Source organism: Anser anser (assembly GCF_964211835.1).
Source record: "Anser anser genome assembly, chromosome: 7".
Classification (NCBI taxonomy): Eukaryota; Metazoa; Chordata; class Aves; order Anseriformes; family Anatidae; genus Anser; species Anser anser.
Window position 1 is genome coordinate 21,880,737 of NC_139727.1, and position 288,358 is coordinate 22,169,094.

At 41.7% G+C, this 288,358-nt stretch overlaps 8 protein-coding genes and 1 long non-coding RNA gene across 31 annotated transcripts; 4 read left to right on the forward strand and 5 right to left on the reverse strand.

Moving 5' to 3' along the window:
• Positions 1-12,717: 12,717 nt before the first annotated feature.
• ALOX5 (arachidonate 5-lipoxygenase) lies at positions 12,718-43,878 on the reverse strand. Of its 2 annotated transcripts, none has more exons than XM_083843613.1 (14): positions 42,893-43,878; positions 35,223-35,421; positions 33,334-33,415; positions 31,339-31,461; positions 29,253-29,359; positions 25,979-26,151; positions 25,082-25,228; positions 24,781-24,984; positions 24,466-24,552; positions 23,894-24,072; positions 19,907-20,028; positions 17,499-17,599; positions 15,317-15,487; positions 12,718-14,040 (listed from the first exon to the last, which is right to left on the reverse strand). In XM_083843613.1, exons 1-14 carry the CDS (start codon positions 43,040-43,042, stop codon positions 13,861-13,863), a joined length of 2,025 nt encoding a protein of 674 aa, XP_083699739.1. In that variant the 5' UTR covers positions 43,043-43,878; the 3' UTR covers positions 12,718-13,860. The 2 variants fall into 2 exon arrangements, with proteins under 2 accessions (XP_083699739.1, XP_083699740.1); XM_083843614.1 differs by lacking the exon at positions 42,893-43,878 and adding an exon at positions 42,649-42,827.
• A 6,061-nt stretch (positions 43,879-49,939) lies between these two features.
• MARCHF8 (membrane associated ring-CH-type finger 8) lies at positions 49,940-145,481 on the reverse strand. 12 transcript variants are annotated; one of them, XM_083843615.1, is made up of 9 exons: positions 145,245-145,463; positions 123,098-123,276; positions 90,506-90,635; positions 75,493-75,543; positions 64,619-64,698; positions 63,471-64,316; positions 61,356-61,536; positions 57,276-57,423; positions 49,940-54,770 (listed from the first exon to the last, which is right to left on the reverse strand). In XM_083843615.1, exons 2-9 carry the CDS (start codon positions 123,148-123,150, stop codon positions 54,466-54,468), a joined length of 1,794 nt encoding a protein of 597 aa, XP_083699741.1. In that variant the 5' UTR covers positions 123,151-123,276; positions 145,245-145,463; the 3' UTR covers positions 49,940-54,465. The 12 variants fall into 12 exon arrangements, with proteins under 12 accessions (XP_083699741.1, XP_083699745.1, XP_083699746.1 ...); XM_083843619.1 differs by lacking the exon at positions 145,245-145,463 and adding an exon at positions 139,872-140,255; XM_083843620.1 differs by lacking the exon at positions 145,245-145,463 and adding an exon at positions 93,598-93,754 and having other exon boundaries at positions 123,098-123,211.
• Positions 145,482-157,592: 12,111 nt separating this feature from the next.
• Positions 157,593-179,907, reverse strand: ZFAND4 (zinc finger AN1-type containing 4). Of its 7 annotated transcripts, none has more exons than XM_083843608.1 (10): positions 179,388-179,907; positions 178,591-178,893; positions 171,308-171,383; positions 171,145-171,212; positions 169,322-169,508; positions 166,405-166,552; positions 164,349-165,530; positions 163,690-163,744; positions 160,507-160,624; positions 157,593-158,498 (listed from the first exon to the last, which is right to left on the reverse strand). In XM_083843608.1, the coding sequence occupies exons 2-10, from the start codon at positions 178,772-178,774 to the stop codon at positions 158,363-158,365; spliced, it is 2,154 nt and encodes a 717-aa protein (XP_083699734.1). In that variant the 5' UTR covers positions 178,775-178,893; positions 179,388-179,907; the 3' UTR covers positions 157,593-158,362. The 7 variants fall into 7 exon arrangements, with proteins under 7 accessions (XP_083699734.1, XP_083699735.1, XP_083699732.1 ...); XM_083843609.1 differs by lacking the exon at positions 179,388-179,907 and adding an exon at positions 179,186-179,364 and having other exon boundaries at positions 160,507-160,621; XM_083843606.1 differs by lacking the exon at positions 179,388-179,907 and adding an exon at positions 179,186-179,364.
• A 1,239-nt stretch (positions 179,908-181,146) lies between these two features.
• Positions 181,147-215,664, reverse strand: LOC310902291 (WASH complex subunit 2-like). Of its 4 annotated transcripts, XM_083843602.1 has the most exons (31): positions 215,533-215,664; positions 215,295-215,408; positions 214,987-215,151; positions 213,302-213,367; positions 212,579-212,752; positions 211,855-211,948; positions 211,410-211,468; positions 210,578-210,625; positions 209,261-209,350; positions 208,639-208,726; positions 207,325-207,393; positions 206,848-206,960; positions 205,051-205,123; positions 204,204-204,260; positions 202,119-202,280; positions 201,584-201,717; positions 200,033-200,125; positions 199,423-199,527; positions 198,003-198,119; positions 197,035-197,198; positions 196,492-196,603; positions 195,380-195,562; positions 194,201-194,380; positions 192,799-192,927; positions 192,491-192,586; positions 190,241-190,342; positions 188,570-188,632; positions 187,675-187,887; positions 185,542-186,150; positions 184,755-184,929; positions 181,147-181,631 (listed from the first exon to the last, which is right to left on the reverse strand). In XM_083843602.1, the coding sequence occupies exons 2-31, from the start codon at positions 215,406-215,408 to the stop codon at positions 181,495-181,497; spliced, it is 3,984 nt and encodes a 1,327-aa protein (XP_083699728.1). In that variant the 5' UTR covers positions 215,533-215,664; the 3' UTR covers positions 181,147-181,494. The 4 variants fall into 4 exon arrangements, with proteins under 4 accessions (XP_083699728.1, XP_083699730.1, XP_083699731.1 ...); XM_083843604.1 differs by lacking the exon at positions 204,204-204,260 and having other exon boundaries at positions 215,533-215,663; XM_083843605.1 differs by lacking the exon at positions 188,570-188,632 and having other exon boundaries at positions 215,533-215,663.
• A 10,631-nt stretch (positions 215,665-226,295) lies between these two features.
• On the forward strand, positions 226,296-228,312 carry LOC310902403 (beta-microseminoprotein-like). Its single transcript, XM_083843912.1, has 3 exons — positions 226,296-226,434; positions 226,965-227,067; positions 227,957-228,312. The coding sequence occupies exons 1-3, from the start codon at positions 226,311-226,313 to the stop codon at positions 228,084-228,086; spliced, it is 357 nt and encodes a 118-aa protein (XP_083700038.1). The 5' UTR covers positions 226,296-226,310; the 3' UTR covers positions 228,087-228,312.
• A 10,495-nt stretch (positions 228,313-238,807) lies between these two features.
• On the forward strand, positions 238,808-242,978 carry LOC310902626 (beta-microseminoprotein-like). Its single transcript, XM_083844471.1, has 4 exons — positions 238,808-238,946; positions 240,885-240,993; positions 241,675-241,780; positions 242,496-242,978. Exons 1-4 carry the CDS (start codon positions 238,938-238,940, stop codon positions 242,623-242,625), a joined length of 354 nt encoding a protein of 117 aa, XP_083700597.1. The 5' UTR covers positions 238,808-238,937; the 3' UTR covers positions 242,626-242,978.
• Positions 242,979-247,348: 4,370 nt separating this feature from the next.
• Positions 247,349-251,245, reverse strand: ELOB (elongin B). 2 transcript variants are annotated; one of them, XM_083844469.1, is made up of 2 exons: positions 251,106-251,245; positions 247,349-247,917 (listed from the first exon to the last, which is right to left on the reverse strand). In XM_083844469.1, exon 2 carries the CDS (start codon positions 247,829-247,831, stop codon positions 247,466-247,468), a length of 366 nt encoding a protein of 121 aa, XP_083700595.1. In that variant the 5' UTR covers positions 247,832-247,917; positions 251,106-251,245; the 3' UTR covers positions 247,349-247,465. The 2 variants fall into 2 exon arrangements, with proteins under 2 accessions (XP_083700595.1, XP_083700596.1); XM_083844470.1 differs by having other exon boundaries at positions 247,349-247,899; positions 251,106-251,243.
• A 137-nt stretch (positions 251,246-251,382) lies between these two features.
• Positions 251,383-255,017, forward strand: LOC310902627. Its single transcript, XR_014586851.1, has 3 exons — positions 251,383-252,608; positions 253,284-253,386; positions 254,497-255,017. It is a non-coding gene; the product is annotated as an uncharacterized lncRNA (long non-coding RNA).
• Positions 255,018-259,122: 4,105 nt separating this feature from the next.
• NPY4R2 (neuropeptide Y receptor Y4-2) lies at positions 259,123-270,711 on the forward strand. The gene is made up of 2 exons (XM_083843913.1): positions 259,123-259,283; positions 265,626-270,711. Exon 2 carries the CDS (start codon positions 265,744-265,746, stop codon positions 266,875-266,877), a length of 1,134 nt encoding a protein of 377 aa, XP_083700039.1. The 5' UTR covers positions 259,123-259,283; positions 265,626-265,743; the 3' UTR covers positions 266,878-270,711.
• The last annotated feature ends 17,647 nt before the right edge of the window (positions 270,712-288,358 follow it).

Genomic DNA, 288,358 nt, shown 5'->3' on the forward strand with positions numbered 1-288,358 from the left:
AAAAATGAAAAATGGGTGTTCCCATTCCTAGCAATGCCCAGGTTACAAAGAAGCTGATACTGCGTAGCGTCGTGGCTTGAACATGTGCGGGTTGGTCAACTGTGCTGTTAGGTCTTCCCATATCATAATCCCCAAATTAAAGATGTCTGATACTGAGAAATAGAGCCTATTATTTCTCACTTCTGGGGCGGCCCTACTGAAGAAATGAACAGGTTATTCATCCAATATATTTCTGTATATTATAGAGCTGAGGGCAAGGCAAAGCAAAGTGGTCCATGGGTTTTGCTGTGGGTCCAGAGACTTGAGTTCACACTTTGCATTAGTGGCTATGGCTAATTGGCTAAGAGAAGAGGAATGGGTGACAAAGGTGTATCATGGGACACATACCTAAGATACTGAAGACAAATGTGGGCAAAAGGCACAGCGGCATTTTTATCTGTATCTATAGCTATAGCTATAGATATTTTATATTGCCATAATGTCCAAGTTTTCTGCTGGTCAGCAAGCTACAAGACAGTATCTCTGAAGAAAGAAAAAACTACATTCTTCTGTTTGGACAGGTAAAATGTAGAATATGGAAAACACATCTTTAAAAGAAAACACTCAGCATTTTCCCCATTTTCCATAGGAGCAATTAGACAGACATGGATATTGTAAAACAAGTTAGTGCTAAAGTTGTGGATGAATGAGATAGAGTTTGTGGTGGGAAAATGGGTAGAAAAGAGGGGAAGTAAAACATAAAAATGCACCTATCATTTGGCTGAATCTTTAACTTTGAGCTTGCTCATGTAAGGCTCGAACAGGTTGTCTTCTGTCCCTGGATGAGGCTGCTCTTCCCCAGTGACCAACTTTTGCCACCACCTTTCAAAAGAGAACAGAAAGGGTGGGGGTAGGGGGGGATTTAAATCCATGGCATTTATCCACTCTTTAGGAAAAACAGCATTACAACAGTGCAGGACTTGCTAGACAGTTTTTCTATATTCAGTTAACAGCAACAAGCCCCAGTGCTTCTCAGTACAAGGATGAGTAGTGATGGATTGACCTGGCCTTGATATTCATCCAAATTAACCTTTCAGAAGTTAAGATAGTCAATACAACCTTTTTATACAGCTTACCTCACAGGACAGAGCTGAGCACCTCCAGAAAACAGTTAGACAACTCTGTCTTGGAAGCCTACCTTAGCTTATGATGAATCTCTGCCTGGGATGGCATTCCTCATTGCATTACCATCTGATTAAGAAAAACAACTAAACATTTTGCAAACTTCTCTGTTCCAGCACAGCTAAAAATGTATCATTCAACATGTGACAACCCATCTATGACTATAGTTATAGTGCTGTGCTCCTTAATGTCCCTCATGTACTTTCCTGCCCATTTGCTGAGGGTTCACTTTGAACAGGGATCTACCTTTGTGGAAGTGGATTGCAGCTGCAGGCAGCAGTGGGCCAAGTGGAGGCAGGAAAAGAAGCTAGGTAATAATCTGAAACAAGACTGCATGAGTAGAAAGCACAAATACCTCCAGGCAACCATGACCAGAGTTAAAGCAGATGCAACTGCACTACAGATTGCAGTGTATGACCTTCCTAGAATGAAGACAGGCCATGGCAGAAGCAACCTGCTCCAGGCAAGTGAGAAGTTTTCATCATTCATGCTAAGACGTGCAGCAGTTTCTATCAGGGACCTTGGATTGCCATGGAGAGGCTCAGAGATCTACAAAAAAAGAGACGTGAGAAAATTAGGAAGTGTTGTCAAAGAGCAAATGCTTGTTAGCAAGTTATCACAAAGCAGAACTCTGCCTCCATATGTGTCCCACCCACCAGCTTTCCACCCTCCAGGAGTGAATAACAAAACACTGTATTTGGCCCCAGATCTCATTCCTCTGTCAACCTAGAGGAACTACCTGGGATCCCACATCAAGACACAACAAACCCAGATGCCAGGTAATAAGTCAAGGAAAATCTCTGTAGAGAGAAAGGACTCTTTGCTCCATCCCACTGGTATAAATATGCAGAATTTCTCTAAAATTCAGAAGAATCACTCCAGATTAACATGGGAATGAATAAGAGAAGAATTATCCAGTAATGTCTTCATCATCTGCCCAAAGACCTCTCCATGATACAAATAGATTTTCAACAGTGGCCTGGTGGACACCTGGGAAAGGACACTCTATGATCTAGTTCTCAGGTAATTATGAACATCTGTTAGAGAGAAACAAGTCCATTGATGACAGGCTGAAAATCATTATGCTGTGGAGTTACACCTCCACTTTCCTTGCTTACAGGAAAAATAAAAAGCACACATATTCAGTAGCTCCCTATTACCACTGTGAACACTCCTTCCTGAAGCTTCCATCTCTGCTTTCAGAGAGAAGGAAAATGACCTTTGGCTGCCTGCGTTTGGTAATAGGAGAGCACTCCTACAGTCCCAGAGCTTGGGATAGACCTGAAGGCCCTGTGCTGGTCCCTGCACCTCATGGCCACATCTCTGCTGCTGTGGGACAGCTTTTACCATTACCCGTGGGATCTCGTTGTGCTAACTCACTCCAGAAACGACTCGTCTGATGTTTCTGCTGTGTCTGAGAAAGGAAGAAAGCCTTTTGTGTGATTGCACCTGAAGGACAATTTCAACAAATGTTAGCAACATATTTTAAGATTTCAGGCAATAAGGAGTGAACGTGTTTCACTGAGATAAAATAAATGTTGCACCTACCCAAAGAATGGGAATGCTGTCTACGCAAAATGACTCCGTGTTTTTATACTGATAACCATGGAATAAGAGATGATAATGATCTGGTAATCAGCCATGGAAAGCTATGTCTGCATGTTTATAACTGGAAAAATCACTGTACCAGGGGAATGTCAGACAAGTCTAGGCAAATACGTGACTTTCTGGACACACTGAACCTGAGCCCAGGGCTGATTCCAAGGGAAATCGGACAAGCAGAGATCACTAGGGACCACCCGATGCCTTTCTGAGAGTCATGAGAGGACTCTTGACTTGCTGGGAGTCAAGAGAGGAGGAGACCTTTATGCTGTCAGCAGTAAAACTCTATCAGAGAGGAAAATCCCATATAGCTGCTTACACATGCTCTCTTAGGAATACTGTAGGGGGATGCCAGAGCATTCTCTTTACCAAGTGGTGAAGATCTACAGTGTTGGCAAAAGACATGAAATGCTTCCCCAGCGACTGCCCCACTACCCCCACACTAGGCCACCCACCACACCCTCCCATCCTGAGCAATGATCTATCTATAACAAGAATTTGAGAGGTCACTGCCACTGGAACTCGCATTTTTTTGAATCTATCATCAGACTCTCTCTCTCTCATCATTTTTCTGTGAAGGAAGTTTCTTTTTCCTGATGTTCTCCCAGAGCACAATGGGCTATCTATCTAAACACAGTCACAAAGCTACCTCCAAACCAAACAACTTTCCACCAGAAATGAGCTGTTTCAGGAATGCAATAGAATAGCAGTGACAAGCAATGGCAGAACCACAGCATTAAAGGTGTAAGATTCATCAGTTTTCACATCGTACTAATGTCAGATATTTCTCTCTGGTTTTCTTCATTGACTCACCAGTCCAACCCCCCCCCCCAAACCAGAACCCTGATGCAGCTGCATCACATCTGTCCTCTCCACATCATCTCCCCTCCAGGTCTGCATGCACAGCCACCCCCCACCAGTGCTCTATGCACAGGAAATCAGTCCATGGCCATTGCTCATTTGGTGACTACTGCTGAGTTTACTCCCCAAACCAAGTTAGGTAATGAAAATAAGAAATGTGTCCTTTATCTGAATATCAAACTGATGGCCAGAAAGTCAAGATCAGTTCTACACAGTGGTAGCTTGCATATCCTACATTCCATTGGCTATTTAGAAATATAAAGAGTTATTTCATATTATTGGAAATATATTTCATATTATTGGAAAGAAAACACTTTATCTTCTCAAGATACACAAATGTCACTGGAGCAGTAAGATTTCTTGGAATTCTTTAGACAAGACATTTTAGGTCAACTAAAGACCTAAATGCAACCCTCAGGTTGCATTAGAGGCCTTTTACTTTTAAGCACAGTTTTTCCCCTCCCTCTGTGAAAAAAGATCTAATCAGTTAGAAATTTTTGTTTGTTTGTTTGTTTTTTAAACTGCTATAGGTGTGTGTTGGTAAGACTATCAAGCATTATCACCAAGTGCAGACAATGTGACCTTGTTCTGTCTGTATTTCTAGCTGATGCAACCTGAGCTATGTCCATGTTAGAAACGATTTATGAGCATGTCTAAAAGAGTTAGGATGCATTGGTCTTTGAAGACTGATATACATGTAACAGGGACAATCTTCATGGTTTTCTGCATGGCCTGTATGATGGTATCTCCACCAACAAAATTCCTGCAACTATGGTAACAGCAGTAATCATAATTTTCCAGGACTTCAACAATCTTCTTGTTAATAAAGCTGTCAACATCCGTCTGCTCCTCGTTCCATGATGCAGGTGCAGATGGGTTTTAGAGGTTGTAGCAATACAACTTATGAAAAATGAGGTGACCTGAAATGCTACAAGATCACCAATCATACAGCTCATTCCACTCAGCTGGGAATATTGGTTCCACGTGGGCACATCCTTCCAAGAAATCCAGTTAACTTTACAGTCCAATGACTGTTTCTTCACTAGGAAGAAGAGCATTAGTTTTGCTTACTGGAGATGCACTTGGGCAGTGTATAAACAGGTATTAGAGTCTGAGTGGCAGCATCTACTTTGTATGAAAGGAAAAGATGCCTATTAGATTAGTTTACGATTGCAGTCTCTGAATAAGTGTTTTGGGTTCTTGCATTTCTCTTCAGGATAGTCTGAAGTTTTAGCTTAGCAAAAAAGGTTGAGTATGGAGCAAGATCTGATTCTGATGAAGCAGGTCATTGTCTTTTCTTCCCATTTTATTCAATACGATAGCCTGAAAGTGAGCTAAAGATCTGTGAGAGAAAAACTATTTCCCCTTGGTGCTTTAAGTTGAGGCTCTGAAGAACTAATCTTAAAGGTACAATAAGTGAAGTAAAAATAGCCAGTACCTTCACTAATCATTGACCCAAGAGATGTTGATGTAATTACTAGAAAATCTAGCAGTGACACTGCAGTTCAAAACAGCCTGGAGTGAAGCTAAGGTTCTGCACAACTCCAGCACTGGAAGAAAACAGAAATGTATTTCAGGGTGAGGTTTTACTTTAAGTTCCTCTTGCATTTGGTTCTTGTTGAAAATTAGACTTACCACATTTGTAAAGTAATGGTAAAATTTACATATTGTGCCATCAAGACTCTGAGACTTGAGTAACCCAGGTTTGCTCTGAAGTTCCCTACTGATGATTTCTTCTGAGAGACTGATCATTTTCAAATGTTTCCCTTTCCCTGCCTTCTCAGATCTACCCCCACAGACTGGGACAATATTGACCTTTTAATAGTGGGTTTGAGGGATGTTTCCAGTCAAGAAAACAATGCTCTGAGCCAGCAGACCAGCTGCAGGTTGCAACCTAGGTGGACTGGTTTTGGAGACCCTTACGCTACAATTTTTTTTTCTGTCCACACTGCTAACAGGTCTCTGTATCGCTGTTGATATTCATTCTTCTCAGGGTGTTAGCATGGGTTCTCTTTGCATCTATGGGAATTTACCACAAGTCCTTAAATGTAGAATTTACCAAATTTCATCTCCCACTACTTCTTAGTGGGTCCTGAATGCTTAATGTCCTTCGGCAGATGAAACAATCCTTCTCTGCCAGTAGATGAAGAAAAAGTTCTGCTCAGGAGCCAACACTACACAAATAATTGCTACTAGTTCCCACCACAGAGTCTGTGAAAAGCCAGTGGACATAAACCATGGGTAGCCTCCAAAAAGGACACATTTTGTAGTCCAGTTTTTGAATACAAGCAATGTATTGTATCCTTGTACTCCATACAAATCTCCTGTCCCTGAGCAACAATATGCATCCAGATAACCCTGACTTTTGGAGAATATCCTGTCAGACACAGGTTCTGGTCCTAACCACCACATATACCCCTGGCCTAAGCAGCCTGCCAGTCCTCATGCAAATGCTCTGACTTGGCAATGTAAAAAGGCCAGGTAGAGATCTTTTTCTGCCATAGTCAAATTAAGAACATTATATATGAGATGGCTGTTTCTACAGTTGTGTGTGTTTGTTTAGGCATATTTGAAAGATAACCGTGGTATGTGACCATGGATACCCACATGACTTCTGAGAATAAAGACTTCAAACCCAAACCTTGGTGGTTTCCTGTGTCTTTTCTTAGTGAGCCCAGCCTGGAATGAAAAGTTATTAATAATGGTGAAGACCGTGACAGCATCAAGACGACCCCATGAGTTCCAGAGTATCTCTTACCACAGTGGAGCTCATTCCTCACCTTCTCCTAGACAACCTGATTTCATTATTGGCCTGGAAACACAGGTAACTTGAGGGATCACTAATTACTCTTTCATATGGCTTTCTGTTTCTCAATGTTGTCATGAGTCAAGTAAGCAAAAAGGAAAGAAATCTACAGTCACAAGGCCTGCTCTTTATGGAAAGGCAAATAAACTGCAGGAGCAAAACCTGTAAAACAGATCTAGCAGCAGTCTGAGTAGGTGAATACACTGATAACCCATCTGCAGCTAAGTGGTTTAAAAGGAAGGAAAAGCAGAGCTGGTAACAAACAATACCTATCTGCTTGCAGTGGGATCTCTGGCTGAACTTGCCAACTAGTCTTACTGAGTGATGTTCTTCCCAAGCACATTTGTCTTGCAGTTCCTAAACACCAAAGAGTACAAGCAGATTGGATTCAAGGAGGTGAGCCAAACAGTGCAGTTCAACCTGCAGGTAGCATGTCAGAAAGGAAGGAGGGAAAAAGCCAGAGACAAATTCATCTATTCTGTAAAATCACCGAGGAGTTCAGTGATTAGGACAGCTGTATATATTTCACTGCCTCCACAAGAAATAAAGGTATATTGTTTACCACAAGCCCCATCAGAATGTCTGCTCCTTCACATTCTTATATCTCGAATGTGGATTTTATAGACAGAAAGAAACATCCTCCCTGGCTCTTCCCATTGCCAATTCCTTTTCTTTTCCTCCTCTCTGCACAAAGCCAAATCCCTTTTGTCAGGAGCTGCCTGGGAAAACAGTGGAAAATGCTGCTGTCTGATAGCAAATCCACCTGAGATTTAGCTCCTGGGAAGTGTGGTAAAGTGTTCAGGGCATATGTCTGATTTGGGGCATGGCTTTGTTCTTAGTTTATTTTTATTTATTATTTTTTCACCCAGACTTGACTTCAGTCCAGCTAAGTACTGGAAAAGGTGGAGATATGAACTTTGCACTCACTTATCAAGAAATTTGGTATCTTGTTTCTTCCTGCAATAGATAAGCAAAACATGGCAGGTTCACTTGCCATCTCGTGGAGCTACCTTAGTTTTGACAGAGGTCTTCCAAGAACTGGACAGCTTATTAACAAGTTAATTTTATTGACTTCTCATATTTTTCTTGGCTTTCTGAGGTGTTAATTCAATAAATTATTACAGAGTTGGCCTAATCACCAAGTAGTGGATTTTAAACACCACTGAACTGAAGTTAAAAGGCTGCTGCATGTATGTTTTAGTTGTGCTCACCAGATAAGCTGAATTTGGAACTGGACAGAAACCTACCAGAGCACAGATGTTAAAACTAGGATATCAAATTCCAGCTCAACTCTTACAGCAAATTATGTGGACAACAGCTTACCTACTATTTCTCCCACTGCACTGAAGGCGTTCAAGCATTGTTCACCACTTGCATATATTCAACTAGGAAATTTAATGTTAGAGAAAAAAACAAAATAAAAACAACAAAAAAAATAACCCACCACAGAATATTGCTGTGTTGATTGTGTAGCAAAACTGACAGCCTTTCTAGTGCAGGATGCAACCCCTGAGGTGAAAACTAGAGGAGAGCTCCACAGGAGGCACTGAATACCGAAGAAAGGATACATTTTTATCCTACTGAATCTAAGGCTGTAGCTAGGTATACTAGTAGAGACATTCAGTGCTCTGTTGACATGGAAAAGACTTAATCCAACTTGACTTTTCCTGCTCTCACTGACTGTGATGTAAGCATTATGAAACCTACTACAACTACCCTCAGACCCACGCAGTGTTTAGGAACTTTAGCTACTTACACATTTCTCTGTCACCTGAAATGTTAAACTCTGACTATTTTCACCTTGTCTGAGTCAAAGAGATCTTTGTTTTATATGAAGAAGAAAAAGATGACACTCTCAAAGTTCTGGTTTCTGGACATTAATGCCAGATAACCTGAAAAGTACCTAGTTTCCACCTGGAAAATCTCAAGAGCAGGTGAGGCGCTGAGTAAAATGATATTCCCTCCACACTGAGGGCTGACTTGAATACCCTGTTCAGAATCCCCCACAGGTTTGTTTGTTACCATCTGCTTCAAGCAGAAGGGAACCCAGCATGCAAAACCACAAGTACTGAGTGTGATGAGGCAACATTCATATCAGATATGGCTAAATAGATGGCAACAGCTCAGTAATGATATTCCCACTCAGTATCAGTAAGGGCTGTCCTTTAGCAGTGCTGTTGGGACAGCCTATGTACCAGGAGGAGGCCAGGAAGGAACAGTGAGAAAGCTTCAGACAAGTAGATCTTCTGTACTGTGACTTGCACGCCAAGGAGCTTCTTCGTGCCATTCCATCTAAGCATGTATTTCAACCAAGAGATGGTCCAATGCAAAGGCAGAAGTACTGAGCACAAGCCACCACACCAGATCCAATTAGCAGACTGCATGTACAGCAAAGAGTGAATGAGGACTGGTTGTTGCAGTGAAACAAACGAAGACACTTCAGTGAGAGGGTGTTGGCCCTAGTGGTCAGAATTGTGATGAACCAGATTACCAGCTCCACTGAAGAATAGGACTAGAAGGAGACAGGAGGGCTTATTTTGGTGGCACGAGTATTGTCCAGGGCTGGAAAAAGATTAATTTTTAACATATTCTTGCCACCCTCTTGTGCTTTGGGAAAGAATCTGCCCACAACTACTAGCCATAAACATTGAAGTATTTTCTGACCACAATGATAACTTCAGGTCAGCTGTCATAACATTCCTCATAGCCTCCAAAATACTCTCCACACACATCTCTGTGTTTGCTGTGCTGTTCTATGGCTACAGAGAGTCCATTAAGACACAATATGTCTAAAATAATCTCTACTCACTTCTGCTTAAAAAAAAACAAAAACAAAACAAACAACAACAACAACAAAAACACTTAAACCACTCTCTTGCTTTTGGCTTTAGAAGTGATAGCACAGATCTGTGAAAAGCAGCCCAAAATGACTACTTCAGCTGCCTTTCCCTGCACTCTCCCTTTCAAAGCAATTTATTGCATATCCATTCAATATGAAAAGAAATAAAGAAATTTATGTTTATATAGTTGTGTTAGAGCTCACAGAAACTGAAACTGTACATCTCTGGTATCTGGGGAGCTCTGTAAGTAGCGGCAATACTTTCTTCAGCATTCCCATGTCACCGCATAGGACAATCACCCTTCCCAGTATTTGCCAGATAAAGGAATATTCAGGCTGGAGTTTAATTTTTCAACTAACAAACCTATTCTCTCCTGCCACTACTGAAGACAAGCAGTACTTTATCCATTATTTTGTCCATGCATCCAGACAACCAAAGCATCACCTTTAGCTTTGTAAGGATACTCTATCAATACAGGAAGGAAATTCAGACCTTGTGGTAAGATCATAGAACTAGCACCCTTGTTTTTCTGAGTTCTGCCTCTAATTTTTTGGGAGGCTATAGGCAAATCTCCAGATATTTTCCCTCTACCTGCATAGCTGACATACATTCTGTGATGTGCACCACCTTTCAAGATGGCATGAAATTTCTCACAGTCGTGAGAGGGCCTGTCTAACCTTTTATAAAACCTCTGAGGTGGCAAAACCCAAATGTGAGTGGCAACTTTCTGCTCGCCTGAAGTTCCTCCTGTGTCTGTGATGATTTTCTCATCACCCTGCACTTCCTCTCAAGTCACCTGCCGGTATCCTTATATTTATGTGCCTGTATGTATGCAACTGCACATATGTGAAGACAAGCTGGTAAGCAGATAGTCCCTCCATTCCCCCGCATGCTGATGGCACCTGTTATTGCAGAGTGTTTGAGTGCATGTGTCCCTGCCCCAGCCAAGGTCCTGGAGGCAAGGCTTCCTTGATGCAATGCACCAACACTGCCTTTCCGTGTCCTCTGCACTAAGAGTCTGCAGCTTGTGCTAGCTGCAGTGTTCAAATTTGGTTCCTACCACCTACCAGCTTAGCAGAGATCACAGGCTAGGGGAGGCAGCAGCAGCTGGATTTGAGTGTTGAAGCTGATGCATGGAAGAGGTTGCTGATAAACCACAGGAACACAACAGTGCCCTCATAACTGGAATTGGCAAGGCTGGGCCACTGAGATCTGCATCCGGTCTGGATCTCTCGAGCTGCTGGCTGTAAGCAAGCAACCTGTGGTTTTTATTTGACATATCAGAGACTTAAATCCAGGGACAAACTGCAGACACATAGTTACAAACGGGGAATTCCAACCTAGGAAATAATAACTGAAATAACCATTAAATCATGGCAGCTGGTAGCTGTCCAGAGTGTTAATAAAGATACGATGTGAATTGATAACAGATTTAAAGAAAGTCTTACAACAAAAGGCTCCAGGAAATTAAATCTACTCAGTGTAGCAAAGGAAAGGGGAAGGATGTAGAAGGGAACAAGTCAGAGAAGGATCTTCAGTCACACAAAGCTACTGCAAGAAGCTGTCTGTTGCAAGAAGGAAAAACTGAATGCGTGCACGCTAGAAATATGTCACGTAACTTTAACAGCAAGAGGGAATCACCAGTGAGACAAGTGAATAAAAGGTGAACCCTGTACTTAGGTAAATCATGAGTTTTCAGTGAAGATAGTTTCCTAGTTAAAGCACCCCCTATTGAGTTTGAAGAGAAAAATCCTTCAGGGAAATACGAAGACCTGTGTTATACTGAGATCAGCCTAAGCAATCATAAATACATCTTCTGGCCATAAAAGCCCATGACTCAGTTAACATCCAAACTTACCAGCCTTGTCTGTTTGTGTAGTATTTACGCTTGTTTATAGTACAAATAAAACAAACCAAGCACTCTGAGCTACCATCTTAGCATGTGCAATTATTTCCTAAGGTACCACTTAGCTGCTACTGTGGCTGGAAAGGTCAACTGCTGATTACAAGTTGCTGTTCATGAACAGGTCTTTTGGGGGCTATTCCATGCTCTGCCCTATGTGAAACAGAGCAAATAATTCTGCGTGCCCAGCCTTGAACACGATGTCTGCCCTCTGGAACCAAACTGTTAGTGTAAGCAGGGATCAGGCACTCCCCTTGGGCAGAGGAACGTGACAGAGTGATGGCTACCTGACGGGGCTGGTGACTGGGAGAGGCCTCTCTCATGCAACACAGAAGAAAGCTTGAGAAATGAACCAGTCTCACTCTGCCTAAGGGGGAAAGCTTCCAACAACACTTCCCCATCCCTTTCTCACTAGCACTAATCGTGTTTTACAGCTGGAGCATACTCTTCTGTGACCAAATGCCAAGAGGAAGGGCAGAGACAACTGAGCCTCCCAACTTTCTGCCAGGACATTTGCAGGGGATGGCTCCCAGTAAACTGTGAGTCACCACAATTGGAAAAGACAGCAAGGAAGCTCAAGCTGAAAAGCTGGGTTAAATTTGCTTGGTTGGGCCAGCAAAAACAGCCATCCAGCCAAGACACTTACCATTGATTTTCAAATCCTGTTAGATACTACCGTTCAATGTGCATCATTCCTTGTCTATTACATTGAGTGCACGACCCACACCCCTCTGAAGAGTGAGCACTTTACTTTTTGCTTGTTACTTGCTTCCTTATAGCAAGTGTTACTTTTAACCTCCTCCCCTCTTTCCGCAGCCTCTGCTGCAGTTGAATTAGGCTGCTAATATCAGCCTTCAAAGCTTTACAATCAATTCCCCATGCTGTACTTGTGTCCCCCAGGTCCACAGGCTGGAATGCAAGGGAACAGATACAAGAGAACAGCCATCAGCCTCTCTTCCAATATTTTTCCTAGACAGGTGCTTGACTGTATAGATCATTATCATATAAAAGCTGAGGCAAGAGGACATTCACTTTACACAGGCAAAGAACACGTGTAAGGACTAGTAAGTTGGATATATTGCATCAGTTTGTTGTGAAACTCAGTGGTGTTTTTTTGTTGTTGGCTTTTTTTTTTTTTTTTGGCTCACATGTTATGTTCTCTGATCCCCTGGTACTATTTCAGCATCACTAAGCAATTGCATGCCTTGGTGTCTGCAGTCATCACTTCTTACGTGTTGTGGTAAAAGGAATATGTACTTCCTCAAGAAAAGGAAGTGGTCTCACCTTCCACATTTTTACTGTAACTCTTCAGCTAGTGGGAGAAAAAGGGAATCAGACTACTGTAAAGAGTCTAAAATCAGCTGTGAAACAGAAAGAAAATTCACTTTAGTAACACCCTTTTCTGAAACTCACACAAGGGACAGAAATAACTGCATTTCTTGAAGTGCAGAAGTTTCATTTCTCTACACAGCACATTGTGCATATTCCTGCAAGATTTTCAAAACATACAGCATTAGAAATTGAGCGAAGAAGTAAAAGCTAGATTTTCTTGTTCAGTTTTATTAGCATATGAAGCTTTCTTATTTATTGAAAAAACACACTGCAGGCTTACGACACCAGTACAATGAATAATTTCTTTGAAAAATATGAAATAAAAATGACTTTTTCTCAGGTGAAATAGATAACGATTACTTGGACAAATCCAAAGATTCCTCTTAGAAACTGTCACTTAAGCCTTCTCCATATTTTTTGTTATCATACATGTAGCCTTTTTTTCCCCACAAAACAAAAGAAACTATCCACAAAACCCAGCTGCCTCAGCAACAAAATAGAAATTAAGCATAAGCACTGTTCAGTCTGTACTTGTTATTGTGCTAAGCAAAATATTTGTCCATATGTATCAATGACAGTAAACTCTGCTGGCAGAGGCTGAAACAAACCTTGCTAGTTTTATGTAGAAAATACATATGTCCATACAGGTAAAAGGTTTTCATCTCTTATGACTCAGGTTTTATAATTTCACATGAACTCAGTAAGAAAGTGATAAAAAAACCCCTCAGCTATGTTATCAAAATGTCCTGCTTCTACCTTCATCTTGATGGGGGCATTCAAAGTTGTAGTGAATATATTAAACATTTGCCTTTTAATCGGATTAAAAACAATACATAAACTTTGAAGTTTATGATATTATGTAACAAGTGTCATCTATTAAAAATAGGATGGATTTTAAAAACATGACTTGCTTATTGCTCCTGGTACTATTTTCATTGAGTAAGATGAGCGACATGAGGAATATGAAGACACTCATCTTCATTCAGTTTTTACTGTTATGTTCAATTCTCACATGTAATGTGGCGGTGCTCAGCTTGAAAGCAACAACTTCTGTGATTTCATTGTTTTGACTGGAAAAGGGAAAACTAACATAAACATGTTTCTAAACATTACAAAAATCTTGGAAAAATAAGCTTATAATAAATTTGACCTAAGGAGCTGCCAACTAGCCTTTCAGTAAGATCAGTCATAATTAAACTTGTTTTGAAACCCAAAGTAGACTATGGGTCAGCTCCAATGGAGAGGGTATGTTTGTTATATTACCCATTTCTAAAAGGTCACGGTGAGAAAGAAGCATATGTAACAGGAAAGCATACATTAGCTTTATGTTCCTCTGAGCTCTCCTGGGTATCCGCTCAAACAGCAACACTGTTGGGAATGCGGTCTGGGGAAAGGTAGTAGTAAGGGAGCTTTTTGCTCTTGTTGCGCTCGGTGATGGTGCTGACGATCTCATCCAGATTCTTGCGGAATTTTGCCATAGCCTCTTTCACTGGCTTCTCCACGAAGTGTTCATCCGGGTACATGCCCAGAAACAGCTAATCGAAAAATACCAAGAAATCATGCTCTGAGATTTAAAAAACAAACAAAACAAACAAGCAAAATACTGTTCTGTCTTAATGTTCACTCACCCAGTAGAACAAACACCCTGAGCTTCAGGAACATTACTGTTACATACAACCAATATTAAGGTAGCCTACCGTAGTACTGACAGTGAAAGATGCTGTCGTGTATTCCCTCCCACCCTAGTTGCTGCTTCTCATCCCTGCATGTGCCTTTCTGCAGTACTGGTACAAGTACCTATTTGGAACCACCTCCACCTGCAAAAAGATGATCCACTAAAAAATTAGCACTTTTTTCAGGCTAGTGGTCAGCCAGACCAGTTTCCCAAGCCTGATCTCTGCAGAGCCACTCAAACATTTGTGCTGCTAAAGGAAGGAGCAGCATGGGAGGGGAATGAACAGCCAGGGATGAGAAAGGATGACTGCTTCTTCCAGCGACAGTGGAAGTTTCTTCTGACTGTCCTTTGAAGTTCAAACTTACAGCTGCTTTTGTTAACTTGGATTTTAAAGGTGCACTGAACACCACGTTGCCAATGTACTTGTTATATTACCTGGCAGGCATATTACCTGCTCAAGGTAACTATTTCCCATAAGACTACCCATACTACTAGCTTCTCAGCTGAGATCTGCCTCGCCCTTAGAGAGAAACTTCATTTGAAGTACCCTCTTGCCTGCATCTTCCACTTAAGGACTTCAAAACATGATCTCCAGGTACAGCCTTTGGGTGAGACAACCTACAATCCCATTTTACATGAGGGAAATGTCTGTAGACCATGCCTACGAAGCTTCCTATAGGCTTTTTTTTTTTTTTTTTGCAGTCCACCCAGCCAGGCACAAGCCACAGCTCTATTGCACATGGCACTGGGGCAGATTTTCCAAATGGACAGGACATGAAGAGACAAAGAGTGCCCCAGCTTCTTTACCAGCTCTACTGGGGAAAGGACTGGAGAAAACTCTTGTGCCCCAGCAACTCTTTTCCTCCCACACCAGCATCGTTACTCAGTAACCCCATGCCCAAGTTCAGAAACTTTCATCTTGGCTGAAACGCAGCTACAGAATAAAAATGACTTATTGCTCAGAGCTGGCTTGTATCTCACTGAACAAGGGCAAACCCACACATCTCCACATGTTCAATTCAATCACAGAGCCAGGAGCAGCATTACAATCTCATGCAGACACGGGGTCTTGCCATGGCCCCTGTGGTCTCACCTACATCCCCCTACGTCCACCAGGAGAAGGGAGGTCGACTTACTTCATTGTCCTGGAATTGGCTCAAGGCCCAGACAGCTCCAAGATGCCAACAAGAACGTCCCCTGTCTGGCAGACTCTCCACAATCTGCTCAATAGTGACTGTTCCCTTTTGTGTCGGAGGAGGGCAGCGCATTGTTGGTGGGGCGTTTGGAATCCAGGAACACCAGTCATACTGCACAAGGCGAGAGAGCACATTGAAAAGCTACAGTGGCTGGTAGCCATTTAGGAACACTGCAAAGAAAATGACAAGTCTTTGCCGTGGGGATTTTGTTTCTGTAATATGAGCCCTTCAAAAAAGAGAAGACACTTAGTACTGTAGTAAAACAAGCCTGCAGTTTTTATTGTGTTTTGAGGAGATTTTTTTTCCTCCAGTCATAATGCATCATTCTTAGATCCCCAGATTTGCTAACAATCCTTGTTATTGGGGTTGTGATTCCAGTGCCACATCTCTGAGCTTACATGTGCACTTGGTGCTGGGGCACTGTCAAAGTCCCCCAGGGCTCTGGTTCCCCGACAGGCACCCACTCAGAGTGAGCCATGGCCACAAACCAGCATTTCCTTGCCAGGCTACTGGGGGAAGAGGGTCGGAGAGGCAGCTGATGGTGAATATCACAGAATCACACAACTGTAGGGGTTGGAAGGGACCTCAAGAGATCATTGGGTCCAACCCCCCAAAATATGGCATGTGGATGTGGACACACTGAGCATCAGACTAGGAACACAGAATCACTCCTGGGCTGCTTCAATGTTGTGGAATGGTGGTGACTCATTTTATTTTGCCTGAGATATGACCCTGAGTTTTGCCGCCATCTGAGGTGCAGCAGTTACCATTACCCTTTCTTTTCCAAGTAGTTTTTCATTACTTTCATACATATTCCCTGCCATGCCTGATGCTAAGTCCCATTTCAGCTGTGGGCCACACTTACACTGTTCTCAGTCTGTTCTCCACACTGCACAACCTCTCTCCCTGCCATTTTTTCCTATGGCTGAAGACCCTTTTGCTGACAAGCTGAATAACCTCTGCATGCCGAACTCCCCCTCTCATTCTCTGGAGAGAGAATCTCATGTAACGATGGATTAGAAGCAAACAGTTGCAGAGATCCCCAGTCACTGTTGGAACAGCATGGGTTCGTTCAACACCTGCCTCTAGACCTGCTCCGGGGGCTTCTGAGCTGTAGGGGAGGACAGGAGGGTCAGCATTGGAGAGTGATGTAGGATATGTTTGGGAAAAAGGGTCTCCCTGCTTATCTGTGAGATCATCTGTGCCTGAAGCCAGAACATGTACCAAAGAAAGCTCTGCGCAAAAGAGATTGACGAAGAAATTTGCTTCTGGCTGTGAAGTCTGTTTCCCAAAACACTTTGATGCTGGGAGAAACAGCATTTGAAAAGCAGACTGCCACTATAATTTCAGGGTGGATGTGTGTCAGTGAAGGGATAACACAGAGTATCAATATATGACACATTAAACATCACAGAGAAATTGCCAGTTGGATCTCAAACATGAGAAATGAACAGCAATGCCCTATCCATGCATTGGGAATATTAAGCATGTAGGTGCTTTTAAAAACCTGACCATAAACGATCAAAGAAAGCCAAGATCCTCAGGGATATAGGGATATACTGCTTACAAGAACTACTCATGGTAGTCACCCATACATGCCCTCACGGAAAATGCAAAGCAAAGCCACTTAGTGTTACTCTTTGCATTTTGTTGCAGCATGACCCACAGACTACCAGCACACATCCAGGCAGTTCAGGAGATGTCTGGAAGGTATGGGGCTGTGATAGCAAGATTGTGCACCTGAACCCTTCAGCATTTCTGAAACAGGTCTTAGCAACCTGTTTAAATGCTTTAAAAACAACAACAACAAACCTGTTCCCCATAATAAAATATAAATATAAAATAATATAGAAATATAAATAAAATACAGAAATTATAACCCCCAAACTTGAGCTTTGGTACCTACTTAGGACTCAAAATGTCTTTCTCAAAATAATTTCAAAAGCCTCCAAAACAATTGTTTCCACAACCTTCACAGGGATATGCAGATGGCCCTGCAGTTATTTTGGCCAGAAAGAACAATGTAAATCTGTTCATCTACTAAAAAGCATTTCTCAGACCTTGCCCCAGTAGATGCATCTCCCAGACCAGAAAGAAGAACAGTCTTCCCAGAAATTCCTACCTGACCAAAATTCACAGCTGCATGCTGGGCTGATGTGGTGAATATTATCACTGTGAGATACTCTGCTAGCTTCTCTCGTGTCTTGATCATCTTAGGAAAGCCTGAATGAGAGAGAAGAAAAGCTGAAGTAACCCAGCCATGAAATAATCCAGTTACCCAGTAGCAATCAGTGAGTCAAAGACGTGAGTTAGAGGGCCACACAACAGTCACTGAAAAGCAGGGCATTCTCTCTCTGACTCTGTTATGGTTCTGCCACGTGTTCTAACAGGAGTTAATTCAACATCTCTGTGTCCTGGCTGCGCAGCCATAAAAACCAGAGTGATCCTGCCTTACCCCATTCAGGTTTGTGAGGCATCACTACTGCTTGCAAAGCATGGGGCATTCCTTAAGGGAAAGGCAAAGCACAATTATACCTTTAGAACATATGGTATCCCCTGTCCTCTCACCCTACCTACCCCGCAGCAAGGAACCCAGAGAGTCCACAGGGCAGGGGCCTCAGGTCCCTTTTTCTTCCCAAGCTCACTTTTTCTTCCATCTGCAATGCAAGCAGGGAAAGTTCATGCCAAGGAGCAACTCTGTGTATGCTTGTGTTTGTAAAGGTCCAAGGCTCAGTGACCAAGCGTACTGAGAACGAGCACAGGGAGAGCTTATTTGCTGGAAAGGGAAGTGAGGAAATGAGAACTTCTGAAACAGAAACAGCAGAATGAGGAACAGAAATAATTGCATCAAGGTGTCTTTGAGAGATGAATAATCAAACGTAGCTATACAAAAAGGAAGAAAGGAATAGGCAGGGACAAGGGAAATATTTTGTTATCAAAGCACAACCAAGCCTGCGTCTCTCCTGTCCTCATTACACCATGGTCCTGTGTTCCTCTCCCTGTCCCAGCCCAGCATGACCACAGGCCATGGGATACCTAGAGAGCTGACAGCATCCTGGGGTGAGCTGCCTCTGCCCAGGCTGCCTGTGCCAGCTGCTGCCACATCTCCACCATGAACCAGATGCAGATGTGAACTTAACCTGACAGGGGCAAGAAGACATGATAACTCTGGCCAGCCACCAAACCCAAAGAGGAGAGGATGTACCATTGCTTCTTGCACCCTCCTATCCTCAGCACATTGTGCTTATCTTCCAAAGGGGCTCAGCATGATCCCAGTCAGAGCAGTGCTCCCTGGGCACGAGTGGAGACTGGAGAGGGATCCTAGGGTGCAACAGCACCCCCCATTTATGACTGTCCTGGTTTTTACAAACCCAGACAGGTTACCCTGCTCTCTCTGACCCAACCCTTCAGGTGGCAGCTGTGCAGACAGGTGATGGTGCAGGTCTGGAAATTTTCCTACTACCTGTAGTGGCAGTCCTGCCACCAGTGGTGCTTGTATGGTCCCACTCCAGCTGTAGCCCTGGACAGGCTTGCTACTTGTCCCCTGTCAAGACGCTAACGTCAAGCATAAAATTCCTACAAGCAGGCTATTTTTAAGCCCTAAGAGACAGCTAGAGAAATTAAAATGATAATAACTAGGTATCCTTCAATCCTTTGCTTGTCCAGGCACGTAGGCTCCAGGAGGTTGTTAAAATGAGCGGGAACATCACAGTTTTGCTTGGAGTTCTCACATATAAATATATGTACATGTAATGCCAAAGCAATCTGACACAGATCACCAGCCAAAAGGTGCTTCCAGATTTAAATCAGTCAGGACAGTACAAAAAATCCCCACCCACATGTATTAGCTCCTGAAGACCCTCTTGGAAAAAATATATGGGTGGAAGAAAATAACATGTTTAGGAAAAGGCTGGAGAGCATTAACTTATGTGGAAGAACAGGACCATATTAGAGGTGAGAGCTCCTACAGTCAAGTAATGGTTTGCAAGAAATGAGAGGCAGCAAGAGGAGACAGAGCAAAGAAAAACACTTCTAACGAATTATGAGTACCTTCTCTCGAAGGGAGCAGAATAGCTTGACCATGACTAGTATGCTAAATAAATGCGAAGTGCAGCTTGGCAGTTCTGGGGAGGTTCTTACTTGTCATTTGATGCAAGCTTTGGAGGGCAGGATTCAAGGGGGTGTCACTGCTCCCCGGGATTTCTGTCACTATCTGTCTGGTGGTGCCAACAACACATAAAGACAGCCCCTCCCCTGACAAGCTTACAGCCTCAACAGAGAAGATCAAAGGTCCAATCCCCCATGTAAAGAGAGATTACATGAGTTGCCCAAACATATGATGAGAATCTGCGGAAGAGGAAGGAGTAGTCTCCAACGGGAGGGAAGGAGGGCATGATCCAGGGTCTCACCCATAAAACTGCGAGTCTTTGGGCCAAGGGAGAGGCCCTCCAACAGTTCAAGACGTGCTGTGCACACTGCCTCGCTGTCACTAGGGACCTGACAAGCTGCAGACATGGCCAGGTACTTTACCTGCGGCCTTCACGCCCCTCATCCCGTACATGTAAATGTCCTTGACGAAGGCCTGGAGTTCCACATCCTCACACACCACCTCGTCGGTCTCGTAGTAGATGTGAATCACATCCTCTGCAAAACTGCGGACAGAGGAACAAATGAACAAGACGAAACGAAAAGCGGAAAGAAAGCCTGCCACTCCCAAAGGCCTTCTGCTGAGCTTGCAGAGAGGACGGACACTGCATGAGGAAGAAGGGAGGGAAGAGCAGGGCTCAACATGCTCCCAAAAGCAGTGGGAGTGCAATCATTCTAATTACAGCATCACTCCTGCTCCACCAAAAAGACTCTAGACCACACTCCATCCCCTGACCAGACCCAGTGCTTCCCTGTGCTCCTTACTCTCTTACTTGAGCTTTGCTCCTGCCCAGACCTCTTCCTCACATCCATATCCTTCCCTTAGCACAGACTCCATCTGTGCATCGTACACGTGGCTCTTGCACTGAGAGCAGGGGTTCCCAAACTGTGACAGGGGCACTGTCCCTTCTATGTGGGACATGCCAAAGCTGCTCCTGAATACTGTTCAGACAGCTCATCTCCTCCTACCACATGTACTTCTCACAAAAGCCAGGTGGCACACTCTGAAGTGAGGGCAGCCCAGGATACTACTGCTGGGGACAAAACAGGGGCTAGAGCTTCTTCCCATGCCCACAGCACACATCAGACATCTCCTCGCTGTTCAGTTCCTCTTCTCACAATCCCTCCTTCTATACAGCCTGCCCAGGCTAACTCATCTCAGGGAGAAAAGCTCTGAAAACACTAAGATAACAGAAACGGTTCTGGAAGCAGTGAAAATAGAAAAGCCCAGTTTCCTGCAGATGTGCATCTCATGATTAACTGAGCTGTGCTGAGAAATTCTGTTAGCTCTGCAGGTACCTATAATCTCTTTCTAAATATTTTGACAACAACCCATAGGGTGAAACATTTGACTGCAGAAGCTTACTGACGGGATTAAGAATTGTTACCTAATCCAGACTTCTCCTCTAATAAGCCATCACTTTATAGCAATTTGGAGACCTTCACGAATCTGTATGTGGTTTCTGTTAGCCAACCAAATCAAAAATTGTTATGGAGGCAGACAGACAAATAACTGCACAAACAGCAAGGATTTTAGTAATTTTTGCTTCCATTGGAAACCAAATAGAAAGAAAAATCCTGCAACATGCAGAGATAAAGCTGCCCTGCCTGACCTCTACCTCCGTCACCTAGCACCTGTGCCAAATGATTACAGAAGGTAATCCTTCTCTTACACAGCAGCAACATTTTAGCCCTCTTTCCATGCAAACACAAATTAGGATATGAAGTGTAGATAAGGTCTTTGGGATGGAATATTTTTGCCAAGATCTGCAGTTAGATCAGAAAAAAAAAAGCTGACTATCAGAGATTTAAAAATTTGCTGCCTGACCTTCAGTTTTTCTAGAGGAACACACTTATCAGTTTTCTTAAGCCTAAGCCACCTACCTCCTATGAAACAATGGTGGAGACAGAAGTTATTTAATCAAAAGAGTGGAGACTGACACCCCTTCAGAGAGTCTTCAAGGGCATCACACACTCTAAAGGGCACTGCTCAGGCAGATTTGTGGTGACTAGATGCATGACTGTGGATTCAGGGGTCCGGACATCATGCACTCTAAAGGGCACTACTCACACCATTTATAAACCAAATACTTATGAAGAATCTCTCAATCATGTCTGAGGCAGAGTAATACCTTCCTCCAGCTAAATTAAATCATACAAACAATCAAACTAAATTGAGCTAAGCACTATCTGGTATTTGAAAAGGCATCATATCTCAGTTAGCACAAGAAAACACAGGAAAGAGAAGAGGGGCAGGAACAAACACACACAGGCAGGGAAACTACATCAAGAAAACAACCACAGAAAAGTTATAATTTCCTTTTCTCTCAAATGGGCACTTAACAATTGCAGGAAATATCACAAGATAACACCTTGCCAAGACACAGAAAAAGCATATGAGGCAAAGATATAACCAACACTCTACTTCGTGTGCACAAATGATCTGGTTTTTACTGAACATGCTTTTCAAAGGCCACAGGATCAGAAACAGCTGCATACTTAGCAAGCAACATATATGGTGCAAAAATACATTGTTTGTTAAATGAAATGCCATTGAAGAATAACTTTAAAAAAAAAAAAAAAGGAGCAGTCCATTCTGATTCAGGATTTCAGTTCCAAAAAGGAGCTATGTTTGTATGGCAGCCTTGCAGGACCTCTCCAGATTCAGAATTGCTGCCCTTCCTGGCAAAACCTGGGTCTTGCAATTTTAAGGCATTTTAAGAAAGTTGTTCAAATTGGTTAATGGATAGTCTACTGGGTTTCAAAACACAACTCTCTCATGCAAGCCACACTTACATTTCCGCTTCCACAAGAACCCTGATGAGCTCATGTGGTTAGCTCAGACAGACCACTGGGTTTTCTCCTGGCTTGTGCACAGCTAAAAAAAATACTAGTTAAATTCCCTTTGCAAGGCAAAACTCCAACTCACTAAACCCTGTTAAATCCCATAGAATTCCTATTTCAGGGCTTCTGAAATACAGAATACAAGAAAACAGGGCTGAAAAGAGCAGGAATAAAAAGTCTTTCAGGAGTGTGTGCTTCATTATATATTTTTTCTTCAGATGAGAGGTAAGCTACAGGTATGGCTGTCAGACTCCATCACAGTCCAAGCTCAAAATTAGGCAGAAGGCAGACTGTACTTTGCAGGTAAGAGACTGTTAGTCAGTTGCTCAGCTGTGCCTCACAAAAGTAAATCTGAGAGAAGCAGCAAACACTGAATAGGAAACCCAGCAGGAGCTGTGAACTAATAAGTATTTTTCGAGATGGGTTCACAACACCCCATGTGATGTCATTTATTCCGTGCCCTGGTGCAGGATCATCTTTACCTACACCACTCCTCCAAATTATTTATTTAAAATGGTATTGGAAGCCCCCACATTTGAGGACTTCACAGGCTCTCCAGATGAGCTCTTCCAGTGCTCCTCTCAATCAAACAGTGATTTGTCCAAAGTCTAGCCAACATCATCTTTGTTGTAATTTTAGCCTTTAATTTCTTTTCCACTACAGACACAGGGAAAAATTCTTTCTAGAAACATTTAACCCTTCTGAATAGTCCTCCCTCAATCTTCTCTCCTCTAGACTTAAACAATGCTAACTCTTTGAATTTCTCATTTTTCCCCTCCAGACTCTGTACCATCAGCCCCAAACTTTCCAAAACCACACTGCTCACTTTGTGGTTTGGTCTTGTTGCTGCCACGCCACTGCTACTGTTTGACATACTGCTGGTTTTGCCTCTCCACTTCCTCAGGGGACAGACATCTGTCTGTGAGGGAAGGCACACTGTGTTTGCAGGTCCTCCCAGCTCTGCTATGGCAGGATTGAGTCAACACTCTTCCAACCATGCACAGTTCCTGATGACCAAATTCAGTGCGGAGTGGTGGTACCAGCATGTCACTCAAGAACAGAAAAGGGAGGGATGGTGACAGCCTTTGGCCTGTGAGGTTGTATGTGAGCAGTGGCGATGTGGGCACTGATGTGTTAACGACTCTGTGGGTCACATGAAAGGACAAACTGGTGTTTCCTAGCAAAGGTCTATACCTGAGGAAGCAAAATCTGAAGGGAAGAACCACCACAGACAAGTTACAATCCACATGTACAGCAGACACATAAGATGTGCATTAGACAAGATAGCATTACACATCTATTCCAAAGAAAACGCTCAAATCAAATGCACCAGAGAGGAGTGCAAGGCAGCAGCTAGTATGACCTACTGATCTCCTGTTGCACCCTTACTGCTCAGTGCAGGCATTACCAAGACATGCTGGTGTCATGTTCACAAGGCTGTGAAGAGCAAAGCGTGCAGTGAGAAAACAGAGTTGTCCCTGTGGGACAGTGACTTTATTGGCTCTTTTCAGAACTACAATCTCTTACCTCTTTATAGCCTCCCAGACTTTAATGCCATCATCCCGGTAATAGTAGTAGGGGATATCCTCTTTGCTGTCCATCCCTTTAGCTTTGATCTCATCAGGGAAGCAGAGTGAGCTGTAAGTCAGATCCTTCATTGCTTTCTGAACCATTTGTACATGTCCTCCTCCACCTGTAGCATTTGCCTGCAGGAAGAATGGCAAGACATGAACATAGATAATGTTTTCTTCATGTTGAGATTGGCTTTCCAAATCCCCAGGAGATGGCAGTCAACATGTTGGTGAGTCTGTTTTTACCAGCAGAAAAGCACATCTCCACACACAAAAAGCACCAAACTGCAGAGTTCCAGGTTTGGACATCGAGATTTCACACAGTTCTGAACTGGTGACTCTGAGGTGAAAGATACCATCTTCAGCACAACAGGAAATGAATTCACTATCTCTGTGTCTCAGATGATGCTGGTTATGTTTCCCTTTTAGTAGAAAGGTCAAGAAACAACGTGGTATGTGATGGTTAGAGAGTTGAAACACATAGGGTACTATGAAGAATAATGAAAATATGCAAAGGGGATTACTTACCTTGTCAAAAAGGCCACATTCACAAATAAGCTGTTCTCGGGCTTTGGTATTGATGGCTATTGTGAACCGCATGTGTGGCACCAAGAGCTGTAAAATGGGATGAACAATGAAAGAAAGCAAATTCTCTGACTGAATTTAACAGCAACCATGTATAGAGTTTGATGTCCTGGATGACAGCAGCTAGCTGTATGCTGCCTTGCAAGGCAGCTAGTTGAATCATCTCAACCGAGCAATTACCAGGACTTAACTTTTGGTTTGTTAAAGGTAATGTGAAAACCTCCCTGACCTCCACATATCCCTCATGCAAGAACCAACCTTGAAGAGGGGATGCACAGCAGGCAGCTGCCGGAACATAGCTATGCTGAACACCTCTGAGACTAAATGTGTCCGTAACAGATGGGTCACTGTCTGGTGGATGTGGAAATCAGATGAGCGAACCCAAATTTTGGCCAGCAGCCAGTCATACGTGGCATCTGAAGGAAGGAATATGGGATTTTCTGGCCCAGGCTTTTGACCAAGCTGAAAGACATGAAAAGAATACAAAACCCAAGTCATTCACATTTAAGATGAGACAATAAGAAATGTGCTCCTTTAAAGACCCTGACAGCAAGCCCACCTGGATCGCAATGGGTACAATTTTATTCTCCAGATTCTTGTACAGCAAACAGATGGGTGCAGCCAAGTACTGTATTGTGCATGGGTCTGTTTTATTGGCGTCCACACCATCCAGCAGTTCATAGTCCACAATGAAAATGTTTCCTTGCTGGAAAAAAAAATAATAAAGAAAGCCTGATGTGTTTTAACAGATATGGGCAAGAGGAAAGAACACAGCAAAGTGTTCCTGGTGGGAAGGACAGAAATAGGGCAGGGCAGCAGCTGGAAGGCAGATGAGAAAGGAAAAAGAAAGCACACGGGGAGGATAAGAAAGAAAAGCAGAAAGGCAGAAGCCGCAAGGCTCAGAACAAAATTGGGAAGTCTTGGCCAGAGGCTGGCTAGTGCCCTGCAGTTACGAGTGGCTGCAGGCCCACCCTTGCTCATGGTGGCCCAGGGGTGATGTTTGCCACTGGCACAGCAAGCACCTTTACACAGACTACCTGACTTGTGTCTACTAAGCCTGACAGCAAACGTTTCAGCAAAGAGTAGATATATATTTGGTATTCATGCAGTGACACTAAGGCGCAAACAAATTTTGTGCTGTTTCATCCCCCATGCTGATTGGGCAGACGAAAGGAAGGCACCATCCCTGCCAACCCTTCTTCAGAAGGTTAGTTCAGCTCTGCAGGTGACAGAGGTTAAGATGATTCTAGGGAAGGGTAGGACATTTTGTCCCTCTGAAGCTCCCTAACCTTTTAGACAAAGCCACTGAAAAGGACCCTTCACCTCCTGGTGACACCTCTGCAACCTGGCCTGCAGCCGAAGAGAGGAGATGTAGCTGAAAGCAGCTAGAACAGGGTTGGGATGTTAGAGAACATGAGAAGGAGCAGATGGAGTCCAACCTCACTTGGAGCCTCACCTTTACTTCCTCCTCCAGGGTCAGGTTCCTCTCCAGACTGCATTCTACCATATCCATAGTCACTGGCAACTTCTTGGGTATCTCTGTGCATCTCCGGATCAGCACGGGATTGCACCCATTCAGGAACTGGTATCCAAACATAAAATCTTCCTTCCAGTGCTGCATCACATATTCTAAAGGAAAATGAGTCTGCAGCATCAATATCAGCGCATTTTGGATTTCTCCCTTCCTCCCCACCTTTTGTTATACTCCACTGCAACTTTGACTAAAGAAAGTTGCAAGAAAGGAATTCCAACAGTGGATTTTTTTTTTTTAAATCACTTAGACAATGCAATCTTTGCTTTTCTCTTTGACTAGAACGGAATTGATAATAATTTGTTTCTTCATATACAGCAGCTATGAAGAGTAAAATATTCCATTCCAAGGAAAAATACTCTCTCCATCTGCAGACCACCTTCTCAGGTCTTCCACAGCATTTTTAAATCTCACTCTTCAAATTCTCAGGGTATGCTGTACAGACTGATGACACTGGCAGGGGAAGGGAAATATTCAACATGGGAAGGGAAAGAACAGCAGCGGATGGAGCAGTTCACTTGGCTGGAGCTGGGTGAGGGCTTCCTGGGGAAGGGTTTTGGCTGTGGGCTTCTCACTAAGGCTCCTCATTGGCTGTTTTAATGTTTGTTTTTTTTTTCGTGTTTATTTTTCAATTGTTAATATAAACCTAAATTAACAACTCTTCTGAATAAAATGGTAGTTTTAGGTACTCCATCTTCTTACTATTACATGTGTAGTAATACTGCATGCTTCCAAACTTGCAGTTCTCAGTTTCCTAATATATTGCCACTTCAGCCTACAACTTCAAAGTCAGAAAAAACATGATTAATATTAAAAATTCCATCGGTATCTTCAAGGGAAAAACAAACGACTTAACCAAGTAACATTTCCCACTATGGCCTGTTTTCAGAAAAAAAAAATTCATTTTTCATTCAAAAAAATTTTCAGAAAAAAAAATCAGAAAAACTTTTTCTGAACTCAATTTGTTTTTCCAGGAAAGGTGAAAGGATGAAAAAGAGAGACCTGGAGGAATGCAGTGATAATTAAAAAAAAAAAATCTCACATTTTTTTCTAACAGAGGAGGAAAAGTTGAGTTTACTTAAAGTTTATATTTACATCATCTCTGTCAACTGCACAGTGAGTTTGGAGCTGTATCTGAAGTCTATAGGGAGTAAAAAATGACTCATCTCCTTGGACAGAAACTGCATGACTGAAAAATGTCTTGAACCTGTTTCTGCCGGGGTAGGGCTTGCAAATAATCATATTTGGTTACGTTAATATAATTGAGATTGATTCTTAAAAATTTAAAACTCACAAAATTGGAGTATTCCTCACGGACATGGAAATATTATCAATTAAATTAAATGTAAATTATATCTAAGCCTTGTGTTAAAAGTACTTTAGGAAGCAATCTTATTAAATGTAACAAATTGCTGTAATTAGCTTTTAATAGCTCTGGACTCCTTGTGTGGTTTATTTTATACCTGAGACCGTAGAAATTATTCCTATTTTTGTTAACTGGTCCTTAGCCAGCCTGAAGAGAGGAAATACTTCAGGGCAGGAGGGAAAAGTATATTCTTTTGCAGAGTCAGAACAGGCCATTTACATGCACTTGAGGAGCCACACAGTAACTACTGAATAGTATCTGTGTATCTATTATATCCAGTAACACAGTAAAATTAAACCAAGTAATATAACCGCCAGTCATAGTATCAGGTTGGGTTTGGCTCACAAATCAAAGGCTTTCCAGCCCTGCTTTACAGAAGTGACACCACCAGCTCATTGTGTCTGCAATACCTTTACTCAGCTTTCAAATGACTGCTAAGATTTCATACTGAGAAAGATTAAAGAAGAATTTTCTCTTTGTATCTGAATACTGCATCAGTGGAAGTTTTAGCAGTACCAAAGATACTCCAGAAACCAAATAAACATGAATACAAAAGTGAAACTCAGGCTCTTACAGTGTTATTTTTTTTTCTAGTAAGAAGATGCGAGCATGAAACGGTAAATGCAGCACCACATTTAATGCAGTACGCATCAGTAATTCTGACACATTTTTGAAGAGAGGTAACATTTTGGGTAGATGCCGCAAGCCTTTTTAAGCACTAACTTGCACTAATTTCCAGTAAGAATTATGGTTCCTCTGGTTGTGGTCTGATGGCCTATTTTGTCTGCAGCAGAACCAGGTAAAGAAGCTACAGCTCCCAGGTCATTCTCAGCTCTGTGCAACCTCTCCCCTGACCTGCTGGACTGATGGCATGCATTTTCATGCTTGAAACAAGTTCTGTCAAAATGACCCCTGTTAGGAACAACTTACCACCAAAAGCATTTGAGTTGCACCTCACAATTGGCACAGATGGCCCACAAGAACTGACAGAGGGGAGCTACAGCAGAATTGAGGCATGGTTACCTCCCCATGCCAGAACAGGAATGAGGAGCCGGGAGCTTTAGCAGCGGTGTAACCAGGACCAGGCACATGGCTGGGATGTTAGGCAACAGACTTTAATTTGGACTATGCAAGAGGCCAGAGGGCTGATTCTAGCACTAACTTTTAGTGGAGAACATTTCCAAACAGAGCTCTTAGCGGATTGTTCACGTATTTTTATGACTGAAGCGGGAGATACGTGAGCAAACTTTCAAAAAAGGCCTTAACAGTTAATATGCTCTGAAAACCCCACTAAACTATCTTTAGGTTTAAATGCTAAACACATTTGAAAATTTGTTCAATGGGACTTGCACATATCTGAAAAATAGGTTTCTAAAAGCCAAAAGAGACTATGATGCCCAACTGACTTGATCTCCAGTATAACTCAGGACAGAGAACATCACTGAGCAATCCCCAGCAGTTTTAGCTTGTATGACATTGTAAATTAGAGAAGTTGTGGATGCCCCATCCCTGGAAGTGTTCAAGGCCAGGTTGGATGGGGCTTTGGGCAACCTGATCTAGTGGGAGGTGTCTCTGCCCATGGCAGGGGGGGGTTGAAACTGGATGACCTTTAAGGTCCCTTCCAACCCAAACAGTTCCATGATTCTATGGTAACTTCATCTTTTGGTCTTGCAGGCTGTTACTATGATCAGCAGTCTAACATTAGACGCTGTTTACGATAAATAATGTGAGAGCAGAAGTGTAGATCAGCCACTTCCATCCTAATCAGATATATTCACAACAACAAATTAGTCATTTGACGACGCAAACACAAGCAAATGCTGATAAACCCACCAGAGATTGTGTTGCTGATTCTCACGAAGATCTTCTCAAAATCCGCGAAGTCACTCCAGGAGGACTGGAACATGTGCATAAACCGGTTGATATAAAGATTCTCCATTCTAAAAACAAAACAAAGTCCTGAACTGTTACATAAATGCTAAACTTGCTGTTATTAAATAGAAAGGACTTATTTTGATTAGATGACAGTGGATATAGAATAAGGTTGGCTTTCCACTAACACTTCAAATGTGCAAAGAAAAGCACATTCACTGTACAAAGATGGGTGGGGAAGATAACAGAGCAAAGGAAGACCACAGTGTCACAGGAAATCCTCCCAAACAGAATTTGAGGGACGAACAACTCCAGAAGTCTGGAGTTATAAACAGTAAACTAAGACTGAAGGACATTAAAACGAACTGCATTAGAAATGGCCGAAGAGGGCAAAAAGCCTGAGTGAGGGTTTCTGCTTGCTGATAGTGTAGGTCACATAAGCACCTTAAATCTTCAGGATTATCCCCACCTACACATGATTAATCCTGCATATCTAAGGAACTATACGCTGCCAACAGCATCTTAAGATCCAGCCCTGCAAGAGACAAAGGAATCTCCCAGCCATATCTTCTTCTTTCTAAGTTCAGTTTTGCATGTCTCAAGAAACAGAACTTTCCTTCCTTTCTTCCACTATTCCCAAGTCCCATATAACTCTCACAACTCTCATATTTTTCCTTAAGTTTGTACCCTGTCCACTGTTACACTGTGCCTGCCTTTGGGTTTTCAAACACGCCTCAGGTGTCTTCCTTCCTATTGCATCCAACCTAAAGGAAGACCTCATGCCTTCACCTCAGTTGTGCAGATAGCTATCCCAAGTTCCCAGAACACAACAGGGTAGCTAGATAGGAGCTATCAAACTAATTCCCCAGAGCTTTTCAGTCTAACCAGCCAAAAACGTAAGCGTAGATTTTCAACCCAACATGCCAGGCAAGTACATTGCTGTTCCTTGGAAAAATGTCTTTTGTGTCACACCAGTTCTCCAGAACAGCTGGCTATCTGCAATAAAGCTTCAGTTTTCTATTTCACAGCGATGTGCCCTTACAGCCAAAGACAACAACAACAACAACAGTCCCTGCACTCTGTTAAACATTCTGCAAGTTTTACTTGGCTGTGAGTCAGGATCTCTGACAATATATTGCAGACTGGTAGGAAAGGATGGCTAGATGGGCTGCTAAGCTCCCTACTTCTCTTATCGAACTACGCTTGATGACAAAACCCCCATCTGATCTCCTTGGAGGCACATCTTTCCAAAATATGGAGGGACCAGCATGTTATCAGAATCACAGATGTAGAAATAGTGGGTGATCTTAGAGCAGCCTGGTCTCATCTCAGACTATCTCACCATTTGATACAGCACGATGCAGCTTGGCCTTGTGAGACAGCTCTGAAGCGGACTCACAGGCCAGAGGGCTCCTATTTTCCTCATTAACCCTGTATTATTTCAAAGAACTCATCAGAATTTTTCAGGCTCACCCAACAGCTCGGACTCTGTTTTTTCAATGACATGAGAAGTGCAAGTGGGTGGGCAGTGACTTTATTGCCACAGGCAGAACACACTCCAATGCAGCTAACCGCACCTACCATCACTTCAGTGAGGAGCTGCTGGGAACAGCTTTTCTTCAGCAGGGTGTCAAGGGCACCCTGACACCATCTTTTGCTATCTGACTGAAAGGCCTAATTTTCCCAAATAGCCAGAGGAGAGAGTATCTTCAGTGGGTGACACTGAGCACTAAGTCAGATGCCTAAGGTAGCACATGACAATAATTCTCCTTCCTGTGCCTTTCATCAGAGCCTCCTCTCTACAACCAAAACGGTCTAGCAAGGATGCAGAGGTGTAGCCAGTTCCAAGTGTGAAAAGCTTAAAATATGGATTTAAAACAAGACATTTTTTCCTTTGTTTTTTTTCCTACTTTGTTTGACTGCAGGTCCAGCTGGGAGAAAAGAATCAAATGTTGAGATTCAATGAAACATAAAAGGTGAACACGTCCTTACCCTGCACTAAAAAAAAAAAAAATAAATTTTTTTGCAAAATTCCACAAACACTTACGCTTTAGAGTAGTTCAGGACGAAGTCAATTCCTTTCTCATTGTCAAACTGGATGTCACGGGGCAGTTCACTGTGAGAATGGGCATCAATGCTCAGTGGAAAGCCAGGATGCCACTCCTTCCAGCTGAGAAAACAGGAGAGATTGAATTAACTACTTAACGTTACCAGCACAAGAGCTGTATCATTCATTCACCTGCACTGCTTCTGTGACTCAGCTATAAAGAAAACTTGCTGCAGACTCATTTGGGACAAAAATAGTGACTTACACTACATTAATACCTACCAGTAACCTACAGAAACCTGAAGTACAATAGAAGCCATCTACTTGGCCACCTACCTTCACAAAACCTGAAGTATCTGTTATATATTTATATATGTTATATGTATATATATATGTTATATATTTCCAAACACCTGTCACATTTGGTTGAAATTGGCAGTAGCTACAAATTTACTGGGAGCGGAGGCGGTAGAGAGAAAGATGGCTGTGTAATGCCCACGGTTTGATCACATTATCCTAATTCTTGGTGCTACAGTTTTGCAGAACTGAAATACAGGTGGAGCAGGGTGAAACAAATAACCTGAGTTTTGGAGTAAGCAGTGACTCGATAATGTTTTGTTAATTGTATCTGAGTAGTGGAAAGACACAGAAAGACAGACACAGAAACACACAGGAGTTGTAACTAACTTGCACCACAAGTCTCTGGTGACCAAAGGCATGCTCAGACAGCTACCTCCATAAGATAAAAATAATGCTTTACCCAACTGGCATTGCAGAAGTCACTGAGCAGCAATATTATCTGCTCTAAATTTGCAAAAAATACTGTGAAATGACTAGCAGCTAAAAGTACTCAGACATGTATTTAGTTTCCTCCAAAAGGCAACTCTGCCAGAGACACACACAGTCTTGCCTCAACTCCTCAGAAGAGACTCACCTTCATAGCACTCATTTTCTGCAATGTAGGATCTTGCACTGTGCCCCATTTTTACTTCAAAAGAAAGCGGGCAATTTGTAAAGAAGGTTTCAATGGTATTTCCAAATTTCCTGCTGCACATAGACTGCATTGGGCACTGTCAGTTAATGCACATGAACTGCAAATTGCTATTTTCCTGGAACTAAAAGTGGTTTTGCCTTCCTTTTTGCATATATAAATAAATTTTTGTGCCACCCATTTTTTGATCTAGCTTTTCCTCTGCTCTGTTTCCCATCATTTGTATTCAAGATCTTTTCTTAGTCAAATGATATCAACAACACATATGCCAAACCTCAATCCAGCAGTTCTGAATGGACCCACTGTTATTCTTCTCTACTGATAAGGAGGGGCAAGTGAGAGAAACTTTTGTTCTTTTAACAGAGAGTATGTTTCTACAGAAAGGAAATGCATGTCTTCTGGAATTACCCACTGATAAAAGATAGCATTTTCCTGTTGTGACCTTCTCTTGATTAGGAACAAAGGTCCATGACAGTATAGAGGTGGGTCATACAACTGTGTTTTGATGGCCCATTCCAGACCACTCAAACAGGGCCAGATCTTCCACTGCACCTTGTGCAAGAAGCAATTAAAACTAACTTGCTAGAGCAGCCAAGGAAGTTCTGCTAAGAGATGACAAGCTTAGATGACGTTCCAAAACTGGAGTACTACTTGCAAAATTAAAATTAAATCTGTCTTTGACCATTCTTGAAAGAACAACTGTGGGTCAGAGGCTGTACACATGCAGAGACTGTACCACTGAATTCCACCTTAAATCTTCCAGACAGGCTTATCTGGGATTCAAGTATCTCGTAATGCCACTTGCTGCAGCATGGCCATTATTTACATGAATTCCATCTAAAGTAAAAGAGCATAAATGGCCAACATGTGAACTTACATTTTTTTTTTTTTTTACCCAGCAATTCAGTATTTAGAGGAATATGATGATCTGAATATATTCTGCCAGCCCCTGACACCTGATGAGAACAGGGCCTGGACTTTCTGGGGAGCTATGAGAGACTCACCGATATGTTTTTTGACGGTTCTCGAGCTCTTTGCGTCTGTGCTGCTTGAGAATCTGGGTCTTGTCATCCCGGGGGAGCTTTGCTGTGAACCAGGGAAAAAAGACAGGGTTATGAGGTTTCTCTATCCCCACACAGGTCTTGAGGAGGACAGCAATGTTTCCAAACCTTCAAACTTCTGACCTATACCTTTACAAAGTTTCTGTGGGAAATGCTCACATGATCCAATTGAGTACCTCAAGTAGAAATGCAGGTCCCTAGAAAGTCTGTGGAAGGAGATAATCTCCTAACTTGGTGCCTCCCATAGGAAATTTGGATAAGCTAAGAACATCTGTCTTAACTCTATATAAAACCTGGATTCCTAACATAGACACTTGCTGCACTTATCTGGTGTTATATGGTCTGAATAGGATCATTGGAATTAATTTTATATTTCAGCATCTAAGGGTGTTTTCACTGATCAAAGAAATCACAACCACAATTATTCTAGCAAATCTTCTAAGTTAAAATATAACACTGGGAAACATGTCCTACCCTCTCTCCTTACACTGCACTCTCCTTGTGCAATGAGCACACTTTTGTATCATGAAAACAGAAAGAAAACCAGGGGGGCTTCATTCCCTGACAGCTTGCTCTTCTGGCTGCATATTCGCTATACCACTAAGTAACACAGAGACTTCCTTAGTGATCAGGAGAAAGGGCAAGGTATATGGCTTACTTTACATATGCAAATGGAAAGGCAGATAAAGCCCGTAGGAGTTCCATCGAAATACCTATTTGGGGTTGGACACTTCAAAGGTAATACAACTGTTAACATATATGGCTAACAATTTCCAGGTGGTTATGTTTAAGTTACCAACAGGGTTTCACTTGATTTTGTCCTCTACTTCACCGTACTCTGAATGCCATGAAAAGCTGTTTCTTTATGGAAAGGTTGCAGTTGTTACAAATCAAACTATTAAGTATGAAAAGTCCCCTCTGAAGACCAAAACTAAGGAAACTGACACATAGTTGTCATGACATGACAAAAGGCTTTAAACATACAGTTCTTCAGCATGCAGCATGTCTAACCAGGAAGCCAACAGATTAATGGGGAGACAAGCATTTATTTCTATCACTTCATATATTGTCATCTGTTTTCAGGCATTCATGCTGCAGACCTCTACAACTACCAATATTAGGAAAACACAGAGGAGAACAAGGAAACACTGGTGAAAAACACCTGCCCCAACCCTGATCACAGTAAGTGGGTAATTGAAGACTTAAAACACAAATTTCAGGACCAGTAGGCTACTTTGAACAGAGCACAGAAGTGCCGTAACACTTCTCTCAGTTGGTCTCTGCTACTCACAGCAGACATATCTATCTCACCCTGCTTTCTCCTGGACTTGATAACATGCAAAGAGAAGGGGCCAAAAGTGGAGCTGTTGTTTCATGTTGTTTCACCTGCTGAGCAACCTACTTTGAGATTTTATTTTACTCTCAAGAAAATGAGGCAATTTCCAATCAACTAATCATGGGCCATTTACGGGCTTAGCATGAAACAAAGATGGGACATTAATTATATTAGCTCAAGAGGGCTATGGAGATGTGGAACAGACAAAAATTTGGCATTAGGGTCAGCCTTCAATTTCAAGACCAGCATACTAAGCAAGGGAAAGAGCACTCCCTTGCATGTGTTTCCCAAAACATCCAACTCAACTGCCAGTGTCCAGCCTGACAAAGAAAGTGGTCCTAGTCAGCAGGGACAGCCCGTTCCCTTGGATGCAGAAGGGTTCTGGCACTGGTTCTCCACATGATAGAGAAGACTGGGATGTACATCAGGAAAAAGGAAGGAGAGGTGGGAGAATTCTGGGAACTCCACAGGAAATCTGGTTTCTTAAGGTGCTCACCTCTTCCATCTCGAAGGACAATCTCTTTTTCATCTGTAATCCAACGGTAACATGGAAATTCCAGATAATCACCCAGTGGTGTTTTTACAGTGACATACTTAAGGTACCAATCATCTTGGTACCAATATTTTCGTTTCTCAATTTTTATTAGTTGAATTTCTCCAAGGTCTTCTTCCACTGTCACATCATAGGAGTCAACCTACAGAGCAGAAATACAGTCAATGGTCCACTGCATACATAGGGAGCACAACCAGCACTACACCAGCATACCTGGCCTTCCCGGTGGCCCGGTATGGGATGGGTACAGCAAAACTTTCTCACTTCCACTGGTTGAGAAAAGGAAGGACCATTATGGGATTGCAATGCAACAGAAAGATGAATAAAAGAACAAACAAGAACATGTAGAGCACTTGAGAAATGAAGAAACATTTTGTATGCAAAGCAAAAATGGTATTACTCCTTGAAACATTTGCAAGTCTGAGAAAAATCTACAGACCATGAAAGCTTTTGCTACTGCCCTAGCAATAACCAAAAGAGAGATTGGTTGGGCAAGTCTATTCATGCAACTGGACTGGAAGGATGACCATGAGATCAACACACTAAATTAAGAATCAAAAGATCATTGTGTATTATTCAGACAGTCTTCAGACTCAGGACAGAATCCAGATCACCTGAATTCCCTTTGCCTCATGCTTGTGGCTGATCTGCTTCAGTTCTCCATTTTAAAAATGAGGACAATGATGCATTTTTTGTCTTTATCACTCAGATTCACAAAGGAATGTAAGCAGCTAACTGAAAGCAAGGTTCACAAGAACCCCATCTAGCTCTGTAGGTACTTCAGCATCTTCAGGCACTCAGTCTTTCACAGAAAACAAGTCAGCATGTGGAAACATGGCTTAGTTCCTTCCTTAGTTTAGAGTTAGCTCAAAGGCTCAACTCCCACAATGAGGAGAGACCTCAGAGTGGCACACTAGCTAGTCTGGTTAGTCCTTTCCCATGCTAAGGGTCACAGGAGCTTTCCACCGAGTGGGTACTGATGGCTTGGGCCACACACACCTCCCCCTTCAGCTGTGTCCTCACCAGCCGCCTACGGGGACAGGCCCCAGAAACCTTGGGCCTGTCCCTGTAGACCTTGCCAGGAAAGGCAAGAAACCTTGCTCGGCCTTGCCAGGAAGTGTGTATTTCTGGCCATGTGCAATAGCAAACCTAAGTAGCCAAGTGCTCTAGCTACTGAGGTGTGATGAGTGGCTGAACTGAGGACCACGGAGATGTAGTCACCCAGACAGAACAAGATACCTCTGGCCACCAAGGTCAGGCACCAGTTTACTGTGAAAATCCTCTTTCCCACAACGCTGCTTTCAGTGTTGCAGCATGGCCAGGCCTGGGAGAAAGCTGGCTGTGAACGTGCTGCTCCCCTCAGCACTTCTTGCCCGTGCTAAGCACCTCCAACCCAGAGCAATGGCTGTGATGAATGAGGATTAAGCACCTCACTAAATGGGCTAGTGTATTTAGGATGGTGGACTCTTACCCCAAAGACAGCTGCTTCAGTCCACTCATGAGATGCATGCAGTCTCTTACTGCATGCCGGGACAGCACCGAGCAAACTGTAGTTTTGGTAGCACTTGAACTACCAGAACAGAAAGAAATGAGTAATCGTTTCCAGTATGACCAGTAAGGAAAGGCATGGTGCTAGGCAGTTCTGGAGAATGAAAACTGACTCTCACTTTCCAACAGCATAAACAGTTCAGGGCAAATAGGAGCAGCCAAGTGCTCATTGTAGTTTGCATTGTAGTTTTGCTGAATTTGCTACAGCAGTCAGGAGAGCAGCAGCCAAACCCCGCTCTGCACAGATGATCTGCTAAGCACAATGTGGTTACAAGTGGAGACTGCATTATGTCGTGTTTCTTCTAAATGCGGACAATAATCTTAGAAACAAATCAGTTGCTGATATTGAAAGGGTGAAGCACTCTTCCTCTATAAGCTGCAGAGTCTTGTAGGCACTCACCTGCCTGCATGTGCTTTGTCATTTGGCTCCTTGCCTAGACACCATGCTCTGCTTGTTCCTTTCAGGAGGACTTTCTAAGCCCTCTCCCGGCAGGCATTTGATATATACCCACTATTACTGTCTTATTTGCTTAAAAAAAAAAAAGGAGCTATTTCACATAAGGACCAAAACTGAAATGTGAAGCAAGTTTAAATTCCAGACAGGGAAAAAAAAAAAAAAGTAATTTATAAATGTCTCCAGCACCTGTTATTTCAACTCTTACAAAAATAAGATTCATAGCACCCATACAGTTAGAAGAACACACATGCTAAGAAGGACCCCTCAGTATCCTTCTCTTTCTCATTTCAACCCAAGTTTCCCACATTACTGATGCCAAATACCCTTTTCTGTGAGCTGTGCATGAATTACTATCTGTGATAATCACTTCAGGATGAAGACATCTACCTGTCCACCAAAAGTTTGGGATGACAGACTTTAGTTCTCTCACAACTTGCTACATGAAATTACCAGCTTTCATAAAGTTCATCGCATCTAATTGACTCACAAAAGTGAGAGAAAAATAAACAACCAAACCCTTTAGGCTTTGAAGTCCAAGCTGCAGACAGTGAAAGATTGTCTGTCTGTCTTCCCCAAAAGATGTTCTTCAATATGCTTCGAAACTGTTCAAGCCAGATTGCTACACTACAACTCTTATGAAGTTGTTTCACACCAACAAAGATATTGGAATTTCTTCTAACAAGCAGCCTAATTTCACTTTAAACTCCAATATTTAAAATCAGTATTGGCATCACGTATTTTGATATGCTGAGACTTAACAGACTAATATCAGTTTGAGCTATATTCCCCCTTTCCTACTAAAGCTAAAGACATTAAACAGTTTCTTTTAAAAGCAGGCTTATCATGTCTTAAATCAGAATTTGCAATGTTTTTGTTAACAGTGCACCCATACAAACAAGGTGATAGCAAATGGGGGAACTGTGCTTCACAAACAGCATGGCAGTCCTTGGCAAGCCTGGAATGACAGCATCTGCCTGCCAGGACTGGAACTGAGAGATGAAAATCACAGAGCTAAGATTTCAGCCGGCATATTAAAATGATGCCTCTCTTTCTTCTTGCATATCCAAGCAGAACAGAAACAGCTCTTTTCGTAGAGCTAATAAATACACTAGTTGTAAACATTTTTGAAAGCTTATGTTGCCGGATCTTGAGCCCTTTCACCCCTCTCACACACACTGTCCCAGACCAGCTAGAAGCATAATGTGTACAGGTAAATCCATTCTCTTGATGATTCAAGATTTTGAACCAGATGTGGAGACTGAAAAAAGTTAAGCAGCTTTTCTCAGAAATCACCATAACAGTGACTTGAGCCACCACTATGGTGATCTGTGACTGCAGGACCTGTGCTCCTGGCTAAATGGATGGATATGCCTTCCTCCCACAAATGCAGATTGCAAATACCACCCTGATCTTTGCCTATCCCCCCCATCCAACATCCTCAGCTTCACTTGTCAATCAGCACAAGCAATTCTGGATGATGCCTAGAAAACATAGGTAATAGGCTCAGATTATTTCCCATTCGTCAAATCTTTCCAGAATGCAGTACTCAAACTGTTTCTAATTCAGGCTAATTTCCCTGCAACTTCTCATTTTCTCAATAAGAGGAGTGACCGTAAGCTTGTAACAACAAACTCTTCACCAGGCTCAGGTTTCGCATTGAGTCAGTATTTCTGCAATTCCGTATGTCTTTTCTAAGACCATACAGCACCTTGCAAAAGTGCTGCTAGTCTCAGGCTATCATACCATTTATCTCAAACTCGGTCACTTCCTGCTCATGTACCTCTTTACGCAATTACAACACAAAATTAATTCTCTTTTCAATTTCAACATGATCCTGTTGCATTTGGCAGTCCACAGCTGGAAGTAACCACCTTTCAGAAACACAGACCCAATGAAACCACAAAGCTATGTGAATAGCTTGTGTTCATCACTGCAAAAGGAATTTAAACACATCAAGACTAATGCAATAACCTATAGAGCAATAGTAAACTACATCTGGATCAGAACTGCTTTGTATTTTGCTATTTGGGATTTTTTTTTCTCCAACTTTTCACTCATTTCCAGTTCCAGAGCTAGTCACGTACAGAGGAAACACAGGCTGAACAAAGACAGTGTCTGGACAGGAGAAACATACTGGACTATTTTTAGCTCAAGTCCTCATGAAAACCTCTTGCTGTCAAGTGTTCAGTATAGCACAGAAAGTCTGAAACTATTTCCCCAAATCCTTGTTGCCCAAGGCCCGGCTACTCTTTTTAAAATTTCTCTTCTTTAAATGTTTAGCTAACTTACATTAATAAAGAATCCTCATATATTTATGACTATAGTTTCGATAATTTCACACTTATATAAATACATCTAGGATTAAAAATGAAACAGCAATGTGAACCAGACCCAATCTGTTGATAGAAACGTCAATTTGACAGACAAGACTTTGGCATAAACCCATTCCTCTGGTAAAAATCTCTTTGAGAATATTACAAGAGCCCTAAAATAGTTGCATAAGTCATTGTCAATGTAACACAGAAATTAGCCATTCAATTAGCCTAAATGTTGCTGAGGGTTTTTAGCCATTTTATGACCATCATGGTTCCATGTCAACGGCAATTCTGGAAGCAAGGATTCCCTCCTCGCTCAGCTTCCTTTACCTCCGAGCCAGGGAGGCTAAGGAATAACTGAGATTAACTAATGCAATTTTGCTAATGCAGTAAAAGTACATCAGGCGACAGAAATGGTGCAAGGTCCTGATAAATGCTGAAGGTTAGTTGTTCAAGGTTTTTATTGTATCCATTACATGGGGTCTCCTGGTAAACACATGGTGCCCTTGATGCCTGTGCAGTGAGCCAGTGGTGACTGGAGCTTTTATACAGCTGACCTCAGAGTGAAAGAACAGAATTAGTGACGGCTGCTGGACTCTCCAAACTCCCGTAGCATCCTGTCCAGCAATTTACTCTCTGTAAAACCTGAGCTCTTTCTGATTAAGGGGAGCCTCCTGCTGACCAGCCTAATACTGCAGCAGGGATGACGCAGACCAGCACCCCTTCTGTAAGCTCAAAGCGGACAGAGCTGTACTTCCCTTCTGGAAATAGTTAAGTGAGTTTCAGCAAAAAGCAGATGAAGGGGTAACAGGAAGAAAACAGAACTGAGGGACACGATGACACTCATGCTGAAATTGCTCTGCACCAACAGGAACTTACTCAAAAAACAGTGAGTGAAGAAGAGCAGCTATGGCTTTCTAAATTACCCGTGTCCAGCACTTGGAGTAAGTCAGACTAAAACTAAAACTGAGCTGCCTTTATGCAAGCCCCCCCAGTTTTCTCCCCACCCCTCTCCCTCTGTCAACATTTGGCACACAAATCTTCTGTTCAGGAGTGGTTGGAGCCCCTCATCCACTGTATCCAGTAAAACCCACAATTTGCATTAATTTAAATGAAGCCATTACCAGAATAACGGAACTACTGAGACTGGCCCAACATTTAGCAACAAAACTGTAAAGTGGACAAAGCCTTACAAGATAGTACTGCAGAACTGTGGTTATCCACAGGAAAAGTGCCCCCTTTTTTCTTTTTGTGATCACATTTAAATTGCTTGCCAGAAAAAGAAAGTTATAGGGATACTAGTGAAACACCAAGCCAGGACTGGTTTCAATTGCTGCATTTTACAAACCAATCAACCCGAAACTTTTTTTGCCTTCTTTGTGTTTTTGTTTGTTTGTTTGTTGGTGGTGTTTGTTTTTTTTTTGGGGGGGGGGGGGGGGGAGGAAGGAGGGGTTTTCTGTTGTTGTTGTTGTGTATCTGTATTTTTTCTTTTCTTCTTTCCTTGCACAATGTATTAGTAAGACTCACAGTGTTTTGGGCACAACGTTAACTGAATAGGTGCCTGGAGAACTCCACAGCGCTTTCCAAGAAAATGCCTGCAGCAACAAAACTTAGCACATCATATTGCAAACATCCCATAAACCAGGCATAATACAGATCACATTAAGAAAGGACTGCATATTTCTCATATCAGACAAACTTATAACAATGAACGGAAATAATTAATTTGGATACTAGGAAAAGTAAAGGTTTCTGTCAAGGACCTTTGCAAGTTGGAAACAAGTTCAGAAAAACAAAAGTTGGACCCTGTCTCAGAAAGCTTACTTAGCTAACAAAATATTTTGTATAAAATGCTAGGTAAACACTTTACCCAGACAAAAAACTTTCAAATCTACCTAAAAGCTACATTCCTGAGGTGAATGTAAGTGCTTCTTCTAGGTGCACACATCTGCCCTAGAACTACCAAGCTCCACCAACCTCCGCTCCTCGCCCTGCAGATCCCAGTGCTCACACGTCTCTGCCCCTGCCAGACCTGGTCCCAAAGCAGTTCCCAGGCAGCTGCCGGGCAGACACTTGATGCTCACATCATGGCATTTTCTCCCTGTGACAGGATCCAGTCCCCCCTAGATGTTCAAAGCACTGTCAGCCACTTCTCAAAGATCCTGAAGCCCTCTTTTGGAGCCTCGGGATAAGAGCAGACTGCCTGGTGGCAGGAGTCCCTCAGTGCTCATCTCCTCAGCCAGGAAGGGCTCACTCCTGGGCAAAGCACACTAACTCTGAGTCTGCAGGATACTCTGAGGTCGTCTTCAACCTCTCTCACTAATGCTAAGCTTTGCTTAACATTGCTTACTTTGTTAAGTATGTGACTATTCACTGGATAAAGGAAGAAGAATGAGAGGATACCCATTTGGGAGATGAGGATAGCAAGACCTCTATGCAAATGAATGTTTAATCATAAAGGAAAGTAATTGCAAGAGCAGCAGCTGGTAAGTGCCCACACCTCCGAACCTTCTAGACCACTTACCTCAGAACTTTCAACTAAAAACATTGGGGGACCGTATCTACATACACCATCAACCCTTCCTCAAAATGCTGACTTCTGTTAACCATACCTGAGGTGTCTAACGCAGAAGAGGCTGGATAGCTGACTTAGGCTGTGAACCTCATGGGTGGAAATAAGCCTCAATGCAAGGCAGCACTGCGACAGCAAAGTCCCACTTGTATACGCATCTGTAGGTCTCATTTCCAAAGTGAGTTATGCTAAAACTTTCAAAGCCACTTAAATCTTGTTAGATCTTTTGTAAGCTGTGAGTTAGGTTTACAAATAAAAGACACGTTCAAAAAAAAAAAAAGGAAAAGAGACACATCTATTATTTTGACAGCAGACAATAAACAAATAAATAGCATGCTAAAACGGTGAGGATAAACTAAAGCATGTGAGGTTGCAGACGGATAGCTGGGACGCTGTGACAAGGTGCCAAGACCCCTGAGAGGACAGGACACACACTGCAGTAGCCAAGGGCAGCAAGAGCAGCCCAGCCCCCCTTACCCCTGCACGTCCTCGCTGTTTTCCAGCTTTCCCTGGGGCTGGGGGGACATTTCTCCTGGCAGGCATCCCGCCGCCCCCCCGAAGCTCCCGCCAGGAGGTGCCTCGGGGGCGGCACTGCCCTGACTGCCGCCCCTGAGCATCACCCGCCAGCAGGCAGCACGAAAGCAGCTTTCCCAAGGAAGCACCGGAGCCCCCCGAGGGGCTCCACCTGCCCCGGGCAGCGCGTCCGGGGCCGCGCACTCACCGCGCCGCGCTCGAAGTCGTTGTAGAAGGGCTTGTCCAGGAGGTGCCTCTCGCTGCAGCCCGCCGTGCCCTCCAGGCTCAGGTACACGTAGTCGTCCGTGCCCGCGAACCACTGGCTGCCCGTGGCCACCGTGACGGTGTAGGACGGCATGGTCCCGCCGAGCCCAGCCGAGCCGAGCCGAGCCCAGCCGCCTCCTGCCCGCTCCCCGCTCAGCGCCGCCTCCTCCCCGCAGCCCGGCCCGGCTCTGCCCTGCCCGCCCCCCCGGCCCCGCTCCGGGGGGGGACACGGGGACACGTTCCTCGCCCTCTGGCCCTCGCTGCGCGCACCCAAAAGCCGCAGGTCCCCGCAGGGCACCCTGCTCTCGGCTCCCGGCAGCCGTGCGCTGGTAGGCGTTGTGCAAGGAACTCCTCGGTCTTGTCAAAATCCCTCTTGTCCCGGCACAGCTGCCTATCAGCGCACCAGGGCTGTACACACACGCACCCCCACACCACTTCCACGGTAAAAATCCCGTAATTCCTCAGTCTGCACCCTGCCTATAGCGAGCACCAAATTTCTGCTACAATTAAGATGCTAACATTAGGACGAGTGGAGCTGTCTGATGCTGTACACTTGGCCCTTAGGCACCAAAACCTTCGAAGCTATTCTCCTGTGTTTTCACCCAAAACCACATGCTGTAACCCAGCCGCCCGATGCCCTGCCGAAAGGAGCCAGGCTGGGCTTTTGCAAATCCCAGTGTCCTGCCTCCTTTGCTCTGTGGTCAAACCAAGCACCTTGCTTCATCGCTGCCAGCCAGGTTTCTCTGCTGCTGTGAATTTCTGTGGCAGGCAAGCAGAGCAAGATCAATTAAAATCAGCTAAGGAGTGATAAATTAAAATCAGCTTTGCTCATGGCACACTTGCACCTCAGCTGCTGTGCTCACACGCATTAACCCACTCCTCACAGCCTGAGGCACTCATTATCAGCCCCCAGCCGTCACATACAGATGACAGAAGTGACAGACATCAGCAGTTTGAAGTTAGCCCTGGCTCTGCCTGCTTCTGGTCTGGCAAGTCTGGCTGCAAAGTGCCTCGTGCCCCCCTCCAGCAAGGACAGGGAGCTGCGGCAGCTTGGGCTGCTGGGCACCACTGCAGATACACTTACTGAGACTCTGCTTCAGCTTCTAAAACTGGAGCTATCCACGTAGGCTGTGTCTTGCTTGCTTGCTTACCCACTGTAGTCAGTGGTGGCCACAGAGCATTGTGGACAGCCTGCAATGCCCTGTTCTTCCATCTAGGAAGTGTGACGGCACTGGGCTAAGCTCCAAATGAGTTGGAGGTCTCCTACATCTCTTCTGTACAGAGAGACTCAGCCACTTGCTATACTGTGACGCCATCAGATATCAAGGCTCTCCCACACTGAGAGTATGTACTTACATGTAGGCACAAAAAAAATCACTGTGCCTTCCTTGGCTATATGGAATTGCTCAGCGTGAGTCTCTCGTCTGCTGCTGCTTTTTAAATAGCACCCAGAAGTGCAACATTGGCAATGGTCACATCGCACACCCAAGGTAGCTGCAGAACCCCAGCCCAGAGCTCTGATCTCTCCTCCCGAGGTTTAATCAGCAAGGGATCCTTCCCGCTACACCGTGATCCCTTCAGACGACGCTGTGACCCCATGAAAGTGCACCACAAACTCCTAAGTCTTTCCTTGCTTTTGATTTTCCCTTCATAACAGATTTCAAAGAAATCACACATCATTTTTTGCACAGGTGCTAACAGTACTGAAGTTCTTAAATTTAGGCTGACAGACAGCTTTCACTCAGAGTTACCTGAAAACCTTTTCACACGTCGGTGCCTCAGAACCCGCTTTTGTCAGACACGAGGCCACCTTCTGGGCACCTTTGGTTTTGCTGCAAATACAGAGCAAAGCGTTGTCCAAACCTTGTTTGGTGGGTTTCCACGTTTCTTTGCATTTCAGTTCCCAAGCAGCGTTTGAACCCATCCCATTCCCCTGGGTGTTAGGTTTTGTTTTCAGACTATTCTGGCTTCTTCTGCACAGATATGCCTGGGGAGTCTCCCTACAGTGCTGCAACTTCCCTTATCAACACAGTAAAGAAAATACTTGATAAGCTTGGTCCTGTACCTGAAATCCATAGGAGCGCGTTGTTCTCTCCCTCCAGCCCCTTCACAACTCACTCTTTTTAGTCTTTTAGAACCTTTCAATTTTATCTCGATTTCCACCTGCAATGATTTATTGATGATAGCGTTTACTATTGGTAGAATTGCACATGCTTCATATCAAGATCCTGCCAAACAAACTAGATCATTTTCCTGCGTGCAAAGAGCAAAACCAGCCCTTTTATCAAGTGACTACCTTATTTCACCCCTGAGGAGACCACACCATATGAGACCCCTGCATGGTTCTCTTTTGCGTTTTATCCGATGGTTGCTTGACATTGGACAAGGAAACCATACTTGGAAAAGGCAGTTGGATCACCTGGCTGCATCCAAGGTGAGTGTCCTAAAGACGAGGACAAGGGATGAGCGAGCCTGCTGCTCAGGCACGCAGACAGAGGCAGCCTGCTTTCCTCTGGCCAGGCCTGGGATGTGCTGCCTCTGCCTGGTAGCCTTGTTCCTGCAGTAGGGGAAAACACCCAGAATGGTGAAATAAAACTCCCTGCCCCTTTTTGGAAGCAGGGCACGAGCCCGCTGCAGGGACAGGAGGGTTATTCATGGGTCCTGTTCCTCTAAGTACTGCTCAGATTCACTGTGTCGAACTTTCCAGCAGAAGGCAGTTGCTGCCCCTCTCAATCTCCTTGCAATGCCAATGAGAAACAGGGTTGTACTGTGAAGATGTCACATCTCTTATAGCTCCCCTGAGGCTACAGATAATTTGGATCAGCAGATGGCTCCTGAAGTATGCTAATAAAGGGCTGGGGATGGGGAGGAATGATGCAACATGGTAATTACCAAATGATGGAGGTGATCAGCAGAGCCTGCAGAAATTTACAAGCTACATAAGTAATCTAGGGGGCATTGGCTTAGTAGCTGAGAACACACGGGTGCTAAATCTGCACTGCTCCACCAGACCAGAAAGCAGCAGCTCCTTGTTCGCAGGCCTGCTTCTGTCCCAGCTCAGAGGGGCCAGAAATCAACTCTAAGAGAGCAATGCTCAGCACAGGGTGTCCTTGCTCTGCTATCCAGGTGGTGGCGACGCTGACACCAGTTGAGTCCATCACAAACCCGAAGCAGGGTTGCTATACCAACGCTTACCACAATATCCTTAAACAGTCTGTGTATCCTTAAACACCCGAAATCTGCAAATCCTCCCGCTGCCCCTGCAGATGTAGCCGTGCTGCTCTGGCATTTTGCAAGAAGAGAGAAGAAAGGAGGCAGACAGACAAGGAATGCAGCAGCATTTGGGGCCACCCTTTTGGGATCTGAGAATCACAAAACTGGAATAGCAGTGGGGGACTGAAGTCTGGTGCAAATGTCCCAAGCCCTGGTGACAGTCCCAATAGAGGCACGTGCAATATCAGCTCTAATTTGAAGGCAAGCAGGTCCAAATTCATCCCTCAAATAAAACCTTTGACTTCTGCCTCCACTTTGGCCCAGTGCTACCAGAAAGCTCAACAGTTGGATTTAATTTTCATGAGAAAGTGCTCTGTTGGGATAAAATTAACCATCATCTTGCTGGCAGGAGAATGACTTAGGTAATTCTGTGGTCCTGGAAAAAAAAATCAATCCTCCTGTAACAGCACTTTCAAGACGAAGAAGTAAAGCATGAGAACAAGACAAGTGGCAAGACAGACTCCAGAAAGACCTCTGTTCATCCTCAGGAAGGAAGCAATGGTACTTTATTAGTTAATTTAGGATGCAGAGGGGTAAAAAGCCCATATGAAGTACTACATATGTTGCCTAAAACAGCTGTTTTCTTAGTTGGAATCAAGCCTTCAGTCAGAGACATTTCCTATTCTCTCCAAACCACAAGGATAACCATTTCCCTTGACAAAGGAACATGGTGTCCCCAGCACCAGACCCTACAGCTCTAATAGTGATGAATTCTCCTAAGCTTGCATGGTCTGCCCTATTTGCAGGTGGCCTTTGAGGAAGAGAGCATCAGAGCAAATCAGCACACCAACAGGCTCCCAGCAAAAATGGTTGGGAGGTTAATTTTAGTGAAGTCTAAAAATGTTAGGAATTGCAAGCCAGATTCCTTGAAGTTTGGGGATTTAACAAGCACACCCTCAGTGGTGATCTCCCTCCTCTGCTCTGTGCAGCCTCGGGGTTGTTTTATTCAGTTACTTCAAACCCTCCTCTGATGTTAAAGCCTTCGAGACAACTTCATTCAGCCCCTTAACACTGCCAGCCAAGGTCTCCTCTCTATTTTCAGCTACCAATTCCTCTGTCACCAATCTTGCCTTTTCTCTAGAACACACTTTAAAGGAGTATTCTTAAAGTTTGCCATCACTCGACCCTTTCTGAGCAATATTACTTTTTCGATTATTCTATCCTGAGTAATGCACTGAACTTACTTCCTTTTCCTTTACCCAGGGCTCTATGATTTTTTATTTTTTATTTTTTTTTTAATTTTTAAAACCTTCCCTGCCTCCCTTCTGAATTACTTTCTCCTCTCTGTGTGGCCAGGATGATTTTTTTTAAAACCTCTGTTTCTTATTCTATGAGATATTTTTGCCTGATTTTCTGATATCATTCATCCATCCTAAGGCTGTGAAAAAGCATCCTCTTCTCACTGTCTGGATTGTGGTAACACCATACCCCATCAATCCCAAAACATCAGAGATCATCCTACACATCAGAGAAAGGATCCAAATACATGATTTACAGGAAAAACTGGGAAGGCAGGCTGACATTGAGCTTTATATGCACAGTGCCAGTTTTGAGTACTTCCAACAGTCATCCTTATGAATCACATGCTGATGTAATTTGGCTCCTCCTGACACAACCCTCTCTGCCTTACTTGGCCAAGAGGCGAGCTGAAGACTGAGAAAATAATGACATTGGTGAAAGAGGAAGGGCTGGAAGGAAGACAAAGGAAATTTGGGTTGCATGAATAGAATGAACGGGAAGGGCAAACACGCTATGATATGGGTAAACAGGCTGAGGATGGGGAAATCTGGACAGTGGCCCACAGGGCAGCTGTGGGGAGACGTGCTGGAGGACGTACAGTCCCTGCATGTTGGGCAGAACAGCAGGGCATGGCCCTTCTCCTGCTACTGGCTATACGTGTCCTGTGCCTGCAGCAGGCCTCAGCTCAGCCTCCCAGCCCGCTCTGCTGTGTTACCAGCCTCTCCAAGAGCTCACCTGCTTCCTCCTCAGACATTGTGGGCCCCAAACTCCTGGCCACAGCCACCACAGCTGTTTTCCCTCCCCTGGCTTCCTGACAAAACCCTTGCAGAGAGGTGATCTCCTCTCCAGCCAGGGCATCCTGTGAACCCCCTTTCTGCACCTCATCCCTCTGCTTCCCTCAGCCCTCTTTCCAAGGGGTCCCACCAGAGCAGGTTAGCAGGCACAAGTCTGGCTCTCAAGGCCCTTGGGGCTTGTTTTTTTGAGGAGCTGGGAGACAGCAGCTGCAGTCTCCATTTGACACCTCCACAGCCTCCAGAAGACACTCAGGTGGATCTTCCCAACCCCTGCTGCCGCCCTCCTGCCTCACACGGCCTCGCTCCGTCCTGGTGCAAGAGGCAGGTCACACCGATACTGCCCACCAGCTGACAGTAACTACTCACCACATGGCTTCAGCTCCTGAGGTCAGCTGAAAAGTTCAGTCACTGGAGGCACAGCTGTGCCACTGCTCTGCCCTGCCTTGGAGATGGGCACGCTTCACACGGTGACAGCAAGGATCTCAGATCAAAGCGAGGTTTGCAAGAGGGAAGAAGTCATTTTGTAATTAATTTGAGGTGTCTGACCCCAAGATGAAGAACACTTTTAAACCAGAGTCCAAACAGCTCTACAGGCTCTGCTCCTTAGAAAAGCCCATCAGCTTTTCAGCCCAGAGACTGTCAATCAAACGGCAGGCCCTGTATCTTACTTACCATATCTCCAGCAAGGTATTTTTGTATATAAGACTTACTGGTGCATTTCAGTAAGCTTTATACAAATAGTTTCATGTACCATAACCAGACTTGCTTCACTAAGGAATACAGGACATAGACACTTTTTTTTTTTTTTTTCCATGCAAAGCAAACAAACAAACAAAAAACTCCTCTGCAGTATTAAGGTGCCCTCCCATTTCTTACCTTAAATAAAATTCAAAACTTATCCTTCTTTTTAAGGGGTGATTAACTAAGAGTCTCTTTGAGACCCCCATGTCTGTTACTGACAATTTTCCAGATCTTATTTCCTCTTTGGCATTTACGCTTTTGTTACAAGCTGTCTCACAGTGGCGCAGATAGCAGTTTTCCTTGATCTACCGGTGCTAGAAACCTATTCTAGAAAAACTGCTGAAGACTTCGTGTCTGAGGCGTGGTCTTGCAATGAAAGGACATATAGCACTGCAGTTGTGCTTCATGCAATAAAAGGCTATTGCAGTTGTCCACCACTCCATGCTTACGCAAACTTATTTTCTTCTTAGACATGAATCAGTGTAATGAGCATCATCTGTTCAGCACCAATGCACGTGAGAATGCCGACATCAGACATCAAGCACTCATAGCAACACTCAGCGTTGACTCAAGAAGCTCCACAGATTTTACTGCCCACAGGAATCCTCTCTCCACCTCCTGCATGGCACAAGCCAGAAAACTCTTCCCACAATTCCTGCGCCTGACCCCAAAGCACCTATACAAAGTTTTATCTTCTCACTACAATGAAGGGGTCACCCACTTATTCTGATGATTAACTAACCTTTTATGATCCACAACATCATACATCACATTGTCATGGATCCTAACTGCGTGTTGGCCTCCTACGCTGAAGAGCTATGAGGTCCTGGGTTCACTCTGGTGAAATTAACTCACTTTTTTTGATCATCTCACTACAGGGAAGCTCAACTTTTCTCCAGGCTGGGCCGCTAATGCTGTTTGAAACAAAACGGATACTATGCTGATTTTGTTTTGTTCTGTTTCTTTTTTTTTTTTATAGAAACACTTTATTGTTGCAGTCAATAACCCTGTGTATCACACAACAATAACCAATTACAGTTTAAGAAACTAAAAATAATTCTGCAAGTGTCAATACTGAGAAAATGAACATACATGAGAGGATACAAAACTATACATTTAAGTTACTAGAAATTTACTAACTAAAAAATTCTGCAGAACTGTGAAGTGTCTTGTATAAACTATACAACACATGCCAGTGTAAAGTTGTTTAATGTTATACAATTACCTATCTACAAATGTTTTACCTAAGTACAAGATCAGCTGCAATTTTTAAACAGTTATCTTCTATACAAAGACAAGTGCTTTCCGTACTTCATTGGAATATACAGACACTGCAATATCTCAAAACTAGAAAATAATCACAAAAAAGGTCCTGTTTAGAAGTTTTCTTTGCATATCTAATATAATGCTGTGAAAATCCAGCCAGCAATATCCTTGCTTTTGTATTTGCCCTGTTTCACCCATATTTGAGAGGGACCCAACCAGAAACACAGACCTCCCTTTCATTGCTGGCCACAACCTCCACAGCAGACTACACTGGAAATCTGTATCTTAACACGCCTCAGCTTTAGGCGATCCGAGTCCCAGTTTGTAATAGATACTTACCCAGCCAAGCACAGGGCAGAAGGAATCTGCTCCTGATACAGCACCAGCACAAGTAGGCTGGATGCCCTGATCAGTACAGGGGACACAGTAGAAGGGCTGGACAGGGAGTTACTATTGATTCCCAGGACTTCTCAGGCTGTGGGACAGAGGCCCAGCACTTGTCTAGCTCCTTGCAGGCTTGGTGTAACCTCTGTTGAATCCCTCCTGCTGAAGCAAAGCCAACCTCAATGACATTCACCAGGTAATGGTGCCAGGACTGGCCACATCTTCAGAGCCCAGGGAAACATTTTAAACACTGACCCCCTCCCCAGAATACTGGATTACAACTGAAGAAAGTCCTGAGAAATCATAGGAATGAATTTAACATCTCATGATGTCATAAAGTGAAGCAATCTTCTGCAGCATATGCCTGTATTTCTAACATAATGCATGTTCATGACCTGGCAGATGCACTGAACACGACGTAGCAGGGAGATTTCCTTGGCATAGCCAGTGATTTTTTGGACAGGACTTAATAGTCAATAGCATGGGAGTCTGGTCAGATGTCTAAGCCATATCAGTAAAGGCTCTGGCAATTTAGTGAAGGGGCTGTGGTAGATGGTGTTAAGCCTTTACTCCCTCCTATTTAAATCTCATCTCAGGGAAGTCACAGGTAATCTGAACTAATGTTGGGGAAAGGACAAGGACCAGAAAAGACTTTGTCATTTCAAAAGCTGCCAAAAGGAAGTTTTGGAATGCCTGGTGTGATGGGGGTGTGATTGTTTCCCTTACCAACATCCGGGCAGAAAGGACGGTGCTCACCTGAGCTAGCATCAGTGCCTCACAGCTAGAAGCTGAAAACAAGTCAACAATCTCCTTAAGGAGAAAGAAAGAAAAAGCACCACTCAGCCTTCTTATACCACTTGATAGCACCATGCAGAAGCAGAGAACTGCAGCTCCAGAAGCCCCCTGTTAACATCAGGCAAGAATTAGCACAAGTGTGATTGGCAGAAACAAAAAATCCTGACAGATGGATCTCTTCTGGTTCAAACCAGCCCAAACCAGCCCCTACTGGTTTAAGCAATCCTCAGTAGCATAGAGGATTAAATACTATGCCTTTCTTTCAGAAAAAAAGCTACTGCGGAAAGGGAACGGTAAGCAGCAACACTGGCTAAAACAATTTTATCTGCAATTATTTTTCTCCAGATGATTTTACTGGGGATGGTTTTTCTTCCCAAGTTGAAGATACATAGGGTTACAGCAAAAACAAACAAACAAAACAAAACAAAACTTCAGCATCCTGAATACACTGAACACCAACTGGCATATGTTGCATGGAGCTTCCAAAACGCCAAATGAGATTTCACAATGCTTCACCAAGAATCATTTATGACAGTGATTGAAACAGGACCAGCATTTTACAGTATGCCATACTGGTGCTTGTCAGAACATCAGTCAGACACTTTTGCCTCAGATGTGAGCTGGAGCACACACAGGTTTCATACCAGAACTTGTCCATTTTCATTTCCCCTACTGGCCACAGATCAGATGAGAACACACACAGCATCAGTCTGCAGCTGATTCTGTGCATCTTGCAGACATGAAAGCCATGTGCACTTGGGCATTTCAGAAGAAAATGATGAAGGTGTGTAAGACGTGATTAACCCACCTGAGTTTATCCAGTAAACCTTTTCACAGAACAAAAAACAAACCAAACCAAGACTGTTATCTATCTGGGTTTTCAGAGCAGGATCATCCACAGCAGAGTTCGGGAAAGGGTCCAAGTAATTGCACTTTAAAATATGGCAGGTGTAGGCAACAAACTCTACATGCACATGGCCATGAAGATTGCTGCCCAGGCACTGGCAGGGCTTGTCTGCCTTTATCACATAAGCATGGGACATCCTGACACCTCGCACAGTATGCAAACCCATGTCAGTGCAGCTTTGCTAGAACTGTCTAGAAGTCTGTATATTTTAAAACATCAAGAACAAAATACTGTGTTGTTCATGAAGATCACAGCCAGTAAACTTCAAGCGTGAGATCATACAGAGGCACACACACACACTTCTAACAGCTCTTAGTGTGTGTTCTCTTACCATAGACCCCTCTCAGGCATTTTTTTTTAAAGATTAATTTAGAAATAAATTAATATTACATTTTAAGAAAAAAATCACTGATCTCTTATTCTTTGGGATATGTTAATGCAACTAATTTTAATATGAAAAGATTATGCCCAATGAAAGTTGTACTTGAAAAGGACAAAGTAAAACCTGAACTGGACCTCAGGATTTAATTCAGTATCTCAATAAGCAAACAGAAGCTTTTACCTAACTGAGAAGTCCAGGCAACTCCTAATAACACCAGTCAGAAAATTATCATTGACTTTACAGAGATTTAGACCGGGCTCTGGTAGAGAAAGTTAGCTTTCAGATGTAGAAGCCTCATGTGCTGAGTTTTAGCTGGGCTTCAGGCCTGCCCCAGTCACACTGATGTGAGACTTTGGTTAAATGACTTGAAGATGGACAGTGGTTCAGTGAAGCAGAACGGTCAAGTAAGTGGGTAAGTCTGTCTAAAGCTCTGCAAACAGATTTTAACACTGTCCCTCTTTTCATTAAAGCTGACTGATTAAGAAGTCCCAAATTCAAAGCAATAGCCAAAGCAATTCTCTGACCATGTAATTTATCACATCAGGACTAAAACCATTTTTAAACTCATACACTTTGTGCAATATTTACTTCCTCAACTTTGAACTTAGTACCTCCTCTCACAATGCCAAATTCTCGGGTAATTCACACATGACACAGCACTAAAGAAGGAAAACCAATTTCAGCTGTATTGACTAAGTATCTTTTTTCCATAACAGCTCACGTTTTTACCAATATACTAACAAAACCTTAACCAATGGTTTGGAATGAAAGTTACATCAGGTATATAAGTGCAGGTCCGTTGATGACCTAACCTGTTTTAAAAAAAAAAAAAGCAAAACCAATCCCCAGAGCATTGAAACCATTACGCATTGAAAACAAACACTGTACACACCCACTACTCCCCAAACACAAGTCACAAGTGCAACATCCTTTGAAAAAAAAAATTGTTCCTCAAAGGAAACCCAAAGAGGCAGTTTTTTAGTGTTATGTTTAGTAAGATAATGTGTGCATGTGTTAGAAATCACAGGTTGGAATTTTAATTTTTTTTTTAAATAAGGCAAGAGGTTTACGTTTCAGTAGAATGAGTGGGGTAGAGAATGAAGAAATGTTCTGAAAATGACACATTCTTTCAAGTTTCATTCACATTGGACATACATATTACAAAATAAAGATTTTTAAAAGTGCTATATGCTTTATGAGTCTCATCACAATATGCAAAGCATAATTTTACACCTGCTGCCTAAGACAAAATGTTAGTGGCAGTGTTAGCAGTAGATTAGACTCTAGCTTTCTCATTTCCCTCAGTGTCTGGGACAGCCTCCTTCATCCTGTTTAGAAAAAAACCACAAGACAGGAAAAAAAAAGACAACAACCAACACTCTATACATCTTCCAGAATCATTTAGAGTCATCTTCTAAAGTAACAGACTCCATGAAGTTGATGACAGTTCACTAGTGGCTTGCTTAATACCACAACCAAGGCTCATTCTACTCAGTAACCTGTGGCTCTTTGATCAGCCCAGTACGTGAGACGAAATGTTGAGAGGTATGCAACCATGATAACGCTGATGGATACGCCAAAGGGATTTAAAAAAATTCCCACAAAACGCAAATGTAAAAAACTTCATCTGCCAGCCCTCGGCTGTTAGCCAATTTTAAAAAGGTAGAGCAGTTTGCAGTAAACAATGATATTTTAAATCTTCAAGGACATACAGAAACACCCCTCCCACCCAGCAGTCAGACGTGAAGGATTTCTGCAGCACAGTCTTCTGGCTCTGTGTAATGTGAAGAGTTTGTATCTGAATGGTGAACCCCAAGCATTTCTTTACTTTCAAAGTTTGGCTCCATTAGTGCAGGTTTTTCAAAAATATTCTTTTTGCTAGTTTCCGGACAGTTTTGTACATATATTACTCGGTTATAAGCTTTAAGTCTCTTCCATAGCTGTACGTACACTTTGCATTGTACATACATGAACAGAAGTCCTCCAGTGAAACCAATAGCCACAACCACCAACTTAGTCCAAAATGGCCATTCTAGAATCCCTGGAAGAAAGGAAAAAAAAAAAGGAATAAATAAAAAGGACCAGGTCAATATTGGGTAGACGACATTGCATCTCTCAAAAACATTCCTTAAGGAGACTGTCACAGAGTTCCTATTTTGCCTTTTTTTTGTTGTTTTGTTTTGCCTTTTTTCTCCCTTTAAGTTAAAGGCATGCAGGCTTCTAAGCTTGTTGAGTTCACATAACATGTTTATTTTCACCCACCAGAGGAAAAAAAGAAAAACAACAACAGAACAATTAATCCTCTGTGACTGAGCTCTTGTACAGCACTATCAAGGCAACAGCCAGTAATAACTTCAGGTCCTTTTACACCTGTTTTTACAAGAAAATTGGAACAGATTATGAAAAGAATTCTATGACATGTTTTCCTCTTGATAGCAAGATACTCAGTGACTTAAGAAGTCTGTTCCACTGTCATCACACAGTATACAGTCATAGTTTTCGAACTCAAAATGGAACCACTGATACCATTTAGCTTGACGTGTTCTTTATGCAGAGCAGACAATTTTATCCTCATCAGACCCAGTAACTTCTAGTTGAACTACAGCATCTCTTCTGGTGCAAAATGGGAAGTGTTGAAGATACTGAAGCGTTCTAGCAAGCTTATCTGCCATATTAAGAACAACCACCTGCACTTTTCCTGAATTTGTCTGGCTTGAACACTCAGCCATTGGATCTTGTTACATCTCTATCACCTACTTTTAAATGAGAGATTACTTATTTTATACATCTTCTGCTTTTACAGGTCCTGCATACACTCAGTCTCTCTCCTCTTGAAAGATAAGCATCACAAGACGGATATGAAACCGTACTGAATCGCACACTTCCAGGTTTCTCACAGAATCAGCAGCAGCATAGCAAAATCACAGCCAAGTCTTCAACGTTTTTAACTGACATACAGGCCACTGTTCTTTTGGAAATGCATGGTAGTGTGGGAAGAAAGAAAATATTTTAGTCCCCAAACCCAAAGGGCACTGCAACATGACTACTGATGAAATCCCACCAGGGATTAATATCTGAACCTCTGATTCACAGGTGAGCTATCCGATGCTATCTGTGGGCAGCAATAGCATACGCCTGCCACTGTGCAGACATGAATTCATAAATGTATGCACACTCTCCACAGGCACCCCAGCTCCTCTGAGCACTCCCTGAGCACTCAGATTTAGAATCTAAATCAAGGGAGCAAAGAAAGCACTGTAACAAGTACTAAATACTCCACTATTCTTCCTAGTCATGTTCATCTAATATTTTTTTGTTTGTTTGTTTTTTTTACTAAAATAACCTGGAGACTATAAATCTTTGACAGCGTATGCTTTTCATTATTATATGGAAACCTTACATTGAAAGAACAACAATTTTCACCATACACAGAAAAGAGTGTTGGATAGAACAAAAACTACAAGCTTTCATTCAAAGCAGCTTCCTGACTGAAGCTATGAACAATCAAACTACAGCTAAAATGAAAAGTTACTGCAAAACAGTTCTGTTTGAAGTGTGATTCTGCTCGGAAGAGAATAACAGCTCTGTGGATTTGGAGGTTTATTGATGCTCAGCTACATCCACAGGTGATGCTCTTCAACCACAAGCTAAACATTCTCCAGCTGCTTATCAAGTTGGCATCCAATGCTCTGCAAGCCAGTACAGCTTACTTTGAAACGGCCACAATGGCTCCCAGCCTTGTTACACACCCTGTCCCTGCTATCCCCGCCTTCAGGGGGAGCTCAGCTGCCTGAGAAACCATTCTACAACAGATGGAAATCATGGCCCAGCACACCAAGGTAAATAAGATGTCAATTTGGTAAGTTTACATTCTGAAGAAAACCTATTCAAGAAGTTAAGATATCCTTGCAGTGGCGTGGCAACCTCTAGATGAATTGCAGTGTGTCTCATCTCAGTTGCATGAATTGGAGTCCTAAGAATCAACCTGAATTTCTTCTGCTTCATGTACAACCACTAATTACAATTTCTCCAGCTGAACATGTCTCTCACAGGAAACCTGTGCTAACCCATCTCACAGATGGCTGAACAGAAAGAATAATCCTGTTAGTTTGGCTCAAAGATATGGATTTAGGTTCCTCTTTCTTCTTCTCTTTTTTGAACTGTTCTCATTTTGCTCAGCTAAAGGTAGCCATAGCAGCAAACAAATGCTTACATCCCTATCTGCTCAGTAAGTGTTGCAGTTGAAAACTAAATTAGCTAAGCCAATGCAATTTTGTGTCTGCCACAGTGGATTGGTTCCCATATCTGTGCATTTCATAAGTGCAAAATAAATTGCTATGAAATAGACTTAAAAGCACCCACAGACAAATTTACACCAATTTAACTAAATCATTTAAAAACTGCTTTTAACCCAAGCCAACCCCAGGCTAAAGCTGCCTGGTCTAAGTAAAAGCAGTACCTGCACACTCATGTTTTGCACCCTCTCTGCATTCAGGATCAATAATTATTCCAAGGGAATAAGTGGGAAGATAATCAGGTAACATACCAGTAGTCTGTCCCTGTTTAATCTCTTCAGCAGTCCTGTCTATGAGGACATACAGAGACCACACAACACAGGTGATGGCAATGATATGGAATGTTACAGAGCACATGATCTTCCTCCTCTCGCTGGCTGTCATCTGTAACTTCTCCCACTGTCAAGAAATCCAGAAGCAGAGCAAAAGATTAAGTGTTTATCACAGTTAACAGAGAGTATAAAAACCAAACACTGATAAGAACAAAAACCAGACAGCAGACCAGTTTTAGAAGTCACACAACGACTGCCCTGACCACAACATGCGCGTGATGGCTGGCAGCTTGCTCTGCTGTGACAGGAACAATCGGTTCAGTCCGGGAACGTCAGGGCTCAGCTCTCACCCCGAGCCTCAGCACAAAGTCGTCGCACCCTGCCCACCCACACAGGCTCCAGCACAGAGGGATCCACAAGTAAGGCTGCTTCTTAGTGCGTTCATAACTGAGCAGCAGGCACCCACACTCAGAAATGAACATCTTGAAGGACAAAAGGGCTGCCTTGCTCAGGCAGGCATTCAATAACACACTGCAGTAAGAGTAGTACATGATCCAATCGTCCAGTACGTGTAAGATATCTCACTTTGTGCTGTTAGAGTCCCCCGGTGCACAGTCAAGGCTGTTTAGCTCTCAGCTCGAGGCTGTTTAGTTCTCACCTCCTACCTCTGGAGGCTTCATTCAATCTTCACGTATATTTAACGCTACTTACAGTAGCAACACCCATATTTTATTTTCAGTGTTTCAAGTGCACTTAAACACGTGCCCTAAGAATATACAGCAGAACTGGGATAACAGCTTTAGAAAGTGAGATTATGCATTAAGTTAAACCCCCAGACCTGCATCTTTCAGCAATGTCTTTACAGCCGCAATAGAAACCATAAAGTCAGGTCACTGACATTTAGGAAGGATAGAAAGAATGTAGACAATTATTATAGATGCTTCTAACATAACATACACGGAAATTTTCAAAAACACCTTTTATTTATTTATTAACCAATGGCACCTGGAAGTTTTTTGTTTGTTTGTTTGTTTTTGTTTTTAAATGCATTTTCTCTATATGATGAAAGCTTTTGCAGGTTTATTACGCATCCTTCAGTGTATTTGCTTGGAACAAAGTGTTAAGGTGTTTTGTTTTTTTCCCCTCACACTTCCATAAAATATATACCAGGGCACTTAAGCTTCTCATACATACCCATGTGTTATAGAGAGCTGCATTTGATGTCTCCTGAGATAACTCATAGAAAAAGTTGACTTTGAAAAGGAGGGAAAGTGTGGAAGATAATGAGGATGACCTTACTGGTATGACTGAAATCACCCATCATGTTGAATTATTGTTACCACTGCTTCAAATACAAGAATGGTTGAACCACAAAACAGAGACTTTGTGATCCTCTGTCTTACCAATAAATAATGTCTTTGGCCAGTTCAAGCCATATTTCTAGATCAGTGGGCATCCAAGTCTCATCGTGGCACAAGAACTGAAGACTTCTAGCAATGACATTAAAGATTTGGGTCATGCTAGGAAATTATATTCTTTCAACTTCCTTAGAAAAAGACTGGAGAAAACATTCCCTTTGGATGCTATGTTTTAAATAAGAACTGGATTTTGTATCTAAACAAAGATGTTTAGTTTCTACAGACTCTTACAGAGTCACAAGGTCTTGCGTTTTGACTAGCTAATGCTCCTCTTTTCAGTTCTGCAGCTAGAGCTCCTCTGCTGGACTATATCTCCTGTGAACTGCTGCCATCAGAGCCACCAAACCAACCCACATCACTTCATCTCTTCCATCGATGCAAGTCCACATCAGAGAAGCTGTTCTGCAAATTATGTATTCTGCCCCATCCCCAACTGGAAACTAGAATCTGGAGGCCCCTGGTGCACTGTTCTGATGACAGAGCAAATGGCATTTCACAATTACAACACTCAACATTTCTGACTTTTTTTTTTTTTTTTTAAGTGTTGCTAGAACAAACAAAAAAAATCCACAGAAAAATCAAGTCTAGTTGTCTTCTTTCTTTTCATTTAAATTTAAAAATAAAGCTTCCCTCTCTCTCCCCTCACTTTCACTTGTACCATGACGTGGTTTGTTCCTCATTCTCTTCCCTTTGTAACTTACTGTTTGAACACGTCACAGGCCAATATACAGTGATGCAATACAGCCTTAAGATGGTGAGGATGTTAGATTCCATTTCTACCCTACAAATAAGCACAAGCCCTATTATTTGTCCCATCCTGTTCATAATCACCAGTTCCAGACTGTTTTCTCCCCACTGATAGAATACCATTGAGAGTGAGTTGAAGATACAGAAGCAGCTTGTCTTCTGGCTGCAGCTGAACCTCTAAAGGACTCTTTAGACATGTTTGAAAGGTAAATTCCTTCTTATCCTTCTACTTATCCTTCTGGCATCTGGTCTCTCTTCCATGGATGACCTGTTCAGATATAACTAATGATGCCAGATGACTCATTTCTGAAGGTGCCCAACAGCTTTTTCTCACAAATACGCAGAAAATGCTTCCCCTGCCCACTCCAGGCAGAGTAAGCATAGAAGAATGAGCAGCTAATTGGCACCTATAGCACCTCTTTTCACTTGGGCTTCTCTAGAATAATTTCTTTCGTGTCCTATGAATGGGCTGCGCAAATAGTCGTCTGTTGAGATAACAGAACCTATGGCAGCCAGTACTGGCAGCTCAGAGCTACAATGCTCTGTGCTAAGGGGCTACCAAGGAAAAAGCTACAGTTCTTCAAAGGCAACGATTTGCTGCAGTCATAAGCAGAGGTCGTCCTATCAACAGGAGATGCTATGCTATATATATTGCAAACTGCACATCTCCTTTTAAAAAACAACAACAAAAAAAATGAAGTGTTTGAATTACGCTCCATTTTCTGTTAGGAGTTAGTTGTGGAAACTGGACAAGTTCTCACAGTAGCTTTCAGATGGCTGCAGTCTAGACTGCAGACCCTACATGATTTAAGATCATCATATTTGATTGTGACGTTTCTCATTTATTTGAGCTCCAGACTAAGGTTATTTCTATTAACCTCTTTCACTTTGGTAGATGTGGCAAGATTTGTCTGTGCTAAGAATACCAGTGACTTCCACCTCAAAATCCCGACGGTAAGGATTAACTGAATTTGAAAGCTTGGCGGATGTGGGAGAACAAAAAGAATTCAAGCACAAAACTGGTCTTACAATACAAGTAGTGTTTAAGCACCTATACTTTAAATCACCGGATTTATTAAAGGTATTCCTATTTTATAAAACAAAAACAGAGGTTCTAGCAACCTGAAGTACTAAAACTTAGTCACGCACAAGGAAAAGATAAAACATTTATCAGTGAACCTTCTTCTACTTATACTAAAATAGGTTTTCTTGATAAAAAATGCTACAAATTTCAACTGAATGATATTCAGAACTTATGATTTAAAACAAGTTTAAACCGAGATCTTCATATTTTCAAAAGAATTTAAAAGCCATGTAGACCTCAGTACAGCAAACTGAAGCAGGTAACAGTAATACAAAGCTCAGTCTTAAAAAAAAAAAAAAAAAAAAAGCCACCAAAACCCAATACGGATAACTGCAAAGCAAATGCCTTTGTGCATTAGCTCAGAAATGCAAATGTGAAGTGAAAAAACAGGTTGCTGCATGCACATATGCATGAGCAAGCATGTATGTATGTACACTTATACAGAGAGAGCTGCAGGGCTATAATAAATCTCAACTATTTTTTTCCTGTTAGACGTGGGGCAATGCAACGAGAGAAAGGACTGGAACTCGTCTTCAGGTTGGGCAGTTGAACAGGATTCCCACCTTGAACTCTCAAAGCAGAATTATTATGACAAAGGTTAAAGCAGAAAAATGCTGCCTCTCAGAGCTGGATTCCATCGACGTTGAATTTGCGAGGCTGAGTGTTAAGCAATTTAAATTCTTCTGCAACTATACAAAACTGACCGGACTTACTAAGGAGCCATAGAAATATGATAAATACGTTGGTTCTGTGAGACTGTGGGCAAGGACAGCCTTCTTTCAGCGTGGATGCATGTGTAACAGAGCCTACCTTTCGCAAAGGCTTCAGTTTTGTCTCCATGATGAACTCGTACTTGCACAGTTCACAGCATCGCGTATCTGAGCTCTTGATCCATTGCTGCAGGCAGGCTTGGTGCACAAAATGAAGACTTCCCGTGCAGTGACAGGGGGTAATCAAAGGGCTCTCGTCATCTCCTTCACAGTGACATATCCTGAATCAGAAGCAAAGCTGCTCATTAGAAGAGGAACCAGAAAGGATGTGAAAGAGGCATGTAATATCTATGATCACACACGGCTGTCCGTTGAGGATCCGAAGACATACATATCAAAGGAATGTCTTTCATAAAGGAGCTAAAACTAGAGAACTCCCTTGCTGCACAAGCACACACATGCACGCAAAATAATTGAGTGCAGACACTGCTAACTAATAGATGAGGCGGGCACACAGAGCCTAACAGAAATTTGGTATCCTAAAGAAAAAAAAAAGTGTACAAAACGACAACCTTTCATCTACTAGAACAATAGCACTTAACTGAAAATAGCATTTAAACAAATCAGACAGCACTGCCCAAGACAAAATATGCAGAGGTACAGCTACTCACGGATTACGATCTAACACAGAGGATAAAACAAAATTCCCAAACGGATTATGAAACAGCCCACCCCAGTAACATGAAGAGTTAATTTAGCCTGGATTTTGCACAAGGGAAATGATTATTTCTGGTGCCAATTGCTAAGAAACAGAACCATGCTGCAAAGCTATAGCATCGATTTTCCTCAAATACACCTACTCTAAAAGGACTAATGGCTTTGCTCTTCAATTCCTGCCTTGCAAGAGCTGCTAAGGAACAGCTCTGCAAAATTCCCAGTTTCCCTTACTGCCTAACTGTGCAGACAGAAGGGGCACCTGATACAGTGCTACTGCCAGGTGATGGCATTTGATTTCCAGCTTTAATTTATACACAGCACTTGGGCTGCATCAACTACCACTAACTCTTTCTAGCCATGTGGAAGAGGTCATGAATTAAAAGGGGGATGGTAAGAAGCTCAGGGAATGAAAATAAGTTACTACGCATATGCGAAGTACATCCTGGCATGCTGCCATCCCTGTCTATTACTGAAATCTCTTTCTGATGTGTAGCATCTTGCCTCTCACGACCTTGCTGATAGCTAGCAAGTGGGACTGAAGGAGTGGGTGGATTACAAGAGCATCTTGTTGATGACAAGCCAGTAAGTAACTAGATATTGCTGGTAACGGGGTATAGCGGGGGGGGAACCAAAAACTGGCAGGTAGTAACACAGCCAGCTCCAGAAAGTGGTGTCAGGGAGGAGAAAGATTAGGACAGTACAATACTAGGTAGAAGGACCTGACAGTTAGTCCTGTACTTGGTGTCTCCTGCTCCTCAGACACATCTTGGAACTGAGATGGGGCAGACCTGCAGACAATTCACCATGAAGACAGTCCAGAGCAGCACGCTCCTACCACCTGCATATATGATTAATCCTTTGTAGCTGGAACAAGGACACCCCATCCTTTTTGGACCCCATACTACAGACATCACATGGGCTCATCACTAACACTCAGTGCTTAGGTCTCCCCTTCAACTAAGGCAACCAGAAAGCTCTTCACGAATAAAACAACATGGTGGGATACAAACTGGGACGTAAAGGTTAAAAAACAATCCTAAGATATATGGACCAGATCTCAGAACCAATGTTCAAGCAGCCTCTTTTCCTTCTTATTCCCCACCCTCTGACACAAACCAGCAGTGGCTGTCAGGAAAACACATTGCTCATTAAAAGCCAACGATCTTCAGCTTGGCTTTTAGTATGTGTAGCTGATTCTCTCATGATATTCCCAGTTTGGGCACTGATGAGAGAAAAATACAGCCTCAGAACCCTGAACCTGAAACAAATTGAACACAATTTATTTGACTCCCAAGGAAATTCTTTTGTTTAGTAGACTTGTTAAGTGCATCAGAGGGGTTAAGGGAAGCAGAGAGAAGGTTGCATGCTTCAAAATGCACAAATTATAGCAAGGTGACAGGGTGAAGGAAGAGACAAACAACACAAAGGCAGGGAAAGCAGAATGGTCACCACCGCACATGGGAGGGCTCGAAGGTAGGCGGTTCTCCAATAAACCAACCTGCAGGTATCCCCCGATGTAGACACAGGGGAGAGAGGGGGGAATTTTTCTGAGAGAGGGGAAGGGCAGTCAAGGTCACTGTCCTTCTCAACCGAACAGAGTGGCGCCCGCTGCTCTTTTGTTTTCAATTTCACTGAGGTGCTGTCCTCAAAGACGTCATCATCTCCCATATCATCAGAGCAGAAGTCCGTGCTTTCCACCAGCATGCTGGAGGATTTCTCAGCTTGAAAGTGACTGGAATAGCTCTCCAGTTCATGGAACTTATGCAGGCTGCTGGTGCTGGAGTTGTGGGAGAAGGAAAAAAGGTAACGCAACAGTTTTTTGCTTCTTGAGGTGTCATGGTCCACTTTGTCCTCCAGCAAGGGGATGTGTACAGCGCTGCGGTTCTCCGCTCCTCCCGATGCACTCGAATAGTTGGAAAGTGAAGGGATGTAGGAGTGCTTATAATTGCTAAAAGAAAGAGGCCTGAGATTCAGCGATTTCCTTTCTTTAAGATGAAATTTGTTAATCCTCAAATACTGCTCTTGAGTCGGGGTCAATTTGCCTTCTGAGCATGTTCGCTCCACATAGTCAAAGCACTCGCTGGTGCTCTGTGCCTTCTGGTCCACGTCATTGAGGGACTTGGAGAATTTCAGAGTGCAGGTGGGCTTTACATTCTTAGCAGACCTGAGTGCCTGGCCCCGATCCTGCCCACGGGAGTTTCTCTTTGCTGCATGTAACGTGTCCTGACAGATTACTGTCACAGTGACCCCTTGTGTCAGAGAGCTCTGGCAGTGAGGATTTTTCAAGACAACAGCAGACTGCACTGGACTGTGATGACAACATTCAGAAAACACTGCACTGGAACTGCATGCAGAACAGTGGAATAAAAGCACAGAAAGTAAAACACAATTACATAAGAGAACATGTAATTAAAAGTGAAGAAATGAGAATTACAGCTAGTGTGGGAATGTCATACACAGCGGGCCAAACAGTCAGTGGGATTCAATGAAGCAGTGTTAGAAAGCAGCTGAGTCAAACAAATGGGACGCTTCAGATCAGAACCCCGTGTTGCTTACTTCCACATACACATGCTTTTTCAGTTTTGTTTTTTCTCAACTTGAATCTTGCACGAGCCTCGCTGTAGCCATGCGAATATCACACTTTACCTGCAGATGTCCTGATTGGATGGTGTAACAGAAGTCCGAGAGAAGCCATGAGGAGCAGAGATAGAGGTTGGACTTCCAGCCTGCAGTGAAATAAATCAAAGGGGAAAAAAAAGTCAGAAACTGGAAGAGTTTGGTAGGCACAGCAGTCGCCTTCAGGGTTAAACACAGCATATAGAGCGAGATATCACTCTACACCACACTCAAGGGCGAGCTGCAAGAAAGTGAGGCTTCATTGTCAAGTGCTAAGAAGGGAGGTCACACAGCCTCATCCTTGGGAGAAAAGAAATCAGAACAGAAACATTTCTCCCCAAGGTCAAATTCAGCCATCTCTGGAGCAGAACCTGCCAGCTGTCAGACATTGCACAGAACAATAGCTCAGGAAATGAGCAATGCTACAGTAATTAGCATAATTAGACGGAGGTGTGTACATAGACTAGTCGTAATTGAGCTACCACATAATAGCTAATCCTTCCACTCACAACGAATACAAGAGATTAGTGACTTGTTATTTTTTTTTTCTCCCCACAAGACGTCACCATCAGTAATTCAACAACCCAGGCACTATTTGGGGACGTATTTTCAGTACTAGCATATGTACACGAGCACCATCTGCCAAAACAGACCATTCCCTGAAGTACTCTTTGTACTTCACGAGGCCTTTCATCCTGCTCCTACTCTGACAGGGTCTTCCACCTACTTGCAGAAAAGGTGTGTCAGCAGCCACGCTCAAGGGACCTGACAAGATCACAGTGTGAAATAGAATAAGCAAAGAATTCAGAGTAAGAAGCATCCTGTTTCAGAGTTGGAACTTGATGGCCTATTATTACCGGCCTTTTTTTGCTGCTATATGCTGTGGGTCACTAGCTGAAAATTCAGGACGCTTCCCAAAGGTTTTGGTGAGAACAAGACCAGTGTTGATAACTCCCTTAATGGGCAGAGAATCTCTGAAGCAGTTTTTCCCCTGTTCCACAGCTGCTGGATATGCTGTGCAGCTTACCCACTGCTGCAAAACTGTGCTGTCATATCCCAATTCAAACAACGGTTTATAGCTCTCTTGATCTGCCCAAGCGAAGCCTGAAAACTACGACAGAGGAATGCATTCAGCACAACAAAACTGTTTAGACCACACCACTGCATTGCATCTGTTCTCGGTACACAAGCATACACTATCACCTCTCTCGGGTCTCTTCAATTCTGTATTTAACTCGTTAAAAAACCCCATGGTGTATTTATACAGGACCACTGCGGGCTTTTACAATATACTTGTCGAACAATATTTTCTTCTTTCTTTCTGTGAGAAGGTGGGTATGCTGGGAGACTTATGCTACTTTATAAATACAAACACAACCTTCATCTTCCATGTTACATGACTCATTTGTCAAAGTTTTGTTTCTCTAGCCCACAGCAGTGAAGAGAGCAATGTGCCTGGCATCACATCAGGATGTCTCAGGTGCACAAGGCCTGAAAAAACGGGTATCCATTTACAGCTGGGTCTGCAAGAATCAGGAGCAAGGCTCAAACACACATCTCTTGATCTGTAGTGAGGCACCTCAACTTGTTTCCCATCCTACCCAGATAGGTATGTATAGAGAAAAATAATTAAAAAGGGGATAACCTTGTTCTAGAAGGCAAACTGAACAATGTCATGACTGTGACAAAACAAATTAAACATGTAAAGATCAGTCTGGACTTTAACCTGGAAACTATGGTTCTTATATTTTACACCACTTGCACATGCTAATGATATAGGATGTTGATCATACAGGGAAGTGAATTCAGCTATTATTTTGAATTTTTCTAGTTAGTGTCTAACCTATTCTACAAATAGTCAACTCCTATCTCTTAAAGAGTGCAGTAATTACTTTTTTTTTAATGAAAGACGAGTAGCAAAAGAGCCGACTTTATAATCTGGTGCGATAATTATGCAAATGAAAATTAATATGACTTAAGTAATGAATTATTTAAAAAGACATATTTAGCAATCTTCTAAAAACAAAATATTGAACCAGTAAAACAGCACATTGCATTCTGCCATGGAAACAGAGTCCTATATTGCTGGAACTGCAGTGACAAATCAATTAATAAATCTGTCTTTTTTTGTTATGAATATATCATGGAAGGTAACCTGCTTATAAAGAATCCACTCTCTTTACTCCTTCATTTTAGAAATGAAGCATTAAAAAAAAAAAAAACCACAAGAGATGTGTATACAATGTGACAGTCTAATGGCAGATGACTAGACTGAGTGATCCAAAATTTCACTTCTGAACCCATATTATCGGTTTCTTGATCCAAACGCCTGGCACCAAGATAGAGCGTCAAAGTCACACTGCTTGGGAAATCAAAAGGCTGGGACAAGCAAGAAATTATGAAATTTTGTTTGCATTTCAAGATCATTATTCTGTGTCTAGATGCCAAGCACTGCTCACAATAGCTTGCAAACAAACAAAAGCTAAAACCACAAATCCACACCAAAACAGCAACAAACATACCAAAAAACCACCCATACACAAACACGTGTGAAGCAACTTTCCTTTTCCTCTTATCTTCCTGCTTCTCTTATACAGGAGGTCTTTTACTCCATCTTCAGACAAAAATGCAAATGCAACCAAAAAACAAACGTAAGATAACACTCATGGAAAGGCACCACATATTGGAACAAAATACTGGAGGAAGTTATACCCCACCCTCAGCTGAAGCTGATGTAAGCTGTGGCTACCACTAACAGCCACGGTTCAGTGCACCTCCAGTCTCTCATACCTCCCACCCTCCTTTCCTCCCATACTTTTTGCTTGTGAAACTATTTACACAGCTGCACTGCAGATCAGATTAGGATACTGAGGTAAGGCCAAACTAACCACTTACTTTGCTGAGCTTGTTTAACGTCAGTGACTTCCCCAGCTTCATTTGCCAGAGGAACATTAGTTGGTTACAGCAATGAGTCTCTAACGGTGAGAAGAACACAGAAATTTACAAGCTGCTGCCCAAGAAGTAAGAAAGCCACAGCAAAGAATAAAGGAAGAAATACCAGCAGCCCTGGATCAGAACAGGCCAAAGAAGAGGTGATGTTATGGGAGAATGCAGCAGAGAGGTGGATCCAGCTAGCTTGTAGTACTGACAGCTCTCCCATGCAAGGCTTAGCTCTAAAGAGGTTGAGAAAATAAGCAATCAAAGCCTTTACCATCATCCTTTATGCATCAGAAGCATCCTCCCAAGTGGTAGCACCTTTGGGTAAACTAGCTACTTATGATGTGGACAGCAGTAATGGGTTTTAAAGCACTCTTTATGATAGGGGGTTTCTGCCATGCTCATTATCTGACAGGTATCCTAAGCCTGAATTCTACCCGTCTAACCCCAGAATCACTTGCTGAATCACTGTGGACTTTCATGCCCTTCACTCTGGGTGAATATCACCTCAACAACAAGCCCTAGGAGCTATGTGCTAGAGAGTTATCCGGTACAGCCAGACTGGTGGCCTAAAATAGCTCAGAAATAAAGGTCAATAGATAGTTAATTGTGTATATTGACATTCCCATCTAATGCAATTCAGTGAGGTCACAGTGTGGTCCTCTGCACTGGTATTTGGATAACCACAATAATTCTGAAGGCAGCAATCCCTGGAAGACAACAGCTCTCTATACTGTTGCCATCAAGAAGATATATATATACACATCTTACATATCTTATATAAATATTTATATCGTACATGTATAAGATACATAATATATGTGCATATATATATATATAAATACATATGCATATGTGTGTGTGCAGCCACAGCTGGTTGTTCTCATTCTCACCCTATTCCACAACCTGTGATCTCTTGGTGAAATAACTTGGTCTTTTCTTATTACCTACTTGTGACCCCATGCAGCACACGAAAAACAAGAAACGCACCCCACCCTGCCTCAGAAAAATTGTCATCTTTGAAGTGAGCCACAGTGAACACGTCAAGGGCTTGGGTACATTCCCAAACAACCTGTTTACCTGAGATGCCACTTCTGGGTATAGTTGCTGTCATCTCACTCTGAGCTGTGCTTTTGTACTAGTAGTTATACCTCATTTTAAAGAGCAGGGCCTGACACATTTTAACAATGTAATTACATTATTTATTGATGGTAGAAAGTTAAAAAACAACTTCAGTCCAGTATATTTTTCTCCACTGAGGGGAAGTCTGAAGGAAGCAAAGAAGGGGTTTCCCCCATACCTGCAAACCTTATCATTTCTTGGTGCCACATGAATAGGAATAACATTGTGCCCCTAGTATTTGTGCTACAAAATCATCTAGAAGGCTTAGCTAACGACCTGGCAATTAACATACTAAGCACTACACACATTTTAAAATGGATCATACCTCTCCTGCAGTGTACGGATGATGTTAAGGCAGACAAAGAGTTAGAGAAAAGCAGCACAATCTTAAATCTTTTGCTCACGAGGAACTGCAGCACAAGAAGCTTCAGAAAAATATAAATGTAACAATAGAGCAAGCAGCCCAACACTCCGCAACCCAAATCTCAACCTGGCGTTTTGATTATAGGTTTGCCTTTATTTTACACTGCGAATAACCCTTTTCTAAACTACTCTCTTCTGCCGAGTTAATAAAAAAAAAAAAAGGAATAAAAAGCTTAAAAAGGTAGCTTGCACCTGCTGTCAAAAAGGCTGGTGCTACAAGATGTGTCAAGTGCCACCAGACCATTGCAGCTGTTTCTGTCTGCCTCTTCCCTGTAAAAAAAACAGGAGCACAGCAATAGTTATCTCCACTGATACAACTCCAATGACCACCAGGTCCTCTGGGGGCTTAAGGAGACACAGATAATCAGGGTAGGTGCTGGCTAAGGGGAGACATGACCACTGCATTGGAGTTGTCAGTGCCTCAGGTACAACAGAGACCTAGCCCCACCATATTACTCCCCACCACACACAGCCTCTGCACTGTGATGCTTTTTCAGCCCGGACATCACAGTGCTGCAGTGAGCCACCAGGACTGTTGTCTGAATGAGATTCATCTCCGCTGGCATTAACACATCACAGTGATCAATGTGGTAGAAACACACAAGAAAGACAGAATCAGAGGGATGGTCATCATGCGCTGTATTTTAGAAGAACTCATTACTGAAGAGCCGTTTTATCTCTCTTGCACAGATCCCATTTAAACATGTATTAAAAAGGCAAGGCTGCTGCTAGACATGGACATGACAGACATTTATCTCGCATTGTACATCTCCAGAGGCAGTGAAAGCCCCAGGCTCTGCTGCCTCCTTAACTTTGACCACGGAAACCAGAAACAACCACCCATATCTGTTCCCTGGCAGGATCTAGGTACAGTCAGTACACAGTGATGGGGACCTTGTGAAAAGAGGCCCCAAGCGCCACTGCAACACACTCCATAGCTAACCTGGCTATTCTTCAGGTACTTGAATGACATCTACGAAAAGACGCAGGGCCAAGACTGTTGTTCTTCAAGAAGGGGACGCCAGTTTGTACATTACGCAACTGTACCACATGCCAAGAAAGACTGCAGCTACCTATGATCTAGGCTCTGCAATACAGCCATTGCTCAAACACCCAGCTCTCACCTCTGCATTGACCTGTCAGCTACCTTTCTCTTTTTTTTTTCTCCCTGTGTTAACAGGGAAACAGCAGGAGCAACTAGTCTAACTGTTCCTCCACCACACCCTCCCAATCCTCCATGTTTGTGGGCCACTTCTGTACCATTCTCTGCTTGTTCCTTTGCCCCAGCCCCATCTCAACCAAAGCGGCAAAATTTAGCTTTGCCTGAGAAGTCCTGAGCCTGGGCTGAGGGCAGGCAGGAAGGTCTCAATTAAACCCAAGGGATGCATCCATTGTTACATCAGAGTCACTGCAGAAATAATTGCTTTGCTGGAGCCATTCGCCTTCACAAGGATGCAATACATTTGTGTTTGTACATTTTCAGCAAGTGCTGCATTCCCTGTACTCACTGGCCGAGGGCTCCTGCAGAAGTGCACTGCAGCTGTAGTCTCCGACGTGTATTTGTGGAACAGATGTGGCAGCTTTGCTGCACGTGTGATAAAGGAGGCCTCCAGCTGAACCAGCACACCCATGCAGCAGTGCAACGGGGCAGAGACAACTAGTTGTGCAACCAACCTGGCACTTGAGGTGGCCAGAACAGGCCACCTACATGCAGGCTGGGCATTGTGGAAGGTGGGCAGCCCTAGATGGCGTGTTGTTTTTGAAAGCTTTTTCTAAATACCAGCATGTCAGGATCAAACATCAGTAACTTCTGGTCTACACAAGCTAAAATTACATCTAGAAACTAGGAGTAAAGGTGCAGTCAGCTTCTCCTCACATTTCCCCTAGAACTCTAAAGGTGAATTCTGGCAGGAACTTTTCCTAGAGATATCAGAGCTGTAGGAAACACAAAGCAGGCTATTTATCCTTTCAAAATCTCCCCAGGCATAATTCACCCTGCCTATAGCACAGGATTAAAGTTGACTGAAAACAGTAACAACTACACAGATTCTGCAGAGAGAAAAAAAAAAAGCCCATCAACTATAAAATCTTCCTCAAAATACCTTGAATAGACTGGGGAAAGAAATCTCCTGCAGGTTTCTCCTTCACAGGGTTCCCTCCACACCTATATGAAGTAAGAACCCGGAGCCAGGACAGGCATCACAGCAGAGGGAGACTGTTACATCCCTACCAACACTACTGCACAGTGCCCCAGCACAAGCTTATTTCTCTTCTGAGTGGGGAAAAGAGCATACATACCTTTACCTTCACATCAGGCATTTTTTCCTCTCTTATCCTATCCCTAGTAGCTCAGAAGAATCAGGATTTCTTTTGTTTAAGCAACTTCTTTTTTCCCTATTCCTCCTTTCCCCCAAATTGACATACCTGAACAAAACACCTCTGGAGCAGCAGACCTTTCAGCTAGCCCTGGTCATCTGATAAGACTACAGGACAGCTAAGCCCAGTTACTGAAAAACCTGGACTGCTTTTCTACGGGCAAACGCCCACTGAATCCATCTAAGCTGCAGGCAACAGTGGACGTGTGTATTCATATGCTTTCCTAAATCTGTTCCAAGCTGATGAACAGCCTAAATGGATTTTAAATTTCATAGCAAGCTTAGGCTACCACTTTGCATCTGCACTGGCTGCCATTCAGCCCAAGAATAATTTAATACTTTACAGCATGCTTCTGCTCAAAAGATAAAGCTGTGCAGGCCTTCAGAAAAGACAATTTACATTTACATTTTTAAGGAGTGTACTTTTGATTCCTTTGCTGTGATCCCAGTATTAGTATTTTCAAAGTTTACCTCTCAGAGGGCTATGAAAATAAGACTAGAAAGTGCTTCCCCACTACACTAAAATCAGCCCTCCACAGCAATCAGGTGACAGGAACTATATCACGTCATCAGTTTCGGGGTCTATCAGACACTTTAAAGGTAAACAATATCACTAATATCAGGATAACTGTTTACAGACCAGCTTTGTTATTGACCCCAGTTGTGCTCGTTAGCACAATTTCTTTATTTAAGAGCAGAGGATGTGAATTACCAATGCTGTGCAAATCCTTTTTTTAGCTACTCTATGACTAATTGTGTTTTAGGGTCAATTTTATCTATATTTAGAGGATGAAGCTTCTATTACGCTTAATTATTTCTGTGTGGCTTGTATGATGAAGGTACTTACTAATGAATGGTGGCTTCTCGACAAAAATGCTGGCTTAGGGTACGCAGCTGAGATTTGAACCTGGCCTGTGTAGTTGTGCGCCAACCAGCAATGTTTCAATCAGTCACTGCTCCTGAACAGGGCAAGTTTGGAATTGTGCCTTGTCTGAGTCCCACGACTGAATCAATTCAACCTCCCTCCAACACTTCTTTTTTTTTTAAATTTCAAAACAAACATAGAAGAGATTCCACAAATTCAAACATTTCTTGTGGAGCAGATTTAAAAAGAATGTTTGAAATATACACACCAGAAAAGCAAAGAAGGGCCTGGAGGAATGCCACATCCCCCAGCGTGCAACAGACTGCCTAAAACCTAATAGCACCATATGAAGATCCTCCTACATCTTATCCCCTACTTCTTTCTGCTGCTTCTGGCCTCCATCCCCAGCCAAACGTTCAGGTTCTTCTTTTCACTTGGCCTGGACACATGTACCAGCGTCTCTTCAGCCTCTCTTAGCATCTGCCCCTTGGAGGACTGCCCTTTGCCCCTTCCTCCCAAGGGAGGGCTCCACCTGGCCCCAACGCTAGAGGTCTATGTTTGGGGCGGTCCTGCTACCTTCACCAGCTGATCTTATTTTCAGTGGCACCATCTGTCTGCCTCCCTCCTTGATCACTTTTAGCCCAAGGGCACTGACTCCTTTACTTGGTCGCACTGAGTAACACAGCATCCTCTCTTGGCTAGAGGCTGAGTTCTGACTCAATCCTTTCCACTCAGGTTGTACTGTGCAACTGAGAACAGTGGAAAGACACACAGTAATAATCACAGCAGGTTCATAATGACATAGCAGCACCAGAAAGGGCTTTGAATCAAGTGCCAGCACCAAGCATTTGTAGCAGCTCTGCTATACTGTATGCTAGATTTGGATGGAAGAAATAACAGCTGAAACAGTCATTTGCAGAAAGTGTGATCATTATTTCTGTACACACACAAATACACACACACACCCCAACATATCTGGTAAAGCAGCATATAATTGATGGAACTCAACTTTAGTTAAATAGCTCTTCTTAAAATAGTGCAGTGTCAGCAAGCTCAGAGGATTCTAGAAAGGGCTATATAGGCAGCCAAGCATTGCCTGACGTTTTCCTCTACATGTATTCAACCTGCATCACTAGCTAGGTTGTTACGCTATTCTAAACAAAAATAAAAGGCACTTTCATATTAAACCTCGGAACTAATGAAAAATGTTTCATGCACTCAAGATTCCCCATAGCATCCTGCTACTATAATCCTTCCTGGTTTGCCCCACAAATTGCTTGTGACAGCCATCCCAGTGGTGGACTGCAAAATAAATTACTGCAGCTTAGCACTGAATTGTCTGGATGCACAAGGCAGCATTCAGATGAAAGAGGCAAATCAGGTGACTGATTTCAGCAGCGGGACTTTCAACTCTTGCCCTTGCTAGGAGCTACCTCCAGAGTGAAGTGGTTGTGGATCAGACACAGACAACAGAGGGTCAGTAAGAATGTTTGTGCCTCTGGGAGGCTCATGTTTGGAAACAAAAATTCTCACAAGTTGAACTGGCAAAGCTGACTTTAGATCCCCTTGAGAACTTTAGCTTTTGCAACATGCAGCAATCATTTTGAACGTTTTAGTGTTCCAAGAAGAATGCAAACATTAGTGTCTCATTCGCCAAAGAGAGCTTTGCCAGAGTGCCAGGTCCTTCCCATCGCACTACCACACCATCAGCTCTTGATGAATTAAGAACGAACTGTGCAGCCAGCTTTGCGTATGCTGCTTCTGCAGGGACTGGCCTCCTCTGTGAGAACAACTTAATGGGAATGAAACTGCTGCTGCCAAAAGGCCTGTTGTGCTGAATTTCACACACACCAAGAAAAGTATAGTGATACTTGATAAAAACTGCCATTTCTGATGAAAAATGCCTGGAAAAAAAAAACGAACAGTAAGGATCCCTAAAAAGAGAACAGCAAGGGCAAGGAGGAATAGCAACAGTGCTGTTTCAGAAAAGTACAAATCAAAAGTTATACTCACCTTATATTTACTTCAAAATCCTGTGAATACACCTTTTCTGAAGCTGAATGCAAAACACAGTCCTACATCACTCCACAATAACAACACCTTTGGCTTGGTCACTGTTATGCACTTGGCCAGTTGCCCTGCTTGTTATTTAAGACATCCAGTAATCCTGCCTTTCTATTCCAAAGTGAAAGTTGTCTGTGCCCATATAAACCGTAAATTAAGTACAGCCACTGTTTCCTTTGCTGCAGATAGGCAAGAATAGCTTCGTGTATCCCAAAGTACCCCAAATGGCATGAAGTGACTTGAGTCTGTCATTAGAAGTCACTACTACCAGCAACAACAATGGTGAAACAGAGGGGTTAAGGTTTATGCACCCTGTGAAAAATACTGGTCAGCCAGGACAATGTTGTTTGCACGAAGGCTTTAAACAACTGTATTCTTGCAAGCAAAAAGGTAAACTGAAAGCAAATTAGATTTCAGCTAATTAAAAATCCTCTTATTCGTAAAGCAGAAGTGGGAATAGGGTGTGTTATTGCCATAGGTTGTCTTGGACATAAGATTTTTTTTTTCCTGATGAAAACACAAAACAACTGTGCTTTTGAGGTCTCCATTTGTTATATTGAAGTTTGACTACAAGGGGTAGTGCATTATGTTTCCTTCACAAGACCAAGGTTGTAATAGCAAACAATTTAAAATACTTACATAGCCATGACCTGATAGCAATGCACATCATGACACTAGCAATATAATTCAATGTTGAAGTGACAATAAAATAATTCTTAAGAATGTATCCAATACATATTATGGGGTATATGGCTATATGCATCTTACACTGGACAGCTTATGGAAAAAAAGAGAACATACTCAAGTGATGGTTTTGGAGCATTTTTTCCCCAAGACAAAGTCTCAGGCATGTGTCATCTATCTTGCTCCTGCTGAGCTAAGCAGGCTGACTGTGTGAAAGAGAAAACCTACTGTAGCTTCCATTTCATTTGACCTGTAAAGACAATCTGCACAACACCAGACAATTCTAATGTTTCAAGAGAGTGACTGTCAACTACAGATAGTCACGAGCAGCATTTTCTACTGGTCACACTCTAAAATATACCACCCCAATTTTGAAATGAAAGAAAACCCAGTATCCCCAAATTTATCAAAGACAGCTATATCGAGGAACATACCTTAGAGATGTTACTGGAGCGGCTCACAGAATGGCCCAAAGCTTTCTCATTCTGAAAGAGGAAGAAGATCATTACAGGAACAAATTACAGTTATGAGGATATTTAAAACTAGTATTAGAAACCAAGTATCATGGAGAAAGTCTTACAGCTGTGACTTTTAAGGATGTTGCTTCTATTGACATCAGCTTGATTTGCTGCATTTACTAAGCTGTTTTGTTTGCTTAACAAGCTATTATGCTGCTGAAAATCAAATAGACAAGACAAATACAAACTGAGAATCACTAGAACAATGACCTCTTCTATCTGTACTGCAGAGCCCCTTCCCCAGATGCCACCTGATTTGGAAAGGATATTTTTCAGCCCTGCCTCATCGAGATCTAAAGGCAAACATCCAACCACTAAAACTGAAAGCTCTTGCTTAAAGAAAACATTCCAGTGATGTAAACAGAAGTATCCCAGTGGTGCCCGGAAACAATTCTGAATAACCACATGCATGTCATTTCAGGAGACGAAGCAGAATTACTGAGGAACTTCTTATCTACCACAGAACTCAGAATTAAACTGGAAACGTTATACAAGATGGAAATCAAAAGCCGCAATTCTTAAAACTGAAGTCGGTGACGAATGTATCTGTTACTTTTCAGCATGCAAGCCCTCACGGATATGAATGACAAACATCTCCTACCAAAATAAACTGCAGGTTTCACCAAGATATTTCATCCTTTACGGCTTCCTGCTTTCTGAACATCAATTTACCATCAGTGTAAATGGATGTGATTGTTCCACAGGTACGAACCTAGAAACTGATCTGCAAAGGCTTGTTGCTCGATTTTCTGAATAAAATCCAACAACAAAAACATTCTCCTAAATATATTACAAACAGAGCCAGTCATAACATTTCATTACTGATCTGTATCAATGCTTTTCTAATTCTGGGAAGCTGGGAGGCAAAGCTGTTTGAGACTTAAACCTCCCAAAACAGGGCATATTTACTACTTTCTCCTACGGGCTCTGTGCTGGCTAAGAGCTTCTAGAAGTGCACCCTTCCATCTGGTATTTCAGGAACCTAACAGAGGCGCTTTGACAGCACCGTCTTCCAGTTCGCTCTGGCACCAACTGATCAGACAGAGACTGAGAACAGAAGTCCTGCATACATAACAAATGGGGGCACTAAAAAAAAAAAAAAAAAAAGCAGCCAACCACACTTGCTTCTAGGTCAGCTCAGATATAATGCACTTGGTTTCAGATCTTATGCCTGTAATTTGTCACAATTCAAGTGACCTTCAGTGACTAAAGCCTGCACCGAGCCCACCTGGGTGGCTGGGCACCCAGATGCTACCCCCACACTTTGGGATCTTTGCACTCCCAGACATTTCTCCTAACAGCGTACTCCCTGAGCAGCTTGAGAACTCTGCGCTGAGAAACAAGAAAGCAAAGCAAAAATATCAGCATATGCTTACAACAGCAGGATGCTCCATCTTACAACACTGGTTGCCTCTCCACACGGTCATGGGCACTGCCTTGGTTGACAGATATAAATTGCACTTCCTCCTTTAAAAATTTGAGGAAGCAGACAAGGTGTTCTGAAATCCTCTGTCTGTAGGAGTTTGAGTACCTAAATGGCAGCAAAATAGTCTTTCAGAAGAACAGAGGAGAAGTGACAAATTTTGACTGATAGCCAAATCAAAAATCAGCAAGGACCAATGTAAGGTCTGGAGTAGCTGTGGCCTAAATTACCGTCGACCTGAATGCCAGATCTGCATCCTGCAAGGCTGAACTTGATTTGAGAGATGACTATGAGCTTATATTATGTGGATATCAGTATCCCTGGAACAGAAACAAACAGCTAAAGACCCCCAAAGAATACAGACATGATGCTTCTGTGATGACTAACGCTGGACTGGGCTCCTGCCAGAAGAAGCATGGCTAGGAACTGACTCCAACTGTAAGGGAAGGACCCAGCTAATTTCATCAAAGACATTGTAACTATAGCAACAGAAAAAAAGTTCATTGAAGCTACAGAATGCAGGAGAAAGAAAGGGGGCAGGGACATCTTCTCAAGCTATGACGACAAGAGAGCAACGCAAGTTGGCAAGCAGGGAGATTTGTCACTGCCTGCGTGTGAGGTGCGGAGGGAAGCAGGCCGTGCTTGGCCTTGCAGGGATGTGTGGGAGGTAAACAAAGCTCAGCTATGTGGGACAAGACGAAATGGTAATGAAGAGTGAGACCTGCGGCCAAGAAGTCTCTGCCTGAAGCAACGCACAGAGCCCTACGCAGATGACAGTCTCAAATCCAGCCCTAGACATCAAAGACTTGCAGGTGAAATTCCTGGAGACAAAATCAAACAGAGCCGAGCTCTTCGCATTAACTCAACACTCCCCAAATACTGCTGTCTAGCTGAAGATAATGCCTGCAAGGGAGCGTGGCTGAGCTTACACAAACACCTGTGTTGAAAAGGATGTGCTAAAACTCAGTAACTCTGAAGAGGCTGGAGGACAAGAGCTGTATTTGCTCAACACAGTGAGTGATGCAGAGCAAACATACTCTTAGCCGTGCCACAGAAACTAGTCTTTCTGCTCTGCTCCCAGGACTGTGATTTTATCTGATGGATGCCAGCAGTGTGAGAGAGAGATGCTCCCATCATCTTTATTGATCTACTGTTGGAAATGTACCTATCAGAGGTTCCAGTCAGTACATGACTGTGAACAGCTGGTATTGTTATTGCATGTGTAATCATTTCTAAACAAAAAGTGGGCTTATAAAATATTCCTCTATAGAGAGAGTACACATACGCATATTTAAGTATCTGTGATATTTCTAAAGGACTCAGCTACATAAATGCTTTTTTATGGTTCTGTTCCTTTACCACATAAAATTGGTATGTCCATAAAGTCAACAGGAAATTCACTGAATCTTAGCCCAGATTGGCCAAATTCTGTCCTCTTAAGGGCTACTTGTACTGACAAACAGGAGGAGCACCACCTCAGGCATATGCTCAAGGAGTGACAACTGACACGACAGCCACTACCAGATCCAACACAGATTTGCAAATACCCATACACATTTTTTTCAGTTAGGTTGGCCTATCAATGACCAAGCAACTCCCTCACCTGGTTAAAATTGCTTCAGCCTTCGGTCACCAATTAACCCTGCTTTCTTCCACCTTCTAATCAGAGACATTTTTTTGAAACAGCTGCTCCAACTCTCCCAGTTTACATGCACACAGACTTTAAAATGTGGTGAGCTGAAAACAGATAAATAACTGAGTTTCATTGTGTAACAGCAATTTCCAGTTTACTATGACCACTCAAATAGCATCTCCACTGAATGCACTGTTTTTTTTCCAACTTCTGCAAAGAACCAAAAAGATTATTTTTTAATAAAAAAACAGCAACAGAAACACCTCTAAATAATATATTTCACGAGGTCTAGCTATACCATTTAGTTCTCTTTTATAAATAAAATAATAAAAATCTATCCTTAAGGAAAAAAAAAAAATACTGTGGAAGACATTACATACAGACAGCACTTGATGGTGTTTTTCAGGCTGCAATACATTAAGGATACAGTATACGCTTTCCAGTCATTAAGCTAGAAAAGAGCTGAAAAGCCATGGAAGGAGCTTTTGGAATAGATGGATTTTAATGGCAGGCACAATACAAACAAACAAAAGCTCACTTTTCACACTATAACCATCACCAGTACATTCATCCTGGGATCTTTCAGATTATTACATTACTCCTCTCACTATCCAACAAATAAAGGTGCTCAGAGACTATTTCTAGTATGTTCTCATTGCACAGTAAGACACATTCTAGTCCAGTAATTACAGCTCCAAACAGGCTCTCCTTCCCTCTTGCAGAAACACTAGTCTTTGCACTTGAATAGAAAGGTCAGGACGAATGCAACATCTGCCACCATGGACCACACAATTATCACCACTTAAAGCAAGTGTGGTTCTCCTTTAGCAGATCAGTCTTTCTGCATAGGATAATGGGAAACCTGCCTTTCAAAATTCATCCTACTCAAATAGAATTACCTGGCAGGCACTTAAAAAAAATCATCATCCAGATAGTGCAGCAAGGACTTAACTTCTTACAAGTCACTCACTGCCCACTGCTGCGCTGAGGTCCCCATCACAGCCAGGCTTTAGGGAAACAAAGAAGAAGGCAGGAGGGGAGGACAAGACTTAAAAACAGGAAAACTGCTACCAGTTCCTACTGTGGCACATGATTTTCTAAATTCTGGATAGAGTTGCTTGCCATTGCTTGAATTCCCCTCCCAACTTTCCTTTCTTTCTCTCCTCCTTGAATCTACTCCCTACTGTGGCGGCAGAGCTGTCTCCTTCCTCCCGCAGCTGCTTCAGCTCACATCTGTCCCCCTGTAGGACTCTTCACCTTGCCTTCTCCACCTGGATGGCTCCTTTTCCCTTCTGCCACCACTCCTCAGTTACTCTCGCATAAATGGCTCGCCTCTCTTCAGAGATCTCAAAGCTGCCACTCCCCTCCTATCCACCTGTCTCCCATACTTGTCACTTTAAGTTATTTTACCCTTGCTTCCCAACTATAATGCACCCATTTTCCAATAAGAGCAACAGCTATGTAACTCACACAGCTACGTGAACCTCAAAGCACTCGTTCCTATTGCGTGAGCCAGGAGGGTTGTCCACTCCTTCACAGCAGTTCAAGCAGCCAGAGGTGCTCTCGTGCACTCACAACACCCACGTGTTACACCACCCTTTCTCCAAACTCAGCTGTAGACTCAGTGCGGCCTTAGCAAGTGGGTACCCTGAAGAAAAATGCTTTGGATGTCCCTTGCCAGGATAGAAGGAGAAAATAGTGAAATGGTTTGGATTTTGTGTTCCAAAACTACTCAGGACTGAGCTGCTGAATGACCCTTCCGCAGTCAAGCTGCAAGTCAGCCAGGAGTGAAACTCAGTTCTTCTATCAAGCCCCGTTACGAGAGCATGAATGCTCAGCTGTCCTGTAAGCACGCAGCTATACACACCCAGGTATTGTTTCAGGTTTCATAACTGTGACCGGATTTCTAAGCAACCTCTTCCAGTGTTTATGCAATCTTGCACTGCAATCCTATACCTGGGATATAGGAAGTACAAAGAACATGTGCTTTTAGTTCACGCAGGGGGGTTTTATTGTTGTCGACTGTATCAGCACATGCACTTAATTGTCCGAAGTGCCTATGATGAGAGGAAAGAAATGGGAGATGGCTTTATGAATTACTTTCTTCGTTTGTCAGAGCTGATGGATTGTTAAATGACAAAAGATCTGTCAGCACTAGATCTTGTGACTGACAGAATCTAACATTTAATTATTTCTGCAGGAAATGGTATTTTGCATCATATCAAATGAATGTGGCTTTTATTTCTTTGGCAGTCACCAGGCCAACATGGAAAAGCAATAAACTTAATAACAGTTTATATAAAGCCAGTGCTTGACAAACTTCTTAGGCCTTGCTCCTTTCAATTTTTTTTATTTATAAAATACAATCAGATATTATCAAGGTTCATCAATGATTTTGCATGCAGCTATTAAAATAATGGCATCTGAGCCTTGCATCTCTGCTCCTGTGTAGTATTTACCTCTGGACATTACCTCTGCTGAGCTGAGGCTGTCTGGCCTGGAAGCACAAATTTTCATTTCTGCACGAGACCATCAGCCTGGTACGTTTCACTAACATCGCATCCATTTGCGCATTCATATGCCATGTGCCCCATTTGTAACAAAAAGTAAACTGCAAAGTGTTTGGCATCCAAGATGTTTATGGATGTTCTTATCTTGCTGTTGCCAGACAACCTGTCTAAAATGGATGCATGTCTATGGGATACAATGCATAAAAATGAATCCTTCCCTCAGGGAACAAGTTATATGAACTACAAAAGACCTGACCCAAAAATATATACCTTTCGTGGTAATGGAAACAATACGCATTAAACTTACCTGCGTGAAAATGCCATTTCAAACAATTTCATGTATTTAACAGCAGAAAGAGGGATACAAACACAAGAAGCCAGCAATTATGAACAGATTAAAAGGGATAACATACTGTCTTTTGTAGAGTAAATGCACTTAATGCAACTACTGGAATTCTCATGGTACACTAAACATGTCAATATGCCAAAGCAATCGACAATTTTAAACATTCACAAATTAAAAAACCCTCTAGGCAACGGATAATTTCTAATTTCTTAAGCTGCCAACAGACATAGGGAGACTGCAGCCCACATCAACTCTCAGAAGAGCTGGACTTTCTCAGTGTCTACTTAACTTTGCACATTCAGTTGTTTACGTGCATGATACCACACGTTCCCCATGCTCGGTTGCACAGTTTGCTAATCCTGTGGAACCTCCCAAAAATGACATTGAGAAAGCATTTAGGATATTTTTGGTAATATTTAACATGATATGGCCAAAAACATGCAACAAAAAGCTCTTGAAAGAGAGCTTGTAGGTATCAGCCCTATTTAGTAATACCTACTCATTACATACCAGCTTGGTTTTGCCTGAAATTTCATCTTCCCATTTTTATCAGTGCAGTTTGCAAAATATTCTGAACCACAGCATTTCAAACTCAGTGTTAAACAACCACACAAATTTAGCTAAATGAGGAACTGGGCCCTACAGAGCCCACTAAAGTTATTTAGCCAAACACTGGTACAGTGAAATCATTGTAAAAATCTGACCTGTAATGTTTTGGAGAGTTTTAAGCAAATTGTTTTTAACAGTAGTTTGTAAGGTGAAAGAGTACACATATAATATCATCTAAGAGAAAACAAACAAACAAACACATTTAACCATCCTTATATAAATAAATCACAACTAGTTAAGGAAAACGACTCTCTGGAAGGAAAGATGTCTAGACTAAGCTGAGAGAAAAGGTATGCTCATCATTGAAATGGTAGCACATTCAAACTGCAGAACAATAACCTCAAAACAAAATTGTGCTAATAAAAGTTGTATCAAGCGACCAGTTCAGAGCTCCTAGCTAATCATGCCAGAAATTGAGGTGCAACTGATTATTTACCCCCAATCATTTTAAGAACATACACGTGCACCTGTGAATGCACACACACATTAAGGTTTTCATGTTAAAACTTAATAATAACTAAAAAGACCTACACCAAGCACACACGCACAGCCAACTACCCTCTCCTTCCTGAAAGCACAGCCGCTGTATACAAGGAACAAAGCAAATAACTGTTTAGGTGCAGCAGACTACTTCAGCCAGTAACCCAAGAGCACTTCATACCCATCACATTGTCAGGCAATCACAGTTGGTCTCGCTTGGGACTAGCCTGATGCTTTGGGATGCAGGCAAGCAGTACATGCCCAGAGAAAGCTACACAGCAGTCTCTCCCTAAACCCAGAAGATATAACATGCTGTAAATGTACTTACTCCTTCTGTAGCCTAAAAATCTGTACTCATTTACTTCAGACCAACAGTCAGGGTGCTGCACTTGAAAGATCAACATATTTAGCAACATTAAGGGAATTCAGAGTGCTGAGTTCCCAGGAGTCACAAATAAACAAGTTTCAGAAATTGGTAAATGTGGGTTGCGCTGAGAAATACTTCATTGTTCATCTGCAAGCAGATATTCTGACACTTTGTCATGCAAAGGATGCTCAGGACCTGTGATTCACAGGAGAAAATCCGGCCGATTCTGGTTACCTTCCAATCATACAGCAGGGATAGGCAAAGTACATCACCACACATCCAAGATATCAAGGGGAAAAATAACAAAAATGAAGGGAAAGAAAAGGACAGAAGCAGAATTTTGATGTGTTCTGTTTTTCTTTCCTATATATAACACTCATTAAACTGGTCCCTGATATAGGAGCAGGACAAGAATTCAGCATCTATCTGCAGATCAGTTAACATCACCTAGATCTGTGCCTACCTAACAGCCGATGCTATCCAGTTTACTGGTATTGATCACTGGGATATGCATACGTCATGTTCCCACTTTTTCTCCTACATCTGTCTCAACAGCTTATGCCCACAAATGAAAATTGATTACAGAAGTCTTTTGGGAGGAAGACAAGCACTCAGGAGATTTAGATTCTCTAAATTCTTGATACTTTGCCTCCGAGTTATGCTTATCATTTCTGAGTAGGAAAACAGGATGAAAAAATCCTACAGGAGACTTGTGTTTGCTTAGGAAGGTCAACTTTTTGTTTAAAGATGTTACTGAAGAAAAAAGAGATGGTATTGTCATACAGAATAAAATGATATTCTTCCATGAAGGCACGGAAAGCAAAATGATCAGCCCCATTCTGTCAGGGGCATCTTTTTTTCGTTCTGTATTCAGCAGTAGTGCTTCTTGAAAAAGGAGACCTTACCAGATCTTCCCTCTCTTCAAAATGTAGCAGCAGTCAACACAGACAACAAAATGCCAGCACAGAGAAAGAATGAGTGGAAATGAATATTAAAACCAGTATAAAAAACAAGGCAAGCCAACTTGTGTATGGTCACTAGAGATTAAATCATGGCTTTATGGAAGTTGATGGAAATTCCACCAATAACGCGATCGGGTCTGGAGATCAGCCTCTGTTGATATGAGCAGGTATCAACAGAGAGATATTATGGCAGAAATGCAGAATTCAGAGCAACAAACAATTGGGGTGAACAACAGTATAGACAAGCCTTTATATGAGGACAGCTGAAGCAATGTATTATTGAAAAAGAAAGTAAATAAATAAGATGAAGAAAATACATGCCGCTAAGTAACTAGACATCACAGCTGTATCCCACACCTTCAGAAGAACACCAGAAAGCAGGTGATGCAAGCCAGTTATTGCAGACTAAGACACATACACTTGTCGTGGCTTATCGAGCATTATTTCCTGGAAGATGCAACAAACCAACTCTCCATGTAGATGTAGTGGTCCCACTGAAGCCAACAAGAAATCCCGCTGGTTTCAGGGAGACTTGGACTGAGCCATGACCAACATCCTGATCCGAAACAAAGTATTTCAGAAACTGCAACTGGCGTTAGGCACACCCTAGCACATTGGGACCTAGAGTACTTCATAAATACTGACTTGCCTTACAGCATGAGGAACAGAGAAAGAAACTGCAGCGGGAGCTAGCTAGAAAAACGTGTTTACCTTGCACATGGAAATCTACATTTGCTTGACGTTCAGCTGGTAGAAACAGGAACCCCACACAGGAACGTACGCCTGTGCACTGCTAACACTGAGTAGTGCTGCAGCCAACGGAGCTAAATAAAGCAGGGACGAGCCCAGTGACCCAGCACAGCAGAGCAGATAACCTAAAGGCCAGCAAACAGGAAGCAAAGGAATGAAGTTGTATGAGCAGGTGGTGTGAACAGGCAGCATGGTGCTCAGAGCTTCTCTAAGTACCACTCCTGTGCAGGGCTGTCGTAACTGAGAAAGGGACGCTCCGTGTAGGCGTCCTCGTTTCCCATCACTGTCATCCTAAAATCATCGTGTCAGATTACAGCGGAAGACTGTCTGAGGCAATCAGACGAGAGATGAGCAAAACTTGCCGGCTGCAGAGGAAGCCCTCCAAAAGAGCACTGCTCTTCACCCAGTTGGGAAACTTCAGAGCCGTCACAGACTAATGAGGAGGGCTGAGGTTTTTGTGTGCCTGCTGAATGAGCTGAATGCCAGCAGCTGCGTAAGAACTAAATTTATCACCGCAGTCCCAGGAACGCCTGCATTTTCTGCTAAAATAAAATCTCAGGGCCATTAGCCTATTGAAATAGAAGCTTTTCCACTTAACTGAAGACATTTACTCATTTTATTCCTCAGCTCTCATGCTCCAGTTCCAGTAAAATCCTGCTTGGTTTCAAAATTTATTTTATGGAAACACATGCGCATCAGCTCAAAAATCCTGATGTTATGTGAGCAGTATTAAACAATTCACTTCACTGGGCTCCTCTGCCTCTCGCATTTATTCACATGAAACAGAAAATGAGCTGCAGCTGTCAGAGTGCTGCCTGACCTATCGGGGACCGTACCGCATTCTTGCACAGGCGCTGACAGAGCGTTTTCTAAAGTTTATTTCCTAAGGGGAAAGGGTTATAAATAAGTCTCATATTCATAGTAAATCTCCTGTCCTTCATTCCCGAGAGCTTTGAGCTAGGGCAGTTTTTGTCACAGGAAATTGCAGCAAAGTTTTCAGAAAAAGTGTATTAGCTTATATGATTTGCTTTTGTCAAGCTGCCTTTAAATTTACCCCCACCAAAGCTAGGTTTTAAAAACTAGTTTCAAACTTTCTTTGTTCACTGCTGTACGCATTTGTTATCTGTGGAAATCATATTGTACATCTATGAAATCTGCAGTTGCTGTAGAAGATAATAGATTTTATTAAAATACCTTTTGTAGTTTTTAGAAGTAACTTCTTTGTAAGGGTACAAAGAACTGCTAAATGGCTAAAGGCATTTCTGTGTACCTTCTGAAAATACATAGTCCGACTGCTAAGGATGTAAAGTTTTCTGTTAGGCTCTATGCTTGTAATTGAGCTAATGAGAAACTGAAACAATAAAGGAAGGGGCTCACCATGGGCTCTAGAATCCAACAGAGAGGATTCACGCTTGGGGTAGGATCCTCGGATTGTAAGCTTTTATGCCCCAGGGATCACACTGACAGTGTTTGCTGATTCCATTACAACTAAGTTCTGATTGAAAACTTTCATACATACATACATATATATATATATATATATATAAAAAAACATCTCTTTTTGATTCCTCTTACTTTTAAAGATACAAAAGATAAAATTATCCCAGAATGAGAATACTATCCTTCTGGTTTGCAATGAAGTATTTTCCAGGAGGTTGAAGAATAAGTAACTGCTGATTTGGAAATTTATGTTCCTTAAAGGCCAAAACACAGACAAACAATATTGCCTATCTAGACGTCAACAAGATGTCAAAATTCTTCCTGAGATTTTAGTTTTAAATGGGTCTTTCAGCAGACACACAGTGAAAAAGAGAAATTAGATCATGTACAGTCATTCTTTAAAAGATGAAATAGATGATTTGGCCAGATTACCACCTCAGGGAGAGGCGAAAGAGCAGGGGGAAGTATTAGATGCTGCTGAGCTGCATCTTGCAGTGCAGGCAGTTAGACTGATGAAACAGCAGCATGGGATGTGGATGCAACCTGCAAGAACAACTGGACTCTGTTCCAAAATACAAAGACCTAAAAGCATGAAGACTCAAGAACATCCTGGTCCAAATTCAGGCTTCCATATTGGAGATTCCCAGTTCTGTGTTTCTAAACACAGACAGTTAGAAAAGGTGAATAAGACTGATCTAAATTTACAAGGAAAGACTAAGGGTTAGATATTGTTTATGCTGGGTCCTTTGCATTTTAACCCTCTACTTCTCTATCACAATCCTATACCTAAGCGCTTTGTTTTGAAGAAATTGTTTTCTCACAGGCATCCAGGAGGAAATTCATTAATTAAATTAAATTATTCGTTAGGTCAGGCAAGACCTGAGACTAGCGAGCAGGGATTCCAGGAACAAAACAAGCAGCACAAACAACTGAAACCTACTCTGAGACAAAGGCAGGAAGGATGGGCACCTTGAAAGGGAACCCGTTGAAAAACAGATCAGAGGAAGGTCACACGGTACAGCTTGGCCTTGTAGTTATGACATCTATCTGCAAAACTTAACCAATGAATTTTTAATAACCCTCAAATTAGGGAGATGGGGATATATAAATACAAGGTCTGGAAAAAGCCTGTGGCTCCTTTGAAATGCTCCCTGTAGGCTCTAAATAAGCCTCCCTTGTGACCTCTCATTCAGCACATGGAAGGGAAGAAAACAGCTGGACAAAATTCAAAGCTCCTAAAACCAGTGAAACAGGCAGTGTTGTCCTTCAGCTAAGAACAACGTAGTAGAGCAGAACGGTAAATTACAAAAGCAAGAGTTCAAAGGGACAAATGGCTTTTTCTCTAAGAACACAATCAGAAAAAAAACCACACAACTTAATACTTTTCTTGCGGGGTTTGTCAATAACAGCTGCTGCTAGCACCATGGAGGACAAAATGGATGATACCAAGAAGAGGGTGTAAAATTGGAAGAACCTCTCATAATGCAAGTATGCATTGAAGTAACACACCCAAATCATCAACAAAAATCAGGCTGGACCACCGGGCTGAAACTTCAGCATGTGCTTCTTGTTTACAGAATCACAGAATCATCTAGGTTGGAAGAGACCTCCAAGATCACCTAGTACAACCTCTAACCTAACACTAACAACTCCTCCACTAAACCGTATGTTTAACACCTTTCTTACAAAATACTATTGTCCAAAGTGAAATACTTGAGTTGGTTAGTGCTGAACAGCAGTAGGGAGCAGCTCAAAATAAGAACTGAACAACTTGATAAACTGTAAGAGGGAAGCTGAAGCCAGTTTGCAATTTACAAGCCCTTGCACTCTACACGACTTATCTTGAAGAAGGCAAATGTGATGGTCACTTGGTAGATGACAAACCCGAGACACAGGGAAATTTTGCTGCCCTCTGAAATTTGCCCTTCCTTGTCCTACACCTACACACAATGATTCTTAGTGTCACAGGCAGCAGCTGTGTATCCAGTAATAGGTGTGGGGCTCAACACTGCATGTATTTTGCACAGTACTTTTGCACGGGGTGACTTTTACGTATACTGAAACCGTGCCAAAGCAAGAAGACTGTCACTGAGATTTCTCTTTCATTTTTCTCAGTAGCAGAACACAAGTCTCCAACCTGGAACTCGTCAGGGCATTGATTTTCACGTGGAGTATCAGACTTTGGGATTTACCCAAAGAGCTGCCACCTGGTAAAGAACAACTACACTTTATTAAGCTCTTCCTTGAAGTCAGAAGAATGGTCTCAATCATCCCACCAGTCTTCCTCCTTGAAACTTTACACTGCTTGTCCCATTCACTTGTAAATGTGATCCCAAATTCTCCTTGCACTTCCCTTGCCGAACAATGGCCTTTGGATCTCTAAGCATGGTAGCTCTTGAGAATGCAGGTGGTGGTACTCCATGCCCTCATTCCCATGCATAGAAGCAAGCAAACTGAGGTTAATACAGATAGATAATAAACTAACATTCAAAAGATGCCTTCTTTTTGTTAAAGGTGTAAAACTATCATGGCACCACAACACAAGGTATCTACAGGCTTTTCCAAAAAAAGATGGAATTTGGGATCTTGGGATTCAAGACAGTACTTTGGACAACAGCTCTATTGGAAATCCTCATCTAGGTATACTGATATTTTGTTTTTTTCAGCCTTTGGCGAACAGAAGCCTTGCTGCCCGCACTCCCACGCACGCATACATAACCAGTGTAACTGTGGAACTGAAGTAAGAGGATTACATTCCAGGGGGGACATGTTTTGGTGAGAGACTAGAGGCTTAAGGGGATTAAAAGATAGGAGCTGCTTCTGATAGTGACAGGGTGAGAAACAGCAAAGCCCACACAAACACTGCCTGAAAGTAAGCATTGCTTTGTATTCTTCAGCAGCAATGAGATATATCAAGCAGAAAAGCAAATGAACCCGTGACCACACCAGCTGCATCTTCAGGCACCTCCACTGGCCCCAGCACCATCTTAGCTCATATCACACTTGAATTTTCTCTGTTTCTTTGTGCCTTTTATTACCCTTATTTCTGCTTAGCTGCAGCTCCAACCACGTGAACCAGACATTTTCTCCTATCTCTGTATTACCTACATTGGTTTATCCTGTGTCATTTCCTGTCACCACTGGTAAACAAATTGGAAATACTTTTCAATTCCACGCAAGAAAAGGGTATAGGAATACTATATAAAGGAGTGCAACTTCTATAACAAGTAACTTTAATGGACAGAAATGTAGCTGTCTTCATAAGATCTAATCCTGGGTACAAGGAAACTCCTGTAAGCTTTAGCAAAAATGACTGTAATCATTTTTAAATCCAAGAGGACTTTATTTTTATGCTAGCTAACACTCCTCAAAGGTGAAGCATTAGAATTAGCTTCCAGTTAAATATGCTTTTCTAACAAATACTTACAGAAGCAGGAGTTTTGCTCTTTGAATGATACGGAATTAAAATCACTAACAAGAGTTACAAATGCCAGAGGGCCTAGCAGGACTGGAACACCCTATCTGGATGCAATTTAGAAATCAGAAAACAGTGCCAAATTCAACTGATGCTTTCAAGTAAGAACAGAATTCAAGAGCAGAACTCTGTGGTGCTAGGTATTATAAAACATGGCAAAAGGTTCAATTGCTTCAGAAAGCTTATATGCCAATACAAGAAAATATAAAGATGACTACAACACCCAGACAACAAACATTAAGAAGGATGGACACTGGTGTATTAGGTATAAGGAAAAGCAGCTAGGCATATTTAATGTCAAGTGCATTAAAATAAATACATATATATGAATATACACATGTACATGCATTTGTTTATATGTATATTGCATGTATAAACTTACAAACTATATTTTTGTTTCATTTAATGGAAAAAAATGCTCTAAACCTGGCCAAATCCCAATGGATACAGTAAAATATAAGTCAAAGAAACTATCTCAAAAGAGAAGTTCTGAATTGTCTGCTGATTTACAATGACGGGGCAGTTGATCTCATTTGATCGCATCCCAGACAGCATCCTAGAATAAGAGCAAGGCTCAGGATGACCACTGAGCAAGCCACAGGCTTTGGAACCAGGAGATGCACTTTCTGTGGTCAGACCTTTATGACCTTGGATACTAAACCTTCCTGAATCTCAGTTTTGCCATTTGAAAAGAATCGCATAGAATATTCAGACCTCACCTCAGAAACGTGCAGACGGTGAAACTAGTTCTTGCCTATAAATGGTAAAGAAGCCTCTCTTATGGAGGACAACTTGCAAAAATGCTAGCGTTACAGTAAGTGTACTTAAATTCTCTTTCCACTGCTGTTCATGACCTCACAATTTCCTCCTTGTTAAATTCACACTTCTTGATATTGCAGATGTTCTGTTTTCATTTCAAATAATCTGTGTTCACCTTTCTTTTCCTCTCAGTGAAAAGTATGTTAACATCTTCCCTGCAGTCAGACATGTGAGAAGGTTTCCGCTTGTGCTTCCACAAATCAAAAGCAGCTGCTACATGGCACGGCATGGCAGAAGTGAAATCTCTTAAATAAAAAAAAGAAGAGCAAAAGGTGAAAGGAGGATGCAGCAAGCAATATAGCCTACAATACAATTGACGAGTAGTAAAACAAACAAAAAGAAACAATCTCCTCTTTTTTTCTTTTTAAATGGCAAGGTAACTCTTACATTTATTTGTTGAATTCAGGATGAGAAATGTACATCTTCTGATGAAAGTCAAGTTGCAGAAACTTAATGGTTTGAAGCATCAAGAAAAAGTAGACTGAAGGGCATGCTTCATACTATTCTTCATGGGATAGGGGGAAATATCTAATAAAGGTCAATGAGTATTTCCCTTTCCAGCTGTTCCCATCCAAGAAATGGCCTTATCCCTGTTGTACCTTGCTTACTTTCAAGTTAATGGACTACAGAAATGAGAACATTAACATCCATTCTACAGCTGCTGCTTCTCAGGAATACTTTGGGAAACCAACACCAGCTCCCACCACTCTTCCAGGCTGAGTTTGCAGAATACGCAAAGTTCCTCAAAATGCCTTTAAAATGCCTTTTGGGGAAGGATGGACAGAGGGAGGGAAAGAGGCAGGTCTGCTTTTGGGTTAGAATATCACTGCATGTACTTAGCTTGATTTTTCTATGGCATTATATGAATTTGGCCTTTGTTCTATTTGTTTTGTATAAATGCAGGTATGCCAGGAAAAAAATGTGGTGCAACAGGAACTTATACCCACACAAAACTCCCTGTCCTGTGCAGCCAGTGTTAGTTCTCCAATCAAAATAAGCTTTATGGACAGACTTTTTATTTCTTGCCATTTTTCTTGTGTATTTGCCACTTGTCTGCAGGTATTGTGCTAAATTGTGAACCTTTAGAAGTACAAATTTTTATCTCTGTTACCCTTGCAGCTATAAGAAAAAATTGGTAATAAGCCTTTTCATTGCAAAAATGCTTCCAGTCGAAATACACAGGCAGCCTGAACCAGCTAGTCAAATGGGAGCAAGCCCCCTTTTGCTAAATGCTTATGTAGCAAGGATGGGGTATAGTAACAATTGCACATCACCAAAAGTTCATACTTCAGGGTTGATGAATATCAACACGCACAGTTGCGAACTGTTTCACCATTGAGGCCAGTAGCTTCCAAGCTTTTCCATTCAATAAGTCATTTCAGGGATGATGACTGCAGTTAGGCTCACCATTTCTATATTTAAGAGCTTCTGTCCAACTGTGATACCTACATCAGGCTACAAGACAGACAATCAGCTAGTCAACTCCTACTATGGACTCTGACCATAACCCTGGAAACCGGGATTCAACAGAAGTCAGGATATTAACTTGACTTCAAACAAAGGATATTTTTAGGGAGAACAATGCATAGTCAGTGCTCTCATGGAGACTAGAGGGGGTGCAGGGCCACAATTATGTGAGGAGAAAGTATTACAAAAAAAATTAGCAGAAACACTAGTTCCTTGACAAAGCAGACAGAGAAAACACATGGATTATTACCCTAACCACAACGGCCCAGCCTGGATTTGAAAGCAGAGCTGGTGCCTCAAATAGCCTAAGGTATTACATCTGGTTCTTCAAACTAGTCTGACCCCTCTGAGACAGACAAACGCTTCCTTGGGGAAGAGCATCGTTCTTTCAAAGTCATAATGCTAACCAGTGAACGGCAATCAAGATAAAACAAGCACCCCAATGAGTCATAAAACATTAATTTTCCATTAGACAGCAAGAGAGAATCTGATGACAAGAAACAACAAAATTAGCTATTAACAGAAACCAGATGGAATGGCAAAAACTATTCAAAGAAAACTATTAACCTAATATCAAGAGAAAGAAGTAACAGGGTGTAGTAACCACAAGACGTCTCAATACAAAGACCAACCAACCATCAAGGTCAACATAAGGGAGCTTAAATTGGTTGGTTCTGAGATAGCTTCCTGTTACGCTAGGTTAAGCTGACATTAAATTATCCAGAGGGAAAACAAAGAAAACACTCAAACAAGGGAAACGCAAAACCCCATGTTGACAGCAACCTAGTTGCCCAACAGAAAGTACAGGAATCAGGCCCTGGAAGAACATTTTAACGACATTTTTTCCTCTTCCCAGCAATTCCCTGCTACCTCAGTGCCTTCTCTTTTGAACTACAAATCTATCACTGACAAGCTTCAGATTCACTAAAATAAAGTGAAAGATTATGGCATCTTCACAGTCCAGACTAGGACCTAGGATAAGGTTGGTCTACTAATATGCCAATTCAAGCCACCCAAGTGCCACTGAAGCACTACTGGATGTATTACTCAGAAGTTAAACTGTTCCCCACTTTTTTTTAAACAACTACAATTCAACGTTGTCAACCTCTGATATGCACAAAACATGACTCAAGTTTCAAAGTGATGAGATTAGCTCTAAACTCATAAAAACAAGTATGAGTGTGCACATCCCCAATCACAGAGGCCGAGTACACCAAAATACACATGATAAAAATAAGTCTGCAACACTGCCTAGTAACTGCAAAAGACATGAAAAAATGCAAGTTTTAAGCATCTGACGGAAAAAAAAGAATTTGAATAAGGTTAAAAAAAATGTACTTTTAGCTTCAGCGCCTTTCTTTCAGTTACATGCAGAACAGATGCATAAGTATGGTGCTTCCATGCTCCTGAAATATATATATTTCTTTAATATTTCAGTAACCCTGTTTAGACTATACTTTCGAAAGTGTTGAATCTCAGAAGCAAGAATATATATGGTTTTTGGTTTTAGGCAAATATCATCATTTTCTTTTCTAGTACTCAAATTCTGGATTTTTTTTTTTAATTTTTATTTTTTCCAAATAAGGCTGCCATTCATAGAGGCAAGGCTATCTGTTTAAGGTTACTACATAGCAAATGGGTTCAAGTCATTATGTCCTTTGCATGCAGTCCCTCAACAATGGAATATGGAGAGATGAGGGATAAGACAGAGGGGAAAAAAAAAAAAAAAAAAGAACAAACCTGTGTAGTCTTTCAGTCCTGAACTGCTTAACTGAAGAAATGGAAAAATCACCCTCTTGGAAAACTCTTCTTCATTATCTCACCTTCACTGAGACAATAAGCTCACTGAAGTGCATCCTATGTCTTTAGGCCCATCTGTACAGCACCCTTCTGCTGTCTGCAGATAATAACAAAAAAGAAAACTTGGAAGAAACATCTGGGGATATGCATGTCTGGCTGTATGACAAAAGGCTTGAGCTGGGCCCTTCTGATTTTCTCACAGGTAATCCTCAGAAAAAAAGCACCGGGAAGCCATACTGGGAGAGACAAGTGCTACTTCTTTCAAACCCATTGTGGAACCGGTCTTGCATGAAACTAAATGACTAAAACGAGAGTAAAAGGTGATATGAATCTCACAGGTTTTGCTCCTAAGGGCAGTAGAGGAACTTCAGAACAAATGTCTTTAGACTGCTACTTGAGCTCCTCTGACTCATTAAATCCTAGTTTCTAAGAACACTGGCGAGACATTGATGGCTTCGCTGTTCTTGATTATCCGTGTTTAAGGCATATAAGGTTTCTACACACCTGTAAGTCACCAAGCATATTTATCTAGCAACATTAGTTAACTGGTGAGCTTGTAATCAAGGTAATAAAGCAGAAGCAGAAAAGCCCCTAATCATGATCTTTGTCCTTCATCCATATATAGCAGACAGATGAGAAAGGGATGTTGCTAACTAAAAAATACATGGATTCTAAGAAACATTACAAAAGAATAGTTTTAGCAAATGCAACTGTAGGAAAGAAGTGTATAGTTTAGCAACAAGTGAAAAAAATCCATAGGTGAAAACAACATATCTAGAAGAAGTGATGCTTAACAAAAGTTCAATGCTGATGTCAAAAGCGTATCAATAAAAGACATGAAAGGGAAGGAGAGCAAGCCACAAAAAGACATCAAAAAGGAGAGGTGGCAGCAAGAACAACATAATCTGAAATTCTCTGTTCCTTACAGATTTATGATTGTTAAAGACCAGAAAGAAGTTGTTTTTCTTTCCCCTGGACTTGTTTTTCTCAGCAAATCAACACTATAGTAACTTTGCAAAGTTTAGGCCTGTTCTGTAGCTTCAACTGAATAGTTTTGACTATCTTTGTTCTTCTCCAAATGCTCTTCTAACTTTGTCAAGTAGGGTTTCCCCACTGGGGCTGACTGATTTCTATCGTAGCTGATAGGATTTCTACTCTTCTAAAACCTCTGTAGTCCTTTTGATACATCTCAGAAGGAAAGATTCAATGTGGCCCTCAAAGCATTATCAACAAGCACAAAAGATATGACTTGGCAGTTACAAAACTTATGGTCATGATGTGTACGAGAGAGAAAGACAACTCTGTCACACCACACATATCGCAAAAGCTCTATTATCTTTAAAAAAGGGTACTGCTAGACACCCTTCTTTCAAACCAGGGAGACAAATCTAACTCTTGAAAAAAAAAGTGTTGCCAGAAGGCAGTATAGCTGAGTAATCGTCATGAAGAAATGACAATTTACGCTAATCGGAATCACCAATACTAGTTAGTGCCAGGCTGCCTTTACCTGATGCAGTTAAAATCCACTGATGCCACTAAGAAATCAACATACTGCCTGTACGTAAGCTTTGAGAATTACAGTAATCACATATGACCATTTAACAGAAAGCTTTTAACAGAAGAACAAAACAAACAAACCCGGAGATAAGCCCTTCCCTCCATTTCCAGGTACTCCTAGCATCTCCTCTGCTGAAAGAGTTTAGGCTTCAGAAGGAAATGGCCCAACTGAAAACATTGTGAAGTTTCCGTGAAAGAAGCAGTCACAGATATATTGCTGATTTTCGAGTCGGGAGACGCACTTTCAGTTCATGGTTTTGTCACTGTTTTTGTATGCTCCTTGGGTAAGCCATTTCAGTTTATAATTTAGTTCTTTAAACGTAAAATGGAGCAAGCAAAACTTTCTTCTCTTGCCCTGTGGACTCACTTTATGAGATTGAACGTTTTGAGAACAAAGGTGGTCTTTACCTACATACCTACAATACCTAGTAAAACAAGACATATGAGTGATCTTCAGTGCCAATATCACACCACAGTACCAAAAAATAATGCTTTAAGAGTGAAAGTACATGTTCCCAAAAGCTACTTTAACTGAAGTCTTGCTATAAACACCATAGGGACTCTAAATGCCACCAGAAACTGGAGGTGACACGAGCAAGGACCATACTGACAGCCAAGTTCAGCTCTTAGAAGTCCAAAGGAATATCTGGAAAAGTTAAAAACATATAGGGTAAAAAAAATATTTCTTGATAAATCAACAGCAATATGAATTACCTTGCCATGACTGATGCCAAGGTTTAATATTTATAAAGAAGCACAGTGTTAGGTAGCTCTACAGTGATACCCCAACAAAAACAACCTTAGTATAAGACAAGCTTTGTACCAAGTCAGAATATTCCTCAAGCCTCCTGACTAAAACTGTTTTAGCCATACTAGTTTCTAACAAAGGTCCCAGGAGGTACTGGAGTACGGAGTAGGAAAGCCAACCTCTGTACTGCACAAGATCAGTGAATAAAGCACCAGCAACCTAGCGAATAAATCTTACACATTAGTGCTTTTGTAAAAGAAAGTTATTTTTACAGATTAAGTAGTTTGGGGTCCTTCCCCACTTCCTTTGAAAGCACCTCAATAAACACATAGACTACAAGATATTTAGGGTTGAAATTTTGTCAAATTCTTTCTATAATCCAGGTAATGTAGGTTGACTAGTTCTGGGTTTTCTGTGCTACCACAGGCAAAAGGAAAGGCTTTTACATGGCAAATAATGGACTAAAGTAAAAGAGAGGTGTTGGTTGTTGTGGTTGTTGTTGTTTTACTACAAATAAAGAAAACAAAAGTTTTCACAGCAAAAGGGAGTCATGAAGTAGAGTGTCACAGGTATCCATGCCAGGGCCCGTGCTACTTAATACAAAACAGTCTGAAAAGCAAGATACTGAGGTTGCAAAGTTGTCTTCCTGTAGAGCTTCCTGTCTTTAACAAAGACAAGGTGCAGAAAAAAACAATTTTACCAGTTGCTAAAACAGCAGATGAAATGCAGGATGGATAAATGTGAAGTGACAATTTGAATTTTACATATTCAAGGCTGGGGTCCAGGAACTTAGGAATACAATCTTCAGGTTCTAAAATAAATTTTAGAGAAACATCAGCTGAGTGCTTAGTAGTGGACAAATCAACAACAACAAAAAAATAAACAACAAGAACAAAAAACTCCACAAGTATTTGTAATTATTAAGGAAAGGATGGAAAATAAAACAGGGAATCCCCATGTTCTTCAGAAATATCACCTTAAATACCACGTGCCGTTCTAATCCCACAGAAATCAAACAAGAGTTAGTAAGACTGAAAAGGATACGAAATGGGTAATGGGGTGACTAAATGTCTGCGTGAATGTTTTCCACTGAAGAAATGACTAGAGAGACTGGGGCTCTTCAACATGGAAAAGTGATAACTGAGAGGCTGTATGTGATAGAGCACACAGAGAATCATGACAGTCATGGAGAAAACAACTAGGAAACTACCACGCTTTTCTCCCATAAAAGAACCAGGAGGCAGCCAACGAAATGAGCTATTCAGAACAAAAGAGACAATTTTTTGCACAATCCATATTTAATGGTGGGACCCTTTGCCCCATGTGGCTGTGGATGCTCAGCATTTTATTTGGGTTCAAAAACCTGTTGGATAGATTAGTGGAAGAGGAATCTAGTAAGAACTATTAAATACGAATACAGAAAAGTCCTTGAGCTATAAATCAGTGGAGGCCGGGAGAACTTTCTGGGGAAAAGCATATGCTTTATGATATAACTACTTTTAGACATATTACATAATTATATGCCTGTTTTTATTCTAGTCCCCAAGCACGCACTTTGCATACTGACAAAAAGTGCTTTGGTCCAACCCGGTATAGCAGTTATGTTCTCAATTCTATCTGTGATTTCAACTTTGTTGACAACTTCAGGATTCCTGATATTGTGAACGTAAGGCACAATTTTGTTCTTTGTGTCAGTTCTCTGCAATAATCATTCATGAGATATGCATTGAGTCCTGAAGGATTCAAGAGAACACTACTCTCTACTCCCATATGGGAGACAAATCTGTCCAGCAATGGAATTTAGGACCTTAGGAGAAAAAACAAAACAAAGAAACAAAAAAACCAATACAGAAATCAGAAAACCAACAATGCATCACAGGAAGCAAGTAGGAAAATAAATGCCACCAGCAGTGACTTAGATACATGTGGTCCAGGTACCCCCTTAGATAAAAATACCCTGGGACAATCCTATAAAGAGAACTGTGCTCTCCACTGCAGGAAGATAAAACAAAAATGGATTCCCCAAATCCCAAACCGCAATAGCTGCTGTCAGTTCCTTCCTGACCTCCATTTTCTCAGTGCCTTTCAAGCCAGCGTTCACTATCTTCACACAAACTCCTCCAGAAACACAGGAAAGGCACAACGGCCAAAGCTCCCAAAGTTCGACATGGAGGTGGTCCAACTTGGAGAGGTTTGCAGCTCTAACTGGCCTGTCTTCATGATTTTGGATCTAAACCCAAGGTCGTAAACAACCCTATACCAACATTTGCCAACCGTGTTGCAATGTCTTTCTGTTAGCTTTCAGCATGGATGCTGTGCTGGTATACAGTCACCTCACCCCAAGATTGGTCTCCTAACTTCACTGAGAGGCAAATGCAAGACTGGGGAGCTCCAAAGCACAACTGCAATGCCACATTACCATTTATTGTACACAAAACCTTGCAAAGCATCAAAACTCTACTTTACCTCCAACCTCTTAATTCTGCCTTACTTTAATAGGAATGCACAAATACATCAGACCAAACCAGAGCTGTGCAGCCAAGATAGCATATCACTGTGCACGGGACTTGCTCAGAGAGACTACGTGGCTAGGCAAAGCTCTGCACTGATATGCTTCCACAGCTTTTGGATTGGAGTTTGCTTGCATCAGCAGTCAAGCCCTGACTTGCCTGACTTGCAGTCAGTCCACAGAGGTGCACATGGTTGTCTCACCACACCTTACACATGGTCAGTATCCTACTGTAACCTCTGTATTTGTGCCCACATTGCAGTCATTCCCATCCTGCTGTGGCAATCACTGACATCTTGCTCTACTGTTCACCAAGTTCTTCTACCACTGTATACTACCATTAGATCACAAGCAAGTGGTGTATTTACTATAAAAATCTTCTCCACCCAGGACCTCTAGTCCCATCACTGTCATGCCACGTGCCCACTTTTCCCTCAGCTGATATCGATTCTTCCTGAGAACACTGAGTAATATTTTGCTGTTATTGAAACCACTCCTCCTCACAACAGTAACCATATTAAGACATCAGCATCCTTCTACTGATGTCTTAGACTAAATCCATTGCACCAGTAACAAGAAGAGAGCTGGTCTGTGTTGAGTATGATTTATTTTCCTAGCGGTCATGGGGATGGCCAGACCACAACACCCTTTGGCCTTAGGACAAAACCTGCTACTCTGAACCAGAAACATACACTCATGTCGTTCACAAACAAGAAACACAGATTTGCAGTTCCTAACAAAACTCCAAGGCTTTCAGAGTTGGAAAGCAGTAAAAGGATTGACAACATGGTTTCATTCCTTACTACTCTGTTTTCATGGTATCAGCACATCCTGTGGTTGTAGTAAGCAATTAGGACAATGAGACACAGAGGTCTGGGGAAGTGTTGTTTGGGACAAACAGCCTCTGTCCCTACTCTTACTAACCCTGTGCAAATGAGCCTCCCTTCTGCAGCCCACCTGGGGAGCAGCTCCAGCACTTCAGAGGGAAGAAGCTGTTTTATTCTGCGCTACTGAAATCTTGATTTTCAATCTAAGCTTATTCTTCATGTCTTTTAAAATTAAGAAACAATGAAACAACAACAAAACAAAGGTACATCTGTTCATCTACCTTTAAGATTCCTTGTCAGCTGAGAAATATAAAACCAAAGTTTCTCCACTGCTTGACAGGTCCAACAAAGAGGCCACTCCACACTTGGCCTGATCTTTTTCCCCTCTTTTCCCAAGGACATCATAACTGCAACTGTTTCATTTAGGTGCTGTTACAATAAGATGTTGCCCCTGTATGACAGAATTGGTTAATAACACCTCTTACATTCACTACTTTACTACTGACATAAACATACTTTTCATTTTAGTTTGTGTTGTTTATTGCTGCTGCCAAATTTTGTATATTTTCACTGTATTTCTTACTGCAGCATTAGGAATTGTTATATTCCATTACAGAGATAGTGCTGAGATTGGAGATAAAACTGGTAAGGAGTTTTATCAAGTAAGTATTAGTCTCCTCACCTCAGTCTGAACACAGAGTATCATGTTTCCCTTTCTGGTTTGATTCCAACTCTTTACTCTGATCCATGAAAGAATTAGCAAAAACTGGAGTCGTACCCTTTTTCCCCCTTATTAGTTAACTTTTTTCTTCAGTGCAAGCTCTCACTTTCCTGGATTCTAGGTAATGCCTGAAGTACTCTTCCTCAGTCTGAATATTTTCCTCATTCTTAGATGATGGAGCAAATCTTTGTGAACTTTTGCAGATATTTTGATCCAGACATGGGAAAAATCCTTTTTTTTTTTTTGTTATTACTGATAACAAGTGAATTGCAAGCACCTAAATAAGGCAACCTCCTCTCCCCAGGAGTGAGATTTTATGATCTGCAGTGTCATAGTCCGCCCAGATTCCTTATGCCTCAGCTGCACAAGGATTTTGAGAAATTTCTGCAGCACAGGCATAAGCCTGAGAACCTTCAGATGGCACGTCAAAGACGACTCTCCTGTCTGGGCCCAAACTGGTTTACACCAGAGATAAGCATGCTTGACTCCCCTCTGTACCGGTAAGTCTGTAATTGCCATTTTGTTCTACAGTGACAGTATTAAATCAGTATCTGATTATTAAAAAAATAAAAATTATGCAAAACCTGGATGTTGATAGTTGAAAAAGAACAACACAGAGATGCTTTTGGAAACTATCAACAACCACATCAACCCACTGCATTAAATATGAAAGTGCAGAAATAACTTCCTTCTCTATCCCCTGATGACAGACAACAGGGCTCCAGACTACAGGTGTAACCAAGTAGTGCAGCAGAAAAATATGCTAGTAACGTAAAAACAAAACAAAACCTTAAAGTTTAAATAACAGAATCCCAAACCTACCTCTTCATTCCACTGGCTTCAATGAAATAATTGAATGCCTGGAACCTCCTAAGTCTCAGGAAATCAGAGAAAGAGCCCTGGTAGTGAGTTTCCATGAAACAAGGACCTTACACATTGGAAGTTTTCACAGTCTATTTTCAAAAGAGCATTAGACTGTCCTCTCCTTACCTTACAAAAATAATGAAACATCTGCATAATTCAAGTGACAGATCAATTCTTACTGTATGTACAGCATATAATTTACAGAACTTTAACATACTCAGTGCAAAGGAGCTGAAAGTTTTTAAAAAGTAAAGATTTCAAGTTATTTACTTGAAGTAAAACTTTTGGGAGTATTTTACTCCCAAAAGTACTGATGTGCCCCACCCCACAAAACCACAGGTGGTAGTGTGTGACAAAATACAGTCACTTCTAGTTGCTAGCAAAAGGAAAACAGAAAAATCACTAAATATCATGCTCTTGTGTACATGCAAGTTCTATTTAGGTGATCAAGTAATCTTGAAAGAAAACATACTGCCAGGCAGTGTACATTTAAGCTTCACCAAAAGCATGTGATCATTAATCTCCTCCTGGGGGATTTCACTTAAAGCTGACAATTTCTGCTTCCACTAGTAATGCTTATTTACTAAACACTGAATCAGACTTAAAGCTACCATTTTTAAAAGAAAGCAACTTGTCTGCACTGCACTGCACAGCACACCATTTCACTCTAGTTGTCCGGCAAGGACTCAATCTTTGCACTCTCAAGTTTGGAGTTTTCAGCAGCCCACCCCTCTCTCTCAAAAAAAAAACAAAAAAAAAAAAAAACAAAAAAAAACCAACATGAACAACAAAAACAACGAAAAGCCCCTCCGCAAAGCAAACCACCCCCCTAAACAGGGAAGGCAGGCAGGCAGGACACACACATGCACCCGTGCAGTTAGCAGCCAGAAGCAGCATCCATACTTAAGACACACAAAACAAAAAACATTTGAACATTCTTGCCAAATGACATTACGCGTTTGCATTCTTCCCTTTCTCACACATGCACAAACCCACACGTTACAGAGCAAATAATGCTCACAGAACCGAACAAAGACCCTTTGTTATTGTTCCATAAGGTTTTGCAAAATCCCCCTCTTTGTCTAAACCGAACTAGTGGTGTTGCTTGAGCCATGATGATCTAAATACACAAAGCATGTACGGAAAAGGAATATAGACTACTTTTAGAACTGATAACATTAGAAAATATAGACAAGCTTTTGAGAACGCAAGCCCAAATCTCCGAGCATCTTTATTCAGGAAAATTAAAAAAAAAAAAAAAGTAGTAAATACTGCAGCCATTCAAATGCACACACTCTGAAAGGACACAATTGAAGCTTAAGGCTTATCACACCCAGCTGTGTTTCAGCAGAACCTCTTATGCTTACCTCCCCCCGAATAAAAGTGCTAATACCAGTACAATTAGAAAGCGAGTTTAAAAGAAAATTAAAAAAAAAAGACCAAAACCAGCAAGAGAAAAAAACAACAAAACCCAGCAAGCTACCTCTCTACTTTAAATAACCAGCACCTTCAGAAGAATGTTAGTGTGCATGCAAGAAAGGTGCTTAATAACAACAACAAAATGCAGCTTCACAATTAGGACTGAACAAAGTACCACACAACAAGGGATCGCTCATGTAGCACCCTAATGAGGAGCCTCTACAGCAGTCTCTCCACCAGCTGCCCTAACATACATATTTATTCTGCAAGGTTTAACAGCATCCCTACAACAAACTGCAAGCCACAATACTCTGCTGACAAGGCGTCGCCTACCTGAAGCTTCATTTTCCAGCACGAATGCATGCGTGCATCCTCAGTGTTGCATCCCCTGATTGCATGACTCCTGTTAGGCAGACTAAAGAGATGGAGCTGTGTAAGCAAAGCTGCTGACTGCCCTACATTTGCCTGCAGATGAAGAGAAAGAGTTGGTACTGTACTTGCCCGGGCTTGTTTAAGCCCCCTAAATATAATACTAGTGGAGCTCAAACTAGACTAACTACGTCCTCCAGCTGATCAAGTGAAAGGAGCTTGTGATGAATAATGCATGAGAGCTCCCATGAACACGCTCCATTCCTTGCTGCAGCTGATGTCCACCTCTTCCCCCTTCCCAAAAGGGATCCCTAACATTTTTGTGCTATGAAGCACGGCAGTTTTCCCTGTGTTCAAAGAGCAAGGAGGATGCCCCTCCCAGCTCCAGTTTCTTTCCTTTACTTAGTGAAACCAATAAATGTGGTGATTTCTTTTCTTTTCAAATATTACAAGTCCATGCAGGTAGAAGTGAAAGAAAGAATGATAAGCACAGGGCCATATCTCTGGACTGTACAGTATCAGCAAGTTCAGTCAGTTCCTTTGAAATTATTTTTTTCTTATTCCTAAGGGAATAAGAGAAGCCATGTAAAGATGAACATTGAAGACAGGAAGAGGGGGACAAGTCAGAAAACAATACAACAAAAAGAAGGTGGAAAATAAATACTTGCTCTAGCTGGCGAGTTCAGTTGACTGTTTACAGAAAAGAGAGATTAGGGGAATTTAGTGGGTGGAAGAATATGGAGTATAAATTCACATGGTTCTTCTCCTGAGCAATCAATTCCACTATCTACTACAACTTTGCAAACTGACCACAAAAATAACTTACTTTTGGATATTCTTCCGAAGAGTGAACAAATACAGGACTAATTTGCAAGTACTTTATTTGCGAGTGCAGTTACTGCAACAGGCAAATATCAATAAATGCCACTTGCAGGTTCTGTACTATTTCTCAGAACTGTTTTGTTTTGATTTCTGTTAGATACACAATTTATCTGGCATCTGTTTATCAGTTACCTGCTGCAATCCAAACGACAGAGCCATCCAAACACAACTGTCAAGGCTCTCACAAATGTTTAGCTTCCTGCAAAGGAAATGCAGCTTTAATGCATTATTTACAGTGAGAGAGTACTTGCAACTTCCTAACCCCTGCACCATGGCTCTTCATTTGGGACGTAACTCACAGGTCACAGACATCTCTCAGGTCATACTGAAACTCAGAGCAGTCCTTGCTTTCTCTCAGTGCCCCAGGTACAAGTTAGGCAGAAAGTGAGAGACCGAAGTTGAAGACAACTGAGAAGGACCAAAGAGAAAATGATACTCAACGCATTCAAGAGTCACCTAGTGCTCAGTTGTGACTGGTTATTCACTTTAAAAGGGACTCTTCTTTCACCTCCTCTAGGGGTGAGGTGAGGATTTTTCCCTTGAACTCTCTCTCTCTTCCCCCCCCCAGGTAGAGGAAGCTGAAGGATCTCTTCAGCTTTTCCTTTTTAAAAAGGAAAAGTCCAACGCAAAATCAAACCCACGTAAAAATTTACCAAATCCATAACAAAGGTTATGAAAATACTTATCAAAATCCTACAGATAAACCTCAAGGATGCTAAGGTTTTAAACACTTAAAAGCTAGGGCCCTAACTGTCTCCTCGAGGTCTTCCGTAACTATTTTAAAAAAGGGAACCAAGAAGATTCCAGAGAATTAGCAGGGCTGCCCAAGCCAGAAGGCAGTGTCTGTGCATGAGTCCAGACCTGTACATTACATCCTATCAGGTAAGCAATTGTGCTGAATATGACAGGTACAGGAAGAGTACTTTATAGAGAGATCTGTTTCTGCAAAGGAAGCCAAAAAGAATACACCTTGCTAGGGAAAACACAATCATATGGCATTCTCAGAGCCTGCACTACAAACAAACAGTAGCAAATTAAACAACTGAAATTAATCATTCTGAGTGCAATACGCTTCCTAGTTTTGAAACAGGGTATGTTATATTTGTTTCTATATATCTGACTTGATTTCATATACTGCAGCAAGTAGTAAACAAACTGCAAGACTGCTCTATCAATGGCAGGGTTCAAAACCCATCTATTTTCATACCACATTTCAGTTAAACAACAGAAACCTCCTCCCACTCAGGGCCAGCCTTGCAGACTCCTGCGTGCATGCAGAGCAATACCTGGATTTGGTCCTTGCAGCACCAGTGCTAACAAGAACTTTGCAAACAAAATTTCTGCCTTGGCTAAGCCTGGACATCTGCACTGTCATCATTTCACTCTCTAGATGTTTTCTTTAATATCTGCGCATACGACATGGAAACTAGAGTTGAGCTCTGAGATTGTTTTCCACTGAGTTCTGAGATTGTTTTTCAGAGGCTCTGACTTACTGGGGCTAATGGGATTACTGGAGGGGAGGGAAAAAAATCTGTCATAAACATACAGTTGTCAGGCTTTGTATAGAGGGAAGTATACATCATCCAGGCTTAGTTAGGAATTTGCCTTTTTTTTTTTCCACATAATCCCTTGGATATTTGCCCTCTTCCTCTAAGTACTCCAGGAGGTTAGGTCAAAGGTTATGAAGGTCGGTTTCTAAACTTAATTGGTATCTTACTACCATTACGAAGAATTGTGCAAACATGGCAAGCTGGAAGAGAAATGCAGTTTAACCACCCAATGCACCAGCGTTATGCCAAAGACTATCCCAGAGCTGTCTGCACGTGTCCCACAGGGCTGCTCCCACGGCACTGGCTGCTAGGAGTACAATTCTGGGAGAGAGAAACCAGAACACAGACAGATGAACATAAGAGTAATTAAATGCTGTTTATTATTCCAGACAGTTCTCTCAGTTTGGTATTTCAATTTAAAATGTAGCATGAGAGAATTCTACCCTATCTTCCTGCTCAAAAGGGTACTTTATCACAGAGATTTAAATTAAAAAAATATAATTTTCCTAACCTTCTAAAGAATAATGAACACTTTTTTTTTTTTCCTGAACCCATCATTTCATTTAACTAAAAATCTCATCTTCCATTTAAGAACACACACCCATACACAAACGCCCTAATTTCTATACGTCATCCATGTACCACAGCACTGGGGGGAGAATAAAAAAAAAAAAAAGGAAACATGAACATTGAAAGTCTAATGCCACATGGCAAGCAACTTCAAAGTGACAGGAGCTCATGGATTTTTGAAGTGACTTGTGATTTCTGACTGGTTAGAGTTCACATTTTCTTGAGTCATGCCCCCCAAAATAAAGCAATTTATTTTTTAATCAGGTATTACTAGGCTTCTAATTGGAACTTAACCAGTATATTCATTCTTATGTTTATGAGGCTAGAAAGGGCAGTTTAAAAAGTAAATGGGTTCAGCTGAGCAGTTTTACATTTCATTTAAACTGAGGAGCATTTCGTAGCATTCTCCTGCATGCCTGAACAGTGATGTTGCCACCGTGAGAAGAAGAGATGCAGGAGAGGCCTCGCCCCAACAAGAGCTGTGCAGAGCACAATCATCCTTCATTCATGCGCACTTAGCAGGTGAAACTTGAAATAACGTGTGCAGTGTCAGCTCAGAGACACATCACTTCATTATATGCTTATGCTAGGAGCCAAGTTGAATCATTTCGGTTAAGTACTTAGCTACTGGCTGGACAGTTAATTTTACAGTCAAATTTTGTACAGTCTATTTAGTTTCTCCCATTTTTAAATAACTGCAACCTCCTGGGGAAATTCTCTCGTAGACCATCTGCTCGTTTCCTATAAATCTCCTTTTCAGACCTTACGCAAATTTCCAAGCTGCCAATCAGAACTTCTTTGATGTTTCGGTGGTAGTGAGGAAATAAGAAAAAGATTAAAAGTACTGTGAAGTGAAGCCTGCAGTACAAAAAGCTATCACCTGATCAGCAAAATAATGACAGCAAGTCCAGTCATTTCTCTGCAGCAGATACGTCCTCAGTAAGACAAGCATTTCTGGTCCTTCCTGGCCACAGGCTAGGAGAGGACAGTCATGATCCAGGGGCAACATACCTTGCATCTTTATCTGAGTATATTTTTACCCGAGAGTCTGCACAGCCTCGCAGGGCAGTGCAGGGGTCGCCCACAAGCATCTCTTCAGCTTTTTGGCTGCTGCCACACATGATCTGACCCCAGACTACCCCAGTGCAGTGGGAGAGGGGCTTCCAGCTGATGGATGTAATGTCACCCACGTCCAAACCCAAAGGTGGGTAGAGGGAAGGAAGAACCAATTTGGATGGCACAAGGGTAAGGAAGGAAAGAGGAGATAAGGAGATGGCAAATATCACTGTTTCTTATCTGTGAATTTGCATGACCTTGCTTGTGCAAGGCCACCTGCTTCCCTGCTTCGTGCGGCGCTGCAGGCCGCGGCAGGGGCCATGCTACCTGAGACCATTTCCAAACAAACAAGGCAGGAGGGAGCTGCAGCAGCCACCGAAGGAGCTAACACACTTTGATCCAGCAGATGTTTCTCCCAGCCTGTGTGTGTTTCACAGTGTTAAAAAGTGAGGGGTTTGTATCTATTTTTAATGAAATTAGCACCAGTGTTCAAACTCTCTACCGAGCATTAACAAACACCACATAAAACCCCACACTTCCATGCAGCAGGCAGAAAGATAGCAGCACCTGCGGGTAGGAGCTAACTTTTGGCTGCTGCCTGTGCCCAGTTCAAGTACTTGTCACTGCCACAGTAAAATTACACTTCTGCAGAGCAATTTAATGCTGCTTTCCAAGGGCTGTGGGTGTCACTAATGCACCTACCAAACAAGAGTGGGATGCAACAATACAGTCTGCAGATTTTTTTCCCCAAAAAGTGTTAGAAGATTGAAGGAAAAAAAAACACACACACAAAAAGCACTTCACACTAGAGAAAATCTGGTGACTGAACATGAAATAAAAAGGCCAAACAACTAAAGGGCATATTGAGCTTCCTGAATGGTTTTATTTCCCCTCACATCTACAGTTTTGGCTCCTTGTTCTGCTTTTTGGCCTCAGAAAACCGTGCTGAGTTCAGAATAACGGATTGTACACAAGTTCTGCCCAACCTAACTACACATGCAGGAACTAGTTAAGACACTTTCACAAACATTTGAGAAATCTAAGGAAAAAGTAAAAAACAGAACTTTATAATAAAGAGGAACTGCAAGAGCTTCCTCAGAACTTCTTCCAAAAATAAATAAATAAATGAGATCAGATTCAAACCTAGCAACAGCTGAAACCCACCTAAATATTGCACAAGATTTTAACAGAGAAGATGCAACAGACTTGGGGTCAGGGCTCTGCACTGAACACCTCCTAAAGTTCTGGTTATAAACCAGAACTTCAGACTTCAAGTTATTTGTCTTAATAACTGAACTGAAAAACAGCAGGGCCATGAAATCAGTTGATCTCGTCTGCTTTCCTTCACCCTGTAATCCATGGAGACTTGTGTGCATGCCTCAGCCAGGTTTACTGCAGGCAGCAGGGCTGAAGCAAGTCTTCAGGCCCTCCAGTGATCGACTTTTTGTGTTCCAGTTGGTTACCCCACACCATCCTGGTGGGCTTTGCAGGGGCACCAGAGCCTGCAGCCGACCCATCGATGGCGGACACGAGTAGAAAGGCACGGCAAGATCTTTGCTGGAAGAGGATGAACAGTAAGAGTGTATTTCAGAGGCAGGCAGAGAAAACACATCTGGGTTTGGCTGGGTTAGGGCTTGGGGAACAGCACTTTTAAAGCAATTCCTTTAAAGTAGCAGCTGTAGCACTAGAGTTAGGGAGAGGTCAAAGGGAAGTCTTTAAGGGCTTCTCCTAATGGATAGCTATCTTCTATCTGTTTTTACAGATGGGCTTATATTGCAAGGGTCACACTGAAACCAACAAAGTTGCCAAAACACTCAGACCCAGATATCGGAGCTCTTGAAAGCAAATATTTGGATCTGGAGAGCATGCCTAGCACATTCAATACATACTTCTGCTCTCTCCACATTAGTCAGTGACCCAAAACAGATCAGACCAGAGCCAAGCAAAAACACTGGGCGCTTTGATGATGGCACAGCACGCTTTGAGCCCCTTCCCCAGCAGCTGACTGCATCTGTGCTGCTCCCAGAGGGTGCTGGGGCCACGGTTTGGTCCTCATCTTGCAATGCCAGACAACTTGCCTGAGCATTTCACTCTCACCAGTTCTACTCACCTCACAGCAGGACAAGCTTCCAGTGGCTTCACTACATTTTTATTTTATTTATTTAAGTAAGTATTTAATGTCATGGTAGCCTCAGGGTCTCAGTGAACTCAGGGTTACACCACGCAAACACAACCAAGAGTTACAGTCATGCAGTAACTTGGAGACACATGAGGAAAGCTTCCCTGGCATCCTGAAAGCCTGAATAATGCCAGAGACCTAAATACAGCTCTGGCAGGAGCATGGGGACAGCAGGAGGACTGCTGGCAGTTCAGGGGCAGAACTGAGGACTACAACAAGGAATGCCTTCTGCCGATAAGCAGCTGATACCAATCCTGACACAGAGGGGGCTGTGAAAATGTTCATAAGCCCAGGAGCAACGGCACCGATTCATGATCTTTGCTGTATCTGCATTCAGAAGGAAACAGGTTTATAGATAAAGGGTTAAAAAAAAAAAAGAACAAAACAGCAGGACATGGACATGAAAGAGTAGGAACCAAAACCTGGAGTGGGACAACACAGCCCAACCACACAGGACATGTACCAATTTCCCATGGAAACTCCGTGGACACTAAGGGAGGGAGGGATGTCTTGATGGAAACGTGCTCTCCCCATCTGTTTTTTTGCTAACCTATCATCTCCTATTAACATTTCCCTGGTAGCATACTTTAGTCCACCGAAACTCCCACCTTTACTATGCCTGCAACGACAGAGTGCTCCCTCTCCATCACACTCCACAAGTTACATCAGTCTAAGATCAGATGCTGCCCAGTGTACAGCAAAGCATCATTTTTTTTGCAGTCTTTGCATTAACTAGTTGCTATCCCTAGAAACATGCAAATATTAGGAGATAGAAACAGAACAGTGTCTTTTCCAATTACCAGCATGAACTAACAAGATTCCATTTGACAAAAGCTGTAAGGAAGCCATATGTTATTAGAAGTATTTTCCATGGTAGATTAATAGAAACAATGAGGATTTGATTTGCTGTGTTCAACAGAAAAAATATCTCCTTAAGAAGAGGAGCAATTCTGTCCAAGGTGTTTATGAAACTATTAACTTACCCGTAAGTCTGCCTGGATTTGTATTCATTAAAACTGTTCAGTCCAGGTCAGGATTTTGTGAGAGACTTTGACTTGACTTCCTAGAAGCCTTCTGTGGTGCCCGATGACACTTTGTAAAGGGCACAAGACAGCAAAGCTCTGACTTAGCATAAGATGTCATTCTGCATCTGAGTGACAGAAAGGGACACTCGCTATTCACAGGCTTATCTGTCATCAGAGAAGGAACATGAGGGGAAATATGCTAAATGGTTAAGAGATGGCTGCTGGCAAATCTGAAGTTGGCCTTGGTAATATACAATCAAATAAAGATATTCCTACTGGCTCCACAAGATCAGTGCCAAGCCAGACATCAGTCAATATTTTCAATAATCGTGTGGAAATTAATAAAAATGTAGAAAAGTCACTGACAACTACATTTACAGGTGACACAAACCTTCGCAGGATGATAAAAATGATGAGGATGAGTCTGTCTGCCACTTCAGAGACACTGACCAACTGAAATTGATTTGGGGAGGGAAGAAAAGAACTCAAAACTGTGTTTTACTTTCAGCAAGTCAGTGACACCAAACTGCAACTGCAACTACACGGGCTTCAACCCATAAAGCTCCTGTACAGTGAAGGGTTTAGGAAGTTGCAGTGAAGTAAGAACTGGAGATGAGAACCGGAATTGAGTTTAAGGACCAGAACAATGTGATTCACCACTGCGTTAGACCAAGGAGGGATCAGTTTTTCCTCTGAAATACAGCACTGCCAAAGAAAGGTGCTCAAGAACAAAGGGAGGACAGCAGCAGCAGCAAAGCACTAACAGCAAAGAAGTGTGGCTTGCCTTGTAGTTGAGACTCTTGCATATACAACTCCAGCATTCCAACCTTTCCTTTCAAATAGGAGAGGGGACAAGAAAAGGATTACTTTTCCTGCCCCCAAGCATTTTCAAGGCTGTAGGAAACACCCAACTAGGAGAGATTTAAGAACTTTATCTGTAAGTTTTTCTAAAAAGAGGATGACCTAACTTGTTTGCAACAACCAATAGGTCCAAGAGCACAATTTAAAGCCTGTTTCAATTAATGGAGAAAGAGGCACCAACAACTAGCTAGAGCTGGAGACAGATAAAATCAGAATTAAAAACATAGAAAATACAAGTCAGGTATGGTTTCTGTAAACTGTGATGGTGGTTGGCATGGAGACAAACTGCCAACTAAACTAGATCTACCACTTGTCTTCGACTCAAGGCTGGAGGCTTGGCTAAAGTGCATCTTCTCACCAAGAGTTAAGGGCTTAATGTACATTGCATCTGGTTAGTGCTGTAACAGAGGTCATTGCAAATCAGATGTGACCACCCCTGCTGGCCTTCAACATCAAAAACTTCAAAGAAGTCATTAAAATAAAACAAGGCATTCTCAACCTGACTATGGGAAAGGGTTTGGTGGTGGAAGGTGCTGCTTTTGTGCTGCAGACTTCAGTTTAGAGGACAATCTGTCCTTTACTACCAACGCCTAGAAGGACATAAATATATTTTTGTTCTACTTTACATCATAAAAAATTCACCTAAAATAGATTTTAAAATAAAAATCTGTACTCCAGCATGCCTTTCTCTCTTTTGTGTAAGTCAGCATCTATTACTATTGTTTATGACAATAAAGATTTTTTACTTGGTGACTTGACACAATGTAAGCCCAATAAACAAGGTTTTCATATTAATCACAGAAAAGAACCAGTTCTGTTCTATTCCCAACTGTAATGGGAGAGGGTACCTTGTATTCGTTTAAGCACAACATAACACTGCAAGTACCCAGTGGCCCTAATTTGCAAATGTTTCTGTGATGTACCCTAACGCTCCCCTTTTAAGTGCTTAACTTAAAACAGCTTTGGTTTAAAGCTTACAGGTACTCGGTAGCTGTGCTTCTCTTTCCCCAAGTATCCTAACCTGGGTATCTGAAAACAGAGCATCCTATTTAGGGGGTCACTTCAACATTTCTGCCTGTGGATGTTTCAGTAACTCCAGTGGCTCTACAGTACCTGACGCTTGTCTGCAGCCAAAAGGGAAGTTGCATAGGATTTCATGTGTTATAAATCTATTTAACTGCTGTTATATTCATCAGCTCATAGAAATTAAGATGTAAAAATAAGCGAACATTTCACTTGGTTGACTACAAGCCTGCCTTGCAATCTTTACCCAAATAATGTGCTTTCTGCCATCCACATTACAGTAAACACAGCTAAAGAGGACTGGAAACTGGGAGGGAGGGGGGAGCCCCCACATTTCCTATTCTCTGGAGTCAGTCAAAAGTTTCCACTGTTGTGCATAAAAACTAAAACCAAAAACCATCAATGTAGCTACTTGCTGAGGAAAAATGTAGTGATTTTTCAAACTGATCAATCCAGAAACCTATTCCTCTGGCATCTACTGGTTGGGAATAGTTATCAGAGATAGGCAGGCAGACAATTGCCAGTAAAAAACTTTACAACTGGTGTGGGTTTTGTGCATCCAGTCAGAACTGACTAATAAGTTTCCTGCTCTGAAACTTTCCATTATGGAAAAGCTATCAATCTATGTTAAAAGGCTGCTCCCTTGAGCACTTTAAAGGGAAAAATAATAATAATAATCAATTGACTTTTTGGGGGGGCTCCTGTCTCCAGTTCCTAGGAAAAGGATGATCTTGTATTTCCTTTAAGAATTCAGTGCCAATCCCTAATTCTGAACAACGAGGTCGTGGGATTTAAACTATAATTTAGGAAGAAGAAAGAAAAGCTAAACAAAATATTGCAGACTGATAATTTCCATGAGCTGTATAGTCAAATCTGATATCAGCATTCCCGTGGGGCCTTGGAGGACTTACAGACATGCCTGCTTACATCTGCCCTGGAAAGACAGCACTGAACTGTGGGAATTACAACTTTTTGTTCTATACAACCACTCCTCAAATGCTAGAAGATACACTTGAGATATTTATCTGCCTCTGGTTTCTGGCAAGCATCTTTGTCTCTGTTTAAGAGAGGTCAACATCCCCCACAGAGAAGCGAAAGTCAAACTTGGTGGCCACCTCTGAAAGGAGTCCTGGTACTAGCTGAAAAGCTATCCTGAAATAGCATGAAAATAAAAAGGGACAGCATGGCACGTCATTCATTTAAGTCACTTCTTATTTTCCTAGTAACTAAGTACAGAAGAAACTAAGACCTAGTTCTCAAGGCCAGGCTGGATGGTGCTTGGAGCAGCCTGGCCTGGTGGGAGGTGTCCCTGCCCATGGCAGGGGGGTTGGAACCAGATGGTCTTTAAGGTCCCTTCCAGCCCAAACCATTCTGTGATTCTATGAAAGACTAATACATTGGCTCAGAAAACTGTTGTTCAAAAAAATAACCAGCTTCTACACAGATTTGTGGTATAATGTGGGGCAAGCTCTTAATGTCCACATTTGCCAGCTCTACAGAAACTTATCTATTAATATAATAGCTCATAAAAAGCTCCACCAGCAGAAAGGTCAATTACTTCGTTGCAAAAAGATTTCCATGACTAATAGAAAGTCAAGGAAAAAACATCCACAACTGCCTGCCAGTGAGTGTACATCGTTCTACTGCACACGACCTCTCCTTCCCAGACTCACTTCCTCACCCGCCTCATGAATCAGGTCAGCTTTAACCACGCTCACGGGGATCAGCATCCCCAGAAGCCGTGATCTCAGGTACGCGGAGGTGTTTCTAATGTTCATCCTGCATTCTCACTTCCCCTTATGATCAAGCCTGCTACTTCTGTTGCTGAAATGCCTCCTGGACTGGCCTTGCCACTTGAGATCACCTCCCTCCTGAGCTAGCCTTGAGGCTGCGCGGCACTCAGAACTCAGCCCTCAGCATCTGCTCAGTTCAATACTGTGACTCCAAAACTATACAATAAAAAGTGCACCTGAGCTAAGAATAGCATCTCAAGGATTTTTTCCCATGTATCACCCGTTCTGCGAGCTTCCTGTCTACTGGCTGTCACCCACCTCTGTTTGCATCCTCAGGCAGGCCAGAAATCTGGTACATCCCGGAGCAGCAGAAAATCCTGGGGATAAATTAAGTGCGTGTGTGAGGGGGAGGTATTTAATTATGTGTTGCCTGGCTTCCTGGCTGTACTGAAGCTTATCCAAGAAGGTTGCAATGAAGGATAAACACAGCACTGCTACAAACAAACCCAGAGAAATATGGTTAAGATAACTGTAATTAGCTAACATGCCAAGTGATGCACATTTTCCTTCCGGGTAGCTGGGCACACTGGAAATCTGCATCTCCAAACCCACCTTTGATATATACTCAAGTAAGTTATACAAAAATTAAGATGTATGTGACATTTCTTTGCTACAAGCTCCCTGAAAAACCTGAAATGTAAGATAGAAACTTAATACTGAAAATGTTCTAATGTGAACGCTATGCCCAAGCCTGCTTCCAGATGCTCTCAGAATCTAAGGACGTGAATATCTAAGCTACATGCACACACTTGTGGTTACACTGACAGGTGCATAATGTGTGCGCAGTGTGTTTAGTCACAGTCTCCTACTATTGCCTCCAGGAACACCACGCACATGCTGCACCCTTGAAGAACGTGCCAGGAGCGCACAGCATGCACGTAGCACAAAGGCTAAGCCAAATTCTGCAGGCATGAGGACAATCCCCTCCCTGATCCACAAAGCCACCTGTCGTCAGGTCCATGAGGAAACTGATACATCCTACATTCAAGAAGATGAAAAAAAATATAAAAGGGCTACTTCCACTAATTTGCATTAACATCAAAGTAGTGCTCATTTCCAAAAAGAGAGAACTGGATTGTAAATTAATTTAAACCTCCGCAAGTACATGATCCCATTCTTCCCTTGTCTCTGAAGAAATCAGAATTCAGTTCTCAACTGACAGAAAATGAAATTCTGAATTTCAGCCACTAACCTCATAAAAACACATTTGGGATTGCTCAGTAATAATAATAAAATTCCATTGACTTGTGGCTGTCCTGAAAAATCTCCTTAGGTGACTTCCTAAAACAGCAGCAATGTAAACTAGCAAAGAGAAACCTGTGGTTTTAGTGGCAGATGAGAGACCATCACTTCTGGGACATGAGAAGCTGAATGGATCCCAAAGGTGGATTTTGTTTCCAGGTGTGAGGACTACTGACTCAGAAGGCTGTAGTCCTCACAGGTTAGACTTCTGCAAAGAGCGGAGAAGCAATTTCTGAAAAAATGAAGTGGATTTTTTTGTCCCTCCCTTCCCTGCCAGCAAGAATTCTTCATAAATAGCATAAAGGCTATGCAGAATTACTTAAATTCAGAAGTGCAAATCTAAGGCCACATATAACTTTTCAGAGAACTGGGGTGGGGAGTTTAAAGGAAAAATCAGCAACTTGAATGCCAAATGCAGCTTTGAAAACTCTGAAGTACAAATACTTTAAGGATACTCTACCACTTTATGCCTCCCTGGCACAATTTTTAGGCTTTGTTCTCTCTCAAAAAAAAGCTTAAGACACAAAACCCAACCTACTTTAAGTACTTCACCAAGTAAAGAAACAGACCTGTCTGAAAAAGCAAAACCAGACACTCATTACCTATCAGTGCATGAGGCAAAACATGTTACAGGGGAAAAAAAAGAAGTCCCTGCATTTCTGGTTCTCCCATTTACAAAAATTACCTATAATAAACAAAGAGCTTTAAAAATCATTTTGCAGGAAGCTTGCTTGACAGCATCACTTTCAATAAACAGTATAGCTCCTGGATAATAAAAAAATCACTGTAAAGTATGTTTAGGGCCTTGACCCATGCCTTTGTGGAACTGCAATGGTTTCAGTAGTACTCTGCCTTGACACAGGCATTTATATGCAGATACAGCTCAGTGTGGCATCATGGCTGACACACATTTCATGGAAAGCGAAAACGCAAGCATGCTTTTTTGCCAGGGAAGAAGAAAAACTCCAGGATCATGAAACAGCAACACACCTACAAACCACTGACAAAATGCACCAGACTACCGCACAATTAAACGCTCCTTCTATCAAATTTTCTGTTTCTAAAATGACGCTCAGCTTGTTGACATGATCTGCTAATGAAAACTAGACAGAGATTGTGTTAATATCAGAGAGCTGGTTTAAGGATTCAGGTTAATGCAACAGCTACAGATGATAACAATTAACTATAAGTTTCTGGTCCTGAGACACCAAAGCAAGGAGTTCATCTGCAATAAGCAGACAAAATAAATCAAAACTGAGGCTGTGGATAAATGAATCTAATTACAAGCAAACAGTGAAACCTGAAACTTCAAGAGTGTCTCCTCTGAAGTATCACTACATAAAACTCTGCTGTATCAACTGCTTCTAGTTTCTGTAATGTCTACTGAATTTTTAAAATAGTTTTCTCCTCTTCTCCCAAATCCCTTTCAGAAACCACTTCCCACAGTTCGCCTTTCATAATTCAGCTCCACTCAGAAGCCATCTGCTCCTTTCCTCACACACACGCTACGCACACTCCAAGACGAACACAATGCAGAATCAAACTGCGTGATCTCACTTTTTTTTGTTATGACTGCTCGAGCGAGAGCAGCTCCCTCCCACTTCCCGCTTCCTCTCTTCCTCCTCTGCTGTCAAATTTTCTGGGAAGCCGCGTGCTCCTGCATTCGGCTCCTGAGAGCAGGCCTGCAAAGACAAGCTGCTCATCCTGCACTCAGCACAACGAGAGCAGAGGGCACTTACAGGGATTTCAGAAGGTCACAGTCAACCGACTGCAAAGTGTCTCTCTTGCAACACAGCCATCTCAGAAGACAATTACTTCTGGCTCCTCAGCTTTTATTTGTAAACCTGACGCCCTTTCCTAGGCTTCAGTCAGCACTGCCAGCCCTCTTTCACAGATGGCAGGAAGCATAGCGTCAGCACCAAAGGGACTTGCCCAGTTCCACCTAGCAGGGTGGGAAGAGACTAATTAAATCCCAAATTCCAGACCAGTGGTTTAATCCAGGCCTGGCTGCACTCGGTGCACTTCCTGCCAGCTTTCCAGGTACCATGCTGAAGGAGGAGGTCAGCGGTGCTCCTGCCAGCAACACAGGGGTGAGAAGGAAGCCCTGAAGCTGGCAAAGGACGGGAACAGTGGCAAGCGCCCATGGGGAGAAGGAAGGCAAGCGATGGCAGAAGCACCACCTCCAGACACCAAGATGCTTGTAGCAGTAAGGAAATACCCTACGTCCCAACGTCTTCAGGTTTAATGCAAAAACCGGTTTGATGCAAGCAATGGCTTGGCTGTTGTGACAAGCACAAGGACTCTCCTAACGGCTGAAGAGAGATCTCAGGCAGTGGGGTGTTGAAGTATTTACCAGTGCTCCCATGGAGAAGAGAGACGTGTTTGGTGTCAAGCAGTCTCTCAAACAATTTTTCTACAGTGCTCCTCAGCAGAGTGTTTACCTGCTGAGTGGGAGTACATTCAGCACGTGCTTCTATGCAAACAGGTACTAAGATGTCAGAAGAAGTCAGTCTGTGTTAGCACAGAAATCAGCCGTGGAAATCCCACTCTTGGCACGACAGTATCACTGCAGGGGTACAATTCGGACGGCTGCCTGAACAACTGCCTCCGTCATCTGATGTGCTCTCAAAGCATGAGGTCTGGAAAGTGTTCCTACCTGCTCACAGACTGCAGAAAAAAAAAAAAAAGCATTTTCACTGCAGCTCCTCAGGTATGCTTCCGTCACAGGTTGGCTGTTATGCCAGATAAAATGTGTTTATCTGCAACTTTTTAAAAAGGAAATGTGATAGGAAGTGTGATATTAGCTTCTTCCAAGAAAAGCTTTGGGATCCACTGAAAAACATGCTAAGTAAGAGCCAAGGTTTGTATTGCCAGGAAAGGATTTTGCAATTCTCCCTTTGAGGCTAAGTTCATAAGCCTCTCTACAGCAAGAGAGACGTTTTGCTTCCCACAGAAGAGTTAAAAGATACTTGAACAAAAAAATCTTCTGTAGTTAACTGGTTTCTACACAAAGTGAATTTAATAAAAGAAAAATGCCAGAGACAATGTTAATATAGTACACAGCTATACATAAACACGCAGATCTCGGTATAAGAATAATGAGGGGGGAAATTCTCAAAGGATTCACAGCCTGGCTGCTTAATAACTGGTTTGATTCAATGGAGAAGCAAAACTAAACACACACTGCCTTACAAATGGAAAGTATTTGAATTAAGTTCAAGCAGTCAGAGCCCACATACGCAAAGTCCAAAGAGTGCCTCTGTACCTTGAGAACAATCTAAGAGCTCACAAAGCATCACACTAGACTCAACAACACATTCACCTTTTATTACACTACTAATCTACAACTAAAAATTCTTGCAAATGCATCTATTGCCTTTTTTTTTAAAAAAAAAAAAAGTCCTTTTCCAGTAAGACATGGCTTATGTGAGTTATTAGGCTATAGTGCTTTTCCTGTTATAGAATGCAAGAGATCATTAAGAAGACAGAAAAAATTTAGCAAGACACAGCACAATGCACTTCTTTCATTATAATTTCAGCCAGACAAATTGGGTAGTCATAGTACCTGCAAGACAGCAGCTTTGAGAAGCACCTGGAGATATTTGAGATTGTCAGAAAATCTCTGCTGAGCACATAGCAGCCAATAATTATTTCACAGCACTCAAAGACAAGAAGGTAGCTCCTCTAAGAACAGAGGACAGAAGGGAGTTTCAGTCATTCAAACGGAATTAGTTAAGTTTAAATTTGACTAGAATATTTATCCACTTTTGTGCTCTATCTTTGCTACATGACCTTTGAGAGCAATTCAGTATTGCTTCACAAGTCCAGGCCATTGTGTACCCAAAGTGATTTGCACCAGCATCTCCCACTTGGACACCGACCCAGTCCACCCCAATCTGCTTACGAGATCTGCGGAGATCACAGCACACAAGGTCACTGTTGTGAAGTTACTCACACATTTTTAGAAGAGCCATATAAAAGCTATTGGTCAAGGAGCTTCATTCACCACAGTAACTTTTACCAACATCTTGTGTTGTACAGAACTCTCAAACAGGTAATGCTCCATCACAAGACAATACAAGAGCAACACCTTAATCGTATGCCAGCATCAGTGCCTTGTTTTCATTCCAAATGCTAAGGGCTCTTGGCTTTGGGTTAGGCAAATCGCTGCCAGCACAATACTCACTAAATGGGCAGGGTCTGTTGCACCTCACAAACAATAGAGCAACTCTCCCTTAAATCAGGTAGGTATGAAGTTATTCCCAGTGAAGGATAAGTAAGAAGCTAATGGTTGTTATTAATAGCTCTTAAAGCAAACAGTTCATCTGAGTTAAATGCAAGAATAATAATCCCTTAATGACCTTCTCCATTTTTACTATGAAAATGGACAAAGTTTCATCCAAGATTGTTAACCAGTTTTCAACTATTCTAAACCTTGAAAATTACACTAATTGGAATAAGATTCTACCAGGCTCCACTATTAATAAATATCCCTGACTTCTGAGGTCTTAACGCAGAAATGGTAAGCAGGTGCTTTGCATTTTACCACATCTTCAAATACAATAGGATTTTTGCCACAGACTTTCACAGGTATTGAACATATAGGAGACATGCCCAGCGACTACAGATTATCCAGTTTAAAAACTGTTGTTTAATAATGGTGGTGAGGATTTCTTGGTTTTCTTCACTGTTAGTCCCAAATCATTAGTCCAGAAAACTTGTCCTTGTAGCAAGGAAAACTATTACTAAAACCAGTCAAGCCTTAACCTGAAATATCAAAGCTATATCTTGACCAGAAGCAAGAGAGAGAGAAGAAACACTAAAAGATCTGAACTATTCAGCTTGAGAAAAGTTCCTCTGTACTTCTGTTACAAATGTAATATGGAAAATTAAACACATCCATATTCACAAAAAATAGACTTATTCCCCAGAAGGAAGATGCTTTATATCCTATTCTTCTAACACTGATTTTTCTAATACCGGCAATTTTTCCTCTCTAGACACATTGGTGCTTCATTTTCTAATGTTGTACTTCTTCAGCCTTTTTTCTGACAGGCTCACTACAATGCAGGTACAGACAAGCTAATGGTCTGGTTTGATATATCAAGTTCCCAAAGGAAAAGTAAACCAAAACAAGAATAAAAGCAAGAAAAACTTTTGATCTGCTACCTGACATTATACCTTTATACACTTCGGTTTTAGCCAGAGCTTGGTAATAGACAAGGCAAATATGTACAGAGTCTGCTCAGACTACAGAGCACATTACCTGGAAATGCACATGGTCTAAGAACCTGGTATAATAAAGCAAACCTCCATATTATCTGCAAAAAAGTAATATTGGTTTTGATTGTGATTTGAGGTTTGTTTGATTTTGCTCAGATTGGCAAGTGGCTTTGTACAACTCATAACTTCTTAAGACCACAGTGTACACAATGTGTACACAATGGTTTGAGGTGCTCACTGCTATTCCTACATTGAAAGGTATTTCTATTACATAGAAAAGGTAAGGTAAGAAAGTTATGGTACTGGAAAACAAACTGTTAAATGTTTTACTCACTCCCCAAAAAAACATGATATATTTTCATAGAAATTCATGTGAAAACTCTGTCTAGGCCAGCCACAACATGGAGAAATAGTTGAAAGTTGTGCTACATAATAAAAAGTTGCACAACTGAAATCGGAGAGTATTGATGTTACACTGAATTTGCACTAAACTTACTAAACTGAAGTGAAAATGCCTTCTTTCTCAGTTTTACCTGTGTCTTTTCTCTTGCATCAACTCTCTGCATCATCTGCAGATGTTACCCAGGGCACAAAAAATCATCTACAACTGCTCAGTACAGTTTGCTCAGTACAGGATCATGCTCTTTATCTTGCAGTGGTTTCTACCTCAAACATAGACATTTTGAAGTGCTTTTTAAAAAATATGTCAACAATGATCTACAATTTCTTTTTCTTACACCCTATCTCCCCTTTACCTTAACTATAAGCAAAACTCACAGTCATGGCCAGCAGGTCCTGATAGCATCCAAGAGCTGACAGCGACTCTGCCTAGCAAGTGGCCTTGGATGTGCTAACCGATGCAATATCAAAATTTAACTGGATTGGTCAAAGTCAACACATTAACAACCTGACTGCCCTCCAGCTCATTCATTAGATCCAATGTTAAAGGTTAACACCAGAAGCAAGGCAGTTTGCAGGAGAGGGGAAGAATGGAGAGGGGACACAGCACGTTGCCTGCAGTGCCTGTTGCGTGCCGAGGGCGGCGGGCTGCTCACCCTGAGCTCCTGCAGTGGGTCTGGCAGAAGAATGGACGCTTGGGGGATGAACGAATACGCTGATGGAGACAGGAAGGACAAGATTTGGGAAACACAAAGTGTTTCCAGGTTAGTCTCATTTATTGCTTGTATAGTCTCAATCCATAGTATCTTCTCCACAATATTTCACATATTTAAAGCAGCAGCTTTTTCCAGTCCTGACTGTAATACTCTGTTCTGTTTTAGATGTCACAGGTGAAAGTACAATGGTGGCCTGGTGAGGAAAACAATAATCAACCCTTCAATTAGTTACCTCCAAGAAAACATATGGAAGGTTTGTTAACACTGAGGTTGCTGTGTCAGAAACGAACGGGTTTAGAAAGAGACTTGGGACTCTCACTTCTGGGCTCGGGGCATGGTGAAATAGTCAACGCGAGTTGTTCTCATCCCATTGGCCTCTCAGTTCGCATGACCCTGCTGGAGGAAAGCCAGTTCACAGAACTGCCATGTATTTGCAGAGGGACTGTTTCACGCTCTCTCAGCACACAGTGTTTCCATATGGGAGGGAACAAAAACGAACAAACAAAAAAACCCCTCTTACCCAGAGAGCTTCCCAGCACAGTCACAGACTGCCATTAGTGCTCTAAGTTGAAAGTGAGAGATCCAGCAGACACCTGAGAAAAGATGCCTCACTGAGTTAAAGCACCTCTGCTTTGAAGACAACTTCTTCAAAAGCAGCACTGCACCAGCCTACCTGGATTCAGGAGTCCAGGTAACTAATTACTTGTCTAAGAATCTGAAGGGCTAGAATCCATTTTAAGTTGTTACTAAAATGACAACTCCAAAAAACAACCATGCAATAATTTATTTTTTTACTGACCCACCACAGACTTCGGTAGGTGAAATTCGGACAACTGACAAGTGAAAGTGGTAGTCAGAATAGATGACTTTAACACATTAGAAAGCAACTTTTAAAAAAATTCTATCTGAAGTTAGTCTTAATTAACCCCTTTCTGTAATGTGACTTTGCAGTCCCTTATACTTCAGTTATGCCAAATCTGTACCAGTGTTGGTCTAGGTCTCCTCAGAATCTGACCACTGCTGAAACGTGTTCCTACACCACAGAACAAGTCCAGTCCCTGCAGTTCTTCCATAACATGAATATTCTCTTGGCCTGTTTTTATGCTAGAATAGAGCTATAAAAACATAAAGTTTATATGGAACTGACAGATAATGTAAAATTCAATGTATCTTCAGTGTAAACTAAAGCATGATGCACACCAAGATCTTTGGGCTTGACCAAAGACACAGCCCAGGGGTTAAATAAGGTTAACACAGAAAGATCAGACACAATATGCCATCATTATTTTTTTAAGTAGCCTATTAATTAAATTCTAGTAGACTTCAGATATTCTTGCCTTCAGTTTCTCTCTAGCACCACAAGACCTCAAAATGATTTCACCCACATATGCTCCCAAGTTAAGAATACAAATCATATCTTCAGGAAACAGCACAGCAAATATACATAGAGGTGTATATTTCCTTCCTTGTAATACTCTAGTCAATACAAACCATGACATGGCTACTAGATGCTGCAAAGAAAAACAGAATGCATGGCTGCATGTAGGGGCTCATACCCTATACTACTTTTCTCTTTGAAAGGTAAAATACACCTGTTACAGCTTTCATGACAACCTTACTAGACCTGTTACACAGAATTCCTGTGTGCCTTGAACTGGTATGCAAAACCAAAAGTCAGTTTCTGTTTTGCTGAAGTTATTCAGCAACGAGTTCTAGTTTTTTGCAGCCAGCTGCTTTGAAATGGCAAATATTAGAACGAAGAGATAATTAGGTAACATTCGTTTTCGCTAAGAGCAGTAACCATGCAAGGAGTTGGATCTCTGGATCAGAATCAGGTCTGATTTCCTAACTCCTAGCATTTTATGTTCAGATGTATACAACTTTTACAGGAAGTTATCTGACATTACCTGTTCTTCTTTTTCTTTGGTCTTGCTCCTGGAGACTCTGGAAGAGGTAACATCCTGAGCTGGAATGACAGAGATTTGATGCAGTGGCATGTTCATCACACCGCCTTGTTTGGTCCAATCATTTACAGGAAGGAGGCTTGAAGACCGCACTCATTCAGTGCCATTGTCAGGCATGGCACCTAAAACAACAACCAAAAAACATGATGTTAAAGTAGCTTGAAATGCAATTACTTCTAAACCAAAGCTAACCCATCAATTAAACCAAGGTGCACCTCTTTCCCTCTGGTTTCTGAACAGGAAATAGTTCAGTGCACTGGCTGGGTGAGAAAAGACACAGGACTTTTCAGGAGCCAGTACCTGACAGGTCAGAGCACGGTTTATGCAAATAAATAAGTAAGTTATCAACAGTTCTGGAAGCGGTCCTAGAGCAGGACATAGGGCAAGGCTCAAGCTTGAGCATGCGTAGATAGAGAGGAGGAGAATGAGCAGCTCTCCCTGCTGAGCAGCTGGAGCATGCTACCTGGAGGTACAGAAAGCAAAGCTGGCGTGGGCAGTTTCTTGGGCTGCCAGCTTCACCACACCAGATCAAAGTGCCTCAGAAACAATCCTGAATGAGGCTGAGTGCCATGGCTTTATTTAAAAACACCCTGGTCTGCATTTGGCTCCCGACATTCATTCAAAGATGTACCAACAACAGGAAGACACATTATGTGAGCTTGTGCTTTCTTAGGGTCATTGGAGAATATTATAATCCAAATCCCTTGCTAGGAATCAGAATCCATTGGATTACATATTTTTCCTTCCCTCACTAATACAACTGTACACAGAGGAGCATTACACACAGGAAAGACAGTAATAGACATAAATTAGCCAAATTTGGCAGCTGTAATCTGAAAGGCATGCATAATTAGCCATACCTTTTATTAAATTAGCAAAGTTGCATTAAATAAAAAGCCTTCTGAAACATGTAGGATCATGGAGTGTTTAATTGGAACCTAACCTGTTACAAATTAGAAACAATCAATTGTGTTTAAGGAAAGGATTAGAGAGGAATTAACGCAGCAGGGACTATATAAGTGGGGCAAAAGGATGATGCATTGTTCTTGTGTTTCCATAACATATCAACTTTTTGTTTGTTCATGAATCTGTCCCAGCAGAAAACAAGGACTAGATAGATAGCCTATATATTACGCTGCTAAACAATTTGGGAGAGGTATAACTCAGCACTTAATGTATACCCTTAGCATATAGTGCACACATTTCTTATTGAATATTTACTTAGCTGTAAGTTTTAAAGATAGAATCAAAAACCCAGGAAGTTTGGCCTGTGAAAGATGCTGGTCTGGTCCAGTCCTATTACCATTAGGCTCCACAGGAGTCCTGTAGGATCTTTGACTGCTTTTGATTAAATAGGGGAAAAAAAAAAACTAGATATTGCAAGGCACTTTATGCAGAGAATGATAGTTCAGCATCCTCTTTCCACTGAGGGGGAAAAGAGTAAGCAGAGTTCATACAGGAGGTCACCAGCAAAAACAAAGGTAATGCCTGCTGCTTCCCAATCACACACTCCATTTGCCCATTAGAGCACTCAGCCAAATTCAAGAGCGTTCCTGACACCTGGTCAGAATTTTTATTACTTTCAATGCCAAGACAGCACATCATAACGCATTCATGGAAGCTCTGAAGGCAATGCCTCCATAACTTCTAGACACCACCGATCTTAACAATAAAACACATCTATATGCATGAATAGGCAACAGCAAGGACACTTCCTTGTTGGAGGACAGAGGGAAACATGGGACTTATCAGCACTGCTGTAAATCAGCTCTAGAAAAAAGAGAAAAACCCTGAACCTCACTGGGTCCTCCACAACTGTTTAGTTTCATCCTCTAAAGGAGCCAATCCATAAGTGGCAGGAGGAGAGATAATCATGGGCTGAATCAGGAATAGCAAACTGCAGTAAACAAAGCAGGAATGGAAGGTATTTTCCCAAGAAAACATAAGGAAATGAAATCCAGAGAGCGTCATGCTCCAACGAAAATATGTCAGGTAATGTGTTCTGTACTACTGCCAGCAACGGCTGAACCAAGGGGGAGGAGGGCAAGGAGACAGACCCTGCTCTGTGCCCCCCACGGAAGGGTTCTGGCCTTGCAAGCAAGGGCATTTTATTACCATAAAGAGAATAAGGAAAATTATTAGAAAACACAGCTAAACCCCTCTGATTACGACAAACACATCAGACCAGTTTTTCTGCAGGTACTTCGAGGATGGTGTGTGTTAGAATTCTTTGCCAGAACCCAACCAGCAGATATAATCCAATTAGATATTCAAAGACGATGTGAAACAGCCCTCCTCTGGTAAAGTAGCCTGGCAGACACTCAATAAAGCCTGCCTTTGTTCAAGTGCAGCTTAGAAAAAGCTCTAAACTTACCCCAGATGCCACACAGTAACATCTCCAGCCAGGAAGGTCTCTAACAACACACACACTCAAAGCCTGTTGGTCTCAACCCGAAGCACCTTAGCTCCGCGGTGCTAATTAAAGGATAAAGTTACACAAGTCAAGAGACCATCTTCAGTAACCAAGTGCAAACAGACCAGGTGCCAGAAACGTAACGCCACTCAAAAAACACAACCAACTGAGGCAAGCTCCGCGGGACCTTTTCCCCCAGCTAAATTAACACCATGGGCTCCCTGACCCAGGGGGGCGAGGAGCTGTGCACCTGGGAACAAGGATTTAAGCTTCAGGCACGTCAAATGGGGGACCTGCCAGAAAGGTTCCCCAAGCAGGCAATGCTAAGGCTAGGGGACTGCTCCTAGTTGCTCCCTTCTATTCAGGATTTGCAGCTGTAAGTAGTACTGTGCAGATAGCTGTGTAAGCCCTCTCTCGTACAGCCTGAGCAATCCTTTATTGCTGCAGCACCTCTCCCCACCTACTGAACACCTGAGCACACACACCCAGGGGGTGGCTGATAACAGCTCCACTTCCTCCTCCTCGTGCAGGATCCGGCTCACAAACCCCACATGCGAGGGAAGCCCCATGACCACTGGTGTAGGTGTTGTCCTGTTTGTGGCGGAAGCTCTGTCACAGCTCCGTCTTGCCTGGAAAGCTGAATTAATCATGGAATGGCAGGAAAGGGAGAGAGAGGGCACATGCACGAGCCAGGTCCCGTAACCAGCGCAGTCATTTGCCTGCAAAGGATGAGGGATCCTGTTCTCCTGCCCCCAGGGCTGATAACATATCATTCACTCTAGGAAAATACTTAAAGAACACCTCTAAGGAGTTTGGGCATTCAGCAAACAATAATGAGCTAATCCTGTTTTCATAGCTGTAGCCACGAGAGATTTCCTTACTGATGCTGCCAACAGCCTGTAAGCCACAGACTGCTGCTCGTGCCCCAGGCTTCCCACCAACCTGTCCGGGACACATGGGAAGCCCTACTGTCCCCCCATCTACAGCCACACTGGTTCCTGCAAAATGGATTCCAGCAATGCTGCCAACTGCAGAGAGCCTTCAGAAACCAGAATCATTTTGACAGAGAAAATCCTGGCCTCAGAGCCCACAGGAGAGCCCTCAACGGAGCAAAGATTTCACTCAGGTAGCCCAGTTCTGCTCTCTGCAGGGCACGCAGACAATAACTAAAAATGCCAGCAAACACCTGGAACCACTTCAGTTGTAACGCTCGGACCCTCCTTACCTTGCTAGAACCATGGCAAGATCAGTAAGATGCAAAGGGAATGAGATGAAGTCTTTTAAGGTACTCAAGAAGAAGAAATGAAGGAAAGGCATGCGTGTGAGGAGGGCCTGGTGGCTGGGCACGCCCCGGGGCAGTTCAGTCTCCTGATAGCAACACAACATTACATTCCCTTGGGTCACCAGCATTAAGTACATGAGAGGGGACAACTGACAGCAACAGGTATCCTCACCGTGGCAAAAGCAGCTGGGAGACCATTTAAAACCCCACTTCCATTATCCACCCCATCAGGACCTTGCTGACGAGACCAGAACACATCGGCCATGAGGTGAGCCTAATGCTCTGCAAATTGTTGGCCTGCCACGGCCAGAAGTGCCATTGGAAGAACCAAGGCAAAGGAAGATGTTCTGCTGTCCCCCACCCACCAACAACTGCAGGTTTTCTGTCCATTACATGTTCCGAAATAAAGGCTCAACAGCTCCTTGCCAAAGATTCCCAGCTAGACTGGGGCAAGCGAACACAAATGCTGGTTTCCTGTTCGTGGTTTAGTATCTAGCAGAATCTAAAAATCTGCAGTATGAACTGCAGGTTTTATTAGGTCATTTAAACTTCAAAGCCCACCACGTTCCCTTGTTACACAGCCTATGTTGGAGAACTCCAACAGAAACTCTAGAGCTTTAGTGGCAGTGGCTGCAGATGTACACAGGCCGTACCAAAATGTGGATGTATGTAGGTGTGCGCACATGCTTTACATTGACCACAGGAGGAGAAAAAGAGCCTCACATTTCTGTTGTTTTACTATTTGAAGTATAATAGATGCTCAGCATTACAAAAAAAAAATACACCTACTTCCTGTGCATGAAAGATAAACCCTGTAATCTGCAGTATAAGCAAGATAATAGTTGCTAAAAGAGGGAACTAGAAGGAATTTCACCTGTGAGTTGTTCCTGACTGTCTGCTCCAAGGCTTCTGACGCTTTTCTTCAATTCCCTTAGCCCCTGTTGATGGTTGTGAGTTGTATCACACAGGTCAGTGGTCTGATAATCTTTGGGAGGATGGGCAAGTTAAAAATAAAGAAACAGATCACTGCTGTCCAGATAATCCAGACACTGCGCAGCACTGTGCAATGCCACGAATACCCTGCCTCAAAGCTGCTCAAGTCCATAGAGTTCAAGGGATGCACCAGCTGCAGGGTGGAAAGTGCTGCCCTGAGGCTTGGTGGAACACTGATGTGAACTGTGATCTTCTAAAACTTCCCCTCTACACAGCACAAAAACCAACCAACTCAAACAGGAATGGAAACCCTCTGAAAAACACTCTCTGACTACTGCAAGACAGTATAACGCTTACTTTAAGTGAGACTGGAAATAATCTATTAATGCAGCTTTGGAATCTGTTTTTCTACTGAAGGTCTTGATGAAGTCCCATAAGCATAAAATTTTATTTTTTTCCCCCAGAAGTTAGCAGAAGCACTCATCCAGTGAATTTAGCAAATTCCTGTGTGCATCTTACTTTGCTTACCTACCTTGACATTTGAACTGGATATGGCTTATATCTACTTTCTGTACACTGTATATTCCATATTTACAAATACTTCCAATCCTATTAGCTTGTGTTGGCTCTAGTTTGAAGCTTTTATTTATTTTATTTTGAGCTTGTCAGGACTCCTCCCCTACTAATGTGGCTTACATAATTCTTTTCCAGAGATGACAGATGTGCATTTTCAAAAAGAGGATCCTGCATCTGCGTTTCATTTTGTTTTACTGTAGTTCAATCAGTATTTTGTTAACAGCATCATTTAAGAGATGTCATCATGGTTTATGCACTTCACATGCTTTTGTTAACTTGACAAACAAATCTAATGAAGAGAGCTTAAGCTGAGAGGGAAGAAAAACTGGCACTTCTTCCCTGCAGTACCTTTCACATTCTAGGGTTCATTCAATGCTGTACATGAAAAGAGCTGCCAGAGTCGGACCTTGCTCTATGCAGAGATAATTCTGAATTATTGCTATTTACAGCTATGCCTCTATACACATTATCTTGCATTGTTTACTAACTCAGCTGCAACTTCTCACTTTGTTATCTCAGTTCCTCCTTTCCTCCACCTGCAAGTGTACTAAAAATAATCAACTTCAAGACTTAAAAATATTTTTCTTTTAATATTTTTGAATTACATTATGTAGTTGAAATGAAAGTTAGAAAGGGGACAAGAGATCCTTCTGCACATTCTCCATGTTCCCTTTAAAAGCTTCCCAGGATACAGGAACATACAGCTACAGACTACACACTCCACATAGAAAAACAGAGGTATCTGCCAGCTCTGGCTGACTCCTCTCTAAATACAAAAATGATTGGTTTTACAAACATTTCTACATAATGGAACTAGACAAGCAAGCTGCTAAACTACAGGATCAGTAAATTATGGTCCCAGAGCTCTCAGAAATCCCCTCCCTTGACTTCAGTGGAAGCCGAGCATGGTCTGCACCTCATAAACAGATTCCTTCAGCTGTCCCCTTCAAATCCAATCAGTTGCTACGTGCAATTACGAACTAGCTTGGCAGCACTGAGAAGAAAACGTCACTTCTCCCTGTTCCCGTAACAAAATAACATAGCTGTTACGTTCCCTTGAGGAAAAAAAAAAAAGAACATAGAAATTACTATTTTCCGCTTATCCTAGTAGTGACTTACCTGCATCACAAGCATCATCACACCCTGCAGAACCATCCAAGCACCCGGTGCATGTACAGGGAGCAGCTCCTGCTACAGAGGCCCAACTTCACTGACTACATCCATGGTCTGCTAGGTAGAACATATTTTTAAGAATTCCCCTTGCATATGTGTTGATGAAACTGCCTGTAACATCACCAATAATCCCTGGGACAGTCTCTAACTATCACAAGCAAAAAGAAACAGAGGCAAAGCCTCAGTTTCATTCTCCACACTGGGAACCCCTAAGGATGGAGGGGGGAGAGGTCAAGAGCCAGAAGGATGCTGTTTTCTAAGCCAGCATGCAGAGGTCTCTAACTGCACCACTGAATTTCCACACCCATTTGCATGAGGGAGTACCACCCATTTTTGTGCCTAGACCATCACCATTTCACTTCATCCCTTCACATCAAACACCTTCCTGCTCCAACGTGCTTTCGAATAGAGCAAGTCGAGCACACGGATCGTGCAGAAACCTCTCTTCATGGCTTTGCTCCGAGCAGGATGTAATATCGCAGCATTTGTGGGGTGTGCCTTGTTACCACTCTTAGCCACGATCCCATCAACTCCCACAACAAGTAGAGGTCAGCCTTCTGAGAAATTAATGCCCTCCTCCAGGGAAGACATTCCTCCCTCTGATCTGGCACTGAATGCACACTTGAGAGCAAGAACTCACCTGTTTTGATCACATGGCTCAAATTAATATCTCTTAAAGACAGGGATGACGACTTGCTTCTTTACCATATTCAGTCAGATAACAACATGCAACAGCACCACAACTGTTCCTGCAGTTTTTAAGAAAAGCTTTTACATCTTCATTGTGTGCCCAAAATCACTGCACAATGTTAATCTACACCATGCCACACGGGTGGCTGCTTGCTCTTGCTGGTGATGGCCAATGCATCTTTTCCTTACTAACCCATAGGAATGGCTAGAGAGTGCAGTGGTGAGGTTTCATACCGTTTGAACTTCTTAAATGAAGTGGGGGGAAAAAAAAAGATTACTGCAAACATAGTTTGGGAATGGCAAAGAGCACCACAGTCAGTCCTCTGCAATCGTCCATCACCCTGCGATCAGCACAGAAGGGTCCACAGCACATCTGTTGGATACAACAAACGCATCCTTTCCCCTACTACTAGACAAAAGCCAAAGCCCACAGAACTGTGACATGCAGGCAAAGACCAAGTGATATCAAGTGCAGCGCAATAACGCAGGCCCCTAGAGTAACAGGCAATCTCTTAGGCAAAACATCCACGTGATCTGCACGATTAGGCAAAGCATTCCCTATGACGATTGATGATTTTTGAAAGAAAATTTTGTTGAAGGTTGCAGTCAAATGGAAAGAGGGACACACTAACACATGTATGGACCAGTGAGAGAAGTCTGCATCAAAATATATTTGTAGGCAAGCTTCTAGTCTAGGATAGAAGTCCACGTGATATAAAGCAACCCCTATAATTTATGATCACCTCCCATTCTCTGCCACAATCATTTTGAGGTTCATGAAACTTAATCAGTTCTGAAATCCAAAGAAAAATTGCTTTATATTTTTATCTTCAAAATTAATAAAGACTATTAAAAACAAATACATAAATTTACATCGAAGATAATGAAAGTCTGTTTTTCTCAAACAATGTAAATATTTACAGCACAAGATAGCGAAGAAACAAAACAATCTCATTATTGTTCAGTGAGGACATTGCTCACATTCTGTATTATGCATGGATAACAATGATGCATTTTTAGGGTAATCCTGTACTACATCACTTATTTTCCAGTACATCAGAAGACAACGTTTGTGAAAGCTATTTAACAACAACAGGCGCCTAAGCAACGTTTTTCACCATTGTTTAATTGCTACCAGGCAAACTGTTCATCCTAAGCCAGAGTAAAAAGAATATAGTATTGACTAAACGATTCTGCATTTTGGAGAAGTATGAAATCGTTGTTTCTTTATTGCTGGGTGAATAAGAAGCTTCCAAACTGGTGCATATCAGAATGCATTTCTTTTGAATGATTCATGAGTTAAATCTCAGATCACTATTTATAGGCTTAAGTTACAACATATCTTTTCTCTGGAAATCTTTAAAACAAACAAGCAAACAAATCTAGATTTCTGCATCATTATGCCTAACCATTAGGCTCTTTCTAAGGAAATAGCTATAAAAGATCCTTAGAACCTGCACTGTGCAGGAATTGGAGAGCCCCAAACCAGTTTCTTCAAAAGCTCAAGCATGAAACAAGACTGTCAATGTGCCTAGCATTTTGTACCTGATTATTCCACAAACTTGCATGACATAGCATCATTTTCAACCATATTTCCCCATGCTTTAGAATAAAATGACCTTCTGATACAAAATTAGCTACATGAAGTCATTTGCTATGCCCTGAAGTTAAGAGTGTTAAATTTTAAATAAATTTTAAATCTAAGGGAATGCTACAAGTCACTACTTTTTATTACAGATATATTCAGGGATAGCACGTCTACTTTATGACTGGATAATGATACTTCCAACTTCCCTACCTCCTGGCTGCTTCATCCACACAAAAAACTTATAGGACTGGCACTGCTCCTTACTGTGGCAATACACAGTATCTGGCACAACCAAATCCCAGACGCTGTGTAAGACCCGCAATAACAGCAGGATGTGTGTTAACCACTCCTGCAAGGTTCACACCTGCACAGTCACAATTGCGATTCTTGATTTGACACAGTTGCTATCGAGGCAAATATGGTATTTCTCATCAATTTCAACATGGAAATTGCGCTATGAAGAGTTTAAGAACCTCTGTGTAACAGCATTATCATTAAATAGCAAAACTGCATAAAGCCTACAGACAGGGTCCAGGTCTGAACAGAATTAATTCCCCTCCAGTGCCAGAACAAGACAGTCTCTCCCAGCTGCAAGCTCGTCACAGTGCACCCAGCGAGATTAAAACCCTGCACCTTCTCTTCTTATCTCAAGCATCCATACTGTAGCTTAAAGCCCAGGCAAGTGATTTCAGAGGGCTGACAGGCAGCCGGGCTCCCCGCATCCCAGCTCCCCACGCGACACATTGCTGACACCAACGCGCACTGGCAGCAGAGAAGTGTCAGCAAAAACAATTTCCTTTCACTAGCGAGCTGGTTCATGCAAGTGTGCTGGAAGGCGTATGTCAGGTCTGCGTGTCCTCCCCCCTCAACCGTGCTCTGTGCCACCAGAAAAGAAGGAACTGGCATTACTGAGCCCCCCAGACAAGGCACTCCTCACCACGGTCTATAAAAGGCCATTCATCCCCACTGTACCTAAAATAGCCGCTAGATGCGGTCACGAGATGAATACACGACTGTGGATTCCTTTCTTACATTTACAAGAAACCTAGTGTCCACTGCTTACTTCCTCACCCTCTGTCCTTGTTCTTTGTTCTGCAACCGAGCGTTCACCCTTTCTGTCCCATCCCGAATTTGTCCCTTCACTTCTACAAATATTTAGATGCTTGGTGAAATGGTTTACAAGAAGTTTAGAGAAACACTACAAAACTCCATCAATCCATTCCTATGCACATACAAGCTCTATATAAAATCTTATGAAAAAAATCTATTGCAGCTATCTACCAGGACTAAAACAGGATTTCTAAGCCCATCTGTCTACCACGGGCAGATGCAGAAGGCTGCTAAGACAGCAAGCGTGCAGGTGAACGGAAACTGTGCCTGTTCATGACAAACCACGAGAATTGCACAGGTCTGTTTCTTGCTGCTTGGGAAGAGGCTGACTCACAGTGCCAAAATGACTTCTGTTTTTTCACCCAGGAGATGCTCCAACCAATCTTCAGGTATCTTGTAAAGGTAGGGAGAAACCCAGGCCATTAGAGAGCAACGAATTGTCAGACAAAACATGTTTTAGATGAAGCTGGTAGTAGCCAGGGCAATGCAGTGGAATGGATTCTGGGATGCAGTTGCATATCCACAGGGCAAGCAAAGGAAGTCAGTATGGGAAGCTGTCCGTACAGGGAAAGGCTTAAAATAAAATTCAGGATCATGACCACAGCACTGATACCAACTGGTCACACTTTGCAACTCTATCACATTTATAAGTGGTTTTTCTGTCTTCTTGCCTAATAGATGTGCTTTCCTTTAAATTAGTTTAGACAGGAGCCATCGAGATAAGACAAGTGTGCTGAATAGAGCCCATGTAATTCTGGTGCACGTGCGCACTATTATAAAACCTGAAACATTTATGAGGACAAAAATTGGAAGGAACAGCAGTTTCCATCAGGCATCTACCGAAATTGAAGGCAAGAAGAAAAAGGTCTTTTTTTTTTTTTTTAACTGAAATTTCATCAGTCCTGGAAGAAAACATCCTGTTGGAAAGAGGGGAGCATTGAACCTGTTGAGGTTGCATCAGAATTTTACATCAGCTGCATCCAAAGCTGCAGTTAAGAAGAAAAAGAGCCCATCCTGCTTTCCTTCATATTTTCCAGGACCTACACCTGGTGCTCATGTGGTTTCCTTCTCTAAGTAGTCAGAATTAAAACAGTATCCAGGCATATCCGCTCTTCCAAAAATTAGATAAAAAATTACTACCAACAAATAACATGAATGTCTGCCAAACTGGCCTAATAGAGCAATAAGGACATATTTCTTTATTAAGCAGCTTTAAATGACAAATGTAAGATTCTTTTTTTTTTTGTAATTGAAAAAAAAAAGAAAACTACTCTCTATTCCAAGTGCAACAGATGATGTCAGAGAACCCAGACAAAATCCCCTCAGTTTTCTGCTCGCTCAGGCCAGCTGGCCTGTTCCACCCCAGAGACAGCCCCAGCTTCATTACAGGCTCACATCGGCACCAAGGCAGCCATAAAGCACTTCATGCTGAAGGGTACGGATTCTGTTAGTTCTGAAGTGGCAGGAGCCCGCAAGTGACCAAAACACCTCCGATTTCTCCTCGGAGAACCCAATCGTCTTCCTTCAGCGCCCGGGTGCAGGAGGAAGCACCTCGGGCATTGAGGCCTCAGTGTCACAAGGCACCCAGTGCCTCGCACACTTCTGCATTAGCTGTGCTCTCTGAACAAGGCACTAAACCTTGGTCCCACGGGAAGTCACACTTCTCTTTCACAGGGACACAAGCTATTTGCTGAAGAGTATCAGCTGGCAATGGCAAAAGCTCCTCTTTTGCAAGCTCCCTTTACCATCCTCTGTCGAAGAAGTAATTCGGTGCAATCCCACATTCCCTGCATTTTCTGCAAAGTTAACAGAAGTTTCACAATTTGGTGAGGTCAGCTCAACTCTCACTGCACCCTTATAGAGGACAGGGACTATCTAACTTACAAACTAAACAAAAAAGAGGCTAGCAAGTATTCAAAGCCCAATCTTATGAGATGTTAAATAACCCAGTGGAAAAGGCTCCTTTTTCCCTTGTTGCCAAAACATGCTGGTTCTGCAGCAAAACCAGGCAGCTTGCTTGTTAACGCTAAACCAATGTTATGTAACAGTTTGAAGCGGGAAACAAAAAGGATACCATGGACACACAACGTGGAAAGGTTCGTTTGCGTGCTCAGTGTTTTGGGGGAAACAAAGAATTTTCTCCAGAACAGCACACCAAGGAGGGCATCTCCTCTGCCTGAAAAAAGGCACTGCTGACAAAACAGTACCCTACAGCACATAGCTGGGGACAAGATTCAGCAGGAGCTCAGTGCAAAGTCAGCACCATCACCCTTAGCTGGTGTCCCCTCAAAACTCCCTCTCCGTGCACTGATTCTGCCCTGACTTTCTTCCTGACTGTCAAATGCGAGATTTCACTTCAGTCTCCGATCTTGTTCCATCTGCAGGCTGTAAATTAGAATACCTCTTCAATTAGAGATCAATGATGGGATTAGAAGGTGGATTATTTTTAGCAGCCCTCTGATTGAGCCAGTATCACAGTCAGTTATGAGTCACTGCCCTTCCTAGAACTACGTTTTACGCCCCAACTTCCAATGCAACATTTAGTAGCTCTTCAAAAGCCATCATCTATCAGTCGTCTTTGCTGGGAACAGAGAAAAGAGAAAGCAGCTATCATTCAGCCCAGAAGAGACTTCTTAAGATCCTCAGGATTCTCATTCAAAACCTAGAAAGAAGCGCAAGGGGAGATAAAGAGCTCTGCAAAGGCACAGCCGTCTTCGCAGCTGTGCTGAAGACAGTTACAAGCTCGAGTAACCTATCCCTGACAGCTGTCGTGCTGGAGTGGCATCTTCTACACAAGGGGTCTTATGAGGCCCAGTGACAGCACGCTGCACTGTGTTCTTGTTCGCTGGGTTAAAGCATGACTTGGTTTGCCAGTGATTTTCTCTCCCCACACCGCCACCTTTTTTTTGGCGCATTCCAGCAGAGGAAAGGCTCAGCACAGAAACTTGCCAGCTCTCCCTTGACTCACGGGGGTTGCTGGAGACGGAGGACAAACAGCACCAGGAAAAGCAGGCCTGTGCTCTAGCACGTCCATGCCACTGGCCTTGGCGGGACGTGCTACGCGTGGCCATGCTGCCTTCCACCCCATCCTCTGCTGGCAAGAGCTGCTTCCAGACTTGAAACCCAACAGTTTCTTCATCTCACTAAATTCCCTATTCTGGCTCAGATGTCTCTCATATGCATTAGTTAGATTACATCAGTCACAAAGAGCTGTAAATGAGGCTCACACGACACAGCTCAAAGGAGGCCAGTCAGAGTCCGGACGATCAACCTGCAGTTTCTCCTTCCCTTACTCACACAAGAAATAATGCCAGTTACAACTGTGTGACAAGGGATGAGTATATGGTTTGTGGGGTCTCATGGAAAGCACAGCAATACTGAAGTATGAGGGTACAACCCTTAAGCACACCTTCCCCAAGCTAGGCATGCACCCTGGAGCAGAGCCATCCCTGCAGCTTCCTCCCACAACCCCTGCACAGGCTCAGCCGGTTAAGACAGGCTCAGCCAAACCCATGCAGGATTTGCAGAGCTGAGAGCCTAAATGCAGCAGCTACGGAGGACCTGAAAAGAGAGCTGACAGCAGCCAGCCAGCAGCCTAACCAGAAGGATGCCCTGATGGCAGCACGGGCTCATTGCCAAGTCTGAGCACAGCACCTGTAATGCTGCACAGGTATACTTCCCAGGGGGCATTCAGAGATGGAGCACGTGTCCCAGCTGACAAGCAGAGCTCAAGTACACAGAGTAAGCAAGCAACCATAACAAATGTCTAATGCACACACAATGGAAGATCACAGCCAAGAGTCAAATGCATGATGTATTTAATTCCCTTTCTATGTAAGGAACTGATCCTGACTCAGCTTCCTTGCACTCAGGATCTCTGTCAGCTGAACCACACAATGCTGCGCTTGCTTCTTGCCAAGGTATCATTGAATGAAGGAAAATGAGTGAGAAAACTGATATCAACACCAGCAGTGAATAAAAGCCTGGGCTTGGTGCAGATACAAGTGTCTCAGGGCTCCCCACATACCAGATGTTTACCAGGGGAGACTCAGATCCTGGGAAGAATAAAACCACCAAGAGACTGCAAAGCATACATCAGATTAACCAACTGCATGCGGCATGTAGGTAAGTAGAGGAGATGCTTCCACTATTCACTACAAGCATCTGCAGTGAGGAGAAACAAAATGCAAGAAGCACTTAGACAATGCTGGTACAAGCCACAGGGCTCTGGCGGGGCTGTCTCCTGCTGCTTTGAACACAGAGCCTTGAAGCTGAAGTTCTCATCTTTCACTTGCACAATGTCCAGCTAGAAACAAAGCCATGCACTTCATTTAAAAAAAAAAAAAAAAGTAATTAGATTAGGAAAGCTCAAAGAGGAATAATTTTGAAACCCTAGATATTTAGAAAATACAACAGGACCTTGCAAACCTCACCTTCTCAGCAATTCACCTGGAAAACACCACACTGCAGTTTTCCTACACTCCCAGGAAGGTATATAAAAAGAACCTCATCTCTAAAATGCCTTGGAGCTGCAGAGCTCTTCAGGTGTACCCGAGCATGGCTCTTTCTCACCCACCTGCCAAAACATGTAGCAGCTTGTATAGAACAACACAGAGATCTTTCAAGCCTTGCCATTTTACAACGAAAACAACTCAGTGAATATTTTCCACAACATTTGAAAGATTTAACTCCAGGGGTCTCACTCGGAGGTTATCATCTCCTTTCAGGTCTGACCCCAGGGCAAAGGGTACAAAATAGCTGAACGCTACTGTCACGGGAATCACAGAAACAAAGTACACTTCTCATGCAAAGTAACTGCTAAACAGCAATTATAGAGTTTTCATACCCAAAAGCAGAGATATTTCAACAATACAGTGTTAACACACTGCATAAGAACACAAACACTTTTAGAAGGCTGAAATCTTATCTCATTTTTACTGGCTTCTGCTTTGTCATGCCAAGTGCTAAGTTAAAATCCCCTTCTATCTTTTAATCAAACATGCTACTTTTTTTTGTTAACTCCCAAGATCAAGCCAGTCTGACAAGACTCCTGTAATTTTACAACTAAATCTCTCCTCCCTCCACCCCCTTATGTTATCAAACATTAATTTTGTGAAGAGTCTGATGCACAGTGCCAATTCTAATTTGGTAACAATTCTTAACCTTTTCCCTCCCTTACACTCTCAAAACACCTTGCAAAGCAAGAAGGGCATCCAATGGACAAAAGGATCAGCACAGCGAGAGCATACATTTTGCTATCTTGTGGTTGCAGTGTTCCTAAGTGTCATCCACCCATGTGAAATATCTGGTGTCTAAAAAAGTGCTATCTCCATGAGCTTCAGCGCAGGGTGAGGCTACAGCTCTGGGTCATGACATTGCAGTTTACATTCCCTTCCTCCTGTTACATCTACAGTTTCAGCAAATATCTGACATTTGGCTGACAGGTTCAGAAGTTACTTGCAGTGCAATTGCATAAGCACACTTCCCATTGGAAAGCAGAATAAAAAACAATCCAAGAACATTAAAAAACACACGGGACAGATGACAAATGAGCTGCAGAAAGTGAACATATGCATAGGTGAGGTAGCTTACACCAGAAAAATACAGGGCAGAAGCAGAACAAGACTCAGATTTCCTGTCTTTCACAACAAACCTTTAGCTGCAAATGAACTTCCTCTTTTTTATAGAGCTAAGCAGACTTTTTTTTTCTATGCAACAAGACAGTATTTATTTATTTACACATTTATGCTGTGTGGAATAAGAAAACTCTCTCACCTAGAGATCATTTTCAACGTCAAAGAGCTGCAGCTCCCCTGGAAGCTTTCAGTCTCCTTGGTTTTTATCTATTATGTGATTATCTATTATATTCATACATATTTATGAATATACACATATACACTTTACAGAAGCAGCTGCAATGTAAACGACTTGTTATGGACTGAGCTAGAGAAAAAACACTGATGATTACTGTCCTTCATTGTTCTGGCACCTCCAGTTCAGATCTGGCAGGCAGACTGTATATGAAAATGACCCTGAAAGCTACGATGATGATAATCACATTTAAAAGGACAACCTTTTGGATGCAAAACTAAAAGGGAAATTCTCTTCATTTACCAGAAAGGAAGGAAAAACTGAATTCTACTGATAACCCCCCAGACTGTTCCCATGTGTATTTTGCACTCTGTTGTCACCTACGGTAAACTATTACCTAGTGCTCTTCACATTGCTCTGATATGTCAGACTTTACCGGGCTCATTAAGCAAAGCCACTGCGAACTTTCACTTTCTCTCTGTTGTAGCAGAGTTTGTCCGGCCGTTCAGCACAAGTCCCTTAAGAACAGCCTGCTGAAGGCAGCCACGGAAAACAGGTGAGGAGGAGACAAAACCACAAACAGGGCAAGATGAGGCATCTGCAGGAATTTTATGCTGTAACACGGCCCATGGTATGAAAGCATGGCAGAGCCTGCATCGCATGACTCTGAGTTTCAAACCATCCATCTTCCCACACACAAATATAGTCTACACAGAAGTATGCCACATTTTTCCATTAGCCTTCCTGTTCTGACTGATGCGTTCATAGTTACAATAGATTACAACAAGGATTGGCCTAGTAGCAAATCACCCTCAACAGCACACTGCACTTTTACAACTAGAAATAGAGGGATCAGAGAGATTAATCCTCTGTCCTGGCTGACATGAGGAGCAGGGACAGAGAAAGCAAATAGAAATAGTCAAAGAAGGTTCTTCGCCTTGCTACAGCCCCCCCCCCAGTTGGTTCGGAAGGAGGCTCTGTCAGCATGACATGCTTTAAGAGGCCATTAAGAATTAAAATAAATAAAGGAATCCCTGCAGTAATCGGGAGAGGAGGCACTCCCATTAATAACCTGCATAACATCTCCTTCGTCCTCACAGGAAGGTAGAGGCCCATGCGTGCTGCCACGTGAAGCACTTACCGTAGTAAGATTTGCCTGAACACTTCCTCAGTGTTTAATTGGTGCTGCAAGGTGGATCATACACAGGGAGGCTGCTGCTTCCTCTTCAGCTGGCATTACTCAAATGACCCTCTACAGGCAAAAATCACCTATCGAAAAATTCACCTGTGAAGAAGGAACAGCCTTCGGTACTAGGCGTCATAGCAATGCCTGGACCCCCCACGGTTGCACCCCCAAAAATTCTTGGATAACAAGAGACTAGAAGTTATAAACAAACTGCTGATAAGAACAGAAGCACGTTTCCCATCCTCAAGCTACACCCATGGCACAGAGTTATTAGCAGTAAGTCAGAGTGACAGATTATTCTGGTCATCGGAACCAGCTGATCAGACCCAAGGGAAGCCTGACAGTTTATTAAGAAATGCCTTCCCCTCCCACCCCACCCCCTCCAGATATTCTTCCTTGCAGGAGCAGCACACACGATAGAGAGGAACCAAAAGGCTTTTTAAAAATAAAGTATGTTTGAGAGGAAGGGGTTGGTTTGCTTTTCTAAAAAGTAGCAACCGCGTGTGTGAGCTTCTATCCATATATAGGTATTTTTGGCCTGGCACCCTAGTTCCTTCTTTTGTTCTCCTCTGTTCGATTCAGCTGCCCCTCCTGGTTCAGAGGGTCAGTTTCTCATTGCACGTCCAGAATATGACAGAAGTCAAGATACCTGCTCAGGTAGGGAAGAACAGATGGGAATATTTTTGTTCTTTGTAATGAATCTCTTACCCTTCATGGTGTGTAAAAGCAGGATCTTGTTGAAGCTGGGGCCAAAGTAGGGGCCAAAGTTGCCCTTGAATACACTGAAATATATTCTGTACTCCTTATGGACAGAAACTTTTAGGGACAGGTATCAACGTATGCCTAACTAAAGCATAGGATTTACCCACCCTTACATATATGATATTCGTGTTCTGTATTGATTCTGGCCACTTGCTCTGCAAGGTTTAAAACTGGGACCCTTACATGAGCCTCAAGGAGCAAAGTGCTCACCTACTAGTTGACTAAGCACCTCATTTCATCCAACACTGGAAAATCTCAACCACAGTTTCCAGGATCTGTTAATATTTTGTAACTTATGAGAGAGATACCTGGCGTCAAAAATCCCAGCACTGTTTTCAGTTGAGTTCAATCAACCATGACTTTCTGTCAGGTCTCTGGTTAAACGCGAGACGTGCTGCCAAGATCCCCTACTCGCCTGGAGGTCTCCCAGGTGAACTCCAGACAGGCACCTACTTTAAATGACATAGAAACTGAACAGTCATTTACATGCACCTTTTATTTACGCCAGCCCAAACCTGATAACCAGCTGGGCACAGAATAAAGGCCGGTTTTCTCCCGGTCCCTGGGGAAAGAAACTGCAAGCACTAGAAACCGTTGATGGTTGAGATAGATCTCTGCTGCTGTTTGTGAGCTGTCTGGTGATGAGTTACATTTAAGAATAACACAGTTTTTAAAGCGTACTGTTAATTGCATTGAACAAGTGGAAAAAAAAAAAAACAGTGCTTACAAAGACTGCACAAAGGCATCTTGTCCATTTACCTAACCCAGAATCAATAAACACAATGTAATCTGTTAAATGCTTGTTTAGTGCTTCGCAGCGATGTGGTTAGATTCCTTGATAAAAGACCCACAAAAACACTGTGGTAAGCAGTGAAAGAGAATCTGCTTTGGAAATTACAAGTTCTTTAGCCAGCTGGTGTTTTCAGGAAAGGCCACACAACAGAAATAGTAAAACTGGCCCCAGCTTTGTGAAGATGGTTTCAAGGACCTGGAGCTGTGGAACTTCACTACTAACAAAACCCATCCAGCAAGCTGAATGCAGCTCTGCAATGCCAAAATAAGCTGCCACCAGATCTTTACAGCCAATGCACAAGTTAGCGAAACAGAAGTCACAGCAAACGCTGCACAAGTTCCATGAATACTGCTATTTCCGTATCTCGCTGTAAGAATTCATACAGTGAATTAGACGTGTGGTTTATGTGGTTCCCTGGTGCTGTTCCTGCAGCAGCCAGCCTAGATCCTTCAGAGAAGGAAGCGCTGGAGTAGGCAGTAACAACATCGCTTGATCTCTAGGAAAACTGCCCCTTTAATCTGTCCTAGATTTGAAGTTTTCCCAGACTTTTAATTTTCTGTTCTTTAGAGCCTTCTACAGCTTTGCTATTCACTATTTGTATGCATAAATAAGATGTATTAAATTAATTCAGCATATTCTAAAGCGAATAAAATGCCATTTCCATAGAAGTGACAGTCTTTGACCTCTCAAGCTCAATGCACATTGTTTCTAAAAATTTTGCATGACCAAGTCTTACTCAGAAAAACCTTATGTTGCTCAGCCCATGCTACCCAAAGTGACAAACAAGCCTCCCATTGGTTTTAGAAACAGGGGAGGAAGCAGTGGATGCAAAACCTAGACAAGAGCAACTGCTTAGAATTACAAGTGTTCTTACTCTCCGGTATGCAAACCCATGAGAGCACCCAGGAAAGGCAGCACTCCATGAACAACAAACATCTTTGGGTCCTATGAACCAATCAAATCAAATGCAAGACCAGAGATGACCTATTTTCCTAAGCAGTGTTTCAAAAGAGGATGAGCAGTTCAAGGGTCTCAGAGGCCAGAACAACCATAATTAAGAAAACAGGACAGCATTCCCACAAGGAGATTTGACTGGATTGCTGAATGTCTTAAATTCTGCTTTGCTGCTTATGCAAGTTCTGGATATCCAAACCTTTATACATAAACAGATAATGCAATTAAAGTTTTGGGGTAGATTTCCAGGGACATGGATGACATTAACTTGCCTTGACATCTAATGGAAGTCAGGCACTTGAACTATTTCCTATGCATTTCTTCAGAACACACTGTATAAACATACTGTTCATTTGAGAACGTACAGTAAAATTCAGACAAAAAAAAGGCAGAAAAGACTTTTTCCAAAAAGTGCCATGATGAAAATACAACTTGAAACAATAGCTCTCTGGTTACAAATAAAAAGTGAAAGTTCTGCCTCTACTCCACCTCTTTCTACAGCAAACAGAGTGGAAGCACCTCCCCATCTTTCCAACCGCATCCAAAGCACTGCAGAGCTTTGAGCTCTTACACAATGCTCATTAGACACTTCCAAGGCTCAAGAGTTCCTTATGTCTAACTGGGGACAAGGAGGGTACAGACACAATAGCAAAAGAAAATATAAAGCAAAATTTAAAAAGAATAAAGAAGAGGACACTTAATTCCTGTTTGCATTCTTCCTGGCAAATGACCCTTCTCGCTCTAGTCTTCAGTAACTATTTATGAGGTTGGCTATCACTCTGTCACCTTAGGGCTGACTACTTCTGACAGGCATGACGGGAAAGACCCAGAGCAGGAAACTCTTTTTTCTCAGGATGCGGAATCAATTTAGGACTTGTTACAAGAACCTACCGCTCCTTCCTTGAGCGGTATTGCTACTAAGAGCCGCAATGATCTGCTTCCTTCACTAATAAAAGTGCTTGGAAGAGCAATAAGGAAACCAGGCTGGCAGAGAAGAGACTTTGGCATGTGTTGACAGCTCCAGCAGCTGGGAAGATTGAGTCCTTTCACCCTTGAACATGGGAGGGTTGTTTGTCCAAAGGGTTAGGGCTATAAGAGCAGAAAAACTTTCTGAAAATATAGGAGGTTCAGCCAGCCTGCTGAATTAATACATACTTGTGACACTTAAGACTAGGCAAAACCAGCCAGAGAACAGGTGGATTTCCTGGTGCTAGAATAATAACTGCTTCATTTGGACACCTCCGCCAGCTCTGACTATATATCCGTACACTGAGTTATGAAAAAGGTTATAGCTTTTCTTCCAACCTGACACCCCAAGACAGAAAACTGCTTCTTTTCAACTAGTTTACCTCTGTAAGCAAGACTACTGACTAGTGCTAGCAGAAAGCCAAATCAAAGAAAAATCCACAAACACCACCACAACACCAAATAGTCAGCGAATTCTGGATTCTCAGGTTCACATCAGACAGTAACCAAAGTTACGCGAAGCCCCCAGCGAAGAGACAGTTGTTGGGCCTCCAGCAGCAGTGTCAGCAGCTGCAGCAGCGCTAAATGCTGGGGAAGGTCTTGCTCTCGCAGTGCAGCTACAGGGTTGCTCCAGGGAGTCTGGCACCAACAGCGTGGGTCACAGCCGAGCAGCCTGCAGCACCCCTCAGCAGGTATTGTTATCCTGGGCACATCTTGTTATCCTGGGCACATCTCTGAGCCAGGACCCTTGATGCTTCCAGCAATCCCGGTCCAGAGGCGAACTTAGCTGAACTCTATGTCAGCAGAAATTCATCGGCATTGACAGGTTTCAAAAAAAAACCAAAACAAACATCTTGGGCTTGATAAACAAGCATTTTCCAAAGAAAACTTCTTTCCTCTGAAAATTTTCTGGCTATTTTAGGGCTGTTACTGGTTCAAGCCCAGCCTGACCTGACACTGCTCCAGAACTGAAGTCAGCAGCAAAAGCTCTTAAAGAGTGCTGCTGCTTCGAGTGAAGTGCTCCTGTCAGACCAGGGCTCCTCTGCCAGCCCCACCTTCCTTCCTTCCTTCCACGACCTCTTTGCACACCCACCGGGCCCGACCCTGAGCGTCCCCGGCCGTTTACGCCGCCGGTAGCTCCGCAGGTTTGCTTTGCTCAGGACCACGCACAGACTGTGCCAGTTGCAGAGCCAGAGGCGTGCTGTCTCACACTGCTGCGTGGAAGACGGGCATCTTACACGTCTGGCTTTGCTCGCGCTTCCAGCACGCTGGAGTTAGCGTTACGCTTGGGAGACAACCGGAGGATGACACCCACCAGCCAGCTCCTGCAGCCGCCAGAGAACCCCATTTCTCTGCCTGCCGGCTCGTCACGGTCACGCCGCGACCAGCGCACCTCGCACAAAGTTTTCTCCCCGACCGCCTCCGTTCCCCACCGCCAGCCGGACGGGAACCGGGGTCCTCCTCGGAACCGAGCACGCAGCCCAAAGCCAGCGCCTCTCCCCCTCGGCTGCCGGGCTCCCCGCTCCCCCTGAGCAGCGCTAACACCCCCGGCGCCCTCCCCCGCCGCAGGACGAGGTCGGGCTGCGCAGACAAAGCCGGCGGCAGCGGGCAAAGCCTCTTAGCGCTGCACCTGGCGCCCGCACCCCCGGGCTCGGCGCAGCCCCCGGCCGCCTGTTGCTCGCCGCCTCCCCGGGGCCCCGCGGGGCCGGCCGGGACGAGCGGCGGCCGGGGGGCAGCCCCACAGCGCCCGGCCCGGCCTCCCCGAGCCCTAAGGGGGCGGCGGGGCTCGCTGGGCCCCCGCGGAGAAAGCGGCGGCGGCGGCTCCCCGCGGCCGGGGCGGCGGCCGAGCCTACCTCGGTGCCCCGCGCAGGGCCCGGCCCGGCGGCTCCTCCTCCGGCTGCGGCTGCTGCCCGTGCCCGCGCCCATGCCCCTGGGAGGCTTCCGAGCCGCTGTCGTTGCCGACGGGCCGGGGGGGGCTGCGAGGCTCCGGCTGGGCTGGGCTGGGGCAGCCCCAGCTCCCTCGCCCGGCTGCTGTTTACGGCGGGCGGCCGGGCTGCCTGTCAGCGCGCCGCCCCGCCCCGCCCCGGCCCGCCCCGGCCCGCCCCCGCCGCCATGGCCCGGGGGAGGACGGGGAAGCGAGGCCGGGCAGGGGCGGCGGGGAGCCCTCCCGGGGGAGGCAGGGACCGGGAGGAGCTCTCTGTATTCGGCTTCCCTCTGACCCCTCGCCCCGGCCCGCAGAAAGCTTCACCGCCGGGCGCGGAGCGGAGCAGGAGCGGCGGGGAGGCCGGGGGCAGGCGGGGGAAGCCTCACCTGGAGCCGCGGGGCGAGCGCGGGGGGCCTCGCCTGCCCCGGCCACCAGCGGAGGTGCTGAGGGCGTTGCCTCAGGGCAGCGCGGCTCGGCCGGGGCTCCGGCAGGGCTCCAAGGCGTTACGCCACCTTCACGAGCCTTCACGAGCTGCCGTATAACTTTTATTTTACGTATGCTATAAGCCTGACGACGGCTTATAGCCACCTTGACGGTGTTGCTAGTTATTAACAGGGACTTCCTAATTTATCTTGTAAATTTATCGTTTACAAGATTATGTAAATAAAAAGGTTCAAGTACTAATGAAACTTGCCCCAGAGCTCTGTCTGGGTGCCAGACGCTGTAGCTATTTTACGCTTCCATGCTGCAAGTTTAGTCGTTTCCTCCCAAAGAAGAAACTGGGTATAAACATCTGCTTGTTATATGCAGGAGCAGGTGAACTGTATATGCTACAGAGGTGAGCTATGCAGAGAAAAAAAATGAGAGTTTTATGAGAAAATGCCAAGGGAGAGACTTCCTCTGTCCAGGCATAGCACGTATCACACTCGGGAATAAGTGAAAAAGAACAGGAATATGGGCAGCGCTGCTAAACTGTTCCCGTCAGTGCAGCCCAGACAGGAAAGCAGGCGGTAAGAGACAAACCAGACAGAAAACAAGGAGAGCTCCCGACTTGACGTGCAAGTTCATTCACTGAATCTGGTCAAAGTTTTTCATCTCCCGAGTCTGCACTTTTTCACGTCAATAATTTACATGGCTCCTGGGAGATTACATTTACCCTTAGAGTACAGTGAGAAAGAATAAGTTGAGTAAGGCAACCCCGTTTCATGCAGAGCACAACCACCCCCTACATAAAAATCTGCCACGATAGGTTTTTCAGAGACCAATGATGCCAGGCTGAAATTCTGTCATTACGCTTCAGAGCTAGGACCCAGCACACCCATGTAGTGAAGGAGTGAGAAGCACCACCTACAAGTACACAGGGCATCTTCCTGGGAGGAGGAGAGCGTGTCTACAGCTCCCATTTAGTCCTACATTGACTGAAATCAAAAAAACAGACTTAGTTTATATCCCTTTAGGAGACAGGCGGTAATGATGTCTGTGTGATGATAACCGTGTCCTGTTAGTAGACAGTGTAGTATGACACCGGCTTGTAAAGAGAACCAGTTTCTGTTCTCAGATGTGCTGCTGGCTTACCTTGAGGCCACAGGGAAATCTCAAAGGAGACTGTTTTCTTCCTTCATACTTTCAGTCCTTTTGTTTTTTAATTACTTTTCAGGGTAGGATTGTATCTCACTATGGGTTCAGCACAGCTCACCACCCAGTACTCCGTGTGCCAGACTAGGAAGGGTGAGTGTTGACACAGCTAAATAGAAATTACACAGAAACCCAGTGCATAGAGGGCAGATTTTCCAGACAAACTGGATAAAGAAAAACAAAAGTTAAGGCCTGAATTGAAAGAAGCCACCATAAACCACCAGTACAACACCCTTAATTCCAAAGAAGAGCAAGGTGCCTAAATTCCTTTGCAGATCTAAGCCTTCCCAGTGTTTTGCAACTATCACACCATAGTCTTTTTGTTTCCCCAGAATGCTTGTCTAGTATTTTAAATGCGTTGTTGTTCTGGAGTTAAAAGTCCCTGCAGCACCCCGCGTGCAGTACTGCAGAGCCAGGACCAAAGCCTTGGTGCTGAGGAGCACTATTTGGAACATCCTCCCTCAATGCCTGACAGACCCTCAGTAGAAAATGCAAACCCGAGCCCTTGCAAATGTTTTCCCTCAAAATTTGCAACTAATTTAAAAAATAAGGAAGAAACTATAAACTTAAGGCCATTAGTCAAGTGGAAAACTTAAATTCTTCCAGCTAGCATTGCTGTTGATGATCCCACATTTTAAACACCACCACACAACAAAACACGGAAACATCTCCACCTCGTTAATTGGATACCACTGGCTCAAAGTTTAGGGGAAACTGTAGCTGGGCAACATATTCCTAGAAATGCATGTCACGCTTAGCTGAAGATACTGATGGGTCTGGAGAAAAGGGCTGTCCCGATGCCCTGCAGATGGGATGTGGACTGTGAGCATACTGATGTGGCCTTTATATACTTGCCATTAACAATAAATACAATTTGTTTAAAGTCACAATAACAGAATTATCCCTGTGCCCATGAGACTCCAATTCTCTGCAGGTGCAGCACAGACTTAACATAGTTGTTAAGACTATGCTTTCCAGAAATACTTTTGCTCCTTTCAGTGGGAAGGCCTGGTAAGTCTTGTGGGGCAGAAATGCTGAATTCTAAAAAATATGCATTGGACAACTGTGCACTCCTCTTTGTCTTCAGTTATGAGAACACATACAGCAGTTCTTATGTGGAAAAGAATCATTTTTCCCAAATAATTATAACTGATCATTTTATTCCACAAACTCAGCCTGAGCACCTGCAGGTTTCCATAGCAACTGCACAAGACTTTAGGGGATTACTTCAGAATTCCACTGTGGTTTGGGTCTCCAAAGTTATTCAGATTTTCCGGGTAAAATCTGTTTCCTGATATAAATTGAAATTATTGCTACCACATATTTAATGAGCTATACCAGTCTATGTTATCTTAAGAAACTGAAACATTTTCTTGCAGCTTTCTACACAAAAACATGCAATATGGTAATACTGTAATTAATTAGTGTTACAGCTATTAGGAGCTCAGGACTGGAAGCAGCCCCAGACGTCTTGCAGGGGATCACACAAATGCGAGGGGCAGATGGGGGACTAATTCCCATAAATCCTTCTGGTCACCTCATCCCCAAAAGACCCCTTGGAAAAGAATAGGCAGGTGTAAGTACCTTCATGCACTCCAGTACATACATGCTCATTCATTTCACATGCATGTGAATCACCTCTCCCGTCTGTGGGTATTAACGAAAAATGTAAAGCAGCAGATCTATTAGACTGGATAATAACAACTAAAAGAAAAGAATGTGTGCCCTGGAAGCCTTAAATTTAGACAGTGCCCTGTCAGGCTGCTAGAAACATGCAAGCCTCCCTCGGTGTATGTGCTTGTATGTACAAATGCAAGCATGCAGATGAGACAGGATGTCTTCCCAAACCTGCTTTGCTAGCTTTTCTCCAAGTCAGCTCAGTTCCTCTACTTCCTTCCACCTGCATATCCTGTGCTGTGTTCCCCCATTTGTTTGCTCTCGCCTATGCACACTACTTGCAGAGAAAAGAGGAATTTCTTCAGTTCTCTGAAGGCCCTTGGTGCAGATGAACCCAGGATTGACTCCTTCCTGCACTGCTGTCTCTGCATTATCTGCCTGTGCTAGGTGAATAAAACAGATTCTGGTAAAAGAAGGAAAAAGTATGAAGGTAAGAAGAATGACAAATCTAAGTGGAAGGATTGAAGGAAATAAAAATAACATTTATGTCCTTTCTGACCATCTTTTTATCCATGCAAAGATGATTTCAGGTTCTGAAAGAAAAAGGAGGAAAAACAAACAACGAAACACCACCTTACTTACCTCTCTAACATCTGGAATTCCTTAACACCTGTTACCCGTGTGCTTCACACAGCAACATTTCAGTCTGCTCTGTGGGATAAATAGGAATGCTTTTTGCCATTCTCTCACCTAGAACATCAAGAAAGCTAGATGCACCTTTCTTGACAATTTTAAGATGAATATTATTTGCTGACATTTTTTCAAGAATATAGGAAGTTGGTGTTTTCCTAATTCCTTCAAGAATAGGAAAGGAACAAGTACCATTCCCCTTCTTCACCAGCCCAGAATATCAATGTTATAACCAGCAGTGCTCAGACACACGATGACTGAAAGACGCTCACTGTCTGAAAACTGTTCTGCTCCAGTAAAGGGTAACAGCTTAGAAACGAAAGAAGAATTTAGATGATGCATGAGAATTGCATGGCAGGCACGTGAAAGATAATGCATACTGAACCACACAGTGTTAAAGCACTGACTCTGTTTGTAAGAAAAGAGGTAAGAAAGGAAGTCCAGAAGTGAGGTTACTCATCAAATATATACAGGCAACATATCCAGAGCTGCAGTCACTGTAAAGTAAACCACTTCACTTTCTTAGATTGTCTGGGAGCAACATTTGTCTATGTGACTTGCACCCAGCAGAATGCACCAAAGCCTGTTTAAAGACTGCTTTACAGCTTTAGCCAGTGAGGCACCAGATTTCAAAGCTTGTATCACCTTTAATAAAAACACCGCCAGAGCTCCAAGTAGGTGATTTGCAGACATCTTAATCAGTGTATTCCTAAATTTCAGGCACTTATCAGATTTTCTTCTGTCTTGGATGCCAGATATAAATTAGCAGTACAGTAATACATTTCAGTAAAACCCGGCCTTGGAAAATCACTAGGATGAGATCATTTGACATCCATCTCTGAGACTAAGTGGCATCTGCCCTTAAAGTTTCACTTGGAAAGCAACCAGAAGAAAAAGCATTCCTGCCTGCAAACCAAATCGTAAGCTTTCTCCCAGTACAGGGATGAAAGACCCTGGTACGTTGTGCAGTCAGCAGACAATGACTGCAGCCAGCCCTACACGCAGCAGGTTTAATCTGGCGTGGTGCGTGACAAACAGGCGTACAGCTACACACTCCAGCAGGCTTCAGCAAGGCCTTACAGTCATGTGAGGGTGCCTTTGAAGACTGGCGAGATGGGATACAGCTTTGAATCTGTCTCAGAGCAGATAAGCTTCTGCAGTCATAAAGCCTAACCCAGGCCTCATAAATGCTAACCTCTGTAGAAGTATTAACAAGGATTTTCTCATTACTGAACCTCAAAACTAAGGAAAAGGTTGGCAAATGCAACAAATTGACCTTTAAGGCAATTTCTCTAGATAAAGTCTAGGTAGGGGTGAACCGGCTCTAGGGCAATCCAAACCACAACATTAAGGCATCACACTTGATTAAGGCTTATAGCACTACAAGCCATCTGGTATCTGGAAAAAAAAAAAAGAAAGGAAAAAGTCTGCTCCTTGGTCCCTTCTTTGCACCCCAATAAATTTAAAGCTTGTTCAAGGTAGAATACACACCACCTAGGGGGGAGGAAAAAAAAAAAAAAAGGAAGCTCAGTGGGAACTGATGTATCTCCAGAGGTCAGACGGTGCTGCAGCTAGGCCTACGGCTCACCATTCTTCTCCTCTACTTTGCAACAAGCAAAAAAAGTTCCATGCTCTGCTGATCGGAACTTGGAAAAAGGATCTGACTGGTCTGCTGCACTTCCAGGTTTGTTACTCAGACTCCTGAGGAGTGTACAAAGTTATGCAAACTCACCCTTCCCAACCTCAAACATGAAGAGGAAAGACATTTGTCCGTGCTAAGCCTCTCTTAGCAATCCGTATTTCAGATTTGGCTCTCCTACTGTAACGAACAGCTTGCATACATCCAACACATGCATGCGGTGAAGACATAAAAATAGACAGCCCGTTTCTGTGTAACAAAACCCAGACATCATCTTCCTCTTAAGCACAGCTATTGTGCTGAGCTTCTCAGCTAGATGTTCCCCTTACATTTTCTCCTCATACTGTATTGCTATTTATATCCTGTCCAGAGAGGACAGATTAATACTAAGCATTTCTATAGGACCTCCCTTTGAAGAACCCTGGGTATATTTTACCATTTGAATCATGTTTTTAAAGGTTTCCATTGTACCTAGTAGCTGACAGTCACTACCTTGAGCAACTTGAAGCTTAATATACAAGACAGGAAAATTGGAAACAGGGAACTGAAGAAGACAGAAGGATCTCTGAAAGTGTACTCCAAAATTAGAGAGATTCAGCAGACAGCAAGCACAATTAAGGCCCTGGAAAAGCAAAGACAGTGAATTGGTACCACAAAAAAAAAATGAGTAAGAGATGCTATACAAACATAGAACAAATTGAATTGTTTAGGAGACACTGTTCATGCTTTCTCACAGCAATAGACCAAATTAATTTCAATTAAAAAAATGTAGGAAAGTAAAAACTGCAGTGAAAGAAAATGCTTTTCACAGTACACACAATTAGTACTAAGATTCAAAGATAGTTTTGGATTTTTATAGACCTCCAAATTAATATCATACTGCAGATATAGACAGTAAATTCTTCACCAGTCACTAGCACAGGAGATTAAGATCCAGTGTTGAAAACAGGTTCCTGCACATTAGTTACTGAAGAATTTTTGCACCTTCTTCTGAAGGTGGCTGTTACCTCCTACTCCCGGAGACACGTGCTGGACTGATCTCAAGCCGATCCAGCCTATTTTGATGAGTCCTACGTTTCCACTGAAGCAAACTACCTAGGATGATTGGCAAAACCAGCAATGCTAGGAAGAAATACTGTCACTCAACTCTCAATCACATCTAAAATCAAAGATATTTCATTACAAATGCCTGTACTGTAATGTTGCACTGGCCAGCACAGGAGTTTAAGCAAACCATTGTGGCCCATTACAGGCAACAGTTCTAGCACTTGATGTTAAGTATAAAATAGGTTCATGCAAAATAAATCTAAAATCTGGTGGTGTTCAAACAACTTATTTTCAAGTAAAAAAAAAAAAAAAGACTGTCTGCACAAAGTTTATGGAGAGAAAAAAAACTTTTCTTAAAAAGTTGTAATTAAAAAAACAGGGGAGAAAGAAAAGGGTGTTTTGAAACCCTTGATTTTTCTTTTTTGAAAACCTTTTTGGTTTTATTTCCAACCCATTAACCCTCTTAATGATATACCATGTAAATCATACTATTTTAGTGATTAGGTATTGTTTTAAATTTCTGATGCCGGCAAGAATGCCTAATTTCAGTAACAATTCACCATCTAGTTGCGATCAGAATGCATAATCCTTATCTAAAGATACATAGTCATCAACCCTACAGAAGACTGGCTTAAAAAGGATTGAAAACAACCTGAAAGCGTGGATTAGGAATGAATTCTTGTTGCTGAAGACCTGTAAAACTTCTCAAATTGCAGGGGCAGAAATGACAAGTAGAAAGGGGCAGTCAGAGCTTGTTTGAACTGTTATTGGTGTACACTCCTCACATACCACTGAATTTATTCTTTCATATTCTTATTCTGTATCCATAAGACAACAATATTTGTCTCCTTACAGTATGAAATTATGGGCACAGGTAATATTTTTTACTATGTATACAGCATCCTGTATAACTTAGCTAGCAGACACTGCTGAAATACACATTTGCATGGTTAGTGGGGAGGAACAGAAGAAACCTCTCTATTCTGCAGTATACTAAAATTAGGTAATAGTTTTCGTCATAAGAAAAAACAACAGTGTTCAAGCACATTTTTGTGTCATTCTGTTCTTTTTAAAGCTTTTTGAAATGCTTCAGATTTAGGCAAAGGCAAGGTACGCTCCTCAAATCTGTTCAGAATGGGCTGAATAAAGGTCATAAAGAAATGCTGTCTTATCTATGGTTTTCTTTTGTAAAACTCATTGGATAAAACCAAAAATTTCCCCCATTCTTAAATCCTCCGCTGCCCCCTGGTGTCTCCTTTCTGCAGCTTCATACAGAAAGTTAACACCTCACATAGTTCTTTGCCAGAAAGGCTGTATTCCAGAGGAAAATTAGGCTGCAAAACAGTTGACCACACTTTTAGACACTAAGTTCTTTTTGCATGCTTATAATCACTTCTGAAAAAGAACAAATTACTAAACAAGCTTCATTCTAATAAGATACCGAAGAACAAACAAAACCAGTGTCCTATGCTGAACATTTCCAGACCAAATCATTCCAAATTATCCGGAGTTCCAGTAGACCAACCCGGACTGCACTGAAGATGACTTAAGAGTAAGCAGGGAAATAGCTGGTTTCCTCTTTTCTGAAAACTTCTGCAGATATGCTATTAAATTGCTGCTGATGCAAGCATATTCTTTTTCTTTGCTAAAGAACTGTTCAATGGGAAACTTTAAGCAATAACCTATTTTCCGTAATATATGCACAAAATAGCCCTAAAAATAGAGAAAAAATACAAGGTTGCATTGACAAGAGTGATAAAGAAGCCCAAACATACTGGCTTATTTATGGACTTGATATGATTTAAAAGATTAAGATGACCAAGTTTGAAATACAGAAGAGCTGAAAACACAAAACTTCCATGTCACCAAGAGTTTTATGGCTGGGAGAAGGAATGGCTGGAATAGACAGAACCTACCTAAGCTACAGAGTTTCACGTACTGGTATAGCATGATGTACATTGGATTCTGCACTTTTCTTAAAAGGTGCATTCTTTTTTTGACATATTTGATGGTTTTGAAACAATCACCTTCGATTCACTCTAAATAAGACATATCTAGTGGTCCCAAGATAAACTGGTTACAACTGGGTTTCTTATTCATGGAATTAGCTGCGGGAAAGGACTTGGCCCAAGGAGCCAATCCACACATGAGATTACATGGCTACATCTTTTGAGAGAAATACACAAAATCTGGCACGTCAATCTTGAAAAACTGGAAAGGCTTTAAGTGTAGCTTGTTCTTTAACCACACAACTTTCTTAGTGGAACTCTTATTGGATGGCAGGATTCATCAGGAATAACCCTACAGGATCTCAGCAGGTCCCCAGAGCTAACAAGAACAACTACAGTAGAGGACCTGCTTCTTTAACCCACGGCTGTAAACTCGTGACAAAAAGGGAGTGGTGGACTTCCCTCAAGAGGAAAAATTAAGGCAAGCATCCACCCTACTGTAAACAGAGCAAGGAGAGGACAAAAAACAGCTTGCTGAAATGCTTGGCCCAAGAAGGTCAGCTAACAAATAAAAGAATCTAAGCTTCACTGATGAGGAAATAAAGATAGGCTATGAATATAAAATAGGTCAAAACAGCAAGCACCTACGCATTATTAGAAATACCTGATTCTGTCCAATTTTGAAGGCATGTTTGAATAGTTTATCCTGAATCTGCTCAAACTGGCATCTCCACTGACACCTAGGGGCTTTGCATGACATTCCTTAGTAGAAACACAACCCTTGTTATCTTTTCAAGCAATTGCTCTTTTTTGTTTTGGCTAGATGAGTGGAAAAGCATTTCTGACTAGCTGTCAAGTTTTGCATGCAAAACTGTTCATTTCTATATTTGCTCAGCGTGCGTAGAGAAAAGTGGAATTGAAACCAATACTGCAAAAAGGAATATCCCTTTACTCATGTACAGATATGCTTGTAATACTCAATGGTACTCAAGTAACCTTAGGAACATAAAATACAAAACAGGAATTGAAAACGGCTAAACAGGAGACTGTTTTGGGAAACTTCACCTAAGAAAATTTAAAAAATTACAGTTCTATGTATTAAAAAGCAAGCATTGCTACCCAAAAAAATCACAATGGCCCTGAACACACTTGCTTCACAAGGAAAATCCTAGAGTTCATCTTTCTATTGAGCACATCTTGTGACTTTAATAGGCAAGAATCTTAAACAGAATAACCACACAAAGGAAATTGCTTTCTTTCGTTGTTTTCTCTCCAACACTCCATCCACTGCAAACATTGCAAGCTCACCCCAAACTAAAATCAGGTTAAGAACTACAGTATTCAGAAGCAGCGGAAGCTCACACAACTATTCCATAGCTGCAAATGTCTGTCTTAGTCACAAGAATGTTCTCACATGAGTAACTGTGACTCAGCGCTAACAGATATGCCAGAGAAAACAAGAAATGCATTTCAAGATGAATCTGAGTTACATAAAAATTAGAAAAACTTGACCAACACAAAGGCTGTAGGTGAAAGCAAATTCCTAGAGGTAGAAGCAACTCCAAACCCACAGTTTACACCCAGGAGATAGTGCCCCATTACAAAAGTTGAAAGTGTTTGAGAAGAATTCTAATTCCTCATGTGTAAAAAAGCTAGAAAGACTTCATTTGGATAATATAAAGCATTAACAATTCCAGCCTTGTCTATGACAAGATTGTTAGCGCAAGGCATCAGTGCAATTACATCTCAAGGGAATACCAGCTGAGTAGAGATGGGAATTGCGAGCAGGCAGACTTTTATCACCACAGGAGATTTCAGAGAAAGGAAATCTTTCATTCAAGATTCAGAAACACTTCTGACACCTCTGTAGAATGTAATAATTTGACACAAGAATTCTGAAGGTCATTCAACAAGAGACCAGCCTGGTTATGCCTCAAAGGTCCTCACATTAAAAGAAAAAAACAATACAAAAAGAAAGTAGGGAGCTCACAAAGTCATTGTTCAACTCCCATTGTGTGAAAGCCTTATGATACAATCTAGTTACATGAACAAGTACACAAAAACCAAATGGTTGTGTACAGCAGATGCACAGCACCACAGAGCACTGACTAATGTTCAGAAAACCAAACCATTCAGGCAAGTTTACACAGTAAACAGTAATTAATCAAAAGCACAGTCCAATACAGGATTTGGTAAAACCTGATATCATACATTAGCAAGTAAAACAATTAATTATGTTAGTGCTCTTATGGCTGTACTACTGGTTGGAAATAAGGACTGCCTATAACACAGTATTGTTGACCAGGCTCAAGAAAAGCCTTTATCAGGTATAATTAAAATGAGGTATAATAAAAATGATAACAGGATACAAATACAGAATTTACGTATTATTACTACACTATATTTTCTGAAAAGAATGGTTATGCACTTCAGAATGTCATTATGCATATGTAGAAAGTGAGAGTCACAACTGAGACTTTATTCAAACTTCCTGATCCAACTTTCAGTTGTACACTCTTTGTAAAATTTGAGTATGGCCATCCTAATGCACTGCAAAAAAATATCCTGCCACTATACTTGAACAATATCAGATTACGTTTAGGTGATAACAGCCTACATTATTTTAATTCCACTTCCTACCAGAGCTCTACTTTATCTACAAGAGAACAATACCACTGTCTTAAAGATGCTGAGCCACAAATAACAAATTGCTAGGAAAACACTATATTTGCCCAGTTTCTTATTCTTTTGCTTTAGCGTGAAATATTATCCTGTGTTGGAAAGAAGAAAAACTACATGCAGTTTTTTGTACCCAGTGCAGCTTTTTCTAATAAGAAAAAAGCCGAGATCACATGCAGAATGACCATTTTACCTTGTGACTGCTCAGAAGAATACATTTGAAAATTGTGTTCCAAGGACATTGATTTCTGAAAATTCCAAAGGAAGAAGTTGCAGGTGGACCAGATGTAAAAGCATTTCTCCAAGGATGAGAATTCTTCAAGTTATTTCTCTTTCATTGATCTACTTATCTTTATTGGCCAAACTTTTAACATCTGTGCTCCTCAGATGCTACTGTTTGACTACAAAGCAGCATAGAGCATTTGAAATCCTGAAACAACCAAATAGCTGAGAAAACTTTTAAAAAAGGGACCATGACATTTAAGCGTCTAGATGCAATGTGGAGGTTCATGTGCGTTCATACTGTAACACCTTGGGCAACATAAGCTCATAAAGACTCTAGACATGTTAAGGGAATGAAAGAGAACAGTCTTTAGGTCAGGCTTTCAGCAGGTACAGCTCCAAACGCCACTTGCTGAAGTAGCTACATGCTCATTAGGGGTGCCTCATGCAAGTAAGTACTGAATTGCCTTTTTTTACAGTATCAGCAGGAGGTGATAAATGCTCAAGATTAAAATATGCCACTTGTTGAATACCCGTTTTGCCTTTACTGCCACATCCAGGAGGTTTATTTAATTCATTTAAAGCACACAATGTTGGTCACATTGTTTCTAATGAAGTGGGTGTGAATTTTGCCACTTCAGTGGCTTCAGTGGGAACAGAGATGAGCCAGTGCTTCTGAAAAATACAGATGTAAAAATATCCCCTTCTCCCCACCCCAACAAGGCCCAACTTTTAATTTAGGAATGTGCTTTGAAACAGGACGAGTTATTTTGTGCATCTATAAGATCATAAACCAGAATAAAATTTAATATTTATTAGAATTTCTTCCAGTAACAGCATTCGACATCTTAACAAACCAGGCTGTGAAGTCTTAAAAAAATCTAGGATTACAAAAAAAGTTAAAATAAGTTGTTCCTTATATTTAATGTCAACAACGGGGAAGATTTTCTATTTAAAAACAAATTTGTCATATAAACAGTATTATTTTAAGAAAATGTGATTAACATGATATGTTATTTTCAGAATGAATACACAGTGTATGAATACCAATCTGAATGGAACAGGGGGCAGAATGCACTACCACCTCGGATATCTCAAAACAGGCTCTTCGAAGAAAGGGGAGGGAGGAGGATCATTCTAGTGAAATAACTTAGATACCACGCAATGGACAAAAAACGCAAGAGTACAGAAGACATTACATGACACCCTCATTACAACACCCCCTCAAGTCTGGTTATACAGTAAATGAAGTTAGTAAAGTGCATCTTTTAAAGACTTGTCTAGTGAAATAGCTTTTCCAAATATAAAACACAACACAAGACGTGCAGTAACAGTTAATTCATAGTGTAAGTTTTTAAAAACTATCTTTAACTTTTCATTCACTAAAGAAGAAAAGTTTTAACTGCAGTAGTGTTCACATTATTCTTCGATAGGATGCATCCTCATGTGCTTTTGTTACTTGGCAAATCTTTAGATATGGAGCATGGCAAAATTACGCAGTTTAAGCAAGTGCTTCTCTCAATGTAATAATTCTTCAATGGCAGAACGGCCACATGCAGCAAAACCATGTTAGATTTTGGGAAGCTTTGGTGCACTAACGACGGGATTGGTCTCCTGCAAATACCTTCTCCCTGCACTCTTATAGTCGTAGGTGCAGGTGTGAGTCTCTGCATAGCGGTGAGTTGCACAGAAGTTGTTTCCACATCTGAAGAATCAAGAATATTAGAAGTTACAAGCTTTTAGAAGCTTTTAACTCTCTGACATGCTGGGAACCCTTTGGCTTAATCACATCTTGTTTGTTTGACGTAACTGCTTAGATTCCGATTATCCTTGACTGATAACATTAACTGGTAATCAAAATGACATTGTTGTCACTGAATGCTGCAGTTTTGACCCAACGATCTCTTCAGCTGGTAAATTAAACCATAGCAGTATACCAGGAATCAGCTATAGCAAGGATCACAAATACATAAGTTAAGAACGATGGGCTCTCATTTATTTTCCTTCTTTTCTTTTTAAAGACCTCACACAACATCAGTAGGTAGACTTTAGAGGACAAAAACGTGGAACTAAAATAATGGCATTAGGTGAAAGCCACAATGTATTTCAAATAAAAAACACCACATCATTGAGACCACCAAAATAGATGTTTAGTTCAGCATGATTTCTGCCTGGCAAAAACTCAGATTAGTAATTACCAATTTAGTCAGCTGTAAAGATGACAGATGAACTATAGGGAACATAGCTTCCTATATGATCGGCTAAGCATGCATCATTCCAGAATCAGTTGCAAATTGAATGAGTTAAGATGATAATTTTGCTTTGACAGCTCACCAGCTAAGACTCTTAGCAGGAAAAATGGTACCATATATGCTGTACCTAATCTGAGCTTGGAAATCAATATTAGCGTCCTGTTGCCTGACGTACTTGACTAAGTTGCTTCTTGACAGTAAAGCAATGACATCATCCAAAATCAGAATGCTCTTTAAACAGACTGAGCATTACTTATCCACCTTAACATATCACACTATTAGACTGCACTTCTCTATTTATCTACCTATCTGGGTTCACAATAAACTTTGCAGCTGTTCCTGAGGCTTGTGTGCCTGGTAACAAACTTGTTTTTCTTTGGTTCTTGGTCCTGTAATCACCAGTTCTCTCATATGACTATATTCTCCATTTGGTTGATGTTCCATTCTAGTAAGAGGTCGTATGGCTGGAGATGTACTTCATTTTTAACCTTAGCAAGCTGCTTAGTTACTTCTAGAAGAACTTACATCTATTTGCTCAGTAATAAGTTTTATATTGTCCAAAACTGTTTCAAACATAAAAACTGAAGAGTCAGTAAGAAGGTAGTTCCTCACCCTGAAACTCCCCATCACAATTCCCCAATGGCAGAAGTCTTTTATTTTGCTGCTGTTTGGCATGAACCAAGATCATCTTCAAATGCAGCCCTCAGTGCAGCAGTTTCTAACTTTTTCTAGGTCATGGGAAATGACACTTAGAAAAGAGTATCTTAGGAAAAACACAGCTTTGAGAACTGAGAGCAAATGAGTGCTTTTTGCCTTTTTTTTTTTTTAATCTCAGTGCCCACCACCAAGCGCCAAATCTCATTACGTTGCCTACAAACCATGACGTGGGGGAGCAGCACTCTTATATTCTGCTTTTGAGGCACTTAAAGATGACTGAAGTTTCACAAGAATTTGAACACGTATGAATTTTCAAGTTGTCAAATAGAAATTTGTACGAGGCAATCAAACGGTGCAGATGTGTTACAAGTAGGGCCAAATCTGAGGGAGATTTTCTTAAATTGTAAAAAAAAAAAAGTTTTTCCTCAAGTTGTTAATAATTATTGTTGATAAAGTATTCAGGACATAAATCTGCAGGAAGTTCTCCCCTCACCAGTCTTCTGAATTATATGATCACAAAAAAAAAAGAATGATGACATGTTCATTATTTTCATTATTTCCTGATAACTTGCATTTCTTGATTTTCCTCAAAGAACGTACACCTCAACAGCAGAACGAGTACAACATTCCTGAGCTTTATTTCTTGGAGTTTTGCTGAACTGAGAATTGCAAACAGTTCTTTCAACTTCTTTTGTAAATTCTCTTTTGATTTCCTATGTTCAAGGAGTATCGTGCAGCCCAGAAAACCTTTTGGTTTACCCAGCTATCCATTTTAAACAACAGCTGGTTATATACGCAGCCTACCTGCACTCATAGCTGGTTGCCAATCCAGTTTTCTTGCCACAAAGAAAGCAATGCTTTGTAATTTTCTTTTTTGCTTGAACTGAGCCATTCACAGGTGGGAGATGGGTTGCTTCACCTGCTTTCAGAAGTAGAGAAACAGCAAAGACATTTTAATTTTATTTATTCCTGACCACAAACTACTTAAACGTTCTTCTGAAATCCAAATTCAATCTGCATTTCTTAGGATACTTCAGGTGGGACCCCCAAGCCTAAACAGGGAGCAAAACCACAAAAGCGAGAACAGTGAACACACTTCAAGCCTATGAACCTTATGGTGATGATCCTTATGGGTCCCTTCCAACTCGGGATAACCTTTGGAAAAGGCAGTGCAATGCAGGTGTCCAATGCACTATTTTTTATACGTTAAAAATTCACATAAGCAAAAAGTTACAGAAGTCAAACAATTCCTAATACTATTCCCAAATGCAAAAATGAAAATACATAATGCAATTGGGAAAATACCCCACACAACAGCTTTCCGAAGAATCAACTGGACGCTCAAGTACATAGCATCTAGTATATGCAGTATCTAACAATCTAAGTATCTAAGTTTGTCAAATAAATATAGCAACATTTTAAAACCTTGCCGGTACTCCATGATTGCAACAAAAGTGCATTATTAGACTACAGACCTCCATTTAGCTTTAAGGTTTCATAAGGCACTTTGTGGATGTTCCTTAGACTTCTGTACTTAGAAGCTTATTTTACTCTTTTTTGTCCTATAATTCTTGGCTGTTGCTTCAGAACTGGTGAGCACATAAAGAAAAATCATCTTTCTTCCTTCTGCAGAAATAAGCTCTTACTCATGCATGCTTACCGTATGCTAGGATAATGAACACATGCAACACAGTCTCTCAAACATTTTTCAGTACTTGAATCACTATATTGTCAGGATGCTGCCCAAAAAATGACCTCATGAGCTGAGAAGTGGTCCTTGTGCAGTGCACCTTAATCCCAACAGTCGTTTCTCAGCTGAGGTGCAGTAGCTGCATGCAACAGTTAACACCAGGTAGTCACTACACATTGCAGTCCTATTTCCCAAACGGTGCTATCATCCCACTGCTATCCAGTATAGCAATTTCCAGGCAACGTTTGTCAGTGCCATCTACTTCATCATCTAAAAGCATACTATCCCAGAAGCATCAGTTAGCCCAGTTTGTGAAAAAGACAGAGCTTGAAGACAGTCCTCATGGTGAGCCATACCAAAACAGAAAAATGCTACACCTGTTCTCTAATTTACAGTCCCACAGCAATTATAACAGGAAGTAACTATAAATAAAATCAAGGCCTTAAGATAACAAACTAAACCTGTTCTTTGGCCAGTTACATAAGTGATTATTACCAATAACCTTTCTCCCAAGAGCATGCATGATATTGAATCACAGAATCATTTAGGTTGGAAAAGACCTCTGAGATCATCTAGTCCAACCATAAACCTAGCACTGCCAAGTCCACCAGTAAACCACGTCACTAAGCACCACATCTACGTGTCTTTTAAATACCTTCAGGGACAGCAACTCAACTACTCCCCTGGGCAACCTGTTCCCGTCACAGCCCTTTCAGTGAAGACATTTTTCCTAATCTCTAATCTAAACCTCCCCTGGCACAACTTGAGGCCATTTTCTCACCGCTTGTTGCTTGGGAGAAGAGACTGATCCCCACCTCACTGTAGCCTCCTCTGAGGTGACTAGAGAGTGATAAGGTCTTCCCTGAGCCCCCTTTTCTCCAGGCTAAACAACCCCAGCTCCCTCAGGCACTCCTCACAGGACTTGTGTTCCAGGCCCTTCACCAGACACGCTCCAGCACCTTGATGTCCTTCTTGTATCGAGGAGTCCAAAACCGAACACAGTACTCGAGGTGCGGTCTCATCAGAGCTGAGTACAGGGCAACAGTAACTTCCTTGCTGGCCACACTATTTCTGACCCAAGCCAGGATGCTGTTGGCCTTCTTGGCCACCTGAGCACACTGCTGGCTCGTATTCAGCCAGCTGTTGACCAATCCCCCCAGGTCCCTTTCCACTGGACATAATGACACCCACTTAGTCTTTCACAAGCCTGAAACCTTTTGGAAAATACACTTTTGTCTGACAAAATAGTCCAGAGTAATCTCTTCATCACTGTTCTATCCAAAATGGAGCAGGTGACAAAAAGGTAGGCTTCCCCATCCTGCAGATTTGCCTGTTAGGGCATCACCTCTTTGGCCACGGAGAATTTATGGACAGATGTGTTTATTAATTTTGACTGCAGAAGATGTGGAAGCAAATCATTGTATTTACCAGTTTAACATATCCATGCGGAGAGGATAAAAACACCACAAGATTCAGCAAGTACAGTTTTACCTACATAGGCATTTGAACACACCCAGGACAATTATTTTCTTGGCCAAGCATTTTTCCACAGAGAAGTCAGGAGATACATCCCCTGAACTGTTTTACACTCCTAAAGAGATAATACGGTCTAGGCTCATGACCATTCTTCTACCCAAGACATACAGCCTGGATGCTTCAGGCTAGAGACCAACTCATATGGATTAAGAGTTTTTTAGTGCTCCTCTAGACAACTTCATTCCTCCTGAGAGAAATAATCACATAAGTTCACATTTAGGCAAATAATATCCTTTTTCAGTAGATGTTAAGCATTAAACACAATACAGTTAACAAGACTAGGGTAGAAAGAGCAAAATTATAAAAAAATCAGCATATCAACGGTCTTCGGTATCCATGTCCTCCCCGCTTTCCTTTTGCAGAATTGTTTTGGCTAAGGCTGTAGTCCTAGAGCAAATGCTACCAATGAATATAGTCCCTCTGATTCTAGTACACTCAGAAGTATTCGCAGAACTGGTCTTTTGGAAACTTCAGAGCAGAAAGTCATGTTTTATTTCTAACGACGACAAGCAGGACTCATTAAGTATTAAAAAATGCTAGGGAAGAGTCACAGCCATATCTATCCAAGATCAGAATGACATCTGTATATTAAAGAATTGCTTAAAATATTTAAGGTTATACCATGCTACAGAAGTATAACACAGCAAGGACTTTCAAAGACGTATGCCTTACAAAAATATGATCCTTGCCCTCTAAATATGTAATAAATCAGAAAATATCGGGGAGTCATCTTTAATTATTATTGAAGTCATATTACTTACCTACTCTTTTCCCTACAGCTGCGTTAATTCCATTCATTCCAAGCGCATGAGCAGACTAAAAAAAAATTCCACAAGGAAATTACTAGCAGATGGAAATTAAATGAAAGATTAGGCAGTCTGGTATCAAATTGTTTGAAACCAATGCTGTATCAATCAATAGACTTACAAAAACAGTCCAACACTTCCATACGAAGAAATTAAAATTCTACAATATAAAGCCTTACTCAAATTAATAATCTCCCTGTACTTCACAACATACAAAACAATAAAGTACATTAGAGATCTGAAGCTACGAGCATATGGTGCCAGTCACAGGGAAAACTTTGGATTAAGTGGCAATTAGCGAGCAGCAGGAGAAGTAAGATGACACTTCAGTCATAATTTTATCATTACAATAGCTAATAATTTTAGTTGTGAACTAAACAACCACTTTAATTCTTAAGAAAAATTACTTCTAGGACCCATTTAGATAAGCATGCAGTTAATATACCAACAGGAATTTAGAAAACAGTTTTAGACTAGTAGAGATTTATGTATGCACCCCACCCCATCTGCGTTCCCTGAAAAGACACATAGACATACACAAAGTACGGCTTAGATAATGCCAACACCAGAAGGGACAGGAAGACCCCAACTCCTTTAGGGGTATTAGTACTCACTAGAATATATTCAGCAGCTTCATTTGGAGGAGTAGTTTTCCTAAAGCTTTCTTCCTGAAAATGTTGAAGATTTGTAGGTAGTGCAATACCAGAAGTCCGAAACCTGCCTGTCCCACAGGAACTCTGTAAACTTTCCCTGTTTGCGCTTCGGGCCAGCGAAGCTAGAAATCCTAAGTTATTTACAGAACTCACAGGTTCTTTGGATGCCTTGTTAGTCACATCTGTGATGTCCCTAGCTTCTGCTTTAGCAGTTACATCAGGTCTCTTGCCAAGTGAATCTACTTTCATGCTATGAAATCTAGTAGTCCTAGAAAAAGAGGAGTCTGCTATACTACGGACTTCCAAAGATCGAAGCACATTTGGGGAGGCTGTAGATCTCAAGTTATCAGCCTCAAAGCATTTGGGTTGTGTTTGTGGTTTCAGAGAACTGTGATGTGTCACTTGTGCTGAATAACGAAGAGGTGACAAAAGCGAATTTTTCCGAGGACTTAGTTCATGAGTACTGAGAAGTCCAGTCCCCATTGCTGCAGTGCTCAGCACTTTACTAATAGGTTTTCTATGCTGTTCTAAAACCTTAGATTCTTCATCTCCATCAGACAGTTCAAGTTCTGGGTTCACTTTTCCTATGTCATATATCTCACTACACTGCTCGGTGGTGCTTGCTTCTGTTAACAAAGCAAAAGCATCTGCTTCAGATAGAAGTTTTTCTTCTGTTCCATACAGTTCTACATTTGTTAGATTCGGATACAAAACAGAATCTTCCTCACTTGCTGAGGTCACATTTTCAGATACTTTTTCCAAGTTTGCAGACAGAGATGAAACGGGAGTCAGAATACTATTTGTAGGTACTTTTGCATTTTCTAGTTCAACACGAGATATTTTTGGTGGTAACCTGATGCTACTAACCGAATGAGACCAAGAGGCACTCTGCCAAGTGTCATCTTCCTTAAGAAAGTCATTAGTTGTGGATGGCATTGTTCTACCAGCAGTGGCCAAAGAAGCCAACGCTGAAAGTGCATTTTGGGAAGACTCCGAAGGATATGAATTCCCAGGAGGAGGTAGGCAGGACTGTCCAATATGGGGGAGCACTCTTAAAAACCGGTGACGAGCAGCAGCTGCTGAGCCACTAGACGGTCGAGGAGCTGTTGGAGGACGAGGTTTCACTTTGACAGTTTTTTTAGGCTATTAAAAAACAAGGAAAAAACACACAACAACAGTTAGTATTTAAATTATGGAAGCATTCAAAGACCTTGCTGAAATCATATTCCCACGAATTCTGACAGTGTACGGCCAGAGATGACCACCAAATCATTCACTCTACTCTCTTATGTATTGCTAACCACCAAAATTTCACAGTAACATCACAATATTAAAATCAAAGATTACAATCAGAAAAGGCCACGTGTCAGAGGAATAAGAAAAGGGAAACCAGAATGCCATCAAAGTTATCCAGAAGAGCTTAGGGTCTCAGCCAAGACCAACAACGAAAGAAAAAGTGTAATATTTTCATCTTACATCTAGGGAACCAAGACAGATATTAAATAATTTTACTAATCCAGATCTCCTGAACGCCACCTGTATTTTTATCTGCCAGGCAATCTCATTCTTGTATTTAGTTTTATAGGCCTTTTAGTTACAGTATTTCTAATCGCAATTTTAAAATTAAGTTCCACTTAAGAACAAGTTCAGAAGTTCCATTTAAGAGAAACACTGTTTTCTACCAGAGGATTGATGTAAAACAACACTACTTAAAACATAAAATACATAAAACAAACAAAAAACCACACACACAAAAAGAACACCAAAACAAACACATATCCAGGACCAGTAGTGAATTCTTTGAATCCTGACAGGTTGATCCAGGTAAAGGCTATGCCCCACAACAGAAGAACTTTAATAAAATAGCATTCTTCTTTCTTAATCAGATATTAAACCATATACCCTTTTATCACTCTACTTCCCAAGACAGTAAAGTATCTGACCTGCTTTTTAGAAAAGCCAGTATTGGGAAAGTACAAACCATTTAATGATAAAAGAATTGAAATCATAGCTTTACCTTTTTACTTAGATTCATATTCTCCATCTTTGCCTTAAGCAGTTTCATTTTATTCATAGTAATTGAATTCTCAATAATCTGTTGGCCAGAAGGTGATGCCTCCGTCTCATCTTCATCATCAGCATATAAGTTATACACTGAACCACCACTGAAAGTAATAAAAGAAATTTGTTTTCACCCTCTAAGTAATTTAATTGTTTTCAATGTAGAGTATTCTCACAACTAGAAAGTCAAATCCGTAGGTGATCTGTTGACAAAGCATTACGTAAAATCGTTTGCAGAGACATTTCAAATCCATTTATTTTAGAAAATAAGCATTCCTTATTAGACTGCTCACACAAAGTGCTGATGCTGAAACCAGAACATAGCCCCACTTCTGGGAAGTTTTTATACCATATACAGTTGGTTCACACTCACTATATATTTTCCCCACAGAGGGAATATCCAGTTCCACAAGTGTCTCCTGAAGGTATGGCCAAAGCTGTTAACAGTGTGATTCAGACAACAAGCTGATCAGTTTTCCAATTAACCAGACACTGGCATGGAAGGAAAGTCCAAATTTCTATCCATCCTGAGGGGTGTTCTCACCATAAATGGAAATGGAGGGGTCACCCATGTGGATGTGATATTCTATTTCTCCTTTTCAAAATAAAAACAAAAAATAAAAAAGGATCAGTTTAGGTTTCCAAAAAGTCTCACATTTGGAAAAAAAATTATACAGATTAGAATTGCTAGACCTAAGACAAAATATTTTAACTCAGTCACTGGAAATTTACAGCATCACATTGAAGTTTTGCATTCTGTTAGAATACAGAATGGAAAAAGACAATGTTTTAAAGTCATTATCTGAATTGTTTTTCCTATGAAGCATTAATCACCAACACACATCCAACATTTGACAGAGAAATAAAAGAACGATTAGGAGTGTCTATTCACTACAAATTGATGCATTTTCAACACTGTATATAGTACATCTTAGAATGTTTTAATTTTTCCATTAGGCTGTCAACAACTAGAAATGGTGACAATCAGACAATTCCCTTGTGTTCATACAAATGTCTTAGGAGATATAACAAAAGTTTCTTCTCTCTAAATAAGACCAAGGAAGAATTAAGGGTCGTGGGAAAGTCAGTACCAAAAAATTTTCCACTAATTAAAGCTGGCATCTTACCTGATTCTTGGAAATACTCTGTTGGCTTTAGTCAAGAGCCAGTGTGTTTGTACTGACTCTCCCAATCCATTTCCTAAAATGTAGCAAAATTCAGAAGGCAACACAGCTGGGAGACAGATTTTTAAGAACAAGATGGCAGCAGAACAGCCCAGTCATTTCTTACTAGAAACTGAACAGCTCTGTATGGGAACGGTCAGTATAAACATTACATACCTCTCCTGGTAAAGAACCAACACTATAGAATTATTTCAGAATTTTAAATCTGCAAAGACTTCAGCTGTCTACTCAGACCCATTCTTTGAACTCCCCTTCATTCAAGAAAAGGATAGAAAGAAAAGGGATGCAACAGTCATGTTTCCTTTCTTCCCCTTTATGCAAAAAACTGCTACTCTTTTTCTTGCATTTTCTGACTAAATAAGAGAAAAAACACCAAAAAAGGGCTAATAAAGGAGTTTTTCCTTTAACATGATTGTAAAGTTATGAGAGTTGGGACAGGGATCTTTGCTCTTATAGTCCATTTTTTAACTGACTTTGTCCACAGGTATCAACGTTCCTGAGATCTTGCTTGTAAAACGTGTGCTTCAAAGATGATCCATATCTTGTTAAAACACTTTTTTCTTGCCACCAGTGCTCTACCACAATTTCAGGTATTTTATTTTAACCCAGAGACAATAATCAATGTATTTACACCTTGTCAAGTTTTAACCGTTAACGTAAATGCAGGCAAAGTAAAATGATCTGGAGAACTATAAAACAAAACCATTTATAAATTGTAGTCACTGAATTCTGCTAATGTGAGACAAGCTGACCTTGCTTTCATTGCTTTCAAACAGGAGCAAGAAGAGTTACTTAAAACACTGCAAACCTTAGTCTTGGAGAAAATGCAGATAGTCCCTACAACGGTACAACTCCTTTTCTTACACCTGTACAAATATTAAGTTCTTCAGGAGATTAAGAAACCTGACCAAAAGCTGCAGTATAAAGACAATCTAATATTTTTCCAACAGATTTTATCAATTTTGGTAGCTTCAGGAAGAAACAGACTAGCAGTCTGTTTACTGTAACACGGTAGCATACGTGACAGTCTCATTCATTTGATTATATCAGTACTTCCATTCTGAGACAAGTTTGGGGTCTCAACAGTAACTAATCTGAGGTCTAGTTACATCCAAGGGCCAGCTCTATTAGTAATTCTTTAAGTACATATAAAAACAAAAAATAAAAACAGTTTTTCTGAAACTTCAGGCAGACCCCGTCAGGTCTTTGCACTGCTAATCAGTTATCTTCCTGACTAAACTTCCTGACTTAAACTATGGTCAAGCCATATCCATACGGAAAAGAAGATTTACATCATGAACAGAGAAATCTATACAATACTAAATATAATACTAAATAAATATCTTAAGATGTAAAAGTTTTTTTATAGCTTTTTTTTTTTTTGATTAACAGAAGTTTTTAATATCCCTATGGCCAAGTTGACTCTCTCATGTAAAGTTCTCTTTGGGAAGGGACTGGAATTGCCTCAAGCACAAGGTCAGCATTACCTCACTTTACTGACACACACAAATAGACAACAGTTAGCATGACCACTGACCATAAAGTCCTACTGTGTAGTTAGGCCACTCAGTTACTGCAATTTGGTAGCCCTTAGGGCACCATTCTTCCAAAATTCCAGATATTCTTTTGACAAAGTCAACACAGCATCCCCATCTTGATGAATAACAGTAAGATTAAAACCAACTTTACCTCAAAGATTCAGATAATGGTGTTAAAGTGCCATCTCCCCGGTCTACCACACGGAAGAAATTCAACTGATCTCCTTCTCGATATACCAAGAAGGTAACTTGTTTGTTAGATGGCCCTTTCTCCCAGATCTCATCTCTACCAGGATCCATGTATTCAGCCATTTCCCTTATAGGGTCTTCTACAGGAACTACAAAGAGAAAAACAGAATAAAACCAAATTATTTCACCTTTGAAGTCCCATATTTCTGGCAAACCCCTCACATTTTCAGACCATGCCTAAAGTCAACTGTAGTTATGATACAGAAGCATTTTAACAGGCCTGTTCTCTGGAAAAACAACAGCAATAAGATTCAACTTGAAATAGTCAATTTCAAACATTCCTGCTGTTTTGTAAGTGGCATTCTCTAGATTCAAGTTAGATGCTTAAATACGTACACACAAAACATCTGGCTCAGGTCCCTCTCTGCCAGTTATGCAACTCTACACTTCAGTGTAGTTATTAGCAAACAGAGACTAAGAAACAACAAAGAAGTCTTTGTAAATAAACTAGTTTAGAAGATAACTACTAGGCCAATTGTTTTAATAATCCATCCTCTGAAAACTTCTTTCTGTTCAATCACCTAACTATAATTTATTCCATTTCATACATACTCTAAACTGTCCTACTCTCAGCTTTTCTGACAGATGTAAGAGGAAAAAATGTAGCAGCACCTACCAAACCATACAGAAAAGCAACAGACGACCTTATTATGACCACACATATTCTGGAGACTGCTTGGGAGGTATTTTTACTTCCCACATACAGCAGGCTGGCTGAATTGATAAATACAAATCTAAACTTCAGAATTAAAGGAGTCCGGTTCATTCTGTTAAATTAGCTGTTCCTCCTTACTATCACATTACCACTCTCTTTTCTTGTTCCATTAACGTATAGGATGTCACTTCACAAAAATCTGTCCCACCAACACTGAGATATGTGTGGAAAAAATGGAAGGAATAGCCTAAGAAATCGACTCAAGTTACTGAATAGCTGGCCCAGTAAGATCATCACATTATGCCCCTCCCTGATTTACAAAAGCTTAAAGGAGAAATTCTTTCTATATTGGTGATTGTAGAACAAACCTTTACACATCTCTCTCAAGCCCTACTGCAGATAAATAGGAGATGGGAAGTATGACACAAAACATCTTGGAAGACCTCTAGTTCATTAAGCATAAGGTACAATTAGAGTTGTATAACCCAAAGGTATCAAGTTAAGTAGAACCAGTAACAGAGGAGGCAGGCCAGCCCCTCCCACAAATTATTTTTAAATTTATTATTTTTACTTCAGAGGTAAGTTTATTTCAGAGTCAGAAGAACGGGTCCAAAATAAAATTACTGGAATCCCCCCCCTTTTTTTTCCCTGTGAAGAGCCTAATTTTGGATAATTCTCTCACTGCAGAATAAAATAAAATGTACTTTAGTTCAATCATTTCAATTTTACATGGAAAAAAGTAATTTCCCAATTGTGTTTGTCACTTTAAGTCATATCCCTTTCTTTCTTTCATAATCCCATATCTTTTATTAGTACTCAGGACTCCTAACAGGGTATTTTTCGGGAAGAACAGCTAAACATTTACAGAAAACCTTTCAGAGATGGAATTATCCTACTGTCAACTGCTGCTAGGTGACAGTCAGTCCTCTTATGACACTGAGTTCTCTTGAAACAAAGACTAACATAATTCTCCTGCAGTAATACAACTTAAAATTTTAATTCAGCTAGCTGCAAGCTGTTTACAGTTATGTTACATGAAAACAATCATTTTTAACAAAGTTAACACCTACCTCTTCTAGTGTTAATAGGTCCACCTCGCATAGCCAGAACTAACTTCAGAGTGCAGCCTTCTGAAATGCTGTAAATAACAATAAATACATTTTTATAGCATTTTCCATTGCCTATACTAACAATCATATAGAAACATTCATTGCAAATTTATTCTATACTTACTTATAATCATTCAAACAACAGTCATCCTTCAGTTCCATATTATTCCAAATTAAGTGCTGCTGAGAGACAGGAATACCTAAAGGGGGAAAAAAGATTAAAAGTAGAGTTTGATGGGAGGGTTTTGGGGGAGTTTTGCTTTTGGAAGAACACGGGGGTATATAGAAAAGAGGTGAGAAAGGAGATAAGAGAAGAAACGAAGCAGGGCAAGGACATGCACTTGGACTGCAGCCGAGTCATGATGTCCAACCTACCGAATAATTATTAAGAACAAAGTTAGGGTTTTCAGTAAGTTTGTGCTTGCAAATGGAGCTCAATCACTTGGCTCAAGAGGTCTGTAGAAGCATTCAGTTGCTTCAGACTTATTGAATACCTGCTCTTTTCCAGTCACTGGTCAAGGGAGGGTTGGTTTGTGTTCTTCCCATACAAATGTTAATCTGTACCTCAGAGTCTTCTGTTTACTTACAGGAAAAATGGGATAAAATTTCTAACTACAGAGCTGCTGAATAGTTTATCAGACTGACATTCTGTGTTACTGACAGTAAAGACAAGGTCGCATTAAGTAACTGGTGGCAGCTCGGTTAACAGCTCAGGTGACAGCAATAAAGGTGTTATTACTGTTTGACTTGGAACCTGAAAGTTCACATGTACAATACAGTAAACTTCATACTAGAAAACTTTTACTTGCTTTAGGTGTTCTTTTAAGCCATCAGAATGCTTTATTGTTTATATCCAGTAATACTCATTTCCAGCTCAAGTTCTGGGACAGATTTAGAATGACTTCTGTTAAAAAGAGGCAAGCATACAAAATATTTGTTCCTTATTAAGGATCTACAGTCTACACAAGGACTATTTCCTCTTACCTATACAGTCAAGTAATTTAAATACAGACCTAACACACATTAAAGAAAATAAGCACGAGCAGGTAGAACCCAAGGTCTTCACACAGTTTTATTAGGATGCTGCCACTTTCCATATTTTGAATAGAGTACCAACCAGGACAGTTATGAAAGGATGACACATTTCTGACCACCAAAAACCATGAGGGCTACTGCAAAGATGAACAGCTTTTTCTGCCTTTGAAAAAAATAAAATAAAATCTTCCCTTCAGCATCAAAAGGAAGTAAATTCTGTTCAGCCTGCTTAGTGAAACCCAGGTAATTAAGATTTCACTGTGCGTTCCTGAAAAAATGTAATTAAACTGGAATCTATAGAGGCCAAGAACTATTTGTTGAAAATGGCCCAAACACCACTCTTCAGCTTAAGCACCAAAAATTATAAATACATTTTCCAAAAGGTTACATTAAAGTAATCTCATCATATACTTTCATCTTGGATGCTTTAGTGTCAGATTGTGCCATTCACTGCTTATTTGCATGCTCAGATACATAAAAGGAGATGTAAGTAGCAGTACTACACAGACTTCTCAAAATGCACCTGGGGAAAGGGGAATCCAAAGATCAGAGTCTTCCAGTTGTTTCGCCAAAAACACCTCAGCTTCCCAAGGCTTGCAACTGTGCTTGGCAAGCAGCAGCAAAAGGTCAGTTCAGTAGCCCCTTCTAACACCGGAGAAAAGGCACAAGGCTACCAACACCCACCACCAGCAAGGAAGAAAAGGGGGCCAAATTCTGGTGAAAGTCCAAGCAGATTCAAGAGACAAGCAGAAAACCTGCTAAGTGGACACCCCCATGGAAAAGACAGATTGCATTTTGGTGCAATTATCATAGTTTTTAGTAAGTTTTAGAGAAGATCATCATGTCCTTTTCTCACCACAGCTAGCATCTAGATTTTGTCTTTTATGAATGACCGACACACCATTACTGCACTTGGAAGGCAGTCAGAACGAGTCTTGTATCCTCCGAAGTACACAAGACTTTTATGAGGGGAATGTATTCATATAGTAGACTAACATAATAGCTGTTACCCTGCCAGCTATTGAATAACTGGTTATTGGTTATGTTTCAAGTCTGCAGCATAAGCAAAACAAGAACATGCTGGCAAGAGCCAGCAAGTCTGCAGTGAAGTTCTTTTCTTTGTTGTTTTGTAGTCCTCTGATTACAAACAGTCGTTACTGTCTGCATTTGTTATGGTTTCAGCAGCCTCCAAGGAGCAATTTCCAATTACTTTGATAAACTGAGAGAGTCTATGTTAAAAAGGCTGCCTCGCAACTGGCAGTGCTGCAGTGAAGCATGGTTTTGTTCATCCAACAATGACAATGTAATTTTGATGAACAGATGAAAACACTATACTCTGGTGTAATGGGAAACAGACGAGTCTTTATTACTAATTCCATTTTATGCTGCTTTCTAAGAATTCTGTACTTATACACAAATGAAACGGTATGTGCTTTATAGGTTCAAGTGCAAGAAAATATGCATCAGCTGTTCCTTTTCTGGATTATAGTAAGCCTTTCTTGAAGAGACATTTGCACAGGGGATCAGTGCATGGAATTGGCAACCATAATGACAACTGCAAGATAATCATCTGCTACCCCCTCCTCCCGAAGCAGCACATGACTGTATCACTGGTCTGCTCTAAATCGGTCCTGAGCAGAAAGGAAAACAGGGCAAAAAGCTAAAGCTCAACACTCAAATGGAAGTGGGCAAGCCAAATGATGCTGTGGGAGAAAAGAAGTTCCTTCAGGCTGTCAGCACATCTGCAGCCATTTCAATAGAAAATACGACTTACTAAAATGGTGGCAAGGGGGGCACAGAAGAGGGAAGTAGGGATTTGATTCTGTCTCTGAATCATCCTGTCAGTCACACCCTTAAGGTTCACTCCTTTGCTTTTCTTTCTGGCACGCCAAGTAAGCTCATAGAAACTGATGTGGGCTGAACCCCCCAAAAAACCCCATAGATTTCAGAGCAAGCTTGATTTTATGTTGTGGGTGGAAGGTTACTACACTTAAAAACACAAATATTTCAAAGTCAAAGTTCAAACTCAGTGTACTTATCTTTCATCTAATGTTGAAATTGCTGGAGACTTTCTTAAACATTTACTTTGTGTTCCTCCTACAGCAAGGCTGGGCCGACGGTCTTCATTTTGCCGCATTACCTAGCTACATTATGGAAGAGCTGCAAAGGTTTCCAACAACTAACAGCAGCAGGTACTGGTTTTATAACTGTCAAAATCCCCAGCTGTCATTTACATGACGGTAACCTACATTAGCGTACATATTTCCAGGTATTATCTACAATTATTTTACAGATCAAAAAATTAATCACCACTAGGCGTGTGCTGTCTAAATGCTCCTTAAAATTCAATATAATAACTTGTGTTTCTGAATGAAGAATACTAAACCTTGACCAGCCCAGCAGCCACAAAGACTTGTGCAATGGAGGAAGCAAGGAAAGATCACCTGAGGGAGTGACCAGTGCTTTTCATTAAAAATAAATTTTATTTCCTCTTCTAGTGAACTCCTGCTATTTTTAACCACGACTCCTATGTTAAATCTCAGACTCTCTCATCGCCTTGAAACCCAGGTAGCGTCCTACCTATGATCATCAACACATGGTCCTGATTTAAAATACTGAGTAGAACCAAGGGAGCAGGCAGCACTGCTCACAATACCACATCCTGCTGCTGGCTGAGAGTATTCTGGCTTTTATGCCACCAGCAGAGACAAAGGGAGCTAGTTCTTCTCTAGTACACCACCTAAAAAGGCTCATTCAGTGAATCTGAGACTAGAGATGACTGGTAGCTCCAAAGTCATCATTATAACAAACCAAAGTTTTGGGAACCGAGTGCTCACTTTGCATGGAACATATTTGAGACAAATGCCTGGATGGCATCCAAACACACACATTGAGTCTGCTTTAACTCCAATTTACAAGTTGATTTGCACTGAAGTTTTCAGATGTGCTAGAACCCATCAATGCATTTTAACCCATATCCACTGGCTAAAACCAACTGGAATGAGACAGCTGGAGGTAATGGAGCTCTTTTTTAGTAGGATACCGACGTCTACTGCAGCTGTCTAAACAAACCCTTTCCCATCAGATCATTAAAAAGGTACCAAGAATGACAGACGGTATCAGAAGTATTGAAAATTCCTTACATGACACCCATACTATCCATTCTTATTACAGTCTGCAGCTATCAATATCCCAGTTGTTGACAGAGGTCACCTCTTGATTTAGTTTTAGCATTAGCCTCATACAATTAGAGATGCTGATGACAACTGAACAATTCTGTTAACTTCTGATATGATTTAAAATTTTGTGCTTGGAGACGTCAGCAAGACTAATCATTTTCCAGAACTTATTTTGCATGCTTTTCTACCATCCTCCTCACACATAGATCAGTCCATGGAGACAACACGCACGCCCAGGGCCCCGTAGTGTCTCCTAGCAGTATACGTAGGAGGCATTCTGCAGGCAGATATGCCCAGAGAGGTTCACAGCCCATGAATGTTGAAACGATACAGCAATAAAAAGTGAAAAATCGCTGCTGCAACGGGAACAGAAGTAAGCATTCCGCTTCCCGTGCTAGACCACAACCACAAAATTACTTCAGGATTTTCCCTTCACATGGGTGATTCATTGTTTCAACTTGTACATTACAGCAGAACTTCGGTACCGAGAAGCTGCTGGTTTTTTGTTTGTTTTTTTAAAATCATGCAATGGTAGCCTCAAATGCAATATAAAATGGATTTGTCATAGCCTCTGTTCCCTTCACAGTTACACACATAACCAGTTTTTTCTGCCTTCTCCCCTCCAAGTTATAGTGACTTATGACTTGGGAAGTTGCAGATCTTTTAATTGTATTCTGGAGTATTACAGTATTTCATCTGACTTCTAACAATTCAGTGGTAAGCACCAGCAAACTCTTCTGTGTTTTAATGAAATTTACTTATTAATAATTAATTCAACACAGCAGGCAGCTAAGTCACTAACTGCTTTATCATCCTAAGAACTACAACATGTAAACCAAATTCCTAATAAACAAAGCTACAACCTTAGTACTGATCTCATGTAATTGTGATGCTTTTTTAAGCTAGGCTCACCCAGCCCACAACAATAGGCTGTAGATATAGTTCAGTGTGCCAATTTGCAGTCTTCTGTTTTGAACTACAGGAAATTCAAATTCTTCTCTCACATTTCCCACTGGTATTTTCATGCAGCCTTTAAAGCTCTTTCCTTCATCTGTATGGTCTCTATAGCCTACCTTTTCCTGTACTCTATTGCCTATGCTCCCTTTCAATTCACTTGACTGTATCACTGTATCGTGTATCTGCTCACACCTCTCCCGGTGTTATACTCAACCACGGAAGAAAAAGAAAAAAAAAAACACCTTTCCTTGTCCTGTTTCACCTCTAGCCTCCAGGAGTTCCTCAACACGTTCTCTGACTCATGTTTAATTATGGCCTTGTCCACAGGAAACAAAAGCATGTCCACATCGCTACCCTAATGTAAACTCTAGTTATAGAATAGAGTAGAAGAGAATCATTTAGGTTGGAAAAGACCTCTGAGATCATCTAGTCTAACCATAAACCTAGCACTGCCAAGTCCACCATTAAACCACGTCACTAAGCACCACATCTATGTGTCTTTTAAATACCTTCAGGGACAGCAACTCAACTACTCCCCTGGGCAGCCTGTTCCAGTGCTTTACAACCCTTTCGGTAAAGACATTTTCCCTAATATGTAACCTAAACCTCCCCCCACGCAACTTGAGGCCATTTCCTCATCTTATCACTTGGTGTTTGGGAGAAGAGACTGATCCCCACCTCACTGTGGCCTCCTTTAAGGTAACTATAGAGAGATAAGGTCTTCCCTGAGCCCCCTTTTCTCCAAGCTAAACAACCCCAGCTCCCTCTGCTGCTCCTCATCAGACTTGTTCTCTAGGCCCTTCATCAGTTTTGTTGCCCTTCTGTGGACACATTCCAGCACCTCGACGTCCTTCTTGTAGCGAGGGGCCTAAAACTGAACACAGTACTCGAGGTGTGGCCTCACCAGAGCTGGGTACACGAGAACAATCACTTCCTTGCTGGCCATGCTATTTCTGACACAGGCCAGGATGCTGTTGGCCTTCTTGGCCACCTGAGCACACTGCTGGCTCATATTCAGCCAGCTGTTGACCAATCCCCCCAGGTCCCTTTCCTCCAGGCAGCTTTCCAGCCATTCTTCCCCCAGCCTGTAGCATTGCATGGGATTGTTGTGCCCCAGCAGGACTCAGCACTTGGCCTTGTTGAACCTTGTACAGTTGGTGTTATGCGCATAGCGGAGCTTCTAGTATGTAATCTCTCTAGCAAAATATCACCCTTACTGTTGCAACTCTTACGTTTCAGTTCATTAGCACAGATTTCCATAAGAGGAGGAGAGTATCCTCAATTTAATCTAAAGCATTGTATTTACGTCTCCCAAAAGGTGGCTTCCACAGACAGAAGCATTAAAACCCATGGACAAGTACTGAGTAAACAGGAACCCTTGTTTTAAAATAAGCAACTGGCAGCTCATGCAGTCACACAGTTCTGTTAGGCTTACAGAGCGAGAAGATGCAATCATGTTCTTCCATGCAGGCTGAGAAAGGGGTGAGAGAAGACTAATTCAACACATATTTTCTGCTTTCATTAGCCCGACCAACAGACCAGCCTCATAAATTAAAGGAGGTTATCACTTTACAAGACGCGTGCCAAGTTCATCATATTAAGACAAAGCAGTACTCAGCCAGACACCTGCCAGCAAAGCATCAGTCACCTGAACAAAACTCAAATCAGAAACTTAAAGCTGTCTTTGCAGTTGGCCTGCACAGCAATTACTCTTGGGATTACGGTATCATGGACAATCCAAACTACCACAAACCAACGAACCTAAGAAGCAACAGCTACAGCACCAAGTTTAAAGTGTGCTCGGAGCTGCAGTAAAGACATACTGCGAGACTCAAGCTTATAACCTCAGTTTTGAAAACCCTTGCTGGTTAACAAGCAAATTTTGTCACATAATCCACTGAACAACAAAAAGATTACATGCCACATAATATCAAGACAATTCATGATTCGTCATAAATTTCTTATGCTTTATCTTACTAACAACACACACAAAAAGAGAAAAAAATGGGCAAACACCCATTCCAATGAAGCCTAAGATATGAGCTGATAGGAAAACAAAAGAAACAATAGAAAAAAAAAATCCATTTAAACCAAAGCCATAAAATGAGCGCCTTACTTATGCCTATTATTGAATAAGTAATTTACATTTTCTGCTCTGATTTCAGGAATTATCGTTTGTAGAACAAGACTTCCCCTAAAGTGGTAAAGTTTAAGCTGAAATAACAGAGAGGAGTACCTTCCAATCTTTGAATTTTCGCTTTCACAGAAATAACTGTTTCGAAGGGAGAAACTCGCAGTTCGAAGCAGGTTCCCGTGAGCGTTTCGATGAAGAGCTCCATAGTTTCATAGAAAGGAAGTTTGTAGTGAAACGGCCCCATGTTATCTTCATTGAAAAAGGGAGGCTCCTTCTTGTTGGCCATCACAAAGGATTTATAACTTCCTCGCAAGACGATCCGTCAGGAAACTACGCTCTGCTCCTAGCCAGGTCAGCTCGGAGGACAGGTGCGGTGCGTCGCTGCTCATCTTTGGGGTCCTCCACCTACGAAGAAACGAGCACAGCTCTAACAACGCCCGAGCACAGCCGGCCCGGTTCGTTCGAGAAGAAAAACCCAGCAGCCGATAGCAGGCGGTCAGTCAGTCAGCACCTGGATCGCGCAACAAACGGTGCCGGCAACCGGGCACCTTCCGGGCTGCGGCGGCAGGGCCCGGCCGCGAACAAAGGAGGGCAGCAGCCGCCCGCCCCCGCCGCCCCTCACCTCACGCCGGCCTCTCCCCGCGGCCCCGCCGCTCTCCCGGGGCACCAGGGCGGGGCCCGCTCCCTGCCCACCTACCTGCGGCCGCCGCCGGGCCCTCAGAGGGGTAGCGACCCGGCCCCTCTCCCCCCGCGCTGCTCGCCCGCCCGCCCGGCGGCTGCGCGGGGACGGGCACCGTCACGGAGCTGCCGCCGCCGCGGGGTGGCAGCCAGGAGCCGCCCGCCCGCCGCCCGCCCGCCGCCCGGCAGCCCCCGCGCCGCCTGGGTGCAGCCTTTATCACCTCCCCCGGGGAGCTTCCGGCCAATGAGGAGGCCGCTCGGCGGCGGCTCGCCCAATCGGCTCCCTCCGGGGGCGGTGCTCCCGGTACCGGCGGGGGAGGGCGGGGCCGAGAGCGTTCGGGGCGCTTGTTGTGGTCGTTAAGGGGCGGGGCCTGCGCGGGAAGGGCCCGGATGCAGCGACTCCGCTGCTAGTAGCGGGCACGTGACAGGCTGCGGGGGGGAGGAGCGCAGAGGCTCCTGGGTAGTGTAGTCCCACGCCTCAGGGGGATGCCTCAGGCTGTGGGGGGGTTGGACAGGCTGTGAGCGGGGCCGTAGTGCCAGGCTCCATCAAAGGTTTCTCTCCCCTGAACCTTCAAGCCCCTGCCACGCGTGTTTTTACCTCCTACTCCAACTGCTCTTAGCCCCTAGGGTGCTCAGCTCATGAGCACCACTCTCTGCCATACTAATGTCAATTATTAATGCAAAGGGAGCAGAAAAGAAAGAAAAGAATCCACCATCTTTCTCCTTTCTCCGCCCGGGCTGTCATGGAGTCCGCTATAAGCACAAAAGAAAGGAGTAAAGAGGCTGTCCAAACATATGCATGAGGCATATGCAGCAGATGCAGTGCCTATAAATAAATTGTGAGCGCTTTCACTGTAGGCACCGTTTGCAGACATCTCCCCCAGTCTTCTCCAAGCTGCTACTCCCAGCTTACCCCCCACTTAACGTGAGTCAGTACCAGGCTCACCTATGGTGCAAGTCAATACGTGATACTTCTCCATTCTTATCTCTTCCACCCTTCCCTTCTGCTTTACCCTCATTAATGCTAGATGCTCCATCTGTAGTAGCTTCTGTGCCCCATAAAGTAGACCCAACCTGAGTAATGACAGATGGAAGCACGTGTCTCAGAACAAGGGCTTCAGTGACAGTAGGAATTGCTCTTAAAGAGATCTTCTGAGCACCTGCTTTAAACTCACAGAAAACAGAACAGTCTAAGAGCTAAGGTAGGGCATTCCTATCATAAAAACAGCACACCTAGTTTAAAAGTTAGAAATTCAGGCAGTCACTAGTAAAATTTATACATTTGCTCTGCTTGGACATGAAATATGGTTAATCACATCCGTTCCACAAGGATAATCTAGAAAATAAGGGAACCAAGAAGGTTAAGCCAAATGCAGTAGAGACTTAGACAGCTTACACAAAATAACAAGTTCCTGTAAACAGCCTACGATGTGTTACGGATGAGAAAGAAAAGCAGATAGTAAGAGGTGATCCAAGCCTTTGGCACAAGTGAGCCGCTGCATTAAGGAATGCACATAGGCTTGTCAACACAGAAGTGACCAACCATGCTCAGTATAGATGGACTGCTTGGAAAGTGTTATTTGCAAAACTTTGACAAATCCAAGCAGGCCAGAGTCTCATTTAGTGGCTTACAACTTGAATAGAAGACAACGTTAGGTTTCTATTGTTCTCATAGAACACTAGGTACTCTTCTGTAATACACAATGGCAGAGAAGTTTTAAGCATTTATTTTTATAGACCATATTAGCTGCCGGTATGAAATAACTGGTCTCTACCTGGTATCAATTCCTGCTCTACGTGCAGGATTATATATATAAGAGCTATACTTAACAACAGACAGAATCCCACCTTACACTAACATTAGCTCAGGAGATTGACAGTTGGCCCACACAAAGCATAGTAGTGGTTTGGGTTATTTTCCAGTCCCAGTGCAGATGTCCTTAACAAGTGGTAAAGCAGAAAGCAAAACGTACAGACGGATCTCATTTAACAGACTCCATTTACTATTTAACAATATCAATGATTTTCTCTATAGATCTGTTCAATAAAACAAACTATACTTTGTATATTAGATTACTTCATCGCAGGTATTGCACAGGCTATATTCATCTGGCCACCATGGAAAAAAATAGCAGGAGGTTACCATCCTTTTTTAATATATCATTAAGAGTAATTAAACCCAGTACAAGAGCATAGTAACTATTTATAATGAGTAATCTGTCATTTACATATCCACAGCTATCTCATTTCAGCTCTACTGGATTAGGGAATCCAGCGTATTAGACAGAGCATAAGGAAGGCCTCCTCTCTGCAACACATTCCCCTTGGCTACTGGCCTCCAAAGGCATTCAGTGGGTCATCAAATGTGCTCAGTGCCTTGCTTTCAGACTTCACTTCCGAGGCTGTCTGGGAAGATCTACTTTTGGGAGTGGGTATCTTGGTTTGGCTGCTAGAGAAGATATCATCTAGAGGGGAAGAAAAAAAAAAGATGCTTTTAATGGGAAGTGACTGCTAAACAGAAGTAACATTGTACAGAAAAGTCCCCAGCACACAACAGGGACTGCCAAGGACATTCTGTGATAAACAAATGCTTTCCTGCTGCTTGCAATTCTACATCTATTTGTAAGGACATACGTGGGAACTGTTAGCTGTAAGTCAAATCAAGAACAATTTTTCTCCTCAGTAAAGCAAAATAATACTTGTATTTTATAACATGTCTGAACTCTCAGAAGCATTTGAGAAATATAAGTTAAACCTCCACAATAAGTTTCATCTTGCAAGTTCCAGATAACATTCCGCTTATCTAGAACATGAGTGTCTGAAGAACTTGAGAGACTCTAAGACCAGCCAAGATTGGTGTCAAAGAAAATCATAAGAGAAAAACAGCACTTGCTAGGGACTATTGTGGCATCTGCTAGCCATAAGAGAGAATCTTTAACCTACGGCAGAATAAAAACACAGCATACATCACTTGAGAATAGGGCACAGCTAAGATGCAAGGAGGCAGACTGCTCTGACTGCCTCAGGCTGCCATCCTGCTGAATATTCAAAAGGTCTGTCTACAGTCCTCAGTCAATATCTTCCCCCACCTTCCTTAGTATTAGCATTTCTGCTATGAATAAATGGGACCTCAAGGTAGAAAAATCTCACGCTGCTATTAAGAAAGAGTTCTTTCCCAAAGGACAACAACAGGTGAGAGGAAACCCTCCGACAGAGATACCCTGTATCAGCAGAGCCCACAGACCTGCAGTTCTTGCCGGGGCTAGGGCTGCTGGTGTCTAGGCTACACTCAGGGAAGAAGGCCGTTTCTCCAGTACAAAACACTGAAGTGTTGCTGTGAGGTATCTGAGTCACTAGCAATTCACAAGACCCTTACATTGCTAGTCATGAATCCCTATTTAGAAAACACGCCTTACACTGAGGTTCGTAGCTATTTACTGGTCCAGAGGATGAACATTAGTATTCCAGACTTCAACATATATCTTAACCATGAGCAAAGGCCAAGCAAGAAGTGGCCTATCACAGCACACTCTCCTTTCTGTCCTCACTGCTTCTTCCTCTCTGGTACATTTGCTACTGTGCTTATCATAAAGGATTACACAGGAATAATCCAGGACAACATCTCAGCACAAGAGCAGTTTAGAACAGCAGCAAAATAAAGTAATCCCCTATTGGCATCACTCCAGAACAAAAACCTATCACATGGATTAGATTCACAGCCAGCTGGGACGTACAGTGAGTGACATCAGCAGTAGAGGTATCACTCACATTTTATAACAAGGTTTAGGAAAGAGGAGAGAGTTTTGGCCATGGAAAACAGCATTTGTCAGTGCACAAAAAAAGCTCAATCTCCATTTTTCTTGGACTGTCCGAGATTGGCAGAGATGGCTGTTGATTAAGCTATTTGTGTCATCAGCCATAAGGTCACTGAGGAGGCTAGAAGAATAAAGATGTGAGATAAAATTCCTCCTAATGTCTAACCACAAGCTTACCACAAATGTACCAAATAATGACTCAAAGTTGCGGTAGGACAAAGAAAGCAAGTAGCCTGCCTCCTCCAAACTGCATCCAGTTATTTGCAGTAGAAAGGATTTCCTAGGACAGCAACATTCAGCCTAAATAAAGTGCTACCACAATCCCTGAAGCCAATCCTTAACCTACCTGGTAGGAAAGTGCCAGTTCTACTAGCCTAGTTCTACATCCAAGAGAGCATCCTCACTATCAACTATCTTCCCTACACTCCTGTTGGGCTTCTGAAACTCCATACCTTTGGGCACTAAGAAGCTGCATACCTATAGCTGCACTGCTAAACAGCCAATACTCTAGAGGAAAACAAAGTCTATCAGATAACAGGATGCTGTAGCTGCTTGTAGGCATCACCATCACATGTAAGAGACGACAAGCTCTAGGACCAGAGTAGATGTCAAAAGCAGAAGCACAAACAGGCTCTGTTGTGACTAATTTTCCAAGTTACTTTCAAATGACAATAATTGTTTTTCCACGAGGTTCTGATTTTTTGTGCAAAAGTATTTAGAAGGGATAGCTGCTTCAGAAGTCCTTTCGTTTGATATAGGCTATATCTAGAAAAAAAACTAGACATGTTTTTGTTGATCCCATCCATATTTCAAATACCTTACTTGCAAATCTGTAAGGGTTATTTTTTTTTTTTAATCAATTGAGAAGATTTTGAAATCTCAACGTTTTCATTCTCTGGCAAGTTTTCTAACATCTTTAGAGACTTCAGCCAGGTCATTCCATCACGTTTGAGTGCTTAAGAGCAGCACAAGCAAAACTGTGATAAATCAGATTCGATTTGAATAGGCAGAACAGAATGAAGGACAGCTGACAGGAATCAGAGCTAGAGGTGAAGGGACTTCTTTTTCTTCCTGTTAGAGGAAAAGAAATAAGTGCAATTCCAAAGGAGAGCTGTAAACACGAAGACTGAGAACAGATGCAGTCAGGGATCAAATGACTTCTGATACCTCCACTGACAGAACAAGAAAGGAGCATGCTTTGCTCCATTTTATATTACTATATGTTGCTTTCTCAACTAATTATACAGGGCAATCTTTGCTCTTAGGTGTAGTATATGCAAAAATGCTTTGGGTACACATAGACATAAACAAAATCTTATGGGCTCCAAGACAGTCTGTGCAATACTGAAGGGGGCTGAGGTGGGATGTGGGGAAAGATGCCGATCTCTTCACACCATTAGTGATTCATCTGAAAACAGGATACAAGAAGCTGTGCAAATTAAACAGAGAACGTATCTCTTAGCACTGTAACAGGATGAGATTACTCTCTTACTCCAGACGAGAAATTTTCTAATTCCCACAGATGAGAAAATCTCTACAGAAACTGAACTATTCCTTGTCTCAAAAGAGGACTTTTATACACTTTCCTAAGCCATTTAGATTCTGTGCTGTTTCTACAGATCTAAGAAGTTCTCATCCAGGGGTAAAATCCAAAGAAATCCAGAGACTTGAGAGCAGTTCATAGCTAAGGAAAGCAAAGGGTTCTAAAACATCTCTGACAAACACAACTCAGGACAATATTATGAGATTAGTAACAAGACATTTGGCACTTACCCATATCATCATCAAATATGGATTTTTGTTCCACCTTTTTCTTGGTGTTCTTTTCTTTTGGTTTTATGGTGAGATCCGCAAAGATATCAATGTTATCATCAAACAGGTTAGTCTCTGGCATCTTCTCTTTTGTTTTCGTCATTGGTTTAATTGCCTCAGTAGCAAATATATCATCCTTAGAGCAAAGTACAGAGAGATCATCAATACACAATACACTTCAAAAGAATAGTCACTACCTGTACACAGCAGCTAAGGTGTTTAGAAGACTGACAGCCTTGACAAACCTGAGAATTTTCAGTCCCTTGTCCCCAAGCAAAAGTGCCCTTGTGTGGGATTGTGCACAGGTCAAGTACAACACAGAGATGCTTGTATCACCTCTCCAGCCTGCCAAATCCATTCCTCCTTTAAAGATCTATTTGAGCTACTGTGCATTGAACAGGCAAGTAACAAAAAGGAACCAAATATTTCACTACTTTGAAAACAGTCATAAACATAGGGACGTCATCACAGCACATTCATTGATGCATCTGCTCTGTGTTAAGAATCCACCTTTTAATCCACATTTGCTAATAAACAGCTGAACATCCAAAGAAAGGGTTTCTGTTGCCCAATATCAAAGTATAATTGACAATTTACTCCACTCATTCTCCTGCACACCCCCAGTCCTACAACAGCTACCATTCAGCCTGTGTTTAAGTAGAAACTTCTGCATAAGGCCCTGGGGACCAAAAAGGCCAACATGGTAGGCTTTCCACCCCTACTCTTTCCAGTAAGCTTCAACCATTACCTCAAAGATGTCTTGTGCAATAGGATCAACAGCTTGCCGGACAGATCTCAACTCCTTCTTTCCAGTTTTCTGACTGGTGAAAAGAGAATCTTCCTCCTCCTCCAAAAAAGGTATAGGGCTGCTTTTCGATGATGATTTTTTCTGTACAGACTGGAAGAGATCATTGCTGTCCTGATTACCCAGAACAGACAGATCAGGCTTTTTCTCTCTGCCCTTAATGGGTACGTTAGCCACATTGTCTGGAATTTCCTTCTTCAGCTTTGACTGTGCAGCTGTTCTGGATGCTGAGCTGCTTGCAAAAAGGTCTTCTGATTCAAATATATCATCTCCTTCATCTGTGGATTCTGGAGGAACAATTTTGTTTGTCCCAGCAGAAAGAACACTGCCATGAGCCGGTAGTGACAAGCCAGACAGAAAGCCGTTTTCCTTGGACTCTCCTTCAGTAACAACAGGCTCCTTTACATTCTCTATTGGTGACCTCTGTTTTGGTAGCGAGAATTGCAGTTCTTTAGCACTGTCCACCTCCTCACTCTCACCAGACTGTTGTGCAGCTAGACGGCGGGCCATTCTGCTAGGAGGTCTTCGTTTTCCTGTAACCTTGATCCTGGTCTGCAAGAAAAGAGCAGGGTTATATATAAAGGGGAAAAAAAACAGCAACAATAACAAATTTATGGAAGAGAGGTTAGGATTCACATTTTGTTCCCTTATAACATCATCTGCCTTCATAACACCACCAATCAACACAGTACCCATTTCACACTAGCACACTGAAACCAAATTAACTCAAAGTTTTGCTTATAATGCTGGTTTAAGTAACTTCAGCAGCTACCTGTACATTTAAGCAAGTGTTCAGTTGTGAATTCTGAGCAAGGAATGATGAAACTAAATCGTTATCTGCTCAGAGAGAGAAGCAGCAAGAACCATCATCATCTCAGCATTATTCATTCTCCCTGTTTTGCAGAAAGGGGTCTGGACATTCAAGCTTGGAGTAGCTTGCAGCAAGAAAATATTCAGAAAATAACTCAGGACTTTTGCTTTGCTAGTCATTCCACAGCAGGTAGAACTGGGGTGCAAAAGCAATAGCACTTGCAAGTAGAGAGTCACAACACAGGTCAGCAAATCACACTAACCCTCTGACTTTAGGCACTACTTTTATCTGACACTTTGCTAATCCAGAAACTTCTGTGGTGCACAGTTAGTCTAGGTCATGACTAATTACGTTTTCCATTTAATTTCATTGCTTTTAAAGACAGCACATCCTCCCACAAGTTTCCATTATAGCCTCTACCATATACAACATGGGCACACAAGTAGTAAACTTATCAGTTCAACCTCATCTTCCCTGTTATTAACACCCAGACCAAGTCTTAACTGTATGATTCAAGATTTTTTTTAAAGAACCATTAAATCCTTAAGTAGAATGTCTTTTGCAGTCCATTAAGAAAAAGGTAGGAATGAAAAACAAGTGAGCCAGGAGACAGATCTGCCATTTCAAAAGCTGTAACTTTTTTGCTTGTGGCTGGGTTTGTTTGTTTTTTGGTTTTTGTGTTTTTTGTTTGTTTAGGGGGGTTGTGTGTTGCGTTTTTTTGTTTGTTTGTTTTCTTTTCTTTTGAGTTTTGTTTTTAAGGGCTTTTTTTGGAGCTTTTGTCTGAAAAAGAATTATGACTGACAGTTCAGGACAGCATGACGTGTTTATCCACAGGAGGGATAAAGCTCAACCTCCAGTAGTGACATGTCCTTGACATCTTGCTACAGCAGCTGTCTATAACATATTTTATAGTTAGCCTAGAGAAATGCCTTCTTTATGTTTTTCAGGCTGGCACCTTTCAAGACAGTACAAGGTGTTAGACTAAAATACCTCCAACCTATAGGGAAAAACAATGTATTTGGGTGCTGTATGCATGTGCCTTAAAAAGGGACTGAATTGGGCATATGCGTAAGCCCCTTACAGAGCTAAGAATGCAGTGAACTTGACCTTCTCTTCATTAGCCTGGTATAGTGGATTAGATTTCCACACCTTTATTCAGATAGACTACACTGTTAGCAGAATTTGCACGGCAAAACATAAGTTTCTGAAAGAGAACAGAGACTGTTTTTAATCCCCTTTTCTATCCTGTTAAATACCAAGGTTACCTTATTGGCACTGTGCAAGGTATCCGCTTGCATAGGCTGATCGAAGCTTACACCCAGTTCCTCATTGCTTCCGGCAGCAGGGAAGGCTTCACTGTTCTGTACATCGTTGGGTTCATTCAGTGGGGTGTCCAAAACTGGCAAGGGGGACTTTACATTGGAGACCTTAGGCATTGCACCAGGAAGTAAGGCTGCAGGGTTAATAGCTAAGTTAGCCTACAAAATAGAGAAAAACATACAAACACACACAAAGAAGTCACGTTAATACTGCTCAAGAGCAGGCATGGCTCCAGAGAAGCAGCAAGCGTGTTTAGGCATTCAAATTCTACTCCTAAGAGTACCTGGCCTCTCTCACATCTACTCACTTCTGTATACCCCACATCATCTGTCTCACTAAATCTGTCGAGTGCTCAACACTATTGTCCTGTATAAGAGCTTCAAGAACAGCATGGCCACTCTGCATCAGGCAAAAACCTATGTAGCTCAGTATCCTGTCTGAGGAAAAGACTGGTTCTGACATTAAAGTGATATTGTCATATAGACAGTTATTAGATTTTTCATATCAGAGAGGGAAGCAACCAAAACTCAAAAACCCTAAGAGTCTCTGAACATACTTAAAATAGTGCTGAGTAGATTAGCAGGCCAACGAGCAGCCCACCCTCTGCCCCCAAATAGAGTTAAATAGCATTGCTCATAGTCAGCTCTGAAAGGTGAGAAGGGGGAAATAATGTTAAACATGCAATACAGAAAAAAGTAACAATATAGAATGTAATCTGAAAAAAATTGCAAGATTAAGGTAGGGAAGCAAAAAGATTTTGTTTCAGGGAGAGCCATCAGTAAGGCAAGGAAGATTTTTTTAATTTTTTTTTGAAAGTCAAAATGCCAATAAAGTAATTACTTGTAACTTTCCAATCCGAGATGAGGGCTCTTTGGTTTTAATGGGAACAGGACCTGTAGATTTCTGCACAAAATTACACTGGATTAAACAACAGCTGGACAAGTTAATATCAACATCTTCAACCAGACTATAGCTTACGTTTTAATACAACTAAAGAAAGGGACCAGCTCACTCCTTACCAGCTTTTTCTGGAATACTTTGTTATCAAGGCATCTCATTGCATTCCAGTACCTGAGCTATAGTCATTCAATTTTCAACTTCTCAGTTCCCAACATCATAGCCTTATCTTCATTATGACATCTGTTTCACCCTCTTTCTATCCAATATTATGCTTTGCCATAGTAACTCTACAACTTCCATCTTCTCCATGTCACACATGACTCTTGTCAAATCAAATTCTGACAGCCACCCTTACTCCTTGCTTGTTCCCTCCCCTAAGATCCTCTGAGGCCATGCTGCCAGATCACGATATAATGAACTTCTCTTTGTAACCAGCTATAATAGGGCCACAGGCTTTAATGCAGCACACACAGAAGCCAAGAGGGTTACAAAATAGAACCTCTTAGCTCACAAGGAAAACAGCTTCTGAGAAGGGAGTGCTCCTCTACAGAAAGCAGACCGTCAGTACCAGAAATAAGACCAGCAGACTAAATGAGCAAGAGCAGCTTTGTGGTCTGAAGATTTGAATCAATTCTAGGACTCGGGGATAAACCAGATCAACAGAGGTGTTTGTCCGGGGTTTGCTCACTGCAAGCGTCTGATCTAACTTGGTTCTATGAGCTGGGCCATACTGCCATTGGTGTGAGTGGGCAGTCACTGAGGATTTGAACACTGTTTTGGGGGACTTGATAGCATGACAGAAAAACCCTGCTGCCTGAGATTATTCTCCATTTAAATGCACATGGGATTTGGCTGAATCTTACACAGCCTAAGATCATTCTAGGCTACCAGTAGCTCCAAAAAAAGGGAAGACAAGTGTGGTTCTCCACATCAAAGAGTACTTCACCAAAAGGGAAGACAAGCTTGCTCTGTGTTCCTCAACCCAGGAGGCAAAAAACAGCCTCCCCCCTTCCCGGAAGATGAAAAGCTCATTTCCTACAGCTGGAAGTCAAACAAGCAGCTCTGATGAGACAAGACAGACTTCAGATCCAGACTGCCTCTCTGCGATACGCTGTTTCTGCAAGATTAAGAACAGGAGTAGGAGTCTTGTTTGCTCCTCATAAAGCCTCCAAGAAAAGATTCTCAACAGCCACAGATTTGTGCCATGTGCCATGATCTCCTATCTGAGAAAGCCTACTTATACTTTAAAGATAACATTCACTCCATCAGACACTGGCAATTTGAAGAATGAGCAAGTGATCAAATCACACGGTTTTGTATCAAACTGCATCTGAAGCCTAGATCTTCACTGCTTTGCACTTCGCCCTCATAAGCATGTGGATAAAGAACAAAATACTATCAACAGCATTTGAATTTCTTGCAGTTAACTTAAATTTCTGCTTATCAACAGTGCTGCTGTAGATAAGCAGAGATAAATATGGCCATGTATTACTGCATTTCTGCAGCTTTGCAGTCAGTGAATTCAGGCATTAGTTTTGATCTTTTCAGGAGACTTTAAAACATCTCTTTTTCCTGTGCATATTGTTCAAGACACAAGATTTCAGTACTTGCCTCTGTAGTTACTGTCTTCAGAGCGTCATCTTGTTTGGCACTTAAAGCATTTTCCAAGGGAGGGCTTGAACTGGCTTTCACTGTTTTCTTCTCCACTATTTTCTGAAAACATTAAGAGCACAAGTCCACATGAATTGGTAAAAAGCACAGTCAGCAGAACAACAGAGTAAGCAAAGCTTTTAGGATCTCAGTTCCATTTGCAAAGAAAACTACCAATATCTTTTGAGTCTGCAATGCATAGGCATTGCTTTTTGGTCTGCAATGGCAAGGGCCTTCCACTCCACCATACTTTTAACCTACCCATGGCTTTGTTGTCTATACTAAAAAATAAAGTGAGTTTGGATAAGCTTCTGAATGCATACGTATGCTGTCCTCATACACAGGACAGCGGGGAAAATAAAGGTACAAAGATAGCTAAGCAACACTACTATTTTTATGGTTTCAAGCAAGCAGGCTCTGTACATAGCTGCCAAGCACTAATTAGCTAAGACCACCCCTTCTACAGTCCTCAGAGGAACAGTTTCCAGGAAATATTGCCAGTTTTCTAGCCTAACTTCCAGCTAACGACCTGAAAATAGATTAAAGTAAGAGTTGGCTTCATTTAATTAAACTGTAAATACATTTAGAGTAGCAGTTTAGAATGCATGTTAGGACTTTGACCTCAAACCACCTGTAACACAGTCCAGTTCATTACTGCAGCTGCTTGCACCCTAAAAACAATCCAGTGATCAAGAACATTTTAACACATTCATTACCTCAAATGAAACCAATCTGCAGTCTTTAACAAAAGTTATCAAGTAAGGCTCAGTCATGCATGAATCACAGGGAAGAAAGTGAGACTTCAGTTGCTAATATTACAAGTTGGCAAGAACTAGAATATCATTAGGTAGACAAACACAATGAAAGATGTAAAGTCTTAAGGTAGAGATCTAGTTTTGTTCTGTTAAATAGCCTGTTTCTAAAACCAGGGCATTTGCAGTAGTTATTGAATGTGGGTTCTTGCACTTATTAGACAAAATAGTAAAGATAAAAAGGAACACGAGCTCTCTACAGTCTGTATTCTTCAGGGTAAGAAAGTCAGCTTATTTTTTCCCCAGAACAATGCTGCCAGGCAATTAATAGTTTAAGATCAACAATCTGCCACTGTACTAATGATCTGCGGTTCCTGCACTAGATATTCAATCATGATTAACCGAACTGTTAAGCCTATTGAAAAGAAAAACATAATCACATCTATTCTTGCACATTTAAAAGGTTATTTTGAAGTAACAGATGTTTCCCCTTGTTACCTTTATAAAGTTAGTAAAACCACTTAGTTCTATGAAAAGAAAAACATAATCACATCTATTCTTTCCCATTTAAAAGGTTATTTTGAAGTAACAGATGTTTCTCCTTGTTACCTTTATAAAGTTAGTAAAACCACTTAGTTCTATCTAAACGCTCTGTCAGAAACTAACAAAAAAATTAAGTCTACTCGAAGAGACCTCTCAGTGATATGCAAGTATGTTAATCTCAGTATTTTTTGTTGAAAGTGTAGCTATACCTTGAAGAAGTAGCTGGTCACAGGAAGATAGACCAGAATAGGGTTACAGCCCTTATCCATCTATAAGGGTAACTATACAGCTAGTCCACTACAGTGCAAATTAAAACAGGTTCATCTGAACTACTATAGAAGTGGCTCAAGCTGCTTCTTATTGCGGTAGACAAATACTGTCATATAAATAGTGAATGCCTCAGGGAAGGAAGTGTAATTTTTTAATCTCTTTTCCACAGCTTGGTTGTGAAGCTGTATCTGTAGGCAATCTGTAACCTGGAAAGGCAGATTTGAGGTTGGCCATCTGTGCTAGCTCTCCCACAAAGCATGCTGAGCCTAAAGAACCTCATTGCCCTTTGGAGCAGAGAAGCTGTTAGCTGAAGTTCTACCATCCCCCTACCTGTTAAACCAGTCAGACCCTGAATAATAGAAATGTAACTCCACTACTCCGATTTCTGCTCAGTTGTATTCTCTAACACTTAAACAAATCCCAGTGGCATGCAAAGAGGAAAATAATCCACTCCTCACATCCCAGTTTTGCAAGTCTACTGCATCTATTTGTTCCTTAGGTCTTCAGGGTCACATGAGCCATTTCTATTCTCTTAAAAAAGATTAATTCATTCATTTCTTGTGGGAACACGTATGGAAAAAATCCCTTCTATACACTTCTTTCCAAAGTCTTTTACAATAGTCATTTATAGTAGAGGACCAGATACCGGAGGGTTTGTTTTAGCAGTACTGAAGAGATCATCTTCATCATCATCCCCAAAAAGCCCACCTCCAGATGATGGTTTCAGGATACGGTTTGCAGACTGAAGAAAGAGATGATAAAAATAAATAAATAAAAGTGTCACTGATCAAAAGCATGTCTCCTCCTGCCTGTGATGCCTGAACTGATTTTAGCATTTGGCCATCCCTGGAGATAAGGGACTTTTAAGTTATGTACAAACAAGCAACATTCATAGGTTGCACACTTCAAAGACCATTTTTAAGCAGAAGGTTCAGAGGAGGGCTTTGAACTCACCACCGACTTCTTGGGGCTGGCAAAGAGGTCGACGTCTGGATCATTGTCCTTCTGAAGTTTGTGACTGAAAAGAAGCTCTTCATCTTGAAAGACCCCAGTGCTTTTGGGACGAGTGCTTTTCTTGGAAGGCTGAGAGGAGGAGAAAGGTCCACACAATGAAAAAAACCCTCCTTACGGAGGGCATCTAGTTCATGGGTTTACTTGCCTAGTAATAAGGCAGGTTGTAATTCACCCAAGGCTACACTACAGCCTTGGTAACAAAAATACAACTTTAACTATCAGTTGCATTTTTCACTTTGACTAAATTTGCAAAACCTACAAAGTAAATACATGTATTAACAGTTCATTTTTATGAGAAGACATTAACCAAAATATACCTGTCTGCTGACCTGAGAGCCAGCTTCTATTACCTACTCATTACATGTCCCTAGGAGGAAGAAAAGTTTTTCAGTATGGTATCGTGAGTGTACAGGAAGGTTTATATTTTAGCAAGACACTTTTATGCCTTGGATTGTTCAGATGAAGGTGCAGGACAGAAGTGAAAAGAAGAGAATCTGAGTAATTTTTTTTTAATTAAAGGTAGCTCAGAAAAATAAAGGAAAAAAAAGGAAAAGACAGACAAAAGACAAAGTCCTGTAAAGCTGTTATTGTTGACAGTGTTCCCATTCTCCTCCCTTTAAAGCAAAAGCACCCCCATAAATAAGAAAATAACATAATGTCTGCCTTTGGCAAAATTATGTACTTACAACTTCGCTGCTGAGTGGTAGGGAAGGTTGACAGTCAAACGGAGCACCTTATCAGCCCTCCATAATCCAGCAAGCCAACTGGTAAAGCTGCTATCTAAGCAGTTTCCAGCACATCATATTTGGTCTGCTCTTCCTGTTCTACATTTTTTATTACTGCTCTGTTCTCAGCCTTTCCATGCATCAGTTTTAACTTCACATCAAAAGCGAGGTCAATTTTTTAGAGAGCTAGATCTGCTGTGTATGCCTAGACACGTGTAGACCTGATATAGGTCTAGTAGCATCCATACACAAAACACATACTAGACTGAGACAAGCACTCAAAATAGTCTCACCTTTCAGATTTCCCTACTAAAAAGATAAGGTTCCTAAATCATCTATTGTGGTTTTTGCATTATCATACATTTCAGCACCTTAATCACTCCATGGATGTTAGATGCTGACTGCTGAATGCTTTCCAGAAAAGCTTTGAGGCATTTGGGATCATAGGGAAGAATAGGAATCATTTCTCATCCAAGAATTTGGAAGTTTAAAATTTGAAAAAGATTAAACTTCATGACTTGCAGAGAAGGGAGGGTAAAAACAAAACCTTGCCTAGAACAGAAGAGGTATAGAGGCAGAAGTATTATTTCTGTGTTCAAGAACGTCTCTAGACTCACCACACCAATTTCTTTCTGTGCATTTTTAGTGCCATCATCTTCCAGTCTCTCCTCTTCCTCCTCATCAAACAAGCTTAACACTTTCTTAGCTTGGGTCTTGACATCTTTTTCCAGAGCTGGTGGTGACGTTGCAAACAAATCTGAATTGCTGTCTGGCTCCAAGGATGTTGCTGCAAAAGGCTCCACCAAAATAAATAAATACATCAAGCTGTTATTTAGTTCAGGTTTGCCCCCCAAAACCACTAAACTTTACTGTTTAAATGCCAGCAGCGGTCAGAGTTCTGTAATCTGGTACCATAGCAGACAACTAATTTCAATTCATTTTTCCTAAGCAGACAGAATAGCAATATGCAGATTATCAAGATAGATTTCAGTATAAAGATCACACTTTATCGCTCTGAAAGGAACAAAGGCTTCCTCCTGGCACCCTAACACCACAGTGCTGTTGATAAGCAGCTTTCTGCATAAGGTTTCCTCCCCATCTATAAGTCAGGCTGTCTCTGCTCCACAAGAGTGTATACAGCTGTTTTGACATTATCTATGAGGCACCCAGTTCATGCAACCTGAGATTCCTTGTAGAATCTCAGCACTACCTGAACACCGAATGTGATCAGGAATACAGTGTGATAATAGCACCCTGGAAACCCATCAGCTGGTATTTCTCCAACAATCACTCAGCAGGAGAATGCCCAAGAGTAAGTTCTGCTGAAGCTTCTTCAATAATGCACTCAAATCTCATTTTGTAAACAATACAGCCCAGAAGAAACTCACAATCCTGAGAGACATTTCTACAGCTACCAAAACCATTTATAATTCACCAAACAGTATGCTCAAACAATAAAGTTACTGAGCTTTACAAAACCTATGCGTTAGTATAGCCTGCTTTTTGAAAGGAGAGCTCTGCAAATGCAAATAAAGGTTGCCCTGGTCAGTATGGAGGTGGAAAGAAACAAACCCAAAACAGAAACCTCTCACGTATGCCAGCTGGAAAACAAATTTAAATGTCATGTAATCAGTTTGCTGCTGGTTTGACCAAGTGATTCTGCTATAGAAAGATTGAATTATTCTTTCTTTAGCAATAGCAGACAATCCAGAAAAATAACTGTCCCAAAGCAGCGCCGCTACATTTTTAAACTGAACCTTTGCCAAACTTCATATTAATGTAAGAAAATCGCTCACTTTTTCCTTTGTATGCTGCCCTGCAACATCTGTTCCTCTAGGCACCGGAACTGCTGCAGGCTCTTCTAAAGACCACAACGTATCTTCTACCTGGTTAGACTTTGCCTTATCTGGCAGATCTCCCTTTTCCTCCTTTTCTTCGTCACTAAACAAAGGTGGTGCTTGTGCTGGTTTTACTTTCTCCTGCAAAATTAAGAGAAAGTCACTGACACAAAATTGCTTGGTATACAGGAAGTACTTATGCTGTGGGATAGCAGACTCACAGTATGTTATCTATAGGGATCTATGTGGACACTGGCAACATGCTTGATGCCTCCTACTTTCTTCCCATGGGGCTTTCTGATTTGTGACTTTTGATTTCTATTACTATAGGCTCTTAATACTGAATGAAGAGTGCCAGGAAGCAGCTGCAAGCTTAGAGTAGATGCTGTGGGAAACCTGTTTAATTACTGCACTGGTTCCTGAGACTGCCAGCAGCCAGACTACGGCTTGCCTGTTTCTTTTTCTATTCCCAAGCCTACACTGAACCCAAACTGAAAAAGACAAGGTCTGGAATTATAATTATGTTTATGGCAACTGTTTTCCTGGTAACCAGAAAGGCAAAACTGGGGAGTGAGGGCACACAAGTGCAGGGAGTCCTACAGATACAGCTGAATTCAACTTCTGCAATTCCTACTTACAATTCCAAAGCACAACCAGACAGCACACTACGGGTTAAGCTCACAAGACAAAGGACAGCATAAGTGCTCTCCACAGAGGGTCAGTCAGCTTGGGCCGAGGTGGCACAAAGGATGAAATCCCAGCTTCGCAGTCAGCAGTAAGCCATCTGTTCCTGTTAGTGGTACCTTTCAGCTGAAAGCTCTTTACACATGCACACATTTAACATAAATTAAACAAGCGTAGGGTTGACGATCAAGACAATTTTGAAATCTCTTTTAGGCTGATGTTAGAAATTTTACATGTGTGAATTCAGTCTGCCCTGATCCCCTTCCAAGTTTGCTAGAACTACTGTTGTCTAGAACATTTTGGGTTTACATTACCTATCAAGGAAGATATCCTATGAAAACACTGTGCAAGTGTTCTGTGTTATTTTTAAAAGAAAGAGAAGGTACCGCTGTGGCCTTTGCAGCTGAAGGAAGTAGTGTTGATTGGGAACTGAAGAGTGATTCTCCATTAACAACATCATCTTCAAATAGCAGCGATACTTTCTGTGGCTTTCTTTGGCTGCAGGTGAGGAAGAGAAAAGTTGAAGATCAATGCAAAAGTTTCAGGGCCCACGTACTGCATCTGTTTAAGTATGACTTCATTTGCAGGGTCTTGTCCCAGATCTAGGACTATGTTTCCTCACCACGTCAACAATTCTACCACCACCCCTCTCATCTGCACAGCTTTCTGCAGGAGTGAAGACAAGAGAGGTCAGAAAGGTATCAAAGGCAGGGAAATGGGGTGCCCAGTTTAGTGCTAGGGAGGAAAACAATCCATCATAGACATAAATGAGGTGAAAGAGCCCAGCCCAGCCCACTCAAGCAACTCTACTTCCTCCTCAACAACACTAACAGGAGACAACACTCAATATGCCTGACTCTGTCAGGTTTTGAGGACAGTGCTGAATTGTTCTGAAAAAGCATTCCCATTTCCCCCCAGAGGATTTTCACCTCTCTTTAGTGATTGCAAATAAATCCTCCTCATCCTCTTCCTCAAAGAGGCTCGTCTTCTTCACAGCTTTAGCTTGACTGATGGTGCTAGCTGATTTTGTAGGTCCCTCTTTTCGGTTATCTTCTGAAGGAAGTTTAGGTGGCTTGGAGACATTCCAGTGTTCCTGAAAAATAAGGAACCTTTAAGTTTCTTTTGTCTTGGTCAAAGCCACTTTCACATCTTCTCTACAAACAGAAACAGTTCAGCATCTTGGCAGTCTCCTTGTATCTCTTTACCAGTTTCTTTTTGTGCCTTTGTGTTAGCCACTGACGTTGTTCAGGCTTTGCAGAGGGCCCGGCCACCTTTCGGCATACGGTATTTGCCAGCACAACAGTGTACACACTTTACTGTTATAGTTGCTCTCAAGAAGTGAGATCGGTGCAAACTGCAGTTATACTATTCATGTGAGTAAATTCAGAGGCTTTCCAGACAATTTTTTAGTTACTTAGTGCCTCTGATTTTCAATTAAGTTTTAGGACTACACTTAATCTATCCCTAATAGAGTGCTGGTCATTTGTTTCATTTTTCCCATCCCCACATTTCAAAACAAACAAAAAAACCCACCCTATCTATCTAGAACTGTTAAACTTTCCTCACAGAAATTAAGTCAGTAAGTGAAAGCAAACCCACTTTTTCCTCTTTCAGTATTTTTAAGTCAGGCAGCAGCCTCCTCCATTTATTATTGACCTTACTATAAATTACATTGAAAATACCGATTATCTCTTCCACATAACTTCTGTTACCCAGATCCTGAGTTAATTTGAGCCAAGAATCAGCTTCCTTGGCTGCAAACAAGTCAGAGGAATGAGGTAGCCATGGCACATGGACAGAAGCAGAGTCTGGCTGTGGTTCCTATCTTAACAGTTTTATGCTTTGTCCATTAATAAAACCTTGTAAGCCCTTTCATCCAAATCTCACTCTTCACTACCTCTTCATCACTGCTGAACAGTAAGCTGGAAGCTTTCTTGAGTGGCTCTGACTGTTTTGCTTTCTCTTCCAGAAGCTTTTCCTGTTGCTTCTTGGCAGGTACCACACCAAAGAGATCCTTAAAAAAAAATTAAAAAAACAAAGCCATGATGGAAAGCTCACTGAGAAGTCGTAAGCATGCAAGACACTGTTGCCACCTACTCCTCAGATGAAAGAAACATCTTTTCCATGAACCTTTTCTGCAGGCTTTCTCAAGCATGTCACAGCATTGTAGTTAAGGGAATTCCATGCACACAGCATTTGATAGGCCAGAAACTAGCAAATGCACAGCCTGATTTTGGCCCACAGGTTCCCCAAAAACCACCACACAGCAATACTGCTGCACAACAGCAAAAAAAAAATGGGGCACAGTTTCTACATCTATTCAGTGATATAGAGAATGAATCCCATTCTACAAGGATGGGCAATAGGTAAGCTGAACCACTACCTCTGAGCAAGAACCACAACTTTCACCTGAAGATAAGCATGCTGATTTTTATAAAGATATCAGAACATACAAAAACAGACGTTGACTACATTACGTAACACTTAGTTATGCTTTGCCCCACTCAACTTGAACATCAGTTCCATAATGCAACCTTCCTGACAGACACCTCAGACTCCAGTGCATTAGAAAACGTTTCATTACCCTGCCAGTTACTTCTGTGAACAACCCCTAGTCAAAGAGGAGGTGAGCTGCAAGCAGCCCCTTCCTGAATAGGAGACTGTTACCTCAAGTTTGCAGACATTCCTGGTCTTATGGCTCTGAACAGGTCTCCTGTTAGCCTCATGTTAAAACTATACAATAACCTTAAAGTCACCATGAAGGCTGCAGGCCCAGAGTTGAAATCTCTCTGGAGAGCGTTTGCGAGGGAGAAGAGGGTACAAAAGGTAAGGAAAGCACACACTAATCCAGATCTGAAAAACTTCTTGCAGAAACTGTGCTCTCATCTCAATCTCTGCACTAGCAACCATAATTTTTACATACTGAAAAGAAAAAAAAAATAAAATCACCAGCCGTGACACACAGGAAGCAAGAAGTCCCCATGTGGCTGGCTACCACAGGCCAGGATAAAGCAGCTTCTCTAAGCTCTTAACAGTTCTGTATCTCAGTGCTCCTTAGCCACATGAGCATGCCAGTATCCTTAGTGTTTAGGTCCAGAAACGATATGCAGTGACTAAAATACTAAGAACCCACAAGAGTATCTGCTCAATTCTCCTCCCTGATGCTGTCCACATGCACAGAACTGTTACACAATGTAAGACCACCAATTTTGTGCTCCAAATTTAGCATTTTTGAACACCTGAGTATTTTCTGCTGCATTTGCAAGGCTGGGCAGGAGGATTCCCACACATAGGCGATATCAGGAAGTGGCACTTACCTCTTCATCATCATCAAACAAAGAGAGTGGAGTTTTTGTCATGGACTTGCTGGTGGGGAGAGACGGAGCTTTCGACTTCACAGTTTTACTTGATGAAAACAAGTCCTGCACAAAAACAAAGAAACATCACTTTGCAAAGCAATGCTAAGGATTTAAGAATTCTAAAAATGACATTTATGCTCTTCCTTTAAAAAAAATTTAGTATGTCTGTGAAGTCAGGAAAGACTTTTTCAGGTGTGCCAACAACCTGAAACTCCACAGGGATTTCCTTCAGCCTTGCAGATTAATTGCTAGCTGCAAGTCCAGGACACAAGGTTAAACACATGCAGTCTTTCGTGATTCTTGCTTTTGACTTGCTGCTCCCCTCGTCCCCCATCAGACTTTTAATTTATGCCTATTTGTACCACACAAGTTCAGGTTTCTAGTGTTGGGGAAGAAATTCTGACAGATTTCACTCTTGGAGCAAGAACGAACTTTCAAAAAGAACAGGAACAGATGCATGGATGTCCTCAACCTTATGGGTAAACAAGGTGTCCCCCAGATACCAGTGAACTGAAGTTAGTGTGACCCAGATCCCAAAGATTTCTGTAGTGATTTAAGAGATACTCACTTCAGAATCCTCCTCATCAGAGAAGAGGCCCCTCTGTTTCCTTTGAGGTGCTTCAGATAAAGGCTTGAAGTCATCACCTGATGACGGCTGACTCTTTAAGACAAAAAGAAAAACACGCTTCATCTGCACCCATTTAAGGTCAGTAAGGACAGACACCCTATATGTCCCTTTCTACAGGACAGCATCCCAGCAGTCAAAGGGACACAAGCTTGCCATCCACGAGCTCAAGTCCCACGTGCTGTGTGAGCAGCTCTTCCTCAGCCAGAACTATGCAAAGGTGACAAGCAGATCTTGGCATAGGCCTCCTCTCCCACCACCTTACTTCTCAGCAGAGAATGTGTGCAGCAACTCATATCAGGCCCCACTGTGAGTTAAAGGGAAAATTATTTTTTAAAGCCATATTTAGCAAAGAAAGATGGCAGTTTCTGCCAATCATCATTTCCTGTATTAGCAGTGTGCAGCCCAAGCCTGCTACCAGCTATATTGCCATTAAAGTTACAATGATTCCAGACCTAATCACTACTGTCAGCAAGCCTGGAAGATAAAATAGACTTCACTTCCTGACACTGCTGCTGAATCAGCTGTCATGCTCTCCCTCCAGGAAAGCTAAGTGCTACCAGATCTGAGCAATGGCTATGGATGACCTCCCATCATCACTGCTGCTCCACTGACCACGGATACTGTTGCAGTGCACCAGAAACAGAAGCTGGCCTTGGGCCTTGTGCTCAAGTGCTTTTTATAAGGCTGTATGGAGAGAGTCCTACAGCAATTTGCATCACACACGCCTAGCTCCGTATGCTTCTCAGTGCGGAGGGGAGAAGAGTCACTGTAGCTCATTATGTTTGTATACTGCTTAGACAGTCAGTATGTATTCAGTGAACACATACAGTTTGTTACGGAAACAAAGAGCATTACTGCTTTTCTCAAGACACTGCTCTGAAAAGGAAAGTGGAGCGTGCATTAGGAGGGTCTCAAAAATTCCATACACGTGTCCTCAGGACAGCATTTAAAGCTTTCTACAACTTACAGTTTTCAGCTGAAAAGCAGCTTTTTGAACACTCAAAGTTTTGTATATGCTTCGGTAAAACTGTGACACCCACACTCCCATCCTAAAATATATACAAGCAACAGGTTACCAGTAAAGTTCCTATCTGTGGTCTGTATAAGCGCAAGCACAGTCTCTACACAGAACCACGACACCAAAGGTTCTTAAGTCAAGCTGGCTTCCTTCCAGCCATGAACTTCATAAACTGTTTTAGTCATTGTTTTGTCCTTAAACTGAGGCTTCTCATTTTGCTCTCACTTCAGTCCTGCTTTAACAATATTCTTCTAATCATTGTCCCCCGCGCAAACAACCTAAATAAACCCCAAGTTTGAGAAGCAAAATACGTTTACGGACACCTGAAGCAGTTCGGTCACAGAAGACTATGAATGCGGTTCTGCCTCACAGACATGGCATTTCCATATCATTTTACATGGAAAGATGACTTCAGCTGCAGTAATAACTTTTTCCTCAAACCTTGAGGATATGATCCATTTATATTCCATTACCTTTTTTGCTGTGACTGTCTCCCTGTGACTTTCTGTTTCTTTAGTTGTGCTGGCAGCCACAGGAGGAATGGCAGGTTTTTCTTTGAACAAGTCACCTTCATCATCATCATCAAATAGGTCAGCTGTAGACTTGACTGCATTAAGAGACAAAACAAAAAGGGAATGAATAGAACAGAACAACCACTATTGAACAAGAGGAGACAGCAGTCATAAAATATACCATGCTCCCTTTTTAAAGCTGACCAACACCAGAGATCTTGAGAAAAAACTAGGCATGCTCTCAAAATGAAACATCATTTACCTGAGAGCACTAGTAACAGACAATGCAGTCAACATGCATTGAGCTGGAGTCAGCAGACACTTCTAAATTCCTGAATGCAGTGTTTGGCATTAGCTTGGCACCTCTAAAGGCACAGAGTCTGCTAACAGGTAGTGGTGAGCACAGGAGCTGAGCACTGAACTCACTGGGTTCCTATCAGTTTGAATTTTGATGACCCTTAATGTTTAACCTGCCACTGCACACATACAGAGATACCTGGATCTGGAGGCTTTTTACTTGCTCCCCCAAAGAAGTCATCGTCATCATCATCAAACAGAACAACTTTCCCAGGCTGTTTAGGAGATTTCTCTGTGCTCCGTGCTGCAGGTTTCTTGTTTTTTTCTACAATTACAGGGGAATTAAAGACATCACTCCCTCCTGCAGGTCAGATGGGAGAAAAAACACACACAATTATTACCAGAGTTACTGAAAAGCTACTCCTTCCTAAGTGAAGCCAGGCTGATAGTTTCCATCACAGCAACTTTTGATGCATTCCTGCAACAGTGTCTCATCAAAAAGCATTAACTAGAAATTTCATGGTAAAATCAAGTTGCAGACTGATGGCCTCTCACTCACACTGCAAGCACTTCTTCCTAACACCTGCTCATCTCCCCTAAAACAGCAGTCAGCTCCTATGTTAAAGGTAGCAAACCCATCAGTCCCACTCTGTTGTCTGCATGGACTTCCCAAACCAGAATCCTACTTTACAAACCAGTAAGCTACAAAACAGTGGACAAATAGAAGTGATAAGGTACCTGGGGAGAGGGAAGGGCAGATGACTGAGCTCTCCTAAGGAGCAGATCTTGTCATGCAAAAATCATTAATACCACTGCACTATGAGGATGAGTTTGGTCCCAAGATCTCCGAATACTTTAGAAAAACTGTCTGCGAACACTTTAAGCCTTTCTGGTAAAATAAGCAGTCTGGTTCTAAGCCATCTTTTTGCTACTTAAATACAGATATTTGGAAACAGTGAAGAAAAGAGACTAACTGAAAGCCTGGTAAAAAGAGTAGAACTGCTATCTGGTTAAAACTCTGCTGATTGCATGAATTTAGAATCACAGCAGCAGTTCATCATTTAAGAAATAAATAAATCACAATTAGAAAGTGCCACGGGATTTACAGGAATACAGTCAGAGAACTTGTTTAGGTAGTTATTATTCATTCTCCCATTCCTAAATGGGCTGTTCACTGGGAGTGTGTTCATGAAGTGATTTTGAAGAGCAAATGAGCTGGTGACTTTAGCCTGTCTACAAGGTACTGAAAAGATGCAACAGAACACTTTGAATAAATGCTGCATACCACTTAATGAACAGAACACGATTAGAATGATGGCAAATTCACTGCTTATACAATAGTACCTCCAAGAAAGAACAAAGGATAAAGAAAATTGCTATTTGCTGTTTTGAGCTTGGCTATCAAGTCTTACAATTATGTAGAATGACCACTGCTGAAATGTACATTTGATCTTGGAGTAAAAAGGCTGTATTTGTATATTTCCTACTCTAAAGTGTGCTGAGGGCTCAGTTAGCTGAAGTTGTTATATTAAACCAGGCCTTTCTTAGTAACGTGCAAAACTTAAAGCTGAGGTAACTCAGGCAAAGACCCTGCGCAGAGACAGAAATTACTGTAACTCAGTTGATTCAGAAAGACTGAGGACATGTTTCTTTTCATGGCTCAGACTGAAGTTGTATATGCAACATGCATCTTAGCCTTTTGTTGTTGTTGTTTTTCTGGGTTTTTTTTGTTTGATTGGTTTTGGAAAGCTCTGAGCTACAGATCTGCTCCTTCTCCATGTATGCAGATCCTCACAATCAAAACTGAAGAAAAATGAATGTTTTTTTTTACTTGTGTCACAAAAAGAGGAACTTGAATACTGTATTTAAACTGTCCTTCTGCTAATCTCAGGGAATATGAACAAGCCTGAAAAATCAAAATGCTTTTCCTTCACAGAGTATAGAGGGAAGGTGTAACTGTGTACTGCAGATTTAAACAGCATATTACTAGTTAAAGTAACACACATCCTTAAGAGTAAGCTAGCATAGCAGCAGCTGTCAGCTTCCAGAGTTATCTCCCATCACTGACACCTACCTTCAGAGCTCCTACAGAATATGGATTAAACAAAGCATGCTGCAAGTTAGGCTTAGCATGGTAGAAGCGCCTGTATTTGTCATTAAGCACATGATCAAGCAGTGCAGTGTTGCTGTATTTTCATAGCTTTCTTCTTTAAAAGCTCCCTAGTATGGTTTAAAGAAAAGAGCATTTTGTGCATGAAGCAATTTGCTATTGAATGGGTCATACCTGGGAACAGAGACACTGCACCTGCAGGAACTTTCTTTAAGGACTTTGTAGAGGATGCTGAAATCATAGGAAGTACAATACAAATGGATGCACTTGCTTTACACTGTCAAAGCTTTTAGAACTCTACCATAGAAATAGGAATCTGAGAAGTCGTCTGAGCTCCAGTTTTTCCTCAACGGCCCAGAAGTCTTTAGACATTTCTCCTTGAACCTCTTTCTTTTTGCAGATATGTATAAGAACAGTCTAGCTTTCTGTGGTCCATTGAAACTTGCCTATGAAACTGAAGCTTACAAATATGGCATACAGCTACACGCAGAATTATTTACAAGGGTTGACATTCACACATTTGAAACCACTTCAACACAAAGTGCCTAAACCAAAATGGCTTAGTCTCCAAAGCCATGTATGAAAATTCAACAAATACAATGCTTCAACAAAACCTACTCTAGTACAGAATGCATGCTCATCAGATTCCTGAAGAGTCTGGCTATATAGCTAATGTGAAACTTAAGTGTTCATCCGTCTATGAGGATCAATCCTGACCCCACTCAAACCCACCACTGGACACTGCAAAGTACTCTTCAGCAACAAGAACCCGTTGTATGCAGTGAGTTCTGCCAACACCAGCAAAGACCTCATTTTTAGCTCCAGGAGAACAGGAGTGTGCAAACGATCACAGTGAACAAATGTGTAAAATTCAAAGAAAATATAGCTGTTCTCTATTAAGATTGGGCAAGAGAGCTGCCAACAATTGCTACTTCAGACTTTCCAATTCAGAAAGAACAAAACACTACCCGCTAGCTGTGATAAATCCCAGCATAGACAGGACTACAGAGTTGGTTCTTACCTTCATTTATCAGGACTTGCTCCTCTTGCTGTTTTGATTCTTCTCCTTGTGGTACCTCAGCAAAAAGATCACTCTAGTAATAGACAAAAACGAGTGGTGAATTTGTCTGTTGTAGAAGACAGACGTCAACTTTTCCACGCAGAATATCCACTTCTGAGCCAAGACAGCGGTAACCACCACTCCCTTCCCAAAGGTATGTCTGCACATACAGACTTAAACCTAGCTACTCAAGAGTTAACCTGAGCACAGACATTCAGAAAGGTAGCTTTCTGCCTTCTAAAGTTTAATTTACACTACAATTCACTTTGATTATCAATCTGTTTACCGAAGAGAAAGAATGAACTTTCATTTGCACCTCTTCAAGGGCTTACACTAATTAAACTACAGCTGTTTAGGTCCTGGTTACACTCCTCCAAGCTTTCCTATAAAGGCTTATACAGTAAGGTTTAAAGGAAGAATTCAGGTCAGGACACACATAAAAATACTCCTAAATTTCATGTGCATAAGATGAATGATTTATATTGTTGCCAATGAGTCTCCAAAACACTGATTTGGTGCAGATATATACGTTATAGCTCAAGAGCATTGCAAGACCCCAGCACAAGAGTCTTTGAGGAGCAGCACACATCACAGGTCACTCCCCTTCTCTCCTCACAACCCAGGGGAGCAAACTCTTACAGCACACAGAACAGCAGCTAAACTGAAACAAACCCATTTTTAGTACATCCAAACCCAGAAGAAACCTGTGTCTGCCTTCTGGTTCAGTGAGGCCTCCTCCATTATATAAGGTAAATGAAGATATGTTACCCTTCCTAGATGATCATTTTTCAGCTAACAGAAAAATAATATGTATATGTGGGCAGGCAACACTCAGACAAGTCTACTTGGCTGTCCTTTATCTAGCAGGATAAAGAAAACAGTCTTGATAATAAGTAAGCAATAGAGTTTAACGATACCTTCATCTGAATTTGCACTGACATAAAGCTGGCTAACAGTACCAGATTTAAATTACTATTTTTTTAAAGCTGTCAGCTGCCACTTAAAAAGAAAGCCCGCTAGTTGTTTTGTTTTCCAAATAAAGACCACATCTGAGTGGAAAGCATTGCACAGAACTATCCTCTTTCCCTCACACAACACCCTTGACCAGTGCTTGTTGGATATATTCCAGCAGATTAGCATGGTAAGCTTGAAGTCAGCTGTACATGAGGTCTCCTCCCAAATTTCAGTCCAATAGCCTCCTTGGCTCCAAGGAAAACATAACTTTTGTTCCTCTAGTTATAACTAGAAATATAACACGCTGCAAATGCAGTGATTTACCTACCATTTTGGACAAAGCTGAAGTGTTAGCAGTATCAGCTGCACGATAGAATCAGAAGCAATAATTTATTTTACACAGCTTTACTGTAAGATTCTTAAACCTTATTAATTTTAATATAAATCTTTTGTTTTAAGATGAACAAACTGTATGGTGTATGGTTTACTTCCACAGACAGAAGTGAGGTACTGAGCATACTCTGCTGGAATCAGAACCACTCTAGCATAATGCCAGGACAACATTTGAATTTCTATCAGCACCACTGCAGAAGAAAGGGCTTTGCGCCAAGGGGAACACAAGCATCGTACTTGTGTGGTTTTCTTTCTCCACTAGAAAGATAACACTGTCCTATTATGCCTGAATGTTACCAAGCAACAAAATGTTGTTTCTTCTCACTGCTGTCCAGAGATGGAGCTCTGGGGTTGTGGTTTTTTTGTAAGACACACACACATCTCTATCTCTATCCTCTCTTGCATTCTCACCTCATCATCATCAAAGAGACCTGTCCCACCACTGAAGAGTCCACCCCTAGAACCAAAGGGTGTGAAGTCTTCATCGGTCAGCTTAGGAGGCTTGAAGATGTCGTCATCATCATCTAGAAAGCACAAGAGCCAAGAGCTGTGACCTAATTTCAGGAAATGGGATAAAGGGACAGCCAAAACAAAAACTGGTATAATTCCAGCCCCTCCGTCTTATAAAGATGATACATACAGAGAAGCTGCTGTAGACGGATCAGGTTGTATCTGGTTCCTCCACAATGCCCCATTTAAGCAGAAACTCTCACTAGGCCTATTTCTGGTCCTGTTTTGCACACACAGCACAACCTAGATTTGTGTACACACTCACCCTGAAGGATGTTCACTGATATCCCACCCAGTTTCTACAGCAGATACCACATTTTCTAAAGCAGTGTCTTACAATCCAGCCAGTGACTGAAGAACAAGAAGAGGAAATCCTACCATCCGATGGAACTCTAGCTTCCTTCTTCTCTTTTGGGGTTTTCCTTGTTTTGGTCTCTGGTGGCAGGGCTTTTAAGAAGAAAAGTTCAAATGAATGAAATGTTACTTGCAACCTATGGTAAAAAGAACCTTAAAAAAGTAATATAATCAAGCTGAGTTGTGTGTCTTCACATATATATAAAATCAACCCACTGAAGCAATTCTATGAAGTACAGGTTCTAAAATATACATTTGAAATCATAATGGCATCATTCTGGGAGACACTATAGGTTCAACGTGGTTGCCCACACACTGACTAGTGTCACCTGAGATGCCAGAGAGCAATGCAGCATTTCTGATGGTACAGCTCTCACACAGGGCGTGCAGAAGCTTTGAGCACCTCAAATGGCTCCAGACATACACTATGCCCTGATTCGGTTACCAATCCAGAAGTTTTATCCCCTCTCTCATCCCTCGACAAGGTTATTTCAATGAACAGAAGACCTGCCTGTAACTCAATAAGAAGTTAACCTGATAGTTTTTAGTACTCCATCCAAAATCCTAGCTAGATCATTTGAACCAAGTAAGAACAAATACATTTTGTATTTGTCTGTTTATGCTCTCAAAATTACAAGCCAAAACCAGGCTCACAAGCACTCTACAACTCAGTTTCACTCAGCTATATTCAATTGCCGCTTTGCTGCAAGAATAACTAGAGAGATACCTCTCCATTTGAAATTGTAGCAGAAGTAACTGTAGCACTTATTCTATCACTGAAAACAGCTGTAAGGGCAAGCTCCTGAAAACACAGCATATTTAAGCCACAAACAGGGAGATAAAAAGCACCCAGACCCCATGAAAACACCAAACTGTTGCTTGAGGGATTTTCCACTGTAGAGCTTTAAGGAAGACTATAGAGACCAAATGACTATTGAGACCACAGCTTCCACAAACCTATCTTAAGCAGGGGGGGGAAAGCACATGTGGTCAAACACGCAGTTTTGCATACCAGTGGAGAATCAGATTAGAGAGAAAACCTGTACTATAATATATGCACCTGGGGAATGACCTGTCTCACCCAAAAGCAGTAAGTTTACCACTATAACACTCAGTAGATTTTGGTTCATTCCTGTAAGTAATGACCAAAAAGTTTCTCAGAGCACAAAACCATTATAACAGTGTCTTTAATTCCTCCTGTCAGGTTTTCACCCAATACGTGCTCAAAAAATAGATCTGTGTAATTTCAGATACTGTTACACAAAGTTTCCTGTCCAACACTCTCAGGAGTTTCCCACTGTTTCACAATCATGTATAAAAACTTGAGAGTTATCTTACACGAACGGTCTTCATCCTCTTTGACCAGTACTTCTCCTTTGATTCGGGCTGCAAGCTCATCAGCAAACGATGTCGGTCTTTTCTTTTTCTGAGGAGTAGGGAAAAATAACAGCATATTCCTTATACGCAATTCTGTTACCAGTTTGATGCAGTTGCATTGTATTCTACAGCCTCATTTGTACAGTTTCCTATCTACACTTTGATTGAAGCACTCATAAGAGGCAATGCAGCTTTCTATTAAGGCGGCAATTAGGAGATCATGCGTGCATCAAGGAAAAGCCGTTTTTAGTCCTCCATGATAATACAGTTTTTAATATCACCTCATTTTGGGAACATGACCAGCAAGAAGCATTTACCGCACACAAATGCAACAATTTCTTAATGACATTTAAAGACAGCTTTGATGCTAATTTAGGGTGCAGGATTCCACCAGTTTAAAGAAGCAAGACTGGAACAATCATGTTGAAAGACCATACAGGATTCTTACAGGCCCTCTCTACAGGATCCCATCTCATGTAACCAAGAGTTACTGTTATAATCACACTTTTCAGATTTTTCATGAGGGAAGTCAAAAATCTATCCCCACAGAGTGTCAACATTTACTTACAATCCTTGTGCTTACCTCTATGTCTCCATCCTCATCTTCCTCTTTTTCAGAGTCAAAGAGATCACCACCATCATAATCGTCTTCATCACTCATCTGTGCTGTCCTCTAAGAAAAAAAATAATACCCTGTTGTGTTCTCCTGAAGTTGGCATACAAAAGGACATGCAAAAAAGAAAAAAATCCACCTCCTTAGATAAAATATTCAAAGCAGATTTACTGAAAGGATGGAAACATTCAGCCAGTTTGAGGTACTGCACAACTTTTTAGAGGTACGAACAGAGTGCCTCTAGCTGCAAGTAACTTGCTGTATTCTCTAGTACACCTCTGTGGTGCATCACCAAACATTTCTGGATCAGGGGCAACTGAGGACAATAAGGCTGTCCTCACAAGGAGTGTACTGCTACCATACACAAGCCTGAACTGCTTTGTCTGCCTTCCCTTAGTTTACTAACTGCTCTCCACCAAAGACCTAGTCATTATGCCTTATTTCTGGAACGCTGAGATTAGCTACTACAAAATTTTGCCATTTTGAGCTATTCCAAATGTAGATAGCAGTATCTTAAATACAGTACTAAAAGTTACTAAGTACTTAAAATACATCATGCATACAAAGTTACCCTATGAAGACCAATACAACTTCACATAACTAACATCTAAGTGCTTTTGTAACATTGCTTTAACAATTTTAAAAAAGGGTTGCTTTTTGAAACACTGTTCTTTTGGCCCTCATCTTCTCAGCCAGAGGGTCCCCACTATAAGTCCCTTTTTCACTGATACATTTAACATGGATAAGATTCCTTCCCCTAGCACCAACAGTTGAAATCAGGCTTGAATTTCTAAACCTAAACGTTTATTTTTCTCTTTCCATTGTTACCCAAATAGTCACACTTTCCAAATGTTTTATACTATTCTTATCTTTGATTTCATGTCATACCCAGACTGCACTGTTCCTTACTTCCTGCTTTGCAAGTTTAGAATTTTGATCAGACACAATAATCTCTCAGGAACCTAGCTCTCCTAGGGTTGATTCTTTCAACTCTCTTGACTCTGAAGTTATTGCTGAGGAAAACACACATCAGGCAATGCTATTGCACATACGCTTTTCATCTAATGATGGCTTGCAAGCATGTCTTTAACCCCAGTAGAGGTTCAACTGCACAATACAGTGCCACCTAGTCAGGACAACCTACCCATACAAAGTTATACAAACCAGGCTTAAATAAGGCTTTTAATAGTTAACTGTCTAGAGCTCTGATCTCCTTCCTCTTTATTACATTCTCACTCTGTCTCAAGCAGAAAGTCTTTCAGGTGGTACCAAGGTGTATAACCGTACCATCTTTTGGTCATCTTCACTAGGGTTTCCAAATTCATCATCTGATTCCTGGAACATAAGAGACCAAAGACAAGCATCACACATTGCTTCACTCAGTGGCTAAGGGATAGGGCTCAAACTCCAGACTTGCTTAGGTTTGGGTATTCACATCTCCTCACTGCAAACACATGATTGTTTGCCCACCATTGACCATCTTCATGAAAGGAGCTCAGTAAAGCATCACTGAGTTAGCAAAGAGAGCAAGCTCCATTTCGGTAACTCAAAAGGGATTAAACTTTAATTGAACAAAGATACCAAAACCAAATTCCTGAGGAAAAAGGGAGTGCTTCTACAACACAGCCATAAACCAGAGACATTCCAGCTAAGGCAGACAAAATATCAGAAATTGTTATTCCAATGCAGTGGATTCATAAGGCAAAGCCTGGAGGTACATCACTGAAACCTGTTTAAATTTATTCCTGTTAGTTTCCACTCCATTCTTTGTCACTGTAACTTACAACAAATTTGCCCTCCATCAATTCAATTGTTCATTGCAAAAGCTTCAAGCTGATTTTGCTTCACAATGTGAAGACTAAACTGGAATAAAAAATTTCAGTCTGAAATATTCTACTATAACAGCAGTTAGAGCCAACACCACTTTACTGCTCTTCTGAAAGGCTGCAGAGGAAATTATAGTGTAAGAACAGGAAAATACATTTACAACTGACACAGGGAGCATACATTGCAATACTGTCTTGATACCACACATGGAAAACCAACGTAGGTAACGGCCTCGCAGGTAAACAAGAACTCACGAATGTTTATGCAAAGTAGCTAGTACTCTGTTGCTTACCTCTTCATCCTTTTCTTCGCTGTCAATCACACTTCCACGATCACTATCTACCGAACCTTCTATTTTAAATGAAAATAGAAAAGTTAAGATCAGACATGACATCTGCACACAGAGCTTGCTGGTCAGCAGACATACCTACTGCAACTTTAAAGGCTTTGTGATGAGAACTAAATATCAGGTAAAAGAGAATGGTTTGAAAGTGCTTTGTAGTCTGCTGAAATTCTAGCATTTTGTGTTTCCAATACACAGAGCACAAGGTACTGACAACTCATATTTGGAAAGCTGGTTGTTACAGCATAGTGCACGTTTCCCCAGCTAACTGCAGTATGCAACTAAATGTGCAAAACCACTACGCACTATCACACAAGCTATTACAATTAAGACCAAAGTCTCAAATTAGGAGCTAGTTACTCCCATAGAAATAAAAGGTCATGCTAGCACATACCTTCACTAGTCAGATCTCCAAGGCCAACATCATCTTGTTCCATGAACTGCTGAGAGCCAATCAAGTAAGGTAAAGGCCTGTCAATATAGAGATCCTAGAAAGAGACAACATGAAGTCTTTCTGACATCTAGGAACAGCTCTACATTGCTAATGAGCCCTACAATCCTTATTTTAAGGCAAGGACGATACAAACTAGTTTCATGTGAATCCCACCAGACATACACTTCAAGTGGGGTGGGCCAACTGAGATTTATGCCTTTCAACACTGTCAAAGAACATGGGCTACTTCTATTTGCGTGGTCCCAGCACATTTTCTAGATGTCACAATAACATAAAAACATCCTTGCAATTCCTACATCTAGGGTTTTTCATTACTGGTACAGTAAAAACTGACTATGAAGATACTGTTTGTACCTAAAAAGCATGACATTTAAAGGTGCCCTTCCACCCAGAACTCAGACTTCCATTTCCAAGTTCACTACCACTGAACTAATCCCTTAAGGGGTGCCATTCCTTAACGATAAGCCCAACTGCAAGACAAGCAGGCTACACAAAATAGCTCAGCAAGGAGCATTTCTGCTTTAGATACAGTCACCAAATCCTCTTTTTAGATAAAGAACATCAATTTTATATCAACACAGTGACACTGCTTGCAGAATTGAAGAGCAAATCCAACAAAACCAAACACAAACGCATTGCTCCCAGCAAGAACAGGTCTCTCTACCTTTGGCTCAAGTATCAGTTCCACCCTTTCATTACTTTCTTCCTCTTCAGAGTCAGAGTTGCCTGCTTTGATGTCTAGCTGTTCAAAAGCACTGTCTAGTACTTGCAACCCATAATTCACTGCTTCTTGGATTTTGGGGATCAGATCAGCTTCTTTCTGTTCCCGTGTCCTTTCCTTCAACAAGAAAAAAAACACAGTCATTGCATTTTATTCAAGACTCAATCTCACTGCAACATGCATGACAAAATCTAACTTTTTTTCCTTAATTCACCTTTATCAATGCGGTGAACAGAGATGTTCTAAACACCCCTACCAGCACAGCACTATCCTATTTGTGCTTCCAGCTCATCAAAGGAACCTTTGTGGTATAATACACCATAACCATAAGATATATAAAAAAGCTCTGAGTTTTTATCCCTGGGAATTGTAGTCAGATTCTGCTTCCTTAATTCACTACTTCTGAATCCAATAAGGCCTGAGGCCTCAATTCTCTTGCTGAAAAAATATGCATAGCTGTTGAAAAATCAACACAAGTCTTGTCTACTAGATTACAATATTGAGTTTGGGGAGGCTCTAACGGGTTATCACAAGCTTCAATACTACTTTTCAATGTTATGTTTGAATGACATAAGCTTATAAAGCAGAAAGACTTCAAGGAGAAATTAAACAGTTTGATTTGTAAGCTCATGGAAGTAAGTACTCATGGAAGCTTAAGGTAACTACCTGCTCTGTTTTGTCTCCAACATCAGCTTTGGGAATAGGCTCTTCCACTTCTTCATCATATACTCGCTAAAAATTCAAGCACAAATAACTGAAGTAAGAACAACATACTGCTGCAAGGGCTAAATCATGAGCACTGCCAACAACAACAAAAAATACACTGTTAATGTATGATTAAACTATACATTAATTCATGAAATACTAAAACACGAAACAAAACATAGATGATGCCAGGCATCTTCATAGCCTCCTTCATGCATTGCAGTCATTATCGAGTTCCTATCATGCAGCCTCTCAAGCCAACTGAGGTGATTCAAGACTGCAAATGTCACTGCAGTAGAAGACAAGTTGGCCATTTAATTCCATTCACAGATTGACCTAAATACATTTAAAATAAAATACACACAACACTATTTAACCCTCTATTAAGCTGTTCTAGAAGCCTTCAAAATCAAGCATAGATTTACTTATGATGTGTCAGGTTTTGTCATCTAGCAGCTTTTCCCCTTCTTTTCTATCTATCCTTCTCTTGTTCTTACAGAGAAGGGTCACATCCTCCCTCAGACTTCAGTTTGTTCTGATGATCCCTCCATCCAGTACTTTTGGTATTCTATTGTAGGAACAGCTACAAGGAGACACAGGGAAATAAAGAACACTCCTTGAATCTGCAAACTTGAATCCAAATCTCTCAAGCACAGATCAAAGTTATCCCCTTGGAAGAGACATGGCTCTTTCTATTGCTAAATTGAGAACTAGAAGTGAGGACCTGTTTCTGTGGGCTTAAATTTGGGCACAAACGTTTCGAAGTACCCAAGACTTAAGACATTTGGTACAAACTGTTCTCAGCAAAATCGTTAAGCTGAACAGCAAAGGTAGGCCAGTAAAGACACTGCTGTACTGAGGAGAAAAAAAAAAAAAAAAAGCAACACCCACAACGGAAACCGAGATTTTCATTGCCTTGTCCTCTGCCAGCATCTTTCCAATAATGGCATCATGGCTTCAGAGGAGATACATGTGGCCTGCAAGGAATGCTGATCAAAACAAAATACTTGATAAAGGCCAGTGCTAGGGAAAAAGCAAAACCCACAAATCTGTAAAACTATTAAAGCTCTACAACTTAATTACACACTTGTTATTAGCAATACAGTATCATAAGGGGCTTTCACATCTTTCTTGTAACCTTTCCAAAGCAGCAACATTCACAAAATGGTACGATTCACTAACAGGCAGCGATTCCTGACCAAATATAATAGACAACCACCTGCAGACTAGCACCTTTAATTTTACGTTAAAAGCAGTTTGTGTAACAGCACTGAGCAAGCTTACAGCACTGTACAGCATTCTTTATATTTAGACAACCAAGTGCTACATTCATGCTACCTGTAAAGATGTGCCAAGGCACCCCAGAGATCCCAACGCACTCATAATCCTGGAAAGGAAATCCCGATCGCCACATCACACATAAACAAGGAGGTAAGTAACTCAGAAGAGGCAAAAGGGAATCTGCACATCTTGGACTGTGCCTCACTCACGAAGGATTTGGGAGACCTTTTAAAATAAAGTGTTTATAAGCCACTCCGTCTCTAAACCAACACTTGCCACGAAGTGAAAGCATTTTTACCAGTTACAGCGCGTGGACACGCCAGGGTCTGAAGCAGAAGCTTGACGCCACACACCAACATACTCACGTTCTCTATGAACTGCGTGTTGGACAACATGAGAAAGTCGTTGAAGACATTGTGGAGGCGACAGTCCGCGGCTTTTGTTTCACTGATCAGCCCGTCCACTTGCTTCTTGATCTCGTGCGTCCTGGAAATGGTTTGCTGGGAGAACTCTTGCAGAAACCGCAGCAGCTGTTGTGGACAGGGGAAGGCAGCGCTCGGGGGCAGCTCCTTCTGCCCCCCTGCGCCACAGCCGGCTGCGATCGCGCCCTCACCGCCACGCACACGCCTGGTCCCGGCCCCCTCCATCCCCGTCCCCCGGTCCCGCTGCTCACCCCGGCGTCCGAGGCCAAGGACCAGCTCTGGCTGCCCTTACGGATCTCCTCCAGCGACCAGGGCCGCTCCCACACCGGCGCCGGCTCCGCCGCGTCCCGCGCCCCGTTCATCATCTGTGGGAGAAGGGCCGTGGGGAGAAGGGCCGTGAGGCGAGGGGCAGACGGGCGAGGGGCCGGGGCCGGGGCCGGGGCCGGGGCCGGGGCCGGGGCCGGGGCCGGGGCCCTCCCCGCCGCTCACCGTGACCACGGGCCGGGCCGCGCCGCACCCCGGGCGCCGCAGTCAGCTGAGCGCGGTCATGTGAGGCCCGGCCCGGCACGGCCCGCCCCGAAGCCTCCGCCCCAGCGGGGCGAGGCCTGCGTGAGGCCGGCCCGGGGCGGCAGGGGGCGCGGCGGCGCCGCGGGAGCAGGGTGAGGGGCGGGCGGCAAGAGGCAGGCCGCAGGCCTCGGGGTGTGTGTGTGTGGCTGTGGCTGAGGGGAACAACCAGCCCTCCGGGCACTCGCCGCCCTCCTCAGTGCCGGTTCTATACGAAGATACCGTCGCTAAGCTGGCTCAAACCTTCAGCCTTAGTCGCATTTAAAGTATTTTAATAGACATAATAAAGCAGAAAATCAAAAAAAGTACAAGTAGACAAATGTTTGTTCAGGATCGTTTCACAACAACATCCTGAGCAAGGTTGTAAAAATGCTACACAGATGGGATTAATCTAAAATTATTCTCCAGGCTCTCAGTGTTTTGCCATAGTTCCTTCCTCTGCAGCATTCCAAAAAGCAGCAAAGCCTTTAGTTAGTTTCCATATTTATTGAAATGTGGGATTAAATCCAACAAGTTCTTGGTTGTTAATGCAAAGTGTTTGTCTGCTTGGCACAGAACTTTGTGCGTTACAAAACGTGGGGTTTATATGCTCTATGTGTCGTGATGCTGAAAAATTCAAGGTCTTGCAACCAGGCAGCTTCAGGTCTGAGGACCTTGTGGATTAGGTTCCAGTAGGAAAAAAGAAAGACAGCAACATGGAACCTAAATGTTCCTTAGGGAAAATTGTTTCTTTGAGACATGTACACCAATCTCTGAGCAGATGGGGCTACAAAGAGCACAATAAAAATCTGCCTTCATGAAGGTCCAACCTAAACATTATTGTCAGGCACCCAAAGAACATTTCAATCCCAAAATTCCTTTTGGAGAAGAATTTTGCTATATTCCTTGTAGAGGTTAAAGAGAAGATGACAACACGAAAAAGCACTTGCTGTTCCCCCCAGAACTTTACATATAAGTATACAATGTAAATGTACCAATAATCACATTTATCATCAGGGACTTATCTGCATGCTAAGAAACAGACCATGTAAGACTGCACAGAGCTGAGCTGCCTGATACCCGTGCTTACAGGCATGCCTGAGCTCTGTGGCATAGCTTGCTATTTCTATGTGACATTGAGATCTGTATTTGTGTAGTTCAGATTCCCTAGGACCTTCCAGAGCAGGGCAGAGTGCTTCTGGAATCAGGCTGTGGGGCAAGCTCTTTCCTGCATGGCCACCAGGACAGAAGTTACATCCCTCCAGTTTCTGATGAAGAACTAGCACAGTATAATGGGTTGCTATATTTACGCAGACATGATGCAAGAGGAAACAAACTTTCACGGACCTCTTCCCGGTCCTATTTCAGTCTGTTTTCTGTAGTGAAGCTCCATGGCAGAAAAAGTCACTGACCATCCAGAAACTGTTTGTTAGCCTTGTCTCTAAACATATACTATCCCAGACTGCTGCCAGCTCATGAATCTTCTGGTTGGTTCTGGTAAAACAACACTTAGGACTGGAGGCAATAGCAATGAAAGTTCGCTGTTCTGATCTAGAAGCTTGCTTACATAGAGACTTGGCATCACGAATATGAAATTACAGCTGGCTCTGAGGATTTCCCAACTGAGCTTGAGACACAGATGTAAATATGTGTCTGGAGTTTGCCTCCTCAATATGATAATGAAATTAGCTGAGCTTAGACTGAGCAGTGGAGGGTTCATCCTGGCACACATTAGTATTCTGTGCTGTAGCAATCTGGATGACTTTCTCCTGGCTTAGGTCCCTAAGCTTCCTTCCTCTGGAAACTAAGGCATGGGCTGGGGAGAAAAAAGGGTGAGACAAGTATGAGAAATGCTTGGAGGTACCCAGACCAAAGAGCACAGTAAGACTCCTTAATCCACCAGTTTAAGTGTCGGTTGTCCTAACCACAAAGCATGTTCTTTATGTTCACAAAGAAACATCTGCAAGCATCGGTACAAAAAGCTACTGCAAAGCAAAGGAGAAAATCCAGTATTTACACTCTTGCACAAGCTGACAACTCATCTTCAATAGCATCCACAATGATTTCCACAGGCCCATGGAACTGCACAGGACTTTTCACAGCTGCAGAATGGCTGCAGAAGGCTAAAGACAAGATAATGGAACCTTGAAAATCATTTGAAGGCCAGTGGTGTGCACTTGGTATGTATGACCACAGTTATTGCCTCTGCACAACTTCTACAGAGCCGAGGGCAAACATTTCCATTTGGAATGGATCCTGACTACTCTCAAAGCAAGTAATAGATTGCTTTGTCCAGAAAATATCCCAAAAGCAACATGGCCAGCTTTAAGGAGATATTGTGTATGCTGTATTTATTTGCTTCTAGACCATAAGCAACTATTTTAAGCACAGAATAATTTCTAAACCCCATATGCTGACTATGAAATAAAAAACCATATATTCTGAGTTGGTACAGGGCTATTAGAAGGATCATCTGATTTTTTTTTCTTTCATTTATTTTTAAACTCTTTGGATGAAGCATTTACTAAATTCATATTAGTGTTTGTTCATGAAGAATTTACAGCTTACAGTAGACAAAGATTTAGGATCTTGATGTGAAATTTGGTATCAATTTAAATATAATTCTCTCTTCTTGAGAATCCAGGGTAATGATATGCCATACAGCTAGCCTGGATATTTTTTTTTTTGTAGGTAAAACCTTTGGCAGAAGTACTGCTTTCTGTTGCCTTAAATTTGAAATGCTAACAAAAGCTTAAACAGACACAGCATTTGGTTAATCTCACAAATGTTTACAAAGTGTTTTTATTTAAAAAAAAAAAAAAAAGAATACCACAACCAGCTTTCCTAACACAAAGTAAATATGTTTTTTATAATTTTAGAACAGGATGCAAACAAAAGAAACAGTTCATTTACAATAAAAAGATAAGCTCCTTTATCATGCCAGGAAAAAAAAACAACACCACAGTTCATGCATTGTTCTTCATTTTTCCTGCCACTCCTCATTCTTCTGCATATATTGTGTTGTGTAGGTTGGTACAGACATGGATTGAGATGCAGCTGTCCAAGCCCTGCAATTACTAGAACCTGGGGCTGGCTACTGAAGTCAGGGCTGGAGTATGCCTTGGTGCCTGGTGCACAGTGTAGAAAGGAGTGTCTATAGCTAGAAATAAGCACATGCACTGGACCTGCCTGAAGCCCCCAGGGGTACTTCCTCCTCTGCTGGTCAATGCATGACAGACCACACCACTTGTGTATCAGAGAATTCATCTCAGGGAATCCAAAATCAGCTGACCTTTCCTTTAAAATAATTAATTATAACCTGCGTATCAGAAATTAGCAGACTGTGATTACCCATTACCTAAAAGTCCTTGCTGCCAGGTACTCAGTCAAATTAAATGGATTTTTCTTGCTGAAATAAGTTGCCATACAAGCAGGAAAAACAAAACAATAACCAAAAACCAGACCAAAACAAACCAAAACAAAACAGGGCTGATAAACTCATTTCAGGTAACTAAAAGTCCTAAAGAAGGAAAAAGAGCAGAACTGCTAGCCCTCTAAAAGAACCTGGACTCAGACACACATGACTTTGCTGGCTCATCAGTTACCCCATGTGGTTTTTGTTCCTAAAAGTTAATCTCTAATGATAAAACCGTGGTCTTAGAGGATGACCATTACCCTGGAATTCCCTTGCAGTAGGGCAGGACTGCCTAGTGTGTGAGGAGGCAGGGGAAGGTGAGTATCGGGCTCCATCTCCGAGGTCTGAAGTCCTCTATAGTCAGGTAGTAAGCTCTGAAACTTGTAACCTCCAACACACTTAAGCGAGCCACCCGAAGTAATGCATCAGGTCAATATTAGAATCAACAAATAAAAAGATGCTCAAATCATAGTCCCATGGTTGTTCCATTCATTCTTTATCAAAAAATGGAAATAAGAAACTCACATGAGTAGTGAAATATTTCTACCCTCCCACTTTTGTAAATAGGTCGAGAAATCACACTTCCCATATCAGTTGATATATCATACTTGATAAAGCAACGAGGATTCAGGAGAACTGTGAGTTTATGTTCCCACCATATGACCCTGGTTTTGATCCAGCAAAGCCTTTACCAAGCCTATGCTTGAGAACAAGGAGTGGCTTCACTGGAGACAATGAAATTACCCACACGTCTAAAGCCAGGGGCATATTTAAATGCTTTGCTTGATTCAAGCCCTAAGATCTAATCTGAAGAATGCAGAAGTTAACAGATGTTTTCCAGCCTTCTTTGGTGGACTTGGAACTTAGTTAAGCTAAAACTGCTATTTCCAATATATGTAAACTTTAGTTCTCTGTGTGATTTCTGTACAAATATTTGTCTGTATGGTATATGTATCTTAGATGGAATCGGCAGTGAACATTGCAAAATCCTTGTTCTTCCATCGAGGATTAGCCCACCACAAGGACAGATGTCTTCTGGTGGGGCAGGAGCTGAAAGTGAAAGCTTTGATGATAGAAAGTAAGAACATGCAGCTTACATTTAAAAAGAAGGGAAAGGCATATTGCTTTTTAAGTGAATTTGGATAGATCAAAACTATACATACTTAGATGAGAAGCTGAAAGCAGTTACAAAGGGAATAAAGCTGCAGGATAGTTTAGAAGCATACCAAAGAATTCATGCTAGGTTCTGTGTATGCATATAAGCAACACTGCTTGAAAAACTATTAAAGGATCATTAAAGGACTTTTTAATTGCTGTTAATAGATTGCTGTTGCAGTGCATACATCAATCCTGCACACAGGAATGGCATAATAGCGGCAAATCACCGTCTTTCCATCACCCCAAATCAGTCTGGTAGGATTTCATACACCCCTGAAAGAAGGTGAATTCAGCTCCTTTGAACTGAATCCCTTCCACCTTGCTTTCCACCGTTGCTGCTGGCTTTTATCTCTTGCTGCTCCAGCCCCCTCGGGTGGGCTGGCTGCTCAGGGAGATCTGCTCATCCAGCCTCAGTTTGCCCAGGCAAAGGCAAGCGATGGTCTGAGTATCTGCTGCTGGCTCACAACAGGCTGGATAAATACTGGGTCATACTGGGCTGCCTGCTGGAAGGTCCCAGAAAAGTACTTGTAACATCTAGAAAAATAATACTATGATAGCTGGGCAGGATGAGCTTTTCAGGTATTTCTCCAAGTGTCAACACTTCTGAGAAAGTGCTGAGAAATGAGAAGCTGAAAGAGACCAGACATGTTTAGCAGCATTCAACTGGGAAATTAGGAAAGGTCCGAGTAGTGGTTGTCATACCAACAAAGCCCTACAAATGTTTCCTGATGCCTTGGGCAGACCTTCAAGGCAGTTTTGTCTCTCTTCTTCCTGTATGACAACAGGTGAAAAGCAAATCAGCACGTTATTATGGAAACAATCATTCTCGCAAAAAGTGATTTAAAATCATCTCACTGGAAGTGTAGCGCGATCTAAGACTTGAGGAAGAGACTGGGGAAACAATTCTCTTAAAGCAAGATCTGTGTGTCCTGAAACGGGAGGTTCAAAGACACTCGGAGGAATGCCAGCCTACCAGCAGACAATGAGCAGCACGGCTGGCAGGGCTCCAACGTGTTTATCAAGAGCTCATTGACAGAAGAATAAGGTGTTCTGCCTAACAAGTGCCTTGAAAGCAAAACCAGTCTTGCTTTGAGCTGTCTATGAAAAACCACAAAAGGACAGGCATAAAATTTCTTGTCAAGCCCAAGGTGACCTGGGGTTAGCAAAGCCTGAACATGGTAGGTGAAGGGAAGGGAATAATGTAAATCTGGTGCGAGCCATAGGTGGGTACACATGCTCAACAGTTCCTCTACACTTGTATGATTCATCTATATCAAGTGATCTGGGTGAAAACATAAACTCATTGTTGGGAGAGTTTGCAAACAATGCTTAATGAGTCAAATACTGATTAAAGTTGTGCTGATGGTGAAATAAACTGCATTGCTTAATCTATGCTTTAGAGATTTTTTACAGTTTGTAGAAATGGGAATTTTGCATGAATATCAGTGGGTCTGAAAAGAATTCAGGGATGGAAAGCCAAAGTTCTGTACTTAGAAAAATATGGTGCTTAACATAGCAGTGGTGATACAGCAAAGGCAATATGTCTTTTCTTAATATCTGGGGTTATTTTCACAGCACAGGCAAACTTCCATGTCTTTTTCTCTATTCAGTTTTGAGATGAGATACTGTCGAATTGGAGACTGTTCAGAAATGGGTTACAGGAATGAAAGGAAATCAGGACTACACACCTGACTGCTAAAACTAGTGTACTCATCTGAGAGAAGTTATAAGCTGACTTGACAGCCTATAAGCACAGACAAGAGGAAGATTTTGATGATAAAAGACTATTACCAGGTATGCAGGAAGCAAAGGATGAAAAATGAAAGTTATTCATTTTTTCTCAGTGACATAAACAGGATTTTCATGAAATGAAAGTTTTAAAACACGTAGTGATTATAGCAGAACAACAACAAAGAAGAGACAGGTGTGTAGTCTGTAAAATTGAATGCTTATGAACTTTTCATGAATTATGTATTTTTTCCTAAGTGATTATTAAACCTGCATGGACTTCAACTTCAGCATTTACTCCGAGGGGATCGTGGAATTATGATGTGATGTACTACAATTTTGTTGTTGTTTTTCCTGCTGAATTCTTTGGAATGAGCACATCCAAAAGCTAAATTAATTATTAATAGTTCTCAGAAATACACAGTGCATGGAATTATGTGAATGACAAATTCTTTTTCCACCACTCCAAAATATCTAAAACTCTGTGAATAGTTTAATTGACTCTTACAACAAATAAACCCCAAATTATTTAGCTTACAGTACAGCCGAATTTTATTTACTATTCCAAACTTTCTAAATGTAATCTTAAAATCATAGGCTAAGTTCCTTAATCTGGTGATCAGTCTTATGTGGGAATGAATGTTCTATTGCTTGCTATCATCCATAGCTAAGTATTTATTTTAAAACATAGGCCACAGCTTATTATTTCTTTCTGAAAAGAGGTTGCAGGAGTAAGAGAAAGCAGAGTATTTGATTAGCACTCTGACATTTTTCACTTGTGAAAGCATTTTGCACATATGAAAGTGGTCACATACTCTATCACAGTTACTCAAATCAAAACCTGAACAGTCCCACAAGAACAGCAGGTGGCTTTTGATTTGTTAGAAAATACTTCTTTTAGTTGAGGAGAAAGAGAAATGTTGCAATTGATCCAGCTTTGATTAACATCTGAATGTTAAGAGGTTTTAATAGTGCTATTTCCAAGTACCTTTGGTTATCTTGCAGTACACACAGTAGCATTAAATATACATATCCAAATATCTGGCAAGAGATCTCTAAGCTATTAATTCCTTGTTTCCTATTCTAAGCATGTTCCAGCCCACTGATAGAAGAAATGACCAGTGTGCATTTCTCCCACTCCTGAAAATTACCTGGACTAACCGTACAGTTCTGCCTACAGCTTACCTAGCAATACTTGAATTTTATCAGAAAGGCATTTTTTCTAATCATAACGCTTCCGAGCAATACTTGATTCTGATCTCAACTCTTTACTCACGTCAGTGCTGTACAGAATCAAACTTTGCCAGCTGGCAAAACTTCAGCAATTTCTTCAGGAATTTCAACATAAGTGCATTTGAGTTGAGCAAGCTATTTTTCTAGACGTAAATTGCTCAACATAAAGGCACCATAGAACATTTGCTTTCAGATTCCACAACAAAGCACTTGTGGAGATCTTCTGGGGACTTGGAGCTCTTTGGGAGCTACACATTACACAATGGTGAGTAAAGGCTTAGCTTTTTTTATAAGGAAGGTACAGATCACTATATGTTTTAAAACTGCAAAAGAAGGGTATTTGAAAGATTCACCTAATTATGCCTATATCTATATCCCTATTAGATATGGATGTATTCTGTTAAAAACTGACAGAAGATTCAAAGAAGGACACATTTATGAAGATTACTGTGAATTTGGGTTTTGCTTAGTAATGATTTGAAAAAAAAAAAACCAAACAAACTATATATATCTCTCTAGGTATTTCACCTGCTGTTATCCTTTTCTCAGAATTGTTTGTGACAATATTCAGAATATTGTAAGGTATAGATATGAAATAAAGCATAAGACATAGCCCCTTTACAACAAAATGTGTAATACAGTGTACTCATTCTGTTTTTCTCTTTTGATTTATCAAGACATGTCCTGTTTCAGCTTTTCAAACCTCCAAATCTGTTTGCAGAATCTGAATCAACAGTTAGGTATTGCTAAATAGATAGACAAAGCCCTATGGCCCAGTTTTCCTCTAATTTGTGCTCACCTAGTCCCCAAAACTACAGACATCAATTACTACTTCTGATGATAATCTAGGGAATGGCATAAGTTTTAAAGAAGAGTTAGCAGTTTCTTTAGTATATGTAGATTTGGAGATGAAGGGATAAATTATCATCTACTTATTTCTTTGCTTAAGCTTTCCTTAGGGCTTGTCTTGTCTGTAATCAGTTGGAAAAGACTTTGTTGGACAAGGTAATCTGGCACCTCATTTCACATTAATTCATCCAGTTGCAAAGTCCATTAAATCCAGTTCAGAAGATCCTGCTCTGCAAGATGGCTGGTGGCATTCCCTTTTTAAGAGAGCAAACAAGCAGAAAATATTCCTTGAGGTGCCATGCTCTTGAAAACCCAGAACAACGCAACCCTTATGTTGAACTAGAAATCCTTGCCATTAGTGTGACAGTAATAACGTCACCTATTTTTTAATAAAGGATATTGTTTCTGCCACTGCTCATTGATATCTTCTGTGCTCAGCCTGATTATATGTTGGACCTTTGCTGCTAGCTAATTGTTACTTAGCTGGTGTACCCATTGATTGTTCCAGAAAAAGGTCAGTTCAGAAGTGGTTAAACACCACACACTTCCCCTTCTCTTTCTGTTCAAATCCAATAGAGGGTCCAGAACTTTGCTCTTTAGAGAGAGGAGCGTGCCCGGTTTCACCTAACTGACATTTCTTTGAATAGCAAGATAAGGACAGATGTTGGAGCAAACTAAAGACAAAACATTCACAGAACACAGCCCAGGACAGCAAATGACAAATTTTAGTCATTACTATAAAGACATGAGTATAGCACTCAGACCTCTGATAGAAGTAGCCTGTGCAGCTGCAAACCTCTGCACCAGTTTGGAGGAAGCACCACCACCAGCATGCTCTGGACAACTAATATAAAGCTAGCAGCATCACAAGCCTATTGAGAGAGATCCTCTCTGGAAAACTACAGGTCCCCAAACTCACATAGCCCCATACAGCTGCACAGCATGAGTAGCCCCACAGATCCACTCCAAATGCCTTAAGAGAAGCCTTATGAGAGACCAATTTTAATGTTACGTATACTTTCCTACAACTTCACAGAACAGGAGGTACTTAGACAATGTTCCTTTGACTGGAAACCATGGAATTAAAGTTTGAGAGTTTCAGTCTTTCTTCTTTGCTTTTCTCCTTCTGGCTATGGTGTTCACCATGGCAGCTGGCTCTATTCTACCCCAAAGCCTCAGGAACCCCAAATGGCAGAGCCACTGTGGACATTAGCATTGTACCTTTCCCAGACCAGTCCATAGTCCCTTCCCCTCCCTTTCACAACACCAGAAATGCCCCTCGGCCCTGTAAGAAAGAAGCACCTAAAATAGCAAGGGTCTTCCAACACAGACAGAGGAGATTCCCCGTGGGTCTCCATGTTCAGAAATTTTCACTCTTTTGACATTTATGATTCAAGTAGTTCAAGGTAAGCAGCAGAGCTGTCTAAAAGCAAAGCCTCTCATTGTTTTTTTCAATCTCACTTCCAAGTTGCAACAGCCTCTGGAGTTCAGAACAGCAACTATTCATTTCACAATCCTTATGTGTTGATCTGCAAGTGCTATCAAGAAAACTGAAGTATGTTCCTCACTGCTTCTCATTCTCTGGCCACTTCTAAACTTTTGCCTTAAGTTATCCAGCTTGAGGAACTCATCAAAATAATCTGGGGCTCCAGACCCTCTACCCCAGTAAAAGTACCCTTACAAAGTTATGCAGGCCTTTTCAGAGAAGTCCTGGGTGTTCAGCAGGTCCCAGCTGACACCTCTGAAGAGCTCTTGCAGATGTTTATCTGTTGCCACCACTAGGCAAGAAGAAGGATGACCAGACCTGTGCGTGCATGTTTTGACAAGATGTTTCACACGCTGCTAAGCAGAATATACAGCACTGGGATTCTGCCCCAAGGCACCAATTTGTGTCTCTTCTCTATCCAGCCACCTATTTCACAAAACTTATCAGAATCTAATTAGTTATGCGATCCAAAGATTGCCAAAATTTTGGTGCAATTGCTGTGCTCAGAAGTGAAACAGTGGGATGCCGCACAGACAGTGATGTACAGGAGAAATAGCTAAATATGACTCAAAGGCAATAAATAAAGCACTAATAAGAATCTGACAGGGCTTTTAAGTCTACTATGGAAGCTTTTGGTGATTTCTAGAGCTTGGATTTTGACAGGGAGGGATGCTGCAGACACATTTATGTTACATCATTTTGTCTCTTCCCATGCAAGGAAAATGCAGTGAAGTATCTGGATTTCCCTTTTCCAACATTTTCATGTTTACATAAGGTTGTTTCTAACTCTTGTTTCAGGTTCAGTGACTTATCTGTTCAAAACAAAGATAATCGAAGTTGAATTAAATTCATGCCATGTGCTCCATGTCTCTTTTACAGAAAAGCTTTCTCGCCTTCCTTCTTGCAATGGGCATCATTGTGACACTGGGTGATGCATATTGCTTTACAAAAATAAACAAGCCAGGGGAGTCTGACAAAGGTAAGAACAGGGAAAGTGCTCTCACTTGATATTTTTTTGTTGGCTCAACTCTATGCAGAACTGCTGGGAAGGGCCCAAAATATCAGGGAGGTGGAAGTTGTCAGAAAGACCTGAATAAGAGGCACCAAGATACCAAAACTAGGGAAAAATAGTATTTTCACCTGGACTGGGTATAGTTGCAGCAATACTATTGCTATTGGTGGTGGGTTGCTAGTGCTATGCCAGCATGTGGAGCTGCTGCTGGATTTGGGAGCATTTCTGAATGCAGTGTGGTTCTAGATGGCAGACCTGGCTGTTTGGTTGCTCACTTTCACCCCAGGTCTGTAACACTGAAACTATCTCTAAGAAGTAAAGAAGAAACAAGTTCAGGCTCTCAAAATAGTCCAAGTAATAGACAGGAGGGCAAAATGACTTCTGTTTAATCATTCTCAGGAAAAACATTTTCAGAAAATATATAGGCATTTTTAAACCTTTCATCTTTAATGTGGAGGCTTAAAGAACATCTTTTGTTTTGTTGCTGTGTTATGCAGGCTGTGTCCTGAATGGAAAACTGTACCCCTTTGGACATATCTCAAGGACAGATGATTGCTACCGATGCAGCTGCACCCAAAACCAAATATCTTGCTGCTCCCTGTAAGTCTGAACTCACTGGCAGCATCATTGCCCATAGGAAGACCACAGGTTTCCATCTGCTGGGAATAAATGAGTCTCTAAAGGCACAAGAGAGCCTTTCCTCACCCCTCACAGAGGGATAAAAACCTCACATGGCTTCAGATGACTTGACTCCTTGGCTGTGTTTACCTTAGCTCACTTTCTGCTGACTAGGGGTGGAGACAGGCCCTTCCAAGCACATCCAGTTGGTGCTTGTCTTTAATGCTGAGCAACTTGTGAACCCCTCTTACACTGTGGTTAAGTCATTCCTTGGCAGGGAAAGTGGAGAGTAGAAAGGAGTTCATTCCACAAGCCGCTTAAGTACAGATCCTCTAAAGAACTCAGGATGATCTGAATCCCTTTTCAGAGATGCTTTTCTCCACTGAACATTGAACATGCAGACACTAGAGTGGCATGGCTCTGCTCTGAAGTATCTCTTTCCAACATCCTCTTTTCCTCTTATCCCACCTTCTCAAAATGCCAAAATGGCTAGATTACAATCATTGCCTTTTCTCAGGTGACACCCACTGTCAGGAAACAGAAACCACACTCTAAGCATACTGAAAATAATGAAAATTGATGGAAAAGAGATAAAACATGCTGAGACCATGCTTATGTCACATTGTAGAGTGCTGTGCTACAAAATTCCCCGTACTGGTACATCTGCATGTCATTGCAGAAGGACATCTGTTGAGGCACTGGAAGCTGTAGCTGTGGGTGCTCAAGCTAGCTAGGCTGGTCTAAGTCACAGTTTCAGAGATTTCTCACTCTGCACTAGTTTGGTAGTTCAATATATAGTCACTGAACCACTGAATTATTGAATCTTTTATTGCTCTCAGTCTAACATTTTTTTTCTGTTTATCAATGATAGCTTTCATACTCCTGTTGGTTATAACAAAGAAAAATGTAAAATCGTTTTCAACAAGAGAAGCTGCAACTATGATGTTGTGGAGAACAATGACCCCTCCAAGGACTGCTTTGTCCACAGTCGTGTGGGTTAACAATGCACCTGCTCCAAGCCTACAGACGCTTTGCCATCAAAGATGCTTAAAGACATGGGAGATCTTATAAAAGAGAGTACTTCAGCAGCTCACTTTTAATCTCCCAATTATTCTAATTCAGTAAACGAGATGCATAATCAGATACAAAGTCTTATTTCTGTCATTACTTGTGTTGGTATCACTGAGCTTTGCTGAATGCAATAAATCCAGATGAAACATCCAGAAATGCTTCATATTGATGGCTCTTTTTATGTTACAATGCTTGGGAACATCACCTTCCTTGAGAGAGGAACGCATTTATCTCAGTACTCCAATGTGCCATACACCAGTGCCCTGGCAGAAGCTGCTCTCATGCTTTGCAGGTTCTGTTCTTGCCAAGCATCAGAGCAGCCATACTAGCTCCCCAGGTGTCAAAATTTGGAGGGGAAGCACTGTTTGGGATATGCTCTGCCACAGCTCCTACTCCAGGCACACAGCGGCCTAGGGAAGGGAGAAGGACACTGGATCAGATTCCCTTCGGTGTGCTCTCTCCTTCATGTCACAGTCTCTGAGGTAACCTTTCAATAGCTTCTTGTTAGTGACTGGCACAACTGGATCCCACCTGCCAGACACTCAGAATCTACAGAGTTTGAAGAGAACCCAATGCCAGAATAATCTTAGCTGTCTCAAGGTATGCTCTTGGGATGCAGAGCCTGTATCACGTCTTTGCCAGAGCTGGACACGCAGATGAACTATCTACTGCCAGGATCCAGAAAATACCTTGCTAAATTAAACATATACTCTCCTACCACTACAGCCAGAAGTGCAAGCCTTCAAACTACAGTGTAATTCTTTGGGAGGGAGTCACAGTCTGCCAAGCTAACGAGCCTTTCTATTACATAGTAGGCAAAGCACCAGCGATTACAGATCAAGTAGAAAACATCTGATTTTTGAGCCATTGTCTTCCTACTACATCTTCTTTCTTCTGGGGCATTAAGAATGGCTGCTGAGTAGAGGGAGACACATTTCCCCCTGACTCGTTGCCATATTTCAGCCAGACTCTGGACACAAGGAGATAGAAGAGGTTGCAGAGAGAAGCAACCAGTTTTCTTTCACAACCTGCCACTACTCTGACAGTTAACTCCCAGATCAGCCCAAAGCCAGGTACTCACTTGCCAAGGCAACATCCTTTCCACCTGCCCTGCTCATTCTGAGGGGACCTAGTACCTAGGTCTGCTGCTGTGAGTGTTCAACAATGGTCTGCTTCAGTTTGACAAACTACTTTCTGGTTCCAGTTCACAGGAACTGCAGCCAGGCTAGCCGGGGAGTAACAAGCTGTATAACAAAATGGACCTTGTAGCTTGGACAAGTACACACTGTGAGTTCCTAGTTCCCTAAAGCATTCAATAACTGCCCATGGAGGTCATTTGCACTGCTGCAGGAGTTTTGGCAAGACCCACGCCGCTAAAACCCATGACCTCTGAAAAATCAGTGAGGATGACAGATCATTGCCCTTTTTCTCCCCCTCCCTCTCTCTCTTGCTTTTTTCTCCAGCAACATCACCACCCAATAGCAGCCACTGTTCCTCTCCACAGCCCCCTCTGACTTGCTGCCAGGTGTCCTCCTCCAAGCTCCACTCCTGAAGCCTGTACACACTGCGCTGCTTAATGGTTCTTGCCCACACTGGAAGAGAGCTGGGTCAGCTCCTGGAGACGTGCTGAGCCACAGCTTCCTCATGGCAGCTGGAGAGCCTGAGGTAGTAATAAAAGGCAGATCGTTGTAGGCTGTGTACAGAACAGACATTATGACTATGGTGGGGCACACATAGTTGTTTCTTCTATGAGCAAGTAGTTCCTTGCCAATAAGAAACAAGGATTTTCTTTCTGAACAGTTCCCACTAAAAAGAGTGAATCTGTGTGCCTAAATATGTTCACCATGCACATTTGCAATAGATTTAGACTTGGCATCCATCATGTGCCCTTCAGATGGGAAAGTAGAGTGGAGTTAATCTTATTTTCCACTTCTGACAAGGTATGAATTGTGTCTTCCCAGTCACTGCTCCATGTTCTATCTTCTGGAAGGAAAAATGGTAAACACAGCAGTCCTTGTTAATTCAAACACTCAGTCAGCCTGCAGGTGCTAGGACCAATTTGGTACTGGAGAATCTCCAAAATAGCAGAGAGGTGGAAACAACTTCTGACTGACAGGGTAGGTTGCAAGGACAAGTTACAGACCAATGCAGCTGTGTGCTGGAGTCCTGTGTAACATGTTGAGAATGTCTTCTCCGGGTTTTTAACGTAGCCATTGGAACAATAAGAGTCTCCTCCTATAAAACTCAAACTTGGACTTCTGCTGAATGACACTTACACTTGGCTGGAATTTGGGGAGGTAAATTCCTGTCTGCGTGAATGGACAAATTAACACAAAATCAAGGATTGGCTGGGATTTGACAAGGGAAATAGCTAGAAAAACATGCTGCAAGGTGAGTTAATCCACTGTGTACCACAGGTTCACCAAGGGCAACCTTTTCCTGTATAGTGTAAGCAGTGCTGGGCATTGCTGCTATTCTGCCTTGCCACCATTTGCACTCTGTACTGGAATGATAGCTTCATTTCTCTTGTTCCTTTTTCTTCTTTTTTTCTTTTCTTATCATGAGACCTTGAGACTGCCTTACCCTCCCGAGACAGCAGGTGTTCTCCTGCCTCTGTTTCATTTGAACAGCTGTGCTATGCCCTGACACCAGCTTCTGCTCCCCTGTCCTACCTGTGAACCCATTGCCAAGGCCACCCCAAACCCAGTTTCCTGCTACATGCAAAGCTCCTGCCTGGGGCCTCCCAAATCCCTGTGTTTCTGCAATCCAGAATTTTGGATTCTGCCTATCACTGGGGTTAGAATTTCAGCCATTGATGGGCTTCTAACAGAATCTCCCACTCATTAATGGCCTACATCTGCCCACAAATAGGAGATCAGGCAACAATACCCTATAAAATGCTGCTTCTGCACAGTCTCTTATCTCCAAAACTGATTATTAAAAAAAAAAAAAAAGAAATCTGTGGTTAAGCGGTGTATGGTTTGAAAACAAACACATCTTCCAGGGTAAGTGCATTGTTTAATGATACTTCACAGTCATGGAGAGTCTGTTGTCTTGTAAAAATGAGCATTCTTAGGTAGGACAGGGATCCTCACTTGGCCCAAAATAAATTGTCTCCCTATGTTCATTCAGCAGAGGTATTAGCTTCTCAAGAAAACCTGTGACAAGCTCTGCCAGCCATTAGTAAAATCAGAAGGATTTAATGTGGAATGTTTTCTCTGGCTTTGTTTTTGGTAAATTGCCTATGAACATTGTTTTAAGCTTTCTTATGGCTTCATTTGAGATACCTCTTTTTGGGAAAAACATCGAAATGTTTTGCAAGCATTAGTATTACATTCTTAGCCTTTTAAAGTCCTCTGCACTGTGGGCTGGATATCAGTCAATAATTCCATGTTTCTGTAAAATTGTTGCCTGTGAAGCTGAAGAAAATGTGAGGGGCCAGAAATAGAGTCAGTTCAGCTTTTTCCAGCATGTACATTTGCATATGATTTTTTTTTTTAAACCTGACCTTTATCCACTGATTTAAGCATGTTATTCCTCAAACTTTTGCTTCCCCATAAAGGAAAACCATATGCATATGGAAATGAATGTTCTCATGTTGCTGAAGGTAAATTTTCTCCAAAGAGATTTTGTATCTTGCAGAAGAAGAAGAGTTTTGAAACTTGTCCTGAATGGCTTATTCCTTTTTCTTACAGCTCATGTCAAAATCATAAAGAGCACAGCCTCAACTGGTACCTATGTGAACCTTCTCACTTAAAAAGCAGACAGCTGTTGCTTCTTAGCAGAAGAAATACTTTGAGCATGGAGATTCAGAGACTTCCTACTTACATAGCTCATACAACGGTTTCTTGAGAAAAATCAGTTTTCATATTATTATTTTTTTAAATGACAGTTTTAAAAATCTTTTCATCGCTAACAAAAGTGACATGGCGGCTTCTTATGGATTATTTTTTAATTCATATCACTGAGAACTGTACACATCAGCATTAACAACCTGTTTGTCGCAGTTGGGAACTGTGCCATACCATAAAGGAATTATTTCTGAATTTCAAGTTTTGCCTTACCATAGTCTTACAAAGTAAGACTACATTTTTTCTTCTGAAATATATGAAAAACATTTTATTATCTCATGAGGTCACATTCATATTCTTAATATGAGTAGTTCCTCAGCAAGACCTCAGATTCTAAGTGATTTGCAGATGTTTAGTTTACTTTGAAATTAAGTAGAATTTAATTCTACATATCACCTTTTTTGGATCCTTATTTATTTATAATTAGGAGCTTTATTACCTCCTAAAGTCCCAAGTGTTTCTGTAGAAATTAGGTGCAAAATTTCTTACACAAGAAGATGACTTTCTCACTGCAAGAAGATTTCTAATGTTTTGACAATACCAGTAAAAGTATGAGTGACTGGAGCAAGAAACCTAGCACACCTTTTGGATCTCCAGCTTAATATAGACATTAATGTTATGGGACTGGGAAGAAACAGCACATTTGATGAACATGGTTCATAATTAGTATATCTCTTCCCAGAAGCCCCCCATGTGTGGGGAGGCCCATCTTCCACTGCAAGGGCACCTCCTCCACCACATCCACTCAAGGCAGAAACTGAATCAGCACAAACAAGAACTGACACCAGAGAAGCAAGGAAATGGATTCTGGTGAGTTTACTGGGCAAAGGAAACGTAGGAAATGTAGAAACTGACCTAGAGGTGCCAGAGAATCATCCAGCTTCATTGAAACCCACAAATTCCCTCCAGACTTCTTAAAGAGAAGTCTTTTGGTTTCAACATGTAATTGTATTGGGTTTTCTGCTGGGAGGGGAAATGCTTAACAGCATGCTGCCGACAATGTTTTTTGCATTCATAAGATGACCCTACTGTAGAAAAGCAAGATGTTACACCACTTACCCTCTGGTTTGAATATTTGCTATTATTTGTGTACCACCAAAGACAAGCACTATATGTGTAGGACAGGAACATGCAGAGATACCATTTCAGTCTACTATCCTTTGCAGTGCTAAAACTGCTAGTCAAATTTCAGTAACTCCCTCAGAAATCTCAACAGAACTTCTCCAAAACTGAAATATTTTTGTAGTCAACACTGCACTGTATTTGCTAAGACATTGAAGAATACATTTTTGCCTTTTTCCAAATTTCAGATCCAAATCTAAATTTCAGATTCTTCAGATTTGATAGCACTCCACCTGTTAACATGTATGTGATCAGTGATGCCAACACTGTACATGCATTTGAACTGCAACCATTTCACATCTGAAGGAATAACAAAAATAAAATGCTAACTGTGCGTTTGTGGAAACAGACGCACAAACTCTATTAAATACACATTTTATTATTTATTTTATACACATTAAATACACATTTGCTTACACCTGTGTTTTTAAACAAAGACTCTGATGACTGATATTTTCTCTTTTGGGAGAAAGGGAACTTTGCCAAAACTCTGCAGACTAGTGGTACTGAGAGCAAATCAAGTTGCTGATGGAGGACACTGTACGTGACTACTAGTACTTTGCATATCTTTGTTGTTTCAGTATCCATTTCTCATCTTGCATTCCTTTATTATTCTCAGTGAAGTTGTTTATGCCAGGTAAAACATTCTCAATATATTTACAGCCATAAGCATGGATGGATCTCAGAAGCTGCAAGCTTTGCAGGATAGGCAGCAGGTTTTGTTCAAAGTGTATGTAAGAAGTGGCAAGATGGTGAATGGAGACAGGGCTGGAAGAGATGATATCCTGAGTCATTGAGCGCTGTTCTTTACCATTGCAAGATATGCATCGTACTATCACTTTCACAAGCTTAGAGTAGTGTCCCAAGTCCTACCCTTCAGATGCATCCCCTTTTCTTTGTCAAAGAGAGGGAAAACAATTCTTCTAGCACAAGTATGCTTTCACTGTTAAGATACTTCCTAGAAACAGTCACAGACACCGTATGTGTTTTTTTACAGCAATGTTTCCTCAGCTTCCTTCTTGCCTTTGGCTACTTGACATCCCTATGCAATGTATACTGTTATTATGAACTAAATAGCCCAGGAGCAGTTCTGGTGAAAATTGCCACAAGAGCCACAACAGCCCTCCTTAGGTTACTCTTTTCTAGTTGATACCCACTGGAAACAGAGAGAAAGTGTGCAGAACAGGAAATGGGATGAAGCAGGATTTTATCCATTACAGTGGAAAACAGCAGAGAAAGAAAAGAGAAAACATCCAGACAGCCAAGATATCCCATGAATTTGACTGAAGCACTCTGTGGCTGCCCTCCCCACCCCAGACTGTTATGAGTCCATGCAGCAATAATATCCAAACAATGAGTTTTATCTTTGTGGAATCAGTGACTAACAGATTTAAAAAATGGAAACAAGCTCAAGTCTCTCAAAATAGAGATGAAATGTAGTGTAGGTAGAGTATAAACAGAATTAACTAATTTTTCCCAAAATGGCCCAAACCTGGAGGTCACTGAACTAAGTAATTGACAGCATAAACCTTGACTGCCACCGTTCCCATAGCTGACTGCTTAGGTCACACCTCCATCAAAAATCTTTGCTTTTTCATAGACTTATGATCTTCGTTTGCTTAATCAACTGCAGAGTTTGGATAACAATCTGTGTATGAAAATACTGTGTTTTCTCATTTCTGGAATAAGCTTTTCTTTGATTTTCTGGTTCGCAGAAGATTTCTATGATCTTTTTGTTACCACATGGCTTGAGCTGAAAATTAGCTGTGTAGGAAATACTGCATTTCCCATAAATTCAAGCTCTTTTTTTGGCTGACTATGCCACTCTTAACTATTCTGTTTTTCTGCTCCTGGACTTTTAACCTTGCTGCCATAGTGTTTGTGGTTATCTTCCCCAGTGCTGCCCACACTGCAGAGACAGAGGTAGCCTTCTTGCAAGCACAGCCTGGGCTTTACAGCTGGTCCTTTAGATCTTCTTGTCCTTATGTTCTTTACCTAGCACTGATTGTTTATTTTTGGGATCATGACAGGACAGGATTTTCTGGACCAGCTGAAGAATTACCATGCATTTTAAAACATGTGCCTTCGCAAGAGGGATCTTTGCTTTCCCACAGAACTAAACAGGAAGAAAATGAAGTGTTTCTCACCTCCCTGAAACTGCATTGAATTCAAACTGAAATTTGGCCCAGAGATGGAGACTCTGTTACATATGGAAGGAGACAGGGCTGTTCAAGTCAGGGAGGAAATGACGTTGTTGACTCCAGCTTAGGCCTTCCAGCTTGAACTGAGACCTCAATTGAAATTTCTGCTTTGCCAGATGCCATCCTGGTAAAGCCATTCACACCATTAGTCTTTTGACTATAACATTTATACAGCTCTTTAACAATGCCTAGAACAGGAGGGATCTGAGGGTACAGGTTTTGAGGTTTGTGGGTGTATAAGCCTCAGAGTTAACAAAAATGTTCCCACCAAGAGAAAACTTCCTTCTAACAGATTTACTGTTTCAAAAGCGCACCATACTCTTTATTGCTGTTTAACTACGCTTCTCCTTAAACAATTGTCCCGTCTCGCATGCAAATGTGGAAGATCATCATCATTCAACAGTTGTAAAGCCAACATACACTACACCTAGCATTGTCCATTTAAGATCACCACGAATTTATTTGTAAAATTGTGTTTACTTATGATCTGTGAGCTGACACGCCTCACACTTCCTCTTGCTTTCTCCCTTCGAATGGCAGTGCCAGTCAACTTACTGCTTTTAGCAACTGGATATGTGAACTCGTCTTCCATAAGGAGTACAGCACATACTCTCTCCCCTGCAGAAAGCAGAGCATTCTAAAGAAAGTGAGGGCAGTATTGAAATGACCTGTTAAGAAACAGTGTTCCTGGGCTGCTTTCCTTTTATCTTGAAGTTGTTCATGGATATTAACTTTTTTTTTTTTGGTTGGTTGATTGGTTGTTTAAGAACATTATTGCTCTGAAATCATGCTGTATTTCTCTGTTGACTGCCTAGCACTGAAAAATACAGAAAAAAAGCAAGGCCGGTGGCCTTGCATTACCCTAATTATCTCAGTGGTCATCAGTGACATATAACCAGAAACCCCAGGTGAAGAATGAGCAACTAAAATAGTGAGATAGATCTTCAAGAAAGTCTCCAAGATTTCCCCCCCTTCCTGAGGAAGAAACAGGATACTCTGATCATCAGCATGAGTGCAGAGGGCACAGAACTGGGTGGAACACAGATATATTCTTTGAATGTTTTTAAGAAGGAATAAACAGGTTGAGTTGACAACAGGAAATTTCAACAGAGCAATATCTGCTGTAGATGTCTGTTCGTTCCCCACACAAGCATGGCATCTATCATCCTGCACACAAGCAACGTGAAGAAGAAATGCAACATGGTATGGGCCATATACAACGACCTCAGTAAACATATATGAATGGACTATTCACAGAATTTGCTGTTCTGAGTGGTCTCAGAAACACAGCATATTTTAAGGGTCACCTGAGGTACGCAGATCATGCAAAAAGCTTCTTCACTGTCCCTAGACATTGCACAGGCTTAGACAGATCAGTCCCTGCTGCATTCCGAAGAAAGCTGCTTGCAAGAGCCTCTCTCCATTCCTGGCATAGCTTGTGCCTAAAAATCAGGGAAGGGCCCTGCAATGGGGACGGCTGGGCGGTCCGTGCTTGTCTGAAAGGTTGACAGAGAGTGCACACACCCGTTGGTTGGATTTGTGTTTTTTGGAGCTAGAGTAATAAACACATTCTCTGTCACTCAGCACCAAACTAGCAAGTTTAATGGGTCCTGGGTGTAACAGATTCCAGGGGTCTCACTCCAGCACACCTGCATCACAATTTGCAGTGTGTCTGGCGGTGAGTTTTGTTCACATACAAAACCTGCTGCAGGTCACCCATCAAGCAAAATGTTGCGTGCAAGCTTCCACACCATGGAAGGAGAAAAAATATAAATGACTCGGTAACACTAACAGAATCAAGATGATATGATTTGATAGTCCTTTTCTTATGAACTGTCACAGAATACTTGCTCCTTTACCTTTGTACCTCCCACAGCCTTCTCAGCCAAGGTGAAATAGTTACTTACCCACCACGTAGAAGTTGCAAAGTACAGGCAAGCAAAACAAGTACCTGTCTTCAGCCATCTCAGACGTAAGCAATTAGGTCAGGCAGCATAGCGACAGGACAATGGAAGTGAGAGTGTGAACTCTCTCCATTCTCACTGTAACCAACACAAAAGAAGGCGTTGGCCAAGGATCAGGATATATAACTGTGTTAACCTACCGAGTGTTTTATTTCCTTTAATAGAACAATGCATCTGGTCTGGAATACATTCTCTGAAAAACTATCCCAAACCGCAATGACACCGTGAAATTGGTTTCAGATATGTTTGTGACACATCCAAAGGGGATATTTGTACTCTGCTGATGTCAGTAAAGAAATTTCCAGTGCCTATACTCATAGACTAACATGTTCTGTTGATTTATTAGTGATTAGAGCTCAAGGGCGTTAACCATGTGGCTGCGGTACTAGCCATTTCATGACAGTGCATACATTGACATTGCCAAATCCAACTTACTAATTAAAAGCTGATTCTGGGCAGTTTTATCAAACCTAAGAATACCTGAAAACTCTTTATCTCTTTTCTCCCATTCTGAAGAAAGGTCTGGTAACTAAAGAAAAGCACACACCCCCTCCCCTCCCTGGCTCGGAAGGGGAAAAAAAAAAAAAAAAGTTACAAAAACAGTCTTCTTATGCTGTGGTGACAATTTACCCAGCTTATGGAGCTGAAAGCCAGCTAAGGCTGCCCCTATGAGTTGTCACACTGTGACATGCACTGCAATAATGCTGGCTTTCTCAAATGGGTAACCTGAGTGAGCTCTCAACTCTGGAGTTTGAGTAGAGGTGGAGTAGTCACCCCAGCCCGGAGTTAACCTCAACTGTCAAATCCACACGATGAGGCAAAAGTTAGGCAGCCAGACTAGCTGAAGTATTGCAAATTGGGTAGCTCTGGTAACAAGTCTTCCCCTTGCTACCAGAGCTACACAATTTGCAATACCTGAATGAACTAAATCAAAACTAAGCAAAAGGGATCTGTTCTTGACTCCTTCGCTATCAAATTACTGTCCTAAGCATTTGGAAAGAGTGTCTGTCCTGACACTGCCTCCCGCACACACAGAGGGCCTCAGCACTTGGGTCTTCTAAATGATGGAAGACTAAATACTGAAGAAAATAGTCATCTAGCACCATTTTTTTAAGGGCTCACAGATGCCAGTGACTCTTCACAGAAAACCATCTTTCCACATAACCCTTCCAACCACCACTCCTTTTCCACAAGAGCCTTCCTTCACCTGATGAAGGAGAAAGATGAAAAATTGCTCAAAATTTGTCTCTTAAAATCTAGATGGTTCAAATTAAGCATGCAAATCTTGGTGTGAGCAAGAACCACAACCACACAGTCCCTGATGTTTTTTTCAGTCCATTAAATATTCCTCTCAGGCTTGAAATTCCTTCTGAAGTACCTCCCATAGCTCCCTTCTAAATGTGGAGTGGAACAAAAGCCACACCTATTTCTTCAGTGCCTTTCAGAACCAAACCTTCCTGTGTATAATTGGCTCATTTTAATAATCTTCACTGCATGAGGTCATTTTGCAGAAACCTCATTGGAGTTATTCATGTATGTTCAGTTTGCTCAAGAACTGGTATCAGAAGTTTCCTCTCTATATAAGTTTGTGGACAAGATGAACTTCCTTCAGGCTGGCTCCTTACCAGAAACCTCATAATTCTATGAGAATGGTGAGTCCTTCCATCTTATGTTGTAAATTACAATGTTATATTGCTACAGGTTTTAAAAGAGGTTCTGCTGGGTTTTTCTGAGTACTCAGAATTCTAAGTAACTCAGAGAAAGTAGAAACTGTGTTTTAAGAACAAAAGTCAGACAGATAAGGACAGGCAGGTAAGAACCCTGGGTAAAAGATTCCAGGATTTACAAGGACGATGTCATCTAATAGGACTCCAGTTGAAGAGTTGAAGGTTTTTATTATAACATTCTGTTTCCAATTCCTGTAATGTTTGGACGTAATCACTTTTCTGGCAGAAAGCAACTGTTTTGCTTTCCTCAACCTAGCACTGGCCTTCATTTTCATGAAAAGTTTGGGTAACATATGAGTGTTTAGTTAAACTCAAAAAATGTTATCTTTATTTTTAGTCATTTTTCAGCTCAAATATATTTGAATTCTCCCCACAAAAAATAACTCATCTCAGTAAGTACTAGAATCTTGTTTTCTTCTTTGAAGAAATCAAAATATTTGAGTGAGTTATGCTTAAAATCTTGATCCAACACCTACTGCTTAGTATGACTGCTCCCAGCTCTATCGTGTACTTATAGGCCTAGCAGACTGATTCATCCAACTAGTACCATTCCTGCAGGGTTCTGCAAATCTGTACCAAAATACTGCTTTCTGGGGCCAGACCATAAATGACATCTACATCATCATCTTTCAGCTTATTTTTCTTTGTAATTGTTTCCTGTTTCAAGTCTATCTGATCCCTTCCATGACAGAGTTTGGTCCACAGGGAAAGCTAGATATAAGTACAGATTATGAACACAGAGGACATGTTAATACCTTGTACTTGACTTGCTTAAGGTGACCAGATGTTCATACCTATGTGTCACTGCAAATGTTATGGAAACGATCACAAGATTTGCATGACTTAAATAACTATTGTCTTTGGGGATTTCCTGTTCTCTAAAGAAATCCCTTGTTTTCAGTGCTCAGATTGGTTTATTTTCTTTAACTTGTCCCTCCACTTGTTAAACAAGCTGGTGATTTTTAACCTCATCTCTGCAAAATTAAATGCTTGTTTATCCCTCCTTCTATCTCTAAGGTAAGACTTTTTTTTCTAAGAAGTCATCAGTTCTACTCTGACAGAGAGAGAGAGAGAGACACGTTGCTTATTTCTTGTCTATCTTTCCTCTCTTACCAACATTTTAAACTCGTCACAGATAATTCCATCCCAGCACTTATTTCTCTCATGGCCTCACTGAATGCCATTCAAACATTTCAACCTAACATTGAAGGATGAGGGACTAGCTGGGGAATTTAAGCTAAACTTTGTCAACAGATTTTTCTGAAAGTTTATAGAATATAGAATTATCTAGGTTGGAAGGGACACCTGCAGGTCATTTAGTCTAAACTCCTGCTTAAAACAGGGCCAAATCTTGAAGGTTTAACTTAACTAAAGTTCTTCAGCTTATTCCTTCAATATTAGGTTGAAACATCCACTCAGTTCTTCAGACTCCAGTGAAGAAGGTTTTTGGTGTTTTGCCTTTTTTTTTTTTTTTTAAACTATGCAGTTAGTGGTAGAGACAGTTGATGACCAATCTGATGGAGAAAATAATGACAAGAAAAATGAATCTGGATGGGGAAGGAGTAAAATACATTCCCTATTCAGGTTACTTTCACAGACAGTGTCTGGATCTACCAATCCTGTATCAGGCAGTGCCTGATTTTAACACCTTGGAAACACAGACTCCTTCTTCTCAAATGATGCTCTGCTTCTTCTAAATGGCTTGGTATTCCTGACTGTATGTTAAAGCGTATAAAATGCAAAAGATAATTAAATTTTGGTTCAAAACCACAATATATTTTCCTATTTCTAACAATAGTATTTACCATCAGGAAGTTTTAATATATACTGAAGTATTCACAATAATTCTGCTTTCTTGTTCAGAAAACCTTCTTGGCCTGCCTTCTTGTTCTTTCTGTTAGCGTGGCAGTGTCCAATGCTGCTTGTTACTTTCAACCATTCAAGCCAGTGAATCCTGGTGATGAGATCAAAGGTGAGAAGTCAATTGTCCTCAACTTGACACACACTACCACAAGTACTGCCTGATTTGATTTATCCAGTCAGCACATTTCATCACAATTTAGAAATAATTGGAAAGAGTGGAGAGGAACCACTGTGAAATGGGGAAAATGGGGTATGGAGAGTAGTGGATTTATAATATGCTATAAAAGAGGAAAGTTTGTCTAAGAAGCATGACGCAGGCCAAATTACACATGGATTTTGTCCAGGGAAGTAGCATAGGCTTAGTTTGTTCACCTGTACGAAGTCATACTTTTTTTTTTTCTATGAGTGCTGCTACCGGAAAATAAGTGTTTAAAAGCAGTATGCAATTATTTGGACACACTATTGTGGTTTAGCCTAGCAGGCAGCTAAGCATCACACAGCTGTTCACTCCCTTCCTGGGATGGGGGAAGTAACCAGGGGAAAAAAAAAATTGTAAAAGCTCATGGGTTGAGATAAAGAAAGTTTGATAAGTTTTGGAAGTTTGTTGTTCAGTTGAGAACAACAAGAAACAGAGCAGATGAGGACATCCTTTTCCATGCCACTACTATAGTAGTGGTCCTGCTACGTTAATGAAAAAAGCCAGCAGATTTCCTATATGCTTTGTGCAGGCAATAGCAATGTTAGTGCAACGTGTCTGACACTAACAGGTGCTTGTGTACTACATTTTCAGGCTGCTATGACTCAGAGGGAGAGCTGCATGAATTTGGTTCCGAGTGGAAGACTGCGAACTGCCTTGAGTGCTCCTGTTTCAGGGATGGAATCAGCTGCTGCTCCACGTGAGTTCAGAGCAGCAGTGGGGTTTCATCTGCTGCCACAGCACAGCACAAAGCACTTCCCTTCACACAGGGGTCCCTGAGAAATCACCATGACTCTTCTCTCACTCCTTTCATATCACAAAGTAATGCATTAACCCAACACCATCACTAAGCATGCAAGAAGTTCCTCTAAAAAACAAAACTCATGTTTAAAAAATAGTCCTTGTTTAAAAAAAAAAGTGAATTTTTCGTGGGGCTAAAGTTTCAGGTAAGAAACTGATTCATGAGAGAACATTTAGCTGCTTAAGAATTTTCTACTGCTGCTAATCCAGATCTTTCCCAAGCCACACATTGCTCCTCCTTTCTCTCTGAGGGACAGCCTGGGATACACTGGCTTGCCTGTAGTTTTTACTGTAGTGACACCTAACCACTCATGCAATTCTTGTTCCATATCATGGCTAAATAGAAAAGGCAATGATATTGTTGATAGTGGAGCAACAAATAAACACAAACATCCCTTGGTCATAAATCAGATCAGTAAGCTACAACTCTCTCTTCATCCTGTTTAAGCAGCAGGGTAAGTCACCTTTGATCTGGGAGCTTCACATGAGCTCCTTTTTCTGCCCCTAAACACTGCCTCAGTATAGTGTCTTCATATTAGAAGTGTGTAGATACAATCTCAAATGGAAGCTGTTTTTTTCTAGGTCTCATCACCTATTCCTTTTTCCAATGACAGCTATTCAACACCAGTTGGTTATGATGAAGAGAAATGTGTAAGCATTTTCAACAAGGAGACCTGCACTTATGAAGTAGTGGAGAAAAACGATCACTCAAAAACATGCCCGGTATACGGGATGGTGGGCTAACACAAAAGAGTTCTGGATTTGGGCTCTTTTTTTTTTTTTCCCCATTTCAAGGCTTCTTTCTCATAAATTCAAAAACACTGAAAAATGCAGCCATCAAGTGAAATCTACTCAAAAACTTCCTAAGTGATAAAATTGAGTATGTATGCACAAAAGACTTCCTCAGTTTCTCTGCCTTCCTCTTCTCCATGCAGTTAGAATTTATACCTTCCTTGACATCTGAAATTAAAGCTGACTTTAAGTATCATCAGTAGCTGCTAATTTTACTTCTCCCTTCAAACTTCAGTGTCAAGGAGTATGTTATCTTCACACAGCTGTATCTTAAAGCTAAAAATAAAATCAGATGAAGCACCAAACATTCATGTGACTTTTTTTTTTTGAGGAAGAAAACCTAAGCAATGAAAAGCAGCTTAGAGGTCTTTCTGAACACTTTTCTAGGACAATGTCTCATATGACGATCATTTATCCTACTTGGCTCCCTGAAGCCTGCCCAACCTATGGACTTCAAGATCCGACACCTACCCAGTATTGTATGTCTACAACACTGCAAACCCAGTCCTCAGCCAAGGGTCTGATTAATCTTTAAAAGATTCAACTTGAGCCCCATCCACAGGAGGAACCAGTCTTCTTACCAGGTTTGTCCTTGCAGTATGAAGTGGCCTTTACCTCAAACTTCAGCTCACTAATTGCTTTAATTGTGCAAGTGCAGGCTACTGGTTTCCTGCCTGCCTGCCTGACTCCGGCACCCAGATTTTGTTTTCCAACAGTCTGGGCTCCAACTCACTCTGCTAGATGGCTAGCCCCAGCCCCTTCAGCACCTGCCAAGGATACTGAAGTTGGGCCAGAACCATTTCGGAACCGCACCCGCAGTCTTACACGTGCAATCACAATTCAGCTACCACAAACCCCATGCTTCTGTTTCTCAGGGAAACTTTGGCCAATAGTGTGACTGCAAGGAGTGATACCAGCTCCCCTTTTCTGTTTCTGCTTCCCACTCTCTCAGCTGCTTGAAAAGCTCAGAACTTCCCATCCACAAAATAATCTATCAGCATTCAGTGGCAATGCTTGGAAGACACTAGCCCCAATAGCATGAGAGTCATGAGCCAGTTTACCTCCCTTTGTTCACCTGTGCTAAGAGAAAGCATATCTGAAGGCATCTTCTAATGACACGGTGTCCAGTACAGACCCCAACACTTTAGGTTTGAGTCTGGAGGACCCAGAAAAGGATACTAAAAGAACTACTGCACCATGGATATTGTAGGGTTGCTCTTTGTAGTTTCATCCAGAGGAGATGACACAGGAAAGGTAGCAGCATGGACATCTTTCTGTCTGCAAGAGACTTCCAGATTGAGTTGTAAGGCATGTCCATAGAGAACATCAAGTTTCGAGTAAGCTGTGACCAAAGATTTAATTTCCTTTTTAATGCTAATGACTTATGTACCCAAACTCCAGAAAAGCCAGCCTTACCAATACTCCTACTGGATTCAAACCAATTTAACCATATTTTAAATGCACTCAAGCACTTTTCTCTAGCATCTGGCAATTTTTGTTTTATGTGGATCTACCCTGTATACTATGCAAAAATAACAAAGAGTCATGTCTAAACCAAAGTATCTCCAGGGAGCTGTCTGTTCTCCTCTTGTCTGCTCAAAGCTTCAGCATGGGAAAGGATAATGTTACCTATCACATCTAGTTTCAGAACACCAGAAGCACAGCAGAAACTTGGCTGCCTTCTGTAGCAAGGAACCTAGCTGTGGTAGGATGACAAAACCTTCCAAACAGAGAGCAGACAGCATAAAACCTCTGCTCCTCCCACTTCTGCCAAGTAATGTTTTTGTCTTGTAATTTCTCTACTTCAATGCACACAACTACAGTCCCCTACAAAGAATACATTCCCAGTCCCAGCCTTCAAGCTTTAGGTGATAACACCACTAGCTCCACGTAGAGTAAAGGAAACATTTGCATAAGAGTTTCCCATTATCCTGACATATAAAAAGTTTAAAAGAGACTCTGCAGAACCTTGAGAGTCCAAGCACGGCCCCAGGCAGAGTGAAGAGACTACATGCTCTCTTCTACACCCATTACTATCTTCCTACCTGGAAGAATAGAACACTTCCACTAGCCTCACTAGAAAAAGAAATGAAATTTCAGGCGGCTGATCCTGATCCCTCTAATCCCAGTAATTCTTTCTGAGGTAAGACTTTTAAATACCAATAAGATGTTCTTGCCCTAAAACTGAAACATTACGCTTACCCTTCCAAATATGTTTGAACATAACAACAGAACACACATGCCATAATCTGATGGAAATTTTCCAATTAAGGAGTGTTAATCAGTTAAATCCTATTTGTTTTTACACCTATCTGTGTATCGTTGCCATTAATATTTTTACAAGCCTTAAAAATCCAATTTAAACAGTCATAAATAAGGCGTGTACATATCTTATTTACATTACAAGCTAGAAATTTCCTGCTCATATTCTGCTTTGTGCTGCTTTAAGATATTGTTAAGCATGTTCACTTTGGTTTTAATTAATGCTTCTGTTGGTATGCAGGAAAGTTTGCCTTGGCACCTTCTGAAAGCCTGAAAGTTTGTTCAAATCTATTGTTGTGTTCATGTTTCACTAAGCCAAGCTGTGGTTTATTTTAGGGCAAACTAATGGGCTTTATAATAGTAATTCATATGAAACTCCAGAACCCAAGTCATATGACCGATCAAAAACACTCAGTAAGACTGAGTTACTTTAACATTTATCCCCCACATCCAAATTCTTCAACATTTCATTTCTTACAGCATGCAGTTCTCAGCCACTAACATGTTTTTTTTTACACATCATGATTGCAGCGCTCTTGCATAATCATTACTTCTGGTAGATCTCCGTTATAGAGCACTGATGAACTGCAGTCCTTTACCACCATGAAATCAGCCTCCAAGAACAGCCTCCTATTTTTCCCTCTCTGTAAGTCCAGAGAGGTCTCCCATTTCTATCTTAGCCCGCCAAAGACAAGAAATATACCAAAGCAAGCAGTTTTGTTTTACTGATAAATATAATGGCTGAGAAATCCTTTAGATATCTCAATTCAGATAGGATTATTTGACCTCTTAAAGGCTTCTTTTTTCCCCTTCCATCTCAGTTGTTTCTTCCCCTTTCTAGTATTCAGCTGTGTAAGGCAGGCTATTGAACAAGTTAATTCAAAACAGTATTAGTATTATTCCCTAATATTAACAGCAAATGATAAAAATAAGTTAACTAAGAGATCAGTTCTGAAAGATTGTGTTCTGAAAGGAACATTTGTGAGCATAACACCTAGAAATCCATTATCTAGTTTGGCTACATTGCTTGCATCAGGCCTATGTTTTTAGAATATAGTCTCTTTTTATCAGTCAATATTTCTCATTAACATCTTCCCTCACTCCCTTCTGAGTATCAGTTGGAAGTGGGGGACTCTTCCAACCCTCTTCAGTAGAAAGGGGTTAAATACTTAGAACAACCAAAATTGTATCAGAAATCAAGAGCGTCAAGCCAGTGCCACTTTACTTGGTGCTGCTCACTGGGAGCCAAGGACTTCAGAGGGTACCTAACTTTTCCAGCAAGTGTTGTGGGAAGTATCAACAACTTCACAGAGTAGATTGCGCTAGCTACAGCCCAGCTACATTAGTACAGCTGTTTATGTACAAAGGTGACAGGTCTGGAACTTCATTTTTGTTCTCTGCTAAAAAAACATTAAGTCACTAGATGGCATCCTAGTTCTGCAGCAGTGCTCCTGTATTGGAAGGAAAGGCTGGACAAACCAGATGTACAGATAGCATGAAAACCTAGATCCTGGTGCTGCTGGCAGGCTGGAGCTTTTTCATTTGTTCTAGTGAGGTTCAAGAATGCAAGCATCTTTTTAGAAGTATTCTTAATCTATTAATAAGGGGAAAAAACTCCAAGAAGCTGTCATGGACAGGACTGAGTAGCTTTAAGTTTTTGGACTCTGATAGACTGGCCTACTTAAATTATCCTTGGTAGAGGAGAAAGAAAGCTCAATAATAACACTACAAAGTTCTATTCAGGGAATAGATATATTAGCATCTCTAATTGTTACCAGAGGAAAAAAAAGACTAAAGAGTTTGATAGGACTGATCCCACGCTTTAAAGCATGTGGTGACAGACTTCCTTCTTGCAGACCTCTTATCAAGAACTGCAGTTTTAGTATATTCGTTTCTGACTGTACTGTCCTTTTTTAAGCTCTGTTGGAAAAAAACACAACACCTTTGTGCAGTCCTTGCCAGTGACCAAGCTCAATGTCAGATTTAGAAGTTTCTTGCGCATTGTATTAGTGCAATGTCCCTTAACTTGAAAGGACACAAGCTCCATTTTCTAAGCTTACCTCTGCTCAGGTCTTAGTCTTGCTTGCAGCAAGATTGTTAGAAGTTTATTCTGCAGCCCTTTCTCCCAAGATTTCCAGCTAAACTCCTCAGAAGCACTATTCTGGGGAGCCAAAATGAAGACTGATAGATCTCCTTGTCTACCAAGTTAGTCTGGGCAGCACTTCTTTCCCCAGAGCCAGAACCTCAGGACTGGTAAGGCCATGGGGATTGGCTGGAAGGAACACAAGTGGCAGAACATACCACTTACAATTCAGGAGGCACACATGCCATCAGCTGCTGCCATCTGAGAAAAGCCTCTCAGGAAACAGTTCTGTGGGTTGCCTGGGCACTACAGCACATTGACATCATGTAATTGAATTGCAATGCTTTATTATTCAGGTAGACAACTTTGGAAGGATGTGGATAGGAGCAGAATACATAGACAATGCCAGCTTCCTGTCTGGAAGAGGCAGAACAGAAGATTATAGTTTTAACGCAAGGCTTGCTCACTGGAGCTGCTACCAGAGTCCTGTGACTTCACGACATCAGGTAGCTCTGGGGTGCTTGAGAAGGGGTCAATGCGCAGTGGCTCAAAGGAGCCACTACCAGGTCTGAATAAAGCTAAGCCCACTGTGGCAGGAATATGAGGACGGCAGTTTTGGCTGCTTAAGCCACAGTCTAGCAAAGTTCTGTCGTCATCATCCAGCAGCTGGTCATCTTTGTAGAGCCTCTGCTCCTCCGGTGGCCTCTTCAGTATTCCCTCCACCACCTTTTTCAACTCATGCACAGTTGTCGTCTCTTTGGCCTCAGTGAAGATTGTCATCTTGTGACGTCGAATCATCAGGTAGACATCCATCACTGCCCAGGGGCTTCCTGCAGTCCTCTGTCACTGGGAAGCAGGTCTCAGTCCTCTTAGCAGGAAACCTGTGTTTTCAGGAATAACTGAAGTCAAGACAGAACTGTCGTTAGGTGATTAGACCCACTGGGGAAGGGTGGGTGGGGTGGGGGGTGAGGGGAATAGTTTACAGGAAGCTGCTCTGCTAGACAGACTGAGATTCTCACGGTCAGAACTATGGAGTACAAGTACAGCAAGCTCAATGACTTCTGAATTTCTACCTAGGTATCATCTAGTAGAGAGCTAGTACACTTAATGAGAATTTGTATTGCTTCAGCTTCTTTCCTGAAAGGATTTAATTCCTAAATCATTTGGGGCCACCCACATCTACCCAAGGTCCTAGACACATGCAACACACAGAAGATGGAACATGTGAGGATGCAAGCACACAAAGCAGTTGGGCTTTGTCTGTTCCTAGTCAGCCAAGAGACTGAAGCATCCCTGGTTCTTCCATACGCTTGGTAAGTGTAGGAAAGCTGACAAATACTGAAATAAGTACTGAAATGTTGGAAGTTGTCAACATAAGGGATAGTGTTACAGTATTACAGCTTCCTGCTCCAGCATCAGGAAGTCAGTTATCAGGTCTCATTGCCTAGCATCAGCGAGAAGAGGGGAGACTCAGTTTGGAAGTAACTTTTCTCCCTCAGCATTAAGATTAGAGATCCATGCCTGAGTCAGGAGCAGTCTGGGAAGGGAAATTACGTCTGGTAACATTAGAGAAAGATTAGAGAAAGAAGGAGTTCCTCAAAGTCCAGCCATTTTAGTACTTTATGGCAGTGCCAGTGCACAGTCCCTTGTCACATGTGGAACAAGTCACACCCAAGAGGCTTAAAGACTCTCTTCTGTCAAGGACATCTGCCCAGAGCTGCCATTACTGGTTCCCGCAGAGTTCAGGACCAGTTGCATCTAATCCCATTGACACCAGGCCCTACTTCCAGCTCCCTGGCAAAGCAGCCACATTTCAAGGGTATGGGCTGCTCTTGTCTTTGGGATGATTTATATGATCTGAAGGGAAACTAGAGTACTGCTCTCCCCACTGGAGCCCCCTGGAAGGGGTGTGAGACACTCCTCTGTATGAAGGCAAGCAGTGGCCAGATACCTACAGGCTACAACGCTGAATAGGCAGGCAGAGCTCTTGTTCACTAGGTCAGAGAGAGGTGGGTGGGTGGGAAATTTAAGCTTGTTTTTCTCTTCCTTTTGCACTTTGATATCACTGGCACAAACAAGCTTTCCATGACAAACCAAGGCTAGAGTTAATCCCTTGTATGGTCATACAGGCTAGATTATACCAAAGATAGTAACAGATGCAATAAAAGCAACTCCATTCCTCCAGTAGTTTCTTCCTATCCAACAGGGAAACGGATGTTTATTCCAGTCAGCATCCAACCCTAAGCAGTGGCCCATAGGCACTGTCATCTAAGCATTACCAATAGCCATAATGCCACATAACACCAACTTGCAGACATGCACATGTGCCTGTTCCAGCTGGAGTTTCCTGGGCTTTGCAGTGCGTTCTCCAGGAGAGTGGGAGAAAAGAGCCACAAGTACAGCAAAACCAACAAAATAAGAGGGAGCTGCTCTGGACTCAGACTCAAGGTTTATGTGTGGGCCAATTCCTGCTGAAGGCAAGCAGAACCTTGGGATCTACACACATTTGTAGACTAAGGCCTAAATTTTCCCCTTCCCAAACCCAGAACTGAAAGAAGGAAAAAAGCCAAGTTTACCTCTCTTCAACAAAGTGGAGTTATTACATTATATTTATGTTATCTTGCTGATCAGTTTAAAGAGTCAGGCCTGTTGCAAGAACAGCAATTAGAAAGCTCAATTATTGCTTCAAAGAGCATTTGGACACACAGGCATGCTGGACAAAATGGAGTATGCTCATAGGCTAAACAACCAGAAGTAACTCATTAAAAAAAAAAACAACACAGTGCTCCACACATATACAGAAACCTCTTCTATCTGCCCCAGACTAATAGAGTTACAAACTAACAGGGAGAGAAAGGTAGAGCTAGAGAAATGTTCATTTTAAATTTCCTTTAGGGACAGAATTTGGGCAGCATACACATGCATAACCTGAAAGCATCAGGAAGTCAATCCTGAATCCTTGCTGCAGAGGGAAGGTGGCACCACCTGCCACAAGGGATGGTCACACCAGTGCTACTGCACTCAGATAAACAGCAGAGTACATTCACATCACAGAGGAGGAGCAGTCCTCAGCCAGGCAAGCTAAATAAACCATCCCTTAACAGAGGGACCCACAGAGGACACAGTACTACAGCCCTGAGAGGCACTGTTCATTCATATCTACACAATGGAGAACCCTTTCTGCTCCTTCATTACCTACTTGACCTGGAAAACCTTATTTGCCTCAAGAGAAGATTTCTGAGCAGGTCAGCACAAACATTGACAGAGAGACAGGTTCAGCCTCTACTCTGTTACAAATCCCATAAACAACTCCCTCAAAGTTACAGACTTTCAAAAGCATTTGGTTTCTTCATTCTCAAGTCTACAATCCAAGTGGCCTTAAGCTGTCCACCCCCCCCGCCTTTTTTTTTTTTTTTTTAAGGAAAAAAAGGACAGAGCATACTTTAAATATACACATCAGGTTAAGGAAGTAGTGCTGCCAGGCTCTTCTGGCAGCAATAGCTTTGATCACACTGCACTTGCCTACCAGAGAAACAACAGGAGTAATAAAACAGTCATTAACATCATTACTTCTTTTCAAGAAATAAAAAAGTGAGCTTATTATTTTAAGGGAATCATTTAGAATACACCATGCCCTTTGAGTCAGAAGTTACTTATCACATGTCCTTGCAACTATACTATTATCACAGATACTATACACCTTAACAATAACCCATCAAGAAACAGTACAAGATTAAGAGTTACATCAGGGACAGGCCAGAAGTTTGAATATGATCCCATGTTTAAGGGTTTAATAGCATAAGAGAAACTGCAGTTTCACTTGATTTCCTCTAAGTGCCAAGGTCATTTTGAACAAATCATTCTTTTCAGACTGAAGTTCATTCCTTAAGGATTACAAGGGAAGTTTTTCCTTAAGGCACTTCATCAGACACCACAACTGTTTCCTAAAGCAGAACCACAGAGTGTAAACTACCACAATCACAAGGTTAACACAAAAAATATCAACTGCACTACAAGATCAGAAGCAAACTACTATAACAGCTCTAAAGTTTCTTGCTAAGTACACAAAAACAAGCAAACAACTTACGTAAATCAAATCCTCTATCACAGCAAGCAGCAGCCACTTTCCTTACAATAATTTGTTTCCTCTGGACCACTCCAGAGAGGGCATGTGCTCTGCCACTGTGCCTTTTATCCCCAAACCCCTTCCAGGGCAGCTTTGCTTCCTTCATTTGTCAATCAGTGGAAGCTGATGAGTAACCAAGGTGTCTAATCAAGGAAAGGCTTGCTGAAAGACCCGTGCTAATAGAATTATTGCAATTCATTATGCTGGGAATCCTCTGATAACTTTTAAAACTTGTTATGCCTGTGCTTCGGCTCAGCAAAGCAGTGGATTCCTACAGTCCCTGACACAGCTGAAGACAGTCTGGGATCTGTGCACGTTTTCCTGGCTGATTTTGATATGCAGCCTCATATACTGTGTATTGCAACAGTCTAATTGTGAAAGCCCTGGACACCTGTGGTAAAATGTCCTCATGATCTCCAGAAATAACGCTGTAAGATCCTAGGTGTTTCAGAGGCAGGGAATGCGTAAGGTAAAAGAAAACTGGAACTTTTGCTTCCTTTGCCTTCCCCAGTCCTTAGCATCACTATTGTTGTTGTCAGGAATCCATGAGTAACCAGCGTCCTGACTGTTACATTCAGTTCTGGACCAAGGCAATGCACACACAGCTCATCTCACTTTTGCTGACAAAAAGGTGCTATCTGTTCACGGTGATCTGTCTCTGCCTCCTCGGCCTGGCTTTGCATCAGCAACTGAGAGATACAACACTCTACAGCTAGGCCCTGCGGCTCACTAAGTATGGACAAAATAATGTGTCACATATGAAATAATTGAAATTATAATAAATCAGTCTGAGAACAGCAGCCACGTCTCCACACCACTGCACTGTATGAATGACCTGTTCTGTACCCGGGGTGATCTCCTTGCAGCAGGTCAGGCGAACAATAGTGTGCGGCTGCCTTGCTTTACATGTGCCCTTTCCCCACTGTTTCTTGATAGCCTGCCAGCTCTGAAGGCATAGCTTTTGGGGGGTCAAATTCTTCCCCTGACATCAGTGTGGATGTGGAGTAAATTAGTGTATCTGCTGTAGTTTCTTAAGATTTACGCTGGCACAGTGGAGATCAAGATGCCGACGTACATCAGTGCAGGCTTTTTGAGGTGACACCTTCTGATCGATGGTAAGAACAGGTTAGAGTGTCCACTGGCGCCCCGGGTGCTCACATTTACATCACCTCCCTTTGCACTGACCATTGTTTCCTCACTGTATATAAATAGACAGCTGCCCCTTATTTGAGGATTTGAGCAGTCCACGCAAGTATGGTAAGTCAGCAGCTTATATTCTCTCTCTATATATGTTTGTGTGTGCGTGTGTGTATGTACAGTGGAATTATTTTTCAAAACTACCTAGTTTTAAAGAAAGTTTCCCATTTCTTTTGTAGAAATTCTTGCTGGTCTTCTGCTTGATCCTTCTCTTCTCAGGGACTCTGTGTGATGCTCGCTGTTACTTTAGACCATCCAGCAAATACGGTAATGGCAAAAATACCTGACAACCCTGAAGCAGAGATTGAAAGCCTAATTATGTTAGAAATGTTGGAATAGTATAACACATTCTGTGTTGAAGAATGATCTGAACAGCTACACACTCATGTACCAACCCATCTGGACGCATCTCTGGACAGAGAGACACTATCTGATGGACAGCTGAAATTCTTGCCGGCATGGCAAAAAATATGTACTTTCAAGCAGCATTGACTAACTTGAGTGGTACCTGGCACTAAAATCAAAGCAAAAACTATACAACTGGTGTTTAAATTCAGTTTAGCAGAACAAGTTGAAACCTAATAAAAGTTGTGGAGGGAGGGAGGAAGGAGAAATTACAGTCTAGACTTGTATGATGAGCATGAGAAAGGGCAGAGAGATCCTACCATAGCCATCAGCTAAAGCATTTCACTAGCAGAATAGTGCTCCTCTAGTATGTGATTGCTACCACTTTATCATGATGTCATACACTCCAATCTCACACTACAGAAGCAAAGACATGGTATCCTTTCTGTAGAGCACTGTGTCACATTCTTCCCTGATGTGACTCTATGGAAATCAGTGATTTGATTGCCAGTCCACAAACATGAGACTGTGGTTTATGTCTATTAATACATGTTCATACTGAATTACTGACTATTATTTTCTGCTGTGTGCATGTAGGGTGCCTTTCAAACAGAAACCTTTATGTTTTTGGTGCGGTGTGGAAGACTGAAGATTGTTACCAATGCAGGTGTAAGATGAATGCAATGATTTGCTGCAGCTTGTAAGTTACCCTAAATTATTTTTTGGGTTTACTTATTCAGGAATTGGTTGAAATTTTCAGACTTAAAGAGCCTCAGTGACAGCATGCACTGGAATTTCATACTCCAGAAAAATTCCTCTTCCTGTTTCTCATTTAGCTCTAAATATGACCAAGCAGAATTATTTGCCAACAACACAGACTTTTTTGGGATATCACCTGGTCCTTCTTGTGATTCTGACACTGAGGTCATGGGTGTATGACAACTGGATGTATGATTCCCTCTATCCTCATTTTTCTTTCTCCTCGTGTTCAGCAGCTTGTTTATAGATAGCTAAACGCCCCATAACACAAATACATATGGACTCCTGAAACTGTGCTCCAGACCAGTGCCTGCCTGCAAGCATTTAATCAGGCCAGTGCTGCTCCACACCCTTCCCCGTGCTGCTACGAGCTCATCTTTCCTGCTTAGCACAACAGGACACACATGCTCTGCTCTGATCAATTGGTTTCTAAATCTTCTTGTGTGTTCCCATCTCATGGATAGCAGGTGGCACATCAAGGACAGATGTCTTCCTGAGTATAATAGGGTGGACCGATTATGTCCCCAGAAGGCTAAAAAACTTTTTGGGGTGAAGGATAAAGAGTCCCATACAGGGTCTATGAGGAAAGATACAACTTGAGGAACCTGTAGTGGGGAATATTTCTGGCTTTTCTCAGCCGTAAGACAAGGGGAGGTACCTCATCTGGGAGGTATTCATGCTAGGGTGATTCAGCACTCTTTAAATGGTTTGTTCTTAACAATAACAGCAAAAAAGCCTTAGCTTGAATGGGAAAGACAGAATGAATCCCCACTTGGTCTCTATGCAAGAATTTATACCAATCCCTAACAGAATGACCAGTGAGAAATGTATTTGAACTTGAAGACACAAGTAAATCATTTCATCTGTGACCAGACATGATCAGGGCTCTGTATTTCTCTTACTATAATCCCTAGCGCTTAGACTAATGGAGTCTACAAGCCAAACCAAGCCATAATGTATCTTCCCCAGATCGGCTATGGCTCAATAAGCACCCATATCTCAGTCCATACCTTAACTTCTGATTTTTGTCTTTGCCTTTTTCAAATGACAGAGTTGTAATCCCCAAGAATTATGACAGGGCAAACTGCGTTGGTCTGTTCCACAAGAAAAGCTGTTCAATCAAAGTAGTGAAGAAGACAAACCCTGACATAAGCTGCAAAGTCTACAATGGAGTTGGTTAAGTCCATGTGATGTGTTTCTCCTCTTCTGCGTGTCCCTGGAAGTTGAATATGTTCTGGATCTCTCATTTAGAGGAAATCAGCAAAGCAACATGGTTTCAGGAGGAATGGGTTCACCTCATGCCTTTTACAACTCTAATTACGGCATGTCTGTCTCATTTCTGACACTAGGGGGTTTGTCTTATTATATACACATTTGTAACAAAGCTTTACCATACATAATTTTGTGACTTTATTCCTGCTGGGATCCAGAGTTAAATAAATTTCCACATATACCATACTACTTCTTTTCCTTCCAAGTAGTTACTGAGTGGTCTTGTTGAAAACAGAAGAATTCATGGTGTCTATAAAAACATGGTTGCAAACCTAATTATTGATTTAGAAATCATCTAGCAATTAGAGTAACAGATATTACACAAAGCTGCCAGACAAATGGATTCATTATGCTATTACACCCATTGACATTTCTCCCAAGGACTTGTACACTAGAACAGGATAAAACAAAGCAGAAAACAGCCCTTTGAAAGCCTCCCCCAACCTGGTGCCTTCTGTAGGTCAATCCATTAGTGCAGATGTACAAGGGAACATATTTTTCAGGAGATAACTGGTGTATTACAAAAATGGCAAGCTCATTCCTGGGAGTCCAACCTATTGCAAAGAAATGCCATATAAATAGCTCTGTAGCCTTCCATACTGGTGTTGAATTTCCTGCAATAATCGTGTTTGGACCAAAGTCCAGTGACAAACAACCCTGTGAAAGCTGTTTGTATAGAAAACCCAGACTATAAAATATGTTTAGAGAGTAGACTTTAGGCGCTACACTGTGCCTGGTACAAAGTCCATGAGAGAGGTTTATATAAAAATATCCTATAAAACATATTTATACAATATAAAAAGCAATTATAACAAGAGCACTGTACAACTTTAAAGGCCCAGATAAATAATCTGAGTGAGTTTATTTAACGGTGACATCATGGGTGTTCTCTTCATGCCCTTTCTTCTATCTTGCTGAAGTGTATTACAAAGAAATATTTCAGCTGATGGAAACACCAACATATTTTTCATAACCATTGTGGTCTATTTTTAAGTGCAGTGTACATACTAAGGAAAACAGCTTACCAGTTTTTAGAAGAAAATCCATCCATGGCTCCGTCTACTACCAGAAAGTCATTAAGGTGATTTGAGAAAGTAAGTAAAATGAGAAATACAATTGTACAATTGTAGCTCCCTAAATCTGTGGCCCTCGGGATTAGCAGCTCCTTCAGACAGTATCTCCCAGTGCCTTTTTGGGAGTAAAGGAGTGCCTAGCCTAGCCCCAGGGAGTGCCGTAGCCTAGCCCCAGATTTGTTGCCCATTGTCTCTTCTGTGCTAACAGTCTGTGGGAAATCAGGTTCACTAGCTCCCACTGTTGAAGGAGGGGTATGAACAAAGTGAAGAAGGATGAAAATGATTAAAATATCAGTTCTTCCTGAGAGAGAGGGAGATTCTGACAAAACCAAGCAACCAAAACCAAACTTCTTCAAACTTCCTACAAGGATGCAATGTAGACCTGTTAAGCTTAGCATATTGATGGACTATGGTGCATTTTTTTCCATAATACTTTTGTCATCAAGTAGCCCATCCTATTCTTTGTGGACACTGTTTGCTCCCTGTTTAACAGTGCCAGAGAGAGCAGGACTGCAGACGATGGACCACAATTAGATTTCCTAAACGTACTGTAGGAGAACTGGCCTCTGAAATTCCAGGCTCAGAAGAGAGAAAGGCAGAGCCTCAGGGCTCCATCCATGAAGGCTGATATGGCTGGAAGCCTGACACAAGAATGTTGCAGGAGACCCTCGAAACATCCAAGGTGCAGTCATAGTCCCAGTGCTATGTCAATCCCCTTTCCTCCAGGGAAACAGTTTACTGTACCCAGTGAATATTTCTTGGTAGAGACTTTGCTATCACCATAACCTCTTGCAGAAATGAGTTATCTGGCCATCACAAAGAGGACTACGTCCCATGCACCTCCCTTGAAAGAGGTTGTCTTTGTGGAGTCCAACTGTCTTAAATAAAAATAAATAAAATAAAATAAAATAAAATAAAATAAAATAAAATAAAATAAAATAAAATAAAATAAATAAAAATAAAACACCTGTAGAGAAAAGAATTTGGTTCCCAAGTGCCTTCCCATAACAGGAGCACGTGCTGTGAACAGCAAATGGGCCCACGTGTTCTTATCACTCTGTGGGTAGGAGGACAGGCCTACGCTATGCCAGCCATAGTTTTACTCCATTTCCTATCAACTGTAAACAGAGTTTGGTCCATTGGTTGCTAGAGTCAATGTAAACCAACTGACAGGAACAGAAACAGCCACTCTGACCAGCCCGTGGCTTGCAGTAGCTGGACCTACCACCCTCCCGTGCTGCTTTGCAGCAGCAAGTATCCTGGATAAAAAGGAATTTCCATGCTTGGGCACCCTCTTACAAGTGCTGCTTGTGCATTTGCCAAAAGCCTTAGCAGGCCAGGATCCTGCAGGCGCAGACACTCTCCACAAATAACAGCTCAGTGGTCCCCATCATACAGTGCCAGATAGGACTCTAGTGCAGCCCCATTCACCTCACCAAAAATGGCCAGAACCTTGATACATCAGTTCATCCCCAAAATCTGTTAAGAAAGACCCTGATGCCGTAGAAAAATATCCATAGTGAGGTCATTTCCTGATCCCTGGGCTGCATAGGCCTGAGCAGCCTTTCAGGAAGAGCGCTGCAGCTGTTCTTCATTGCTTGTAAGAAGAGAGCAGATGTTAATTTGCTGGTTGGAGGCTCTGCCCAAAGGTCTGAACTGAGAGGATAAATGTGACACAGTGTGTCTTTAACTGTTCAGGAGGTGTGGAGATACTACTGGCAGACCACTTTCACAAGCTGAAGGGGAGAGGAAGAACAGCGCCATAAATCAAAATATTCCCCAGGAAAAGTACTGTCTGTTTCCTAGTGGTTTCCCTCCCCTTTCTTTAATGCTTTGAACAGCAGAACAAATAAACATACGATAAATAAATTAAGGAAGGAACAGAAGTAAACAGGCCAGCTAAATAAATCATTTCTGCTTTTCTGGCTCCAGTAAGATAGGAAGCCTCTACTTCCTAAGGAGCTGGCAAGAGGCTGAGGATCTGCATGGGCTGCTGCCTTCTCAGCTGGAAGCACAGGCTTCATGTCCCCTTCCCTAGGAAGATCAGAAAGGTCATCTCCTCCTGAGGGGTCTGGGTAAAAGGGAAATGCTGTTTAAAGCTAAGTGGTAAATAAAGCTCCTGAAAAAGAGGCTGGGAAGAATAAGTAACACAAAATAAGCAACCTGGGCATGCACTGAAGAAAGGAGCACTAAGGACCACCCCCTAGTTTATACCACTCATCATACAGATTCCAGTTTTAAGCCTCTCAGCATCATAAGATACAAGAAATGCCACATTATGCTAGAAATATTTTAAACATTTCTGTTTCTGCTTTATTTCTTTAATGAAGAAAGATGTCAGCTAAGAGCTTAATAGATGGGTACATCTCCTCTAATAGCTGGTACCAGAAAAAATGAAAGAAAGAATACGGTACAAATAAATGACTATTTTCACTGTTAGTTTAGTTGATAAGAGCTTGTAGTTATTTTTGATATTGAAATGTTTTATTTCTGTTGACATACTACACGCCTACAAATGAAAATACGGATTTACTACAACTACTTACCACATCTTTAGAAGGGCCCCAGAACAGCAGTAGGTAGAATAGACCTACCTTAGACTAGGTTAGTAGCTGACCATAGCTTAAAACACACTTTAAGTAAAGACAAAAATTAGGTTATTCTGGTATAGCCCTTGAAAATATTCTGTTTGTGTATTTTCTCAATGCAAGATAAAAATTTGCAACTCTGATTTCTGACTTGGATTTTCATGAGAAAGGGGGGAAACAAAACAAACAAACAAACAAACAAACAAAAAAGATGAAAGCTAGCACTTGGCAAATCCTTCTTTTCCTCCATTTCCAAATTTCTCAGTGCTCTCAGATTTCTGAGTTCTTTGCATGGGTAATAGTGCACATCTTCCCCTTCCACAAGCTGGATATTTAAGGACTTGAAGCCTGGATCCTTCTAAAATAAAATTCCAATTCTGCTCTTTGGTGGACTAGGGGTAGGGAGACTGGGGTGGAGAGAGGGAAAAAAAATGATACTGTCAACTTTTTTCTAAATGTATGAGGAAAAACTGTCTTTGAAACCTACAGAAATCTCACCTCAGGAAGGAGAACAGAGTGAGGACTCATTCCTGTACTTCGCCCCTCTCCTTCCACTCATGTACATGCTTGCGTGCAGCATGGGTGCACATAGTGCTTCAAATCGTTTCATAGCTCTTTCCTGGAGCTGCATGTCATCTGTAGAATTTCTACATTTACGGAACAGCAGAGGGAGCCCGAACTTTTAAGTCAGACCAACACCACGAAGCAGGAATAATTGGCTAAACTGAACAGAGGGAAGGGGGGGGAGGGAGAGAACTACCATCCAATTTACCTACAGAAACAGCGGGGAGAGCGTCTCCTCTGGATTGCTAAAACACAGAAGATCTTGCTTTGCTGCTACAACAGTCCTCTCTTCTTCCAAGGCAGAAATGGGCAGCAGCAGTCATTTTCTCCATCAGTGAGAGGTAAGAATTTCCTAAAGTATTTATTTCAGCATTGTAAGAGCTCAGATCTCTTTATCTCTTTATCACTTTTGATTGTCAAAAAATTATTCAACTTTCACGTGAGTGGCTGACAGATGATGCCATCATTATTAATTCCCTTTGTGCTCAGATCTTGCTCTGCCTTAGATAACATTTTCTGGTGAGAAATCAGTTAGTTAACTAAGGATTCACCTGAAACTTTAACCTAGGATGTGAGGCATGAACTATATATCAGAAATTTTTACAGTAGAGTTGCTGAGTTATTACATTAATACGATTTAAATAAACAAGTTTTAGAAGAATGTGAGAATATGAATTAAAACCAGTTTTGATATGATTGTTCATTCATTTAACTATTAGGGTAAACATGAAAGAATGAAAAGCATTCAATTAGCATTTGCATTTTAAAATTGAGCCCTTGGAACTGACAGAGATGTAAAGTTTAAATTCATCAGAAGCTGTTGATTCAGAGGCTTTGCCCAGACTGAATTCCTAAAAGCAAAAGATTCTTATGTAGTCCAGTTCCACAAAAAGTTGTGGATTTCTTGATGGTTTTAAACCCATACAGAAACAAGAGCAGAAATATGAAGTGAACTTGATCCAAAGTCCACTGGGATCAATGCGCTCTGAATTCAGTCACAAGGCAAGGAAAAACAGTAATAAATACTTTGCTCTGTTTGCATACTTTTAAGCTCTTTCCCTAACTCTTGTCCACCTCTGTTGTCAAGAGAGTTGTCTCCTCCACTAGACCTGTATAGCACCAAGCACAAAATGACCTATTCTCAATTAGTTTTTTCAACACCACCGCAATAAACATTAATATCATTATTAATGGTAACAATTTAGCAAGGTTTATAAAAGTGAGGGAGGCCTTAATAAATACTTAACTTTATCATTCAGCTTTGATTAAGGTTGTGCAAACAATTGTTTTTATCAGTCAGTGCCTGAACCAAAACATTAAAAGTATAATTTGAAAGGAAAGAAGACATTTTTCAGATGCAATTAAAAAAAAAAAAGTTATTTTGGTATGAATGTTACTTTTGTTTAATTGGAAATAAAATTTCAATCAATTTATGAGCTTTTTCCTTTTTTTTATTTAAATAAACAAAAGGACTTGAGCTTGGTACAGGATATGGTGATACCAAACCTGGTATTTAACCCATTGGAGCTGGTGATCCTCTGAGTTCTCCCTCCTCCATCCCATTCAGAAAAAAGCATTTGAATGGACATCTCTCAGCTCCATGAAATGTTCCTTTCCCATTGTTTTGTGGCATGTCTTACTGGTTTTAGAGTTCCTACCTAACCTACCACAACTTTTTTAAAGTTACCCTGGCATCATTCTGCAGGTTTGAGTTCAGAGAGTATGGATACACAACCACCATATGCCACCAAGCAGGTGACTATTTCTGACAGATTGATCCAGTCTTACTTATCATGAAAGGTCCAACCCCTGCACACCGGGACTTCTGCAAACTTTCAAGGTCAAAGAAGGAGATGGCAACTTCTTGGGAGATTTTTGAGGCTTGGTTGTGCTCCCTGCCACCTTGCAGTGTGCCACAAAGACTTTCTGGTTATCATTAATCCCAATACTTTTGGAACAGAATTTAACGAAGATGAAGATTAATAAAATGTTCACCACTAAATCTCATTATATCAAATCCCTTACAGACTTCACTTTGCTGTGACATGTCTGTGCATACTCAGTGACAGGTTCCCTCTTCTAGTTAAGTGTTGCTTTCCTGTGAGCCTATAACGATATCCACCTGATTTTTAACCCCTCTCCAAGATATAAGGTTAAACAGGGCAGTTCCGTTTTACTGAGATAACATAACTGCAGACAAAAATGGGGTACCGCTGTTAGTTACCACCATCTCCATTAATATCTGCAATATGGATTTCAGAGTTCTGGTAAACCTTTCCACTGCACATTTGTTTCTACTTTATAAGAGACAGCTCATAGCTACTTTATTCAAGTTAATTTGCATAACTTTTTAAATAAGTAATACAACCACTTGGCTGTAAGAATCACTTCTCTCATGAAGACCTATGGATTGAAAGCAGCAAACAGTGCTTGAGCTACTGATTAAGTTCTGAACTTGACAATTAATTCCTTCTGAGTACCAAATAATAATGACAAACACTGCAAGCATATTTTTTTTCCTTCTACCTATATCTAATGTAGAAATCGATCCACTCTGTCCATCACAGCTATATAGAAACTGGCGTTTGATTGCAGGGAGGGGCTGATGCTGATTAGCTTCGCAAGAAGGATCTACCCATTCCCAGTTAGCAACAGAACATATTATTAGCAGTAGTGCCATGCTTTATCCTGCCTCCAGAAGAAGTCTTCATAGAGATTTAAATGGCATGTCTTCAAGTCCACGGGTCTCTCTAAAGGGCAGTCATGTATTAACTGACTGGGATCACTTACTGTCTAGCAATCTCTCTTTAAAACCCACTGGGGAGTTCATTTTCTTCCCTGAGCCATTTCTGCAGAACTCCCTTTCTTTTGGAGATTTTGTTTTGGGACATATAGGATATCCCTTTATGAGAAAACGTTCAAACTGACTAATTACAGGTTTTTTTTTTTTTTTTTTTTTTTTTTTATATAGCCTGAGTTATATTTGTTACTTTAGAGGGCTGTGCTGTTTAGCAAGGCAAATTCTTCACACCTTGGCCGCTTTATTTCCTTGCTTCAAACAGGATAATGAATGTCTGTTAAAGACAAAAATGGAGAATCTAACTTAGAATAAGATTAAATTGGAAAGTCATTTTTCTTTTTCTGTATACAGTAAAGTTGCTGCAAACTTTTGTGATGCCTACCTTTCAGAGATGCCCCTCTTGCTGCATCAATTAGAAAACCTTGCTTTTGAAGCATGTTAGCTCTTATAACTGACCTCTTTCCTGAAGTTCAAAAGTTCTGCATGTATATATTCATTCATATTTATAACCTTCCCTCTTTAAAAACAAACAAAGAAAAAAGCCAACTCTTCCCCCAACTCCCTCTCCAAAGTGATTTAGGAAGTTTGTTACTCCTACAAGCCAATTCAGTATTGCTTAGTTTCTGGAGAAAAAATGTTGTATTTGTCTTTAATTTTTTGCTGTATTTTAGTGGGTAATTGACAAGCATTCAATACAGCAAGGGGAGCTAACACTCTTTTCTATGTGCATTGGTGATTTAGTTTATTAGCTAACATTTGACTGAACTGTCTAAACAGAGTAAGTCCATATTGATTATTACTAGCTCTTAATTTAGACCAAACCAAATGGCAATCAAACATTTTGAGATGACAAGCAATTTTGCAGCAACTGGCCCCAAGAATCTGTCATTTAAGGATACTGTAACAGGACACATAAGTATTACATTACCACAATACTTATTTTTCCTGTTTTTCTATAAATGTTTTTTTACATGATTGCCAGAATAAGAGATATAGAGAGCTCTGCATGTAAGTGAGCTAGGCTCTGACTTTTCCAAACACGCGAGGTTTGACAGGGAGTTTTAAGCCCTGCATAGTGTACCAAAGATTTCCTTGAGACACTCACATTGCACCTCCCTGTCTCACTCCCCTGGTCTGTGATAAGAGGGTAATTCCTTATATACCTGTGGGCAGTACCATGAGGATACATGACCAGGAAATGTTTGCCAGTCACTTTGTGAGAGACACCACAGAATGCAAAGTATTAAAGAGGGAATTCCTAAGCCAACAAAATGCATTGCAGAGCCTTCAGAGACATGGCAGTGCCATCTGCAACAAATGCACAGCCACATTCTCCTTGGCGTTCCTCTTGGGAACGTGCCCCTTAAAGCTGTGGGATCTAGCTTCCACTTTCCAGGTTGCTCCAATACTTCATTTCCTTGTTTAAATGTTATTAGTTCTCCTTACTGACCCCTCAGTGTGTCCAAAGCTGTCTGGCACCCTTGAGAGGGCTTACTCTGTGGGGCACAGATGTTTGTAATAACAGCACACATTTTTCAAGCAATATGAGAACCATGTATTTGTTGTCTGGGATACTGTAGCTAAGGATACTGGGCTGGGACTGTAGTAAAAAGCCCATGTGTTCACTTACAGCAGAGTCTGTTTGTCCTGTCCAAATGCCAAGACTGAGCTCCTTCAACTGGTACCAAATCATATTGCAGGCTGCTGATCCCTCTGCTCTATTCCGTATGCAGCATCTCCACTGGCCAGCAGTCACTAAAAACTAGGGGGCTGGTTGCTGGTTTTTCATTTGATCACCATCTTCATGCTGAGACAGACTCTCACTAACCCTCCGCATATGCAACTAAGCAATCTACACATCACCACTGCTGCTTTTAGTTTCAGAAAATTAATCAACCTGTTCGCAGGGCTTGAGTAACAGCACAAAAGAAAGTGGATAGGAAGAGTCACACCTATACCCACAATTTGGAAAATTTCTGTCATCCTCTTTAATTAAGATTTAAACTGCTGAGAAAAGAGCAAGAGGAAAAAAAGGTTAGAATATCTTACTCTGTCAACCATCTCTGACATACAGATAAAGATAGATGACAAAGACAGATAAATCAGCAAGTTTAAAAAAAAAAAGGGAATTGCCTCTACTAATTTTTGCTGATCAAACAGAACAACATCACAAAACACCTTTATATTTACTGTACACTATGCCTTTGTTATCAGTTCTGGAGATGCAATGCTTCAGAAAGAGAAAACCAAGGCAAACAAAAGAGGTTAGCATGGTGGGTGGACACTTTTTTCTAGAGTGTTAGTTACCTTTATGCATGCAGTTGCTCAGCAGTTAATGCTACTCAAACAGTGATAAGCTCTCTATACCATTTTATTTATGTATTAATTTTCTGACCACTTGTTTTTCTGAAGCTCTGAGAAATTTATCACAACCTCACAAACTTGTTTGAGTAGCAGTTTATTGCTGAGGAAAGGCTTGTGCAATGGGTAAATAGTGTCATTCCCTGTGTATTTATTTACTTTTCACATTACAAGCCTTCGTACAGCATGTAACTGCCTCTGACCTGAGAAGGGCAGGGTCAGATTTTTTCTTCTAATCCTGGACAAGGAAGATGTGGACTCCAAAGTCAGGATTATAGAGCTATGGCAAGGAGTAGTCACTTACATCAATGTATCCCAATGCCTGGCTGAAGGGAAGGAGCTAGTAACAAAGAGGAAAGAGGATATTATCCTCCATGCAGAGTGGGAAAGGGAACTGGGAAGGACGGGTGGTGCCAGGTGATCACGGCAGCCTCCCAGAAGCCTTCTGGTAGAGCCCAGGCACTCCTGTGGTGGAGATTTCCAAACACATACAACCCCAATTAACTCTGTGGGGTCGGTTCCCTGAGCCCGTTGAAAATCCCAGCTCAGGGATTGCAGCCACGGCTAAGCAGCAGTCCCAAATGCCTATGCAGAAACAGCATCCAGTAGATAGCACATGCTGCTACAACACTTGAGCTCTCCCAGTTAAAAAGAGAAAAGTTCTACTGAGGAAGGAAACTTATTGCAAGAAATTAAGAGAAGTTGTCAAAACCACCCATTCTTAAAGCCAAAATCAGGAGATTGGAATATATCCCTGATAAGCCCTACAATGGCCACATTGGCCACCCAGAAGAACGTATCAGTGCCCTGTGGGCACTGGGGTTCATCTAGAAAGGGGAAGCAGGGAATTTGGACTGCAGTTCCCATGACCTATTGCAGCCGCACAGAAGCTGGAAAATAATGAATTTCGAATTCCTTCAGACTCTTTCAAAATTGTCCCATGTTATCCCTCCTGAGGATATGAGCCTGAATTTTTGCATGGTGATCCTGTCTCAAGCAAATGTGGTTTCTGGCTACAATTATGATTTCAGTGCACAAATTAACTCACATTAAGATATGATAGTGTTAGTTTTATGCAGTTAATATGCCTTAGTTTTTGCATTGATGTTTAGCTTGACTGAAGGAAAATGCAGCCCCAACACAGGGCCTTCCACTCACTTTGGGATCAGAACTTTGCAAATCCAGAATCACACATGATTTTTATTCTCAGGTGTGTTTTGATCCAACTTTCTACTGCATTTGTCATGTTTAAGATACTGCACTGAGTTAAGTGATGAAGTGAAAATATTCTTAAATCCCTAGGGTAACCTCATAACCAGTAAACACAGTTAATCTATTTCTACAGATTTCCACTAGACCACACTCTAGCAAATTGTTCCATGTCATGATCTGATAAGCCATATGAAAGGGAGCTGAAGACACAGAGTCATTGGTGTTTGCTTCTCTGTCCCACTGCCCTCCACTACCCTTTTGACTAGTCTTTTGTGGCATAACTAAGTAATCTTTTTCCTTTCCTTTGCAGGCATATCCAAACCTTCTGCAGCCAAACAGATACAACCTTTTTAGAAGATAAAACCTTTTTAGAAGACCCAGACTATATTTGATTATCGCCTTTTTGGATAAACATTTTGGGGTCCAGGATGAATAAGACAAGGTCTGTTCATGATGGTTTTCCTTTCCTGAACAGTAAGAACTTGAGCTCAAACCGAAGCTTCCCCTCACACCTTTCTAATCAGTGCAGGAATGTCACTGACCTCACTGTTTTTCTGGCCACCTCTTATAGCTTGGAGACAGTCCTAGGCATTGTGGGAAACATCTGCCTGATTGCTGTCATAGCCAGGCAGAAGGAAAAGACCAACGTCACCAACATCCTAATTTCCAACTTAATAATTTCAGACTTGTTTATGTGTCTTGTCTGCCTGCCTTCCACCATTGTTTACACCATGATGGACTACTGGATATTTGGGGAGGTCATGTGTAAAATGACCTCTTTCACTCAGTGCACATCTGTGACAGTGTCAATACTATCCCTTGTTCTTATTGCTCTGGAAAGGCACCAGCTCATCATAAACCCAACTGGCTGGAGGCCAAGTATCTCCCAAGCCTACCTAGGAATTGGAGTCATTTGGACTTTAGCATGTCTCATGTCCTTGCCCTTTTTGACCACGTCCGTCTTGTCTAATGACTTGTACCAGCAGCTTTCACACATCATGAATTTTTCCAGTGACAAGGCCATATGCATTGACTCATGGCCTTCCGAGCAACACAGACTTATCTACACCACCACCTTACTGCTCTTGCAGTACTGCATCCCACTGTTCTTCATTATACTTTGCTACCTGCGTATCTACTTACGCCTACAGAAAAGAAAAGACATGTTTGAGAAGAGCGAATACAGCAACCGAGCAGTTCAGCTGAGAAGGATAAATATTTTGTTAGCATCCATGGTTGCTGCTTTTGCTGTTTGCTGGTTACCACTGCATGTTTTCAACACCATTGTGGACTGGAATTACAAAATCATTTCACCTTGCCACCACAATCTGATCTTCTCATTGTGCCACCTGGTAGCCATGGCTTCCACCTGTGTCAACCCCGTTATCTATGGTTTCCTAAACAGCAACTTCAAAAAAGAAGTGAAGTCGCTGATTCTGAGCTGCCAGCATAATTCAGTAACTGCATCCATGGAAGAATATGATCATTTACCTTTATCCACCATGCAGACTGAAATCTCCAAGGGCTCACTGATGTTGAACTGCAGACATAATTCCATTTAGCTAGCAGAAAACATTTCAGAGGGTTGCATTGACACCACACACCAACAGTACCTGTGAGTATAAAAAGCAACTGATGATGCTGCAGCTGGGATGCAAACAGGAGCCCACTGCTGCCTGATTTTTGGAAGGACAGGCGAAGGAAGTTCATAAACGTATACAGTAGCTCCTGTGGTGCCCAAGCTGTTCACATCACTGAGGCGGTACAGACGTTGAGAAGACTGGGCTGATGTGTAACTGGCTGCTCTACCAGCTCAGTAACTAAGCTGCAGCTGCACATAGACTGACGTGGGGTTCATTAGCTAAGCTCACATCTCCACCACGGCCGAGATAGAATCTCAGGCTTCCAATATCAGTTCTACGGGCTGCCAAAAGCCGCATTAGTGAAGGCTTCATTTTTCAGTATTAGTAAGATTTTTCTGCACTGATGACACACCAGTGGAACAGAGATATGTAAATATATACATTTTTGTGCTTTACTAACTCTGACAGCTTGTTAGGTAACAGTAATGTATCAACAGATCTAGTTCACATCAAACTGGATGCCTGGAATTTCTCATCATACAGGCCTGGGAATAGCCACTTGGCAATACCAAGTAGGGACACAGAACAACAATCCTGTTACATAAAGAAGAAAGTTACTTATAGAGGAATAGTGGCAAATGAAAACATTACTCTGTGGATTAAACCCCCGAAGCACACAGACATGATGCAGAGCACTTTTTTTAAATAAATGAAAAACAGTTGCAGATCTATGTGGAAACAAATCTGGTTGATTTTGCAATTCCTGCTGCTGCCAGTCACAGAGCTCCACAACGCTAAAAGTGCATGCCATGATGATAAGAAGTGGCTGGATTACTGGAGCTGTTCCAGACCTCAGTAGCAAGATCTCAATTCTGCTTCAGCAGCAAAATACTAATTAGCTCCTTGGTACTTTAACTGCAGGGTGTCTCATTCAGAAAGTCTGAATGATCATGAAAAACTGTTTGTGGGAGCCTTGTATTTTCAGAGTGCATACACTCCCGAAGAAATAAGCATACACATGGAGGTTTTCTGTTTCCTGTTAAAATAAAACCAGATATCAGACACCCGTCCCACTTGCTGGCATCAGCAACAAAGATGGAGCTGAAGCTCTGACAAATCAATAGAAGGTCAGTAAAAATAGCACAAGTGGAATCCAGGTCAGGTGGAAACACAAATCTTAAAGCCAAGCTACATGTAAATAAGTAGTATTGTCTATTTTGTCTAATTGCTCTACTGAAGCGAGGGTCATGCTTTTTAAGATGTGTGGTATTTTCAGTCTTTGTCCACAAATTGGCCCGGTGACTGCTGAGAAACCAAGAAGTAGTTATACCCAAGAAACCCATGCTGAGGAACAAAATGAAATAAAAAAATATATAAATAAATTAGAAGGCAAGTGTATAAAAGGATACCAACATGTTAATTCAAGGTGCTGTAGGCTAATAGTAAAGAAATATGGAACTGTATTCTGTCCTGTGTTGTTAAACTAACCTTAGCAGAAGACTGGACTAGGTGACCAACTGAAGTCACTTCTAACCTGAATTATGTTACGCTAAGTAGTCATTACTTATTGTAGTCAATGGGATTGCGTGGAATTGAAGCTATCTAATGCACAGTTATGCAGAAAGCTTCCCTTAGCTGGAAGCTCTCCAATTAGATGACTGGTAAACAATTAAGTGAGCTTCCCATGCTGTGGTCTGACAAGCAATATGGACTTTGGACAAAGCATCTGAAGACAAGATCAAACTCTTACACTGTGGGGTAGCAAGAGCTATCAACAAAGATGAATTCATATCTGCAACTGGCAGAGATGGCAGGTTATCCCTTGCCATGAGCTGGGACACAGAAATCGGCGGCAAAGCTTCAGGTTTGGACATTGAATTCTTGCATGCAGAGTCGTAAGGAAGAAGCTGTTCTGACACAGCCACCCTTCTAATTCTGGGCAGAACCTATATATCTCAGTAAGAGTTCTTGCGTGATTTCCTTCTGCATCTTCTTCAGTTATCTGGCAAGACGGTTGCTCCTTTCACATGGGCTTCTGCTTTCTTTTCTATTGTATTTTTTGTTGTTACTTGTTGCAGTATGAGAAGTAGTTTCTCTTGATTTCTTTGTACTCAGTGTCATTTCTAGACTGGACATTGATCCCATTAGAAACACAGAACAAGAGGACTCATCTTTATCTCAACCACAGTTTGAAGTTTGCTACTGTAACTGAAACCAGAGCTGATATAACCATGCAATGCTGAGTAGTAAAAATATATTAATTTCTCCTAATCAATTTTATTTATACCAAAACTGTATTGTATTATTTGAGAGCTTAAGTACTGATTAAATTTTATGGTGTTTTTATATTTAGGGTCCATTTCACCCAGTTACTCAAGTAATTCTGCCTGCTTCCTGCTCTTTTTTGTAATTTCAACATTTAATTAATGTGCATATCAAGCTATAGTAAGAATACCCTGCTAAACGTGAACATAGAAGATTAGCTGATTTATAGTCTTAAATGTACAGCTTTTCAAGCACCACTCTGTGAAATGGAAACACAATTACCCTAAGGTTTTTTAATACCATGAGCATGTCTTTGGCGCTAGTTCTAAGTGAAAACTTTTTGATAGAAAACTTGCATAGCTCTTATAGCAGGTCTCTGACATACCATATTTGCATTGTTCATCAAGTGCCAGTTCTTCCTGCAATGGCAAGAAGTATCTGACTCTTTCTTAAACTGTGATTCTTGCGGCCATTTGTACCCACAGTTACAAGTAAGTATGCAAAGCAAGCAGATCCAATTTTACAATAACCCATACTGACACAAACAGGAATGTATCTTCCTCTAGTGAAGAAGGGAAGTGTCAAGCTTGGAGTCAAGTACCATTTATTGCTAATGGACTTTGGGCTGGATAAACTAAAGGGTTTAGACATTAAAACCCACTAAACTCCACCCAAACATCTAAGCACAAAATGCAGAGCCTGAAAATTCCCAGTCAGCTGCTGCCTATTCATCCCGAGGCACATGCTTCAACATCTAAAATTCCCTAGGTAACTAAACATAAAGTAAATCCAGAAAAAAAAAATCTAAGTTCCAAGGGGCTAACCATATATGCCACATATAAGCTCTATCTTCATTTACACACTGGGCATCATGCTGTCACAAATAGCCCTAACAGGAAAGGTGCCTTTATCACCACATCTTCATTCTGCTTGGACATAATGGTGCATAGAATGTAGCTGTGCACAAAGCAGTAGAAAATATTACGCTGTTAGTTTTCACAAAGAGCTCTAGCAACTGTTCTCTGTCCCCTTTGAAGGCAAAGGCACCAGACTGGATGTAATTATTCCTGCATGACTCTTGAAAGAGCCTTTTCATTTGTTGCTTTGTGGCTTTAACACAACCAAGAAGGGATCCGTCTCTTTAGTCCTGGAAGAAGGTAACAGGACAGAAATAGATTACATACATTTTACCCACTTGTAAATAACTAATAACTTGATTTAAGGATCAAGCACTTCTGTGTTCATTGTACTACAGCAATGCTTTTTAGTATGCTCTTTAAAAAGTCATGCTACTGAGTTACAAAGGTGATGTTGGGGAAACGTGCTGGAGCTATGTAAACCACAAGTTCATACACTTCTAAGACTTCTCCCTGATTTTTTGTTTGCTTGTTAAAAAAAAAAAAAAGCTTTTTATGTTCCTGCCTCTTGTGACATGCTGTAAAGAGATAGTAAGATTTTTCAGAGCAAGAAAACAACTTATTGGTGTGATATAAGTGGCACACTTTGGGAAGTCTAGTAATAACTAATAAAATAATATTGCCTCTGTTACTTTGTCTCTGCTTCTATAAAGTAGCATAATACTAATCATAATATGAAGCATATAATGTTTGGTTCTCAAATAGTGTTTTTCAAGAGAAAAAAGTTAAACATAATCAGTGACTCTTATACAGTTTATTACATTCACACACACAAGGGAAAAAAGTACAATAGCGTTACCTGTTACATGCCTGGGTTATTGATATATGGCATAAAATGATAGCAGCAGCAGTTGGTAATGATGTCACTAAGGGTACACACTGCAGGTCTGCTATTTTCAAATGCAGTTGTACACAACCATACAAAGTGTTGCAGTCTAACACAGCTTATGGTAAATTAAGACATTGCAACCTAAGAACCCATTAAGGGATGCTTTTACTTTGACCTATGTGTCTTCTCACACTTTGACCTGATATTTCTTTTATAGGCTATTCTCTTCTAAATTGCTAGTCCATGGAATACTAGCTGATATTCAGAATGTATTGAACATTGATTTCAATAGAAATTGTTGCCTAGCGTCATGAGTAACCTGGGTTTAAATTTTATGAACAGCAGCATCCACAGAGCTTTTATGACCTTCCCTCACTATCGCAGTTTGCTTAACAAAGTCACTTCTTTGAACTCAGGAAGTCATAAGTAGAATAAGCCTGAGATTTATACTTTTGTATAATGCCTTTTCCTGCCAGACAATGCTCATTAGGCCTTAGTCAGAATTGTTTTGTTATCCTTCCAATAAATGCTTAGTAAACATGAAGCCCAGTAGCAGCACAGAGATTATATGATGGAAAGCCAGGATGAAATTGAACACCAGTGGTTTCTTTATTTAGAACTTAAATTGATGAGACTCTACTCCACTTTTGTAGGAAGCATTCAGTTATAGAGTGCTGTAGTATTCATCCCATATGCATGAACATATTTGGTCCAGTAGCAACTATAGTAAAGATTATCAGCCGTAGTACTAAAAAGAGTTTTAGTCATGGTACACAAAAAATATGGCACTGCATTTTTTTTCTACCAATTGGCGAAATATGCAAATAGCACAATATGCAAAATATGTGGGCTATGTTAGAAATGGTGACATAATAATAATAGTACATGTTTTCTGTAGAATATCACAGGTGCAAGTACAGCTTGATTTTATTAGGCTCAAGATGCAACCCTGGCAGTAGAAAGATAATTTTTGTTAATTACAAGCTATGATGACATGCAGAACATGAAATTTGCACTTTGACCCCTAAAAATAGGGCTTTGTTTTATTCTTAAAGCCTTTTTCAGGTAAAAATCTCTGTCCTTTGAATACAATAATTGTAGCTCATAAATTGTTGTGTCCTCTATCCAGACTATGGGAGTACAAAGCCTCCTTGTCAACAGCTAGCGGGCAACCGCTACTTCATCATTCATAAATATTTGTCTTGAATCCATTTTATTACAGCAGGACTGCAAGTAGAATGCATTTATCCGGTGTTATGCTCATAGTGAGGTAGGAGCCACTGATTCATCTACTTGATAAGCTGACTTAATGACTAAAAATAATTATATGTACCAAGTATTTATTTCATTTCAATGCAGACATTAGAAGTGGTCCTGATGTTCTAAAGACCAATTTCTGAAAAACATTGCATTCACAGCAGAGAATACAGCTGAAAAATACTGGAAGGTTCTGGTCTCCTCAGCACATATGTTAAATTCACAGCAAATATAGTCAAGTATAGAGTTTTGTTAAAAAAATAATGGCAAAACGCACAGACTGCTTCTGAACCATAATGTGGATATACTGTCTGCCCTGTGTTTTTGGGAAGGCTCATGGGATTCAAAGGCCGCAGACGCTGGCTGGCACTGCAAATAATATTTTTAAAGCTGATGAAGTCATCTAACCACACCATTCCCATTTAAAATTCAGCATGTATTTAACTTCATTTGTCAGAAATACAGCTAAACTACTGCAGATTGTAAAGTGTTCTTTCCCAATAATCTGCATTTTCACGAGCCATCACAGAAGTCCCATATGGAACAATGCACATAGGCATGCACAGCTTCACATCAAGCAAGCTAATTGTCATGAGCAAACCAAAAGGGATTATTAAACCTACAAACTGCTAATATAGCTCCTCTGTCTTAGAAATAGCCCACGAAATATAGATCTTAATAGGATGAATATATTCCCCATGCATTGCAAAGGCAAGCTTCACAGCAGTTTAATTGCATTCTCTGAGTTGGTTACAGACTTTTGGGCTAAGAAGTACTAGTAAAGAGCATCTTATTATTTGTGAGAAGGAGTCATGGAACTATTTGACTGAAAGAAGACGAAATATTCTACCTGTACTCAGAGCAAAAAGCAATATACTTGCTAACAAAAATCTTGATCCAGCACATGCTCAATTGTTTGTACTGCAAAATGAATGAAACAATCCAGATTTGCAAATGCTAACCTTTATATGAGGACAATGGCAGGCTTTATAGTTCAAACCATTTTCACTGATCTGTTTTCCACAAAACACAAATAGTTAGAACAACAATATGCAAAGCATTCCAGAAGTAATATATATAATTACTATATGATTTCACAGGATCTGGGGCATGGAATAACAACTGCACACTATACATATTTTAAAATCATGCATGAAAGAATCCACATCCAAGACTGTAGAGCACACATGAAAGCACTATTGTGACTGGTCTATAATTAAGTAGTATGATTTTGTGCAATACAGAACAGCTATTAGGCTTCTCTTAAGTGTAATAAAGAAGGGACATACTTTTATTTCAACTATCTGAACTCAATATCACTTTTTACAAATAGAGTTCACATGAAAGAGATAGTAGCAGACATCTGTGTGTACAGAGAATATGTGAGCATAAAGAACAGATTTAAGATGTTATCATTAAGACTTGTATCTAGGAGATTACGTAAAGTCTTTATGAGTTTTTTAGACCTGGAAACAAATTAATTGATGCTGTTGCTATGATTCAGCCATCAGCTAGACTGGCTGCACTCATTTTTGTCTGAGTAGTCTGTTATTATATTTAGGGAATGAAGATAAGCAGTGTGATGCTTATTCTAAGTGTGTTACCCAGTGGCAATCCCCCCATTTTATACTAGGAGCAAAATATATTTAATATTTCCTTTTATAGCTAAATATGAGTTAATAAGAGGTATAGGGCCAATAAGTAGTACCAACACCCAAGAATACCTACTCCTTATCAAACTTTTTTGTTTTTTAATAGCAGTTTTAAAACCTATTGAGGAAAACAATGTCAAGTGTTTTAACAGAGGTTTACGAATCACTTCCCTATTAGGAAAGAACACCTATGTTGCATCCTGTGCTGTGTGCATTAGTTGTTAATAACTACCAATGCCACCTGCCCACAATGAGTTCCAAGCCCCCCAACACCATCATGATACACAGAAATTAAGTGTAAATGGCTACAGAGAACTCGATTTCCAGCTGCAGGAGCACATGAACTCAGACAGGAATGGACATTTTCCTACATGCCACACGCACGGAGATGCACATGCATTCAGAGCTGCAGACACAGCTCCAGAGCTCTTGCTCTTCACCATGTTAAGTATCAATTATGTGCAGGTAATTAACTCCCAGGAAGAGAATGCACTATCAAATTAAATATGTTAGTGAGGAGCTGTTGACTCCCTCAAGGGCAGAGAAACCTTGCAGAGAGATCTTGACAAATGAGAGGGCTGGGCAATCACCAACAATATGAAGCTTAACAAGAACAAGTACCAGATTCTGCACCTGGACGGGACAGCCATGGCTGTACATACAGACTGGGGGATGAGAGGGTGGAGAGCAGCTCCACAGAAAGGGGTCTGGGTTTGAACAGGAGTCATGAGCTGCCCTGGCAGCCAAAAGGGCCAGCTGTACCCTGCGGTGTATCAGGTGCAGTGTGGCTAGCCAGCCGAGGGGAGGGATTGTCCTGCTCTGCGCTGGTGCGGCCTCACCTTGAGCACTGTGCAGTTTGTGGAACCACAATATAAGGACATAAAGCTATCAGAAAGCGTCCAAAGGAGGGCTACAAAAATGGTGAAGAGTCCAGAGGGCAAGATGTACGAGGAGCAGCTGATGTCACTTGATTTGTTCAGCCCAGAGCAGAGCAGGCTGAGGGGAGGCCTCATGGCGGCCTGCAGCTCCCTCACGGGGAGCAGAGGGGCAGGCGCTGAGCTCTGCTCTCTGGGGACAGCGACAGGACCCGAGGGAACGGCATGGAGCTGGGACAGGGGAGGGTCAGGCCGGTGTTAGGGAAAGGTTCTGCACCCAGAGGGTGGTCGGGCACTGGGACAGGCTCTCCAGGGCAGTAGTCACGGCATCAAACCTGCCACAACTTATTAATAAGCCAGCTTCCACCTTACACATGCATCAACCTCTGAAAACTGCAGCCCCAGCATCTTCAATGAAGAAGAGGCACACACAGACTAAGAGCACTGAAAAGAAGATGAGGCTGTACAAGGTGACCCAAATAAGGATGGGCAGTCACACAATTAGAACATTCATCCTTCTCAGGGAGTCTCTTGATTTTGTAATTAACTTAGTTTGAATGAGTTCACTTCTTGCAGGCTCTGTACTGCTAATGAGGCATCCAGCCCCTGAGGAACACACACCTGTGCAGACCTTGCAGGATATACTTTAATGCAATTTTAATTCTTACTTGGTTAACTGTTAGACCTCCTCAAATGCACTAAACAAAGCATACCTGGTTCTGCCTACCCTTATATGAAGAGCACCCAAGAGGTACAGTCAGATAAAGACAGAGGCCTGAGTTTTTTAGTTAATTAGCACCAGGTAATAGCCATTCCTACTTTCAGTGAGACAGGGCAAGTCAGTATGCAATTTTCCAATATGTTGGATTCAGGGATTATACTGGTCTCTTTCCAGCTTTCTCCCCATCCACTCATTCATCACTCCGTGAGACAAGACATGACAGTACCTCCCAGGAAAGCTGGCAAATGGACAGCTGGACTGATAGGCAATTAAAAATAACATTAAAAAAACATTCTAAAAAAAGGAAAATATCTATTTTTAACCTTATTTTATCACTGATCCAACTAATACTTTAATAGTTATATTACCAAAACTAAAGAGACAGTGACCTTGCAGCGTGGGAACAAGCAGAGGAGGGAGAATGTTGGGAACTGGAATTTTAAGACAGCTTCACCACTGAAGTCAGCCTTGTGTCTTACTAAAGCCTCAGTCTGGGGATTTGTTCCTCACCTGTCCTGAGGGAAGCCTGGCCAGAACCTCACAGAACCACAGTGGCTAGTCCACAGGCCGAGACAGGGTCTTCAGCCTGATGGCAGAAGATAGTCCATTCAAACTTACTGAAATTTAGGTCTAACTTGCATGATCCTGTTTCTTTACAGCAGCAGCTTTTATTCGATAGTCATATCTCACTCAATACTGAATGTACAACCACGATAAGATTAATTTCAAAAGCTAAGCTAGAACAAGAAAGGAGGTTTTCCATCCTGAGGTATGGTTGAAGGTTCAGTGACCAATAGTTTCAGTTAGAATCTGTTTGAACAACTCCCCGTTTAAGATCTGTTACTTGTGTCTTTACTCCCTATTCCCATGAAGAGTTTCACAACTAAAACATGGTATTTTCCACTTTGCTATTAATATTTGTCAGCAGCTTTTTTTTTTTTTTTTTTTTTTTCCCTGTTGGACGCAGGATGAAGTTCCTGAGCCTCATTTGCCACAGTATTCTGCTGTAAGGACATGGCAGCCGCCAGCAGTAGTGAAGGTGGTGTTGGGTACTTTCACAAGAGGACAATCTTCCTCATCTTCTGCAACAATAAGGAGATTATCCCTGCAGCTGCACGAGCTGTGCTGCAACCCAAATCTTTAGGAAATCAACTAGGTGCATCAGACCAGCAAAATGTCAGCTTATTTTTTCCTCTGCTGGGGTCTTATTTTTTAAAAGCAAAATTTTTCCTAAGCTGCCCTGATTAGATAGCACTAATGTCATTAAGCTAAATTGGTTCCTTGGGAGATGTCCCAATTAAATGGCTATCCTAATTAAGCACATCCTGATTAAGCAGAAGATCCTATAATTATAATAATAGCGTGTAATAAAAACTGGCCCATAGTTTTGTTCAGACAGAAAGCATTTTACAAGCCTTATTTACAGGAACCACTTTATCCAGCATTGAAACACGACCAGCTCTAGGGTGAAATGCTACATCTGCTTAACAACATTCGGTAGAACTAAACAGTCTTTCAGGGCAGGAAATGAACAATTCTGCACCATACTGACAACATAGAGAATATTATGATAAGGTAGAAGGCACTTAGCCAACAATTGGGACCAAGTATTTTGGCTATTCTCAGAAAAACTGTAGCAGTATTTATGAATGTTGTATATGACCACAAGCGCACGCAGAAGTGGCATCTATAGAAGCCTCTACCATAAAAGTTTAAGTTCCATGTTAAATGGAGGACAAATGCCTCATGTTGAACTTTTGACTTACAAATATCCAAAAAAGATATCCTGTTCCTGTGTTAATACCATGGACGTTTCTCTGCTTACAATACTGAGAAGAGCAACACAAGAAGCCAGGTACAGTCTGGTAATAAGTACAAATGTGAAAATACTAGCAAGTCCATTTTCACCAATGAGCTGTAAATCCAAGATCCCAACCCTCTGTAGTTATCGTAAATGTATGTTTTTTGAGTGCTACTGTACCAAGGGGAATTCCTACTGTGTGTTTTCAATGCTGTTTGTGATCCAGCTTGCATAGTTGTATTTTGCTGGCTCACAGCTCTGTTATGGACAGCCTCATTTTTTAGTTTGTCCTTCACAACACTACAGGGATGTTAAGTGACCCTTAGTAAGTAATGAGAGCCAGACAAACAAATCTGAACAAACATTTGTAGTTATTAAAATTACTTTTTTGGCCTCAGTAACAAAAGAGCAGAAACAAACAGTCAATATGAAGCTCAAAGGCTCAGAACTGTTAGCTGATGAAGACTGAATTAATGTAGACATGAACAGCCATCAGCTGGTAAATTATCAGAAAACAGGAAAATTAGAAAAGACTACAACAAATCATTGGTCCAAGGAGTATCTCCAACAACTCTCTACATCTCTCCTAATTGCGCTGCCATTGTCATGTCTGAGCATCTCAATGCTCAAGCAATTCTGCAATATCCCTTTATGCAACAGCAGCTCCAGTGCTTCAGCTAGGGCTGAAGCTGTAATTGCGTGGGCCTGGAGGCTTAAAGCTAGCACCATAACTATGAGGAGCACCACCCCTCTGTGGACTGGTGAGCACACGAGGTGCCTTGAGGTTCTGCAGACCACAACACCAAGCTAGAGAACTGAAGCCATCTTCTCAGATAAGATCAATACAATGCAATTCCCAGAGAACAGTTCTCCAATTCATTGTTCATGCTGTACCAAGCTTGCTGTTGGTCTCCCGCAAAAAAATCTCTCTACACATAGCAATATGCAATAGCAATATGCATCCTCTATACATAGCATAGATAGATTTAGAGTGTTCTTGAAGTACTGCAGAAATGTGCTTTCCTCAGAGCACTTTCTTTGTATGTGGGAAAACAAAGATCTTGCAGTAGTTTACACTAACTCTTGACCCATCCATCCCCTTTCAATATCCTCGGGAACGCCAGCCATTTGGACTGTCATTAACCAGAAGGGGCTTAGAAGTCAAAAATCCCCAGGAGATTTCTCAGCACAAATGGCCCTTACACAGATCAGACAAAAACAACAATACCCTGAATCTATTTAGCATCCTGGAGGGGAAAACAACGACAGTATTTGTCCCACAAGCACATAAATGTTGTACACCATTTTATTGCCATAAATAAATACAAATAGAAACCCCAGAATAAGATGCAAGGACTGTTGTCCAGTATGGAAAATGCAGAAACTAAAGAAATGTATGCATCTCCTGATCCAAAAACAAAGTAAGCCTTTTACTTTATTTCTCATTATGAATAGCAGTGCAGCACAGATTAGCCATCTCATTTTTTGCCAATTATGATAGCCAGAAATTACCACAAGAGAAGCGGTCTGGAAACTCATACAAAACTAACCTACCATTGCTCAGAAGAAAGGAGAATCTGACCATCTACATCCCTCAGCAATAAAAGAGCTGGCACATGAAACATGCGTAGTTCCTTTCCAAACCAGGGACACAAACAATTCAAATATTTATAAAATTAGTTTCAGTGTTATATAGCATTTATAAGCAAGTATTGAAGAAAAGTAAAGTTTGATCCTGGAGGTGAGGAGGCAAAAACATAACACAAATTTACCACAGGGAACACATGCCAAATTAACTGGCATCCCTAATTGGTATCACTAACCTTATTAGGACAGAGTGGCAAATTTAGTGTCTTTTCAAGTACATGAAGCATTATATAGGGTTTCAGAGGAGAAATGACTAATAAGAAAATGGAGAAAGATGAGGATTTAAGTTAAAAAATAAAACAAACAAATCCCCCTACTGCACAACTAATAAGGACAGTTAAAGATGCCGGTGGGTTATGTAGAAACAGAACTACAGGCTGAACACACCCCACCAATGGAGTGATCTTTTGGATGGACCTTATTTAAGATTTTCTGTCATGACTGTGACATTAGACCTGGGTAAGTGCAGGTAAGCCCTGCTGATGACACTTTGGTTAGAGACATCAGCAACATGGAAAAGGATAGGGCAATACTGAGAAAGGGCATAACTGATACACCATGAAACTTAATAGAAAGTGCAAAGCCTAAACAAAGAGCCTAGAGCTGTTTTTAAATAAGTTGTATGAAGGAGGGCAGAAGGCTCAGCAGCCAGACCTTGCCAAGGGCATGAGGAAAACACTGCCATCCCAGCGTTACTGTGTGGTCGTGACACGAGGCAGCTGTGAGAAGTGCAAATGCAGTCTGAAGATACGTAGAGCAACAAACGTGAAATAGTTGACAAAAATGGCATTGTGCTAGGGCTTCATACAAAATACAAAATACAGTTGTCTACACTGAAGAAAGAGCTACAGAAACCAGGACAAGCTGCAAAGTAATATCACTAAAATCAGAGAAACAGCAAGTCCATGTAACAAAAAAGGCTAAAAGAGCTCACAGCCCCGTTCTTTGCTGCCCAGTGGTTGGGGTATCAGACTGACTGGCACAGTCTCACTGCCAGCCCTGCCTTAAGTCTTCTTCCTTCAACCTAGCCTGCCAAATCATTAAGAGCTCCATACCTTCATATACCTTTCTACTAAGCACTGACAACAAAGATACTAATTTTGCAGAGGCCACCTGTGGCTACGCTTCCCCACAACAGCACTGGTTTAGGATAACCTCCTTTTTAAGGAGCTGGTGTAAGTCTTTTAGCAGTTCTCAGCAGCAACACAATAACCACTCTCTTTTCACTCCTAGTAAGGGCAGGAGATTTTTCTTCTTCAGAATAAATTCTTTTTTAGATAGAACCATACCAAGTTTCCAGACTACCAGGTGAATATTGCTGTATGCAACCAGTGTCTCAGAACAGAAACTTGAAATAAAAACATTAAAAAACATTTTATTATCTCCAACAATAAATACTTTATGGGGAAATACACTAAACTTCTGTAGTAAAAACTATATTAGCTTCCTGCTTCTTTTCAGACTCGCCTTCCTCAACAACTCAACTAAGAAGCTAAAGCCCAGCCCCTGAAATAGCACAAATAAAGGGCAAATCTTCTGGGACCTCCCCTAGCAATTACTACTCAAGCTAAATTATCTTAGATTGGAATTAGATGAAGTTTGATTTTTCTCACCTCTCCATGCCATGAGGTCTCAGGTGATGATTTTATACCCAGGTCTTCCCAATAAATTGCAATTAATATGCTTCCTGATTTTATGACTGTTTTCTACATTAAAAAGGTAGTAAAAAATGCGTCATACTTAAAAAGCTACTTTCTGCAAAGCATGAGGCATTTTTGGAAGCATGAAGAAAGCTTCACAACAGTCTTGAAAGCAGGGCTAAGGTTATGATAGATGAAGTGGCAGCTACCCCAGTAGGGGAGGCTGGAAGAGTATTTTATTTTCAAAAGCCTATTTCCAGGCACTCAGAACCTGCCCAGCCTTTGGGAATTAACATTTGGCTGAATTAAAGCCAGAGTTTCAGCTGCTGTAAAGCAGCAGAGCACCACCAGAGCCAGTGAAACACATTTGACTCCTGTAAGTGGAAATGGCCTCTACAGCTCTGCAAAGTCATTTCCACAGGGGGAACCAGGCTCGAGCTTGGATACTGGTTAGGCCCAGACCTAACCAGTTTTTGAACCATCCTGAAGCACACATAGTTAGCAGGCTATTTCATTCTTCATTTCACTGAGACATCCTAAATTGGAAACTCAGGCATGAACAAACTGGTTATTTTTAACACATATACATACCAAGTGTATCTGTGTTACAAACTTATTTTGTCAAAATAGTGATCATTTTCCACCTGCCATAAGTTGAATTCCGCTCAAATTTGTATTGCTAGGTGATTCCACAACTGTCATGATTTTTTTCCTTAAATCAGGATTTAATTTTCAAAGGAACAAACTACCTCATAACTTGGGAGTAACCCTAAGAGTACCCTTCATCGTTCATGTGAACCTGCTGACTTTTTTCTCCTGGCAACCTTTTGTCTCATGGTCTAAAGATCAAAGTTGTCTCCTTGTAATACTACCAGTCTCATAGGACGGACAAATGCTAATGTTTCCGTTATTATATTATAAAAGATATTGTGCAGGCCCTGTTTTCTTCAACAGGCCTTCTGTTACATTGTAAGAGCTTCGAAATTTGAGGTGAAGTTTCCTGCCTGCCTTACACACCTTGGCAAAATGGGGCCCCGTTCCTCCATGTGCCACAATAAAAATACTGTTATTACAGCGGTCATCTTGGGAACAGACATGAAAGACTAGAAGAAGCTTTTCTGCTGAATCAAAACTTCAGCCAGCATGAACTAGGCTTCTAATGCGAGTTTTCTACTGACCTGGGTTCAGATTTTGGCAGGTCTGGTGCTGTACTCAGACAAACCAAAATGACACATTGCCTGGGCTGTGTTAGAGCAGAAGCTGAAGTAAGCTCCATACTGCATTTGAGAAACCATAAAGGCTTTATCCCCATACAATAACCCATGGGAACCTTGAACAAGAGAATCTGAGCTCTCAGGGTACGGACAAGATTGCAGAGTGGGAAACCACTCTTAGGGACATGTCCTGGTATCCACATTTAGGCTGTTAGAAATCAAAATCTCATGTTGCGTATGTTTATAGGGAAGTCATATAACACAAATTACAGGAAAAGCAGGACCAGCTAGTGATCTGCCAGAGGTTGCACTAGCAGATCCGTCTGGAGGGCCCCTTCATATTGCTGTAATTCGACATCTACTTCTGTTTATTTATTATGATAAGCACTTTATACACACATACTTATTAATAAAGATGCTTAGCCTCCACACCCGTTATTAAAATTAATGAGAAAATAAAGTCTTGTGCACCTCTCTGCATCTGACCATATGTCATGATCTTGAGAAGATGTTGACTGGACCATAGCATCCCAACTTCAGCAAAATCCATGGTCCTCAGCCCTAGCGTTGAATCTGTCCAGAGAAATTCACCTGCCAGGACTGGAGCCCAGACAAGCTGGGATGTTAACGAGTCCTTTTAAAGTGAGTTATTTCTGTGGTAAGGTTTCTATTTCCTTTGCATACAACATCAAAGTCTAATTGATAATTGCATGCTAAAATTAACAAGAAACATGAGGTTTTGTGGGTTTTGTGCTTTCTTTTTTTTTTTTTTTTAACTGGTTTATTCTAGAGGAAAATGATAAATATTTTAGGAGCTATGTTGCAAGTCCTGAATGTCTTGACCTCTGGGATTACTTAGCCTTAACCCTAGATGTAGTAACTTCACCCTGTCCTCAAAGCAGAAATGTTGTTGTGCTTGGCAGGCTGTCCACGTCAGCACAAACTTATGAAACTTCAGAATATAATGTCTCCAGTGGTCTTCAGGTGAGGGAAGTGCCCCATTGATCATTACTGTAGATCTTGGAAAGGCTGACAACCTCATTCATTAAAATGAGTCACAACAAATATTTTTTAAAATAATTTTGGCTTCTCTTTGGAAGGCTGTCGGCTCTCACAAAGCAGGGCCTGTGGTGTTGTTAAACTCTCAGTTCTTTGGCTGGCAACCCACAAAAGCCACAGCCTATATGCAGACATAGCTATTTGTTGTTGCAAGGTTGTGCTGTCGCTGCTGCTTCGTTTCACTGGTGAGCAGGCAGAAGGTGAGTCTGCAGAGCTTTACAGGTTTTTTGTTGCATTGCCACTTCATCAGGTGGCATCACATCAGGGTACTACAGATCACCTTTGCACTGGCAGAGAAAACTGTGCATAACTAATTTTATTTATGTGTTATACACAAGTCCTTGAAATGGGGTGGTTACGAACCGAGATAATTTGAGAGGTATGTGAGGCTGAGTCCAAACATCAGAACTCCGTTCCCAGGGAGCAACAAGCCTAAAGAGCAGATTCCAAGTAGACAGAAAGGCAAATCTTGCCACAGCTCCCAACATTGCACCATTTTTCTTTAGAGTTCAGACTCCATTGCCCCAGTAAAAGAGAGCCAAAAACTAAACCAAGCTGAACCACGGTGAGTTCTGCCCTATATGCTTTGTAATCATCACTTATCTTCCAGCAGACTTGGTGTCTGACAAAACCTCCACCTCCAGCAAGTGAGGATTTCAATTTACCCAGAATGCAGGAATCACAGGGACAGCACAAACTTCCGCTGTCCTGACATTGCTGCTGTTCTTACTCTGTGGAAGGGACACAGACCTACCTTTTCTTCACCCCCCTCATATCAGATTAGGACTAATTATAATGGAAGTTGTTTAGAGACTGCAAATATTTAGCTGGTTCCACAGTAAAAGTATGAGAAACAGCTGGCAAAGTACCAGCTTTAGACTTGGCAACCTGTGATTTTGTTCCTTGCAGTATCACAGGTTTCCCATGTGACAACAGGTACAGCCAAGCCCTAACGTAGGGAGTAGCAACAGTCCCCACGTCCACTCGGTTCCATGCTCTAAAACAGAAGTAAAATGTAACAGAAGTATTGGGAGGACAAGCACGCACCAGGAAGTATTCAGATACCACAGTAAAGGTGTTATGTAAACACCTTCAGCTAACAGCAAGAGATGTTTGCTCTACATGATTATCATCGTGACATCCAAAACTCACTGCACCACATTTATTTATCAGCAAGACACAGTCATAAAAACATCATGCCTTCCAAGCACTATGACATTCCCTTCCTGCAGATGGCTGGAAATGTTCTTAGATACAATATTTGCAATTAGTTTGCTGATGAAATTAGTGCTCTGAAATGGTTAGTTTTATAGATGCCTATGTTGCTCCCTCTGTGGCTATTACTGCTTTAACCTCTTCAAGACCTTGGCTGAGAGCATCTTCTCAGGACTGTGTTATTGAAAGAGCAGGTCAGAAAGAAATACAGTCCAGTGCAAGTGGAGAGAAAAGGTGTCATCCCTGGGTGGATGATTTCCCTGGGGCTCTGATGATCTGAGGTCTAATCCACTGCTTCCAGTCACTCATCTCCATTTCTACATCTGTCCCTGGCAGAGGACATGCAATGGGAGAGCTCAGTGTAATCAGTGATCCCGGTGACCAGCTCTGGCATCTCCTATTTGCATGAGTAGTCATCTCTCCTGACAAGTGCTTCCTTGCCCCTTTCAGTTACTCTCCAGGAGGGTTTTGGGCACATGTTCAAAACATTCAGGAAAAATGCCTCCAACTACTGCCCCTGAATTCCCCAAGAGAATCGTCCTGGTGCACACACAGCTGATGGCAAACACCGCCCTTTGCCTGCAGACCCCAGGACTGGAAGTGTGCCAGTGATGGAAAGGATCTGTCCAGAATACAGGGACAGGCTTCATGGGGCACATCAGGGATCTCTGGGGGTCCCATACTGCCAGGGCAAAGTTGTTTCACTTTGCCTCTGTTCACTGCTTTGTGCCATTGGGATGTGCGGGACCAGAATCTCTTCCATAGGAAGCAATCAGGAAAACTCACAGGTTAGTAAAGTCTGGATTCCCTTTTTGCACCTAAGCCCATCAATGTTTCAGACTGGTTTTCACCTTTCATTGACAATAAAGTAATTTGCTAGTAACAAACGATTTCTAATCTGAACAAGGACATGAATCAGATAGCTCCTGCTCATTTTTGAACACTGCATTATGCCCTGATTGATTGTCACTGGCTAATGGCTCCATCAATAGGACACGCTCCCTGGAAGAATGACACACTTCCGAGAAATTTTCAACAGACCCAAGCATGTATTACTGATGAGCTAGGAGAAAATAATCTTGGTCTGGTTACAAAACACGAGGTTTAAAGTGGTTTTATTGAAGGTCTGCCAGTCTTTTTGATTATGGCTCCCCGCTGAGATAAAGTGTATTTCCCCCGAGGCAAAGGATTTAGCTATGGCACTAACCTGCAGCTCAGGAGAGCTGTGCTCTCTCCTTGGTTCTGCCTCAGGTGGTTCAAGCAGCCCCTTGGCACAAATCTGCATCCTCAGGCTACAGATATTGAGAGAGGTTCTCTGCCCGTTTGTCCCCAGAACCAGCTCATCGCCAACTCAGGGAAGTGATGGAGTGAAGGAAGCTACCAGAGCAGCTAAACTGGATCATTAAACCACATCCTAAACCCCTTACTTTCTGTGTGGCTAGCTCTACCACCTGTCCCATACATTGTGGGATCTTTTTGTTTAAACTCAGCCTTGAAGCAGGAGCTTCCCCTTAACATGCACTCATGCAATGCCTCGCAGCACGGGGATCTGATCTTCGTTGTATGCCTAGAGATCATAACTACTCATTAAGTAGTCTCACAAAAAATGAAAAGCATTCAACTGCTGCCAACAACTATGGCTGCCCAGTAGTGCTCCCTCTTCGCTGTAGTATTTGCAGACCTTTGGAGAACTTTTCCATCTTCTCCTGTTTCCTGCAGGGATATTATCTGTGCTTGCAAGGATTCAATTAATGCCATTGATGGGGAATGTTGTTCCATTCATCACCAGCCACTGCATCTAATGAATAGGATAATCTAATTCTCCCCAAATAAATATGACACCAAATTAAAAGAGTTCATAAGCAGCCTCCAAAATGGAGTGAGTTTGTTTCAATTTATTGCCTTTTAAATTACACTGGATCCCTCAAGTACCAACCTCGCTATAAACAAGTCAGTGACTGAGGTTGAAAGTTTATTATCACAAATGTTTGCCTCTATTTATACTAGAATTGAGTATTAGTATTAGCTGGAAGAACAGCAAAAGGAAGGTCATCCAAATGCCACAGTTTTTAACCACAATTTTCCTAACCTAGTGAGAGAGCTTTAAGGCATAATGCATTCATGACAATTATTTTTGCTGTGTTTACTGTCACTAAAACATTTAACGAAGTGGCTATGACCTGCCATTAGAACATGTGAAAAGTTCACTAGGGAACCGGAAAAAAGTAATAATGCCTACTTGGTGCTTGGCTAGTTTAAGAAGACACTTCTCTCCCTATCCTCCACCAAAAAAAAAAAAAAAAGAAAAAAAGAAAAAAAAACCACCCACAGCTCTTCCAGCTTGTTGCCAGGTCTCATTTCCTTTGGGAAGCAGCTGTAAGACAGATGATTATGTACATGAAGATAGATGAGCTTGTCAAGCTCTTTGAATTTAGCCTTGAATTTCAGGGTCCTATGTTGTCTGACAAGCTTTTCCAGATTATTTGGCACAAAAAAAGGTAAGTAGTGTGGCTGTGATTTCTTACAGGATGATCTAGGGAAAAAAAAAAAAAAAGGAAGACAACTGAACTAGAGACTTAATTTGGTGCTTACAAACTGTATCACATTGGCTCACCAGTTTCTTACTCTAGGCAATATGCAGTGCTTCAGAAGAAACAGATCTTGTTCTTTACTGCTTGAAAATCCTATTTATTTAACAGCTTTTATCATGGCATATGAACACTTTCCTGAAATTAATTGATTTAACCTCATTAAAGGCAGTCCCAAGAAGATGTATCTCTATGTGGCTTTTACAGTTAGCACATTACTCATGGCAACACAGCTGTGCCTTAGAAATACAGAGCTATCAAATCTGCAGAGCAAAAAACTGCCTCATGCAGAGATTTATTTATTTTTTTTCAGTCCCAAAAGCATAAGAAGCAGTAAGAAATAAATGGATTTGTATAATGATTTTCAAAGACTGCAGAACATTCTTCATTTCAGCCCTGGACTCTGACATTAATGTGTGATGTGGGGACTCTGAAACCCTTGTCTGCCTTGCCTGCAAGAAGAGAGCTAAGGCTGAGATGGTGATGGTATGGGAAAAAAACTATGAGATCTTGTATCTAAGCAGTAATTCCTTGAATTAATAGGAATGATTGATCTTAGGAAAAGTGGTATCTCTGTTTATTTATGAAGGATTTTTTTTTTTTTTTTTAGTCTAGGATAGCAGAGTATTGAACTAATATTATCTTAGGTTAGGAAAAAATGGTACTGAATGGCTAATGACTTCTGAACAATAAGCTGCATTTGTAGTTGTTTGGCACAGAGTGAATACATTTCTACACCTTCCTTTTGCTACTGTCCTGCTGCAAACTAGAAAGCTCATGACTTAGTATTTCTTACAAAAATATTTGTCATCTTGTCTGTTGCTTCCTAGCAGAGTAATGAAGTAAGGCTAGGGCGAAAAACCTGGAAAGTGTGGAAAGTAAAGGATAACCAACTAACAGAGGAAGGCAGAAGAGCTGCTTGGTGATTATGATACGCTTCATAACCTTTGATCACAGAGCTCTGGCAAAAGTAGAGGTTGACATCAGCTGTACTTTTCCTGTTCTTTTCTTGTCTAGCTCTTCTGTGAGTTGTTTTTCCTGTTAAACTCATACGGAGTTTAGCTCCCACTACACTGGTCTTTTCTGTTAGAGAAGACAGCTAGTGAAGTTTAAAGCAATCAGTCTTTTCTCCCTTATAAAGGACATCAGCTTTTTTAATGGCTAAAAGAAAAGGGGATCTTCAGCTCAGTGTCTGAACCACAAAACTGAAGGGAAAACTGAGGTTGGTTGGCTTAAACTAAAATACAAATATAGGAGATATATAAGAAAGTAAAAAAATATATATATTCTGATGCAAACTGAAACATTAAGCATTTTCCCCTCCAAAATGTCATGTCTCAGGTTCAGATTAATGAAACCTTTAAACAATTGTTTTTCAACATGAAATGTTTTTTTAAAATAAAGTTGCCATTTTAAAATCAATACATGGAAATGTTGACTTTCATTTTTCCCTATTTTGCTGTCTGACATTTATTTATAAGCTTAGTTTAATTTAATTTATGTCCCCCAGATGCCATTTTTCAGTGAATATACTACTGTCAATGACATTTTGCCCAGTCCTGATTGTGATCCTATGCTTCTCTTGAACATGGCCACACATGACTCAGTTCCTGCTTGGACTGTAACTCAATTTCAAAGCTTACTGTCATCTATAACTCCAAAGAGCAATTTCAGCTGAAATCCTTAATTGAATTAGAGTTGTATTGCATCGCTCACTATTTATTAATAATATTGTGCCTACAACATATCCTGTTCTTCATTACCACAGAGAGAACAGGAC

Bases quoted from the DNA above. Each gene is read 5' to 3' on its own strand.
- NPY4R2 (XM_083843913.1), top strand. From the start codon at position 265,744: ATGAATAAGACAAGGTCTGTTCATGATGGTTTTCCTTTCCTGAACAGT.
- ELOB (XM_083844469.1), bottom strand. From the start codon at position 247,831: ATGGATGTCTACCTGATGATTCGACGTCACAAGATGACAATCTTCACT.
- ALOX5 (XM_083843613.1), bottom strand. From the start codon at position 43,042: ATGCCGTCCTACACCGTCACGGTGGCCACGGGCAGCCAGTGGTTCGCG. The intron at 24,985-25,081 runs GTGGGCTTGCTG...CATGTCTTTCAG, and splicing joins TTGTACCCATTGCGATCCAG to CTTGGTCAAAAGCCTGGGCC. The intron at 24,073-24,465 runs GTAAGTAATCCC...TTCTTCCTGCAG, and splicing joins AATGTGGCCTTTTTGACAAG to GCAAATGCTACAGGTGGAGG.
- LOC310902626 (XM_083844471.1), top strand. The intron at 240,994-241,674 runs GTGAGAAGTCAA...CTACATTTTCAG, and splicing joins TCCTGGTGATGAGATCAAAG to GCTGCTATGACTCAGAGGGA. The intron at 241,781-242,495 runs GTGAGTTCAGAG...TTCCAATGACAG, and splicing joins GGAATCAGCTGCTGCTCCAC to CTATTCAACACCAGTTGGTT.
- MARCHF8 (XM_083843615.1), bottom strand. From the start codon at position 123,150: ATGTTACCTCTTCCAGAGTCTCCAGGAGCAAGACCAAAGAAAAAGAAG. The intron at 75,544-90,505 runs GTGAACACAGAT...TTCCTCTTTCAG, and splicing joins TCACTGAGAGGAAAAGAAAG to AATGAGAAAGCTTTGGGCCA. The intron at 61,537-63,470 runs GTTGGTTTATTG...CTTCTGATTCAG, and splicing joins ACATCGGGGGATACCTGCAG to GATATGTCACTGTGAAGGAG.
- LOC310902403 (XM_083843912.1), top strand. From the start codon at position 226,311: ATGTGCTCCATGTCTCTTTTACAGAAAAGCTTTCTCGCCTTCCTTCTT. The intron at 226,435-226,964 runs GTAAGAACAGGG...TGTGTTATGCAG, and splicing joins GCCAGGGGAGTCTGACAAAG to GCTGTGTCCTGAATGGAAAA. The intron at 227,068-227,956 runs GTAAGTCTGAAC...TATCAATGATAG, and splicing joins CAAATATCTTGCTGCTCCCT to CTTTCATACTCCTGTTGGTT.
- LOC310902291 (XM_083843602.1), bottom strand. From the start codon at position 215,408: ATGATGAACGGGGCGCGGGACGCGGCGGAGCCGGCGCCGGTGTGGGAG. The intron at 213,368-214,986 runs GTGAGTATGTTG...TTGAATTTTTAG, and splicing joins ACACGCAGTTCATAGAGAAC to CGAGTATATGATGAAGAAGT. The intron at 199,528-200,032 runs GTGAGTATCTCT...GTTTTTGTGCAG, and splicing joins CTGATGAGGAGGATTCTGAA to GACTTGTTTTCATCAAGTAA.
- ZFAND4 (XM_083843608.1), bottom strand. From the start codon at position 178,774: ATGGCCAACAAGAAGGAGCCTCCCTTTTTCAATGAAGATAACATGGGG. The intron at 171,213-171,307 runs GTAAGTATAGAA...TGTTATTTACAG, and splicing joins TGTTGTTTGAATGATTATAA to CATTTCAGAAGGCTGCACTC. The intron at 163,745-164,348 runs GTGAGTACTAAT...ATTTTTTTTTAG, and splicing joins AAGCTGCTGAATATATTCTA to TCTGCTCATGCGCTTGGAAT.